This window comes from Globicephala melas, chromosome 1 (genome assembly GCF_963455315.2).
Source record: "Globicephala melas chromosome 1, mGloMel1.2, whole genome shotgun sequence".
In the NCBI taxonomy this organism is placed as follows: domain Eukaryota; kingdom Metazoa; phylum Chordata; class Mammalia; order Artiodactyla; family Delphinidae; genus Globicephala; species Globicephala melas.
This window is the reverse complement of record NC_083314.1, coordinates 173,332,785-173,563,944: the sequence shown is the minus strand read 5'-3', so window position 1 is coordinate 173,563,944 and position 231,160 is coordinate 173,332,785. Positions and strand designations below refer to the sequence as shown.

The following is a 231,160-nucleotide window of genomic DNA, read 5'->3' as shown; positions in this document are numbered from 1 at the left end:
GAGATGGGATCCTAACCTCTGGCTCTAAAGCCAATGCCTTCTCTCCCACTTCTGACACTCCCACCATTCCTGGCTGGGAGGGGTGTTCAGGACAAAGCAGCTTCTGATTCTAAACTTGTTTTATAAGTAATATTGCAACAGCAGGAGAGGCAACAGAAAGCAATTCTCTCTCCAGGCCTCCGTTTTCCCACCTTTAAATCAGAGGCAATAATACCAACATCACAGGGCTGGTGTGAGGGTTAAAAGAGAAATCCAACATATTGCCAGACAGAGGAAGTAGAGACAATCATGTGTATAAAGCATCTTGAAAACATGCCTGGTGCACACTGAGTGCTCGGTTAAATAGAGGCTGTAGGGCTTCCCTGGTGGCGCAGTGGTTGAGAGTCCGCCTGCCGATGCAGGGGACACGGGTTCGTGCCCCGGTCCGGGAAGATCCCACGTGCCGCGGAGCGGCTGGGCCCGTGAGCCATGGCTGCTGAGCCTGCGCGTCGGGAGCCTGTGCTCTGCAACGGGAGAGGGCCACAACAGTGAGAGGCCTACTACAGCAAAAAAAAAAAAAAAAAAAAATAGAGGCTGTAGTGGGCTCTGAAGTCAGGCTGCCTGAGTTTGCGCCCCTTCTCTGCCACTTACTGTGTGACATGGGACAACTTACTTAAGTTCTCTGTGCCTTACTTTCTTCATCTATAAAGTGGGGTGACAATAAAAGTCCCAACCTCATGCTTTTGTTGGCACAATTAAATAAGGGAAAGCACATAAGGGATTCACATGGTAGGTGGTTCATAAGCGGCCATTATTGTTATTAATATTATTTTGCACTGCAAAGACTTCTGAAGTCATCAGAGCCTGATCCTTGCTGTTAAGGGTTTTAAAGGACCTCTTGAAATGAAAACATCCCCGGCAGGAGCAGGAACACCACTGGTTTCCATCTGCCGACCTTTTGCAAAGAGGAAGGTGATGATGTCACAGGTAACAGTGAGAGATGGAGAATCAGGGGTCAGAGGGGCTTTGGAGGGAAGGGGAAGAACCTCTCCCAGGAGAGCCTAAACTGGGAGGAAAGGTCACCTCGGGCATAACTCTAACATTTAACTCTTCTCCCAGCCCAATCCGAGCAGCTGAAGATCAGGCAGAAAATGGCGATTAATTATAGCTCACCTTGCCAAGCAGTTGTTAAAGATCAGGCACTTACTTCCCTCAGCTTTATTCACACAGGCAATCATTTAATCCTCATGTGATGCTATGAGCACATGCTCACATCCCCATTTTACAGATGAGGAAATCAAGGCCCAGGAAGCTCAAATGACTTGCAAATGTCACACAGCTAATTTGTGGTCCAGACAGTATTGCAACTCGGGCCATAAAAAGCCAAAACCCATATTCTTTCTCTAACCCCACAGTCTGTCCCTTTGACTTGTACACCCCCGATACGGTGGATGGACAGACCCCTCCCTTTATCCCCTGGTTTCCCAAAGTCAGACGGTCCCCACCTCCCGTGCCGCTGAGGCAAGCCTCTGCCATTGGGCTGGAATCCATCCTCGGGACCTTCTGGTCTCCTTTGGAGACAACGACTGGGGTCGTCTGGGGGGAAGAGCTAGTCTGGCCAGTTGTCAGGAGCCTCCAGATCCCCGCCCTCCTCTGGTGGTCCCATTCAAGGTTAGCCACCACGCCTACCTGTCGGGGAGGTTCAAACCACCTGGCCCACAGGCAGGATTGACGTCTGTTCTGGAGGAGGCTTTGGGGAGGCACAGCTCATCCCCTGTGACCCAGACATTGGTCACCTGACCTGGAGTCCAGACCCGCCTCCCTGTGCCCAGCCATGCCATGGGTCAGATAAGAGGGTGGCGAGCAGCTAGAGAGACGCCTCTGGGGGAGCCAGTAGGACACAGGGTCAAGGCCCAGGTCTTGTGACACCTGTTTCTGTCCTGCCACTCACTCAAGTGTGAATCGCCCCTCTCTGGGCCTCAGCCTTCCCAGCTGAAGAGTGAGGGGTTGGAATAGCAATCTCCCAGGACCTTTCAATTCCCCCAAAATTCAGTGGTTCTATGATAGAATTCCCTGCCTTCTTGGTGTCCACAAAGGAACAGGAAGGCACAATCCCTACTCTCAAGGAATTCAAGTCAGGTGGTGGGGATAGTGGGAAGACAGTGAGCTTTGTAACCCCCCAGTTCAAATCCCAGATCCAAGTGTTACCAAGTCCAAGCTGGTACTGCTTACCGCATGACAGGACAATAAATCAAGAGACAAGTTGTTGGGGCCAGGAATAGCAACTTTATTTGGAAAGCCAGCAGACCAAGAAGGTGGTGGACTCGTGTCCCAAAGAACCATCTTGCCTGAGTTAGAATTCAGGCTTCTTTTATACTAAAAGGGGAGGGAGTAAAGTCAAACATTGCCTGGCTCCAGTCAGCCTCTGGAGTCATTCACAAGTAGGCCTGGTCAGGATGTTTCCTGTGAGCTAAACAAAGGTATTTGAGCTTAATGTCATTACCTGGGAGGCAGGGTTCTCAGAGAGGGGCCATTATGTATAATTTAAGCTTATAGGCAACATCCCTTTAGTGATTAACTTGTAATAGAATACAAAGATTCTTCCCTATAGCACAAGTATGTGACCTCAAGTTATTTAACTTCTCCAAGCCTTAGTTTCCCACACTATAAAATGGGGCTATAAGAGCTACCCTTAAAATGATAGTGTTACCACATGATATAACACTTCATCCCCACGAGGATGGCTATCATCGAAAAAAAGAGGGAGAGAGGGTGGAAATAACAAGTGTTGACCAGGATGTAGAGAAATTGGAACCCTCATGCACCGCTGGTGGAGTGTAAAATGGTGCAGACACGATGGAAAACAGTTTAGTTGTTTCTCAAGAAGTTAAACATAGAATTACCAGCAGTTCCGTTCCTAGGAATATATACCCAGGAATTGAAAGCAGGGACTAAAACACATACTGTACATCAATGCTCAGAGCAGCGTTATTCACCATAGCCAAAAGGTGGAAACAGCCCAAGTGTCCATCTACAGATGAATGAATAAACAAAATGTAGTAAAGACATTCAATGGGATATTACTCAGTCATAAAAAGAAGGGAAATTCTGACACATGTTATCACATGGGTGAACCTAGAAAACATTAGGCCAAGTGAAATAAGCCAGACAAAAAAGGATAAACATTGCATGATTCCACTTAGGTGAGGTATCTAGAATAGGCAAATTCATAGAGACAGAAAGCGGAAGAGTGGTCAGGAGGGGCTAGAGGGAGGGGTAGGAGGAGTTATTATTTAATGGGTACAGGGTTTTTGTTTGGGATGATGAAAAAGTTCTGGAAATGGATAGTGGTCATGGTTGCACAATATTGTAAATGTACTTAAATACCGCTGAACTGTACACTTAAAATGGCTCAAATGGTAAATTTTATGTTATGTATAGTTTACTAAAATAAAAAAATTTAATATACCATCTGAAAAAAACTCGGGGGAGCTGAAATGAGAGAGGTGTGTAACCCCCAGTATATTCTATGGCAAAAGCAACGTAATCCCCATACATTTCCTTGCCAAGAAGGGACAAGAGACCCACCAAAGTCCACCACATACAGGCATGCCCTCTGCTGAACCCCAGAGCAGGCATGGGGTGAGAGAGGGTCTTCAAGACCCCACTGTCTACTCTCTCTCGGACCCCTGCCCTCAAGGAGCCTCCACTGCCCAGGGAGGGGACCAGGCAGGCCCACCAGTGACACCCACAGAGGGTCAAAAGTGATGAATGACAAGGTCCAGAGTGCTCCGGGAGGTCAAAGCCATTCAGGGGAGAAAATGCAAACACCAGGCTGGGAGGGGCAGCAGGTGTGGGATGGGATGTTGTCCCATAAACCACAGTCCTGGGGAATTTGAAAGTAAAGACAAGGACAATGGGGCTGCTGGGAACCTGGGGAGGCTTCCTGGAGGAGGTGGCCTTGAATTTGGTCTTGAAGGAGGCAGAGATGGGATGGATCCATGGGGATCCCCGGTTTCCAGCAACCCCTCTGCTTAGGCTGGTTGCGGTGAAGAATCATTTATGGAGTTTCTACCCAGCACTTAGCTCACTCAGTCCTAACAGTGACTGTGTGAGGTGGCTGTCTTTGTGCCCAAGTTATAGATAGGGAGCCTGAGGCCTGGAAGACTGCATAACTTGTCCAGGGTGGTGGCCTGAAGGTTGAAACCCAGGCTTATCTGACCCCCAAACCCGTGCCATTCCCACAACACAAAACTGTTCCCCAAGAATTAGACCTGGTCCCACTCCCCACATGACCCCATCCCACTTCAACGTCCAGGCTCAATCAGCTTCCCTATTTGCTGTGTTACCTTGGGAAATGCACTCAAATTCTCTCATCCTTTGTTTCCTTATCTGAAAAAACGGAGAGTTGAAGAGTTTACTTGGAAAGATTTCTGTAAAGATTAAACAAGATACTGCATCTGATGTGCTCAGTAGTCCCTGGAATATTATAAATACCCAACAATTGTTAGCTACTTTATTATTATTAGATAATGAGGATGGTGAGGATGACGACAACTACTGTTTCTATTATTGTTAAGACAGAGAGCATCTGTTAAGCAGGGATCATCACTCCAAATACCTACAGAGGCTGAGCAGGCAACACAAATCTGTGAATTGGGCAGTGCAAGACAATAAGGGTTGGTGGGGTCTGTGGCAAAGTAGAGCGCCTACCTGCTCCTGCTTGAAGACTGTCTGTGGTATAATAAAAAATAAATATTTTTTCTTTATCCACAGTTCCTGGTTCCTAAACCAGGAGCTTCTAAAACCCTGTAATTTACTGCCTTTTGTATAGTAATGAGATGACTCATGGAGGGGGAGCCCTAGATAGTTTCAGGATGGGTGCTGGTGGCCAGAAAGATTAGAGGGTTGGGATCTTCAGCTCCTCCTCCCCAAAGAAAGAGGGGCTGGAAATTGAGTTCAATCACCAATGGCCAATGACTTAATAAATCACACCGAGATAATGAAACCTCCATAAAAAACCCTAAACAGCATGTTCAGAGAGCTTCTGAGTTGGTGAACACATTGAGTTGCTGGAAGGTGGCACCCCTGAGGGGGCAAGGAAGCTCCATGCTCATCACCCTATGCCCATAACCTTGACCTGTGTATCTCTTCCACTTGGCTGTCCCTGAATTGTGTCCTTCATAACAACCAGTAAAGGTAAGTAAAGTGTTTCCTGAGTTCTGTGAGCTGTTCTAGTGAATATCAAACCTAGGGAGGGGGCTATGACTACCCCTGGATTTATAGCCAGTTGGTGAGAAGTACAGATGGCCCCCAGGACTTGTGATTGGTGTCTGAAGTGGGGTGCAGTCTTGTGAGATTGAGCCCTTAACTTGTGGGGTCTGTGCTAATTCTAAGTAGTTAGTGTCGAAACTGAACTGAATTGTTGGACACTTAGTTGATGTTGAAAAATCGGTGTGAAAAAGAGCCCACATAATTTGGTGTCAGAAAAAAAGATATCACATGGTCAAACTAAAAAAATGTTTAAATGATGTCAAGTGATTGGAGGAGACACGAGGGGGTCCCGGGGGGCCTACCATGCCATGCTATCTTTCTTGACCTGGCTGGTGGTTACACAGCTGTTTGCTATGTGACAGTTCACTGAGCTATATAATTACATACTGTGTATGTTTCTGTCTGTTTTTATTACTTCATAATATGTAATATTATGCTGTTTTTTAAATTTTAACTTCACCAGTGAGAGAAAACACATCTAAGCGCCAGATTTGGCCCCCAGGTAGCAAGTTTGCAACCCCTGAGTTAAATATTTTCTCCCAGGTGGAGAGCACCTGGCCCATGAAATGACCAGAGCACCAGGATTTGAGTCTCACATCAGGAAAGAACTAGCAGCACAGGAACACGACGACAAGGGCTCATCTGGTCCAGCCCCCTTTCTCCTGCATGTAAAGTATTATTATCTGCATTTCTCAGATGAGGCCACTGAGGTCCAGGAACCCCCAGTGAGAGGCCCCACATCAAAAGTCATCATCTCATCTGGGCCCTCACAAATCCCAACAGCCTGAGTATCTCATCTTCATGAGATTTCTGCAGCCCCATTGTGGGCCTCTGCCTGGAGGGGCAGGTGGGATCCCGAGTCTTTCTCTGTTGCCTTTTCCACTGGGCCTAATTTGCTTTCGTGACCTTGACTCACCCTTGCTGCAATTTTAATTATTATTTTAGTGATGCTTTTCAATGCTCGGAGACCTTTGGGCACTAACCTCTCATCAGCCTGAATTCATCGCCATTATTGTGATTAGTATTTTATTAACAATAATAACTCCCTGCACTGGCCATCAACTTGTCATTAGGTGATTATTTCAAAACACTTATAGAGGTTGACTCACGCCCCACAGGCAGATCAGAGACAGCGTTTTTCCTCCCCTGATAGTAAAAGACCCCAGTTAGAACTCAGGACACCATGCCTCCTTGAGCGGTCTAGAGCACCACAGCCGGGCACTGTACTGGCAATTCTGGGATTACATCAATGTCACCTGCCACAAGAGGATGTTAGGCCGTACATTAACAGCAGCATTAAACACCGACTTATATAATGAGATACCCTCTTGTTCATTCCTTTTCCATATTTTTTTCCTGGATTTGACCAGGAGAAAGTCTGCCTTGTTCTATTTGTCCCTAATACCTCTCTCTGTCTCTTTAATACACACAGGACAGGCCCCAGGCTTGGACCCTTGGGCCGGATCATGTGAAAACTTAATTACATTAGTTTGCTTTTTGATGTTATTTTCATGGTCACTTTCTATTCATGTTAAGTGGTGTTGGTGTGATGTAAAGTTTCCTTTTCAAATGAATTTATTTAAGTAGAACAAAGTGAATCTAAAGAAAGGACTAAAGAAATAATAGTCTGGGTCAGGGGTCCGCAAATGTGACCGGCATGCCAAATCTGTCCCACTGCCTGTTTTTGTATGGTTCATGAGCTAAAAATTGTCTTTACATATTTATTTATTTATTTATTTATTTTTGGCTGCATGGGGTCTTCATTGCTGCACGTGGGCTTTCTCTAGTTTCGGCGAGCGGGGGCTACTCTTCAGTGCAGTGCACAGGCTTCTCATTGCAGTGGCTTCTCTTGTTCCAGAACACGGGCTCTAGGTGCACAGGCTTCAGTAGTTGTGGCACGCAGGCTCAGTAGTTGTGGTGTGCAGGTTTAGTTGCTCCGCAGCATGTGGGATCTTCCTGGACCAAGGCTCGAACCCATGTCCCCTGCATTGGCAGGTGGATTCCCAACCACTGCACCACCAGGGAAGCCTTGTTTTTACATTTTTAAATAGCTGGGGAACGGAATGGAGAATAAACAAAAGAATAATATTTTGTGACACGTGACAAATATATGTAGTTCAAATTTCAGGGTCCAGAAACAAAGTTTAATTGGCACACACCCATGTTTATTGATTTATGTTTTATCTATGGCTGTTATCAGGCTACACTGGCAGAGTTAAGTAGTTGCAACAGAGACCAAATAGCCCACAATGTTTAAAATATTTATTATTTGATACTTTAGAGAAAAAGTTTTCTGACCCCTGGTGAAGGTGGTTGGCTGACATGGCCAAGATCTTGGTGATGGTACCAGAGTGAATTAATCCGTCATCATTTGTTTCCATCCAGTTTACAAGTGAGAAGGTGACTGAGGCTCAGAGAGGTTTAGTGACTTGCCCAAGGTCACACAGCCAGTCAGCAGCAAGTCGGAATTTGAACCCAGGTCAGACTCCAAATGGGCATTTGGTGGGCAGGGCTGAACATCACATATGCTTTGCTGATCTTTCTTCCACCCCTTCATCTTCTTCATGTCCCCCAGATAAACATGGTACTTTCTTTCCAGCCTCTGCACCTTTGTTCCGACACCTCTTCTTCCGGTTATTAAACCCAGCAAAATGGTCTCTCCTCTAGGAAGTCTCCCCCACAGCCCATCCCTCCTGGACCCAGGGCAGACCTCCCTCCTCTGTTCTCCCCACACTGGTACCTGCATGGTGGTGGATTATTCATCATTTCCTGATGATGTGGCTCATCTCCACAAGCTCAGGAAAGGCCCTGGAGGGCAGGGACTGTGTCTTATACAAAGTGCTAATGATTTAGCAGAAAAAGACAGGTCTTCCATGCCTTGCTTCTGGTCTATGACCTCACCTCACCTCTCCCCTGCTTCTGCTTTATGCTCCAGCAGTACTGAACCACTTGTAATTCACCACACCCATCATGCTAGCTCAAGCCTCCCTGCCTATACACAGGCTAATCCTTCCTACAGAACACCCTTCCTGTCCATTCTTCACCTAACTCCTACCCACCCTTCAAAGCCACAACCAGGCATCAGTACGGAGACCGCTGCGTACCCCACTCCCACCCCAACAGAGGAGACCTTTCCCTCCCTTGGGCTCCCGCATGCCCCCTGCTCCTGGTGAGGCAGTAGAAGGGGAAGCGTAGCCTGCAGACTCTGGAGCCAGACAGCTTGGGGTCAAAGCTGGCTCTTCTCAGCTCTAGTTCTGTGTCATTGCACAACTGAATGAGCCTTGCTCTGCCTCAGCTGCTTCGCCTGTAAAACGGGGGCAATGACAGCAGGTTGCGCTTGGTATCGGTGTGAGGATTGGATGAGATAAAGCCTGGGAAGCCCCTGCCTACAGGGAGGCTTCTCATCGTCTGCTGTTATTACTGCACTGAGGTTGTGACTGTCAGTTTCTTTGTTTCCTTGCCCTCCAAGTGATGGGGGTTCTGCAAGAGCGGGTACCGGCTTCTGTCTCCGTGACTGTCCTGTGCCCGATAGGGCAGATTGGGGTTAGGTGCTCAGTAAAAGTGAGTTCCCTCCACCTTCCTCCTCCTCAGTTCCTCCCCCATCCGTGCTCCCAGCTGATCAAAGCAAACTGGCCCCAGGGTGGCACCCAGCCTTTCCAGGTACAAGTCTGCTTTCTCACAGCAGTCCCTGACCCAAAATCCAGGGCTACAGGTCCCAGACTCCCCAGGGCCACCCTGAGAGCTATCCCCACAACAGCCCTTCCAACCCCTTGCAAATCCGAAGAGTGTACCCCATAAACTGGGTTTATGGGCCAGGAAACAGATTGACACTTGCCTTGTTCATGAGTCGCTGGGACCTCAAAGAAGGCCACACCAGTGTCCTTGCTCCCCGTCCAGTACCCGGGCTCTCTCTTGAGAGTGGGCTCCCCCCCACCACAAATCTGTAAAAAAAAAAAAAACCCAGCCAACCAAAGACACATCTGAATGGTGTTCTTACAGCTGGGCTCAGGGCCCATGCGGCAGCAGGCAGAGCAAACCAAAACCTCCCCTAAACCAGACTCCCCATAAGTCTAAATGGAAAGGAGGTGGGTCAGCTGCTTAGCAGGGCTCCAAGAAAGGCAAGGTAGTACCATGGCCAAGAGCTCAGGCCCTGGGTTCAAATTCAAATATCACAACTTAAACACTGTGTGACCTTGTGCAAGTCACTTCACCTCTCTGAGCCTCAGTTTTCAACTCAGTCAAACGAAACGAGGAGCTGCTGTGAGGATTAAATAGTACATGTGCAGTGTTTGCACGTAGTGCCAGGCACCAAATAATCTTCAATCCACCTAGTTATCATCACCTGGAGAATCCTTGGGTCTCTCTCTTTCCTTCCCTGGGCCTCAGCTCCTTCCAGGGCAAGTCCTCCCTCCTCAAGGTGGAGTAGAGAGCCCAGGGCTGTACAGCACACTGGCAGCAGATGGAGACGGGCCAGTCTGGTCAGGAGACTGGATCGGCCTCAGTGGGACCATAATCACAGTGCTTGGAAGCACGGCCTTGGACAGGGCACCCCTAAAAGCTGACCCAATACAAGGATTCATGTACCTAAACACGTAGTTTACTGGGGAGGTGATCCCAGGAAATGCCAGTAGGAGAGTGGGGAAATGAGCAGGAAATGGGGAGGTCGTAGCAGGCAGCTAGAGCTCAATCCCAATGGGGAATTCTGGAGCCGGTGTAGAATCCAAGCTGAGAAATCTGGGGTCTCTAAGCACCAGCTCCTGTCTATCATCTAGTGTATCTTGGGGGCAGGGAGCTGTGAATTCCCCAGCACTTCACGCCTACTACAGATGCGGCATGAGAAAGCCCCCAGGTGAAGACCTGGAGGGGCAGTGGCCGGAAGTGGGGTCAGAGCGCTGTGGAGTAGTGAGGATGTGGGTCTGTGGGGGCACCCACTGCATCTGCTACAAGCACCTGCTATGCTCCAGGCACACGGGTACCATATGCACAGTTTCTCACTCAATCCCCACAACAACCTTGCAGAACAGACATCACTGTTTCCCTCCTCTTTTTAAATAGCTTTACTGAGATGTAATTTACATACCACAAGATTCACCCATTTGAAGGGTGCAATTCAATGTATTTTATTATATTTTCAGAGTTGGGCTACCATCACCACAATCTAATGTTAGAACATTGGCCATTTACAGTCACTCCCCACTTCCCCCAAAACAGCACCTCCCACCAGCCCTAGGCATTCAGGAATCTATTTTATGTCTTTATAGATTTGTCTGTTCTGGACATTTCACTCTACATGGAATCATACAACGTATCGTTTGAGGCCAGCATCTTTCATTTAGCACGTTTTTGAGGTTCATCCGTATTGTAGATGTTTCAATATTTCAATCTTTTTTTGTTCTCAAATCGTATTCTGCGGAACGGAAATACCGCATTTTGCTTCCACATCCACCAGATGAAGGACATTTGAATTGCTTCCATTTTGGGCCATTATGAATAATGCTCTACGAATATTCACACAAAAGTTTTGGGGTGGATGTATGTTTTCATTTTTCTTAAGCAGATAACTAAGGGTGGAATCGTTGGGTCATATGCTAATTCTATGTTTACTATTTTGAGAAATTGCTTTTCCAAAGCAACTGCTCCATTTCACATTCCCACCAGCAACACACCCAGGTTTCAACTCTGCACACCCTTGTCGACACTTGTTATTGCCCAATGGGTGTGAGTTGTATCTCACTGTGTTTGTGGTTTGCATTTTCCTAAAGACTAAGGAAAACTTAGTTTTTCATGTGCTTATTGGCCATTTGTCCATCTTCTTTGGACGTATGTCTATTCAAATCCTTTGCCTATTTTAAAATTGCGTTATGTGTCTTCTTCGTCATCCCCCTTTTACAGATGAGAGAACTGAGGCTCAGAGAGGCAGAGCAGCTAGCCCACAGCACCACAGCTTGTTGGGGGAACAGGCAGCCTGACCCTTAAGCTCCACCCTTGGCCTCACTGCAGGCCACCTGCAGATCCGCATTTGACCCTATTCCCTACAGGCTCCTTTGGAGCTTGTTGGGAGTGGAATGTTTGGTTCTTTGAAAATGAAGGGGCTGGGGAACTCCTCACATCTCTCCTACCTTTAGAAGTCTATGATCCCCAGAGAGAAAAGGACTTCTCAGCAGCCTGCGCCCCTCCCCAGCATGAGGACCAGGTGACAGCAGCATCACTCTGCCAGGTGTTCAGTGTTCAAAGACGTGCGTCCTGGACCATGCGGCTCGGCCCCCGCACCCCCCCTTCCCCCTCACTCCCGCAGCCTCTCCATCCGTCTCCCTCTCAGCCCTCCACTTGAGAGTGTGGCCTACTTTCTCCTGACCTCAGGCCTTGGCTCGATTTCCTGGCCACTGTTCCGATTTCTTCTCCACAGTCCAGTGATTCCACTAATGGCACTCTGGGTACCACCCCTGCTGGCCTGACCCAGCTCTCCTCTAGAAGCCCTCGGTCAATCCTCTTAGCAGACACTGTCTTAACTCCTGCTTGGTGCGGGACACCAGGGACTCAGAAAGGACAGGACATTGTCTGTGCCCTTGATGGAGCAGATGAGGCAGAACCATAAATGACTGAGAGCCAGTGAAGTTTTATAGGAGCTGTAACAGATGAGAAAAGTCTGTACACCGGATTGTGGGGTGAGGGGCAGGAAGTAGAGGGAAGCAAACGTTGTGGACAGACTCCCCATAGGAGGGCATAGGCAGGAAGGGCATTCCAAGCAGTGGAAAAAGCAAGAGCCGTGGCAGAGAAGTGCAAAAGCTGTTTGGGAGAAATGCAAGCTGCTCTGGGCTGTTGGGTGTAAAGGGCATAACTGGGATCTGGTAAACCTGCCGTCATGGAGGACCTTGCCCTACAAAGGAGTTTAGAGCAGGGGGAGTGAATAAGGGTTTTAAGCTGGGGATGGACATAGTCAAATTTGTGCTTTAGAAAAATACAACCTTGGTGATCAGTCTCATCAAATTCAGCCCACTACTCTCCGTGGGGTATTTTGTGGCTGCCAGCCCATCCCATTCCACTTCCCAACCGAATCAACTCTCATACTCTCCTAGATGAGCATTTCACACCTTCCCTCTCTCAAAGCTCAGGCATCTCTTCCCCATCCTCCTTCTCAGCTTAATGACATTCCTTCCTATGTACTAAGGAAGCAGAAGCAACCAGAAGAGATGGCCCACATCCATCCATCACTTCATTCCAACCTATGTGATTCTGCTCTGCATTCCCACTGTGACCATCAAGTGAACTCTCCAGCTCGTACCCGAGCCCCTTTACTCCCTCTGTGCACTGGACCTGTCTATTCTCCCCTATACAAGGACATTGCCCCATCAGCCGGCCCCTGTCTGCTGGGTCGTTCTCATCACCATACAAATCTCTTTCTTACCTTGAAGTAATTTCTCAACCTTTTTTTTGACCCTACATCTCCTGCAGCAACTGGCCCGTTTCTCTGATCATTTTCACAGCACAATTTCTCAAAAGGATTACATATTTTTCTCTAGCCACATTCAATTTAAAGAATTGAATCAATTCAAAAAAGAGTCAAACTGAACATGGAGCAAGAGATTATAAAAATGACCATGGAGTTTTGAAAAAGAACCCAATAGAATTTCTAGGAATGAAAAATACATGAAATGAAATTTAAAAATCAATGGCTGGGACTTCTCTGGTGGCACAGTGGTTAAGAATCTACCTGCCAATGCAGGGGACACAGGTTTGATCCCCGGTCTGGGAAGATCCCATATGCCGTGGAGCAACTAAGACCATGTGCCACAACTACCGAGCCTGCACTCTAGAGCCCACAAGCCACAATTACTGGGCCCCTGTGCCACAACTACTGAAGCCCATGCACCTAGAGCCCGTGCTCCACAGCAAGAGAAACCACTTCAATGAGAAGCCCACACACCACAATGAAGAGTAGCCCCCACTCGCTGCAACTACGGAAAGCCCACATGCAGCAACAAAGACCCAACACAGCCAAAAATAAATTAATTAGTTAAAAAAATAAAAATCAATAGCTGGATTAAATAGCAGATTATTTAGGGCTGAAAAGGTAACTTGGGAAACTGAAGATATATTTGAAGAAACTATCTAGAATGTAGCACAGAGAGATAAAATTATAAACTACAGGATAAAAACTCTAAAGACATGGAGGACAGAGAGGGAGGGTGTAACATACATCTCAATGGAGTTCAGTGAAGTAGGCTGAAAAATGACCCCCCAAAAGATATCCATGTCCTAACACCTGGAACTTGTGAATGTTACCATATATGGAAAAAAAAAAAAGGTCTTTGCAGATGTGATTAAGTTAAGAGCCAAGGATGGGGAGATTAAGGTAGATTATCCAAGGCCCCTAAATGCAATTACCTGTATCCTTATAAGCGGGAGGTAGAGGGAGATTTGACAACACACAGAGAAGTCTACATGAAGACAAAACAGAGATAGATATGAAGATGCTGCCCTTGAAGACAGGAGTGATGATGCCGCAAGCCAAGGAGGGTTAGCAGCCACCAGAGCCTGGAGGAGACAAGGAAGGTATCCCCTCTTACAGCCTCCAGAGGAAGCATGGCCCTGCTGACACCCTGATATCAGCTCAATCATATTGATTTAGGACTTTTGGCCTCCAGAACTGTGAAAGAATAAATTTCTGTTGTTTTAAGCCACCAAGTTTGTGGTAAGTTGTTACAGCAGCCAGAGAACACTAATACAATGGGAAAGAAGCAATGATTGAAAAGATAACAGTAAGAATTTTTCAGAATTGATGAAATACATGAATCATATTCAAGAAGCACAGTAAATCTCAAGTAAGATCAAAGCTTAACTTCACATGTATGTATAACATAACGCACCTGGAGAAGAGAATGGTCAAAGAGAAAATATAGTCAGAGAGGGCAACAATAGATGATTAACCAAGAAACAAGGATTCAAGGGCAGCTAACTTTTCAATGTTAACAACTATGGCTGGAAGACAGTGGAATAATATTTTCAAAGGACCAAATAATTGTCCCATAGTGAAAATAATTGTCACTAAGATTGTGTACCCAGCAAAACTATCTTTCAAGAGCAAGGACAAAATTTTCAAACAAACCAATACTGGGTGTCTTGACCACCAATAAACTTTCACCAAGAGTAAGTCAAACAGAGAAAGACAAATATCATATGATATCACTTATATGTGGAATCTAATTTAAAAAATGGTACAAATGAACTCTTTACAAAACAGAAACAGACTCACAGATCTCAAAATCAAACTTATGGTTACCAAAGGGGAAACATGGGGGGAAGTGATAAACGTGGGGGGAAGTGATAAATTAGGAGATTGGGATTGACATATACACACTACTATATATAAAATAGATAACTAATAAAGACCTACTGTATAGCACAGGGAAATCTACTCAATATTCAGTAATAACCTATATGGGAAAAGAATCTGCAAAGGAATGGAGAGATATATATGTATAACTGATTCACTTTGCTGTACACCTGAAACTAACACAACATTGTAAATCAACCATACTCCAATGAAAAATTTTAAAAAACTTTCACCAAGGGAACTTTAAAAAATGTACCTCAGGTCAAAGGAAAACGATTCCAGGTGTAAGGTCAAAACTGCAAGATAGAACAATGAAAGAAAGGACAACCATGCAGGTAAATATAAACCAATGTTAACTATATAAAATATAATATCTGCAGAAATCAATTTACCATTCAGTGCAGTTCCAAATAAAATCCCAACCAGGTGTTCATGCCATATGACAATCTCTTTCTGTAATTTATAAGGAAGAACAAAGGGCCAAAAGGAGCCAAGACATTCCTGAAGAATTACAAGGAGTAGGGCTTGGCCTACCAGGTATCAATACATACAATATAAAGTGATCATTAAGACATTTTAAAGCATTAGTAATTGGAGTAGTGTGGTTTTGGCTCAGAGATAGACACACAGGCCACTGGATCAGACTAGAAAGTCCAGAAACAGACTCAAGGATAATGGAAATGTGATCTAGAGAAGAGGTGTTTTAAAAATAACACAGAAGATGAACTATTCAATAAGTAGAGCTAGAACAGTTGCTTATCCATATGGAAAAAAACCTGAAATTACATTCTTATTTATATAAAATCAATTCCAGTTGGCTAAAGACCTAAACGTGCAAGGCAAAACTTTTAGAAGAAGATACAGGAAACTATGTCCTCAGGGGAAGGAAGGATTTCCTTAAAAAGACACAAAAAGCACAGACCACACAGGAAAGCATCAATAAATTCCACTATGTTAAGAATAAGAATTTCTGTTCACCAAAACACACCATTTAGAAAGTGAAAAGATAAGCCACAGATTGGGAAACGCTACTTGAAAGGCATATAATTTACAAAAGATTAGGATTGGAATATATAAAAAGCTCCTAAAGAATCAATAAGAAAAAGATGACACAGCAGAAAAAGACTAGAAACTTAACCAAACGTTGCACAGACAAGGAAACAAGTATTGCCAATAAACATTTAGTCTCATTAGGAATCTGGGAAATGCAAACCTAAAACCTCCATAATATGCCAATTTACACCTACCAGGTTGGCACCTGTGTTAAAGTCGGACAACACCAAGTGTTGTCAGGGTTATGGAACAATGAAAGCTCTGTACACCATTTGTGGGAGTGTTATTAGTTCATACGGCTGCTTTGGAAAGCAGCTTGGCATTGTCTGGTCAAGTTCACATGCACATATCTTCCAACCCAGCATTTCTATTCCGTGTGCCTCACCTGGAAACTCTTATACATGTGCATCAGGGGATGCAATAAATATTGATTGCAGCAGCCCTATGTCCATCAAGAGGAGAATGGATCGGTGATCTTTGGTTTATTCACACAGTAGAGTGCATTACGGCAGCAAAAATGCATGAACAACAGCACTACTCAACAATATGGGTGAATATCAGAAACAAAATGTAGATCGAAAACAAACGTGCTGTCGGAAAACTCAGACAGCCCATTTCCATTTCTCCAAAGTTCAAAGACATGCGAAACTAGACAGTATATTGTTCAGGACTGCATCCATCTGTGAGAAAACTGTAAAGAAAAGGACAAAGAAATGATAAATACAAAATTCAGGTTATTGTCTCCAGATGGGAGGGACAAGCAGAGCTCAAGGAGAGACATGGAGAAGCTTCAGGAATTAATAATGTCAGCTCTCCTAAGTAGGATGGTGGGTATATGAATGTATTATTATTATTATTTCCCTTATATGTTTTACATGGATGAAATGTTCTTAATTTAAAAAAGGAAATGCAGGGAATTCCCTGGCGGTCCAGTGGTTAGGGGTCCACGCTTCCGCTGCTGAGGGCCAGGGTTCAGTCCCTGGTCAGGGTACTGAGATCCCGCATGCCGAATGGCGCAGCCAAAAAAAAAAAACAGCAAAAATTTTTTTTTTTTATTGTGGTACAGTTGTTTTACAATGTTGTGTTAGTTTCTGATGTACAGAGACGTGAAGTAGAGTTCCCTGTGCTATACAGCAGGTTCTTGTTAGTTATCTATTTTATACATATTAGTGTATATACGTCAATCCCAATCTCCCAGTTCACCCCCACACACACTTTCCCCCCTTGGTGTCCATACGTTTGTCCTCTACATCTGTGTCTCTATCTCTGTCTCGCAAACTGGTTCAGCTGTACCATTTTTCTAGATTCCACATATATGCGTTATTATATGATATTTGTTTTTCTTTTTCTGACTTACTTCACTCTGTATGACGGTCTCTAGGTCCATCCATGTCTCTACAAATGACCCAGTTTCATTCCTTTTTGTGGCTGAGTAATATTCCATTGTATATATATATACCACATCTTCTTTATCCATTCATCTGTCAATGGGCATTTAGGTTGCTTCCATGTCCTGGCTATTGTAAATAGTGCTTCAATGAACATTGGGGTGCATGTGTCTTTTTGAATTATGGTTTTCTCTGGGTATATGCCCAGGAGTGGGATTGCTGGGTCGTATGGTAATTCTGTTTTTAGATTTTTAAGGAACCTCCATACTGTTCTCCATAGTGGCTGTATCAATTTACATTCCCACCAACAGTGCAAGAGGGTTCCCTTTTCTCCACACCCTCTCCAGCATTTGTTGTTTAGAGATTTTCTGCTGATGGCCATTCTGACTGGTGTGAGGTGATACCTCATTGTAGCTTTGATTTGCATTTCTCTAATAATTAGTGATGTTGAGCAGCTTTTCACGTGCCTCTTGGCCATCGGTATGTCTTCTTTGGAGAAATGTCTATTTAGGTCTTCTGCCCATTTTTTGATTGTGTTGTTTGTTTTTTTGATATTGAGCTGCATGAGCTGTTTTAGAGATTAATCCTTTGTCCATTGATTCGTTTGCAAATATTTTCTCCCATTCTGAGGGTTGTCTTTTCGTCTTGTTTATAGTTTCCTTTGCTGTGCAAAAGCTTTGAAGTCTCCTTATGTCCCATTTGTTTATTTTTGAAACTACCACTCATGGGCACCCATACTCCCTAGCAACCATGAGGATGGTGTGAACTCCAAAGAGAGAAACTGGAGAGGGGAGACCGGCCATGAGGCTTTGCCCCTGTGGAGTCTTGTGAGTATTAAGTGAAATCACGAATGTTAAAATGCTTAAGACAATGCCTAGCCCATGATAAGGTCTATATAAGCATTCACTCTTATTGCAGTGATGAGGGTTTGGCACAGGACGATGGCCATGGGAATAGGGGAAAAGGAATATATTTGAAAGATCTTTGCTGCTTAGAGTGATCGAATGGGAGGGTGAGAGGGTCAATAACGACACTATGATTTCATTGTATTTCTTTCTGGTGGCGCGGCACGGCTTACAGGATCCTGGTTCCCTGTCCAGGGACTGAACCCGGGCCACAGAAGTGAAAGCGCCGATTCCTAACCACTGGACCACCAGGAAATTCCCACATTGTATTTCCTAATACACTTAGTATTTACAGAAAACCAAGCAGGGACCAGTAGAGGAGAAGCAGTTGTGGTTGCAGGGGTGGTGGTTGCTCCTCATGCCACGTTTGGGTCATTTGGTGGTGGCTATTTCCATCGATGTGCTGTGTGCACTGGCCTGAAGAAAGGTGGATGGAGAGGTTTTGTAAAGGGTGGAGAGTCAAGGATTTGCTGGAGGAGGCTTCCTCAAGCCTGCCCTGAGAGCCAGGCACAGACACCATAACTCATGGGTCAAGGCTGCTCTAGCCCTTGGGAAAACTCAGAGTTTACTGGTCACCTTTGGGGCTCACCATAGAACCCTTCTATCACATGACTTCCCCCTTGCCTCTTAAAAATGTCAAGCATCTTATTTGGGGAGGTATACACAACTTTTGGGGTGGTTACCTTTGGAAAGTGCAGCAAATCCATACTGGAGCCCGGTCTTTGTGGGCCCCAAGGGAACATGACTCCTGACAGGCTCTCAGATGGCAGAGTCTCTGAAGGTCCTCCCAGGGGCTTTAGCCCTCACAGCCAGATGTCAAAGTTAACCTTGCTGCAGCCTGCATGGTTTGTCTTCTTGTTATTGGAACCTCAGATCAGTTGTGGAAGGGACTTCAGAAGGTTATCTGGACAGCTCTACCTCTGAAGACCAACCCGGACCAGACATAACGCTTCTTTCTCTGAAGGTCTCCTATGAGAGAAACGCCACTGATTCTCTCTGGATAAGAAACTGCTCTTGAAAAGCCTTGAGGCAAAGAGGACCTGTCTGGAACATACTGCCTTTGCAGTCTGCAGTGGGTTCCCATTTATGGAAGGCGACTGGGCATTGCGTATCAAAGGCTTTAAAATAGCTTCATCCCACATAGTTTCCAAATAGAATGATCCTAAGTAAACAACTGGACAGCTGTATAAAGATGCACTTACAAGGTTGTAGATAATAAAGAAAACATATAAATGAGCTATGTGTCAACCACAGGGGATTCGAGTGCATGATGGTAAACGTAAGCAGCATAGAACATTAAATGCACCCATTAAAAAAAAACCTGGCTTAACAGACGGAGAAACAAACATCATATGATATCACTTATATGTGGAATCTAAAAAAAAATGGTACAAATGAACTTTTAAACAAAACAAAAACAGACCCACAGACATAGAAAACAAACTCATGGTTACCAAAGGGGAAAGGGAGGTGAGGAATAAATTAGGAGATTGGGACCAACATATACACACTACTATAAATAAAATAGATAACCAAAAAGGACCTACTGTAATAACCTAATAATCTGTAATAACCTATACAGGAAAAGAATCTGAAATATATATATATATACACACACATATGTATAACTGCATCACTTTTCTCTACACCTGAAACTAACACAATAATGTAAATCAGCTATACTTCAGTATAAGTAAATAAGTAAAATATGTAAAAAGTAAAAAAAAAAACTTGAGAGAATATTTATTGACATAGAGAGACACAGTATAGTATTTAAAAAGCAGGTCATAAAACAGTATATTTAATATACTGTTTTTTTAATTTTTGAATCATAGGAAAATACAGAAAAGATTCAGAAGCCTGTGTAGTAAGATCTTAATAATGGTTACCTTTGGGATGTGTTTAATATACGTATTTTCCCCTTCATTTGCATAGCTGTTATTTTCAGAGGCTTTGCAATGACTATATATTAGTTTTAGCTTTAACTTTTTAATTACACCAGTAACGCATGAAAATAGATTCGGGGTGAAATAGTCAAACAAAACACATAAGGGCAAGCATCATCTTTAACCACCACCCGCCCTAGTGTCCATCCTCTCCCACCAGTGACCACCGTTATGAGTTCAATGTCATTCCTTTGAGTCTTTTTCCCATGCATTTTGCATAGATGTGTGCATACATTTAGAAATGGACAGCATTCTTTAGGGTCTTTTCTTTTTTTACGTATCTGATATTATAATGTATGTACTGTACTGATATGAAACTTGTTGTTTTTTTCCACTTACCCGCAGACCTAGAAGATCTTTTCATGTTGGTAATAAGGAGATCTACCTCCATTATTTTAACTGCTGCATGGGATCTACATGGATGGACCACAGTCTGTCTGCCTATCCGTAATTGATGGATACTTAGAACGTTTACAGTTTCTGCTATACAAACACTGATACAGTGAAAATCCTCATCCAAGCCTGTATGCATGCATGTACATACTCATTTCTCTAGAGGAGGTTCTAAGGAAGTCTGTGGTCACGCACATTTTAAATTTAAATAGATAACCCCAAAGTATGTTCCAAAAAATAAGATTTACCTGTTGATTTTCCCACTAATGATAAGTAAGGTACCTGCTCCTTGCCCACCTACGACATCATCATCAATCTTTAAAATTTTTTGTGTGTTACTTTAATAATCAGGAAGAAAAATAGGGTTATCAAAGGTCCTTCTGTTCAACCTCCACCATCTGATACTTGACTAGGTCTTTAACACCCTCCAAGGAGTCCACCAGCCTTTCTCCCCACCTCAAATACCCAGAAACACAGTTTTGTGCCCGGTGCCCTGGGTGGCTGGGGTCACATATCTGAAGGCTGGATAAGGAGTGCCAGTGGGGCTGTAGATGAGAGAGGAGGTCCCAGAAATGTAGGAATCATCTTCCATCTCCAAACACTATGCACGGAGTATTGGTCTGCCTCCAAAATAAATGTCAAATCTGTCTGTCTCTTCTGGTGTCATCACCACCATTCCAGACCCAGCCATCCTCATCCATCACATGGACCCTGAAATTGTCTGCAATTGTCCCCACTTCCACTCTTGTCCTTTCAATCCTGTTCATTCTCCACCCAACAGCCAGATTAATCTTTCTTCAAATGTAATTCAGATCCCATCACTCCCACGCTCAAAAGGCTCCTATAGCTTCCTACTGGACCGGGAATTACATCCTAGCGTTTTTCCATGGCTGCAGAGTCCCACACCATCAGACCCCGCCCCTAACTTCATCTCCTCTGCTCTCCCCCTTGCTCACTACCGTCCAGACACCCTGGGTCCTCTTCTACTCCACACAGATCCCCCAGCTCCTCCATACCTCAGGGTCCCTGCCCATGTTGCTCCCTCTATCAGGGACATTCTTCTTCCATTGCTGGCCCCCGCTCATCTTTCAGGTCTTAGCTTAAATGCCATGCAGTCTAAAATGGCTCTGCCCCATCTTGTTCTTATTTTCCACCTTTGCCTTCATGGCACCTGTCACAACTAAAATGTACAAGTTAATCTGTGTGTTTGTTTCCAATATCTCAGGTCCATCTTCCCACCAGACTGGGAGCCCATGAGGGTAGAGACTTGTCCACCATTTCTCCCTTGTATCTTAGCACCAAACACAGTACCTGATAATACTAGATGCTTGGTGAGGAATGAATGGACGGATGGATGGATGGATGGGCATACAAGAAAGAGCTAAGAGAGGCAGCCTAGGAACCAGGGAGGAAAACAGGAGAAGTAAGGAGGTACTTGAGGGAAACCTCACTCAGGAAGGAGCCCTGGGAGGCAATGGGGGCCCAGAGATGGCTAAGAGGATGAACATCTAATGGTACCTTCCAACTGTTTGCTGTTCTGTGATGCAATTCTCTCTGTGACCCCAAATCTCAGTAAAAGCCTGTACTGCTCAGGTGAGTGGCACCTTGAGAAGTTAAAGGAAGACGGGCTACTTCTGAGTCCACATGGGGTTGGAGAGACAAGGACAGCTGCAGGAAATGACTCAGAGAAACACACACCCCTGCGAACCCTTGGTGATTCGGGCCAGGTGGGGATACCACGGGTCCCCATGGTGGGGACTCATTGAAGGGAAGAGTGACCCCACATGGCTAGAGGAATTTGGTGATTCTGTTATTCTACCAGGTTCCCCATTTTCTTCAGAGGAAAAGAATAATAGAAAAATATCAGGAAGGTCTCCAAGAATGAGGTGGCTTATTCCTCCTAGGAGGAGAGGTGACGGTACAGGGGCACGAGCCCAAGCCCCGGCCTCAGCTAAGTTCTGGGTTCCAGGGCCAGGCCCGCCTCTGCATCTCTACTTCCTCATCTGTAAAGTGGGCAGGACAGTCACTGTCTACATCTGGATGTCGACAGATGACATGAGTTAACAAATCTCGAAACTTGGCACTAGTTGACACACTTTTCACCTCGTTCACAGAGGGTGAGAAGGGAAGGCATGAGTCTAATGCCAACAGCAGGGACCTTGTGTGTTTGCGTGGCGAGAGGGTTGGCTGCCCGGCCTCATGACCTGTGCAGTCACACAGGCCCGGGGCGCGCAAGGGACCTACACTTGGTTAATGATCTGCTTCAATTAGGCCACCTTTTTTTTTTTTTTTTTTTGCGGTACGCGGGCCTCTCACTGCTGTCGCCTCTCCCGCTGCAGAGCACAGGCTCCGGATGCGCAGGCTCAGCGGCCATGGCTCACGGGCCCAGCCGCTCCGCGGCATGTGGGATCTTCCCGGACGGGGGCACGAACCCGTGTCCCCTGCATCGGCAGGCGGACTCTCAACCACTGCGCCACCAGGGAAGCCCAATGATGCCATCTTGAAATTTATAATTTTTGAACAAGAGACCCTGCATTTTCGTTGTGCACTGGGCTCTGCAAATTAAATTGTGTAGCCGTTCGTGTGCGTGTGCATGTGCGTGTGTGTGTGTGTGTGTGTGTGTGAGAGAGAGAGAGAGAGAGAGAGAGAAGGATGCTGCTGTGGGTGCTCAGTGAAGAGATGAAGCGATGTCCTCATCAACGAAGTGATGTTAATTGATGGTAATACCCAACCTATGGTCCCAAGCCAACACCACTCACCAACAAGCTGAGACATCACCTAACAATAGCCCTCTCAGTTCCAAACACCAACAACCAAAACAACCCTTCCTAGACTTTGGGCTGGTACCCAAACACCTCCACACCCACAGGCTGAGGCCCAACACCCAGTGGTACCAGGTGTGGACTCCCAACAAATTTTCCCAAGGACTCAAAGAGCCCGGAGGCTGTTTGCTGGTGTTTCCATACATGCGGCACATGATGTGTCCACTCCCACAAGCGCTGCCCACACCACCCTGTGGGCACCCTAAATGATGTGTTTACCGCTCTGTCCTCCCTGGGCGAGACGGTGAGCTCCTTGAGGGCAGGAGCTGGGCCAGCATCATCTCGGTGTCCCTAAGGCTGGTTGCAGTGCTTAGAACACAGTGGGTGCTCAGTAATTTATGCAGTCATTCTACAGACATTTATCATCCGGTGGTGGAGATGACCACAGACAAGATGAATATAAGATAAAGGGACACTAAGAAGTTTACAGTCTGAGCAAGCATTTGGACTCTTACTACCAGAGGCTCTGCCTTCTGCCGGCTGGGACTCTCACTGCTGAGAAGTGGGGAGTAAGAAAAGGCTTCCGTCTCCAGCTCCACTTCCAAAATTGCTGCTTCTGGGACTGGTGTTCAGTGACCTGCTCAAAACAGGGCATTTGTCGAAGTGGAGCAGAACAGCCCCGACAGAGTCAGGAGACCTTGGTCCTGCCCCCACTCAGCCCAGTGCCCTTGGCCAGACTACTCTTCTCCCTGGACCTTCCTTCCCTCTCCATCAAGTGAACTTACTGGATTAGGGCTGCGCTATCCAGTACGGTAGCCGCTCACTTGAAATGCGGCTAGTGAGACTGAGGAACTGAATTTGAGATTTTATTTATTTTTAATTAATATGAAATTTAAAACTGATACACAGTCACTGGAGAAGTGTTAGGTACATTTGGAACAAAGGGATTTTTGTTTTTGTTTTTGACGTAGCGATCTTCGAATGTATTTTTCTTCACCTGAAAAATAAAACTTTATAAAAACATACAAGACTTTTTGAGTACAGGTGTATCTTTTTTTTTTTTTTTTTGCGGTACGCGGGCCTCTCACTGTTGTGGCCTCTCCCGTTGCGGAGCACAGGCTCCGGACGCGCAGGCTCAGCGGCCATGGCCCACGGGCCCAGCCGCTCCATGGCACGTGGAATCCTCCCGGACTGGGGCACGAACCCGTGTCCCCCGCATCGGCAGGCGGACTCTCAACCACTGCGCCACCAGGGAAGCCCTCAGGTGTATCTTAAATGGCTGAATTATAAATAATGTCTCTGGTGAGGCTCACAGCTAGAGTTGGCTAATGTTCCAATTCCATTGTAAATTTGATAAAATTTAAACACAGATGAAGTATTTCTGGAGAAATTTTAACATTTGGGCTAAGATGTGCTGTAAGTATAAAATACAGATTTTGAAGACTTACTATAAAAAAAGAATACAAAGTATCTCATTAACACTTTTTATATTGATTATATACTGAAATGATAATATTTTAGATCTAATGGGTTAAACAAAATATACTATGACAATTAATTTCACCTGTTTCTCTTTTTCGTTTTTAATGTGGGCGCTAGAAAACTTAAAGTTGCATCTGTGGCTTACATTCTACTTCTTTTGGACAGCACTGGATTATGGAATCTCTAAAAGTACTTCCTTTTTTAAAATATTCTAACATTCTGCAAAACAACAGACTTCTATGCTGGGTAACCATTGAATTCTAGGTTTGCTTGTCCAGCATCATACTCCTCACCCCATTCTTCTGTTGGCACCTTGACTTTCCGAAGGAAAATTGCCTTGGGTAGACTCATCTTCACCCCCAGCTATAGGGATGGGCCTATGACCAGGTCTGGCCAATCAGAGAAGAGCGCCCTCTCTTTGACCACAGTGATTGGCTCAGGAATGACACATGACCACCAGTCAGTGCCAATGAGACTCCATTTGATTGAAAGATTGGCAATGAGCCCAGCGTTGTCCCTGGGATTGCAGAGGGAGTAGGATGGAAGCCTAGGCTTGCAGGCCACCATCCTGCCCGCCCACGCCCCCCGCCGCCCCCCCCCCCCCCCCCCCCCCGCGAGAGAACAGCCTGCCTGACAAGGAGGCCAACACAGAGAAAAGGAGAACCAGGAGAGAGGCCAAGTCATGTATCTGAAGTCAGGATCTATCCCTGGAAAAAAATAATTCCTTTTTGCTTAAACCAGTTTGAATCAGAATTCTGACCCTGGAATCTTGAATAACACCTGGACGATCGGTTAGGGCTAGGGTTAGGGTTAGGGTTAGGGTTAACCCCAGCTCAAGTGATCGTGTTCTAAAACCGCTGGGCTGCCCTCCACCCCCTCCTAAGCTCGGCTTTCCCATACTCCCAACCTCTTCTCTTGGGGCCAGTTTCACCCTCCTATCAGCTGGAATAACTTGTAGTGACATGAGCCAGCCCACTTGTCTTCCTGCATTTTCATATCCCTGCATTTCCCACTGCTTGGAAAAATCTTCTCTCTCTCACTCCTCACCCCCACTCTGCCCCCTGCCTCATAGGACCTGGCAAACTTCTCATCTTTCAAGTCTCAGATACTCTCATCAAGGTCACCGATGACCTCTGTGTTGCCAAATCCAGTGGTCACTTCTCCATCTATCTTTTATGCAACTTTTTGACATTCCACACAATTGACCATTCCCACATTCTCGAAACCTTTCTCTCGGCTTCCATGATACCTTATTCTACTCCTCCTGCCTCACTGACCACTCCTTCTCAATATCTTCATTCATTCCTTTATTCTTTCATGCGTTCCTTCAGCAAATCTTTACTAAGAGCCTACTACTCGCTCAGCCCCATGCTAGGTCCTAGGCAGTCAACAGAACAAAACCCTGCCCCATGGAGTGTATGTTCTAGGGGAAGTCTACTTATTGATTCTCCACCTCTGTTCAACCTCCAAATGTTGGCTATGCTGAGGTTCATCGGGGATCCCTTGTTTCCATCTTATCCACTCTCGTGATTTTAAATTCCATCCATTGCTGACTCCCAAATGTTTATCTCTAACCCTGGCTATTTCCCCTGAACTGCAGACTCATAGATCCAACTACCTACTTGATTTCACTGCTTGGATATCTACAGGCTGTCTCAAGATTAACGTGTTGAAGACAGACTCATAGATCCAACTACCTATTTGATTTAACCACTTGGATATCTACAGGCTGTCTCACGATTAACGTGTTGAAAGCAGAAATGTTTACTCCCCCACTCTCAGCCTAAACCTGTTTCTTCACCTGCCATTCTCCATCACAGTTAGTGGCCCCACCATCCACCCAGTTGCTCAGCCAACAACCTAATAGTCATCCTGATTCCTATCCTTTCTTCTCTCCCCACATCCAATCTATCACCAAGTTCTGTCAGCTCTACCTCCAAAATGTACTCTGCAACTGTCCACTTTTCTCCATTTCCTATTCTACCACCCTGGTCCAGGCCACCATTATCCATCCCTGGACCACTATTATAATGACCTCTTAACTGGTTTCCCAGCATCCACTCATGGCTATCACCCTGACCTATTCTTCACACCATAGGCAACGAAATTTAAAAAATGTAAATCAGATCACTTCACTCCTCTTCTTAAAACCCTCCGGGGGCTTCCCTGGTGGTGCAGTGGTTGAGAGTCCGCCTGCCGATACAGGGGACATGGGTTCATGCCCCGGTCCGGGAAGATCCCACATGCCGCAGAACGGCTGGGCCCGTGAGCCATGGCCACTGGACCTGAGCGTCCGGAGCCTGTGCTCTGCAACAGGAGAGGCCACAACAGTGAGAGGCCCGCGTACCGCAAAAAAAAAAAAAACCTCCAGGAAGCAGCGTGGGAGAAGACATTTGCAACATTTATGAAAGATGATAGATTAGTAAATCAGGGAGGGGATTTGGGGATATATGTATACGTATAGCTGATACACGTTGTTATACAGCAGAAACTAACACAACATTGTAAAGCAATTATACTCCAATAAGGATGTTTAAAAAAAAAAAAAGGGAAAGACAGCCATGTTGAAAAATGGGCAAGGGATATGAACAGACAATTCACAAGAAACTCCAAGAGCCAATAAATACAAAGTTACATGTAAACCTCACTAGTAATCATGGAAATGCAAATTAAAATGAGTTACACCACATGTTTTTACACCAATGTTTTTTTACACCAAAAACATTGTCAAATTTTTGAAAGGCTGACAGTATCAACTGCTGGCAAGGATATAAGGAAATGGGAACTTTCAGACTCTGATAGTGGGAATATAAATTCGGATGCCAACTTTAGGGAACCATCTGGCAACTTGTTATAATGTTGAAAATGCACAAACCCGTTCATCCCTCATTTCAGAATCAGTTGTAATAGTAAAAAACAGAATGCAACCTAATGTCTATCAATATGAGAATGGATAAATAAAATATGATATACATGTGCCCATATAATTCTATATAGCATTGAAAACAAATTAGCTAAGTTAATTTAACATCTATCAAGATTCGTTGGATGAGAAAAAGCAGCCATAAAAAGACATGTGCATATTGCTTCCATTTATGCAGATTTTAAATTTTAAACTTAAAGGGAAAAATGGTTTCCCACTAACGTCACAATGAAACCCTTAGAGTCTTTCCACGAACTGTTCCCTCTCGCGGCACTTTCCCTAAAGCAGGCCCCCCCATCACCTCCAGACATTCTGTGTTTATCTTTGTCTCTCCCCACTAGACGGTGATCTCCAGAAGAGCAGGAACCTTGCTTCTCTTATTCAGTGGTATATCATGAATGGATGGCATTTTGTCAGTGCTCAATAAATGCTTGTTGAATGAATAATTGTGATTCCTTCAGGAAGTCTTTCCTGTATTCCTAGACTAAGAAATGTCCCTTAGCTTTGCACTGCAACAGCATCCTGCTTGGCTCTCTCAGCTAGTTTCCCATTATGATTCAGAAACTCTTGATCTGGGTTCTCGAATGGGTGTCAGGCGAACCCATAAACATCCTAAAACTGTAGGTAAAATTTCATATGCATGTGCTTATTACATTTTCTGGAGGGAAGTTTCTTCACTTCCATCATATTCTTAAAAGGGTCTATGCCACAAATACACAAAAAAGTTTTCATAACACTGCTGTTTCTGTTGTTTTTTACCAGCTCCTCTAGACCGTAGGCTGCTTGAGGGCAAGTCCACAACCGTTTCCCTAAACGCCAGTGCAGGGCCTGGCATGTAATAGACGAATTTCAGTGAAATCTTGAATGAATGAATAAGGGAATGACTGCATGCTTTTGGAGCCTGGGTACCAGGCCCACATTCACTCTCAGAGCCTTTGGGAGGCCTAGACCTTGGAACTGGAACAGAGAAGGAACAGAAAGCTGGCCTCAGAGTCAGGAAGGCGAAGCGCTCAGAAGCACAGGGTCCTGGACGGGTCTCTCCTCTTGCTCATCCCGAGCGCAGCAAAGCTGATTCATTACAGGCTTTTCCATCCTTGGCCCAGAGCCTGCAGCACCCTCCTTCTCTCTCCTCCTCACACTTCAAGGTGAACCAGCTTTGGTACCAGGAGTGTTGCAGCCAAGGTCAATACAGTTGCCAAGCTCCGGCAGCCCCATGGAAACCCCGTAACAAGGCACCAAACAGAGACCAAACCCTTCCCAGGAAACTCCAGGAGCAAGGAGGGTTGCCTCCTTCACCAATGACTTAGGAATCTGGAAATTCCAGTGGAGCCAACTGGGCAAGGGGTGCAGGACACTAGGCCTCCTTCCATATAAAGATATCCCAAGCTCCAACATACAGCCCTATCTGGTCTGTGGCCAGAGTCTTTCCCCAAGGCCATCTTGCACACCTCCCAGGGCCATGTGTTTCCCTGGCAAGTTCATGAATGAAGTCCAGGCATGCTGGGTCCTCAGATATCACGAGGAATATTTAGTAACACCATTGGCTCCATTAACTGAGGTCAACCACGTGCCAGGCCTTTGTGCTACACGACCCACATTTTAAAAAATTTAATCCTCACAAGGTCCCTATTAGTCCCATTTGACAGAAGAGGACATTGAGGCAGAAAAGGTTTGCCCGAGGCCCCTTGGCCAACGAGTGTCTAAACTGAGATTCAAACAGGTCACCTGATTCCTATGACCTTCACCTCAACCCTAGAGCTGCCATCTACAGAGCTGCTCACTCAGGGCTACACCTGATTACACTCAGGCCTCACAGCAACCCTAGCAGGCAAATCACCATTACTTTCCTTATTTTATTCTATTTTTTTAAATTTAATTTGTATTTTATTTGGGGGTATAGTTGATTTACAATGTTGTGTTAGTTTCAGGTGTACAGCAAAGTGATTCAGTTTTACATATACATATATCCATTCTTTTTCAGATTCTTTGCCCATACAGGTTATTACAGAATATTGAGTAGAGTTCCCAGTAGGTCCTTGTTGTTTATCTATTTTATATGTAGCAGTGTGTATCTGTTAATCCCAAACTCCTAATTTATCCCCCCCCTTCCCCTTTGGTAACCATATGTTTGTTTTCAAAGTCTGTGAGTCCGTTTCTGTTTTGTAAATAAGTTCATTTTTATTTTAGAGTCCACATATAACTGGTATCATACCATTTGTCTTTCTCCATCTGAGTTACTTCACTTAGTATGATAACCTCTAGGTTCATTCATGTCGCTACAAATGGCATTACTATTTTATTTTACTTTTGCACTCTAATCCTAGGTTTATTCAACACAGTCCTTTTACTCTACACAACAAAGGACGACCACAACATTATCTAAAATGCCACAAAGTTACAAAACTCAAAACAGAAAATTTATAGTACTGGCTGTACAAGGAAAGCCAAAAAAGCAATGTACACGTTGCCAAGGTAACCTGCAAGACGGCCAAGAACACCAGCGTAACAGGGAGTTCTGTGATGACCCGGAAGAACGGGCCTTCAACCTGTTCATCAATTTCAGAGACAGAAAGGGAGACACGGTGTGTGTGTGTGTGCGCACGCGTGCACCCACAAGAAAACATGTAAAAAGAGAACCATTTTCAGCAACGAACAGCGGCTATTTGACCCTAGAGGTCAAAAGAGGGCTCAAGCAAGAATGGCAGCTGCACAAAAGCGTGCCCTTTCCTGCGGGACCCTGCAGGCCAACAAGCGAGGGCATGACCAGGCCACCAGGGTGGCCCCAGGTCACTGGTGGAATGGAAAAACCGGCTCGCAGGCTCGGCCACACGGCCACCTGGAGCCCTGCTCATCCCTGCTGGCTTTGCCACTGACCTGGCTCTCAGGAACTGGAAACATGAGAGCTTTGTAGCTGGAAAACTAGAGGGCATCTTTATAGATACACCCTTGATAAAAGACATTTTCACATACTGAAGTATGGAAAGTCATTCTGGCTTATACATGAGTTAACTTGAGTTTCATGCTAGCCATCACAGCCTGTTTGTGGCCTATCAAACAAGCATTGTGTATCTGCTTTAATTATTAAAGAAAAGGGCACATTGACCAGAAGCAAAGAATGTCCATTTTAGAGAACAGACTTGTGGTTGCCAAGGGGGAGTTATATATATATATATATATATATATATATATAACTGAATCACTTTGCTGTATAGCAGAAATTAACACAACATGGTAAATCAACTATACCTCAATTTAAAAAAAAAGAAAGAATGTCCATGTTAAAAATAAAGATTAAATGTCTCCCTTCCTGGGATGCCAATGCTGGTACTTCTTCAATGGTAAGACCTCCTTCCCAGGTGCCAGGACGGTACTGGCTCACTGTGTACGTGCTGATTCGGGTTTTTCTGAAAGCTTGAAGGAATGTATCCCTGACTTGTTTGATGTTCTTTATTCTGACACAAAACTGTGCTGAAAACCATGCATCTCCAGAGCAGGTCCTCGGAGTTACCCGAGAGGCTGTCTCCCAGGCCATAGTCCTCAGTTTGGCTCAAATAAAACTCTTTTCCTATTTATACGTTGTTTATTGATTATTTTCGTCAACACCCCCAGACCAGCAACACCCCTACAGCCAGAACTCTGTCATCAGGGGAAACGTCTCAATCCTTCGCCTTCAAATCCCTGAGTGAGGGATTTCTTTCTGACCGATCCTCCTTGGTTAGAAAAATGACAAAACTGAGTTGGATGGGATGTAATTGACGGGGCGGAGCTTCGGTGGCCCTGCTTATTGGGAGGAGTTGGAGCTGCAGTGGCTGCCGCGGCAGTGGCCGCGGGGGGGCAGGGGGGGAACTGCGCAGAGGAGAACGTGGCTTCCTCCTCTTCCACGTGACCGGCGCCACGTGCGGTGTGGTGACAGCATTCTCCTGGGAGCGCTGAATCGCCGGGGGATGGCCTAGGCCAGGGGGCCAGCTCAGCAGTGGCAGTGATCTCCTGGACATCAACCTTTCCTGTGTCCACGTGCGTGTGTGACCCCCTCCAGGAGAGGCAGGACCCGCCAAACGTTCTCCCTGGAGGCCGGAGACTCCTGTGTGGCGTGTGTGGTGCCGGAAGCGGGCTCACACGGGCTCCTGGAGAACCAGCCCTCTTGTTTGCACAACAGTAACCAACCCTCAGTCCCCAGAGCACTTGGCACACACACGCTCACGTGGTGAGAACCACGGCCACCATGAGGGCGGCACCACGCTTCCATGTTACAGGTTAAAGAGGCTGCAGCGGGACTTCCCTGGTGGTCTAGTGGTTAAGACTCCGCGCTCGCAATGCAGGGGGCCTGGGTTCGATCCCTGGTCAGGGAACTAGACCCCGCATGCTGCAAGGAAGATCCCACATGCCGCAACTAAGACCCGGCACAGCCAAATAAATAAATAAATATTTAAAAACATAAAATAAAGAGCAGATTCTTTCTGCTCTCACTGGGAGAGGATGTGCTCTGCTGTCCTTGACAGCTCCTGGGAGAAAACTTAAAAAAAAAAAAAAAGAGGCTGCAGCACAGAGAGGGGACATGAGGTGTCACCCAGGAACAGGTGGCAGAGTGGGGGTCACTTCAAATCCCTCGTCCCTTCTCCTCCGGTCTGTCCCTGTGTATTAGAAACTGACCTTAAGGCAGCCACAGGTCAGGGATGAGAGTATAGGACTGCCAAGGGTTTGCCTCTAATCCACAGGCCAACAAGTTGGGGAGCAGCAACCAGATCTCCGTTTAAAGGGAAATGAAGTGGAAACAGACATTCCATGGGATGTACTCAGAGGTCTCAGTCAGATAATCAGGCCCGGAGGACTTCTGCGAGCTGCACGGAGGCCCCCAGATGGGGTCAGGCTGGAAACCAGGCAGAGAAACAGGGGTCTCACCCAGGGTTGGCCAGACAGGCACAAGCCCAGGCTCAGGTAGCCCCAGGAATCAGCAGTGGGCCCCCACCTGCCCTCCTTCTCACCCCTCCTGCTGGGACACAGGCTCACCGTTGGGGAAGCCGAATGCCGGATAATGGGCTGGGAGGGCAGACCTCTCTCTGGTATGGGCATGGTGTGGGGTTGCCCGGCCCTGCCAGGCCCTCACCAGACAGCCAACCACAAAGCCTCTCTCAGGCAGACAGACAATTCAAGCCCTTTCAATCCAAGCGCTGCCGGGCTGGCATTCCCTGCACCTCTGTTTCTCTCTGGCTCCTCTAAGTGAATCACCCGGAGTTTTTGACTCTAGGAACAATGAACGAGGAGCAGGTTTAAGTCCTCGAACAGACAGACAGCTGGGTCCTAGCACACCAAGGCCGTGGCTGCCGATGAAGGTCAATGCCGTGGACGCGCCAGGGCTGCAGAGCTGCACGACAGAGTGTCATGGAAGGACGCTCCAGGGCTGCAGAGCTGCACGACAGAGTGTCATGGAAGGACGCTCCAGGGCTGCAGAGCTGCACGACAGAGGGTCATAGAATCGACACCACAGAAGGGTAGAGTCACAGCAACGTGGATTGTTCGAGAGCTACCAATTGTTCTCATCACAGAGCCACAGAAAGCCAGTGTCCCAGAATCATCAATTATTAAAAGCCTAGAATCACCACCTCGGGGAACCAGAGACTTCCGGGACGATCAGCCCATTAGCTGCCCAAACCCAGCTCTTCAGAGCAGGAAAAGTTCCTCCTGTCTGAGGCTTCATCATGCAGGTGGGGGAACTGAGCTGATCACGGTCACAGAAGCAGGGCTGGGACACAGACATCTCCGCTTCCCATCCTCACTCTACTCCCAGGGAATGTGGGTAAGAACAGCAGCCCCCTAAGGTCCTGGACACTCGGCCCAGGGACCTGCCCCTTGGGGATTGGCCTAGCCTCACTCTGGGGAATCAGCACTCTGTCAGAGCACCCGTGGTCAAGCCCCTCTGTTGTGTCAAGATCTGAGGCTTTGTGAGCTCTAAGGTCAGGATGATGTGTTTGGCAAGTCTGGGCAGGCTTGGATTCTTTTCACCAATCCCTCAATCCCCTGCCTAATAAGGGAGAATTGTGCACCCTGATGATACCTGGGAGTACACCTAGTGGTGATCACACAGGGGAGGGAGCCGGCCTTCCTGGGTTTCAGACTGGGATGCCCATTGCCTCATTGGGGTCACTTCAGTTCACTGTCAAGCTACACAAGGTAATCCTGCCTCGCTTCCCAAGGGCCCATCACATGCTAGGGTCAGAGAAGTTACTAAGACACAAAGACTCTGTGCCCACCTTTGAGGCCCTCATAATCCACTGAGACAGTCACATATGTAGGTAATTATAAGTCAAGGCAGAGTGTGATGGCAATAAACACAGAAGAGACACAAATTAAGAAAGCCTTCATGAGAGAGGGGTAACATTTAAACTGAGCCATTAGAGGGCTTCCCTGGTGGCGCAGAGGTTGAGAGTCCGCCTGCCAATGCAGGGGACACGGGTTCGTGCCCCCGTCCGGGAAGATCCCACATGCCGCGGAGCGGCTGGGCCTGTGAGCCATGGCCGCTGAGCCTGCGCATCCGGAGCCTGTGCTCCTCAACGGGAGAGGCCACAACAGTGAGAGGCCCACGTACCGCAAAAAAGAAATAAAAACAAAAACAAAAAAATAAACTGAGCCATTAGAGAGATTTTCTTTATATCGGTTCCTGACTTCTGCTTCTGCTTGCGATGCAATAACAAGGATTAGACTTACCTTCCAACCCTACCCTAAACAACTAGAAAACTGGACAAAATACATGAAACAACTGTATTTCAAAATACGACGAAAAACAAGCATGACAGGATGTGATCACTAAGAGAAGAGAAACATATGAAGGGGTCGGGGGTGGGGTGGGAGGGCTGACTGTCCTGGTTTTCTTCCTGGAGTCACATTCCAGACCATGGCCCAAGGAGAGGGATCCCAAGCAGAGTATAGGAATCTTGCTGAACTGAGCATCTGGAGACTGGCGTCCAGGGACACAGCTAGAGTTGTATGGCAAAGTTCCAGAAAGGAGGAAATTGTGCAGAAAATGAGCTCCATAAGTCTGCATGGGACCTTCTGGAGTTGTTTCTGAGTACGAGGGTAAAATTCCCTGAGACAGAGCAAAACTAAAAAATGAAAGCTTCAAGCAGAACAATTCCCAGAACTCACACAAGTCAGGAGACGTTTGAGTTGCAACCAGCCAGAGTAGTGAAAACTCCGTAAGAACCTCAAACATTCAGTGGAAACTTTGTAGAAGTCATGTCTTAGCCGTAGGCTGAGCTATCCCTAGAGTGAAGGCTAGTCCAGACCAGACATAGCAAAGTCTGAAAACAGGCTTCAAAGGGATAAAGATGGTGTGCAAGAAACCAAGCTGCATGTTACAGCAAAGCCCAACATTCTTTAAGACGACAAAATTGAGACACTCAACTATATAACATCCATAATGTCCAGCATCCAGTCAGAAACCGTTAGATATGCCCCAAAGCAGGAGACTGTGACCCCTAACCAGAAGAGAAGTCAATCAATAAAAATGGACCCAGGAATGACAGAGATGATGGAACTAGGTACAAAGATGTTAAAGTGTTATTATAACTACAAGTATTTAAAGAAAAATATAATCATAATGAGTAGAGAAATGGAAGATATAAAAAAGAATCAAGTAGAACATCTAGAGATGAAAAATATACTATCTAAAATGAAAAGTGTATGAATGAGATTTGCTGCAGATTAGACACTGCAGAAGAAAAGATAATTGACCCAAAAGGTCGATATAGCAATATAATGTACCTAAACTGAAGCACAGGGACAAAAAAAGATGGGAAAAAATGAACAGAGCTTAGACATCTGTGATAGGACATCAAATGGTCTAACAGATGTGTAGTTGAAGTCCAAGAAGGAGGGGAGAGAGAGAGAGGAAGAAAGAAAGTAAGAAAGAAAGAAAGTAAGAAAGAAAGAAGGAAAGGAAGGAAGGAAGGAAGAAACATAAAATGTATTTGAAGAAATAATGGCTGGAAATTTTCTAAATTTGAGAAAAACTATAAACCCACAGGTTCAAGAATCTCCACAAAACCCAATCAGGATAAACATAAAAACCCCACGCCAAGATGCATCATAATCAAATTGCTGCAAACCAGTGATAAGACAACCTTAAAAGTAAGCAGAGAAAAAAGACATGTCACATACAGAGAAAAACTGATAAGAATTCTCATCAGAAACTATGCAAGCAGGAGACAATGGAACCTCTCAAAAGCACTGAAAGGAAAAACAAAGAACAAAAAACTGTCAACCTAAAATTCTATGGCCAGCAACAATACCCTTTAAACAATGAAAGAGAAATAAAAACTTCTTCAGAAAAGAAGAACAGAAGCTGAGAGAATTTATCACCAGCAGACCTGCACTACAAGAAATAGTAAAGGAAGTTCTTGGGGGGACAGGAAATTATACTGGATGGAAATTTGAACTAAACAAAGGAATAAAGAGCACCAGAGATGATAAACATGTGAGAAAATAGGAAGGTCCTCTCTTCCCTCATTTGTTGATTTCTTTAAAAGATAAGCAAGAGTAATATTACTGTTTTTTATTACTGTTTACAATATATGTAAAAGCGAAACGTGTGTTAACACTAACACACAAAGGACAGAATGGGCAATGGAAATATACTGTTATAAAGTTTCTTACACTCTCTGTTAAAGTGGATTTATATTGTGCCCACTCAGCTAAGCTGGAACTATATTTCCCAGAATATCTTTCCCTGTATAGTTCCAAGTTAGCATAGGTCACTAGAGACATTTTATACAACATCTGCAAAAGGTACAGTAAAGCGGTAGCCACTTGCTTTCTGTTTTGTTTTGTTTTGTTACTCAAAAAGTTGGCATAGGGACACCAGGTGCAGCTCGTATACACTGTCACTTAACGGCTAGGTCACCTTGTCATCATGAGGCAGCAGCTGAGCCCACAGCCCCTCCGGCCCCTGCTGGATCATCCAGCAGTTTCTCTGATCCCTGGCCCAGGTGTTTCAGCTTCATGATGAGTTTCTCGTCTAGGTCAGTCACATCACTGAAGATGGCATCTTGGAAGGAGTGAGAGATGACATGTGGGTGCTGGTTTGTTCCTGTTCTCCCCCATGCTTCCCCCACTTTGAATCCATCTCCCCTTCCCAAACTTCTCTCCCTTCACTGCCAGTAATATACCAGAACCAGACACAAAGAAAATAGCATTTTAGAGACTGTTTAGCCAGCTCCATATAATTGCATAAGGTCAAATTCCTATAATAAATCCCTTATTATATATCATTCCCAGTGGTTCTGTTTCTCTGGTTGAACCCTGACTAATAAATATGTAAAGTATGCAAATATTATGTGATACGTTAAAGATGCATATAATTAACCCTAAAGCAAGCATTAAAATAGAAAATAGGGTTTTCCCTGGTGGCCTAGTGATTAGGATTCTGGGCTTTCACTGCCATGGCCCAGGTTCAATCCCTGGTCAGGGAACTGAGATCCCACAAGCTGAGCAGCCAAAAAAAAAAGAAAAGAAAAGAAAAGAAAGAGTGAAAATAAAATGAGATTATAAAAATATATATAATCCAAAAGAAGCCAAGCAAGGGGAAACAAAGGAACAAAGAAGAGATGGGACAAATAGAAAGCACATAGCAGGACAGTAGATTTAAACTCAACTATATCGATAATTACATTAAATGTAAATTGTCTAAACTCAGACAAAGTAGGCCTCCAGTACAAGGGATTTTACCAGAGATTAAGAGAGATATTAATGAATGAGAAATTGATCAATGAATCAAGAGGATATATTACTCCTAAATATATATGTACCTAATAACAGAGGTTCGAAAATACATTTAACAAAAACTGAAAGGAGAAAGAAAAATCCACAACGAGAGCTGGAAATTTCAACACCCTCATCACTGATAGAACAAGCAGACAGAAAGTCAGCAAGGATATAGAAGACTTGAGCAACGCTGTCAACCAGCTTGACCTAATGGACATTTGTACAACACTCCACCCAACAGCGGAGTACACATTATCTTCAAGGGCACACCAAGATACTCCAAATACTGGGCCATACAGTAAGTCTCAATACATTTAAAAGAGATGCAATCACTGCACTGATGCTGGAGGGGAAAAAGGAAGATAAAGGGGTACACAAGTTTTGTTTGGTTTTTTTGTTTTGTTTTTTTTGCTAAAAGATAGAGACAAGAAACTTTCCACATAATGCAAATGAGTTATCTTTGGCCGCTTACAAGTGATAGCTGTGGATTACTGCAGTGCGTCTTAAAACCTAACTCCTTTCAAACCAGGTCATGAGTCAGAAGGGACTTCTAGGCCGGTAGAGCATGTTGTTGAAGGTCTGGATGACTTTTCAAAGGGAGGGTGCTGGTAAGAGTGACTCGAGTCAAGAAACTGGCCATTAAATAGCTAGTTCCCTGAGCTCCTGTGATAAATTCCACTCTTACACTTCCTCCTGGGTGTCCCATAGACACATCTATGTCCAAAATCAAGCCAACAGTGTAATACCAGCCCCCTAGAGCTCCCATCTTTATCCCTTCTCTCAAAACTTCTATTTCTCCTGAATTATCCATCTTAGTCAATGGCACCACTCAGAAACTTGCAGGTAGTCAAAACTCCTGCCTTTCTTTCAGTCCCCACAGTTTAGTAGTCACAGAGTCCTACTGAGTCTTTTTCTCTCATTAATCACTTGAACCCTCTTTTCTTCCCTTCCTCATCACCACTGCCAAGTCCAAGCCCCTTCTCACTTCTCACCTTATTCTGTCTCTAACTTGCCCCAGGCCTTCTGCCTTATTCTACCTCCCTCTGTGCTATGCCCTGCTTGCTAAAGCAGTCTTAACTTTCATGTGTTTCACGTTTTAAAATTCACATAATAATTCACAGAAAATATAATAATATTTTCTATTATAAATATAATAATTCACAGAAAATATCTAATACAGGTAAGCAAAAACCAAAATACATTACTTAATAAAAAGAAGTAAAGGCTAATTGTAATTTCCCATCAACCCACCACTACCACCCACTGTTAATACTTTGGATGAACAGCCTTCCAACTCTTTTCTGAACGTTCATTTATATTCTTTACAAGATAGGATTGTTCTAGACATGCTCCTAGGGTAATCCGGTTTGCTCGGGACAGTCCCAGTTTTAGCACTAAAGAGCCTGCACCCTGCAATTGTCACCCCGCAATATATTAGCTTAATATAGTAGCACGTTTCAATGTTAGTAATATACAACTTTATCTTCATTTTAATGACTTCAGGGATTCCAGCATGTATCAATGTCAAAATGGCCTTTTAAATGTAAACATCCACTCTCTTCCATGGGCCATCTTTTGATGCATCCCGTAGGGTAGAGTAGTGAGCTTCAAAGTGGGGTAAGGGAGATGCATTTCAGGAGATACACAAGAGCAGCCGTTGGTGCAAGGGAGAGAAAGTACCAGGATTTCTATTTATATGTATTCTTTGTATTTCTGTTGAGGAAGCTGGACAGCCACATGCAAAAGAAAGAAACAGGGCCACTGTCTTACACAAAAATTAACTCAAAGTATATTAAAGTATATTAAAGGGTGAATGATTTGAAGTTCTGGTTTTAACTTTATGAGTTTTATTACATGATTTTCATGGTTGCCTTAGATTTTTTTTTTTTAATTAGGTACCTTAAAAAGTGATCTTTGCAGGCAATTCTTTCCAAAATATTATAATCATTCAATTATACTAAACAATTACTCACAAGACAAAAAGAAAGAATTGAACGTAAGACCTAAAGCCATAAAACCCCTAGAAGAAAACATAGGCAGTAAGCTTTTCTGACGTTGGTCTTGGTGATGATTTGGCACCAAAAGCAAAGGCCACAAAAGCAAAAATAGACACGTGGGGCTACGTCAAACTAAAAAGCTTTTGCTTAGCAGATGAAACCATCCACAAAATGAAAAGGCCATCTACCAAATGGGAGAAAATATCTGCAAATCATATATCTGATAAGAGGCTGATATCCAAAATATATAAAGAACTCATACAATTCAATAGCAAAAAAACAAACAATCCAATTAAATGCTTGTATTTCTGTGTGTCTTATAATGTACATGATATATGTGTGTGGCAGGACATGTATACAATTTATTCATAAGTAAATCTCCACATAATGGAGATTTTTGTGTGTGTTTATTTGGAGCACGATCCTAAAATTTGGGGACACTGGCCTAGCTGATAAAATATTAACTTTTTAGCAGTCCTGGAATGTTCAGCGTAGTTAAGGCTTTGCGGCTCTTCTGGCTTCTTCGACCACCTACCCACACCCCAGCAAGCCACAGCAAACCACATCTGTTCCCTAAACATCCATATTCTCCCCTCCAAGCCTTTGCACAAGCCGTTTCCTCTGCCAGGGGTTCCCATCACCCTACCCTCTTCACCTCCTGGCTAATATGTACCTGTATCTGAAGACCCAGATCAGGTGACATTTCTGCCAGGAAGCCTTCCTGGGCACACACTGGCTCTTGAGCCCGTCCCACCCAGGCTGGGTGCCTCTCCTCTTTGTTCCCATAGTGCCCTGTGCTAACCTACACAACACGGCAACACTAACCACATGACTTCATAATTGCCGGTTTATCTCTTTGTGACCTCCTCAAGGTTGGGGATTGTCCTCCAGATCTGAATCCCTGGTGGTTGCCCAGCCCAATGCCTGCCTCAGAATTATCTCTTAGCAAATGGTGAAAGAATAAACAGTAATAGCAAACATGTATGTTGCACTTTGTCAATGCTAGGTGCTAGTTTAAGAAATTTAACATGAAAACCACCCCACGAGGTGGGTACTTCTGTTGTGTCCATTTTACAGATGAGGAGACAGAGGCACGGAGAAGTCCAGTAACGTGCTGAGGTCACATAATAATTAACAGAGCTGGGATTTGAACCCAGGTAAATCAGCTTCAGAATCCAGGGTATCAATCACTATGTGGAGGGAGACGCAAGAGGGAAGAGATATGGGGACATATGTATATGTATAACTGATTCACTTTGTTATAAAGCAGAAACTAACACACCACTGTAAAGCAATTATACTCCAATAAAGGTGTTAAAAAAAATCACTATGTGAATCACTCAGTGAAAGAATGAGTGAACAAAGGGAGGAAGGAAGGAAGAAATAAATGAACAGTTAAACAGAGGAGGGAGTAAACAAATATCCAGTGGCCTGGCGTTATGAGACCTTGCCCAGCCTGCTTTGCAGACATCAACCAACTGCTCTATCTATAAGATGTTTTAGTCACTTTCCACTGCCCTATTTTCCAAATTTTAGTTGGTGCTTAAGAAGGTGCCAAAATCTTGGTTCCTAATGATAGGGATGGAGTAGGATAATTAATTAGTTTAGAAGTCTCACTAGGGAATTAAAGACAGATGGAATTTTGAGGGAGTCTGGGAGACTGCTGTAAGCTAATGACCACTCAAGGAAAAATTACGGAAACCTAGCAACAATCTACTCTATCTTGAAGGAAGACCAGGTGCATCCAAGCACCAAGCATACTCAAGCCACAAACCCTGATGGTTAAAACACGAGACAATAGATATGGGGTGTGAATCTTGTTCCATGAAGTCAGGAAGTTAATGGTCCTTGAAGAGTAGCATTTCTGCATGTAGCCTAGACAGAAATAATAGGTGAAAGGGGAAAAGTCTAGGGGAAAGGGGACATTATACCAAAACCTGAGATGAATTACCATATTTTAGTATATGTCACCACCCTTCTACTAGTATACATGTGATTTACATGGCGCCACGGCAGTCCCAGTTAGAACATATCTTCTCCCCTCTCCACTTTTTTTTTTTCCTAAATAAACTTATTTATTTATTTTTGGCTGTGTTGGGTCTTCCTTGCGGTGTGCGGGCTTCTCATTGTGGTGTTTTCTCTTGTTGTGGAGCACGGGCTCTAGGCACGTGGGCTTCAGTAGTTGTGGCACATGGGCTCAGTAGTTGTGGCGCACGGGCTTAGTTGCTCCGTGGCATGTGGGATCTTCCCGGACCAGGGCTCGAACCCGTGTCCCCTGCATTGGCAGGCGGATTCTTAACCACTGCGCCACTAGGGAAACCCTCCTCTTTTTCTTTGATTGTAAAAATGTATCCCTCTTTGTCCTGGGGGCTGAGCTCCCTTGCCTGCCCGCTTGAATCTCTCACAAGCATCCTGTGCTAATCAACTTACTCTTTACCTATCGCTTTACCTCACACTGAATTATTTCTGTGCTGAGACAAAAGAACCTGAGCTTCAGTAAGTCTTGGCACCAAGTGAGTGGTTTCAATTAAAAGACAGTGGGTTTGAGTCCCCTCCTATGTCAGGGATTATGGGTTCAAGTCCCAATCTGAAATGCAGCTGGGTTTAGGTCCCACCCGGGAAGGAGTACCATTTCACTTCCTCCTCAGCCTTTTACAGGCACCAACCTAACTGCCCCATCCTCAATACCTCCTCCATTACAGTGTGCAGGGTAATGAGCATCTATGCCACAGAATCCTAGAGCGTTAGAGCTGGTGGCTGCATTCAGAGACCAAGCAGTCCAACCCTCCATTTTGTAGATAGGAAAACTGAGGCCCAGAGAGGCAAAGTGATTTGTGAAAGGTCACACAGCAAGTTAATCGCAGATTCAAAGTGGGCCTGGCATGCTGGTTTCCAGTCTGTCTCCCTTTACTTCTTTACTAAGCCGCCTGCGTTCATTGCTTTAGCCTTGTCCATCAAAAGGCATTTTGAGCAGAACCACTACATACAGGTTTAATGATTTCTTAAATGCAGACCCTACCCCCGATCTGCTTCTGTGTCAATTTGAAAAGGTCATGGGAATCAGGGAGGTGAGAAATTCAAGGTCGAAGCCCTGTGATTTCCTCCAGGCAGAGAAGTCACTGAAGCCATCATCGACAACTCGCCATGTGCTACATGCGTCCTTGCATTATCCCGTTTAATCCCAACGCAGATAATTATCCTCGTGTTACAAGCAAATGGAGCAAACTGAGGCTCAGAGAGGTAAAAAGGCTGACCAACTCCAATTTTCCTGGAACCCTCCCTGTTTTACAACTGAAAGTCCCATGTCTCAGGAGCCCCTCAGTCCCAGGCAAACTGGGACATTTGGTCACCTTAGGCATAAGCAACCCACCCAAAGAACTGGATCTCCGAGATTCCAGCCCAGATCCGATGCCAATTCCCAAGCCCTTTTCTACCACACTGTGCTGTGCTTCTGGGGAAATCGATAAACTTGAGAGGCAGAAGGAAACACATAGACAAGCCAGTTGGGATGGGGGTGAGAAGTGGGCTGGAGGAGGGTAGGCACGGAGGGGCAGCTCTGAAGTCAGGTCAGCCCTGGGTCACTGCAGCTGAGTCCAGCCATCTGGGAGGTCGGATGCTACTGGGTGACAAGCCAGGGGAGGACAAACAGAGGCTGTTCTATTCTCCCCTCTTTATCCCAGGAGGGGTCTGTTTACCACGATAACAGCCCTGTTATCTCAGCCAGGTCTCTGGTTTCTTGCCAGGCAGTGATGAGGGGTTTAAGGTCTGAGGCTCTGACAAAACCATTCTCCCTGGGACACTGGCACTCTCCCCGTCCTCGCCTGAGAGCCTGGTTGTTGGGATGGGGGAGCCGCGTGGAGCACAAAAGGGCAGGGGCTCCCCACCCAAGGAGGCCCCTGGGAGATAAGGACCCCTATGCTCAGACGGTGTATTTCTGTGTTAACAGGTAAAGGATGTCACAGTGGTTGACCAGCTGCTGGAAGCCAGACATGGCCCAATACTGCCTCTTCTTACCTTCTCCCTCCCCAAAGTGCTAGAGATAGGAAGCATCACCTCCACCGGACAAGAGGAAGCTGAGGCCCAGAGAGGGGACGTCCCTTGATGAGGTCACACAGCATGACAGTGACAGAGTGTCAATGACGGAGCTGTGACCCCAGCTCTCCCTGCCCCCCAAGTCTGGGCACTCTGCTCCCCCGGACACTACCCTCCCCCTCCTCCACCTGGCTGAGTCCTCCCCATCTTGGACACCCAGCTTGAGGGCCCTCTCCTGCAGTCAGCCTGCCTGACCCCTAGCCTGGATGAAGGTTCTGTCCCGGAACCCCTGGGGGCCCGTGCTTGGGCAACCAGAGTTCTCACGGTTTGGGTTATAACAGGTACTTGTCAGTCTCCTCCCTGCACTAGGGCACCCAGGGGCCAAGAACTGATTCCCCACCTCCCAGCAATAATATATTTAGTCAATTACCAGATCATCTTGAGTTGTTCTCAAAACAGTGGCGTCCTGGAGGCAACAGCCCACTAAAAAGTCTCCCAGCAGGTGCCCGCGCTTCACCCGCTCCCTCTCCCCAGTCCCATGGTCCCATTGACTTTCATCTGTCACCTCACTGCTCACAGTGTGGTCCCTGGGTCAGCAGCATCAGTACCACCCAGAGCTTGTTGGAAGTGCAGAACCTCAGGCCCCAATCCAGACCCCTGGCACTTTGCTAAGAGCTTGGTTAACGTCAGCTATCATTATGATACTGGACCCTTGCTCCAAACCCCACTGTGTAGCCCTCATCATCCCCATGCCTGCAGACGGAGTGGGGTTCAGGGAGGGGAAATTGCTTTCTCCAGGCTGAACAGCCAGGAAGTGATGGAGGTGGGGTTCAAACCTAGGGTTCATCTAGCGCTGGTGTTCCATGTGGTGGAAAGAGATGGGAAATCTACATTTATCGAGTATCCACTCCACGCAGAGCCCTTTACCCGGCTTATCTCCTGTGATCTTCCCAACCCCCTTATGAAGTAGGGGGTTGACAGTCTCATTTTCCAGATGAGAATACGAGACTCAGGCAGAGGAAGGGACTTGCCCGAGGCCCACAGCCAGGAAGTGGCAGCAGTGGGATGGAACCCAGCTCTGTTTACCTGATGCCAGTGACACAGCATGTTCCTGGTCCAGCGGAGCAGGGCGGCGGACACTGGCTGAGTGGGGGGCTGGCTGGTTCACTGCTCCAGCTCCCACCTGTCCTCTCCCCCACCTTTGAGAGCTTGTGGCCTTTGGTCAAAATCCACACTTCCTTCCCCGTTCTAACCCTCAGCCTTCGGCTTAATCATTATCCACTTCTGACAGAACACAAACACCTGCCTATCATGGCAATCAATACGCTGCCGATGTGTGATGTCACCCCCCAACTATTTCCGTCAGTTGCTGGCAGGTGCCGGAAATTCCTGGGATCTCCCTCCTGTATGCCTAAGGCTCTCCTTGCAGGTTGCTCTCTGTCTGATCCTGGATGTGTGTCTCTGCAGCAGGCAGGTCAGAGGACGGCATCATGCCCAGTTGATGAACACAGGAGAGTGGGATGTGAGAGGCCCACTCCCATGCCGTCCCCATCCCTCTCGGTGGTGAGATTTGGGCAGATGTCTCACCGTTCTGAGCCTCAGCTTCTCCATCTCTAAAATGGGTGGGTGATAATTCCCAGGTGATCATGAGAAGTATCAGGCGTGCACGGAAGTGGTGGGGGATGGTCACAGTCCTCACTGCCGAGAATCAACACACAGCTCAGGAATGTCTGTTGGGTTGGCCAGTGAGAGCAGGCGGGGCAGGGGCATTGATCTGTATGGATGGCTTGTGGTCAGAAATGTCATTTCGAAGAGGAGGGAGCATGGGATCAGGCAGCGGCACCATGTACGTCCCCTGTGAGGAGGTTCCCAGGCAGGGGGCAGGAGTGCTGTCTGCAAGGACCAAGGTGTGAGCGGAGTGGCAAGAGCAGCCTTTGCTCACCTTCTGCAGAAACACAGGACCATGGACCCAGTGGGGAGCAGGGGAGCTTTGGAAAACAGCTCTTGGCATGAATCTCCATATTCCTACAGATGGCACTGGCCACTGAGGTCAGGCCCCCTTAGTGACTTCAAGGACAAAGACATGGAGGGGTGAGGGGGACAAACAAAAGAAAGGACAAATGAACAGGGGCTGGCGATGAATGTAGCGAGGTTTCGTGAGCACTGGAGACCCAGGAGGTACCTACCCTCGGACTCCCAGACCCAACCAGTAAGGTTTTCCGGGGGCCAGATGCCCGAGGAGCAGTTGGCAGCCAGACCCACCGAAACTTAGGTGGGTGCTATTAACACAAGCCTGTTTATACACAAGGCTGGAGAGACAGGTTCCAGACGGAGGAGAAAACACACTCTAGCAGGGGAGGGAAGGGCCCCTGGAAGCACGGCTGGCAGAGCTGGGGCTTCAAGCTGGGAGTCCGACAACCTGCCCCCTCCCAGACCTGGACTCAGGGCAAAAGGCACACCCAGGGCGGGGGGCTGGGGGGAGCAGTGAAATCCTTATATAGTGAAACCTTTTTCGTGAGTCAGCTGGGGCCCGGCCGGCCCAGCTCATTCATTGGAAAGGTATTTTCTTTTCAGCTCTTTTCTGCCCTTTCACTGCCACTGAGTTGAGGTCATCTCTAGTAAACACTCTGCCTTGCGGTAAATCTCCTCTGAACGCTTTGCTTGTGTTTAACTCTCCAAACCTCGAGGGAAGTTGGCAGCCGAGAGTAGTAGAAAGGGCACTGGGCTGAGTCAGAGGCCTGACTTCAAGTCCCAGCTCGGCCCCTTTCTGGCTGCAGGAACTTGCCCAATGCAAGTCACATCTCTGGGCCTCGGTTTCTCTGATGACAAAATGAAGTCACTATTACTGGAAGGATTCTAAAGAAAAACACAGCACCACACACTCATCCACTCAACACATATTTACTGAGTGCTTGACATGTGCAAACACTATAGTGAGGACCGTGGAAATTACAGTAAGGTAACACACATGTGTGCACAAATACATGTATTCTCTCTTACACACACACACACACACACACACACACACACACACGGTTCCCACTCTCTGCTCTTGGAAGATTCACATTCTGGTGGAGAAGACAGACAAGAATCAAATAATGCCATAAATGCATATTAAAATACAGCCATGATGAGAACTGAGCTATACGGTGACCCAGTCTGGGGTGTGCAGGGGTGGGACAGGGGAGACCTCCAGAAAGAGTGATGATGGAGTGGGAGATGGAAAATATGATCAGGCAACCCCCAGGCAGAGAGAAGCTGGGAGCAGAGGTCCCGCAGAGATGCAGAACTGAGGTTTGTCCCAGGCCTGGGAGAAGGTCAACATGCCTGGAGCACAGGGGTGAGGGTGGGGAGAGTATGGACCTAACGGGGCCAAAGACGCAGGAAGCGTGGGAACCAGCACCGAGCCTGCAGCCCCCGAGGGCAGCTTCTGGCTGGGATGCTCCAGGCCAGCACTTCCCAAAAGGGTTCAAGTGACTTTGCAGAGACGTTATGAAATATCAGTGGATGAAGCTTAATTCGGGGCAAACTCAGACACCATCACCTACTCAATGATGGTGTGGACCAAAGGCAGTAGGTATGGAAACACTTAGACCAAAAATATTCATTTTATTTTTCTATGATTTGAAAAAGCACTATCACGGTTCAATTTTAGTGACAGAAAACATCAGCCCAATGCACAGAACAGCAGTTTTCCATGGGAGGCCAGTGTGAGCCTAGCTAAAGTCAGCACCGGCCTTCCACAGGACACAGCCTGCACGGGGCCAGCAGGTGCTCGCTGGAGAGGGGCAGGGGGATCCTTGGGGGGCTGCCAAAGAATAAATCACACATTGGCCACGGTTCCTGCCATTTCATTCTGAGAGCAGAAGAAAATTCAGGTCCTGGATCTCTGTAATATTTGTCTTATAGAAAACACGTTGCCAGGACTTCCCTGGTGGCCCAGTGGTTAAGAATCCGCCTGCCAATGCAGGGGACACGGGTTCAATCCCTGGTCCGGGAAGATCCCACATGTCGTGGAGCAGCTAAGCCCGTGAGCCATAACGACCGAAACCTGCACGCCTAGAGCCTGTGCTCTGCAACAAGAGAAGCCTGGGCGACAAGAAGGCTGCACACTGCACCGAAGAGCAGCCCCCGCTCGCCACAACTAGAGAACGCCTGCGTGCAGCAACGAAGACCCAAAGCAGCCAAAAATAAATAAATATAAAATAATAATAATAATTAGTATAAAATTTTTTTTAAAAAGAGAGAATACATTGCCTACAAGTAAACATGGCGGGTAAGCTCCTTGATGTCAGTCATGGGAATGATTTTTTGGATTTGACACCAAAAACAAAGGCCACAAAAGCAAAAATAAACAAGTGAGACTACATCAAAATAAAAAGCTTCTTCACAGCAAAGGAAACCATCAACAAAATGAAAAGGCAACCTATGGAACAGAAGGAAATATTTGCAAATCATGTATCTGATAAGGGATTACATTTAAAATATATAAAGAACTGATGCAACTCAATAGCAAAAAAAAAAAAAAAATACAATCCGATGAAAAACTGGGCAGAATTTTCAGCAACCTGGATGGACCTACAGATTATCATACTAAGTGAAGTAAGTCAGACAGAGAGAGACAAATACAGTATGTTATCACTTATATGTGGAATCTAAAATATGACACAAATGAACTTATCCACAAAACAGAAGTAGACCCATAGACATAGAGAACAGACTTGTGGTTGCCAAGGGGGAGAGGGGGATGGGGGAGGGTTGGATTGGGAGTTTAGCAGATACAAACTATTATATATAGAATGGATAAACAACAAGGTCCTACTGTGTAGCACAGAGAACTATATTCAATATCCTGTGATAAACCATAATGGAAAAGAATATGAAAAAGAATGTATATATATATGTGTGTGTGTATAACTAAATCACTTTGCTATACAACAGAAATTAATACAACATTGTAAATCAAACTTACTTCAATAAAATAATTTTTTTAAATGGGCAGAGGCCCTGAGTAGACATCTTTCCAAAGAAGGCATAGAAATGGCCAAAATGTACACCAAAATGTGTTCAGCGTGACATCATCAGGGAAATGCAAACCAAAACCCACAATGAGGTATCACTTCACACCTGTCAGAATGGCTATTATCGAAAGACAAGAGGGACTCCAATGGTTAAGACTCTGAGGTCCCAATGCAGGGGGCCCGGGTTTGATCCCTGGTCAGGGAACTAGATCCCGCATGGTGCAACTAAGACCCAGTGCAGCCAAATAAATAAATAAATATTTTTTAAAAACAACAACAAAAGATAAGAGATAACAAGTATTGGCCAGGATATGGAGGAAAGGGAACCCTTTTGTACTGTTGGTGGGAATGTAAACAGGTGCAGCCACTATGGAAAACAGTATGGAGGTTTCTCAAAACATTAAAAATAGAGCTACCATAAGATCCAGCAATTCCACTTCTGGGTATAAATTCAAAGGAACTGTAAACAAGATTTCAAAGAGATATCTGCAGCCCCTTGTTCATTGCAGCATTATTCGTAACAGCCAAGATATGGAAACAACACAAGTGTCTATCATCAGATGAATAGGTAAAGATGTGGTATATATATTACCATGGAATATTATTCAGCCACGTGGAAGAAGGAAATCCCGTCATTTGTGACAACATGGATGGACCTTGAGGGCTTTATGCTAAGTGAAACTAAGCCAGAGAGAGAAAGACAGATACTGCATGGTATCACTTATATGTGGAATCCTAAAAAAAAAACGAAACAAAACTCCAACTCATAGAAACAGAGAACAGAAAAGTGGTTGCCAGGGGCCGGGAGGTGAGGGAAGTAAAGAAAGGTTGCTAGGGGCTTCCCTGGTGATGCAGTGGTTGAGAGTCCGCCTGCCGATGCAGGGGACATGGGTTCGTGCCCCGGTCCGGGAAGATCCCACATGCCGTGGGGCAGCTGGGCCCGTGAGCCATGGCCGCTGGGCCTGCGCATCCGGAGCCTGTGCTCCACAACGGGAGAGGCCACAACAGTGAGAGGCCCGCGTACCGCAAAAAAAAAAAAAAAGAAAGAAAGGTTGCTAAAATGGCACAAACTTTCAGCTCTAAGGTGAATAAGGCCTGAGGATCTAAGGTGTAGCATTGTGACTATAGTTGATAAGACTGTATTATATAATTGAAATTTGCTGAGAGTAGAACTTAAATGTTCTCACAAAAAAAATTTTATATATATATAGTGATGGATGTGTTAATTAACTAGATGGGGGGGATCCTTTCACAATGGGCATGTATATTAAATCATCATGATGTACACTTCAACTATCTTACAATTTTAGTTGTCAAGTATAACTATATAAAGCTGGAAAAAGAGAAAATGCTGAACAGAGACCTCCGATTGGGCCATCCTTGACCATAAGCGTCTGCATCCTGACCCACGGGGATGGCCAAGAGAGCCGGGCCATCTACTTCACCACTGTGTCTCCAGCCAGTATCTAGCACAGGGAGGCCACACAGTAAATACCCAAGGAAGGGAACAAGAAGGGCAGGGGGGGGGATGGGGCCTGCTACATGGATCTCCTGGTGTCTCCTGTGGGAGCTGAAATTGTTCAGTCAACGTTTATGAATATTAGACATTGAACTACCTAGAATCGTTATTGCTTTCTTTAAGATCGTAGTGGGTTTAGGGGAAGGATGATTTAGATAAGTTGAGTCTCTCTCTAAAAAAAAGTTGAGAGAACTACACTCAATATTTTGTAGTAACCTATAAGAGAAAAGAACCTGAAAAATATATATATATATGCATATATATGTATAACTGAATCACTTTGCTGTACACCTGAAACTAACATGACATTGTAGATAAATTATACTTCAAATTAATTTTTTTTTTTTTTTGGCCACATTGCATGGCATGTGGGACCTTAGTTCCCCGACCAGGGATCAAACCTGCGCCCCCTGCAGTGGAATTATGGAGTCTTAACCACTGGACCATCGGGGGGAAGTCCCAAATTCATTAATTAATTAATTAAAACAAAAAGTTGAACTACAAAAGTGGAAATGAAGACATTTCCCCCTCCTGGATATATTTTCTTGACCAAAATCATTCCTTCTGGGAATAGAGGGATGGAGGAAGGAAGGAAAAGGAAGGACATCCCCAAGCACCTCTGGGTACCCATGTCGTGCCCACCCTGTGCTGAGGTAGGGTTACCCAGAGAATAGCAAGTCAGGCATCCAGATTAGGAGATGATAATAATAAAACAAGACAGATGCACGGACAAGGGCTCTAAACGTGATGTAAGCAATGGGCAGTGGGAAAAGGCTCTGGGCAAGGTACGTGGTCCACAGACAACTCTCCAGGACTGACATGGGACAGCCAGTCCAGCCTCAGGACACAGGCAACCTGACTTCCAACTCCAGCTCTCCTGCTTTCTCCTTCGGGCAAGTTCTCACGCTGCTCCGAGCCTCAGTTTTCTCAGCTGTGAAATGGGCTACCAATAGGTGTGAGGATTGAGACGAGGTATGCAAAGAGCTCAGACCCCGGCGCAGCTCTCAACAGTGGAAAGAGCAAATGTGGGCTGGGGGTAACTGGAGGTTTCTCCCATGGGGTTGACATGAGTCCTTAGAAGAAAGGGCAGGACTGAACAGGTGGCGCCAAGTGCCCACAAGGATGCTCTATTCACAGGTAAGGCTGGTGGTCCTTGGGGATGGTGGTGAAGGTGCTACTTCCTTTGAAGAGCAATTTACTTTAAATGAAGGCTGACCATAGATTTAGCCATTTCATGCTCTATTATCACCTGCCTCAGTTTATTCCAGTTTCAGCCAAGCCTTGGGTTAAATAAAGGTCACCAGGAAATGGTTTCCCTCCCATCCTTTCACACTTCACTGAAAGCCCATAAAACAATTCATGCACCATTAGGGACTGGGTAAAGGAAGCTGAAATAAGGCCCTCATGTCACTGCAAACACTGGCCCAAGACTGCCCTCTAACCAAGGAAGAAGGTGGTAGAAGATGCTGGGAGAATCCAGGCCAACACACTCATTTAGTCTCAGCAAAAAGCAGCGAAAGGCAAAGGGTGACGGTGAACATGTACTGTTCACCATATATGTCTGTTGCTGGGACCCCCGTAATCTTTGCCTGGTGCTTTAGAATCATGGAACGCTTACGAAAGGAGCACAGATGTTGCCATCTAGAAGCTTTAACCAGCAACCTTTCAATTCCAAGATGGAAAGAAATTTGACGATAGCTAGTGGGAGATTTTTAAAAATTCATGCCCTTTGCCCCAACTATTTCCTCACTTTAGGCCTCTTTCTGAAAGTCATCTGTGATTCTGACAAACAGCTTAGATACAAAGATCTTCATAGGAGAGTTATTTATATTAGCAACATTTGGAAGAAAATAAACGTCCAACAATAGAATGGTTAAACAGAAGTTCAGCATAAGCTTAAGTTAATATTTCTGGTTTGGAAGGTTTTCTAATAATGACATGGTGAAATGGTCAGGATAAATATACTCAGTGGGGGAAAATACACACAATGACATATTGACAACATGACTCTGAAGTTATGCTTTTAACATCTACACAAGGTGCTTATTTCATTCTGCCTTGTGTTGTAATTAATTGGTTGTCTATCTGCCCCCAGACTGTGAGCTCTCAGAGGAAGAATGGGTGGGTGAGTGGATTATTTGAGAATCTGAGTAGTTCATTTAAAAATAGCAGGAATAAATAGATAATCAACAAGGACCTACTGTATAGCACAGAGTACTATACTCAATATTTTGTAATAACCTATAAGAGAAAAGAGTCTGAAAAAGAATATATGTATGTATATATATGTATAACTGAGTCACTTTGCTGTACACGTGAAACTAACACAACATTGTAAATTAACTTACTTCAATTTAAAAAATACACATAACAACAACAAAAAAATCGCAGGAATAGCTTACATTTATTGAGCACTTACTATATCCCAAATCCTGAACTGAGTTCTTCATACACTTGTCACTTGATCCTTACGATACTATTATGTGAAGATGATGCGGGTTAGTTGGGGCAACGTTTGCAAAGTGTGGGCCCTTGGAATCAGCAACATCAGCATCACCTGGCAATTTGCTAGAAATGCAACTTCTAGGGTTCCCACCTGGACCTACTGAATCAGGTGGGAGCCGGCAATCTGTGCTTTACCAAGTTCTCCGGGTGATTCTGATACAAGCTCAAGTTTGGGAAGCCCTGGACTGGGGTGACATGCAACCCAGGTTTCTCGTGGGCATTCTTGGAGTTGAGGCCTAAAAGTTGTGTCCCAAACCAATCAAGCTAAGACCCAGAACAGGCCTTTAATCTGACAAAGTCAGATTTATCAACCCACTGCAGTGAGGGAGGACACACAGCAAAGGAACCAAACAGAGGAAAAGATAAGGTTACTGTAGAACTTTGGAGTGGGATGGCGTTCGGGTGGAATTTAAATGAAGCAGTGTTTCGATAGCCTCACAGGAAAGCAGGGCTGTGTTTAAAGGGATTGACATCAGGTCTGCGCTGCAACGTTGACCCAGAGTCCTGTTTCCTTGGAAACTACAAAATTAAGATAGATGTGGAATGTTGTATTCAGAAATCCCTTATCGGCAGCCCTGTTACAACTGCAGTGTCTACTGCTGTAGGAGAATGGTTTCCTGGTTCCCCTGCAGCTGGCTTTACCCAGGTCTGTTATTCCAGACTGATAAGTGGCTGGCCAGATTTGCACTTTCTCAGTCCAAGCTGATTTCCACTTTCCCTGCTAGGAAGTATGAAATGAATTAACATTCATAAAGTGCTTAGAACAGTGCCTGGTAAATAATTAATATAAACTATAATTTTATATTACATAAGATATAGATTAATAGAAATACATATAACACATAAAAGGTTATATAATTTATATAGATATTAGTTAGTTAATGAAAGTAATAAGAATTGTGGTTTAGGAGCAGAAAGGGTTTTTCCCTTCCTTTCAAGTGAGACTATGGGATTAGAAAGTATTTCAGGTCTCTGCTGCAGTAATAGAAAGATTAGATTAAGAAAGATGCTGGGTTTGGGCTTCACTGGTGGCACAGTGGTTAAGAACCTGCCTGCCCACGTAGGGGACACGGGTTTGCGCCCTGGTCCGGGAAGATCCCACATGCCGCAGAGCAACTAAGACCATGCGCCACAACTACTGAGCCTGCGCTCTAGAACCCGCGAGCCACAACTACTGAAGCCTGTGCACCTAGAGCCCATGCTCTGCAACAAGAGAAGCCACCGCAATGAGAAGCCCGCACACTGCAACTAGAGAAAGCCTGCGTGCAGCAACGAAGACTCAACGCAGCCAAAAATAAAATAAATAAATTTATTCAAAAACAACAACAACACTGCAACAAAATATTTTTTTTAAAAAAAAAAGATCCTGGGTTCTAATTTCAGGCATGCTAAGAAGACAGAGAGGGAGAAGTATTTACTTAATGTCTAATTTATACTGGTCTCTGAGCTAACTCATTTGCCATATAAGCTGAGTATTGTTACTTCCCCCACTTTGTTGTTGTTGTTTTTTTTTGCGGTACGCGGGCCTCTCACTGTTGTGGCCTCTTCCGCTGCGGAGCACAGGCTCCGGACGCGCAGGCTCAGCGGCCATGGCTCACGGGCCCCGCCGCTCCGCGGCATGTGGGATCTTCCCGGACCGGGGCACGAACCCATGTCCCCTGCATCGGCAGGCGGACTCTCAACCACTGCGCCACCAGGGAAGCCCCCCATTGTGTTTTTTGTTGTTGTTGTTCCTCCCATTTTATCCGTGAGGGGAGGTTAAAGTAGTTGCCTAACCTCGTCTAGCTCATCAGTGGTGGAGCCAGAATTCAAACCCAGCCACAGCACTGATGCTTTGGAAGCCTTTGGTTTTTCATCTGTAAAATGGAGGGGTTCCAAGAAAATCATTTCTCATGCCAATGTTCTCTCTATAGTTAAAACTCGGTGATGACCGCCCCCCAGGAAAAGGCCGCCTGTGAAAAGATAATGGTACAAAGATAGTTATCATATACTCTTTATAATACCAAAAATGGGAAATAGTCTAAATACCAAACAATAAAATGTGATTAAATAAATTAGAATATATCCACATGGTAAAACACTATGCAGCCCTTAAAATGATGTTTTTGAAGTATATTGTGAACATAAAAGATATCCCTGGTGTTTTGTTCATATATTCATAGCACTTCATGGAAAAAAGATAGTTTAAAAAACGTTTATATCGTCTACAGATTCAATGCAATTCCTATCAAAATCCAAACAACACTTTTTTGCAGAAACAGAAAAATATATCCTAAAGTTCACATGAAATCTTAAGGGATTCTGAATAGCCAAATCAACCTTGAAAAAGAAGCACAAAGTTGGAGGTCTCACAGTTCCTGATTTCAAAAGTTACTATAAAGCTACAGTAATCAAAATAGTATGATACTGGCATAAAGACAGGCATATAGACCAACAGAGAGCCCAGAAATAAATTCTTGCATATATGGGCAAATAATTTTCAACAAGGGTGCCAAGACCATCCAATAAATTAAGTACGGTCTGTTCAGCAAATGGTATTGGGAAAACTGGATATCCACATGCAAAATAATTGATTGACTGATTGATTGATTACATTGGACCCTTACCTTACACTATATGCAAAAATTAACTGAAAATAGATCAAAGACCTAAATGTCAGAACTCAAACTATAAGACTCTTAGAAGAAAATATAGGGGAAAGCCATCATGACATTGGATTTGGCAATGATTTCTTGGATATGAAACCAAAAGCACAGGCAACAAAAGGAAAAATAGATAAGTTGGACTTCATCAAAATTAAAAGCTTTCATGCATCAGAGGACTCTATTAACAGAGTGAAAAGACAATACATAGAATGGAAGAAAATATTTGCCAATTATATATCTAATAAGGGATTAATATACGGAATATACAAAGAACTCCTCAGAAAGCTCAGTGACGTAGGTCTTGATGATGACTTTTTTAATCTGACACCAAAAACAAAAGCAACAAAAGCCAAAATAAAAGCCTCTCAAAGGAAATTATCAACAAATGAAAAAGTAACCTACTGAATGGGAGAAAATATTTATAAAGCATATATCTGATAAGAGGTTAATATCTAAAATATATAAACAACTCATGCAACTCAACAGCAAAAAAGCAAACAATCCAGTTTAAAAATGGGAGGAGGAACTGAATATTTTCCCAAAGACTCATACAGATGACCAATAGGTACATCAACATCACTAATCATCAGGGAAATTCAAATCAAAACCACAATGAAATTACCTCACACCTGTTAGAATGGCAATTATCAAAAAGACAGGAAATAACAAGTGTCAGTGAGGATGTGGAGAAAAGGGAACCCTCGAGCACTGTTGGTGGGAATGTAAATTGGTGGAGCCACTATGGAGAACAGTATGGAGGGTCCTCAAAATATTAAAAATAGAACGATCAAACGATCCAGCAATTCCACTACTGTGTATTTATCTCAAGAAAATTAAAACAGTAACTGGAAAAGACATATACACCTCTATGTTTATTGTAGCATTATTCACAATAGCCAAGATATGGAAACAACCTAAGTGTCCATCAATGGATAAATAATGTAAAAAAGTGTTTTATACACACACACACACACACACATGTATATATACAGTGGAATATTATTTGGCCATAAAAAAGAATGAAATCTTGTCATTGGCAACAACATGGTTGGAACTCGAGGGCATTATGCTACATAAAATAAGTCAGAGAAAGAGAAATACCATATGATGTCACTTATATGTGGAATCCAAAACAAAAAAAGAAACTCGTTGATAGAACAGATTGGTGGTTGCCAAAGGCGGGGGTAGAGTGGGATAAATGAGTGAGATGTGTTAAAAGTTACAAACTTCCAGTTATAAAATTAAAACGTCATGGGGATGTGATGTACAGCATGGTGACTATAGTTAACAACACTGAATTGCATATTTGAAAATTGCTAAGAGGGTAAAAAGCTCTCATCATGAGAAAAAAAAAATGTTGTTACTATATAAGGTGACAGATGTTAACTAGACTTGTGGTGATCTTCATGATGTATACAAATATTGAATCATTATGTTGTACAACTAAAACTTATTAATGTTACCTCAATTTTAAATAAACTCCTACAACTCAACAGCACCCACAAAAAAATCAACCCGATTTTAAAATGGACAAAGGACTTGAATAGACATTTCTCCAAAGAAGATATACAAGTGGCCAATAAGCACATGAAGAATGCTCAACATCACTCATCATAAGGGAAATGCCAGTCAAAACTATAATGAGATACCACTGCACACTCATTAGGATAGCTATTATGAAAAACAAAAACAAAAGGTAACAAGTGTTGGTGAGGATGTAGAGAAATTGGAACCCTTGCACATTGCTGATGCAGCTGCTGTGGAAAACATTACAGCAACTCCTCAAAAAAATTAAACGGAATGATCATGTGATCCAGCAATTCCTCTCTGGGTATATACCCAAAAGAAATGGCACAGATAGATGTGATAGCAGCATTATTCGCAATAGCCAAAAGGTGGAGGCAACCCCAAGATGAATGGATAAACAAAACGTGATATATACATAGAATGGAATATTATTATTCAGCCTAAACAGGATGGATATTCTGACACATGCTACCATATGGATGAACACTGAGGACATCACGCTAAGTGAGAGAAGCCAGTGACAAAAGGACAGATACTGGGCTCCCCTGGTGGCGCAGTGGATAAGAATCTGCCTTCCAATACGAGGCGACACGGGTTCGACCCCTGGTCCAGGAAGATCCCACATGCCGCGGAGCAACTAAGGCTGTGCGCCACAACTACTGAGCCCGTGTGCCACAACTACTGAAGCCCATGCTCCTAGAGCCCATGCTCTGCAATAAGAGAAGCCACTGCAGTGAGATGCCCATGCACCACAATGAAGAATAGCCTGCATGTAGCAACGAAGACCCAACACAGCCAAAAATTTAAAAAAAAATTTTTAAAAAGGATAAATACTGTATGATCCTACATATATGAGGCACTTAAGAGTAGTCAAATTCAGAGTCAGAAAGTACTGTAGAACGGTGTTTGCCTGAGGCTGAGGGAGGAAGAAATGGAGAGTTGTTGTTTAATGGGTTCACAGTCGTTTTGTTTTGTTTTGTTGTTGTTTTTTGGCTGTGCCAGCAGCTTGCAGGATCTTAGTTCCCTGACCAGGGATCAAACCCAGGCCACAGCAGCGAAAGTGCCAAGTCCTAACCACTGGGCCCCCAGGGAACTCCCTGGGTACACAGTTTCAGTTGGGGAAGATGAAAAATTTCTAGAGGTGGGTGGTGGTGATGGCTGCCCCAAAATGTGAATGTACTTAATGCCCCAGAGCTGTATGCTTCAAAACGGTTAAAATGGCAAACTTTGTGTTATGTGTATTTTACCACAATAAAAAGTAGATATCGAATTAGCTCATTTTAAAATGCATATCTATTTTTTTTAAAGAGAAAGGCTCTTTCTTTTTTAAAAATTAATTAATTTATTTATTTATTATTTTTGGCTGCATTGGGTCTTTGTTGCTGCACGTGGACTTTCTCTAGTTGCGGTGAGCAGGGGCTGCTCTTCGTTGTGGTGCACAGGCTTCTCATTGTGGTGGCTTCTCTTGTTGTGGAGCATGGGCTCTAGGCATGCAGGCTTCAGTAGTTGTGGCACGTGGGCTCAGTAGTTGTGGCTTGCGGGCTCTAGAGCTCAGGCTCAGTAGCTGTAGCGCACGGTCTTAGTTGCTCCGTGGCATGTGGGATCTTCCCGGACCAGGGCTCGAACCCGTGTCCCCTGCATTGGCAGGTGGATTCTTAACCCCTGCGCCACCAGGGAAGCCCAAAATGTATATGTTTGAAAAGATATAAAAGGATGTATCTATAATGTTATCAATTATTATCTCTGGCAATAGATTATGAGTGATTTGAGAAAGCTATCTTAATTTCTAAATGTTTATGGTAAACTTATGTAGATGGATAATAAAATACAATCCTGAAAAATTACAAAGGGAAAGATTTCCCGTACTGTCCTCATGAGAACATAGCAATTTTCTTCCACAAAAAAAAAGTATAAAACTAGACAAAATTATTCTAACAGAGCACTGGAAAATGGCCAAAGGCAGGTAACAACTTGAAAAATCTTTATTCATGAAAAACTGCTGCAGAGGGCAGAGACTGAATTCTTGGCCTTTATGCCTGGGGGTGTCAGATCTCTCCAGCAAGGGCAGGAAAAACCCACAGCTTCACTGGCCAAAGATGGTGGACATGGTTCAAAGGTGGCATATTTAACAGGGAGATATTGAACATGAGAGAGCCCTATGTGATGATTAATTTATATTTCAACTTGACTGGGCTGAGGGATGCCAAAAAAGCTAGTAAAACATTATTTCTGGGTGTGTCTATGAGGGTGTTTCCGGAAGAGATTAGCAGCATTTGAATCTGTAGACTAAGTAAAGAAGATAACCCTCAACAATGCAGGTGGGCATCATCTAATCCACTGAGGGCCTGAATAGAACAAAAAGGCAGAGGAAGGGTGAATTTGCTCTCTGTGCTTGAGCTGGGACATCCATCTTCTCCTGCCCTTAGACATCAGCATCCCTTGTTCTTAGGCCTTTGGACTCAGACGACTTAAACCATTGGCCCTCTGATTCTCAGGCCTTTGAACTTGGGCTGAAATTACACTGGCTTCCCTGGCTCTCCAGCTAGCAGCTATGGGACTTCTCAGCCTCATACTTGGGTGAGCCAATTCCTATAATAAATCTCCTCTTGATATGGGCATATATGTATAGCTGATTCACTTTGTTATAAAGCAGAAACTAACACACCATTATAAAGCAATTATACTCTAATACAGGTGTTTAAAAAAATAATAATCTCCTCTTTATATTTATATCTATATATCCCACTGTTCTGTTTCTCTGGCAAACCTTGACTAATATACCACAGAAGGGTGAAGACAACAAATTCTTCACACGTCTTCAGCTGAATGCTAAACTAAGCATAAATGTAGGAGAACCCGGAGAACTCAGAGATCCCAGAGAAAATGGAAACCCTGGGACACTTAAAAACTTTCTCCCTCTTCTTCTTAGCATGTCTGAAACTGGAACCTTTGAATGAGCTGCTCAACCCACCCAGAGTTCAGGTTGCAAAGGGTTAAATCCTTATTGGCTTGAGGTGTCTGAGCATAACCTACGCCCACTCATTGGTTGACCCTGAACTATTCAGAAACAGGGGAGAGCCCTAGGGAGCCAAGCTAAAATAGAAAAAAAAAAAAATTAAAATGAGCAGAAAGATCAGTAGCTTCATGCTGTGGGAGAGACAGAGTTTGCAGCTCAGGTCCAGGCAAGTTAATTACCTAATAAAACAGAAAAATCAACAACCTCAGAAAAACAAAATAATCTAGAGTTGTTGCCACAATGTATTATCTACAATGTCAGGTTTTCAACCAAAAATTACTGTACAGGCACAGAAACAGGAAAGGTGACCCATATCGAGGGAAAAAAAGAAAAGCAGTCACTAGGAATTGACTCTAAGTGGGCCCATATGTTGAATATAGATTTTTTAAAAGCTAAAAAAATATATTATAAATATGTTCAAAGAATTGCAGGACTGTGTATTCAAAGAATAAAGGAAAATACACTAAGTGAGAGTGAATAAATAGAAACTCTCAACAGAGAACTAAAAACTAGTTTAAAATCAAATAGAAATTCTAGAGCTAAAAAGTACAATAACTGGAAAAAAAAACCACGTTTAAATCCACCAGATGGGCTCAATATCAAATGTGAGATAACAGAAGAAAGAAACAATGAACTTGAAGATAAATCAGTAGTCTCCAAACTGAAAAACACAGTTTGAGGGAAAAGACTGAGGAAACATCGACAGAATCTCAGAAATCTTCAGGACAATATCAAGCACTGCAACATATGTTTCATTATAGCCCCAAGAGAGAAAAGAGATAAGTGGGGAGAAAAATATTTGAAGTATAATGGCCAAAATCTTCCCAAATTTGGTGAAAACATTGGCTAAAAGATCCAAGAAACTCAACAAGAAGGATAAACTCACAGAATCACACCTAGATACATCATAGTCACACTGCTCAAAGACAACGATAAAATCTTGAAAGCAGCAAGAGAAAAAAGACACATCACATATTGAGGAACAATGATATGATAAGCAGCTGAGTTCTCACCAGAAATAATGGAGGCCAGAAAACATTGGAATGACATATTCAAAGTGCTGAGGAAAAATCTTGTCAACAAAGAATTCTCTATGTAGTAAAATTATCCTTCAAAATAAGGGTGAAATAAAGACATCTACAGATAAATAAACACTGAGCAAATTTGTTGCTAGAAGATCTGCATTACAATAAAAACTAAAGGAAAACTGAATAAAAACTTTTAACTAAAGGGAAATGATACCTGCAGTAATCCAAATACATATGCTGGAATTAAGAGCACTGAAATTGGTAACTGTGTGATATATTTTTTCTTTTGTTTTATTAATTTCTTTAAAATATATATGACTGTTTAAAGCAAAAATTATTACACTGTGTATCTAGGTTTGTAACACATATAGGTGTAATATATGTGATAACAATAGCACAAAGAAAGGTGGGTAATTGAACTACAATACTGCAAATTTGGTGAAAGTTAGTCATTATTCATTTGTATTAGATTGTGATAAGGTAAAAGTGTATATTGCAATGCCTAGAGAAATCATTAAAAACCTACAAAAATATCAAAAAAATAGAATTAAAATCATGCATTTTAAAAGATTTGTTAGTGGGTACAGAGGGAACATATCTCAACATAGTAAAAGATATTTATGACAAACCTAAAACCAATTTAAAACTCAATGGTGAAAACCTGAAAGCTTTCTTGCTCAAATCCAGAACAAGACAAGGATGCCCACTCTCACCACTTCTATTCAACATAGTATTAGAAGTCTTAGCCACAGCAATTAGACAAGAAAATGAAATAAAATGTATCCAAATTGAAAAGGAAGAGGTAAAATTGTCATTGTATGCAGATGACATGATGCTATATATAGAAAAACCTTGGGACTTCTCTGGTGGTGCAGTGGTTAAGAATCCACCTGCCAATGCAAGGGACATTGGTTCGATCCCTGTTCTGGGAAGATCCCACATGCTATGGAGCAACTAAGCCCATGCACAACAGCTACTGAGCCTGCGCTCTGGAGCCCACGAACCACAACAACTGAGCCTGCGAGCCACAACTACTGAAGCTCATGCACCTAGAGCCCATGCTCCGCAACAAGAGAAGCCACTGCAATGAGAAGCAACAAAGAGTAGCCCCCGCTCGCTGCAACTAGAGAAAACCTGCGTGCAGCAACAAAGACCCAATGCAACCAAAATAAAAATAAAGAAAAAGTAAATTAAAAAGAAAAACCCTAAAGACTCCACACAAAAACTACTAGAATTGATAAACAAATTCATCAAGGTAGCAGGATACAAGATTAACATATAGAAATATTGGTTGCATTTCTTAACACTAACAATGAAATATCGGAAAAGGAATGTAAAAAAAAAAAAATACCTTTTAAAATTGCGCACACAAAACAATAAAATACTTAGGAATAAACCTGACCAAGGAGGTGAAAGACTGATATGCTGAGAACTATAAAACATTAATAAAGGAAATTGAAGATGATTCAAAGAAACGGAATGATATCCCATGCTCTTGGATTGGAAGAAGTAATACTGTTAAAATGGAAAAAAAAATGGTACTGATGAACCTAGTTACAGGGTAGGAATAAAGAGCAAGACATAGAGAATGGACTTGAGGACACGGGGTGGGAGGGTGAAGCTGGGGTGAAGTGAGAGTAGCATCTACATACGTACACTACTGAATGGAAAATAGTTAGCTAGTGGGAAGCAGCAGCATAGCACAGGGAGATCAGCTCGGTGCTTTGCATTGACCTAGAGGGTTGGGATAGGGAGGGTGGGAGGGAGGCTCAAGAGGGAGGGGATATGGGGACATGTGTAGGCATATGGCTGATTCGCTTTGGTGTACAGCAGAAACTAACAAAGTACTGTGAAGCAATTATACTCCAGTAAAGATCTATTTAAGCATGCCCCCTCAATGTCCTTGCCATGTTTTGTGCTGCAGTCTCTGGACCCCAGCCTCTGCTTCCTCTCGCCATGGATCCCAACTGCTCCTGTGCCACAGGTGGATCCTGCACGTGTGCCGGCTCCTGCAAATGCAAAGAGTGCAAATGCACCTCCTGCAAAAAGAGCTGCTGCTCCTGCTGCCCTGTGAGCTATGCCAAGTGTGCCCAGGGCTGTGTCTGCAAAGGGGCCTCAGACGAGGGCAGCTGCTGTGCCTGAAGGAGGGGAGAGCCTGCTCCCAGGTGTAAATAGAGCAACGTGCACAAACCTCCATTTTTTTTATACAACCTGACACGTTTGCTACATTCCTCTTTTTTTTTTTTTTGTCCTATAAAATACAAGAATGATAATAAAAGTGGTTGGCTTAAAAAAATCTATTTTAAAAAATATTTATATATTGTTAAAATGGCCATACTACCCAAAGCAATTTACAGATTTAATGCAATACCTACCAAATTACCCATGACATTTTTCACAGAACTAGAACAAATAATCCTAAAATTTATATGGAACCATAAAAGACTCAGAATTGCCAAAGCAATCCTGAGGAAAAAGAACAAAGCAGGAGGCATAACCCTCCCAGACTTCAGACAATTCTACAAAGCTCCAGAAATCAAAACAGCATGGTATTGGCACAAAAACAGACATATGGATCAATGGAACAGAATAGAGAGCCCAGAAATAAACCAACACACCTATGGTCAATTAATCTTCAACAAAGGAGGCAAGAATATACAATGGGAAAAAGACAGTCTCTTCAGCAAGTGGTGTTGGGAAAGTTGGACAGCCACATGTAAATCAGTGAAGTTAGAACAAACCCTCACACCATACACAAAAATAAACTCAAAATGGCCTAAAGACTTAAACATAAGACATGACACCATGAAACTCCTAGAAGAGATCATAGGCAAAACATTCTCTGACATAAATCATACCAATGTTTCCGTAGGTCAGTCTACACTAGAAATAAAAACAAAAATAAACAAATGGGGCCTAATCAAACTTTCCAGCTTTTGCACAGCAAAGGTAACCATAAACAAAACAAAAAAACAACCTATGGAATGGGAGAAAATATTTGCAAACAATGGCACTGACAAGGGCTTAATTTCCAAAATATGCAAACAGCACATACAACTCAACAACAAAAAAACAAACAACCCAATCGAAAAATGGGCAGAAGGCCTAATAGACATTTCTCCAAAGAAGACATACATATGGCCAATGGACACATGAAAAGATGCTCAACATTGTTAATTATTAGAGAAATGCAAATCAAAACTATAATGAGGTACCACCTCACACCAGTCAGAATGGCCAACATTAAAAAGTCTACAAATAACAAATTCTGGAGAGGGTGTGGAGAAAGGGAACCCTCCTACACTGTTGGTGGGAATGTAAGTTGGTGCAGCCACTATGGAAAATAGTATGGAGGGTCCTCAAAAAACTAAAAATAGAGCTACCATATGATGCAGCAATCCCACTCCTGGGCATATAACCAGACAAAACTATAATTCAAAAAGATACATGCACACCTATGTTCATAGCAGCACTATTCACAATAGCCAAGACATAGAAACAACCTAATTGTCCATCAACAGATGAATGGATAAAGAAGATGTGGTACATATATACAATGTGGAATTGGAATACTACTCAGCAATAAAAAAGAGTGAAGTAATGCCATTTGCAGCAACATAGATGGACCTAGAGATTATCATACTAAGTGAAGTAAGTCAGAAAGAGAAGGACAAATACCATATGATATCACTTATATGTGGAATCTAAAATATGACACAAATGAACTTACCTACAAAACAGAAACAGACTCACAGACATAGAGAACAGACTTGTGGTTGCCAAGGGGGAGGGGGTGTGGGAGGGAGGGATGGAGTGGGAGGCTGGGGTTAGCAGATGTAAACTGTTATATACAGAATGGATAAACAAAGTCCTACTGTATAGCACAGGGAACTATATTCAATATCCTGTGATAAACCGTAACGGAAAAGAATATAAAAAATGAATGTATATATATGTATAACTGAATCACTTTGCTATACAACAGAAATTGACACAACATTTCAAATCAATTATACTTCAATTAAAAAAAAGATTTGTTTAACACAAAGAAGGCAATAAATATATAAGGAACAGGCACAACAAGAGGTGAAACAAGTAGAAAACAAAGAGCAAAATTGCAGACCAACTCTAACCACCTCGGTAATACATTAAATGTGAATGAACTAAACCTCCCTTCAAAAGGCAGAGGTGTCCTAGACTGGATTAAAAAGCAAGATCCAACTATATGCTGTGTACAAGAAAGTAAAAGGATAGGAAAGGATATACCATGCAAACAAAACCATGAGAGGGCTGGACTGGTCATATTAATAACAAACAAAATAGGCTTTAAGATAAAGATTATTACTGTAGGCAAAGAAGAACACTTCATAATGACTACAAGGTCAATATGGCATAAGGATATAACAATTATAAATGTATATGTCTATGATAAAAATGGCCTAAAATACATGAAGATTTTAATACTCCTCTCAGTAACTGGTAGAAAAAGTAGTCAGAAAATCAGGAAGGATACAGAACATTTGAATAACACTATCAAGAGAATTTACCTAATTGACCTTTATAAGACTCCACCTAACAAAAGCAGAATATACATTCTTTTAAAGTATACATGGAGCCTTCACCAGAATATACCAAGTATTGGGCCAAAAATAAGTCTCAGCATGTTTAAAAGGATTGAAATCGTACAGCGTATACTCCTTAAACACAAAAGAATTAAAGTAGAAAGAAATGTGGGAACCCTCCCCCATCAAATACCTAGAAGTTAAACAACATGCTTCTAAATAACTCAAAAGCAGACATCACAAAGGAAATTAGAAAAATGTCTGGACCTGAAGGAAAAATTTCAAAACGTATCAAAAGGTGCAGGGTTTAATTAAAGCAATGCTTAGAGGGAAACATATCTTTAAATGCTTATATTAGGGGAAAAAAAGGTATAAAAATTAATTATCTAAGTTTCCACCCTAAGAAGCTAGAAAAGGAGAAGAAATTAAACCCAAATTAAGTACAAGGAAGGAAGTAATAAAGGGAAGAGCAGAAATTAATAAAATAGGAACAATTAAGAAAATCAATGAAACTAAAATTTCCGGTATAAACTGGAAGATCTAAAAAAGATGCACAGCAGGATGACTATAGGGATACTGTACTGCATGTTTCAAATTTGTTAATAGGTTAAATTTTAAATGCTCTCATCACAAGAAAAAAAATTATAACTATGTACCGTGATGGATATTAACTAGACTTGTGATGATCAATTTGCAGTATATATAATATTGAATCATTACATTGTATACCTGAAACTGATATAATGTTATATCTCAATTATACCTCAAAATTCAAAAAGACTCAAGTCAAATTTTACGAGATGAAAACTATAATGTAATATACAAAGGGACACAGGAAAATTTGGGGGTGGTGGATTTGTTCTCATCTTGATGTGGTAAAGGTTTCATTAGTGTATATATATGTCAAAATGTATAAAATTATATCCCCTAAAATATGTAGTTTATTGTATGTTAATTATGGCTCAGTAAATCTGTTACGGAATAAATATAAACAAGAGAAGAAAAAGGACAGCAAGAGAATATTATGAACTTTATGCCAAGAAATTTGAAAACGTAAAGGAAATGGACAAATTTCTCAAAAGATAAAAATTACCAAAACTGACTCAGGAAGAAAGAGAAGATCTTAATATACCTTTATGAAGTTAAAAATTTCAATTGGTAATTAAAAACCTTCCCACAAAGAAAAGGCCAGGCCCAGATGACTTTCACTGGTGAATCCTAATCAAATACGTAAGGGAGAAATACTACCAATTCTGCAGAAACTAAGAAAATACAAGAAGAATTTCCCAATTCATTTCATGAGGCTAGTATTATCCTGACAGCAAAGCCAGACAAAGAAATCACAAGAAAAAAAAATCCTATAGATACATACTTCTCATGAACATGGATACAAAAATATTTTTAAAGTATTAACAAATCAAACCCAGCAATATATACAGAGGATAATACATCATGGTTGTTTGAGGTTCATCTCAGAATGCAAGTTTAGCATAACATCCAAGCATCAGTAAATATATTACACCATATTATCAAAGGAGAAAAATCATATAATCACCTCAGTAGATGCAGGAAAAGCATTTGTCAGCATTTATTCACAATAAAAACTCTCAGCAAACTAGAATAGAAGGGAACTTCCTCGATGTAATAAAGAGCATCTGTGAAAAGCCCACAGCTAGCATCACGTTTGATGGTGAAAGACAATGCTCGCTACCTCAAACCAGGAACAAAACGAGGACGTCTGCTCTCACCACTTCTATTCAACATTGTACCACTATGCACCCATTAGAATGGGCAAGATTAAAAACAAACCAAAACACCTGACTATACCAGGTTATATTGTACACTTGCAACTAATAATATAGTGTTAGGTGTCAATTTTAAAAGACCCAAATCAAATTTTGAGATGAAAACTATAATGGAACGTACAGAGGAACACAGGAAACTTTGGGGATGATGGTGAGGATATAGGGAAACTGGTACCTTGTGCATTGCTGGGGGGAATGCATAATGGTACAGCCACTTAGACCAACTGCTTGACGGGCTTCCTAGAAAGCATTTTATCTCATGATCTAGTAATTCTAGCCCTAAATATCTACCTAAGCAAATTGAAAACAGACGTCCACACAAATATTTGTATGCCAGTGATCACAGCAGTATTATTCATTAAATCCAAAGAAATGGATCCAACCTAAACGTCCTCCAACAGGAGAATGTATACATCCATATTATGGAATACCATTCAATAATTAAAAGGAAAAAAAAACACTGATACGTGCTACAATGTGGATGAACCTCAAAAACGTTATAGTAAGCAAAGAAAGCCAGACAGCAGACCACATACTATCTGATTTCCTTGATATGAAATGCTATGAAAAGCAAAATTACAGTGACCGAAATCACATCAGTGGTTACCTGGGGCTGGAGATGTACTGCAAAGAGATACGAGGGAATGCTGGCAGTGCCAGAAGTATGTTAAACCTTGCTTGTGGGCGTGGATGCACAAGTGTATATATTTACCGAAATTCATTGAACTGTATGCTTAAAATGGGTGACATGTATGGAATGCAAATTATACCTCAGTAAAGCTGTGAAAAAAAAACCAGGAGACCAGAAATTTGTTGTGGAGTTAGTTAAGCACTGTGGGAACCAGGAGCGATGCTCTGACCCCTAATTCACATTTGGGTTAACATCTGCGTGCTGCAGACTGCCAGCCTCCTGGGCAAGATTGACTGGGAAGATGAGCTGCCATGGAGACGGCACCCAGTCCAGTGGGGCAGAAAGGCATGTGACCCAGTCATTGCAAAGCAATGTGACGAGGCTTCACGAGAGTTCCAAGTTCTTCAGGCACACGGAGAAGGGAACCATCAACCTTTTCCAGGAGAGGCCAGCCCTCCCGGGAAGCAAGGTGCCTCCTCAGAGCTGAGACAGTGGGGACATCAGACTGGCACTCTTCCTCCTCTTCCTGCCCATCCAAGTGCCAGGTGGCTGTCATTTCTTTTTTAATTAAAGTGTATTAAAATTTAATCTTGCCTAGAGAGTTCCTTGATCTCGGTGGGGGAGGGGGCAGAGGTAGATAGCAAGGAGAGCGTTGCAGGTGGAGAAAACCACCTATGCAAAGGCCCTGTGGCAGGACCTGGTGTGTTCAAGGAACTGAACAGGAGCCCTGTGTGAGCAATGCCGCAAAAGAGCCACAGAGGTCCGAGGTACAAACCGCCGCGTGTGCTAGGGCAGGGCAACATCTAGAGATGTTATTCAGCTCCATTATTGTGTCTAATTGTTTCCGTATGCTTTGTCCTGGCTCCACAGGTAACAACCCCCTGAGGGCAGAGCCTAGGCTTCACCTAGTTTCCTTATAAGCCTGCAAAGGAGGGAAGGAATGTTGATTGCAAACCTACTCTGTAATTTGTGGGTGTTACAGCATTTGGTTCTTATATGGTGAGTAATTTTTAAGGATAAGGCAACTGAGGTCCAGAGAGGGGGAGTGACTTGCCCAGGGTCACACAGAGAGGCAGAGCTGGGGTTCCAACCGTGGTCTGCCTGGCCTGAGCCTAGTACCACATCTAGCTAAGAGGTGTTCAGAAATCCCGGTGCGGTGAGGCTGGGCCCGACCTGCTCGTTTGGCTTATTCCCTAAATCCCAGAACCAGGAAAGGGAGCAGCAGGTGGGCAGTGTGCGGTGAGAGCCCCCAGCTAGCTTGGCCCCCTGCCTCAGTTCCCCTGGTGCTAAGGACGGGCACAATCATCTCGAGTGTGACTAAGGCTAGAAAGATGTGCTGAAAGTTAGATCAGAAGCTAAGAGGAAGGAAGGGGTGTCCCTGGGCGCCTCCCACCCCTGCCCCACAGTCATTTCCCAATCCTTCTACTGGTTTGACGGAGTTGATGGGAGAGTGGGAAGGAGGGAGGTGTGGACCTTCTGGACACGGTTGCAGGAAGCCGGCCGGGTGGGGAGTGGGTCGTGATTGCGACAGCCTCCTGGCCTCCCTGCCTCCGGCCCCGCCCCATACCACCTGGCCCACGTGAGGCTGCCCACATCTGTCCTCACTCCACAGACCGCTGGGGGGCTCCCCATCACTCCAGGACAAAGCCCAACTCCTCGCCTGGCATCCGCTGCCTGCTCCCCAAGGGCGTCCCCCCACCACCCCCATCACAGCTTTCTGCTGCCCCCAAAAGCCTTTCCAAGCCCCATTTCATCTGCCCTTTGGCCAGGCAGGTCTCCTGCCACCTCAAGATTCCACTTCTGTTTTCCACATGTTGACTTTTGACTCTTGAAATCCTCAAACAAGACCCTTCTTGGTCCCCAAACCACCCCTGGTCACCTTGATCCGGGGGACTCTGGCCAAGGTGGCCTGGTGTTTTGAATCACCTTTCTGAGGGCCTGTCCTGGGTCCTGGGTGATCGTAGGAGACCCCAAGTGAAGTCCTCCTTGGAGCACCTTGGCCATCCCGGGCAAAGCCAGTGCTCCCAGCCCCCAGCCCGTGATCCCTTGCCCGGGAAGGCCCGCAGGTACACTGTGGCATCAGGCCAAAGTGTCGTGGTGACTCGATCCTGGGTCTGTCTTCCCCCTGGATTGTGAGCCTCTGGGACATAGAAGGTGCTCAAGAAAAGTTGGGAGATGAAAGGGAGCAGGCGAGGGAAGGAAGGAGGGAGAGAAGGAGTGAAGCAGGAGGGAGGGATGAGTCTAGGGTGGTGCCCAGCCCATAGGTGTGTTATCGAATAGAAAGAAATTATTCTAGATGCATTTTTTTGTTAAGTGGAAATTTATTACCTCCCAAAAAGGAAAACTTTCTGCTTTTACTTTTATAGCAGCAATAAAGGCTCATGTTAATTTTTTTTTTTTTCTAGACCAAAGGCTGGTGAATTTTTTCTGTAAAGGGCCCTAAATAGTTTAGGTTTTGTGGCTCACATATGCTCTCTACAGCATAGTCTTCTGATTTTTGTTTGTTTGTTCCTAATTCTCTGTAAAAATGTAGATGTCATTCTCAGCTCATGGGCTGCGCAAAAAACCCAATTCTAGATAACTCACAAACATACAGATAAGAACATGGAAATCACCTTAAACTCTCTTTTCAGAAATAACCACTGCCAACATTTTAGTGTGCTTGTGTCTAGACTCCTTCTGGGCATGTGTATTAGGTATATTTTGCCAAAATAGGATTATGTTCTTACATTACTGTTTAATAACCGGCTTTTTCATTTAACAAAATAATGTGGATCTGGCCCCACGCTGCTGAATACAGGCGGAGGATGTCACTTCCGTGGCCGCGTTGCGTTGCACTGTGCGGGCCTAGTGATCTCTTTGGTATATTTACTGAAGGCAGATGAGTCGCTGCCTCCAAACCCTCATGCAGTTTATTAAAAGAGATGAAAAGGCTAATGAAGGGATAAATCTTAGTGCATGGCTACCAGGCACCCCTCCTAGAGCAGACACGGAGAAACATTTCTTGCTGATGATTTTATCACGTATTTATCCCACTTCTCTGCAGTGAGGGCTGGGGGAGCAGAGAAATGGAAGCACAGACTGGCACTTGCTTTGACCCCAAGGCTGATTTTGAGAGCAGACGCAGTCGGACTGAACAGGGAGCCCATTTGCTGGGAGCCGGGTGCAGGCGATACAGCAGCCTGTAGCCGCTGAGCGTTCGGATGTGTCTTCAGGCAGGCGACACCGGCCCGGCCAGTCACCAGACGTTTGTCCTGCGTGAGGGCAGCCGTTATTTAGAAACTCCTGGAGGGACAGTTCCTCACTTTCCAGGTGGGTGTTTGAAGCCCTGGCAGACATGCCCCTGGAGGGCAGGAGAGGGGCGTCCTCCGCACATCCTAAGATGCTCCAATGTTTGTAGGCCAGCAAAGGCGGGGTGGCCGGGGGCTTCGATCACCATGATAACACATGGTTTCGTGTATCGACCACGCACAGGCTTCGTGACCTCATTTCAGTCTCACATACGCCCAATGAGAATATCCCCACTTTACAGGTAAGGGACCTAAAGCACAGAGCAGTCAAGTTACTTGTCCAGGGTCACACAGTCCGGGAGTAGGAAACCCCAGACCTGCACCTGTGCCATCTGACTCAGAAGACTGTATCCCACTGTGCAGACAGTAGGTACCCAAGGGAGGGGGGTGCTTCAGCGAAGGGGGAGAGCCCAGGGCTAGGAGTACAGAGACCTGTTGTAGGGTCCACCACCTCTTAGGAGCAGGGGTTCTGGGGAACCTCTCAGCCTCTGCTTGCCAGAGCCTGCGTCCATCTCGGGGGTGCCCCACACTCCCCTCAATGCACAGGAGGGCAGGTGGGAGACGCAGACAAGAGGGTGGACCTGAACGTGCTTTGCGTCACGTGATGTAAGGGGAGCCGCGCCGACTGGCCAACCTACAGGAAGATGTCATGAAGAAGGGGCACCGAGGCCAGAAATGAGGAAAGGGCACCACCACCTGCAAAAGGCAACGCTGCTTCCAGGGACCAAGGGCCCTGAGTTCCCAGGAACCCGACCCTCCTCTCTGTCCCCTGCCCCATCCTGGTGCAGAACTCTCTACCTACCCTGGACTATCATGCCAGCTGCCAACTGGGCTTCCCGCCACCTGTCTCCACCCTCTGTCCAGCCTTCCCACCTTGCTACCGGCATCACTGCCTAAAACCTGACCCTGGTCATGTTACTCCCATGCTTCGGACCCTTCTGTGGTCCCCGATGTCCTGGTTTGAGCTCGTTGGTATGACAGAGAGCCCACCACTGTCCAGGTCCTGCCACCTCCCCCTTCATCTCTTCCATCACACAAACTGCTTTGGCTCCCCCAGACGTGTCTCTGGACCTTTGCACATGCCGTTCCCTCTGATTGATGCTGTTCCCTCTGATGTGTCCCCTCCCATTTTCTGGCAGCCTCCGATACAGCCTTCAAGACTCATTTCCAGAATCACCATCCCCGACCTCCAGGGCAGTCGGGTGTTGCCCCCTCAGGGTACCGACAGAGTCTGGCACGAATAGTTCAATGAGTGGAAATCTCTATCTGCACATTCCTCCCGGCCCCGCAGGCACAGGGTCTTCTCATCTTCAGATCCCAGTGCCCACGCTGGGGCCGGGCCCAGAGGCAGCCTTCAGCTGACAGCAGTTGGGTTAAGGGCCAGATGAAAGCCAGCGGGGCCTGACGGGCCTGGGGCCCAGCTCCGCTTACCGACCACCAGCCCAGGGTCCAGGCCCACAGCCCGCGCACCATCCGGGGTGGAACCAGGGTGCAGCCGGGGAGCCAGTGGGAACAGAGCATCCCAGGCAAGAAGGTGCTTGTCTGAGAACCCAGCCAAGGGGTGACTTCACTGATGACTCAGTCCCGCAAACACGAAGGTGGGGGCCAGCCTTCCAGGGAGGGGCGGTGCCTGGGATGATTTGAACAGGCAAGGTGCACGCTTGGGGGCCAGAAAGTGGGGTGGATGAGTCAACGACGGGGAGATGCCTTGCCCTAAAAAGGGAAGAGCTTCCCTCTCACAGGGCTCTGCTGATCCCATCACACTCATTAAGAGAAAGAAAAGAGATAGGAGGGAAAAGCCTCAAACCTTATAGCTGGCATTTTTCTCAGAGGTAATTAATGATCATTCAGAAAGAATGGATGACACCATCTCTGGTTTGAGCCAAAAGCAAGAGCCCCAAGTGTACGTCAGGTACACTGAACTTCATTGAAGTACTACATTGAACTTCATCCTGAAGTTCTTAATACTTTGGGACAGGGGCCCACGTTTTCACTTTGTACTGGGCCCCGAAAATCACATAGGTGAACCCAGTCCACTCCAAGGACACTGCCTGCCCTTCAGGTTCATCCTCCCGCCCCTGCAACCTGTCACCCCCCAAACGTGTCAGCCCCTTCCCGAAGTGGGGCATTTGCAAGCCCTCTGGTCCTCCGAGGAAGATTTTGGCTTTCCCCCCAATATATCAGAGAACGGGGTTCCAAGCTGCTGTCTCTTACGTGTTCCCCAGCGCTCCAGGCTCTGTTGGGAGCTTCCGACACACACAATCTCCAGAGCTCACGACAGAACCACGAGGTGGGTCCTGGTGACCCGATTTTAAGGTGAAGAAACTGAGATTGGGAAACAGGAGGGGGAACTCGAGGTTAATGGTTAGTGAGTGGTAGCACAGGACACTGTCCTTTTGGACAAAGGGACACATCAGTTGTCACTCTCAGGCAATGGCTGCTTTGCAGATTCCCCTTACAGGATGCAGTGAGGACACTAATGCAGGGCAGGGACCACAGCAGCAGAGCTGGCAGCCGTCAGGTGATGACTGGGTTACACTGGGTTACACAGACAGAGCTGGGAGGTAGACAGGGTCTGTGCTCCCAAGAGAGTCACACGGGGAACCCCCAGCCCTTAAAGACAGGGCAGAGGCCTGCCGGCCACCAGGTCCTGGGGGCCACTTTGTCTCCTGCCAGGAGGTTCCATGGGGACAGGAAGTTCGTCCAGGGCAGCTTCACCTGCCCCAGGAGGGAGCCGGGCACAGACAAGTCAGTTAATATCCGCCAGCCGAGCTGAAATAGAGGCGACCTTCCGGCACGGCCAGCGTTATGGTTTGAATTGTGTCTTCCCAAAAAAGAGATGCCAAAGTACTAACCCCCAGTGTCTCAGAATATGACCTTTGGAAACAGGGTGTTTACAGAGGTAAGCAAGTTAAGATGGGGTCATTAGGGTGGGCCCCAATCCAACACAACTGGTGGCCTTCTTTTTTTTTTTAATTTATTTATTTTATTTATTTATTTTTGGCTACATTGGGTCTTCGTTGCTGCGTGCAGGCTTTCTCACCGCGCAGGCGGTGAGCGGGGGCTGCTCTTTGTTGCAGTGCGCGGGCTTCTCACTGCAGTGGCTTCCCTTGTTGCAGAGCACGGGTTCTAGGAGCGCTTGCTTCAGTAGTTGCAGTGCGCGGGCTTCAGTAGTTGCAGCATGTGGGCTCAGTAGTTGTGGCTCACAGGCTCTAGAGCGCAGGCTCAGTAGTTGTGGCGCACGGGCTTAGTTGCTCCGTGGCATGTGGGATCTTCCCGGACCAGGGCTTGAACCCATGTCCCCTGCATTGTCAGGCAGGTTCCAACCACTGTGCCACTAGGGAAGTCCCTGGTGGCCTTCTAAAAAGAGGAAATTTGGACCCAGAAACTGGCACACTCAGACGAAAGACATACGGAGGCACACAGGAGAGGACAACATGTGAAGATGGAGATCAGGGTGAGGCTGTACAGCCAAGGGAAGACACAGACTGCCGGTGAGGCCCCAGAAGCTGGGGACGAGGCCTGGGACAGATTCTCCCCGAGATCCCCAGAAGGAAACAACCCTGCCAACACTTCTAGCCTCCAGACCTGGGAGACAACACGTGTCTTATTGAAAGCCACCTGGTTCGTGGGACTTTGTTCCAGCAGCCCTAAGAAAAGAATACAGTGGGTTTTGGGGGCGTGGGAACTGTGCACAGGGCCATGTGCTCAGAAGGGCCCGTGCTTGGTATCATGTCCTGTGTTAGTCATCCTGAAGTTCTTAATTACCTTGGGACAGGGGCCCACGTTTTCACTTTGCACTGGGCCCCGAAAATCACACAGGCGATCATGTTTTCAGACCTCTCTGGCAAAACCCCGCCACAAGCCCAGATATCTCCAGGGCAGCTCAGTCCTAGGCCAAGAACTTTTTGGGCCCCAGGCCTGGCATGAGGGGCGTCCCAGGGTAGGGGCCTACTGGGCATCCTGCTACCTCGTTTCCCCAAAGACCTGCTCAAGATGGGGTATCCTCATTATAGCCCGGATCAGGACTCCTGGGGTCTCTGACAAACCCCAAGTCCTTCCAACTGTGAGCCCAAACCAGGCTAAACATTAGATTTTGCCAACAGGTAGTCACCAGGGGCCAAGAGGCTTAGCCATAATCCCAGCCCCTTCCCTACTGCACTGCGACTTCTTTCTACTTTGTCCTAACCCAGGTCACATCTGCTAGGGTTTCTAGACCCCTCCCCAGAGCTCAACATCACGATTCTGCACAGAACACCCGGCCAGTGCCTTCTGGGAACGGGAGCTCGCCATAGGGTGTAAGAATCAGTTTCTATTTGTTTCTTCTTTGAAAGACAAACAAATCCTTCTGGGAAGCAGGTCACCTGACAGTGGAGGATTTCCATCAGCAGCTTCTGCAGACAGCTAACGTGTTTTGTCCCACTGGACCAGCTCCCTTAACCTAGGGGCAGGAGGAGAGGGGGATGGAGAAGGGCAAAGGGGTCTGTTTCTCTGCAGTGCTGAAGTCCTGCCCAAAGCAACACCGTGGATAATCACATCAACTCCCCCCACCCCGAAAAAGCCGGGACAAGAGAGATTACAATAAGGCCAGGATGGTTGGGACTCACAGAAAATCCCACACATCTGACTTTAGCGCCAAGTTTTAGGACACAGCAAACTTTCACCCATGTGGGCTGCTGAGAATTCCCCTTCTCACTTTGCCCCCACCTGCTGACATGGTACAGTGCTTCCGGGAGGAGGTGAGGGGAAGAGGGAAGAACGACCCCAGTGGTTGTGGTAGCCCAAGAACCAGCCCACCAGCCCTGATGTCCCCTGGCCCACACTGGCTTTCCTCCCTCCCTTCCCCGGCCAATCCTCCTGGGCACCCTGGAAGACCCTGGCGGGCCATTCCTCCCTGCTCATTCTTTTCCTTAACACATTTTACCCGGATTATCCATTTGCCCATCTCTCTTCCTGACCAGATGATGCAAGCCAGAGCCTTCTTGATTTAATATTTGGCCTCTGGGCCTTGAATGGGACCTGGCACAGAGGAGGAGGTGTGCCCTGAATCTTTCTGGGAGAGAACAGTCTAAGGAGGCAAGAAAGGAAAACCAGTGAACAAGGCCAGACAAGAGACGGTCACGGTGACACTAGACCATCCACCGTAGATCTGATGAGCGTGGTCTGATGTTGAATATATGGGTGAATGAAAGAATGAATGGATTAATGAAGTAGAGAAAGATCTCGGGGCCCAAGTGGAGACACAAGCCCAAAGCCATTTTGGTGGTGAGAGAATTTGCAAGATGAGAGTGGGTGGGAAACTTTTGCCCTCTTTTCCTTTCACCAGGATCTGAGCAAACTGGAATCGTTGAAGCCCTCCTTGGGAGTAGCAGTCAGATAGTAACATTTATTAGGTAACCCCTGTGGCATAGATCCTGTGCCAGCAACCAGGGAAAGCAATGGACCCCCTACCCCCACCCCCGGAAGGGTTCAGACCAACCAGGGAATAGGGCAGCCATGGGCAGTTCACTGGCAGTGCCTGGAGCAAATTCCAGTGAATCTCAAGAAATTAAACTAAGCCCGAGGGGGATGGGCAGGGCCATGTGGGGACAACCAGGGGAGATTTTGCACAGGACTATGAAATTATGCAGGTTTGCTTCATTATCAAGGTCGTGCCTGGGAATTTTGGAAACTACAGAGAAGTGATCATGTTACCTCCACCCCCAGCCCTTCCCAAGACAATTGCTATTTTATTTGGATGCATTTCCCTTTTATCTCTTTCTAGGTGCAGTTTTCTGTACAGAGGAGAGGAGAGGAGAGGCGTGGGGCCCCCCATGAAGGAAGAAGCCACCCCATCACCCCTCCCATTCTTGGGTTCCACGTGATTCCCACTGAGAAGTGCATGGCATCCCTGTTGGCAGAGGTGGGACCCTTTCCTAGGGGCCTCAGGACTCCACCAGGTCTCTGGCATATTTTTACAAAGCTGGTGGAGCAATCCACCCTGCACAGGTGTGTGCAATCCTCTCTGGAAACTCAGGGACTAAGGAGGGGGCAGGAGGGCTTCTAGGCTGTCCAGGCAAAGGAGCAGGGTCACTACCATGATGAGGGTCCGAATGCAACCCCCCGGCTGCCCTAATTCATTCATTCATTCATTCATTGAGTTGGGCCATCCATCAGTCAGCAAACTTTCTGGGGATCCAGAGAAACTAATGCAGAGTCCCTGCCCATTAGGAGCTCTTGTTTTAGGGAAGGAGATGATTACAACTGGGCATGCTAAAGGCACCGCGGAGCTGCCGACTCTCACAGTAGCCCCAGTGGGTTCCCAGGGCACAGCGACTAGGCACCCTTGTCCCCTGCCCAGACACCAGAGGGTGGGGACTCTCGGGGGCATCAGAACAAGGACCCCCTAAGGACACTCAGTAGTCGTGTCTTCCATCAGCCTGGGAATACTGGAGAGAGGAATTCTACAGAAAGTTCCCCAAGGGTGGAAGGATTGTCCCCTCATTAGACCAATCACTTACTGAGGATGCTAGATAGAAGAATACTTTATAAACTGGAAAACACTGGATGAAGTTGAGAGCAAAGAAGGCTATTTCTAAGAGCCTCCTGGCGGCAAGGGCTGTGCCTCCCCCATCAGACTGGAACTCCCTGAGTCAGGGGGCTAGGCCTCTCCCATCAAACTGGAGCTTCCTGTTTTAATTCTGTAGTCCCAGAAGTTTCTGCATCCAGGGTGTGCTCAGCGAACCCACTTGCCCACTTAACATGGATGCCAATGGACCATTAGCCCTCAGCATTAAGACTTAGCTGACGCATCTGAATACTTTTTGCTTCTTATAAAGAAAATCCAGCTGAACTCTGATATCACATTTTTAAACCATTTACTATATATACCACACAGTGTACAAGATAACTTGTACCCTGCGGGGACAACATACTACACTAAATCTAGTATTTATTATTATACTAAATTTATTATACTAAAGTGTAAATGACCTTATAACACATACTTATCATCTTGGACTTAGAAGGAAACTTGGTGTCCCAGTTCTCAAACGTAGCTGCACATGGGGTCACCTGGAAAATGATGATCTTTTAAAAATATGAATGCCCAAACTGCACTTCAGAATCCATGGAGGTAAAATCCAGGCATTCGTGTGTTTTAAATTCCCTAGGATTCTGATATGTGGCCAAGTTTCAGCAGTGTTCTAGAACAACCTCCTTCCCAATACAGGAATCACAATTATTTATTCAACAGACATGTATAAAGCACCTACTCAGTGCCCCAAACCAGGATTGTCCCAATCTTTTCTACAATGACTCTCTCGGTTCTCCAGCCTTTTTTGGGGGGAGGGGGAATACTTCCAGTGACGGGGAGCTCACTGCCTAATGAGGCAGATCTTTTCCCAGGAGTTGGCTTTTAGGTAGTATGTAGGGAGGGAAGATGGGTTGGAAAGAGGAAACGAAGATGCATTGGGTCCTACTGTGTGCCAGCAGTGGTGTGACTTATTTTATAGGCACTATTTCATGGAAATCTCACCAGCGAGGTCGGGAGTACAACCACAGTATTGCAGATGAGGAAACTGGGGCTCAGAGAAGTGAGGAGACTTACCCGAGACCACTCAGCTTGTGGGTGGTGAAGCCAGACCCACACCCAGAGTGTCTCTTCTCGTTGGGAGATTGGGGCTGGTGGGGCAGGGTGGGGTCGGGTGAGGCACAGGCCAGGGATTATGTCCAGGTGTCCAGAAAGACCTTCCAGGTGTCCCACCAACTTCTAAATGCACACATTCCAGACACATTCCTTGACCCAGTTTTCCTTCCCTCTTGTCCCTTAGGGCTGGGAGAGTCTGACAAACTCATTTTTCTAAAGTACTGGGGACTCGAGTCACACCTGTAGCAGGTGCACTTACACAGAAAAGGAACCAAGTTGGGCAGGGCGATTTAGTCCTACCTGAAGTCATTCTGAAGGAATGCCTATCTAGTGATGAGATAGGTGAGATTCTGTCAGTGGAGAAACACACCCATCCTTGGCATTCCCAAACCATAGCCCAGAGCCGATGGCCCCACCTTCCCTAACCTCCCCGAATGAGTACATCAGTGCAGCAATAACAACAGAACCCTGTTTCTTGTGCCCCTACTCTATGCCAGCTGCCTTCCCTCCTTTATTCTCAGCCCTCACAGCAGCCCTGCAAATTCAGGGTCACCATGTTCCCTTTACAAATAGAAACAAGGCACAGACAAAACCATCTCCAGAGCCTGAGTTCTTGTTCACTTCAATCAGCAGGTTGTTACCCACTTGTGGAGTGTGAAATCGATTTAGTGGTTCCTGAACAGCATTTTTTAATAGAATAAGGTGGAAAAGAGTTTTTTAAAAATAGTGCATATAGTAAGGGAAGGCTGGCTTCATAAAACTTTTGTTTCAGGTGTGTGTGTGTGTGTTGTATGCAAAGTGGTGATGAAAAATATATTCCTTACGGTGAGTTGTGATCAAAATGTTCGAAAGCCAGCGCCCCACACAGTTGTCTCCATCATGCTACTAGAAAGTGGCTTTTTTCTTCCTGGGAAGGGATGAGGTGACAGTGCGCTTTGGGCTCCCGAATGTGAGGGCTCTGGAGACCACAGTGTGAGCTCACCGCTGTTTTATCTCTAGGACGCTTAGAGAGAGAGAGAGAGAGAGAGGGAGCGAGCAGCCAGCATCACTGAGACGAGCAGTGGCTCCCTCTTCCAAGAGCTCATCCCATCCAGATGTTCCAGCCTGGTCTTCCATAACCTCCACCCCCAGCCAGTCCTTGAGAAAACCCCCAGGAGATAGCCCCAGGGGAAGGAGGCGGCATGAGGGGTGTGGTTTAGACACCAGGAAGACTTCAATGAGAGAATGCTGGAGTCCACAGTGAGCAAAGTGAGAAGTATGATGATAGAGCCTCCATGCCAGGAGGTCTTTGAAAGCAGAGGTGGGTTTTCTGTCTAGAATATTTCAGCCAATGTTTCCTGCAGGCAGACAGGGTGGATCACGGGGTTCTCAGAAATCCCTGGATTGGGCAATTCTTCGACATTGTGGTCTGGGCAGAGGGCTGTGGCAGGTTGTGAGTATGGAGGGGGTGCAGGTGGGAAAGGGCACAGTTGGTGGGGGAAAGAACAGAGCCACGGTGGCAAGGAGAAAAGACCTTTGTGACCAAAGTCTTCTTGCGCAGCCCAGCTCACCTCTCACCTCCTGAAGCAACTGGCATTCCTAGGATGAGCCCTGGAGGGGAGCTGTGGAGGCTCAGCTCTGCCAACAAAAACCTTAAAGCAAATCACACCTCTGGGCCTCATTTTCCTCATCTGTAAAATGGAATAATAGCCTAGATCAGCATGGTCCAATAGACATTTATAATAGACATCATAAATGTTCTAGCAGCCACATAAAAAAGTAAAAATGAACAGGTGAAATTAGTTTCAATAATATGTTATTTACCCTAATATAGCCAAAATATCTCCAACATGTAGTCAATATAAAAAGTATTAGGAGGGACATCCTTGGTGGCCCAGTGGTTAAGACTCCACACTTCCACCGCAGGAGGCACGGGTTTGATCCCTGGTCAGGGAACTAAGATCCCACATGCCGCAAGGCACGGTGAAAAAAAAAAAAAATAAGGACATTTTACATTCTTTGTGCTAAGCCTTCAAAATCCAGGGTGTATTTTACACCCAGAGCACTTAGACCAACTACATACCCAGGGCTCAACGGCCCCATGGTTAGTGGCTACCATATTGGAAGCTCAGATATAGATAATCGCTAGGGTTTCCTCTAAAATTATGTGACTGGAGTAAAGGCCAGGCTAGACTCCGTACACATTCTTTATACATTTGCCCCCTGTTGAAGCACAAGGCCCTGGCTGGTCCCAGTTGCAGAAAACCATTCAAGTAATACATTTAGGGAGTTACTTCAAGTGGCAATAAAATGGGTCGTTGATTCTGGAATGACACAGACCTGGCTTACTCAGCTGTGTGCTCTGGGCAAGTTACTCCTCCTCTCTGAGCCTCAGTTTTGCCATCTGTAAAACGGGAATAATAACAATAATAGCTAACATTATATAGCACATACCATGGGCCAGGCATTTTTGTTCTAAGCCCTTTATGTGTATTGACTTCTCATTCAAGAGTCTAACATGCAGCATCCCAATTTTATAGGAGAGCTGAGGCACAGAGAGGTTAAGTAACTTGCCCAAGGTCACACAGCTAGTATGTAGTGTTGCTAGGATTCAAACCCGGGCCACCTGGCTCCAGAGTCCCTATGCTGAACCCCAGGTCCACACTGCTGCCCTCCTCAGGAGGTGGTGAGGATTTAGCAAAGGACTGCCCTGAAAGTTCCTGGCAGAGCACCTGGAACACAGTAGGCATGTAATAGATTGTTGCTGTTGCTCTCAGGTGGAGAAGAGCCCCTGGGTCACATCCAAACACCTGGGGCACAGCTGGATCATGACCAGCTAGGAGGCAGCCCCTTCTGAGCTTTCCTTGTGCGGCTCCCAGTCAGAGGCTGAGAGGGGAATTCGGCTGAGAAGGCGTCTTCCTCATAGCTCTGGTGCAGAGGCCTCTGAAGGTGGATGATTCAGGGTCTGAAGTGCCTGGGGCTTGTGGATGGCGGGGGCGCGGAGGGGGGGGGGGGCTCGGTGAGAAAGGTAGCCCCAGCGGTTCCAAGGGCCGAGCCAGGAGCTCGTGGATGCCTGTCCGGGTTCCACTACCAGCATCTTCAGAGAGTGGGGTATGACAGCAACCTGGAGGAGGGGCTCAGAGGTCAAAGGACCATGACCTTGCACGCACCCGGTGGTCATGGCAATATCCCAGGCCTGGGAACAGACACGTGCACAGGAAGATGCTTTCAGTTGCAGTGTTGTGTAGCTGAACTTGAAGATCTGATTCAAACTGGCCCAAACAATGAAGAGGCCCAAGAGTCTGGCGGCAGGTGACGCTGGATACAACTGGTCTAAAAATCACCAAGGGCCAACTTTTCGTGCATCTTCCCCTTTCCTGCGGCAGAGCTGGCTCCTCTCGTGACTGGCTCAGTCCTGGCGGAAGGGGACTCCCCCTCATCACCCTGAGTAGGAAGGAGAAAGCATCTCAATCCCAGCATTCCCAGCCCCAAATCCTGAGATTCACTCTGATTGGTCCTGCTTTGGTCACATGTTCACTCCTGAGCCAATCCCTGTGGCCAGAGAAATGGAACGCACTGATTGGCTTAGTGTGAATCACAGGCTCTAGTCTTGCATCCCCTGCCCAGAACGGGAAATGGTAAAGGGGAGATGGTTGCCTGGGGAGGTAGAGAGCAAATCTCTACTCCATCAGGTTCTGGTTCCATTTCTGCTACTGCCTGGTCATGTGACCTGGGCAATCCATTCCCCTCTCTAGGCTCAGTGGACTAGAGTAAAAGTTTTAAAATCTTGACTTAGTCTTGTTTTGTTTTTTTAAACGTTTTTTCAAAGTCTTATGTGGAACTCCAATATATGAACCAGATCCAACTGGACATGCTGTGGTTGAAGTGGAGGAGGGGCCAGGACCCTCAGCCTCCAGTCCCTACCTTTCCCCATGGGGGCTCCAGGAGCCCCATTGTCCCCTCCATCCCTGGCAGCCCAAGCCACCTGAGTCAACATGAGCCCAGCACCACTCCCAGCACATGATCCAGGTTGGTTGAACTGTCCGGTTAACGTCCAGGGAACCCTGGACACAGTGAGGTGGCAACCCCAGGGTCCTGGTATACAAAGGCGAGACTAGGGGTTTGTGAACCCCATTCCCACGATAGCCCCAGCCCCTCAGCACCCTCAGCCCTTTCAGAAAGCACCTGCTGCTGACCATGACCTCACCCTCACGAGGAAATGGTAGGCATGGGAATGGCACAGTCAGAGCCTTCACCCACCGTGGGCGACTCAGCCAGGAGCCAGGCTGGGGGAGAGAGGTTGATAGCCATGAACAGAACCGCCTTTGACTACAGAGGACAGTGCCTGCCCCATGTTCTCTGAAGGATGGCCCTCACCCCCTCACGCCTGCCTGGTCCCCAGGAGCAGGTTAGGTCAATGCTGAGTTGTTTCAAAATAATAATAAAAGAGTGACAGCCATGCCCCCCTCCCTCCCTGGCAATTCACGGGGTGTAAAGCTTTTTCCTTCCCTTTGGCTCAATTGCTTTTGACAGCAGCCACAAGAGGCAGTAAGGGTTAGGTCCCACGGTATGAGCTGACGTTGACTGAGCCCCTGCCCTGCCCTAAATGCCTTATGAACTCACGTCACCCTCTATACAGCGACAGGAGGCAGACACTATTGCTAGCCATGCCCTTGAAGAGAACCTTGAGACTTGGGGAAGTGAGCCCTCGCCCCTCAGCTGGATGTGGTGCAGACTCCACTCAAACCCAGGTCTGCAACTCAAACCATGAGAGGAGCAGCCGACACAACTACAGCTGCTAATTCTACAGAAGAATAGATGGTCACCATCACCAAATCCTTGAAGGAGAGAATGGGAGAGAAGGATTGCTTGGGAATTCTGAGGACAGAACAATGTCAACACAGGGATGCTTCAGGGGCTCCGATGTCGATTTGACCCGAGAAAGAACACTGTGACACTCGGAGCTGAGGGACAAAAGACAGGGCAGCCTGGTGAGGCCTGAGTGTGCGGGCGGAGGCTGAACGGCCATTTGGCACGGTGTGGCCGGAGTTCCCACACTGATTGGGGTTGGGCAAACACGGTCTCGGTGTTGGAGTTTCAAATTTTGTTTATTTCACTAACAGGTCCCCCCGTGTCTCCAGCCTCAGCCCTCCCCACCCACTCTCCACGCTGCAGACCCAGTGAACTTTCCAGAGCATCCCTCCACCAAGTTGCCTCCATTGGCAGTTCACCATCTTCACCAAACTACCCAAAACTTAGTGGCATAAAACCACCACTTTATTATGCTGAGTCTGTAGGTCAAGAACAGACAGGGCCTCTCGGGGATGCCTTGAGTCCATGATGTTTGGGGCCTCGGCTGGGAAAACTCGAAGGCTGGCTGGGGCTGGAGTCATCTGGAGAAGTCTTTGCTCACATGCCTGGCGGGTGATGCTGGCTGTCAGCGGGACCTCAGCAGGGCTGTTGCCTGGACCACTTACACGTGGTCTCTCCAAGAGAGGGCTTTCTCAGAGCATGGCAGCCAGGTTCAAAGAGGAAATATCCCGAGAGAGCACGATGGAAAAGCATTTTTGTGACCTAACTTTGGAGGTCACAGAGTGTCATACACAAAGCCCCACCGTATACCCAGAAAGTTCCACCCAGGGTCAAAGGAAGGGGACATAGACCCCAGCACTGGATGGGAGGAATGTCAAGGTCATGTTGAAAGAAGAGCAAGCGAGATGGGAGAGAGTGTTACGGCCGCCTTTGGAAAAAATAATCATCTGCAACACGTGACTTCAGACGGGGGTCCGACCCCTCAGCCTGGCTGACGAGGCCCCGTTTACGCCTCCAGCCTCACTGGTCTTCGCACATGCTCTTCCTTCTGGCCAGAAAACTCGTCCACACATCCCACCCCCACCCCCTTCACCTGGCCCACCTCTACTCACCCTCACGGCTCAGCGGAGACGTCATCTCCTCCCAGGAAGCCTGCTCTGACCCCTGCCCCCACTGCAGCTGGGCTGGGGCACCTTTGGACCACAAAAATTTGCCCCTCTGGGTGCAGCGGTTTCTCTACTTTTTCGTCTCTAACAGACTGTGAGACCACGAGGGCATGGATGGTGTCCACCCCACGTGTCTATCATTATATCCCCAGCCCTGGGCCAAATTCCAGCCCCTTTCTGGGTCCTGCTGGTGGACAGCCCGCAGCCACTCCCTCCAGGAAGCCTTCCTGGATTGTCCAGGTGTTAGGTGTCTCTCCTGCTCTCCCACAGTCTCCCTGTGCAGGTGTCTGGAAAGGCTGGGATGAAAGCACAGAGCTCTGCCCCCTGTTCCCAAGCCACAGCTTGCTATTGCAATAAAAGAAGCAGCAAATTACCACACGGGCTTGGAGCTGTAATGATTAAAACAGGGTATTGTTCTTGGGGCTGCTAATTGCATACCTGAGAAATGAGGCCTGCTCAGCCCATGGTGTATTAACACAGACCTCAGCCACAGTGCCAGGCCTAGACTGGCAGAGAGCCAGACACAGAGGTGACAGGGGCAGAAGAGTTGTCCCAGGGCAGTGTGTCCTCAAAGGGGGTGACTGCATCAGCCTCATTGGGGGACCTATTAAAATACAGATTCCAAGGCCCTGCCTCAGACCCACTAAAGCTGTATCTGGGGGGCTGCGGGCCTAGGAACATGTATTCTTGATAAGCTCCCAAGGTGATTCTGAAGGTCCAATCCTGGGATTTCTAACTGCCCCACCCCAAATCCAGACAGACCACCACACCACCCGGCCCAGCTCACCTTGAGAATGTGGCAAGATTGAGAAAGTGAGGACAAGAAGAGGGCAGTTTTCCCAGGAACTCAGGTCAAATCTTCCTCGTGAGCTGAGGGACCCAGGACGAGTCACCCCACCTCTCTGAGCACAGGCCGATTCACCCGGAAGCCAAGGGAGCTTAAGCTTCCAAGATGCCCCCAAGGCTCCGGGAGGGGCCTCAGCAACGGGTTCACTTGCTCGTGTGTGTTCAGCAATTTGCAAAAGTAAGATATTTTTGTCTTCTTTTTCTCAGAGTTCCTGCCCCCCAAACTGTATGAGCTTCAGGCTTCCTAAGAAACGAAGAGAGTCGTTTGGATGTCACAGGGAGCTGTGGGGATGAAACGAGCAGACATAGGTAGAGCTGCCAGCCCAGAGCCGGACAACCAGCTGTCCAGGGAGAAAGCACCGCCAGGGAGGGGCTCAGCCTCTCCGCGCCTCCGTGTCCTCGTCTGTGAGAGGGACGTGTGACCGCAGCTGTTGTGCACATCGCGCTGTGCGAGCATTTGACCAGCGAATGTGGATAAAGCATCCATCCAGCTCAGTGCCTGCCGCAGAGCAAGTGCTCCGCAAGTCCGGCCAGAGATGCACAGCTGATGAACAACCGTGCGACCAAGCGAGCAAGGCGGCCCAGCCTGAGAGGGCTGCGTGATGTGTGTGCTTTTGAAATCGTGTTCCTTGGAAACATAGAAAGAAGATAAGGCCTGCTTTCGCCAAGCCAGTTTAAGAACGGCCCTGCCAAGAGGCAGGCGAATGGACTCAGTGAACCAGATTCGCTGTAATTCTGGGACCGGAGCGACAGAGTGGCCTTGACCTTGGTCCAGTGGTTTCTGGGAAGACACCTGCTCTGAGGAGAGGAGCAGACACCCAGATCAGAGGATGCTGGAAGGTTAGGGCAGGAGGAGAGCTTGAGGATGGAGTTTCACCCAGTGCAACCCCCTCCCGTACTCCCTATGCTACCAGCAATTGTGAATGATATTTTCATGGAGGACTTCCTGGAGGAAGCAGCGTTTGAGCAGGGAGGGAAATGACAGAGATGGGCAGAAAGAAAAGACAAGGCCAGGAGATGCAGGACACTCAACAGTCATCAGCAGAATTACGGACATTGGATGAGCACATATTATGTCAGGATTTGCCTATGTGCTGCATTCAGATGGTCTCATGTTAGGAATTCTTTTCTTGTTTCTGTTTATTTTGCTCATCTGCTTTTATACTAATAGTTTTTAAGCTCTGAAACAATTTCAAACTGGTAGAAAATTTGCACGTATAATAGTAAGAACTTTTTTTCTGGCTCCTTTGGAAAGTAAGCTGCTGACCTGATGCCCCATTACCCCAGATTCTTTGGTGTTTACCTTCTACAAGGACACTTCCCTACACAACCGCAGCAAAACCGTCCAGTCAGGAAGTCAGCATCGAAACACTGCTACCTTCTGCTCCCCAGGCCCCGTGCCGGTTGCCCAACCGTCCCAGCAATGCCTTTTATAGCCAAAGCACCCAGTTCACAGACCTACGTTGTCAGGTCTCCTCGTTCTGGACCAGCGTTACCCACCCTTCCTTTCACGGCCTTGACACCTTTCAAGATGTCGGGTAAGTTATTTTGTAGCATTTGGGTTTGGCTACTGTTTCCTCGTGGCTGGGTTCGTTTGTGGCAGGACTCTCCCACGTGGCACCTACTTAGCTTTGAATTTGTTCCATCATGTCAACTGGGGTCACTTGATTAAGGTGGTGTGTGCCAGGTTTCTCCACTGTCAAGTGACTCTTTCTCCCTTTGTAATTAAGAAGGAGATACTCTGAGACTAGGTAACTATCCCATTCCTCACCAAACTGTCCATTTATTCACTTATTTATTTATAGCAGGATGGACTCGTGGTTTCCTATCGTATTCAGCAGTTTATAATCCATGACTATCATTGTTTACCATTAATTCTCAAATTGCCCCCGAGTTGGCCAGTGGTTGCCCCTTCAAGTGGTTCCTGGGGCATCTTGGCACGTGTCTACCATTCTTTGAGTATTTCCTTAATTTCTGGCACAACAAGCCATTCCAGCTTCATCTTGTACTTTCCCCGCCTCAGCCCTAGAATCAGCCATGCCTCTAAGGAACCCCAGTTCCTTTAGTGGAGGGTGGTGTACAGAAGCCAACATCTGGGTGCTAAATGGGCTCGTTCTTATTGGGGAGAGCGGCTACTCCCAGGCCCTCTCTGTAGACAGAGCCGGGGGCAGAGACAGGAAGCACGTTTATTCACACACACATACACTATACGGTATTTACACATTTACATCTATATTTCTGTATCTCTCTCATATTGAAAACCATGAGTACACACTGATACCTCAATTTCCAATCCAATGCCGCAGGATTCATTTTCGGTCTCTCCCTTTCCATATCTGTAACTCCCTTCTTGGATGTGAAAATCTGTGTTTCCTTGGTCCTTACAATATTTACCAAGTTGATGAATCCCCGCACAGGTTAACAGTCTCCCACCACTGCCATCCCCCCCACACAGGGATGCCCTCCTCACCCCTCTTGGGCTCTGGCCACCCTCCATACCCTGCTGGGGCTCTGACACCCGCTGTGGACGGCTCCCCCCTCGTGGATGACCTTCTCACCCCTTTGGGTTCTGATACCCATACCAGATCACCCTCCCATGGGGTATCCTTGTCTCCTTGCTCAGGCTCTGATTGTCCTCTGGGCCACTGTTACCCCTGTGAACACTCTCCTTCCCAGAGCTAGTAAGTTGCAAAGCCCAGATTCAAACCCAAGTCTGTCTGATGCAGACCCTAAGATCACTGCGTTCTCCAAACAGTCCCGAGAAGGAGCCCGCTTTATCTCCCAAGTGAATTTTCCCAACTCAAGGGAATTGAGGAGGTTCTTAGCCTCAGCCAGGGCTGCTTCTCCTGGGGGAGGGAGGACAGGGACCCCACCTGTAGCCCTTCTGCTGGGCTGTGCGCCAGCTCCTCTGCTCCTGCCAGCTCATGGCTTCAGAAGGGACCTTGGGTCTCCCCAGGGGTGAATTCAGGAACTGGGAGTGATCCGGCTGCCTATGGCAGATAATAAAAACAGCTCACCATTTTTTCAGCACTTTACAGTTTACAAAGCCCTTAGCAAATCTGCTGAGTCTTCATCAGAGCCCTACGAGATAAAGATCAGTAAACCCATTTTACAGTCAGTGAACTGAGGCTCAGACTGGGGAAGGGGCGTGAACAAAGTCCGCATCAGACAACCAGTGAGTGTCAGAGCCAGAACTGCACTCAGGCCAGGCTGACCCAGGCCTGATCCTTTGCTCCTCCCCCTCTGGCACTCCCCACCTCTCCACTCTCCTCTTCGAGCGACGGCTTGGCTCAGAAGGGCCCACATCTCCCCCGCGGGCCTCTCCTGAGAACCCCAGGTACGTAGCTACAGTTGCATGCAACAGGGCTGGGCAGTCCTGTCCCTGCCTCTCGGAGCTATAATCTGGGGCAGACATCATGGGCGGCTGCGGCACCAACCACAGTGCAGGTTGTATCCACACCCTCTCTTCCTAGAAGCCCAGCCACCCACTCCCTTTGTTGGGACCAACAAACTAAGGGGTGATCTGTGTTGTTCGGGGTTAGCCCTCGTTTGCCTTGTCCCCAGTGACTCCTATGGGTGCCCAGGATGGATGGTCCCCTCAACGGGCCGGCCCAGCACTGGCGCAGGACAAAACCCTGGTGTCAGCAGGCCCAGGGCCAAGACCCACCCGCGAGTGAGGGCGGCTCCCCGCCGGGCACTTGTGGCTCTGCTCAGCCTTGTCGCAGACGGGCTGGCCGGGCAGGCGGGAGGCACACTCATTAGCCGGCACATGTCCAGGGACCTGAGCCACCGGGCAGCCTCGTGGGAGCCCCAGGCAGGCCAGGCGACTCCTCCGGGTCCCTGGGAGAGGTCCCTGCGTGAGTCAGCCCCAAGCTGAGCTCAGCACAGAACTTCTTCCCTGGCCAGCCAAGGATGCCACTTCCCACGGTGGGAACAGCCTTTGTGCCCCAAATTCCACAGAAGGGGGCCTGAGTCTCCACATGGCCACGGCCGGGGCTACGTGACACCTGGTAAGGTGAGGAGATGAGTGCCCGCCAGGTGGGGCCTCCACGCACCCCAGCAAACTGAAGGAACCCCCTTACCCTCCCGATGCATACTGGGGGGCCACCCCTCTTCCCCAGGGGGTGGAGAAGGTCACAGCCAGAAAAGGGGCCATCGGAGACAGGACCTTGGCCCTGTGAGCCCTCGGTGGCCCTGGTGAAGGATGGGCCAGGCACAGATGCCTTCTAGTGCTGGTCGGGGGGCGCACATTACCAAGGCACGGCGAGCCCACCGGAAGTGGAAAGGTCATTGGGTGACGTTGGCCGGCTGGCCCCCAGCTCACGATGCTGCCTCAGCTTCCCCGTCTGTAAAGTGAGACCGTTGTTTCTGACCAGTGGTCTCTATTCTGTTCTCCGTGGAGCCGCAGCCCCCTTGGGGGAGGGGTGGACATACCAAGCAGGTGGGCCACCAGCTCCCACTGAGACAATGTCCCCAGAGCTGGACCTTGGACTTCTCTTCACCTGTGGCGGGGGTGGGGGATGGTTGGGGGCGGGGTGGCGTGGTCCATTTAGAGTTTGGCTGGAAAATAATAAGGTGTGAAAACCACTGACCCAGGGGAGCCTAGGAGCCCTTAGCACGGCCATCCCTGGCTTCCTTCCCTCCCTCTCCTATTAAGCTCATTCAGCACCCGGACTGCGTAGCCCCACAGGGCTCAGGGCACTGGGCGTACTCAGGCACAACGAACACCTGGTCCCTGCGACCTGTGAACAGGTAGGAGTAAGCCCAGGTCCAGCAGATGGGGCTGGGGACAGGAATGAGTTGAGGGCTGCCTCAGTTTCCCTAAGGTGCTCATCCTTGAAAGGGCAAACTAACTGCAGGCCTGCTGGTGGCAACGTCCTCCAGTTTCCCTAGTTCAATGTCCTCCGGTTTCCCTAGTTCAATGCCAGGGGCACAGGCAGAACACGATTGCACTCCTGCCCCTGGGGATCTTGCGGTGCCAGGGAGCTGATGCTCACAGAGATGATTCCACCCAAGCCAGAGAGGGCTGTGATCAGGAAATGAGCAGTCAGGGGGCCAGCTGTGAACACACAACCAGGTGGATAAATACAGCAACTTCAGAGCGTGACAGGTGCTACAAAGACAATAAAATGGGCAGCAGGATAGAGAGAGATGGGGACAATATTGGACAGATGCTGGGAAAGACCCCTTTGAGGAGGTGACATGTGACTCAAGTACCCCGAAAGAGGCTATGAGAATCTGAGGAAAGAGCGTTCTTCATGAGCAAAGGCCCTAGGGTTGGAAAGGGCTTGGCTTGTTGGAGGGACAGAGGCCAGTGTGGGTGCAGCTGTTTCCTCACAGGCTACACAGCCCCATTGCCTTTTGGGGGCACCTGCCCCAGCCCCCAGTCCCACCCTGGCACGTAGGAACATGCACACAGAGAATTCTCTGCTTCCTCCATCGGTGGATGCAGTCACAGACGAGGAGAATTCCTGCCTCATGGAGACCAGGCCCCAGGCCATCAGAAGAGGATCGCAGCCTGCCCCAGGGCAGGCTGGGAAAATCCCAAGAGACAAGAATTGAGGATCTTGGCTGTGTGGCTGCCTCCCTGTCCCCCCAGCCTGCCTGGGCTCAGGTGCCCAGACACGTGCCAGCCTCTACCTGGTGGGGGCCCCACCCTGGCAGACGGAGCTTGCCCAAGAAGAGATGATATCACCGCCTTCTGGCCAGGGGACCGGCTCTACAGAGAGTGATGGGGCAGCCGTCCTGGCGGTAGGGCGGGGAGGGCAGGGCTCCCCTGACTCCAAAGGAAGGCAGGGTGGGAGGTATCGATGCTCGTTGTCACAGCTCCCAGCCCTCCCATCCTTCTGAGACCTGTCTGTGAACCCGAGGGGCCATTTCCAGGCCCAAGTTTACATTTGCCGAAACACCGGGAGCCTGGAAACGCTCAGGTTCTGCCAGCGAGTCTTTCCTGAGGACCAGCCAGAGCAGGGGCTGAGCTGGGGGAGGGGAAGGAGGGCCACTTTGACATGTTTTATGAAGGCAGGGTTGGCAGGCACTCTAGATAGAGATGTCACAGTGGAGACAGGATGGAAGGGTGGAGGGAGCCAGCTAGGCTGTTACCACCCTGGGCGGTGGCCTCACACCCACCTCGGGAAGGGGTGGCCAGGCATGTCCAGAGGCACCCATGTCACAGGGCGCCTGGCCACCGGCTTTGGGCCACACGGCCCTCCTGCGGGCCGAGCCCGAGTCCCTCTCACACCTGTGATCCCCCAGAGGCCTGCTGCTTCTGGCCCTCACACCTTCCTCTCTGCTGTCCTGCCTGCAATGTCCTTCCCCTGCCCCACCCCCCTCCGCCCCCAGTCTACGTTTCACTGGTTGTTGGGACTCAGCCCAGGGGGCCCATCCAGGAAGCCTCCCTGACCCCGGCCCCCCACCCCATGGTTCAGCCACTCTGCCCACCAGCTCAAGTCCCCTCTGTCACGGCCTCCATCCTCCTGTCCACTCCTCGGCTCGGGACCAACAGCCTTCTTTCATGGCAGGCTGAAGAGGGACGTGACCAGAACTTGTCCCCGTCCCCCAGGCCTGGCACAGAGGAGGTGCTCAGAGGGCACCAGGCAAAGGAGGGAACGGAGGCTCCGAGTGGCCGGCAGTCAGTCAAACGGCATCACAAATAGTCAGGCACTCGGAAGGGAGGGGCTGGCAAAGTCCCCAGCCCAGGCTTCTCTTGATGGGAGGTTGTAATGAGACCCTCATCAAGCCCTTGACCTGACTTCTGGTTATGGGACAGCAGCAGGTAGAAGAACCAGTTAAATGACATTTCAGCGAAACAGACAAATCCTGCTGTGGAACATTCTAAAAGACCTCCTACCTGGGCTCTTCAAAACGCCACTGTTGTGGGGAAGAGGTGGGGGTGGAGATCTTCTGGAATACAAAGACAACTAAAGAAAAAGGCATCCGTCAGCCTCTGGAAACCACTCACCGAGTCCTGCCCTGCGAGGTCCCTCTATCACCCCCAACCCGGGCCTCAGTATTCCCATCTGTGAAATGGGAAATGAGCAGCCAAGTGGGTGGAGAAATGGAAGGCTAAGCCTCTGGGGGGCTTCCAGGAGCACCAGGAGAAGACCTGGTCTCGTCCAACCCCCTCAAGCTAGAGACAGGCCAGCAGGGCCTGGGACATGCCCTGGGTCACGCGGACCCATGTCCTGTCCACTGCGGCCAGGCCACCTTCCTCCCAGTCCTGCACCTCCCCCGCCGCCCAGCACCCCAGCTGCGCCCTACACCTGCAGCCCCTCCCGGGTCCACCGCCCACTCACCTGGCTCCAGGCCTTTCCCAGGGCAGCGCCTACACTGGCTGTGAGACATGCCCAGACCCTCAGGGGCTGGCCTCCCTCCACATACCCTCCCCCACAGCTGTCCCAGCCCCTCTGGAGATTCTGCTCCCTCCACTTAGGAACCCCTGTCTCAAACGCCACTTCCTCCAAGAAGTCCTCCCCCGACGCCAGCACACCACCCCCACCCAGAGGTGGTTTCTCCCTCCCTGAGGGTCCCGGCTGTCCTGTACCTCAGTCCACCGGGCCTCAACCCTCTCCCTTCATCCCTGAGGTGTCCCTCTGGCCTCCCCTGGAGGCCCGGCCCTGGGCTTGGGCACAGAGAGGCCTCCGTGGATGTGTCTGCGAACGCTGCCCTGTGCCAGGCTCCCAGCGGCTCCTGATAACCGCCGTGTGGTCGTGACAGCACTGTGCCGGGGGACTAGTGGTCGAAATCTTGCTCAACTCTGCTGTTGGGATGAGTAGCTCCGAGCGATTAAGCAATCTGCCCAAGGGGGTTGGTGACTGGCAGGGCTGGGACGAGACCCCAGCTCAACGGACACCAAAGCTTCCCTGTAACGCAAACTCCCCCATTTCCCAGGCCCACCACCTGGGGGAAAAGAGCTGTCCTCGTTTTTGGCCTCTGATTCATCTGAACCCACCTGTAAGTCGTGGGCGCCCCGCCTCAATCCCCACGAAGGCTGTGCAAGCCCTTGCTTTCCCAGCCTCCCTGCAGCCTGCCCAGACTTTGAAACCAGAGCCAGGGATCAAGAAACAGGATCAATGTGAGAACTTGTTGGGGGCCGGCGGGGGTGGGAGCGGCCGTGGGGCACAGGCAGGCCTGTGCCTGCCTGTCTGGAGGAAGGTGGACTGTGTGGACCAGATGAAGTGAGGGAGGGGTGCTGGACACTGTCGCTGCCCACTGCACAGCACTCCCGCCCCTGCCTCTGGCTCGGGGGGACCCGGGAGCATTCATGTCCCTGCCCTGTCCAGCCCCAGGGAGGGACACTTTTGTCTGAGCCAAGCTGGGCTGTCTTGTCTCCTGACAGGGACTGGCACAGAGATGGGTCAGGGACCCATCTTCGGCCCATGAGACGTGAGGGGGAACCCCTGGGGACTTCCGGGAGAGGTTTCCCGAGGCTCTGACGCAGGGATAGGCAGGCCCCATCTTTCTCTGGTGTGGTCAGGCCAGGCGGGAAGCGATACAGGGAGCCCTGGGGGCAGTAGCCCTGTGGGACCTGGAGGGTCGCCGCCTGGGAGCAGAGCCGACAGACAAGGCCCAAGATGTGCTCGCTCGGAGACCCCAGATCAGCTACTCCTGGGTCCCCCTCTGGATCTGCTGTTGGGTGAGACGGTAGGTCCCCTTAACCACTCAGGCCGGTTCGCATCGGACCTCTGTCACTCACAGCCACGAGCCTCTCAGCCCCTCCACGTCCCACGGCGACACCAGCACCCTAGTCACTGGTCACAGCGTTTGTTTCACCTCCAGCACTGTCTTCAGCAGGTGGTACCGAGGGCAAGCAGGGGGTCAGCCTGTGGGGTTTTGCTGTAAATCTACACGTGGCAGCGTGACTACAGGCACAGGATGGCATGGGGAACTTTAGGGACTTCGAACGGCTGACGGGGGGGCGACGGGGGCCCCCAGCCTGCGTCTCTCTTCACTGTAACCCACTGTGAATCCCTCTTCCAAAGCAGGACTCAGTGAACGTTTTCTGCAAAGAGCCGGAGAGTCACATTTCGGGCTCTGTGAGCCACATACGGTCTCTGTTGCATATTCTGTGTTTTTCTTCCAACCCTTTAAAAATGTACAAACTCTCCTGGCTCTCAGGTGGCACGAAAGCAGCCAGATGTGTCTCACCCCGGACACGCTCCCTGAACCAATTTGCCGCTTTGTGCCAAGTCAGCCTCTGGGGCACTAGGGAGCTTTTCCTGTTTGCCCCCCACAGGCCCGGCCACTCAAGTCCAGATGTTTCCAAGAGAGCGTCCAGCTGGGATAAGCACAGAGACGAGGTGGCAAAGAGATGACGGCTGTGGACTATGGCCTCAGGTGGACTTGGACTCAGATCCCTGTTCGGCCACTTCTGACAGGGCGGCTTCGGTTTCATCACCTGGAAAATGGGGGAGGATTCTAGTGCCAACCTCATAGGGCGGCTGTGAGGCTCAAAACACCCCGTGAGCACTTTCCGCGGAGCGAGGCCCATGTCGGCTGGTTAGGGCCATGTGGGGAAACATCTGGGGCCTCCTCTGAATGGCACGTCCACCAGCTTCTCAGTGAAGCTGCATGCCCCACGGTGCTGATACCCAGGAGCCTGTGCAAGTCCCTGTCCCTCCCCGGCCTTGGTTTCCCCCCAGAGTGGCTCACTGGACAGATCTCCGTCCACCCTCCACCCTTCCAGGAGTTAATGAGATGGAAACCCCCATGCACGTGGGTGCATCCTGTCCTCTCCCAAGCCAGGCCGGGGGCAGCACAGCGCAGCACGGAGGGGAGCAAGGCGGGGGCCAGGCCCGACCTGCCCATCAGGTTCACGCTGCCTCAGCATCTCCCCTTTCTCTGGGAGAAGGCCCCTCCAGAGCTGTGGGTGGGGACCCCGAGGTGGGTGCTTCTCCTCTGGTCTGCTGCCTCCCCCAGGTTCCCTTCAGACTCTGAGAAGCCCATGAGCCACTCTCGCTGCAGCCCTGCCCCACCGGCTGGGGGACAACCAGAGTCAAGGGCGGGGGGCAGGGTGGGGGCTCTCAGCAGGACTCCATGAAAGGCCCCTCGGAAGCCTCGTTCCCACATCAGTGGGACGCTTCTCAGGACCCACAAGTGTTTGGCACCTACGCTGAACTGGGCGCTTTGCAAACATGGTCACGTTTATCCTGTGAGGCAGCACTGCTCACGGCCTTTACAGGGGACCTACTGAGGCCTGCAGGGTCTGCCAGGCGTAAAGAAGGCAGAAGCAGAACCCAGGACTGTCTGACTCCAAAGCCCCTGGACTTCCCACCCGCTGCCCCGGCCTTAGAGTTGGAAGTGACTTTTGATATCATCATCCCCTGCCCCCCACCACCTCCATGTGGCACGTCTGTGGTTAAGACCCAGCCTCTGCCTGGGTAACTCCAGTGATAGAAGACTCACTACCTTCAAACAGCTCTTGTCACTGTAGGAGCCCTGCCGTGGATGGAACCCCACCCAGGCCTGTGAAAGCCCTTCTTGGGCTGCCTCGTTCATAACCCCAACAATTTATGTTTCCAGAGCCTCCTCTGAGCCGCGGGCTGCATAAGCGCTCCCTTGGCTAACCCCCGATGAGGTGTGCACATCTCACACGTGGAGAAACTGAGGCTCGGAGAGGTAACTGAGGCTGCACAGCCAGCTCTGAACCCAAATCTGACCCCAAGCCCTTTCCCTGGAGCCCTGGCTCCTAGGCCCCACCCCACCCCTGAGCTGAGCAGCCTGGTGGGCAGAGGAGGGCAGGTGTGCGGGGAAGGCCATCATCAGGTGTGGCCAGTCTGGAACCATCTGAACCCCCCCAGTGGGGCTGCCTGTTGAGAAAGACAAGGACCCAAGAAGCAATTAGCCCAGAAAATGGTTCGGGACAGGAAGGGACTAACTGTTTTTCTGCCCGATGTCCGTTGGTGCTGTCAGGGGTCGCAGGCTGGGGGAGGCCGAGTTCTTGCCCTGGACCAGCTTCCACTCCTGCCCAAGCTCTGCCGAGGGCACCACTCTGGGACCTGACACAGACCTGTGCGGCCACCGTGTCGGCAACCTGCCTGCAACTGCAGCAGGCACGGGGAAGCACCAGGGGTACATACCAGGAAAAGCTGTGACCGTGAAAACAAGAGACTTGATGCGACTGGGCTGAGGCCAAAATTCTGAGGACTTTGCAAGAAACCAAAATATGAAGGGCAGAGAAAAAGAAGTGAACACCTTGTCATGAGCCTTGGAGACCTCAGCCTTGCAGGCCCAAGGAACCAAGCCGTGGTTAAGCTTCCGAAGGCCCTCGGTCAAAGCGTGAGGCCCCAAGGCGTTGCCACGAGCGCGGCTCAGCCTCCATCAGTGCCCGCCACCCGGCAGGCAGGGATAGTCCCACCTGTTTACCCCGCACCCTCCCCTACTCCCCCCGCTGCCTTTGCTGTCCCAGACGAAGCCGTTCCAATCTATTCCCTGCTAGGATGTTACGTCACAGCAACTCCACATGGTAACGTGGACCTGGGATGTCTCCTGGGAGACGACCAGCAAACGGGAGATGACGGACCTACGAGAGGGAATGAACTTGCTGTGCTCAGTGTGAGAAGCAAGTGTGCCTGAGACCAAGGTCCGTCATCCACCTTCAAAGCTGGACATATCTGGACCTCACCTGAGACGTGGAGCTTCGTTAAAGAAAAAGCCAGGATTCTGCAGACTGCAAATGAATTCATCAGTAGTAAGAGCGGCCATTTCCTTACTACATGGCAACCAAGTAAACTCGCGTAAACGTGGCAACCACCTGACCCCGTAGATACCGACATTCCCATTTTACAGATGAGGAGACTGTGAAGACACCCAGGGTGGTGGAGCTGGGGTCTGAACAAAGGAGTGAGCGCCTGATGCCCTTAGAGGCCGCTGCCCCCTCCCTCGAGCCCGTCCGTCGCTCAGAAAGCCCCGTCGCCCACCCACACCACCGTGCACTCCTATGCACTTGGCACATGCATGTTCTCGTCTGCCAGGGCCTGCCTGCCTCTAGCTGGGGTTTTGGGGGGTTTTTTTTTAAGATTTTTTTGATGTGGGCTTCCCTGGTGGCGCAGGGGTTGAGAGTCCACCTGCCGATGCAGGGGACATGGTTTCGTGCCCCAGTCCGGGAGGATCCCACATGCCGCGGAGCGGCTGGGCCTGTGAGCCATGGCCGCTGAGCCTGTGCGTCCGGAGCCTGTGCTCCGCAACGGGAGAGGCCACAACAGCGAGAGGCCCGCGTACCGCAAAAAAAAATGTGGACCATTTTTAAAGTCTTTATTGAATTTGTTACAATATTGCTTCTGTTTTATCTTTTGTTTTTTGGCTGCGAGGCATGTGAGATCTTAGCTCCCCGACCAAGGATCGAACCTGCACCCCCTGCACTGGAAGGCGAAGCCTTAACCACTGGACTGCCAGGGAAGTCCCTCCAGCTGGGCTCTTGCAACAAATTGCCCTTGTTTCTCTGGCTAAAGCCCAAGCACGACACTCACTCCTGCTTGTGTCTGCCCGGTCAGGGGCTCCGGGGAAGACACACTAAGTCCTGGCTCTGGGAGTCTTCTGAAGGGACCTAGAGGCCCCTTCTGTCCCAAATGGTCTGGCCTGAGGAGTGAGCCACATAAACTGGACGTCAAGATAGGGGACACTGTCACTCGGGAAAGCAGGTGGCAGAGTGGCTCACAGGGAAGTGAAGGAGACAGCCACTATCGAGCTCTTCTTCCCCGCGAGGCCATGTCTGGATGAGCCTTGCCCTACAATCTGGGGAGAGGCTCGTGGGAGTCCTGCTGCCTCGCTAAGAGGGCTGCTGCCCATGAACGTGGGGAAGCAGGTCTCAAGGCCCCCAGAGGCAGCTGCCACAGTGGTTCAGGACACGACTTCGGAGGCGCAAACCTCAGCTCTGGCAGCTACAGGCTGGGTGGCCTTGAGCAATCGATGCTGGTTCAGAGAAGGCGCTCAGTAAGGGGCAGCTACTCAAAGTCTGCCCCAGGCCCTCTCCCAACATGGCAACACTGAAGAGAAGTCACCAAAGGATTTCCCATTTGAAGTTAACAGGGGACCGTCAAATGCCTCTGCTGTAGAAAGACTGCGCTGAGCCGGCCTTTGGCAGAGGACTAGAAAGTCACATGTCTTTGGGCTCCAGCTCTTAAGGCCAAAACTTAAGAGAAGCCAAGGCGTTTGTTTCAGGAAAGATCATAGCCGTCAAATGCGGTGCCCCAACTTGCTGGCCGAGAACAGACAGGCTCCATTTGGCGCCAAGAGACGGCGAATGTGATACACGCAGGCCTCCCTGCTGACGCCAGACAGGGCTGTGCAGTCAAGGAGAAGTGTTTGGCCAGTGTCACTAAGGAGGGGTTCAAGCACAGGCAACACCTTCCTTTCCAATGTGTATTAAGTCATTTGTTTATTTCTCAAGATGTGCACACTCAAGTATTCAGTTGGCCAGGACAACTCGTGGCTCCTAGATATGTACAGGTCCTTCGACGGCTCGGGTTACAGACAACTTCATAGCTAGTGCACCACACACACGAGATAAAACAGGAAGCCTAAAATCCCCAAGCCACTCCAAGAAAAGTGAGGGAGGGAGGAGGGAGGAGCAATGATGGAGCAACGATGCAGCAACCCGTGGCGGAAATCACACACAGGAGGGGAGAACACAGAGGCAGGCTAGCTTCCATCTCTGTCGACCGCCGTTTCGTGTGGTGCTCAGGGGACTGAGTCCAACAGGTCCTTCAGGAAGCTCTCCGGATCAGTGATTTCTGATAAGAGACCTGGAGAACAGGCAGAGACTGCTTAGCAGCGGCCCTTGCAGCCCCCAGCCCCTTAGTCACGGAGGCTGCGTCCACGCGGGAAACACACTGTGCTCCCACAAGCTCGGACACAGCTGCTCATGGGAGACCGGCGATGACCACAGAGACAGTCACCGAGCAAACACTCTCTCCTGGGAGGGGAGCTGGGCTCCGACACCTGGCGCTGCGGCAGGATTAAAGGCGTTTAAAGTGGCAGCGGCCAGCTCACGATCTCCCCAGGGCGGAGGTGCTAAACCCGGGTCCATGGACCCTGCAGGGGCCTGTAAGTCCACTGAAACTCAGTGCGCAATGGAGGGGGGGCGGGGGGGTCCTCTGGAGAGAGTGTCTACAGCCTTCAGCAGATTCTCAGAGGGACCTGGGGCCAAACAAAGGCTAACTCCACTGCCCTCGAGGGCTGGGAGGAACAGGGTAGGGTGAAAGAACCCAACCCCTAGTCCAGGGCCTGGGGCAAGCTGCCAGAGCTCAGGAGCTCCGTTTCCTCCACTGCCAAATGGGGACAGTGACAAGTCCTCGTCACATCACCCTGGGGATTAGATGAGGCCAGTTATGTGAAAGTGCCCAGGGCACAGAAGGTGCTCGCTCAATCAGCATCAGGTCCCCTGCGGCCCATCCCTCCCTCACAAGCAGGGCTCTCACTTGACCAATGCGGGGTCGTTAACCCCGAGGCGGGGCAACACTCAAACTGAAGTCTGGGCTAATGCAGGAAGACTGGCGCCCATCAGCTCTTGCTGGTTTGGAAGGTGTTTTTGTCCCTGCATTTGAGTAGGGTGTGTCGGATGTTCTGAAATTTCCTACCAGTTTGAACAAAGCAATAAAGCCATGCCGTAAACGCCTAGGCTCGAGTGGAAGGCGGCAGAGGCCTCCCACCTGACCTGCCCCCACTCTTCCCTGCTCCAGGGCTGATGCAAAGCCCTGAACAGAGGTGAATACCTTCCTTCCCCTGCCTGCCTCTTCCTCCTCTTCCTCGAACTTTGACATTCATATTGACAGTCTTTGTAGACATTCACCAGACCCCTGGGTGACAGGTAAGGCACTGGGCCCTGAGGACACAGACACACAGGCTACCTGCTCTCAGTTGGGGCCACCTCTTGAAGAAAGCAAGGAGTGTAGCCAAGATAAAATGTCTAGGCTGAAAAGACACCCATGGGAGCATCTAGTGAAGTTAACAAAGGAACTGTGGTGAGCGGTGGCAACCTCTGACCGACAGGTAACGGGGGAGGCACCAGACCAGCAAAGGCCCGTCCAGTATGGCTTCCACTGAGGCCACCGCAACAAACGGCCAAACTGGAAGAAAGGCCTGGAGCTTTGGGGAAGCTCCATCCGGGAAGAAAGAGGAATTCACACTGAGCATCACTCCGAACGTTTGAGGGTTCAGTGCCCAGAGGACAGACTAGAAAATGCTAGTGGCGACCTTCTCTTGATAGGGGGATCTGGGGAGATTTTTTCTTGCTCTTCACACTTGACAAAATTGCCGTCAGGGAAAAGGAAACAAGCTCACAGAAGAGTCAGGCAGGTGCGGCTCCCCCCTGCTTTGGCTCTGGGAGCCTACCTTGGAAAGGACGGTGGTGATGGGGGGCTGGACTGCAGTGCCCACACCCTCAGAGGGCATGGGACTTTTAATTCTGGGTTGATTTCCCAGCACTGGCCCAAGTCACCTCCCCCTGCTGTCACCTGATGCTTGGTTATGAAATCCAAACAAATTTTAATGTGTTTGCAATTAGGATGACAAATTTGTTGTATAACACAATGACTTCATTTTTACCAGCTGGGGGATGAGGAACTGTCTGAGGATGTCTCATGTGACAGCACTTCAAAGCACCTACTAGCAGAGACGTTCTTTGCTCTCTTTTGATATTTACTATTTATCTTAAGAATCAGAGTTGAAATCTTCCACACCTCCCCGGGGGAAGCTGTGACATAAGATGTCTCAGTCCCCGAAAGGCAGGAGAAGACAGGTAAGCTCCATGTTAGTTCTCTGAACTGTCATAAGAAGCCAGGAAACCAAAAAGGGCTCCAGTGATTTTCCAGCTATGCCCCACTGGGAATTTGTTTAACCTTCAAAGCCTCAGTTACCCCATCTGTAAATGGGGATAACCACAGCTCCGCCTCACACAGGGCTGCCCTGCAGACTGGGAAAGTGCGTGCATGAGAACACAGCACCTGGGGTGAAGTGAGCCACGTGTCACGGCCGCATCTTGTTACCAGGGACCTGGTATGTACACATCTCTCCCAGACCCCTCGGTGGTGGCCCACAGGCTGGTTCTCGCCTGTTTTTTCCTGTGTGTGAAGATGAAAGCGATGGCCAGCCCCACTAAGATCTGTGAAAGATGAAAAACCTTGACACTGACCAGCGGCGTCGAGGAACTCTGAGAAGGTCTCCACTGGCATGAACTCCTCCTGGAAGGCCTTCAGGGCCTTGTCGGCAGCTTCGTGGATGGGCATGTCGTTGTGGCGGATGTACTCTGCCAGAGAGCAGGACCAGCCACCCTCCGTGTTGCTGGTCGGCACCTTCTACGAGAAGCAACAGGACACACAGGCCGGGCGGGTCGCTCAGGTCAGGCAGGGAAGAAGAGGGCCCTCCCATACACATCCAACTTTTCCCTGGAGGATGTGTTCTGCTTCCAGGAACAACAAAATTTCACTTCATTCCTCTCACAGCCCCTCTCCTAAGCACACGTCACATGAACCTACAAGCTTCGAGAGGCGATGCGTTCTTTCCTCCCACCCCCTCCACCATCAAGCGTTTCCCCAAGAAGAGGGACTCGTCAACATGCTTTAATTCAGCTGTTTCATTTAGATGATGAAAGCAACCACCCCAAACCCTCTGATCCTCTCAAGGCTGAGAGGAGCGTCCCTATTATAAAGTGGGCTGGAATAAGTTACACTCACACAGGGCAACGGAGTTGATCCAAACAGAGGGGACGAGAGCAAACAGAGAGTGACTCGGGGTGGAGCGGGGGGAGAGCGGCCTGTAGAAGAGGGTCTGCAGCAGCCTGAGACCGGGTCACAGGAGCAGTCATGGCTACAAATGCAGTCTACACACGCAGGGGTCGGAGCTAGAGGGTAAACCCCTCCCCACGGCGGGTCGGCCTGTTTCTCGGGGGAGGCTGATGGAGGAGCCGGCTGCCGAGGCAGGGTCAGAGCCACAAGCACAGACGTCTACGCCCCTGCCAAACCCGGCCACGCTCCCAGCGGCCTCCTTACCTTAAACATGTTATAAATGAGATCAACGAGGGCCCAAAAGAGAAGGGAAGAGCGATAAGCAGAGTAGTCCTTCACCGCCTTGTCTGTCAGCCTGGAAAATAAAACCAAATCCCATGTCCGTGAAGACCCCGGGAGGATACTCCCAAGGACAGAGCCAAGCATTCTGGGAGCAGGGGAAGAGTCACGGGCACTGAGCATCACTCAGCTCCAGCCACTTGCCATCTTCTCAGAGGAACACGGCCACGGGTCAGAGCTTCTGAAGCCCTGGGACCCAGAGGTTTATTCACCACAAGACGCTGCGTGACACAGTCATCTTTAGTAGCGACTCTGCTAAGCCAGGGAAAATGGGAAAGAGGGAGACGTAAGTTGCAACACGGCAGCCAAAAGACTACTGCCTTAAAGAGTCGCCACAGAGTCCCGTGTTTCCCTGTGTTTAGCGCTCTCGGACTTGACGGGACCTAATAAATGCAGGAGGAAACAAGGTTCTACTTCAGTCTTCACATTCCCTCTTGGAGAGTTTTTACCAGCAGCCAGCACACCTAAAGCAGTCTCACACAGTAATCTGCCAACCGCGTGCCATGTTAAAACCAGCAAGCTGGTGGACACCTGGCGTCGGACAACAGTGACGTCTCGGATGCGAGCCACAGCCGGCCCAACACCTCCGAAATCCCGGGCTAATCCCAGAGCTCACCGCACCCCTTCGTTTCTAACCAGCATCGCTGCTACTTAATCCAGTGACGCAGTCTGGGATTAGAGAGCAGCCAAGCCCTCGGAACACAGAGGGCCGTCACTGCCAACAGCGTCCACCGCCTTCTCAGCAGACGCTCCTGGTCTGAGGAATGATTACTGCAGGTAGAGCCACCATGAAGTACAGAACGACCAGCACCCACTCTGCACGGTGAGTGAAGTGCCGGTGCTAGGACTTGGTTTCTACAGCCCAAGATCTAGGAGAGGTTTTGTCTGCAAACTGCATTCATACCTGTAATAAGTAAAGGCTAGATAAACCCTTGTCATGGAGACTCTCCACCCTGGAACAGAGCCCACACCAAAGGCACCAGAACTTAGTATGAAAATGTGTGTACATGCACGCACCATGTGTTTATATACGCTAGAATCATAAACATCAGACAAGCGTAGATGTTATTCATCTAGAAGCTAAAACTACACTGCATGGGCCTCAGGTGAATGGACTACCTAGCATGAGACAGGCCAACCACACCTACACTCAGTCAATGTTTAAGTTATTAACCAAAGTAAAGTAAAATAATAAAATGAGACAATTCTGTTCGCTAAGGTATGCTACCTGTACCCTCCCTCCCCCCAACATCTCCAAAGCGCCCACCTCCTCCCCGACCGCCACGCATGAGGATGCTGCAGCCGAAAGGGAAAACTACTGCGAGGTGGGCCTGTGGACGACGATGAGAATTCTTTCTCTGCAACTCTGTGCGCTGGCAGACAAGGAAACAGAAAAGGCTCTGACGGAAGCCTAGTAAAGTCCCAGGCTTAAACACTTGCAAGTTCCTGGCAGAAGAATCTTTCTTCCTGAACGTAAAACCCGCAGAAGAGAGCAACTCTCTTGTGTGGACTCCTAGAGTTTTGTGTACCTGCTGCCGCCCCCCACCCCATAATGGGCTGAGGACAAAGCCTGCTGCCAGTGGCACTGCCCCAACCACCAGGAGGTCACCCTCTAAATGTCCCTCCTTGCAGGGTGTCCCACACCGTGCTGATGGCCAGCACTCTGCCACCCTGCTTCCAGGGCACCCTGCTCACACCCTGACACCCCGCCAGGGCCGCTCCTTCTTGCAGCTCTTTCGCATTGGTGGCACGAATCTGGAGTGGCCCTGCCCAACTTAATTATTTCAGGTTAATTAGTAAAGGTGACTAAACTGCTACAGAGGAAATGGCAACTCATGAGTGCAGCTCACACTGGATTTCCTAATTAAGCCGTGACCAAATCAGCTTTTCCTTAACTGCCTGGGACAGTAATGAATTCCAGTCTCCTAATTGAAAGCAACACAGCTCCTGTGGGTTCAGATTTCACACCTGTCACCGAGAGCCTGTGCCCAGTGAATAGCTACTTTGCGTGCTATGGATACAGGCCAAGCCTGGCTTATCAACAGCTGAGTATCTTCCAGATCTAACCTTTGACTCCCAGCAGCTAGTTAACTATTAATGCTTTAGACTCTTGGTTAACACTGGAAAGTGCTATGTTTGGAATAGGGGCAGGGGCTAGGTAGGAATCTAACAAGACCGGCCCCCTCCTGCTCTACACAGAGGCTGGCACTGGCTGGACCCAACAGCAGAGCTCCAACCCGGTCTCCCCGGGCCACGAGGTGCCTACCACTAGCGACTTGATAAATCAGAGCTGATGGAGGTGGAGACACCAGGTGTGCAAATTCAGGCCAAGGCTGCTTCCACTTGGTCTGTCATCCTCAGGGGCCTAAAAGCTCCTCCCTGCACCCCTGTTGGAAATGTCCCCTCGGATGCTGGCGAAAGCAGACACAGGAGGACAGACCTTCCCAGAATGAAGCAGGTTTCCCTCAAGGGCAGAAGCAAGCTGACAACTCTTAGCCTACTCTGTAGCCCAGGGAGGGCAGGCCGCTCGGGGCCACGACGGGCCACGAGTAGCGCCAAGGAGCCCCTCGGGGTGGCGCAACCTGTGCACTCGTCGCAAAGGGCTCCTCGCTGCCGCCGTCTGCAGCTGTTTGCCTCAAGACACCTCCCAGCTGCCCAAATCACAGCACGGGGTCATGAAGACAAAGACCACCTCCTTCCTGAAATGCCTTCCTTCTTAGGGAGGTGTCCACACCAACAGCAGAGAAAGAAAGAAGGCTCGTGGAACGTGGGAGCAGACGGGATAGGAATGTGACCAAGGAGGGAGATGAGGAGCTTTTAATACCAGAAAGGAACATCCCCGAGCACAGCCCCCAGGAAGCTTTGCTAGTTTATGCGCAGACCAGCAAGATTCGGAACACCTGGCTACCTGTCTCAACTGCCTGCCGACCCTAACCCTTCTCCTGAGAAGTCTCACCCTGTGCCTGGCTGGCTTCCTCTCTGAGGACACTTCCCAGGGCTAAGCCTGGCCCCACACTTCTAGTGCCTGAAGAGCTGACCCAGAGGGGCAGGCACCCAGCGGCGTCAGGCCTCGACTCTTGGTGTGACCGGCCGGGAAGGCTCAGGCTCCACTGCCGAGTCAAGCGAGGCGCCTCCACTCAGCACCTGCGCGCCGCGGGCAGCTCTCACCCACAGCGGCTACAGAGTCTGGGCGACGGGCGGCCCAGGAGACGGCCCCCTGAAGCAGGCACCTCCCGAGGCGAGCACTGACCTGCTGGCTCCCCCCGGAGCCACTGCCCGGGCCTGAGAGGTCACCAGCAGCCGCCGCAGGATTTCCACGCGTATGGCTCGCCACTTCTCGGGGGGCAGGACGTGGAGGGCCAGGACAGTGAAGTAGTGGGGCCCGTCCACTTCAAAGGCACTCTCCACCCACTTCTCCTTGGGCTGCTCCAGAAAGCCCTGGAGGTTCTTCTCCTCTCGGGAAGTTGCTCGGGTTCTGGAACAAAAGGAGCACCATGAAACCAGGGCAGAAGCAGGGCACGAGCAGCAAGAGGGGAGGAGGCTTGCTCAATCTCCCGTCTTCTTTTACGTTTCCTGAGCGCTCGGCTCACGGAACCCCCCACCCGTCCTCCACCGCCCCTCCCGCCTCCTCTCCAAGCGGGGCACTCCCAGCCCCGCCCCAGTCCTTCTCGGGGGCATCTTCCTCGTCCCCCACCCCCCAGCCCAGCTCCGCACAATTCCAATTGCGCGTGTCCGGCACATTCACAAACACTCCGCCATCCACGTGTCCTGACAACTCTGGAAGGTGACAGCCGGCACCTCTTTACCAGGGTATCTGAAGGCCCGGGGAGTGAAGTGACACAACCAAAGTCACCAAACCAGTCAGCAAACCCAGAGTCTCTGAGCCCACAGCCCACACTCCCCGACTCCACGAGTCTCGGTACAGCTAACTGTTCACACGGCATTTGCAGCCGGTGCCCTTCCTAGGCTATCGTGGTGTGTTCTTTTATGTGTCTGTGTCCTCTCTCCTCCATTAGAACAGATTCCTCCCGGCGAGCACTGCTTCTCGTTCTCGCTTTTGCCTGAACTGCAGCAACAATGGTAATCATCAACTTTAACGCCAAGCCCCTTCTAAGAGCTTTCCATGGATTATCTCATTTAATCCTCACGATAACCCGATGAGACGGGTACTCTCCCAACATTACAGAAGGGGAAACTACAGCACAGAGAGAGTAAATATTCTGCCCAAAGCCACACAGTGGCGAGTGAAGGAACTGGGCTCTGACCCAGGCAATCTGGCTCCAGAGCTCTCCCAGCGTGGACTCTCCACCTGCAATGAAGCTTCGACAGGTCACTAGACGGGCACTGAGAGACCACTTCCTTATCACGTATTTCTGGCTACACTCTCTCCTCACGACCTGGATGGTGCTCTCAGGCCAAGAGTGCTTGACGCCCCATCCTAGTTCCCTGGAAATAAAAACACAACACTAGTAGCAGCTGAATCAAAGTTACCAGGTCTGCACATGGCACTGCCAGGCACTGGACTGTGGGAAAGCAGGGGGGATGGTACGGGGACACCAGGCACGCTTCTGCCCCATGGATGAACACAGATGGAACAGGCGGCTACACTAGACTGGAGTGTCCAGAATTGGAAATCAGAAGCTTTGTGCCATCGCACGACCCGCTCCACTCTGCGCTGGCTCGCGCTGTGTGTGACACACTCGCCTTCATATACAAACGTCCCACCAAAGGCAGCAATCCCTGCTCAACCAGCCCCCCGCTCCCCCACGCCCACCGTGACCAAGCTCACACCAGCGTGAACCAGCGAGGGAAGCAGGCTGTGGCGGGAAACAGTGCCTCTTCGTGCAGCTTCCGGCTTGGCCTCTAACTGACCGAGACCATCAGGACACAGCCCGCTCCCTCCCCAACTAAGGAAACTAAGCATGAGTTACGAGCGTCTGGCATTTCAAAGACACAGTGACATCGGAAGCCACCAGCTCTGTTCTGCTAGACAAATCATGCGGCCTCTCTGGGTCTGCTTTGCTCCCCGGAGACTGGGGCGGCCCCCTCCACCCCACTGCTGCCAAAAAGAGGCAACGGCTCTGTCAAAGGCCCCACGGACACCAGCGATCAGCACTGCTCAGGCCTGAAGCACAGGCCTGTTTTTTTTCTGGGCTACCTTCCTTCTCAGCTGACTTTCCCAAATAATCTTCAACAACACCTCCCCACTCACAGCTGCCAGAAGCCTCACTCACTGAAGGGACAGGGATAGCAAGTCCAGGCCCTTGGTCCTGCCACATCCTCCAGCTGTGAAACGCTCACCTGGAACAGCCTGTGTGCCTTTGACAGTGACCCATGGCCCCCCCCATCCAAGGGAATAGTCTTGCAAGTAGCAGCTACACTGAAGTAGAAGCTTCGATGATCTGGCCTCTCCCACTTCCTGCTCCCCTCTCGGCTGAAGGTCAGTCCAAGGAGGCAGCCCTTGGCTGCCCGTGCTGGTAGATGAGACAGTTTTGGAAAAGGAAGCCACCGTACTCTTTATTCTGTGTGATTCCAAAGAGGCGCAGATGAACATTCCTACTTCGGTAAAGGCTGCCTGGGGCCATTCATTCGTTCTAGAGCTAACTAGAGCGGCTACAGACAAGCCGGGAGAGCTTGTCGGGCAAAGGAACCCGAGGCGCGCGGTACTGACGTGTTCAGGACGTAAAGCACGGTGTGGATAATGTACGGGATCAGGTGGATGTTGCTCTCCCGGCCGCCCCCTCCAGTGTCCGCGCTGAAGGACTGCTCCATGGCGAAGCGCAGGAACAGCAGCTTGGTGTCGTGGATGTTGAGCTGGTACGTGGGCTCCCGCTGGCCCGTGCACTCCTGGAGGTAAGTATTGTGCCTGGGAGAAGAGAACAGGTGGTGAAGCGGAAGCAAGCTCCCTGGTGAAGACCCAGCTGGGAAGGCAGAGCCCCCCTCGGCCTGATGGCTGTGAAGGTTACACAGACGGATCGAGAATGAAAGGGGGAGTCAAGGACAAGGGCTGGGCTCGGGGGAAGACAAGAGCAGAGCACACTTTTGTTTCTGCTGTGACTGAACACGATGCTCTCCAAGCTTTGAGGAGAACGTGCCGGTTTGGGGGCGGGGGGGGGGGAGCAGGGGGTGCATTTCTTGATGGACTAATGTCATAGGACATAATGTGACCACATCTGGAAGTGCATTTTGAGAGAAGAAATGTAGAACTTATTCATTCTGACTGAAAGATGATCCATCCATAAGAATCATCTCCTCAACCTCCAAATAAAAGGTCTTCCTATGTCAATGTACATCACCAACCACCTGGACTCTGCCCCTGAGTAAGTCTGTGCCTCAGTCTCTTCATCTGTAGAACGTGTATAATAACAACACTCGGTAAGCAGTTCCGCATGCTGCCCAACATGACTTTCATCATTATTACTGCCAAGTGCCTGGTTTATGGTAAGTATCTTTTCATCCCCGAGCTTTACAATAGGACTTGGAGTGGGGCACCACTGCACAAGGCATCTGCAAGAGATGAGGACCTCACAGAAGGTTTCGCTACTCTACTCTGGATCTTAGGACAAGGGAGGCTTTGAAAGGAGCCCGACGTTCCCCACGCCATCAAGCTATTTTCATTATTTAAACCTCAGAGAAATAGAAGTGAACTCTGAGAAATTTTGGCCTCAAGGACCAAGTCAGGGGTCCTGTGTTTTGTGTCCTAAGATCAGCAAAGGAGGAGAGGTAGCAGATAACCAGAGATTCCACCTGGGGCCCCAGACGCTGAGGGTGCTGGCTTCTCCCAGCAGAGTCCCCTCTCTTCCGGATGGGCTCCTCTGTCAGGAAGCAAAGACAGACACAGATTCCTGATGAAGGTGACAGGAGATGGCTTCCCCGGGGCCGGGGCTGACAGCTGATCTTCCCCCATCTCCTGGGAATCCTCTCTTTTCTACCATGCAAGATGCTCCACACTCACCTTGCCAGACAGGTGGCAAAAGCTGACTCAGGGACATGGGGCCCCCAGACGGGAAGGAGACCGTTGCACTTAGTGTTGGCGTTCTGAAGGGCGGCACTTTCCCACTCTTCCCGGCCTCGAGCCAGCCTGGATTGGGAGGAGAGCAGGGACAAGTGACTGCTGGAATTAATCTGGCAACCAGGCACCTGGGCGCATAGGGGTGGAGGAGGGTTTGCTGACACTAAGGAAGTGCTGGCCCGTGTGCCTGACTCTACAGAGAGGAGCAGCCATTTGTAACCACGATGGTAAATGCCAGCTTCACCGCCTCTAGTAAGCAAGGCTGCTCTCACCAGCCTTGGCCCAAAAGCCAAGTATCTTTTCCAGATTATATGGCAGGAATGGCACTTGGGCCTGTATGGCTGAAGGTAGGACACCATACTTTGCAGAGCCTAAGGAAGAGAATTAAAGCCTCAGGGATGGCAGTCCCACCCCCTCCCAGTCCAGGGCCTCTGGCGAGCTGCCCGCTCCCCTGAAGTCACACAGGGCTAGTACTGAAGCACATGCAAGGGGAGGCCTAGTGAAGGAGCCACTCCGCAAGAACCAGGCCCACCTGACGGCAGCCAGGTGGCAATCGTAGTGCACGATGTTGAAGTGGGACACGGTGCTGTAGCCCTGCTGTTTCCGGGGCTTGTTCTCCATCTCCTCTAAGGCTACCCGCTTGGTGAAGGTATAAATGCCCAGGACCTTGGTGGGCTGCAAAGATAGATAACATAAAAAGGAGGAGAGGTGAAACTCCAAGGCAGGCTGTGAAAGGAGGTGAAGCAGAGCAGAGGGGCCCTGAGGGTCTACGATCCTAGGAAGGGATGCATTCAGGAAAGGGGGTGATGGTGAGCCCCTCAGTCTCCTGGTTAAGCACTTGGCTGGGCAGAGCCCCAGTGAAATGAGGGTTGTGGGGAGCAACTGAAATAAAGTGGATGCTGCGAGACAGAAGGGCAGAAATGCGAGCCTGAACGGTCCCTTCCTTTTTGCTTCTTTTATCTGAAAATGAAGAATAAAGTGCCTTCTTGTTAAGTCACTTGTTTTTCAAAACTGACCAGAAAGCTCCAAGGAGCCTGTGTCACAGCAGGACTTACAGGGCTCGTGGCCCAGGGTAGTGCCCCTTCGACAGGCTTGGGCGCTAAGTAATAAATTCAAGCTGGAGAGGAAGAGGGATGACTTTTAGGCCTTTAGGGGAGCAAACTGGTCACTTGCTGTTGTGCTCCTTTGGGTGTTAAATCGAGTTAGGTGGAGCCCAGAAAGCCAAGGTCCTGACCTTCTCCCCAGGTTATCTGAATATGGAAGCAGCATGATGTGTTTTTAAAAGCCCCAGGTCTGAAGTCAGAAAAGCCTGGGCTAGAACTCTGGCTCTGCTACGTGAACTTTGTTTTCTCATCCATAAATTAGGGCTTTTTACAGGTTTAAAGATAAAATTACCCAGTTTACATAAAGGCTCTGGGCACAGGGCCTGGCACACAGAAGGGACCCAGTGAGTGGTAGCTGTTGATGACGATGAAGACTACCGTTCAGATCAGTCTGCCTTCCCACCTTTAGAGAGGACAGCTGGCCCTAAGATACGAGCCTTGACTCTGGCCTAAGAACAAAAAGGCCTCAGGCGAGGGAGGCCACCGGGGCTTGGGACTGACCGCACCTGGAACTTGTACCCCTCCCTGCAGATGCAGCATGTGAGGCCCGGCTCCTCGATCAGCTCCTCCATCTGCTTCAGGAGCGCCGTCTTGGTCACGACCTGGCCCTTCTCATTGGTCTGTAAGGGGAACCCCAGGTGGCACGTCAGACAGGAATTTCCACGCACCCTCCCACTGCAGCTTGGGGACACGCAGGCACAGGGTTGACCTTCCACATACATGAAAAGGACTGCTGCACTGAAAGGAAATCTCTTTAGTTGGCTTCTAATGAGGGTAAAGACCCAGATTCTCCTGCTATTCTCTTCCTACAGGAACCACTGAAGCAGAGGAAACCATCCAGCTAGAGCCCTGGCAAGTTGCCACTTGCCAACAAAGAAGCCCCCTTTCTTTGCGCCAGCAAGACCGACTCTCGGCTGACAAGGGCCGCTGCAGCATGAGTCATTTACTGTTCCCATGGGAGTTTTAAAACTGCCGACACTCAAGTTCGCTGGTCTGGAGAAGGCCCTCACAGGACCTCTGCCTCCTCCAAGGTAGGACAGAAGAGCAGAGCCCTTCTTGTCGAACAGACCCAGGTTCAAACGCCTGTCAGCCACTTGTTAGTTATGTGCCTTGCTGATTTACTTCACCTCTTAGCTTCAATTAGTTCATCTGAAAAATGGGTGTAAAATCAACCTCTCAGAAAAGCACATGAGGGCTTAAATACAATCTTACAAGGAGGCTGCCTAAGCACAGTGCCTGGCATATAGTAAATCCTTGATAAACAATGATTATCACCATTTTTAATGCTTCTGCGAACTTGTTAAGTCATTTAACCTCTGAGCCTCATCCGTATAGAACGATGATAGTCACACATCTAAGGGTTGTCGGGAAGATGAAAGAAGGTGAAGCACCTAGCGCCGTGCCCAGTACACCGACCCCCTGCCCACAGCCTTCACCTTCACCATCCCCAACCCCAGCTCTGAAACCCCAGAGCACAAATGACTGCGCCACAGGGTAGGCAAGAATGCGGGGACCCGGGCGTGGCTGTACCGTCATGCCCAGCGTGCCCAGAGCCTTCTGCCTCATGGCCATGGCCATGCGCTTCTTCTCGGCCCGGGTCTCCCTGCGGGCTGCGTCTATCTTCTTGTTTACGTCAGGGTGTTCCCGCAGCGCCTCCAGCAGGTTCTCTGCCAGGGTCCCAATGCCCTCATCGCTGGACACCTGCTCCAGTTTATGCAGGTTTGTAATGGAGTCAGTTCCGATCAGAACCTGTCAAGAAGGGACCAAAGAGATGAAGGCCTCCAATTATGTAAACAAGTGTTCTTCTCAGGAGCTTAAAGGTTTAAAAACTGTGCACAATCTCATGTCATCTGCTTGGTTTCAATCAGATTCTCTGATTTTACACTTCAAGAGATTCGGACAAATGGAGGAGGTTAGGCTCTGCCACCAACCTCTGACTAGTCACCACGCTCTTCAGTCTCCATAACCCTGTCTATAAAATGGGGGCAGGCCAGGGCCGCCATGAGGATTAAATCAGATGCCATACGTAAAGTGCTCAGCACGGTGAAAGTGAGAGGGGCTCAGATAAGAGTCCCTGGAGAAGCAGCCCCTGATGAGGCCTCAGTGGTGAACTCAGCAACCACACCAAGCAAAGAAGGCCCTTGATGTTCACGGGGGCTGTGCTGAGCTCTTCATCCGCGTCCACCAAACCCAGGAGCACAGCAGTTTTCTCGACCTAGGGATTCCAGATGTACAACTACACGTGGGAGTGGGGATAAGAAAAAACTTAGAAAGAAATAGATGTAAACAAAAACCTCCTGTGCTTAAAAATGCCGGCAGCTGCTACACGACAGCACCACACTATCCACAGGGGTGGGAGAACGTCACAACACTGAAGGCAGGGGAAATCCGCAAAAGCTCTCCAGGGGAGCTCACTGCGAAATCCGCACCACCCCATCACTGGTGAGCTGATGCCAATTACCACACAGTTGACAATAAATCGACAACAACAAAGCCAACTTGCAATGTGAAAGCTCAGCACTCAACTCAGGTCACTCACTAGCTCATAGATCTATTTTCCCAGCAGGTACGCGTCCACTTCAACCTCAGCGAAATGACAGGCTGTCTCTTGTCTCATGCTCCTCAACGCTGAACTCGTAGTTCAACTGCCTACTGAATACTCCACGGGTCCCCTAGACTTAACATTCGGGCTGTGTACTGTGTGCACGTGTGTGCACACACGTGAAGCTCCTACCCACCTGAGGCTTACACTCTAGTTAGGAGGACAGAGCACACACTAATAATCTAACATCACAGACTCTCCTCCCCCTCACTCACTCCCAAACCTCCTAGTTCCCCATCTCTTTCAATGGCATCACCACTCCTGTCACTCAGTCCAGATACGGAACGGAGTTCTTGATTCACCCAGCTTCTTCACTGCCGACGTGCAATCAATCTCCAAGTCCCATTTATTCCACCTCCCAGATCTCTGTCGAATCCATTCACTGTCCACCTCACTAACTGGAGTTCAGCCGCCATGGCCTCTCACCTAGATCACAATAAAAGCCTGCCAACTGTTCTTCCCACCTCCCTTGTCACCTCCATCCAATTCGTCCTCTAGGGTACGGCCAGGCGCACTACCCTCAGGAGACAATCCACACTCTTCTCCGTGGGGCATGTGATGTGGATCCACGCTTACATCTCCAGTGCCGGCTCTTGCCACGTCTCACCTCCAATGCAACTGCTTTCAATTCCTGGAATGCTTTAAGCTCTCTCACCTCTGAACCTCTGCGGGCGCCCTATTCTCCTCTTAGAAATCCCCTTCCCTTTGACTCCTTCCACACTGCATTTACCCCCAGCTCTGTTATCACTATGTCCTCGGCTCTATCTTCCACCAGACAGTAAGCTCCCAGAGGGAGCTGTGACTGTCTCATCTGCCAACGTTGCCTCAACCTAGCGCAGCACAGGTACACGACAGGCACTACATAAATACGTGCTAAAAGAGAAGTGAATGGTCAGAAGTATGAATGCCAAGTATCTAACTAGACGAAGCCTTGTTTTTAAAAAAGAATTCAATTTAGTAACTAAGAATAAGCTTGGAATCCACTGACCTGAGTTCTCAGGTCAATGTGTTGCCACTGGCCAAATGACAATTCCGTCCCTTGACTTACCCACATTCAAAATAAAGATGTTACAAGGATAGGGGAAAAAAAAATAAGTGAAAAACTCTTACGTAGGAAGAATTATCCGTAAAGTGTAATAATTATCACTATTTCCACTGAACTGAACAAAAGTTGAGTACTATAGTTATTTGAGTGAGGCATATGGAAGAACCTTTACTGTAGCCAATTAACCACATTTTTGGAGTGAGTTATCAGAACAGATCACTAAATGAGAATGTGGAACTATACTCAAGATAGACAGCTCTAAACAACCACCAAAAAATGCAGCCCTGAGGACTCTCAAAACTCAACACTGAAAACACAAACACTACTACTAGAAAATGGGCCAAAAATATGGACATACATTTCACTGAAGCAGACAGACAGATGAAAGACATGAAAAGATGTGCAGTGAGTGTCATTATCCATCAGAGAAAACAAATTAAAACCACTCTGAAACCATCACTCTACGTCTATCAGCACGGCTGACGCACCACCAAATGCTGGCGAGGATGCGGATAAAGCGGACCGCCCGCACCCTGCCAATGGGAATGTGAAGCGGTGCAGCCTCTAGAAAACAGTTTGGCAGCTTCTTGTAAAACAAAATAATGCAACTACTACACAAGCCAGTAACTGCAGTCTTGGGCATTTACCCCAAAGAAATGGAAACTTATTCACACAAATACCTGCACGTGAACATTCACAGCCACTTTATTCATAGCAGCCTCAAAATGGCAACAACCCAGACACCCTTTAATGGGTGATGGTTAAACGCGTCACGGTGCACCCCCGCCATGGACACTACTCAGCAGTAAGAAGGAACAAACGACTAATATATACAACAACCAGGACAAACCGCCAAAAAATTATGCCGAGTGAACAAAGCCAATCCCCAAAGGTTACATGCTTTATGATTCCATTTAGTATACAACATTCTTGACAGGACAAAATTACAGAGATGGAGAAGATCAGTGGTTGCCAGGGCAGGTGGATGCGGCTATAAAAGGATAGGGACTTCCCTGGTGGCACAGTGGTTAAGGATCCGCCTGCCAACGCAGGGGACACGGGTTCAAGCCCTGGTCTGGGAAGATCCCACATGCCGCGGAGCAACTAAGCCTGTGCACCACAACTACTGAGCCTGCGCTCTAGAGGCCGCGAGCCACAACTACTGAGCTCACGCACCGCAACTACTGAAGCCTGTACGCCTAGAGCCTATGGTCCGCAACAAGAGAAGCCACTGCAATGAGAAGCCCACGCACCGCAACAAAGAGTAGCCCCGCTCACTGCAACTAGAGAAAGCCCTTGCACAGCAACAAAGACCCAACACAGCCTAAATAAATAAACAAACAAACAAACAAATAGGACAAAAAGAGGGATCCCTGCGGCAAGGAAACAGTTCCGAATCTTGACTGCATGGATGTCAATATCCTGGCTGTGATAAATTTCCTATAGTTTTGCAAGGCGTTCCCACTGAAAGAAACTAAGTAATGGGTACGCACGACGTCTCTGTATTATTTCTTAACAACTGCGTGTAAATCTACAATAATCTCAAAATAAAAAGTTTAATTAAAAAAAAACAAATCCAGACTGGCCACCTGTCTGGGCCAATTAGGGTTTGTGAGAGTAACAGATAGCTCAGCCCAGTGACTATCAGGAAGGAGCAACCCAGCGGACAGGGTTGGGCCTCCCTGAGAACCAAGTTTTTGGCTGCCTGGGGCAGAGCAGAAAATGGTAGTGATGGCATTACAAATGTCCCAGGGACTACAGCCAGAAATCGAAACTCTTTTTACCCTCTGGCCAGCCACACCCTCACAACTGCTGCTCAGCTAAGCTGTGAGATAAAGAAGCCCCACATAAGAATGAGTTGAATGAGGAAATCACAAATGAACTTAGTCCTGTCTGCACACAGAGAGATGAACCAGATGACTTCTGAGAGTCCTTCTAATCTGGGAGTCCTATATATTAGGGCAACTCCCATCTCAAGGCTAATCAAGGTGGTTACCTTCACTCAGTCGTGGCAGATGAGGAGAGAGGGTGTGGTTCCCTCCCATGACGTGTCCTGCTCCAGAATAAGGCCCGTGCTGCATGCTAGTTACTCACCTGGGTGGCAGGGTGCTGGATGGCCAGCCCCCGAAGAAGTCTCAAGATAAACGGCAGGGCTGGGCGAGACAAAAACTTTTTCCAGATGTCCGCATCCAAACTGCAAAGCAGAGAGAGGCTTATGAGCAGGCCAGAGAAGCAAAGGCCACCTAGAAACCGGCTGTTGATTCTGGCTTGTTTAGATGTGACCCTACAAGCGTACCATAAAGAATCACAAAGGACCACCCAACTCAGCTGAGAAACCAGATTGAAGTGAAACCAGATAGAAGTTTCTGTTCCCTCGAAACAGAAGCCAACAAATTGCCATCCTCTCCCACAGCCCCAAGGGCTGCAGAGTCACCTTGACAGCTTCCAGAAGGGAGGGAGACCCCAAGGAAGGCAGAGGGATGCCAAGACGATGAAGGAGAAAAGGAACCAGGAAGAGGGGAAGGAAAGCAGCCCCTCTGACAGCGGTGCCGCTTACTTCTTGGCACTGGGAATGTGCTTTTTCATATAGTCAAGTGCATTCTGGGTGATTCCCTTCTGGAGAATCAGATCCTTTAGCTGATGCCCATTGCTGTTGTTCTTGATGCCAGCTGCGATTTTACAGAAGCAGTCCAGGAAGACTTTATCATCGCCACTGTGATCTTCGTCATACCTAGGAGGAAAGAGCAAAGACCCCGAGTGTGTGAAAGGAGGAACAAAAGCCGATCACGTCCTTTTCTTGGTTGACAAGCTTCAATGGCATATAGGATCAAGTGTAAACTCCTGAGCATACCCTTCTCATCCGGCTCCTGCCACGCCCCCCATCCCCCAACCCCGTCTTACATTTTCATGCTTTTGCACACATGACTCCCTCCAGCTTGTCGTATCTCCTTACCGTGTCACCAACCACTTCTTCTCTGCCTCGCCAGGTGCTACTTTAACACAATGTATTTTACTTTTTGCCTCCCCAGTTAGACCAAGCCCCTTAAAGGCCAGACTAGCACACAAAAATCTAATAGAAACTCATGTGATTCTTCCTTAGTCTCACAGAACTAGTTCAGGGTTTTCACAGGGACTCTCGTTTAGCTGTCTGAAATCTAAGCAACATACTTATCAAAGCTGCAGTATGGTTTGAACCGCTCCACCAAGATCTGCATTTTCTCCACCTCCCCGAAGGACAGGTATGGGATGATGCGAAGCAGGCCCTGGAGCACGCTGGGGTTGGAGCGAACAAAGGTGCTGTTGATCTGGTCCAAGAGCATCACAAGTTGATCTTTGTCACCCGTCAGTAGGAGGTTGCCCTGCAGTAAGAGAGAGGATGGGAGGCCCGCTAATAAGGTTGGGACTTTGGGGCCCTTAATGGTCATCCATTTCCATCAGAGCCATCAGAAGTAGCCCTAGAAGAACAGTGTCTCAGCACTTCCTGGGGAATAATCAGCAGTGGGAGTTCTACCTCATAAATTACTTTCTAACTTTCTGCGGTGGCTCTGTTAATAGTCTCAGGTGGTCAAAATATACCAACACAATCTTCCCCTCCCCCGAGAGCATGCAGGCTGCTTGGTATTCATTTGGTCGTATCTCTAGCCAAACCATCAGCACCAACAAGAACAGAGGAATGTGTGGGTGTGCTAAGTGGAGAGAAACTGAACTGGGAGCTGCAGACCTGAGTTCTAGGCCTTCAACTGTACAGTAACCGACTATGAGATACTGAACGGCTCACTTCATCTCTCTGGGCTTGGAGCTTCCTCAACTGTGAATTGAGGGGTTGGACTAAGGCCCTTGTCTATCAACTGGAATAGTCAGCTTTGTTTCCTCTGAATCCAGATTTCAGGCTTTAACGTAATGATGTCACCGTGAGCTGGGCAGGTTCAGTCATTCTTGGTTGACACAGCTAGACACAAACCAGCCAATGGCTGGCAATGAGACGATGTCTGCGGGTGAACAAACCGGGCTCCACTCACCTTGTCCTCACTCAGGGGCTCAGCATTGGACTCATCCAGAATGATCTCCATAATGCTAAGCACCTGCTCGGCCACAGCTGCACCACCACTGTCCTTGCTTTCTTGCTCAGCTACCAGGGCCTGCAGGAGAAGGAGGCCCAGTCACTCTAGGGACAGACCATAACCACTCACTGCTCATGGGATCTGCTCCTCAAGGATGTTCTTTGTGGCATTACATTCCGGAAATCCTGTGCGTGTGTGTGCGCGTGTACATGAATGGAGAGACATGCGGTGTGTGGGTTTCTGAGGACAGTGAAAACGACGTTTCGGTTTCCTTCTGGTTGCCCTGAGGTGAGTGGCACTACTTTCCCACTGGGGTGCAGTCTGCACTGGTGTAGGGACTAACTTCCTCTTGCTTCTCATCTGAATTCAGGAAAGAAACAAGGACACTCTTGGGTGTCATGGCAGCAGCACAGGGTGAGCCAGCAGGAGGATAAGGAACGGCCTGAATAATGCAAGCCTCTGTGCCCATCAGTTAGACAGAAAGGGCTTGAAAAGGCCACAAATCCACTTCACTTGAGCCCAGAAGTGAGATGTCCTTCCCCCACCCAGGACTTCCCCCACCGAGGCTCATGCTTTGCCTTTTGCAGCCCACGCTCTTTACCAGGTTGAGAGTCCCCAGCATGACATTCAAAGTGTTCATTTCCAGCTTGACCAGCTGTTGCCGGTTGACTTTCACCTTCACGCAGTAACTGAATAATTTCAGCAGCACCTGACAAGAAAAGCCAGTCAAAACCCATGAGACCATCTGAGAGTGAAGACATGGGGACAAGCAGGAAAGAAATGTCCAAGAGGGGTCGTGTACAATCAGCAGATACTCCCCCTGAAATACAGAGGACAGCGAAGTTTCCTTAAGGAGACACGATACGGTGGCTGGGCTCTCCTGTCAGGCTTGCATCTCAACAGCAGTGTTCTCCAGCAGTAGCTCCCGTGGGCTGGGTATATATATCTCTGCCGTCTCTAAAACTATGGCAAGGACACTAATTCCTCGTGGAATAGGTGATGCTCTGTTGTCTTGGGGGAAATGCCAGTACTAACTCAGACTCTGAACTAATACCAGTAAACAGAAAGATCCCAAAGCTCATGGCCCGTGGGGCTCAGAACCATGTGGCTCACTGAAAACAGGGGTACAATAATGTATGTTCTCATGTTCCCTGGAGGTGAAAACAATAGTGTAATATGTATGATGCCTTTAGAATCCTCTACTCTTCCCTAATGAGATAGCTGGATGAATAACCAAACAAAATCCTATAAAAAATTAAAGAGTTACTTACAGAATCCATTTTAAAAAGCAGTAATAATAATAATTGACACAAGTGCAGCTTTTTGGGGTAAGACAATTAGACACTGGTTCCACAGGTGACTAAAGAAATATAGCGGAAGGCTTGCTATCACGCTGGTTTTTCGGGAGGAGTCGGCAGGGAAGAGGGGAGTTGGGGAGGGAGCCTAAAGTGCAGAGAGGGCCAAGGAAGCTGTCAGGTCCTTCACTGGCTTGCACTGGTCCACGGCACCATGCTGCCCCCTAGGGTTAAGTGGCAGGGGTCACAAGCTTCTGTCCATGGGGGCCTCTCCCACTTCGCTGCCTCCAACTCACTGTTAGAAGGTGGCGTCCCTGCTTGAAGTCTTTGATCCCTGCCAGTCTGTTAAGCATGCATTCCAGGCCCTCACACTGGGCCATCACACCAGCCATCTTATACACTTCTTCTTCATCTTCTTCTTCGTCTGGAAGAAAAGGGAAGCCAAGTAAAAATGGAGGTGAAGCCAGGAATAAAGCACAGCCCTCTTCCAGGCCGGTGGCTACTTCCCTTTTCCGTATCTCCACTAAAGAACGTAGCCAATAAAAGGGGTCAGTATTGGATATCAAACTTCACTGTCTCACTCTTAGTAACTTTTTTTAAAGTTTAAGTCACTTAAAATTGTTTACTCAAATATGTGAAAATACACGCATTACAACCACTAACGAAAAAAACAAAAACAAAAACCCTAAATAAGGGGCCCTGAACACTCGTTTGTTGCTCGCTGCACTTCCCCCAGTGCCCCACCACGGCCCCAGCGGTATCTGAACGGGGCCACTGATAACCGTGTTTTTCCTCAGCCAGAGGAGTAATCCCCCCTCAATTCTGAACAGAATTGCAAGAGAGCATCTGCCCAGACTGCCCCCAAGTCCCAGGTCGTGAACTGCTGCTCAGAGCTCCCAGTCCTCAAACCGAACGTGCGGCGGCGTCTGTGGGAAGGGCCGTACCCGTGGTGGAGTCCAGGGACTCGATAAACTCCTCGGTGGCGTCGCCCAGCAGCCCCCGCATCCGGTAGACAATCCTCATGGGCTCTCCCTGAGCAGACAGAGTTGGAGAAATGTGCTTGTGAACAGGCCCAGAAAATGCAAAGGACTCGCCACCTGGTCTTGCTTAATGCTTCGGCGGTGTGGACAACTTCTATTTCTCTGCAGGGTCTTAACCACAAAATCTAGAATCCAGATGCACTACAATTCACTTAGTGGAAAGCAAGCTCATTTTATTTAAGGTCTACTACAGGCCAGGAGTTGTGTGAAGCATTTTACAGACACTACGTCACTTAATTTCATTGAAACTATGTAATAACTATAACAACTAGTATTTATTGTTTTTACTCTGCGCTAAGCCCTTTGCTAATTAGGCACTTTATATTACCCTTCTATCCAAGGTCACGCAGCTTGTTCAAAGTTATCCAGCTATAAGCCCAGTTCTGTTTCCAAGCCTGTGCCTCCTTCAGGAGTATAAATTCTTTCTAATCAATAGGGACCACTACTCAGAGGATCAGGACGAGGGAAGTCAATTAGATCAAAGGGCTGCGATTCAAGTCTCAGGAATCAAAGGCAAGAAAACAGAATACACCAATCTCTGCCTAGGGAGATCCTGAGGTCTTCATATAACCCCACAGCAAGGAGAGGATTCATCCAAATTTCCTCAAGCTAAACCTACAACCTGAGAGAATGACTAGAAATAAGTCTTGTAAATTAGAAGATTCCAGCAACTTTCCTAAACTGGAGGATGAGACTTCACTCTCCACCAGGTACCAGCTGAGGCACTCTAGCACAGGTAGTATTATCCTCATTTTGGAGGTGAGGAACGGAGGCTTGAAGTTACATTCTAGCAAATTAAGTGGGAGAGCAGGTACCATACTAATTCAAGCTGCCTGCCTCTAAGCCATGCTCAGCTTCAGGAGACGAAACCCTGGAGGGAGAGAACCTGTCAGGCCAGGTCCCAGAGCATTTCCAGCTGTGAAGGCCCAGTGGGAACTAAGAGAGGGGACAGCCATAGACCATGGACAGAAAGAGAGAGACACAGAAAACAGACCCTTGTCTGTAGCTGAAGAGAGGGGCTGCTTATCAGGGAAATGGGGGATAAAGTAAAAAGGGAAGCTGATGAACGCCCGGATAAAAAGGTGCCACAAACTCCGGACTTCGCCAGAACCCCTTGGTGGATTAAGCACATTAATGGGAGGGACAAATGATCCCCAACTTCTTGCCTCCTGGTTCAAAAGGGGAGGCTGACGATGTGTATTCTTTGGGTTCCATACCACCATTTACAAGGGCGCCCAGAGAAGTTTGTTCTGAATTTTTTAGGTGCATCAGGGATTAAATCTGTATGGTTGTTTTGATGCTAAAATGTCAGTGGGGGAAGTGGAACATCTGACTTTTATAAGCGGACAAATGGTACTGAGGTGACCAAAAGGACCACAGCGCCATGCTTTCTTCATTTCCCTTTTCCACTCTTTCAGAACAACTGCCTTTTGAGTCTCAATTTCCCAACTAGTAAAATAAAAACTATGCTCCTCGACACAGTACTGGAAAATGTTCTGAAAAGTGAGCAAGCCCATAATAGTTGAGATTAATCTCAGTCAAGAGGTGTCCACTCTTGACAGCAAGCCCTCCCCATCACCGGGCTTCCTCAGACTTTGCCCGGGCCGGCTGCACGGCCAGGAAACGCTCACCCCTCCTGAAACTCCTCTCCCCTCACCAGTAAGCTGCCTCACAAGGAGGACAAGGTGACCGGTTTTCTCCACACCAACACCGACAGGGGAAGTAAAGGTCCTTACATGCTGCTACCACCTGGGCAAGTGACGATGAACAACGGCTCTTCCTAGTACAAGCCTGCAAGTCAAACCACACCTCCAAGCAAGAAAACAAGCACATACCTCATTCGTGGTACACCAGACCTTCTTGTAAACCTCGGCCACAGGAAGGTCCAAACTAATGATTTTATTGTTCACTAGAAGCTGGACAGAAAAGAAAATGATGCTGTTATTTGGAAATAATTGTAAGGCAAGTAAATTTCAAGATCAAAGGGCGCTTTATGGCATAACGTCTGTGCGTCAGGGACCTATCGACTCTCTCTCTCTAAGAAATGCACATGTGTGCGCAACACGCAGAATTTTGTGCACAAGTTCAGGGGTTACAAACAGCTTTAACCCAAACCATGGACTCCAGGTTAAAAAACTGCTGAGGACCTTCTCCTATCCTGAATCCATTTCAGCTCAGCACCAAAGAAGACAATTTTCTCTATTTCACCAACAAGCTTTTCACCATGTATACGATAACGCCAGACCCCAGTGTTGTCTGCCAGAAGGTACCAGATACAGGGCCAGAAATCTGCACAGGGGCTAAAGTGCCAGTATTTAGGGAGCTTAATTAACTTGGAATCCCTGGAAAGCCTCTGCCACAGCAACAAGAACAATAAAAGCCTGCGCCATGACAAGCAACAGTCACCAACCATTTGCTTCCCACGTGCCAGGCAGTGGGCAGAGCCCTTTACAGGTAATTACCCTGAACACCAGGTGGGGTAGGTAGGTGGAGATCCTTGGCCCGCATTTACAGAGGCCCAGTGTTAATCGGCTCCTGAGGGAAAGGAACCCTAACCATGACAGTGGTGTCCTATGCTTGTTACCTCCATTCCACTATCATCCTCCAGGAGAGCCACCAAGTCACAGTCCTGGCAAATCTTGTTCTTTATATCCCTCATGAGTGGCCCAATGCCTGGCTCATTGCTGCTGTACGGGTTCCCAGGCATCCTGCCCTGTAAGAAGTCTTCTTGTTGGGGATCCTTCTCCAGGGTCACAAAGAACTCAGTGACTTCATTCTCCTCCTAAAGGAGAGAAGGAAGCAGAAGGGATGGCATAAGTATACGTACAGAGGGATGGCAGAGACCTTTTTGATTTAGACCATGCTACCTTGCTCACGGACACCCTGAGGAAAACACACGAAACTCATCCAGCCCCTTACATATTTAAAGACATAAAGGATAAGAAGCTCAGAGGTGATTCAAAAATCCAAATATAATTCAAATAGCCTTAAATATCAAGCACGTCCTCTGAAACTTAAGGGGAGATTAGAAGGGAAAGCCTAACAACATAAGCAGACGAGGAGTGACCCATGAAAGCTGGATCACTGACACGAGGGCAGAGAGGGCTCTCCTCCTGCTCGTCTCATGCGATGCCAACCAATCTGGGGCCAGACGACTTTGTCCCTGGTGACCCTCCAGTCAAGGAAAGGGTCTTCTCTATATTATACAATATTCAGGCACGCCCAACCCCACTGATCTCTCATCATTAACTGACGATGCCGGTGTTCTTCATTCTTCCTCAATAACAGGAGGGGATCTTTGGATCATACCACGCTTCTATATAGTTCGGGCTACGGAAACAAATACACCGGCATCCAAGCGTGCACAAAACATGGGCAGGGAAAGAAGGAAGAGGGTGAAAATTTCCTTACGCCCTAGCTCAGCGTTGCTTCTTTCATAGCATGTTGGATTAATACCAGGATTTGGGCAATGGGAGGTTAGACCTAGCTCAAAAAGAAAGACTGATTTTGACTTTGAATCTAGGAAATGAGACCACGGAAGGTCTTTAGATTTCCCACCATGTGGAACGGGAATATTATGAGGTTGCTTCCGTTTCACATGCGGTGCTTCCTAAAACACTGCCTGAACAGGCCACCGTTGGTAAGATTACCCATGACTATAATGAATCAGCAAGAGGCTTCATGGAGAAATGGCTCATGCTGACACCCCGAGAGCCACGGGAAGCACCACTGCTCATGCTTACAGGATAGATGATGCTGCAGAGCCTCTCAAAGATGAAGACGGGAGTCCGGTAGTCATCCAGATTGTAGCGCTTGGCTGTCTCAATGCACACGGCCATGAAAGCCTTGGTTTCCGATTCTGTACCTACCAGAAATCAGTGTGGCCAAGTCAGTTAGGAAAGAGCTTCACACACGGAAACTAAGATGAGACTTTAAATGAAGTTCCGTCACTGACAGATTCTTTCTGCCTAGCAAGTCTTTCAATGTCCTATGTGGCAATATCAGTATTTCAACTGGAAACCTGAAGCTGACTGATTCTCATACTCAGACCACATTCCATTTGAAAGCCTTAATACCCAAGTCAACACAGAGCAGCACAGTTAGTTGTGTACACGTCTTGCTCCCTCTGGGAATTATAACCTTGCATCCTCTTGCCCAAAATAGGTACCCAAAAATGTCAAATAATGATCCTAACTGCATTCCAGTCAAATCAAAAGGAAGTTATAGTTTTCAGTTTCATTTTAAAAGGTTAAGTAGATCGCCCTCTATAAATGAAAGAGATAAACTTCAAGTCATATATGCAAGTGCTGTAATAACGCTCTTGAAAAGGGTCCAGTTGCCAAGGTCACAAACCAGCTCAGCAAGACAGCTGAAAATGGCACCAGAAGGACCTCCGTGTCTGGCAATACAGCAGACTATGTCCCCCGACCTACCTTCCACTCCTCCACTTAAAAACAATTTAAAATATTGAATAAAAAGGTATCAGTGAACTGCCCCACTAGCAAAGAAAGCCACAGCCCCAAAATTAAGAAAAACTGGGAACCCAGGGAGGTTAGCAAAGCACTGAGGCGATTTTTTGCCATGAGCTTTCATTTCAATAACCTGCCAGGATCTGAGAGCTGGATACACAGCCACAAATCTGCCAAGGTGGAGAATCTGGCAGGAACCACCCCGTATACACATACATGTAAACCTGGTTCCCCAAAAGAGCTACATCCTTGGTGTAAGGGTCAACTAAAAAGAACTCTCCCTTTCGCCCAAGCAAATCAATGAAAGGACATTGTCTTCCCTCAAAATGTGGCACTGAGTAGAGGGGGGGAAAAAAATCTCCAAGAACTCACAACAAGCTGTTCCTCACAGGCGTTTGTGGCTCACACTATCTAGGAGGTCTGAAAAATCTAAGGTCAGAACTTTGTTGAAGGCGGCCCTGGGATGGCTGTACCCTGAGATGCCTCACAGAAGCGGTTACAAATCTTCTCTGGAAAAACCCTCCTTTGACTCGGGTCCTGAAGAATTTCCACAGATAAACCCTCAAAACACGAGCTCACAGTCAAAAAAACCACAAAATGCAAAAAGATTTAAGGCACCATAAGCAAGAGCCAAAAAAACAAACAACAGAATTAGATCAATAAATACTTCAAATTTTAGAATCATCAGACACAGAAATAAGTTTGCTTTGCTGAAAGATTATAAAAGGAGGAGGAAATGTCAGTAAAAAACTAGAGACTATAAAGTCTACACAGAACTGCAAGAATTCAATGGGTAGATTAAAAAGATAACAGAGTGAAGAAAAAATTAATGAACTGAATGACACGGTACAGGATGGAAGACATTATCCAAAATCAACATAAAGATACAATGAGATGGACACTACGAAAGAGAGAGGAAGACACAGGGATGACAGAGAGTGGAGCTCCACAAGGACAAGGAGAAAGAAGAGAGCAGAGGCAACTGAAGAGATGATGGCTGAGAATCTTCCAGCACCAGTGAAAGACACCAACACGAGAACTTCTGACCTCTTCCCACACTATGAGCTCAATATAAAAAGTCAAAACTGGGAACTCCCTGGCAGTCCAGTGGTTAGGACTCTGTGCTTCCACTGCAGGGGGGCACGGGTTCGATCCCTGGTCGGGGAACTAAGATCCCACGAGCTACATGGCGCAGCCAGTATAAAATAAGTCCCAAATGACTGAGGCCAGCAATGGAATTTTATAACCCCAAGAACCAATAGTCTCAAGAGAAATTTCTTCTCCTTCTTTCCTTGAATGTGAGATGTTTGCTGCCCCTGCTCTGGCTCTGAGGAAGTTGGGGAAATCAGACCAGTGTACCTAAGTGGAGCCAGAAGGGACATGGGAATCTCGGGTTGCAGGCTGCTGGGTGGTGCTACCTGTGGTCATGTCCTCCAGCATCTCCAGCAGCATGTCCTGGGTCTCGTCAATCAGCTTGGTCCTCTGCACCACCAGCTTCCGCAAGCACAGGTATCCATTCAGCACAGTACCCACCAAGCGACTTTTAAAGTGCCTTTTGATGGATTCCACCTCCACGAAGGAGGAAAGAAGGCCTGTGGGGACAGGAAAAAGTTGCTACAAGAGTTCTGAATGAGAATTAAGCAAAGAAGGCTTAATTCATCCTCAAAAGATGACGGGCAACTCAAAAGCAGGGAAACACTATCTTCGTGCTTGGCATGGGGCATGCTCAATGATGTGAACTGGTCAATAGCCAACAGATGCTCAAAGACATAAAGCCATCCCTGAGGAGAGGGCTTCCCTGGTGGCGCAGTGGTTGAGAGTCTGCCTGCCGACGCAGGGGACACGGGTTCGTGCCCCGGTCCGGGAAGATCCCACGTGCCGCGGAGCGGCTGGGCCCGTGAGCCATGGCCGCTGAGCCTGCGCGTCCGGAGCCTGTGCTCCGCAACGGGAGAGGCCACAACAGTGAGAGGCCCACGTACCGCAAAAAAAAAAAAAAAAAAGACGTAAAGCCATCCCTGAGGAGAAAAACGCAGACCTCAAAAGTGCACTGTGAAAAAAAAAGAAAAAAAAAAGTGCAGTGTGGTCAACATGAGAGAGAAGAGAGTCAACCACAGCAACCAAGGAACTAAGGGTCAGTCCCCAAACTATACCCAGGGTGCCCTAAAGGAAGGGCTGGGAGGCTCTCTCTACCTGTGAGACTCTTGAGGGCATAGCCCTGCTGCAGATCAGTGCTCAGGGTGGCCTCCTCCAGGGCCAACAAGCGGGCTATTTCCTAAACAGGACAATAAGCACAGTCAGTGTGACAGCACTGCCAACGACATTGGTCCACCCCACCACTGGTCCAGGAACTGGCAGCACCATCTTTTTATTCTAATGCTCTCTCAAGCTGAGAGAGCATTTGCAGAACTTTGCAGAACTCCTTTCCAAGAAGCCAAGGACAGTTGCAATGACGTTAAGGGACTGCTTAAAAATGGAGAACAGTCCAAGTGATCCCAACAGACTGCATAACCTCATGATGAACACAATGAAGTCACAGAAGTAACCACACGCAGATCTCAGAAATACTGCAGGGTCAGTTCCAGACCACTGCAATAAAGCGATTACTGCAATAAAGCGAGTCACACAAATTTGTTTTTTCCCATGAATATAAAACTCATGTCTACCCTCGACTGTAATCTAGTAAGTGTGCAATAGCTTATGTCTAAGAAAACAATGTCTATACCTTAATTAAAAAACAATGTTGTTGGAAAAATGGCGCTGATAGTCTTACTTGATGCAGCGTTGCCACAAACCTTCAATTTATCAAAAACCTGCAGTCGCCTGCAAAGTGCAATAAGGCAAGGTATGCCTGCATTTTCAACAAATGTTTCTTCTTGGTATAAAAGAACACTACAAAGTTCACACAGAGAAAGAGGACAACGAAAGCAGAGCTAGGGAAAGGGGCTCTGCTGGGCTGGGTGAGACAGAGGTACCTTGGTGATGAGGTTGCCCACGTAGGGCAGGACTCCTCGAGCTGCCAGGTAGACTTTCCAGTGAGCTGAAGTGATGAGCTTCTGGTAGAGCGCCAGGTACTCGGCGGCACACTCCCCGGCTACGCTCAACTCGTCCAGGTAACTGCCATGGAGAGACAGGCACTGAGAGAGAACTCAAACAGCTGCAACAGTCCTGACAGCTCCTCTTTGCTTCTTCCATCTTTCATGCCTCTGCTGTCCTTCACTCCCTCTTCCATGGAAGGAAGGGGGTGGGGCGAGAAAACCCCAAACTCCCCACTCGGGAACTCCCCACACTTGGGGAGAGCTCAAAAGCACACAACAGGGAATGCAGTGCAACAAGCTATACACGTTTGGAACAATAAAGCACCAAAATATGAACGGCGGCTATTGGGGCAGCACGAGTATGGCTGTGACTGAGTCACTCACAAGGTCAGTTTACCAGAGTTTAGTGGCCAATAATGTGGGCTTTGGAATTAGACTGCCTGGATTCAAATCTTGCCTTTCAGTAGACAAGTTAATTAACCACTTTAAGCCCAGATAAGGATTAAATGAGACAGTGCATGCCAAGCACTTATAAGCTCATAAGATCTCAAAAAATACTAGCTGCTGAAATTCTGCTGCTCTATGACCACCACCACCACTGCTACTACCACTACAATTGCACTATCACTACAATTCAGCTTTTTAGAACTTTTTTGTTTCTGTGATCTTCTACAAGGAATGAGACAGTTACAGAGCACAGGTGCGCCTCCAGTCACCCTGATCTATGGATTCCCCTGGGAAAGCGGGAAGGGCTCGAGATGAAGTCCAACCACCCTGCCCATCCCACTCTCAAACGGTACCTGGTGAGGAGGTCGAGGACCTGCTGCTTGCGGCTGGGAATGGTGGCCAGAGCTTCCACTATGGTACAGGCTGCCTGCCGTGCAGCCTGCGTCGCAGGAGTAAAAAGCACCTGTGGGGTATGGACAGAAGCCCCGGCTCAACTAACAGCCTCTCATCAGGCCCCGCAGGGCACAGTCAACTGCCACCCATCCAGAGGAAGTCCTCTGAGTACCTCTCTAGGAAAGGTTAAAGGTAAAAATCACCAGCTAACACAAGATCAGACTGCTGCAGGCTGGTGAAGAGGCTGCCTAAGAGCCACCTTCTTCATGGAGATTTTCTCTATCAACTACTTTGGAGAATGTACCCAAGATGACTGAAGTAGGAAAAAAGACAAGCAGGAATTCTCCTTAGCAAAGACAGCTATAATTCTATTTTGGGGACAGCTACACGGTGAACACTTAACATTTAATGTAAACCAGTTATTCATGTTATGAACCAATGGACAAATGAATTCTCTAAAATATAATTACTTTAATCTTTAAGAACATTAGCTGGAAAGAGGAAGAGGACAGCAGAAGATATGAAAGGTGGAAGGAGAAAGGGGAGTACAGGCACTGAGGCTCAGGTCCGTTCAGTGGTCAGGGAGGAGACCAGAGATCACGAGCTTGATGAGAAGGCGGAAAGAGTTCTGTTTCAGCCAGTCCACCACGCTGGCGGCGGCAACCGAGAACCTCTACCTATGTGAAAGGAAGCAATAATAACAAAGAGAAAGAAGAGAAAGCAGAGCAGACAAGTGGGGAGTAGTAGAAATACCCTGCTCGGGATCTGAGGCCAGCGCAGCAGGGCGAGGGGCGCAGGGGACGCTCACTCACTTGCCGCAGCCAGTTGTTGTGGCCCAGCTTGAGATCCAAGGGGGAGGTCCTCTTCCCCCGACGACTCAGAAACTGCTTCCACCGCCACACGTACTTCTCAGTCAAATAGAGATGGTGGAGCTCTGATTTGCTGGGGGACTTCCCGTTGCCATCGATCCCTGGCAGGCAAAGGGGTGCAGGGAGAGGTAAGGAGAAGAAAGGGACAGAAAGGGGGGGATTGTGGGGCTGCTGGGATGGGGTAGGAATGACCGATTTCTCAAGTCTTGAAGAGACAGACACACCTCTGATAGGAAGACACTTCTTCCAGGCTTCATAGGATGCCTTGGGGTCTCTCTTGAGCCAGAGCTGAGCCTGGGCATGGATCTCATTGCAGTATGGCTTAACTGTGGTAAGGGCCTCGACAGGAACATCCTGCAGGAGGAAAGCGGACAAGGTGAGAGAGCTTGAGGGCACATCTGAGCCACAGCTGCAATACAATAGCACTGGCACCCCAAGGGGACATATGCAAAGGCAAGAATGTTGAAGGATCAACAGTCATGTCTTTTATGCCCCCATATGTTCCTTTAAAGCATTTTGATCTAATTTAGCAGTAGCAACTCCATGCTGAGCTTAGGGTCACTGATTTTGACTGTGCAGGATAAGGTGTAACTGGCTTCCTGCAGACAGCCTTATAGCCACATATACTAACTCCTATCCCAAGGCTGATTTGTAGTTTCCCAAACATAAATCTTCAAGGGGTCACTAAGCAGCCTCCAGAATTTAAAGAGCCATAACTAATCCCAAGGAGCCTACACAGCAGAGCCCCAGGACTCTGGGTTCTCAAACTTTTTGACCTCAGGATCCCATTACTCTTAAAAATTACTGACTCCAGGGCTTCCCTGGTAGCGCAGTGGTTGAGAGTCCGCCTGCCGTTGCAGGGGACACGGGTTCGTGCCCCGGTCCGGGAGGGTCCCACATGCCGCGGAGCGGTTGGGCTTGTGAGCCATGGCCGCTGAGCCTGTGCATCTGGAGCCTGTGCTCCGCAGCGGGAGAGGCCACAGCAGTGGGAGGCCCGCGTACCTCAAAAAAAAAAAAAATTACTGACTCCAAAGAGTTCTTGTGTGTGTAGCTCTCTCCATCAATATGTACCTATTAAAAATTAAGGTTCAGCAATTCTTAAAATATTTATTAATTCATTTAAAAGTAAGAATAAATCCGTTACCTGGCAACCTAAATAACATTTTTTATATTTTCCAAAACAAAAATAATCTAAAGAAAGGAGTTGCATTGCTTTATATTTTTGAAACTGTTTAAAGACTGCCTTAATAAGACAGCTGGATTCTTACACCTGCTTCTGAGTTCAAACTGTTGTGATATGTTGCTTGAGGTGAAGTACTACTCACACAGATATTTAGTTGGAAAAAAGAATATTTTAATAGGTTTTTCAATTAATTGTGGATTTTTTCTTTGATACTAAACCAAAATTTAACAAATTATAGGTTCTTGAAGACTGGCTAGAATGAGGAATCTGAAACCAATCAATAAATGTTTCGTATTCCATTCCACTAAAATTCATCATTTACTCTCACATGATTCGGTAACATGTACTGGTCGTTTGGAAAATACTGGTTCACCAAGTTACGTCAATTCCTCTTTAAGTGATAAGCTCACTTTATTCACTTTATAAGAAAATGTCTACCAAACACCCGATTCTGAACAACCACCATTTGCCCATCAGCCCTCCTTTCAAGCACAAATCGGGTTCCATGAAAAGAGCAACTGGTTCAGCTTGCAGCGCAGTCACACAAGTGCTTTTCCCCAGGACAACCGCTGCGCTGCAGTGCGCCAGGGCACTGTCTCTGGGCCTCACACATTGTCTTGCTGAATATTAAAAAGATTAGCTGGGCTTCCCCGGTGGTGCAGTGGTTAAGAATCCGCCTGACAATGCAGGGGACACGGGTTCAAGCCCTGGTCCGGGAAGATCCCACATGCCGCAGAGCAACGAAGCCCGGGCGCCACAACTACTGAGCCTGCACTCTAGAGCCCGCGAGCCACAACTACCGAAGCCCACGTGACTAGAGCCCGTGCTCCGCAACAAGAGAAGCCACCGCAACGAGAAGCCCGTGCACCGGAACGAAGAGTAGCTCCCGCTCGCCACAACTAGAGGAAGCCTGCATGCAGCAACGAAGACCCAACACAGCCATAAATAAATAAATTAAATAAATAAAAAATTTTAAATCATTAAAAAAAAAAGATTAGCACTCAGGATTCAAGATTTACTAAAATTAACCTGCGATGCTTCATCAAGGACACTCCAGAGGGAATGTGCACGGCAGGGAAGAGCACGGCTCTGAGTGGAGCTGGGCCCACAGCCTCTTCGTGCTAAGCCTCCAGTGGCCTCACCATCACTGACTTGGCACCATCAGCATAAATGCCACGAAACAGTGAAGAGGGCAAATCACGTCTTAGGGTAATTACAAAAGCAATGTTGACCTCACAGATTCCCTGGGAATCTTGGGAACACCCAGGGATCTATGGGCCAAACTTTGAGAACTGCTGCTCTCTTTATGCTAAAACTAAGCAAAATGTGAGGCTTCAGTGCTCAGAGAGTAAGAACCCTGTGGAAATCTTTTACCTCACACCGTGGGAAAAATGACAGTTATGTGGGGATGAGGTTCTTCTTTTCAATTAAGAACCAATTTTTATTTGCTGAGACTTAGCTCTGAGGCGAAGTAAACCTTCATCAAAGGGAAGGAAGGGGGGTCTTTTCTGAGGACTGTCCGGGCAGACCAGGGAAGGGAAATAGAGTAAACTGTTCATTGCCCAGCTTCCTCCTTACTGCTTACTACTCAGAATCCTACAATGAAGACTTCGTTTCCCACCAAGGGATTCCATCAGGATGGAGCAGGAAGGAGAACGACCCAAGGACTACAAAGATGGATAACAGGCACTGACGGCCTCAGGCACGGCCGAGGGAAAGAATTACGGCCCGACTGGTGTAAGCAAGTTCATCTGTGGCTAGGCCATTTTAGGATTAAAAACTTGGCTTTATTCATTCACTTAACAATGATTTGCTGAGTGGCTATTATAATGCTAGATACCATGCTATGCACTGGACATAAAAACATCTTAGTAAGACAATCCCTGGATTCGAGAAGCTCATAGCCAGCCTAGCAGAGAACTGGTTAATTGAAGGAGCAGCTAACAAAATGGAGGCGAGCATTCCAGGCAGAGGAGACACCATACAGCCACAAGTAACAGTTATTAAGGATTAACATGGGCCAGACACTGCTCTGAGCGCTTGATCTGCATTAAGTCATTTGTTCTTCCCAACACTTCAGGTGGAAGCTGTATTCCCATTTTATAGATAGGGTAACCAAGCAACCTAAGTTAAATAACGTGCCCAAGTCACAGTGCTAGTGAATGCAAGAGCTGGGATTTGAAATCAAGAGGTCTGCCTCAGAGCCCAGGACTTCCACCACTGCGCAGAACTGCACGTACAAAGGCACAGGGGTAGGAAAGAACACTGTGTCCTCTGGGAGCTGCGAGTCATCTGACGGGACCGGAGAAAGAGGCAGTCCTCCACGGCTACCCACTTTGTTCTATGCGTTTGTATTTCTGTGTTTGTTTTTCTCGAGTTCCCTCTGAGAAACCTTCCTTCTCAAAAACCCCAAACCATCTCTGCTGAACTGCCGCAAAGGAAGCATCGGTACCGCCCAGGGAGAGCGAGTTCAGGTGAGCAGAGGCCTTTAGAGGCAGGTCAGGTGCTGGCCGGGGCCTGCACCCCGCCCTCCCTCTTGGCCCCGTACCTTGTTCTTCTTGCTGGTGGGAGCAGGTGGTTTAATCAGCTTCTGCAAGATCCGCAGGCACATGAGGGTAATGTTCTCAACAACCACGGGAGTCTTAATGTTCACGGCCATGAGGAAAAGGCTGAGTGCTGGGCAGAGGAAGGAAAGGCAGCGTTACACGTGATCACAGAACACATCACGCCTGCCGTGGCAAGGCTGCCCAAGCACAGCTTCCCCTGCCCTCTCCCGCCCTGCGCCTAGGACTGCGCCCTGAAGCCTCCTCTCCTTTCTCTGGCAAGCTGCTAACCAGACGTCCCCCCAAACTCACCACAGCGTAAGCGGAGCTCCCAGCAGCTGTCCTCCTTCGAGATAGAGTCTGTCAGCAACAGCATTTCATACTGAAGGCTACTTGCCTAGAAGGCCAACAGGAAGAGACATGAGTAGAGGAGGGTCTGCAGGGTCAATCCCAGGACTAGGGCTCACGTCCATGCTCAGACCCAGGGACTCAGCATTAGAACGTCTGGTCACAGGTGGACCATCAGAGAGACAGTGGAGAGATGGAGACCCTCCACAGGGCCAACCGCTCATCTCTCTTCTCTCTGGGGTTGACTCTGGCCTGGGAAAGTCTTTGTGGGACATGAGCTCTGCAAATGTGCCGCTCCCTCCCTCCCTCTCGTCTCTGCAAACGAGACCGGCGGGCCGGAGGCCGAGGGAGTGAGGCAGAGGTGAGGACACGGCCAGCCTGCTCACCAGATCAGGATTGGCCCAGTGGCCCTTCAGGGCTGTGGAGACTTTGCCAATAATCAGGTCGTTCATTTGCTGGGTGGCCTCTGGATTGTCCCTAGGGAAGCAGAGAAAGGAGTCCTGTTATTCACCATTGGCTGTGTCCCTCCTTTGCACTTGAAGGAGCCCAGAGAAAAGGAAATCAATGTCTAGGGCTACCGAGCCTTCCCAGGGGCAAGAAGACACACTAGCCCCACAAAACCCTGCTGTGTAAAAAAAAAGGGCACGCCCTAGCCGCCTTTCCTGGGAGGAGACGCCGACTGAGAACAGAGCAGCACTGACACACGGGGGATTTTCTCCCCAGCCCACATCCCAGGCTGCACAGCCCCCAGACACTGCCTGGTGTGTCAGTCTCCAGAATCCAGATGTCCACTCTCAGCCTTGGCCACAACTCTTTCCTCATCTTCGCCAACTGCCCTCACTTCATTTCCCACAAGGCATCCACATTTCCCATCTGTGTCCCTTTGTAATAATGTATATTTTAATAATAAAAAAACCCCACGAATTGTGTCACATCCCTTTCTTGCTTCCCAACGTGTCTTGAATAAAATCCAAGTCCTTATAATGGCCTACGAGACCCTACAGGATCAGGGCCCTGGCGATCTCTCACTAAATCCCCTCCCCTTTGTTCCCCAACTGGTATCCTTCACTCCATGCACAAGGGCTCCCCCGCCCCTCACACCCCGGCCACACCCCTGCCTCTCCTCCTGACACTTGCTATTTCCTCTGTGTGCTGCCCGCGCCTTCAGTATCTGCATGACTTGCCCCCTCACCTCACGCAGGGCTCTGCTCAAGTATCACCCCTCAGAGGTCGTCCTTGACCACTTTATCCTCCGCAGCAACCCCACCCACAATCAGAGTTGCCATCCCAGCTGTACCGCTCTTCACATCTAATCTCCTGACACTGTACCGTGTAATTACCTGTTTACTGCCCTTCTCCCCTCTAGAACGTAAGCTACATGAGTGCGGGGACTTTGTTTCATCTACCACTGTATCCTCAGAGTTTAGAACGGTGCCTAGCATTCAGCAGATGCTCAATAAATAGTTGTTAGATGAGTGAATAAGTAATACAGCAAGTAATACTTACCAACCAGCTAACATGTTCCAGAACTTATGCAACATACTCAGTAAATAATCCAAATCCAGCTGTGGGTACTGTATGGGCACAGACTAAGTACTCCACAAATATGAGTTATTACTTGCATGAATTATGTCAGTCTATCCTCACCACAAGCCTTTAAGATATTTGCCACCGTCAGTATTTCTCAGATAAGGAAACCTTAGGCTCAGAGAAGTTAAGAAATGTGTCCAAGGCACATAGTACAAAATATCCGATACTGGGTCTTTCTGATCCAGATCCAAGCTCTTAATCCCTAGGCTCCACTGCTCCAACTGCCTTCCTCTGTGTGAGTCTTGAGTCCAAGTGCCCCGCTGCACCCTTCTCCTCCCTCACCAAAACTCAGAAACTGCTTCCTCAGGAAACCCCACTGGTACCAACCAAGTACAAGCCAAACATACTACCTACACGGAAACCCGGGCTTCAAATGCTCCCCAAGTTTGTTCAGCTATACCCAGGACCTCTTCCCATTTTTTTTCTCTATTATAAGCTAGCGAAGCTGTTTGGCAGGGAGAAGCACGGTTCCGTGCACTCTCTGGTGCTCCCAGCACCGCTGCCGCCCCCACCAAAGCACGAGCAGGCATGACCGGCCCCCGTCACCACGGCGCAAGCTCTGACCGGGTCAGGAGGCACATGAGCTGGCGGACCTCCTCCCGCATGGCCGCAGAGCCTCTGCGAAGATTATAATCAAAGAGCTCCCTGATGAGGCCCTGGGAGACGAGGATGTGCCTCAGGGCGGGGTTGGTGGCCAGGGCCCGGAGCAGGGTGATACAGTGCTCTGTGACGGCCGAGGCGCAGCCGTAGCACTTGGTGGAGGATGTGTGGCCACAGCCCAGGACGGACAAGGCGCGGTACTGGCTGGCAGTGAAGGTGGGCTGCACGGAGGTCCGAGATGATTTGGTGGCTGCTTCCCTCTGCTGAAGGTCGTATTCCAGCAACTCTTTGCGTGAAGCAAAAACTTTCTAAGGAAAAAAAAAAGACAAAGGAGAAAGAAATCAGCAATTAAAATAAAGAAAAAGAGGAAGTTAACTAGAAATCAGCTTTGGTTTGAAAAAACACTTTACATGCATTATCTAATTTAGCCCTCTTCATAACCTTACCAGTTAGATACTTTATCCCCATTTTATAGAGGAGGAAACAAGCTTAGAGGGGTTGGCTTGACCAAAGTAAGTGGCAGAGTTAGAACTCAGCCTCTGATCACAGGCCCACGCCTTTAACTCCCACGTAACACTGTCTCATAAAGAACAAAGTCAGGAACGTAGGCACGTGTAGCAAAGATGGCACACCAGCAACTTAAGGGACAAGGACCCTGGCTCCTCTTGTCTGCGGCTAGCCTTCCCTCCCATGGGGGTGGGGTCTGTAACATGCCATCCACCGTATGGCCCACCCTGGTTGACTGGAGTTGGTGTGCCCTACCCTTCAAGCCTGCAAACACGTCTATCAGAAAAAACAGGAACAAAACCTTGGCACCTTATTTTTTTAAAACCAGTTAACCCCTCTACTAAAAGATGGGCTGTGAATGGTCAAGAAAAACACATCTATAATAATCTCCGTTATTCTGTTTTCCGGAATGAACTCAGCTCTCTACCGAGCACCCAAAACCGCTGTGGGAGAGAAGCTATGCGGCTGGGCAAGGGCACCCCCGGAGCTGAGCTGCTGGGGGAGAGCAAAGAACTGCTTTGGAAACGACATCGATAACACACGACAAAGCACACTGTCCAGCTGCTCCCGTTTCTCTACCTGGATGATTTTGGAGAGTTCATCGAAAGAGTTCTTGCAGTCTCCACAGTACTCCTGTGCCAACTGCAGGATGTACCGGTTCACACTGGCTGAGGTGGAACTGATGCCCCCAGCCGTCCCCGAGTCATCCTGCAACCAAGGGGGAAGCTGTCAGCCTTCCACCATGAGATGGCCTCACCCAGGGGCTAGTCTTCTGCTTCTGACCCAGAACCCTCTCCAAATGTCCCTCCAGCTTTGGACTACCTGTGGCTTTTCAGGAGCTGCCTCGTTCACTTTGCAGAGCAGGTTCTCCAGCTGTGGCCGATGTCCCATCAGCTGGTGATACACTCGATCTGCTTTGTCCAGAAGTGTGTTGATGTTGGAAACAGCCTAGACAGGAAGAGACAGGGGCGTGCGTGAAGGCTCGTCTGCATGAAGGTTTTCCCTGAGTGATCGGTCAGGGACCTCTAGGTCAGGTACTGTGTTTCATACGTTATTTCTATTCTTCACAATAATCCTGTGGGGAGGGTATGTTATTTTTAATAATACACAACGTATACGATATACGTATAAATAAACAATGCTGAGAGCAGTGACTTATGCCAGGTCACACAGTACTAAAAAGCACAGGTGGAACTGGAACTTTCAACCTTCTGACTCCACAGCCAGGTGTTCTTTTGCTTTGCCAGGCTGCTGCTGCTAGTGACTATCCTGACAGTTCCCCCCTCTTCCCTGTCCTCCCATATCCAGTCCCACCACATCAGGCTGGCAGAGAACTAGCCCCTGGACAAGCCAACAATGAGGGAAGGCCAGCAGCTGCAATTTGAAGCAGCCTGTGGAACAAATGCAGGGCAAGTCACCCAACTTCTATCTGCCTTTCCAAATCTTGTCATTTGTCACTTGAGATATTCTAGTTTCATTAACATGTCTCCAAAATCCTACACAAACCATGCGTTCCAATATATCTGTCTTATTTGTTGCCACTCAAAAGCTGAGCCCTGAAAACAGTGCTGAGTTGAGAAAACTTCAGCTAGAAGAAAAAGCACACTCCCCACATCAGCTCAGTCCACAGCTCAGATCAAAGCCCTGCCTGAGTCTCGGACGGAGGCGGCCTTACCTTCTTCCGGTCTTCTTCATTCTCAATGGGATCCACTGCACAGCAAGGCTTGGCATAGAGCATGAAGTCGAAGCGAGCGTATTTACAGAAGCCACAGGCATTGCACAGGAAGGGGTCCTTTTCATCATAGTTGATGGATCTGAAAAACCATAGTGATTGGGTCAGGGGGCAGCAGAGGATTTGTAGGGAGAGGAGATGGACCGTGCCACGTCTATACACTGCAAACTATTGCAGGGACTCTCGGAGGGGCAGCAGCAAATAGGCGAGGATGACTTAAGCAACCAGGTAACAAGAAAGGAAGACCCAGAACCAAACCTAGGGACCCCAGCACCACCCACCACTGGATGGTCTCGTGAATTCACATGCATGCGCACGCCCACACACACCCCACTCTTCCCCTTCCCTCCCGTTTTCCACTCTTGAACTCTGCACTCTACATACCCATAATCCTGTAGTTATTATGAGGGCACCACACAATGAAATTGAGCACAAGGAGACTCTTACAGAAAAATACAAGGAATGTGCCTGGCCTGGGTGACAACCACTCACTTACCTGCATTTGTGACACTGGTAGACATTCTCTCCACAGTTGCCGCAGACCCCTGGGTTGGCAGGAACTGAGGCACTACAGCGTGGGCACTGCAGGGTCTCCGTGGAGGCCTGATAGTTTTCATAGAAGTCTGCAAACTCAATCATCAGGTTGGAAGCCACTATTGGCAAAGGCAGATCGATCTTCACCTCTGTCTGCCCGGGGGTCAGCTGAACCTTCTTGGCTTTGTGCCAGCGAGCCGGCCTAGGAGAGACAGTGTCAGACAGAGGGGCAGATGGCCTAAGAGCCTCTCACAAGACCCTCAGCAGTGACAGTCCGATGAGACGAAGAGAAGACTGTCCCTACCTATTCTTCTAAGGCAATTAAGTCTAAGGAAAGGAAATCTGGCAAATAAAAGCAACTTAATTTAAAAAATGTTTCCTCTATTCTTTCTCTCTTAAAAAAAAAAGGGGGGGGAGAACATACAGGTGCTTTAAGACATTATATATGATAACTTTTGATACTCCAGAAAAACAAGGGAATGCACATCAAGGGAAGATATTACTCCAAGAGCATGCCACGCTGAAGCCTGGAATCCCAAGAGGTACCGTGATGACGACTGCCATGAGTTCCTATCAAGACAACTACCTTAATAGGATAACACTCAGGTTGCTTTAGAGAGGCAGAGGGACATACCAGGATCCGGACTAACTGCCAAGTAGAGTCAGAAAGAGTAAAGGCATGGGATAATTTAGAGGTAATTATATGAATACGATTAGAGCTAATATTTACTGAGCACTTACTATGCGTCAGGCTCTGTTCTCAGCACTTCACATATACTAACACATTTAATCCTTAAAATGACACCTTGAAAGTGTGTAATTTTTACAGTTAAGGAAACTTTCATACATTTTACAGTTAAGGAAACTGAGGCTACGTAAATTCTACAAGGGATGTGAACCCACAGTCTCATTCCAGAGTCTGAGGTCTTTACCAGCAGCTACGCTGACTCTACACAACAGAAAATCAAATCCACCTTCTCCAGAGGGAACTGCGTCATCCCAATGAGCAGCTTCTACTTGCAGATCATCAACGTTAACTATGCTTTTCAAACGACAAAGAGAAAACTTCCTTTAAGCAGAGCTCCTGTGGCCATTTGTTCACGTGGTACACGCTAGCTTTATGCTACCTTTAGAGTAATACCAACACTTCCATTCTATGCACAGAGCAGCACTCCCTGTAGGTCTAAACATTCAAATAGCAACTACTTATATTCTCTGCCCAACATAAATGCCTGAGTCTTCAACAACAAGTGGTCTGTCTCTGTAAAAGCTGACACTGTATAACCCATGCTAGTGTCTTCTTTGGCCCATATACAACATGCCTTGAGATTCAGATGTTGGGACAGATAAGCTAGAAAGATCCAACATCAGTATACGTAGAGGGAATGCACCATGCAGAAATGGAAGGACTTCAAACTAGAGAACCTCCTTGAGAAATACTGCCTGCTCTGTGAACAAGAGAACAGTGTCTTAATCCAAGAAACAACTACTTCCCCTATAGAATCGTCTATCTAAAAATAGAACCGCTCTAGTTAACATGGGTATGAGAAGCCGAGAGTCCCCCTCACTCAGCTTCCCTTCAGGCTGTTGAAGATCTTAGACCCTGAGGGCTCCATGGGACATAATTTCAAAATAGTTTTCGTCAGCATCCTTAAGAACTGGTGTTTCACCTGTGTCCTTCAGCCATGACCTAAGGAGGCAAGAGGACATACTAGGCCTCCAGGAAGGTGCTGCTTTACCTGATTCCAGCAATCAAAGGCAACAACTGGTATTGAGCCTCACGAGCCTGCTGCCCCTCCCCAAGTCTGAAAAGCCCGTACTTGTTCTTCAGCTCCACGATGGCCTGCACAGTTCGGTTGTTGTAATAGAGGTTGATAGTCCGCACCATCTTGGTCCGTTTCAGGTCCCCAATTTTCACCGTCACTTTGCTGATGGTGTGGCTGCCAATGAGCTTCACAACCTGCTGGGTGGTGGTGTACCTTGTGTCCACTTTAATGGAAGACAGCTTGATATACTAAATGCAAAAGTAAACACAAAACAGTGTGTTAGTTCAAGGCTAACGGCTCATCCTGTCCTCTTCAAAACTCATCAGTGTAACCCACTCTTCATCCATGGATGAAGTTTCTATTTAAGGTAGCAGGGCACGTAAGGATTAATACAACTGCAACCAACCACTGGGAGAGGGATGCCTATGCAGTAATAATCAACCTCTAAAAACAAGAAACCCACTGGCCCTGTAAGCCTCGGGACTGTCCATGTTAAAGATGTCACTTACACAAAACGGCACTTCTGGATTATTACACACCAGGCAGGGATCACTCTCCAGGTAATAGCCATCAAACTCCACTAGGCCAGACAAGGTGCTAAGGAAGAAAGCAGTCTTAGCATAAGGAGATTTTCATTTTAGGAAGCATGGAGCTTCACAAAGAAGCCATGAGAAAACCATGGCTCCATATTCCCCAAGGCAAGCTCCACTCTAGTGAGAACACAAGGAAATGTGAGACATCCCAACAGAGTTAAGTCACAGGAAGGGAATTTCAACGGAGTGACCTTAGACGTTCCCTATTTCTGAGCTGTTCTGAGGTCACAGGAATCCTAAATGTTACATTAAAATCTGACTCAAAGAAGAGTCACAATTAAATTTACTAAAAATCACTGAATTGTACACTTGTAATGTGTAAATTTTGTTGTATGTAAATTATACCCCAATAAAGTTTGGAGAAAAAAAAAGAACAGTCACTAATAAACCAGGGAAATAATAAACTGACCGTTTAGCCAACAGTGTCTTCCAAAGTTTTTTTTTTTTTTTTTTAATGCAGCCATTTCTGTAAACTTGCCTTATGTGATTTACACTTAGACCCTTGAAAACTAGAGACCTTCTTAAATCATTGCTTACCAAACTCTAATTCAGCAGTTACATTTTGAGCACCTTCTATGCACAAGGCCCCAACTACAAGGGAGGGATTCAAAGACCAACTAGACAGGAGCGTATTGATTCATAAATAAGAGCCAATCAATGTGGAAATAGCAACTGGACTGTTGACCGAGCTTCAAATAGGAAGAAAGCAGAACAAAACTCACTTGTAAATGTTGGAGTTGGGATGGTTGGTAAGAATGTGGTTCTGAGTACGAAGAATCTCCACAGCCTTCTGTGAATATTCTTTCAACTGAAAACAGAAGTCAATATAGGACCAGAATCAAAGCCCAAGGGAAAGTCTTACTGGCAAAGACTTTTCCTCTGCTTTCTAGCTGATACCGCCCTAGAAGTAGCAGCCCTCATTCAGAATCAAACAAAGCTGAGCCTAACTCCTAGTCATTTAAAGGATTCTATCTTCTTTGGTAGTTTCCACGATCTTAGTGACAGCCCCTCTTTCTATACCTTGTGGAGGGAGAGAAATTTTATTATTATGGAGAAGCCATGAAATGGTTATCTAATTGCAAAAACACATTGGATATGTGATCAGGACTGCCAGGAAACCCAGAGGAGCACTTTCTTTCCCAAGCAACTTTAATGAGTTGCATTTTCTTCCCCACTTTATCTACTTCTATTGGCTAAGCCAAATTCAGACTATACTTATTTGCTAGTGTATATTATCTAGGTGGCATACATACTGGGAGTGCTTAATATATATTTAAAAGAGATTTCATATATGTACTCCCATGTGGGTTGATCATAACGTTCTTAACTCAAGATAAAAAAGGTTAAAATGTGGCCAAGTTAGCCTCTCCAACCGTCAATCATCTGTTACCTTCTTCTCTGTTTGTGGGGTTTTCAAGGAGAAATATCCTAGTAGGTCCACAAATTGGGCAGCCTTACGACCATAGGCTGGGAGTTCTGGCCATATAGACCACATCAGATCTAGCAGGAGCTCCTGTTGAGATTTGCTAGAGTTTCTGTAGATAAATGACAGCTCATATTATAAGCAGCAGAAAACCCTGAGGTTCCTTTATTTATCAACAAGGCCCAGGTACCGTTTTGGAGATGTATCCATTTCCCCACAACTATGGGGTTAAGTTTGAATGGCTCTACTGTTCTTTTGACAATCAACCTTAACAGATGCAGCATGATCCTTTCCTGTCTTCAGGAGGTGATTTATTCCCATCATCTGACATCTCTCAATGGCAGAAACTGAGCTTTGTTACCCTAAAGAGTCAAGCCTGGTCATTTTACAAACTTGTAAACATAGCCTTCTTAGTGGAAAACAGATCATCTCTTGCTTCTGACATCAGTTTAATAGCCAAAAAGCAGATAACTCAATGAAGAAATCTGTAATAGTCAAGAGGATTCAGACTGGTGTAAATACTTATAGTACGGACGACCTTGAGTATGGAACATAGAGCCAAGACAGAACTGTTGATACATCACCCACTCTGGTCCCAGACCCACACAGTCTGCTAAAACTAAGCCCCGGACCCTACCTGTAGATATGCAGTGTCAGGCAGTGGGCCTGCCAGCGCACCGAGGAAGAATTGGACTCTAAGAGGAAGCAACGCAGAAACTGGACCAAGGTCTCCTTATCTGCAAATTTGTTCAGCTGGTTCACCAGAGCTGTGCACAGCTGATCCTCCTGGCTTCCTGAGCTCTCACCTGCAAGATCAAAGCAGGACTGAAGGGCTGAAAAGTAGGAAGAAGTGGTCTAGGGTCCTACAGCCAGTGCTCAGGTGGAAAGAGAGGGAATTCTGTCCATGTTTTAAAGTTTCACCAAAGTGGTTATGATTTGAAAACAACTTTCAGGGGCTTCCCTCGTGGCACAGTGGTTGGGAGTCCGCCTGCCGATGCAGGGGACGCAGGTTCGTGCCCCGGTCCAGGAGGATCCCGTGTGCTGCGGGGCGGCTGGGCCCGTGAACCATGGCTGCTGGGCCTGCGCGTCTGGAGCCTGTGCTCCGCAACGGGAGAGGCCACAACAGTGAGAGGCCCGCGTCCCGCAGGGGAAAAAAAAAAAAAAAACTTTCAGTTGGTTACTGAGAGACAAAAAGTCAGCCCCAGATATAATAATCCTACCAAAAAAAGTACCTCTACAAGCCTGGCACCGACAAAGATAGTCACATTGGAGAAGGAATTTCCTTTCAGAAGTTTGCTACCTACAACAGTCAACATTACCACAGACTGGCACAGAGAGATCTGAATAATTCACTGGGGAATGTGAACCTCAACTGCTCTCCACCAATCACCTGTCTCAGGCCTCCAAGGACCATGCAAATCAGGAACGCAGAAAAACGCTTTTGCCTTTCTGATGGCAAGGAATCAGCTAAAGCTCACTACAGTGGCCATTTGTAGAGCATTTACCAGTTTACAAGGCACATTTATAAGCATAGTTTCATTTAACACCGACAATCTCTCCACGAAGCAAGTGTTATTATTTCATATTAAAAGAAACTTGGGCCTAGTAAAAATGTTTGGTGCACTTTGACGTTTCCCGTTACAGACACTAGGTACGGAAGTCACACTCTTTAAGGTGTCACCTCCAACATAACTGAAAATGACACTAGAGGGCATTTGGGTTTTAGGTCCCTGTAAATCAGGACGAAAAACCTTTCAGAAGAAGAGAATGACAAACTTATGGTTACCAAGGGGGGAAGTGGGGAATGCAATGAACTGGGAGACTGGGACTGACATGCATACACTACTATGTGTAAAACAGATAACTAATGAGAACCTACTGTATAGCACAGGGAACTCTACTCAATGCTCAGTGGTGAACTAAGTGGGAAGGAAATCTAAAAAAAGAGGGTATATATGTATACGTATGACTGATTCACTTTGCAGTACAGCAAGAAACTAACACAACGTTGTAAAGCAACTATATGCCAATAAAAATTAAAAAAAAAAAAAGAAGAGAATGAACGATGTGCTCTCAGAGAGATTAGAACACATCACCCTGGTCACTGAGACAAGAAGGTGACCCTTACCCTCTTTCTCCTTTTCCTTTTCTTCTTTCTTACTCTTCTTTGTGGACGACTTTGACTGTGTTGTGGCTTGTCCAGAACCAGTGGCCACAGGGGCTGAGGAGGAGGAAGCACTGGAGGGCCCTGCCGAGGCCGCCAGTGCAGCGAGGACTTTGCTGCCGCACAGAGCACAGGAGAGCAGCTGCAGCAGCACCGGAGACACGCCCTCATCCACCAAGAAGCTGACTTGGAGGAGGAAGTACAGGACAGCTGCAGGCAGAGGAGACAGGGGCTCAGCTCTGACACAACTGCGAGACTCACACACAAGAACGGGAGCACCTGCTCCAGACGCCAGGGCTGCCCTACTCCCACCACCTCCTTTGTCCAGGTTCTCTGCTGGAAGTTCCCAGAAGAATTTACACCCTCTTTGGAAATATCTGACAAGTAGTGCAACAACTACACAGAGGCTGGCTCCCAGCCCCCACTCCTGTGAAGAAGATGATTCTCCTCCTTAGCTGACCACAACAATACGCTTGTTGTCGTCCCACCGCACCCCACATTTTGTCTATGGACGCTTAGCAATCTTGTAAGTTTTTACTTGTCTTCTTTGCTGGGCAGAGTTCTGTCTATCTTGCTCATGGCTGTATCTCTAGAACCCCGTTTAACGCTTGGCATATAGTGGGCTTCGATGAACAGTTCTTGAAGGAATGAATGAGTAACAGCAACCAAAAGGAGAAGCACTGCTTACAGTCATCTTTGATGCAGAATTTCTGCCAGTTGATGGTTCGCTGGGCAGCAATCTCTGCACAGGCTTTCAGGTGCTCCATCTGAAATGGAAACCAATCACCAGAAACGACCCACACCCGCTGTCTTGAGGGGTCATCACCTCAGCTTTGGACTACAAACCCTCGCCCTCTGTGCAAGGTTGATCGGTGCCCCAGTGAACCTGGGGCCAAGGCCCAAACACTGAGCCTCCTACATTCAACGTCCCACCACACAAAGCCCTTTTGTTTTCAGGGATTCTTCAGACCACTCAATAATGCAGCAGGAAAGGTAGGTCATGACGTAAGACACTACAATCCAGTTTATTTTTTTCTTGCTAAAAGCATAATAGTAAGAACACTGGATTAGGAGTCTTTAACACTGAAGATGTTCTTCCTAGATGTTCCTATGCAATATATTCAATTTACTCCCCAAAGTCAAACAACTGATCTTAGGCGATAATACATCATTTCTTTAGTATTCAGGGACAAAAATGAGAGGTGCACAAATCCCGGGTTGATCCTGTCCACGACATGAACAAATGACACTGGTAAAAAGCCCAAGCCACCCCTCCTCACAACAGAGGAACCACTGCCAGGTGGGGGCGGGACCAGGGAGGGGCAATCGCAGACCCTGAAGCCAAGTGCATGTGGTATAGCACCCAGGTGGGTATCATGGATCTACCCTGCTCGCAACCCTGGCCATGATGTTCTCAAAATACCGAAAAGCCCTGTGTGTGCTGCTCCATCCTATTACCCACTTGGCTGAGCCTCGTCCACAGCCTCCCCTGCCCTGCCACACCACCCAACACCGGCCGTACCAGGCTGATGAGCGTGTCATACTGCAGGGCGGAGCCAGAGCTGGCTGTAACCACACTTGCCCGGAGGAAGATCCCCTGCTCCTCCAGCAGCTTCTTGATCCCGCGCACATGGGAGTCGAGGGTGTGCAAATCCCGGAGCTGGCGGTATTTCTCCTTTGACCCACAGATGAAGAGCAGAAGTTTGCGGACTTGCCGGCGCACAAATGGAGTTTGCTGGATCATCAGGTACTTGAGGGGAGAAACGACACAAAGAGTCAATGACTCTGGAACTGTATCTGTACCAGCCACAGCGCCTCGGGTTTTCATGAGCTGTTACTAAAAACTGGTAACACAGACCAAGCTACTTCCTTGCTGTCAAGCTAGGCCCTGGTGAGCTTTAGTATTCCTTACAAGGACCAGCAGAAAGACAGGCACAGAAAGGAAAACGTCAGAAAGGGAAAAGGAGCAACATGCCTGCTACCGCTCGTGGAGTACTTAGGAATCTATAGGAGGCTGGTCTGCACTCCAGCCCAACCAGAATGAACGCGTGAAGAAAAATAACATTCAGAATCTCTCTTTCAGGTAAAAGAGGTGGGGAAGAAGCTGCGCCGTTACATCTACATGACTTGAAATGGCTGTTTGGGGTTTGCTAACATTATTCTTCCCAGAGTTAATCTCATGCTTGCTGTGCAGGTTATTCAGCCATTTCCTCTCGGCTCCAAAGCCACCCCACCACACCCTGCTCTGTGACGTCTAGTCCAGAACTAAAGCTAACTGCGCTGTTTCTTGCCGGCTGGTCCCCTCTTAGGTTCTGCCAGTGGGGAGCACTGGAGGGACACCAAAAGGCAGGAGGGAGAGAAGGGACTTGCTCCTTCCCACCTGCCTGCCATCCTAGGAGCAGCCCTTCACCCTAGCGGCCTCCAGCATCTCTTCAACAGTCAAGGACAAACCAGGTCCGGGCGGTCCTGTTCACCGGCTTCTTTTAGAGCTTCCAGACTCCACCACATCACACCCCTTCCGGGCTCCTGAGGTGCGAGCAGCGGCAGCCCCTCCTCAGCTCCGCCGGGCTCTCCTCTGCACTCAGGGGGCTGCTGCTGCTGCTGCTTGCGGCTACTACCCCTGTGTTACCACAACGTTCCCTTTTTATCTTTGCTGTTCTTCAGTGGCTGCTTAACCAATTCTCTATATTAAAATCTCTCAGTTCATTTAACTAGTATACTTTCTGTTTTCCAGGCAGAGTCCAAACTATTAAACTTGTCCATTACCACCACATGTGGCCGAAGGTAAGTGTAGAGAACCAAACACTGAAGTGGATGCTTGCTCTGACACACATCTTCCACAGTTTCACCACACAGTACACTCTGGAGGGGCAAGACCTAAATGGTGGGAGGGACTCTGCTGGGGGAATACCACCTGATGGTTAGGATGCAAGGGAGCCACAAAGGCAGACACAGCCGGTGTGTCCTCTCCTCGACTGGGGCCTTCACCTACCTCTGAGAGAAAGTAAAACCACGAATGATCAAAGACAGGAGGTGGGATTCGAGAGTTGGTGTCAGCGATCTTTTTGATCTGGTATGGCAGCCTCAGTACCATCTCTGTGAGAAGCTGAGTGTAGGCCTCAAACACATCGGCAGCATGGCCCTGGGAGAAGAACATTTGTATAAGAACCTGTGATTGACAATTTCCCGACCGCAGTTAGGAAAAAGGCTGGTCTATTGCTCACTAGGAGAACCTCACGCTGGAGATGGTAAATGGCACCTTTCAAAGCTGGAGCCTTCACCGACGGATAGTTCAGTTTACAAACCCAGGAAGACCCCAGGCTCCCGGGGGCAATTTCATTACATGCAAAGCTTATTGTGGAGGCAGATCTCACTGCTCTTTAAAGTTCTAACATTTCACTCTGGTTTTTGACACTGGATTGATTTTACTCTGCTTACACAAAAATTAGAATAGGAAAAAATTGAAAAAACAGTAATGGAGAAGGATTTCTGACTTTCTATGAGATGTATTCCATTCCCTAGAACCAAAGTTTTCCATGACATCAAGAAACATTCGTGTAACCAAGGGGGTGTCAAAGATCACTGAACTCAAGTCGAGATCCTGGGCCCACACACAGAGGCAGGGGTACCGAGAGATTGAGGACAACGGAAACAACAGCTATCCTACAACCTCTGTGGTCCCCAGAAAGAGACTGTGAGAGTTTGGGGGCATGTGTCCCACATATTCAATCACCAGCTGTTTATCAGATCTATGTCAAGCACTGGGCGTGTGAAGAGAAATAAAATATGGTCTTTGCTGATAGTCTGGAGGGGAAGACTCCACATGTGTGCACAGGGTGCTCTGGGACCCAGGGAAAGGCCATCTCGCTCAGACAGCAGAAAAGTGTGTTCTGGGGAAAGATCCAATACTTGAGCTGGGTCTTGAAGAAGGGCTAGGAGTTAACTAGACAGGGGAAGGAAGGGATGCAGGAGAGGAAAAAATTTCTGAAGGGACAGCATGTACGCTGGGAGAGACACACAGATTAGCAGGGCTGCATGCAGGGGTGTTACAGTTGATAAAGTAGAGAGTTAAGTAGATAGCTGGATCGGCAAAGAACTTTTTGGCTGAAAAGTTATGGAAAACCACTAGAAGGTTATACAAAGAGAAGGACATGACCAGATTCACAATTTGTGCCCTGTTATACTCCCATACTATTCGAAGCAGTCCTGAGTATGCAATAAGCAGCACAGCTACCCCAGGCCATCTTGCTCCACTACACGGACTCCTCCAATGGAACAGAAATGGTAATAATAATTAACATTTATTGAGCACTGCTATGTGCTAGGCACTGCGCTTTACAAACATCACCTCATCCAATGCTCACAACAACTCTATAAAGCAGATACCATGTGTATGCTCATTTTCCAGGTGTGCCAACTGAGGCTTACTACGGTTAGATAGAACTTCTCCAAGCTTCATGGCTGGTAAGTGGGAACACTTGTTCCCGAGGGACATGTTCCCAGACTCACCTGACCAGAAAGCCCATCTTCTAAACTAGGGCATCCTGTAACAGCAGGGGGAGTATGTGACATCCTCGGCTCCTTCAGCGCTACTCACTGAGACTGAAGAGGACAGTGCCCTAGATGAGGGACAGGAGTGGTTCACTGCCCGGGGAAGGACCTCACCTTCACATACTGGCGGAGGAAGAATGGGCTCATGTCGGGTGGGGATGACGTAGTATGTGGTTTCAGCAGCTGGCTGGTAGCCACGGGTTCCTCATCGTTCTGCTGGCTCTTCCAGTACTCCAGCAGGGACTTGAGCACGTGCAGGCAGTAGTCCACAGCGCCAGAGCTCAGCAGGGCTGCTGCTGTGGCACTGGAGATGAGGGAAGATGACTGGGGAAAAACCAGGGAGAAGCTAAGAATGGCCTGTAGAACAGTGTGGCATTCAGCTGAGTGTTGGGGGTAGGAAACGCACTCACAACAGCCTTAGGAGAAGCTGTCATGGAACTGAGGGAGTCAGTCTCTTGAGTTAAAAGTTTCCCGACTACGGGCTTCCCTGGTGGCACATTGGTTGAGAGTCCGCCTGCCGATGCAGGGGACATGGGTTTGTGCCCCGGTCCAGGAGGATCCCACATGCCACGGAGCGGCTGGGCCAGTGAGCCATGGCCGCTGAGCCTGCGCGTCCGGAGCCCGTGCTCCGCAACAGGAGAGGCCACAACAGTGAGAGGCCCGCATACCGCAAAAAAGTAAAAAATAAAAAAAAAACAAAAAAACGTTTCCCGACTAACTCAAACATTTCCCCCACTCTTCTGAACAGCAGCATGGTAAGAGAAAACAAAGGAACACCAGTTCCCAAATCTAATCTCCCTACACATATGTGCCAGAGGCCAAGGAGGCCAGGATTAGATAACCCTTCCACCTGCAGGGAAGAGTTTTCTCTTTCTCCTTGGGCAGCTAGAAAAGAAGCCCATCTATGTTAAAAAGAGAGAAAACTTTCCACTATAGGCATTCTTTGCAGCCCCACCCTCCTAGTAGAGGCTCTTCCCATAGAACCAGATTCCAAAGGAGATGGGGTGAGTGATCACATGAACAGAAAAGCGGGAGAAAAGCTACTGTAAATAAAACCATTAGGAGAGCCTGGCAAGCCCCAGCCACCCACACAGCTCAGAAGCTCATTAAGATTGGATGCAGTTCAGCCCCATTTCTACCTTCTCTGCTTTGTGTTAATCTCCTTTCCACCACACACCACTGCTTTCTCTCTGCTCTATTACCATACCTTATAGCAACATACAGGAGGGGAATCCTCTTAGCCACTCTGCGCCTTGCAGAACAGTCTCCTGCTTTTCAATAATGGAACTTCCAAACGCTTTAACCGCCCCCAGTGGAGGGATTGTTGGAAAAGATCAGAGCTTGGAAGGGACCCCGAGAAAGGTAGATGCTCTGCCCCTGAGCGGTGGCAGCTTAGAATGCTACTGCTCTCAAGCGACAATGGCCTGGCTCTAACAGAGGCCTCTGCCCACTGTCCGAGTGCCAACCAGACAATCCTCTTTCCTTTCCCCACACCCATTAGCCCAAAGCAAGATACCTCGCATATGGAAGACTTGGATCCGGATTTGGTCCTGGACATGAAGACACTCAGGAGTCTCATCACCACCAGATGGACCTCATTCAGAGCACTGCGTTCGTTCTTCTTGGAGACGTCCTGGGGACAGAGGCGGAGCCCAGAAGACCACACTTACTTTAACCTTGAGGCGTCCTCTCAACAAGATTGCCTCACTTGGACTCAGAGACAAAACAAGCTCCAATATACCTGTGGTCTATATGTGGATGATCTAGAGTCTGATACACCTAGGAAGCCATGTTAAGATACAAACAACCACTTCATTGTTTTCACCCTGTGGAGCTACAAAAGGTCTATGAGGACAGGGACTTGGTCTTGTTCCTCATTTATAGCCAGAGCCAAAAGTATGCCAGGGCCAAAGCAGGCACTAAAAACGTTTCTGATGAATCAACACAACTGGAGCCCTCAGTGGAGGGTCACCCCTTGAAATTAGGTGAAGTTCCTCTAAGAGAGGAATGAAAAACTGAAAACTGATCTCAGCCAATCCCTGCCTCTCACACAGTATGACTCTCAAATTTCACCTTCTTATCCATGCCCAGTTCAGCAATAAGCTGGGAGAGCAGGTTGTCCAGGGCCCCCTTGTCTTTCTCATCTTCTCCATCCAGATCTGTAGTAAGCATCAGAATGACCTGGACGTCAACAGAGAGATAAAACATGAAAGCCGATTCCCTAAAGAACAATTCTAAACAGAAGGTGTTTCAGAAGAAATCCCAGTCTTCCTGACTGCCCTGTCAATCATAACAATAATCCATGAAAAGGTTCTCTAAGTCCTAAGGTAACCAAAGTTGAAGTGTCCAGAGTCAGAAGAGTCAAATTATGGCATATGCTACCCTTGGCATCACAGAAAATGTTCTGCAAAACTAATTGACTAGCCTACACTATACTATATCCAGCCAAAGTGGCTTAAGAAATGGCACTGTGGTATTCTAATTAAAGAACAATTTTGCCTAAGACGAAGGCAGCTAGTGGGGGAACAGCTATCAGACGACACTCTACTACTAATATTAATAAAGAGTTACTAGGGCTTCCCTGGTGGTGCAGTGGTTGAGAGTCCGCCTGCCAATGCAGGGGACATAGGTTCGTGCCCCGGTCCGGGAAGATCCCACGTGCCACGGAGCGGCTGGGCCCGTGAGCCATGACCACTGAGCCTGCATGCCCGGAGCCTGTGCTCCGCAACAGGAGAGGCCGCAACAGTGAGAGGCCCGCGTACCGCAAAAAAAAAAAAAAAAAAAAAAAGAGTTACTAGACACTAAGAATCTCTGGAGCAGACTTTTGTTCCTGGCTCTGTCAATAACTAGCTGGATGGCTGTAGAAAATTTTTAATTTCATTCTCTGATCCTCGGCCTTCTCATCTATAAAATGAAGGGCTATAACTTGCAATTCAAAATTACATCCATTATTCTATGAGCTAATACCAAACCAAGTCTTACAGAGCCTCAGAAGGAGAGCTGTGAGCATGCTTAAGGATGGTCCAACTCTGATGTGACAGACCCAAGTGAACTGAGGGATACCTGCATGTATGGAATGGCCCGGACACCTCCAACACTTCGTAACTGGGGCAAAGTTTGCAGTAGTCTCTCCAACAGCATCAGACGGACCATGTGCAGCCTACAAGACCAGGGAAAATACATGAAACATGAGCTAATACACAAACACTAACCAGCTGAATATAGTTCTTTCCTCCTGCCACTGACGTAAATAAGGAAGCTACTTCTTAGGAACAATCCTAGCATTAAAAAAAAACTGTTAAGACATGCCTTTGGTGTACCAGCAACATAGAAGGAAAAATCTCACTCTGTTAAAGTGGAGCAAAACTATTCCAAGATACAACTGATGGTACTGAAAACTTACTACAGGAAAGTTAAGATATTTCTCAAGCAACCAGGTCCTAGCTGTTCTCACTATTCAAACCAAACCTTCAACAGTAAGCTCTATGGCTTTTCCCAACACGTGGCCCTATTCTGCCTCCAGGCATTATTTTCTGGAATTCTCCCGTCTACAAATTTTACATCATCCAATTGTATAGTGACCTAGCCCTTTTTTCTTGCTTCCCAAGTCCTTAGGAAGGCCAGTCACTGCTTTGCCCTCTCACAGCTTAGTCATCATTTTTCCTAGTATAAAATTCAATCTCAGCATCAATACTAGAACCGTGAGTTCTCCCACATATGCAGTTGGCCACTACCTAGCCTTCTTCACCTGCAGATATACAGCTGGGCTTCTGTAGTGTAACAAACGTGTGCTTCTGGATCGCTAGTGGATGTGCTGATGCAAGAGGACCAATATGAAAATTAATTAGGGTCTTGTCAACAAGTGGGCTGGCAGTCTCACCTAACACAATCTTACACAGATTAACAGTGCATTTGCTAAATCAATTCACGGATTCACTCTCAAAATTAATAAACCATTTTGCTTCATTTTACTTTACGTGTGTAAGAAACCACATGCCTTCATATTTTTTAAGTGTGATTTTCATGCATTCCATATCCTAGCAGGTATCCAGAATATTTTCAGTATAATAAAAGTCTGAATGAAAATAGAGTCTTGAATAATAAATGACAACTGTTCCAAAAAGAACTTGAAGGAATGAGCTAAACAACCTTCAGAATATAGTAATACACAAAAGCCCAGGCATGCATCTTCAAATAATTAGACCAGTTGTGTGAGGACTACAAATGAATAAAATTGCTCAGGAACAGATAAGGTACAAGTGATGAAAGGTGAGATGACAGCAGCAGCTTAATACTTTTAGGATAAAACATAACAAGTTCTGAGATGGATTAAAATCCTCAAATTTGGAGAACGTGCATGTGAATACATACAGAAAGGAAAGAGCCAACATAATGAGTAGAGTCTGGATCTGGACCAAGATCATGCCAGATTACTGACTTTTCAAACTCTTAAGACACTAGTACTCCTGCCACTTAACAAAAAAATTAAACAGTGTACCAAAGTTACAATTCCCTCCTCGTGACAAAGTAAAACCAATTCAGTTATTCTATTATTTAAAACAATAAGTTACTTAACAATTCTTTAACTAACTTATTCCTGAAAAATACAGTTAACTTAAAACAACTTTAGAGAATTTCATTAGCAATATGGCTAGGTTACCTAAATTGACCCTCCAGCTAAAAACAAATGAAAATCCTAAGAAGATGTAACAACATTTTCGAAATAATGAGTCTCAAGAAATTTCAAAGGATCGAAATCACATAGTATGTTCCCCAACCACAGTAAATTAAACTGTCAATCAATAACAGAAAAATAATTAGAAAATCCCCAAATGTTTGGAAATTTGGCAACATATTTCTAAATAGCCCATGGGCCAAAGACTAAATTACAAAAGAATTTAGAAAACATTTTGAACTGAACAGCAATGAAAATACAACGTATAAAAATATGTGAGCTCCAGCCAAAGCAATGTTAAAGGGAATTTTAGAGAGAAATATATAGCTTCAAATATGTATTGAAAAAGAAAGGTTTAAAATCAATGATTTAACCTTCCATCTTACAACGCTAAAAAAAAACCCCAGAAAATTATCCCCCCCCACCAAAAATTAAGATACTAAAACAAAAAAGTTAGTAAGAAGAGAAAGGAAATAATCAAGAGTGGAAATGAAACAGAAAGTAGGCATACAACAGAGAAAAATCAAAGCCAAATGTTGGTTCTTTGTAAATAAAGTTGATAACTTCTAGCAAGACTGACTTTTTTGGGGAAAAATATTCGTTACCCATACTAGAAATGAAAAAAGGTATATCACTACAAATCCTAAAGACATTAAAAGGATGATAAGGTATATTATGAACAACTTTATGCCAGTAAAATGAATGAATTCCTTGAAAAGCACAACATACCAAAATTGACACGTGAAGAAACAGTAATAATTCTGTGTCATTTAAAGAATGAATCTATAGTTGAAAGTCTTCCCTTAGAGACCCAGGTGACTTCACAGCTCAATTTTTCCAAGAATTCAGACGAAATAAAACCAATCTTACACAAACTCTTGTAGAGAACAGAGAAATGGGAAACATGTCCTCACTTACTTTATGAGGCCAGAATAACATGAACACCGATACCTGACAAAAACACTTCAAAGAAGAAAAATTACAGGCCTAAATAAAATATCAGCAAATCAAACCCAGTGATGCAAAGGGTAAGACATCACGATCAGGTGTCCCCAGAAGGTTGGTTTGATAATGGAAAATATCAATTACTGTAATTTACAACCTTAAACAGAATAAAGGAGAAAAACATAATCAACTAAGCGCCACAAAAGCAACCGGAAAGCTTCAAAAACCAACCCAAGATAAAATATCTCCCAGCAAACTACTAACAGAACTTAATTTGATAAAGAATATCCTAGAAGGGCTTCCCTGGTGGTGCAGTGGTTGAGAGTCCGCCTGCCGATGCAGGGGACATGGGTTCGTGCCCCGGTCTGGGAAGATCCCACATGCCGTGGAGTGGCTGGGCCCGTGAGCCATGGCCGCTGAGCCTGCGCGTCCGGAGCCTGTGCTCCGCAACGGGAGAGGTCACAGCAGTGAGAGGCCCGCGTACCACACACACACACACAAAAAAAAATTAAATAAATAAATAAAAAGAATATCCTAGGAAACCTTCTAGTTAACATCACACTTCATGGTAAAATAGGAAACCTTTCCTCCTGTGTCTGGGAATGAGGTAAGGATTTCCACCATCACTACTTCTCTCCTACCCAATACAATAAGGCAAGAGAAAACAGTTAAAAAGTGTAAAGATTGAAGGGAAGAAAGTTGAATGTCATTATTTACAGGAGACAAGATTGTTCATGCAGAATCTGTGGTAAGAATTAATCTAATTACCAAACCCATAATTAGGATTAATCTAATTATCAAAACCGATAATTAGAATTTAAGTGAATTTAGAAAGATCACAGAATACAAGGTCAAAATAAAAGCAATAATGAGCTCACCAGCAATCAAGAAATTATTAGGCCAGGAAATGAGTGAAGACAGAAATCCAGAGGGGTAAGCAGAGCCCTGAGACTGATTTCAGGGCATCCGAAAACTTGAGGCTATGATGCACTAAAGGCAACTTGTACATCAGGGTGCTAGGACCTTACAAGGCGTCTGGACTAGGAAAAGACGCCTAGAATCTGCCCCAAGTGAGGAGGGTCTTCTAAGAGAATCTCATAAAAAAACACAGAAGGCTACACCCTGAGTTTAAAAGTAAACAAATATACCACTTCCCCCCGTACCACTTTTTCCCCATACAGGAGTCTGCAAAAAAAATTAGCTGACTCAAATCCTGACGCTGAGACAAAAGGAGGAAAGAAAGAATCAGCTGCTGAAATATAGTCTAATCTATGTATCTTTTTCCTTTTGGTTAACACTTTTTGTGTCCTATTTAAGAAATCTTTGCCCACCCTAAGTCATGAAGATATTTTGTCTTCTAAAACCAGTAGGGTGTTACCTTTTGTGTTTAAATCCATAGCAACTGATTTTTGTGTATGATCAGGTCAAGACTCATTTTATTCCATATTAATTTCCAACCAACCTATTGCCATTGATTGAAAAGACCATCTTTCTTCCACTGTACAGAAGTCTCATCGTGTCATAAATCAGGTCACTATGTATGTGTGAATCTGTTTCTGAACCCTAGTCTGTTTCGTTAATCTATTTTGTCTATCCTTGCACCGATATCCCACTGTCTTACTGAGCACAGCTTTATAAGCTACAGTTGTGTGGTCCTCTAATTTTGTGGGTTTCCTTCTATATTGCCTTAGCTAATCTTAGTCCCTTGCTCTTCCAAATAAATGTCAGGATCAGCTTGTCAGTTTTGACACATATATAAAGCCAGCTAAGATTTGTGACTGGGATTATACTGAACCTGTATCACTGTTAAGACAATTGTTATCTTTATAATAATGAGTCTTTCAATCCATAACATGGTATATCCCTTCATCTATTTAGATCTTCTTTCATTCCTCTCAATTAGCTTTTATAGTTTTCAGTGTAGAAGTGTTATATATCTTCCAAACCTATAACTATGTATTTGATGTTTTCTGATGTCACTCAAATAAATCTTAGGAAACTATAAATAACTAAGCAGAGGAATTTAAAAAAGACAGAAAAGAGATATTAAGATACATGAAGAGAATATGATGGTCTAACATCTACTGAAGTCCCAGAAAGAGAAATAACAGAAAATGAGGCAGAAGCAATGCCCAATGAGATTAATGAACGAGATATTTGAATGAGATTAATGAATGAGAAGTTTCTAGAATTAATAAAAGACACTAACCCAAACATTCAAGCAGGACAAATGTAAAGAAATCCATCCTAAGCCTATCCTAGTAAAACTACAAATAACAGTGACAAGATAAAGACCTTAAAAGCAGCAGTAAAGACATTGTTTTCAAAGAAGCAATAATTGTAACAGCAGGTGACATCTCATTGGCAATAACAATGGATACCATTTTCAATTCTGGGAGGATAAAACCATCAACACAAAATTGTATACCCATCAAAAATACATCCACAAAATGTAAGTTAAATAAAGACATTTCCAGACTAACAAAACCTGAGATTTTGAAACCAGGGGACCTCCCCTAAAGGAAAATCTAAATGACATACTTCAGGAAGGAAATGATCCTAGATGGAAGGTCTGAGATGCACAAAGAAAACATGGGCATAGAAAGTGGTAAACATGTGAGCAAATCTAAACAGACACTGACTACGTAAATTATATAAAAGAGCAATAATATCTTGAAAGCTTTAAAAAGACTTTTCTGAAAACACAAATATAATTGCTTAAATTGATAAGAATGAGCAAAGTATTCTAAGATACTCATTCAAAAAGAAGATATAGCTCTTAGTTAACTTTAGTTTTGGTTAAGTATGCATGTTGAAGTGATTAGTATAACTACTAAAAGACTGGAAACAGAGTGAACGACCTCCAAACTTGCAAAGTTGGGGCAGGGGGGAATGAGAAAAGAGCAAATCAACCCACAAGAGGGCTACAAAGAAAAAGAAACACAGAAACAAGCAGAACAAATAAGAAGCACAAAATAAATTCAACTATATTAGTAATTAACATTAGTTATAAACGAACTTAACTGTTCCAATTAAAAAGCAAAGATAGACTGGATTAAAAATATTTTGAAAAATAAACTTCAAAGAACCAAAAATCACAAAGATCACATTATCTGAACACATGAACCTAGAAATCACATGAAGAGGAAAAAAAAAGATTAAGTAGAAAATGCCTTTTAGGTTAAGCAGTTAAGAAACAAATCCCATCAAAATATCATCAGTTAACTGAGCCAGAGGTCATCTTCCCCAAAGGGATGCTGCAAGAGTTTAAGTGGAAAGACACAGGGAATAGAGGAAACACTCACTGATGCTCTCCCAAAATGTCTCCGATCCCTGACTGTTCAGTTACCTCTTTTTCTGATAGAAATCATTCAGTTCAAAATACTGATTTCTGCACTAATGCAATAACTATGGGCCTCACCAAATTTAACAAACGTTGTATCACGAGTATATTCTTAGGTTTCTTTCCTTCCTCCTCTTCTATTTCTCTAGTCACCTCCTGGTTTAACATTAACATTCCTCCACCAATCCAGTACCAAACACCACCAGAATTTCTTCAGGGGCCTGGATTAGGACTTTATGGGTTACTTTCAATATGCCAAACGCCCCACCACTGGTATTTCTAGTCATAAACTTGTACTTGCTGTTTGATCTCTCTATTACCTAATAAACATGCTGAAAAGCAGTTATTTCTAGTATTTACTTAATCACTATCACTTTTGAGCCCAGAACAGTGTCACTTATAAAAAGAATGCTACAAAATGAGTGTATGGTTAATGATGAAACAAGAAAGATTTGACTGAGGAGGATACGTGTTTTTACGACAATCCCTTTACTAAGGGATATAGGGGGGCCCTACGCGAAGAACCACTTTCTATTCTCTCTGCAATTGATTTGATGAAATTCTAATTAGGACCAGAAGACAGACCTAGAACACTTCTTAAGGTTTTTACACTGTTTCACGAGTCTATTACCTTTACATTTCAAAAGAAATAAACTGTTATCACCACTCCACCTCCTGCAACTGATCCATCATCCTATTCCTGAAACATTCTCCCCTAGGAAAGCCTCTTGAGTGCAAGTGGCCAGCTCCTGACCTGTTGCTAGCGTGGACATCTCCTTCCCCTTCCCCTTCTCCTTCTCCCTCGGAGCCATCTCCTTCCTGATGTCCGGTGGTGGTGCTGATGGCGCCAGTGCTTGAACTGACACTTCCTGGTCCAGCCGGATGCCCCTCTGCTGTGGCATCACCATAAGCACTGCTCCGGCCAGATACTAGAGGGAAATGGTTTAAAAAGTGCAAATCAACTCCCAAAGCACAGTGGAATCCAGTGCATTCTGAAGTCAGCAATTACCTGACTGGTAGCTTTAGAAAATTTTTTTCTTCTGTGTGAAGGTCAATAAGGATTGAATTCACGATTTTGGTCCCACAGGACTAAATGACTAAATGACTCTTCTGGGTACCCAAAGAACAGAAGATCCACCCACAAGAACAATTAATCTCAACTGTGGATAAATTTCCATCTCATACTCCAGAAGAAACATATACTGATTTGGGAATCTCAAAATTATCAGCTACTCTATATCTCTTCCACAAAAAATTTTCATATCCAATTTTTAAGCAGAGACTGATTTTTGAGATCAAACCAAAATGGCTTGTCATGCTTCCTCATTCTAGAATCCCAACCCCCACCAGTTAGTACAGATGGCCTGCTATATTAATATACCAGATCATTAACAATGGGACTGCCCAAAATCTCTTCCCCAACAGAAGCAGCAAAAACCACCGTAGGACTGATTTCAAAGTCATACCATAATTGTTTTCAATTAATCATGATTTGGGATTATGTATGTCATTTCTTTCTTCCACTAACAGATAATTAAACTTCCCCTTGCGGAAACCAATCCTAGGGCCCAGGCAGGGATTTCTATTTTGTCCCCACCCTCTCTGCCCAAGGATATCAGGACCTCCAGCCACATTACCACTGTGCTCGCCAGCCACCGAGTCCACTGCACTTCCCCCGCTCTCCGAGCCCACACTACCACCGTGGTCAGCAGGGGAGGTCCGAAGGGTGGAACCATCAGTTGCTGCTGTGCTGCCCTCGTCGTCTGAGGCTGGAGCTGAGAGAGTAACGAGAGCTGTTACAGGTAAAAACCCCTCTTCGGGGCAAAAGCATCAAACTACATAGTGCAGAAGACACAATGCAGTTTATACATCCTGTTGTCAAAGAAAAAAGGGAAGGATTTGCTTTGCTGGTTAATCACTAACAGGAACAAACACTATACATGGTGCATTGCAAACAGTACTTAGACAGAAGTGAAAACCCAGTTCACTGGGCATTTCCTTCGCTGTTACATCACAGTGCAAGTAAAACAGTGCAGAGATTCAAGAAGAATCTGTGACGTGGACACTCAGTTTTCTAGCTAAAATGCTTCACGGTCACCATAGTCTAGGTGTTACTGACACCTGCTGAGATTGGAAAATAGCCATTACCATTCAAAAGCATAGATTCTGAATTTTCATGAGATTTGTTTTGCAATCAATTTATGCTTATGCTAGGAAATCACTTATCATGAGCTCTCAAATCAACCCTGTCTGTTTTTTTAATCAGATGGTCCAGAGGGGAGCTCATTCGGAAATTTCAAACTTCCTAATCATCCTCATCAGATGCTAATAACGAAGCAAGGAAATTCCCCAGAGACAGCCACAGCATCCAGGATCAGGGCTGAGCTGAGACAGGAGGAAAATGCTGGATGAGATACATGGGGGAGAAAAGCCAAGACAGCCACAGAGCACAGTAGGAACATAACTGGCACAGCACAACAGTGACCCCCAAGCCTGAAATGACAGCAACTAAAGAGACCTAAGGAAAGCAACAAGCCACGACAGCAGGCGAGAGGGGACAGCCAGTTTCTCCCTTTCTTATCTATCCAAGATAAAACGCCCAAAACAAAAAAACAAAGAAAAAAAAAAAAGAAACAAATAGAGGGACACATCAGTCTGAAAACTCTCAATCAACCCTTAAATTACTCAGGGGCTGATTTTCCAGTAGATTGTTCAGATGTTCCATCCTCCTCTATTTGGTCCAACTCTCCGCTCAGGACATATTTTTTTTTTATCAGATTAGGAAAAGTGATTGAAAGTACACACAAAATGAGGTCTGAAGATTTCCTATGCATTTGAATTGTCCATAAAAACCCTACCCACCAAGCTCAGATCCCACGCTGACCTGAAGTGTAACTCAGCTTCTTGTAGGTTCACTTTTATTTGCAGATGAAGAGAAAAAAGTTAAAAGGTTTGAGCTCCATTTCTTGTCTCCCTTTTGAAACTGTCTAAAATGTTAGAACTCTGGTGAAGAACCCTGAAAGCTGTGATTTAAGCTCTAAAGCCGATCAACCTGCAAGCTGTTCTCTTGGCCTTTCCTTGGGGAATTAGCTGAAGCCAGGCAGCATGCAAAGTGTAGGGAAGCAGAGCCATGAATGCCTTTGCCAAGCTGCATCACTATGCCTTCCACACCCGCATTTCTAAAGCAAAGGCACAAGCAGGAAGTCCAGGATGGCCTGTCAAAGCAGCTGCCCATTACACTCTCACAGCGTTGGAAACGAGGCCTGAGGGTCCTGGGGCCCTGAGCCGCGCTCCTTGCTGTGGACAGTTACCTGATGCTGTGGTGTCAGAGAGGGTTCCTGCGTCCAGAGAGGAAGAGCTGGGTGCCTGGCCGGACAGCCCCAGGCTCTGCAGGCCCAGGGCACTGCTGCTGCTGCCTGGGAAACAAGTGGAGAGTGAGCACAGCATCCCCTCCAGACCCCATCCACAGCGCCGCTTGGCCACCTGCTGCCCTCAGGAGTCTAAACTCACCAGCGTGTGACCCCCTTTGGCCTAGAGGAAGTTACTCAACAGCCATTGCTGTCCACCCACCAAATTTAGTTACAGAGATGGTGGAAGCCTTCCTTCAGCTCAGGCAGGACACAGGCTGGAGGAATCTAACAGATTTGGGAGGAAACAATCCAAAAGACCAAACTAACAGAAACTATGAGATTGGCTCCCAGACTAAAAATCCCACCGTGATCCCTCTCACTCTCCACCTGTATCTCTGAACAGCTCTCACCCAGATCAACCTCTCCCCAAATCTGGGGACGAGCTAAGTCAGCTGGATATCAGTAACTGCCAAACCCTCTTTCCTGTGCAAGGCCAACGGGCCACTGTGTTCCTGGCATTGCCTTCTACCTTGCTGGTCCTGCTGCAGGCTCAGGGCAATGGCTAGTTCAACCATGGTCTCGTCATCTGCATCAGGCGGGATGTCCAGCATGGGGGGGAAGCCCTCTGCGCCTGCCAGCAGGGCCTCCAGGGGAGAGGGGTTGCCATTGTTGACATTTTCAGCTGTCTCCAGGACCATCGACTCAGACTGCAGAGAGAAAGCTCTGTCAGTGTCCCGTGGTAAACGGCAGCTTGTGGAAGTCCACTGAATAAGAGCTAGAGGAGAGTTCTGAGGCTCCTCCTCCCCTCTCCTGCTGCCAGAGACTCACCACCATCTCAAAATCTCCATGGTCCACCTCACTCTGTTCCTGGCTTTCCTGACGGATGTGACCACCATTCGGGATCCCTGACGACTGCATTTTCTCATCTGCGTCATCATCGTCATCATCATCCTTGTCTCCTGAGTCAAAGAAACCCCAGTCACCTGAAGGTGCTTGCTCTTTCCTCCCTCGGCGTGTGGTAAGATAAGCTATTGCATAGCAAACAAAAACCAAGACAAGCAAGCTACCAGCTAGTGCCCTGTGCTTTAGAGATAAATTCCAGGGAGCCGTGCCTGGCCTTGTTCTCCTGCTTCCTGGACCTAGCAGGATCTGGGAAGGTGGGGCTGGCAGTGACAGCCTGCTCCACTTAGGAGAAGTCTTTTCCAGCTGATGAAGGAAAACAAAAACAAAAATGCTTGGATTCCATAAAGCAGAAAAATCTAAGACCAGCAGGTCCCATGAACTTGTGCCAACCCTCAAGAGACCTGGACAAGACAGGGAAAATAATACAATTGAGATGTTTCTCTATTATCTGTCATGGCAGCTTGGAGTGTTATCTTACTTTTTTTCCCCCAAAACAACTGGGTCAGTGAGATTTTCACACTACATAATCATTAAGAGAAGAACCAATTGTGATGTGAAACCATCGAATAAAAGCTGGTTCTTTCAGCACAGCACTACAGGTCCTACCCGGACCAGCTTCTGTATGAAGGGGAAAAGCCTTCTAAAAAGGGAGAAGCCCAGGTTAGACTCCTAATTATCAGAAAAGGATGGAGACCTTGCCTTCCACTCAATGGGCTGAAAAAGTATGTGGACATGACCTTAACTGGAAACATAAGCTATCCGGACTCTAGCTTCTCCACAGAGAAAAGATGCACAAACTGTTGCCTGACTCATCAAAAGCTTAAGATGAATGATACTCAAGGAAGGTTGTCTGAAGGTCGTGAAGCTGCATGCGCTCCTCTAAACCTGCACCGGACCACAGAGTAGCCACAGCCACTAGTTACAATGTGGCTAGTCCACATGGAGATGTGATGTTAGCGTATATAGTATGCACTAGATTTTTTTTACTATTGGAGTATAATTGCTTTACAATGTTGTTAGTTTCTGCTATACAATGAAGTGAATCAGCTGTATGTATACCTACATCCCCTCCTTCTTGGACCTCCCTCCCACCCACCGCCCCGCACTAGATTTTTAAGACAGTACAAAAAAAATTTTTAAGAATGGAAAATATTTTACTAATAATTTTTTATATTAATTATGTGTTGAAATAATATTTTTGATATATTGGAATTATCAGTAAGTTAATTTCAAATATTTCTTTTTACTCTTTATCACGTGACTAAAATAAAATTTTAAACTATATATGTGACTTTCATTGGAAGTTTAACTTCTGAGCTAAACCAAGTAACCAGAGTTACACAATATACTACTGCTAAGATTTAGACAATTGGTAGAACTGCTTTTCCTAAAATGTTAAATGCTATGTCCTTGACTTGTATCCAAGTGTATCAAGAGGGAAATCTCTTGTGAAATTTACTGTCAATCTTATTGTAGGTAAGTCCCCTGAAGATACTACCCATTAGGCAACAAAATGGACCCTTAATGTAAGAGCTTTCATGCGGGGAAATTTTTCATTTCCTGAAAAATGGTGGGTTTTTTCTTTAGTCACTGTGATTTTTGAACTGTTCTCATTTTATTTTCACTCTGGCTTTTGGGAAGCTTTCAGCCAAAAATAAGATCTTCACTTAACAACCATGTAGGACTTTGTGATGTAGGTTTTATGTTCTTGGCTTGATTTTACTACTGTACCTTTATTTTCCTCTGGCCTTGATGTTCCTTCTTTTTATTCTACTTACTATGCGTTTTTTATACACCACCTTCAATTCTTCATGGAACAAGGCGGCGTAAAACAATGGATACATAACCAGAAGTCTCCAGGGCCTTGGTCAACATGAGCAGCACGTCCTAGTGCTTTATTTCCCTTCTCCCCCCGCCACACTTGCACAAGCCTAAACCCAGACCTCACATTACCCATTGGAGTGTTGCTTCGAGGGGAGGAGGGCAACGTCACATGTCTCCGCTTGTTCCTCGGCCTTAGGACTCGAATTAGAGCTTGTTTACAAGAGAAGCTCACAGCAGGATCCTGAGGTTGAAAGGAAACCATCATTCTTACGTTTTAATATTATTCATGAAACTGCCTATAAACACTTTCCTTTCTTGGACAATCACATGCATGTGGAAGATCTGCCTGCTCTCACCTGCAACCTGCTGAATCAGGTCAGCAGTTAAGCCCATTTCCCTGACCTAGCATAGAGAAGCCCCATATGCTACATTCTTGTATCTTAGTTCCTGGTAATAGACTGGCAGGTCATTTGGCCCTGAAGTCCCTTTGGCTGTCTACAAATTGATTTTGGCTTTTCATCAGATGATCAGGCTCACTTAGCTCTGTTATAAAATCAGTACTTCCAACACTAGCTTCTATGCCAGAGTCACTGGAAATAGATCTTGATGATGTTCCTTCAGGTACTCATTTAATTAATACTTACTTAGCATTAACTATGAAGCAACCATCAGCATATTCCCTGGGGACTCAGCACTGAATAAAACAAACCAAGTCCATTCCCTTTTCAAACCTTTCTTTCCATGGAATGAGTAAGATGTTAAAGGTTTTACTGATATGTAAAATTCTTAATTCCCATTACACTCTCCTTTAAGTCTGTTTTATTTCATTAATTAGCAAACTTATAAAAAAAATTTTTCCAGACATTCCCAGGTAAGGATTATCTGGGGTTGTAATGATACGTACAGGACACAGTAGCATCTGCATGTATATCTTGGATGCTGTATTAATACAGTCCAGCTCACAGGTACAGTAGCCATGGATAATGTCTACCAGAGCATTAACGGTAGCTTCAATATGAGTTAGGCCTAAAGGGGAGAAATAGATGGTGAAAAAACTTCTAACTGCTTGACAGTCAAAGACAAAAGTACAAATTCTTATGCCCACGTAAAGGTCAAGCTAACAAGAAAATGACAAGCACACACAGCAAAACAACACACACACGTAGAATGTAGACTGTAGGCATTGTTTCCGATTTGTTTCATTAATAGTCTCCTAAATCTCCCAAACTGTCTCCAAAAGCCTTTCCAAATATCCTGCACCACAGAAATAAATAGGTGTCTACTCTCTATGGATATCAAGAGACAGGACAGAGAAATGTGAAGAGCTGAGCAGAGTCTGAATGTTCCCTACTATCTCCAAACCTTAGGTGATAAAGATGACCCTAACAGGCCTTTTGGGTTTACTGCCCAAGCAATGTCCAAACACAAATGAGTAATAGGGGTCCTTCTACTTTTCTAGATTGCTATTCAGAACCTTATTACTCTTCCACCTAAAAACCTTACTGTGAAAAGTTAGATACCAAAGGCAGCAGTAGCTTAGAAATAAAATAATTCTCTAGTATGATGTTTTTTGGGTTTTGTTTTAAATAAATAAATTCACTTATTTGTTTGTTTATGGCTGCACTGGGTCCTTGTTGCTGCGTGCGGGCTTTCTCTAGTTGCGGCGAGTGGGCTTCTCGTTGCGGTGGCTTCTCTTGTTGCGAAGCATGCTCTCTAGGTGCGCGGGCTTCAGTAGTTGAGGCACACGGGCTCAGTAGTTGTGGCTCATGGGCTCTAGAGCACAGGCTCAGTAGTTGTGGCGCACGGGCTTAGTTGCTCCGTGGCATGTGGGATCTTCCCGGATCAGGGATCAAACCCATGCCCCCTGCACTAGCAGGCGGATTCTTAACTACTGCGCCACCAGGGTAGTCCCCTCAAAGACTTTTTTAAAAACAATTATAAACACCACTAAGGACACACGCACGCACACACTTCTTTATGTGAAGTATTCAATCCGACATGAGAGATACAAGAAAGTCCTACTTCTCTGCTACACTGCTAAATTCCTCTATCAGGAACATTGATCTCACAGGCTTCTGTTTCCTAAATATTCACTAAATACCCACTCCGGAAGAGACAGATGATGAAGGCTAAAGGTGAAGAGTTCAATCTGTTCCAAGAAAAAACTTACATCAGGCTTCACTATCAAGTATCCCTTTTAACATGATACCTGGCAGGCAGGCAGGTGCCAAGAAGGCATTCTTGGGTTTGGATGCATGGAGTTTCCAGAAGTGGTTCACCAGCTGGGTGATGAAACTACAGCAGTCTCCCTCCAACTGTTTCTGAGGTTCTCTCCCCTCATCCGCTCCTTCTAAGCAGGAGAAAAAAAAATTATTAACGATGGTAAATCTAAGATGGAATTTAATTTGTTTTAAGGTTAACTCAGGTCAAGGAAGCTTGCCTGGGGAGGGAGTTTCAAGTGGGGCCCCAGTCAATATGCCAACTATCCCTAGACTCCAGCAGGCACATCTAGGAAAAAAACAGTCTGGGAAAGGAATATCACAGAAAACATTGTATGTTAGAATTAAGTAGAAGGGGAGCATTCAGGAGCTTACAGCAGATTCAGAGATCTCAGGTGCAACTGTTCAACTTCTAAAAGCTAGGGGAACATCTGCAATTTTCTAGAATGATTCGTGAATTATAGTATTAGAGGAGGAACAGGATGATGACAGCATATGGAAATATGTAAATAACAGAACTGTAAAGGCATCAATAAGCTCTATTTGATGAAAGCAAAGCAGGTTTGGTACCCAGCCAATGTGAGGAGAGAGGAGGAAATAGAATCAAGCACTGAGAAAGGCTACAGATATTAATAAAATACTGGCACGAAATACAGCACGAAAGCAAAAGACATGATCCTATTACTTTCAAGCAACCAGGGCACAAGCTTAACTTTACCCTGAAGATCTTAAAGAAGTAGTAAATTCGGAGACAGATTGTATCTGATGTCCAGAGCACTAAATAAACTCAAGAGCAATCCAAGGAGTAAGTACTGGAAACAGTATTTACTTAGAACGATACAATTTTAACGTCAAAAGCCCTTCAAGACATAAAGACAAGAGAGTAAAATCCCTGTCTCAGAGCATGATGTCAGTCAGAAGCCAGTGAGAACAAGAAGAAGATGAGAGAGTAAAGAAGGTGGTGTAGCAAGCAGATTTCAGGACCACGGCCATACAGGCCAAGTTCACCTGTTTCCATCTGGGGCAGCTTTGACTCCGTAAAGTGGACAAGGTTATTAGGGCGCATGATGGCAATGGAGCGAGCTGTGATCACCAGCCTCTGGAAGACCTCAGGGTCCAAATCCTTGCCTTCTTTGCTGGATGTGTTGAGACACTGCACAGCTTTGCTCAGCAAGGCCTGATCCTACAACAAAAGAATCACAGAGGATGAACCAAAAGCAAGGAAGGCCTGGGCGCTAAAGCACAGAGGAGAGGGGAACCGACAGACCATCAGGCTGGCTACCTCCTCTCAAGAGAACAGGTTAGTTACCACTGACTACCTGGAACAAACCTTCAAAGCAGCCCAACACAGTTCAACTTCTTCATATAATAAAACACTAAAGACGCTTAAAAAAAAAAAAAAATCAAAAGCCATGAAATCAGTACCGAAGTATGATAGGAAAACTAGAAATACCAGCCAATTCTCCAGAGCTACATACAACATCCCGGCTCTCCTCCCTATGGAAGTCATTTCTTCGCAGGTTCATACCAAAGCTATGTTTCCAAAACCGCCTTTCCTTGACAGGTTCAGCAGGTTAGCTCGCACTTCTCAGCTCTCTGGGTCGGAGGCACCAAGGCATCTGGGCTGGCGGCTTCCTCCTCACGGATCTGAACTGTCAACAGTCTCTCCCATTTTTAGAAACTGGCCTAACTTACTGCCTTCAGTCGCTACTTACTTTTATAGGTGAGACCCTCTCTCCCCAGATTTCCCCCTCAGTCTCTCCAACAACCACTTACCAAATTCATCACAAGCAAGTACACCTCACTGAGGGCTGTGGCACAGCTGCAGGAGTGGAAACACCAGGAGCCCTGACCTCCTGAGTGACTTCCCGCCCCACTCTTCCAGTGAGCAGCCACCCCTCCTCAAGCATCCCTCCCCTCCCTTCCTTAAATCTTCCTGATCCAATTAGATAACAGAACAAAATGAATGCAAACCAGTGGCCCATTACTGGCTTGTCCTCATTTTGAGTGATAGTTATTAACTTCTCAGGAGAAACTTTAGGATGTGTGGGTCTAATCTCAACGCTCTCCTCTCCCCACCTTACTTTGCTACGCCTTTGCTTTACATCCAAAAAGCCAACTTGCTTGATTCCCTGTCAGTACCACAACTTACGCTTCAACAGAAGGCACCCCTGATTACCTTGTGGCTGTGATAGGCTGAGCGGCTGGTGTGCAGGCTGGCCAGAAGGCTCTTGGACTGCTGCTGGACACTGGCAGGCGCTGGCAGGGACAGCAGCAGAGTGGCCAGCTCCTGAGCTGCATTCTTGTTTCTCTCCTGATGCAGAAGACAGCAGGGTTGTCACTAACCCCACCAAATCCATGCAGGATAAACTGCCCACATGCTGCCCCCCACGCCTTCCTCCCTTCTCGGCCACCAGGACTAGGTTAGGCTCCACGGACCGCAAGGAGCAAAACAAAGAATTTCAGAAATTACAATCCTCCCACAATACAGGTAAAGAGAGTCCAAGGTCATGACTCCCAGAACAATGTTCTTTAATCAGAACGTTGACTATTCATCCTATTGTACAAAACACTCTCACTATGGGTCCCCCAAAAGCAGGACATAAGGCCTTAAGCTGAAGACTCCTCTGGAGCATCTTTGCAAATCAAGATTATGCTATGAATGTTCTTTAGCTGCAAGGCTTCGAGGCCTCTGATGACTCCACTGACTTCCTGCCTCTTCAGAAAGCTCCCATGTGCTTTAAAAAAGTAACTTGGGGCTTCCCTGGTGGCGCAGTGGTTGAGAGTCCGCCTGCCGATGCAAGGGACACGGGTTCGTGCCCCAGTCCGGGAAGATCCCACATGCCGCGGAGCGGCTGGGCCCGTGAGCCATGGCCGCTGAGCCTGCGCGTCCGGAGCCCGTGCTCCGCAACGGGAGAGGCCACAGCAATGAGAGGCCCGCGTACTGCAAAAAAAAAAAAAAAAAGTAACTTACCTTCTCGATGATTGGGCCAACAGCAAAGCAGCTTTCCAGGGCTTCTAAAGAACTCACAACCAGCCTAGGGAGACAGAAAAGTGGTGTGAGTGCAACAACCCTTCTCTCTGCCTGGTGCTTTAGCCTGCAGACTACAGTCGTGAGGACCTTGGGGACAGCTAATGAATGCCAAACACAAAATCAAAGCACAATAAGGCCTGCCACAGGCACCATGCATATCGTTTCCTTGTATTACAGGCCAGAAGAAACCTGGCTCCTGCTCGGAGATCAACCTGAGGCCATGTTCATAATCCGTAACTCAAAGACAGGGCTTTTCTTCCCCAAAGCGGATAAATGTGCTTCCTCCTGCTGCCTGTGGCAGGGATCCCTGAGAAGGGCTTAACAGTCTTGATGCAATGGGACCCGAAGCTCAGGTGCCCCATAGATCAGTAGGCAGAGGGGACACACAAAGGGAAAGGTTAAAACCATCTTCTTATACTGGGAGAGCTGGGGTTATATTTTACTTATACCTCCAAGTAAGTGCACAAAGGCACTTCGTATGAGTTCCCCAAGTACGGAGAAGAGAACAAACTGTATTTTCAGGTGCACGCCAATTGCCAACGTTCAAAGGGTACTATAAAGCACCTTTAGGAAACTGGGCAATTTTCTCTAAGGGAAGGACAGGAAACCCAACCACTGAAGGGTACCAAGTGACACGCTCCCAAGGGCTCACTCCTGTGGGTTTAATGCAGCACAGTGAAAAGACCAACATCCTGAGGGCTGAAGCTCTGGACAGAGAGGGGAAAGTGTGGAGAAGGCAGCTGGAGAGAAAAGGTCAAGGGGCAGAGGAAGGCAGTAAAGAGCCAGGAAAGAGAGACCTGGGACATAAAACCACGGTGGACAGAACAAGCTCTCTGGTGGCTTTTCAGACAGTAGAACTTTTGCACTGTCCCGGCGCCCCCTCCCCGCTTCTCATCCACTGTAGAGAGGGAGCAGAGAGGGATGGGGTAAGGAAGGGGACGCCAAGAGTCTGAAGCGGCCGACACCAAGCACGCACGCACAACCCTCCGCATTCTCCACTTTGACACGGGACAGCTCTGCAGCCATGCAATGACCAGAACAGAAAGAAGCAGGAGGACTTTTCCACAGAAGCGGAATCAACGCAAAGCCACGCCATCGGTTACACCGCTCTCTGACACACACTCGCTCGTGCAGAGAAAAGAAAGAGGGCATACTAACCGGTCCAGCTTGGTTAGGGACTCAGTTTCAGAACTTGGGGGAGAAGCAAAAGAAAAAAAAGGAAAAAAATGTGAAGCTCAGAGAAACCTGGAAATACATCCTAAGCAAACAATATAAGAATAGGGTGGGGGGCGGAAGAAAGAGAGAGAAAAGGGGTTGGGTGGGGAGGCTGCTGGCAGGAGGCCGTGATTCCAAGCCAGGCTATTCCTACGACTTACAATGTAAGAACTAAACGTCTTACATCCCGCATCTGCCACGGCAAACCAGCAGCTCCCTAGCGCAAAGAAGCCAAGCGCAATGCTTAAGAAGGCCACTGGGGGGAGCCTCAGGAGGCTCTGAACTCTGCCACAAGATGCCTGGGACAGCCTCTTGCCAGCAGTGTTATTACCACATGAAATAGCTGCTGCAGAGGAAGATGAGAAGACGATGAAATCGGAATGAAAGGGAAGATTTTTCCCTATAACTTCAGCAAGACTAGATCCTAATCTATAATACTGGCTTAAGCCTCTTCTGGTCAGCAGCCTCTGGCTACTCCAAAGGGTACCTGAGCTTATTAAGAGAAGGGAAGGGACAGAAGGGTCCAGGCAGAGCCCTGGGAGTCAGATGGCTCTGAGCCGCCTCCAGGCCTTGTCGGCACACTAAGGAGACACTGAGTGAAATCCTGAAAAAATCACAGGCCAGACTTGGGACACTTAGAGGCTCACTCTCTCGAGACACAGGTTCTGCTGGGAGAGTGAGAACTGGTGAGAACTGAATTCAGCCCCTGTCAGTGCTGGTACCTCTCCAGGACAGTTCCACTCGTGGTGGTAGGGGCAGCTGAATCACTGTCTCCAGTGCCATTGCTCTGGCTCAGGTTTGAAGGACAGATGTTGCTGACGGAGGCAGAAGGGAATTCTTCCGGGGGCTCATCAGGCCAGCCAAACTGCTCCTTAGTCTTGCCATAGACTTTTACAGCATCGATCATGGTGACACCTGCTGGATCCACCGAGGCCCCAACTGCAGTAAGCAAGAGCAAGCTTTTAGGAAGCACATTCTCTGAAGGGTTACCACCACCACCACCTACAAAGCAAAGACCAGACTAGTTTGGACAAAGTTCCAAGCCTCATCGATTTCACAGGCACAGAGGAACTTTATCTCCTGAGACTTCAGTAGCACTTTCATCTTGTATAGGTGCTGAATACGTGTAGAAACAGTTCCATGGACCAAAAGCCCATGAAGTCTCCTACTCAGAAGAAGAGTCCCCAAACACCAGTGTAGGGATCCTCTGGTGCTATTAGGTTACCGTGTCTCCCAACTCCACCCCCAGGGATCTCTAAACACTCCTTTTGTTCAAAGCACAGATCATCATCATGAATGAATACCAAGAGCAACTGTTTCTGGAAGGAAAAGTATCAGACAGGTGGCCAGTAAATGGTAGGGAACGTTGCCCGCCCTATGAAAGGCTCAGGGATGTGTACTCTGAGGATTTAAAGGCATTGCTAACCGTCTCTCAGTGACATGTGCCCTGAGGCCTGCATCTGCGCCTTAAGAAAGCCTTGCAATTTCACATGCTAATCTTGCTGCCTACACACGCAGGCAGCCCCATCTGCAAGGCTACCCAACCCTACAGAAGTGAGCCCTGAAGCAGAGTTTTACCCTGTCTTTACCCTTCCCATTCTCGAGTATATCCCTTTCCTGTAATCTTGTTTCCTTTATATCTCAAACGAAGCTCAAAGTTTCATGATGGCAGAGACCACAGAGCTATCAGTAGAGCAGAGGGTTCCTAGAATACTGGAAAGCCACAGAGAAGTGGCCACCCAGTCAGAATTCATAACGAGAAGGATACAGTCTATGCCAGGGGCTGGGGACTCACTGAAGAGGTTCAGCTTCTTATCGGCCTGCAGGGCTTCTTCTCTGGTGAAGGGGAAGTCAAACCAGCGTGAGCGACTCAGGTTAAGTTGCATGGTTCTGCCAAAGATCTCAATATATGATGGGGCCCGTTCAATTGCCTGGGTCCCAATCTGGATCCGCATGCCTGTCATCACCATAGTGCTGTTGTTGTTACTGATCTCAATGGTGAAGCCACCAGGCTGGAGGGAGAAGAGGCACATATCATACAATTACTGCAAGTTCTTAAGGACAAACTTTCGATCCTTCCTGTGACAGTGACACAATGTGTGATCCTACAAAAGACCTTTATCCTCTTTAACTCCTCAGCACTGACTTCTTTTCTTCCAAGGATGGGAAAACAGAAGCAGGGAGTAGACTCTTCAGTTTCAGGCTTCTTTCTCCCCAGCATTAACCACCTCCTGCTGCCCTGTGCCCAGTAACCCTACTGACAACATGGGAATAGGAGCCCTTTGGCATGGAAGTGAGAATATTCATTAATTCTAGGGACCATGAAACTAGAATCAAGGGTTAATGACTGTGAGTCTTGCATTCTAAGAGAAGATGTGTCCTCAAACCTTCTAAATGTGTCCTCGAGTCCTTCTACCCAGCGAATGAACCCAGCACGGTGCAGTCAGTCCTCACCTTGGTGTTGGCCACATACATGCCAGTGGAATTCAGCCGGTGCTTTATCTGTTGTGCGTTGTAGACCTGCAGGAGGTCATTACCACCGAACTCCACATCTGTCAGCTGCTGGTTGTGTTCAAAGAAGTCAATGGGGAAGGTCACTTGGCTAGATGTGCGAGTTGCTGTGGAGAACAGCATCAGATTGCCACAGAGCAACATTAGTGCGATCCCCACCACCTCTGTGCTCCTAAGCTCACAAGTACTCCCTAATCTTTCTAGGCCAACTCGGGATTATAAGGTTTGCATCAGTATGATGCCTACACGCGGTCAGCTGTCCAACAGTCATCACCCCCAACCACAACACAACCTAGCGGGGCGAAGAAATCTGATGTCAGTATTGGCTACACTTAATAACAACAAGCTCTCTCAGAGCTGGTTTATTTAAAATAAACAAAGGAAACTATTCCTTTATAGGAAGATGAGCTGCATGATTATCTCAAACACAGACTCTAGAACAAATTCCAGATAGTGGGGTGAACCCTGTAAAGATCTTTGCTCAACCCGAGTCACTCACTCCTAAACTCAAGCTTCCACTCCCTGAAGAGTCCTCCTCCATCACTCAGGAGCAAAGACTTCCAGCTCAGACACCTATGACGGCTTCTACACCAGTCGGCGAGAATGAACCAGCCAAAGGATCTACTCCTCAATCAGTTTCACCCTGCACACCACCTCAGGGAAGCCATTTTTCTTAAACCCAGAGAAAACCATCTCAAACCAGGTCCAAGAGAGAATTCTTTCGTGGACACCTAGGAACTGCTGCCTGAAGTGGACAGCCAACAGGTGCTTGCCGTGCACAGAATGCTGAGTGGCCTCCGGAACCTTGACTCTGCTTCTGAGAAACTAGCTAGCACAGTCTCTACCTTTATGAGCCGCACAAGCAGGACAGTCCCTGTTTCTTCACGGCTATCTACAACGGTCTACTCTAAGTCCCCGACCCCTACCCGTCTTCTGAGGAGGGGCCTTACTGATGGTAGCTGTTTTGCGCTTTCGAACAGGTTTCATTATGCTGATGACACTGCTGGGCTGCAGGGAGGGCTGAAGCCAGTAGGAGGTGTTCTCCACGTTGGCCATGTAGATGCGCAGGCTGCCATCCTCACACAGCAAGATCATCGTTGTCCGCTGCTGCTCATTGCAGGCTGTGTGCCTGATGGCGACCATGTCCTGGATCTAGGAGGAGGGGACAGAGGAGTGGTAGTTCCCGCACCTACAGATCAGAACCTACAGAAAGAGGCAGAGAAGCAACTGGATTCGTGGTCAACTGAGGGGGTGCTGAGGCTGCCAAAGAAAAGGCGTCTAGGAGAAAATTCTTCTATAGGCCTCCACTGAAAGAGCTGGCAAAGTGACATGACATACAAATATAAAAAGAGAGCAGGTTCACAGTCTATTCAAGTGATGGGAGAACGGGGCACTGACCTTTGCTTTGGCAGGAAGAGTCTTAATCTCCTGGATGAGGAAAGTGTCTGGTTTCACCATAACTACCAGGGGCACTCCTGTAGTTTGCTGGACACAACACACCAAGCCAGGGTGGTTCATCACCTCAGACCACTGGCAAAGGGCAGGAGACGTCTTACTGCCACCATTGGAACTACAGACAACAAAAGTGGCCACAGTTAGGGTGTCAATCACCATCTAACAGTTCTTTTCTTGACCTAAAGGCCATCCTCACGAACCACTGGACTCTCAGAGCAATATACCCACCCAAGGACTCAAATTACCCAAGTCTCAGTCTTATTCTAAGCCACATAAATACTCTCATACACCCCAATGTGCGCCCCCAGCAGGAGTCCTGGTTTAGGATCTCAGTCAGCTGCTGGGTTCTACGGTCTGAGGGAATAGGTGGCCCTATGTGCATAAGGCTGTCAACTGCATAGGGCCACGGAGCTGCCAGAGACTGATGACCCATTGTCCTTTTAAGAATTTCCAAGCACATCAAGCTACGTATGAATGGTATCCATTTTATTTCATCTCAAACCGGGTAATTCACAAAATACAGGCCAGAGAGAAAGTGCTTTTCAGTGGCAGATAAGAAAGAAGAGAAGAGACCCTAAAACTTTGCTGCCTCCTCCTTAAATACAACACTCACTACCTCACACACCCCTGTCACCTAGAAGTCTGATGGCAGCCTCCACCCCCCCAAGCTCCAAGCTCGCCCCATCTGCTGACACCATGTTCTATTTACTGATCAACCCCCCAGGAGGGAAACTTAAAGGGCATCTTAGCAGCACGAGTGTCTAGGAGAAACTTACATTCTCTTCTCAAAACTCAGTAATCAAATTAAAGTCACATTTGCTATCCTGACCCTAGCTTTTCCTTTTGAGTGACAGTGGCTCCCCAAACTACCTGTTACAGCTTGGGGTCTCCACGGTGGGAGACGAACCATGCAGGCCGCCCAACCTACCAACACTGGACACCGCTTGATTTAAAGACACCAAGCAGGGAAGGGCGAGCCCTTGCGAGGGGCGGAGCTCTCCTGCTGAACATGGGCGCTGTGGCAGTTCACCTTTAAGTGCTCATCCCCACCTCTTGATGCTGATGGAGAAGAGCTGCAACACCTCCAGCGTCGTCCTACTGATGGTGGCTGCGAACGACCTGCCCTGACAGTAACTGAAGAACAGCATCTGCAACACGTGCGAGTAGTAGACAGACACACCGCCACCTGCCACCTGGCTGTTACTGTCCTGTCACAACAGAGACACAACATCCGCATTAACTTCTCATGCTACCTGGGCACCAGCTTCTGCTCTGGCTGCTCATTCATTTTACACCATGATTATGGGGTCTCATTCTTAAAGTATGAGATCCCCGCAGGAAACCTTAAAAATACCAAGAGAATACAGGAACTTCAAGTTTAGTCCTAAAGGACTAAAGTTTTTGCTATTAGATAAAAAGTTAGAAGAAAAAAGAGAAACGAACAACAGAAGCCTTGCTAGGCTGATTAAACCTGGCATAGAAGGGAACAGTGCCATGTGCTCTAACCTTCAGGTCCTCGTGGTTTATTTCCAGCACATTAGTGACATAGAAGGGTCCCTGCTGGGCACTGCTGGCCTCTTCCATGAGCTGGGTATAGATGTACCCAGCCGAAGACATTATAACAATGATGTTCTTTCCCTCTTCGTTGAAGAGGAAGGTAACATCTCTTATCTTTGAGCTGGGCAGGAGAAAGTAGAAGGTTGGACTCAAGGCATCAACGGACAGGTCATAAATCTGCAGAACGGAAGGAAGAATGATCAAGTAAGGGAGATCCATTTCAGTCCCATGCCCAAACTATCCTGGTGAACCCACAGAGCTGCAATCAGTGAGGAATGAGCACTCAATCTCCACTCAGCAAGCACCTATAAGTGCTAGACAATGAGCACAAGATGATCAAGTATCTTTTCACTGCCTCTTAGGAATGAGCAGAGGAGAGATACACATCAACAAATTCTATACCAAGTACAGTAATTAACAGCTGTGAATTGGACACAGTGGGTGTTGAACCAGAATCAATTTTCTGCTACCTGCACACAGATAGGTCCTGCTCAACAACATAACAAAAAGCAACAAAATGTTAGGATTTTTCGTTTTTAATTTCTAAGAGACGCTAGCACATATAACGGAGATCAGGCATTCTGGATTTAAAAGCAAAACCATTCTAGGATGAGATCATCAAAGGGCTGTAACTATACCTTGACAAAATCTGCAGTGACGATCGCTAGCTCAGTCTGTGAACCAGGTAACCACACGGCTTTGATGATGAAGTTCCCTGTTGCCAACTGGGGGTGCAAAACCAAATGATCCGACACAGAGCCTGAGCTACTGAAGGTCAGCACGTGGCAGTCCTGGACATGGTTGAAGGAACAGAATGGTTAAAAACTGATTTGGAAAGTAGCCTAATTAATTTCAGAGTTCTAATGCTGCCTTTTCTTCCCTAATATTCCCTGCCTCCAGACAGTACTCAGACTGTCTAGTAACATGTTCAAGTGTCAAGAACACACAAAGATTATTTCCAATACAAAAGAAATCTGGAAGATCTGGAAGAAATTCAGAGATTTCTTTTGTGTTCCCAATGGCTTTTAAGTTCTGATCTCAACAATGAATAAGAGAAAGTGGTGCTGAAAACAGGGGAGAGAAGGTGCCTGGGGTCCATAGCTTAACAGAACCAAACCTGGATCAGGATTGTTACCTTCAGCCCACAAACAGCAAGGTAGTCCTCCTTGCACGGATTCCCCGTGAGGCTCAGCACAGTAAAGGGGACTGGGGCAGAAGCCAGGCGGGTCAGAGTCAGCTTCCTTTTGCTGGAATCTGCTTGCTTCAGGAGAGCTGAGAGCTGCAGGACAGTGATCTGCAAAGGAATAATTACCAATTTATTCTTAACCCACATCCTCTCAGAGAACACAGAGCAATAAAAAAACGTTCCTTCACTAGAGCTACTGATTTGGAGGCTTTTTTGGTGGGCAAGTCTCTTAGGAAACTCCAAGACCAATACCAGTCATACATCCCCTGGTTAAAAGAATGGAATGCCTTTCATCTCCTCCTTCTAGAGATGATAAAAGAAACCAACTTCTCTTCGTATAATCAGTTCATAAAATATTTAAACAATTCCCATATACTACTGTCCCTTCTCATTTTCACTGAGAATGTTTTTGAAAGGATTTTAGAGCTATTTTAATCTCTAGTTTGTTTTTCACTTAAGGTGTGATTACAACAACTTTACTGATAATGAAGAAGTCAGAATATAGAAAAGTGTGAGTTAGGATACTCTCCTCCAACCTCTCCTGGTTCTATAAAACACGATAAACTTCCTTGTGCCCTTAGAGGGCTGGGAGGGCAGGAAAGAACTAAATAAGGATCACTGAGCCTTCCTATGAAGACTCTTCTCTCCCCACTTGTGTCCTCAGAGTGGCCAAAATGGGAAAGACTGGGAGCCACGGTGTCCTAGGAAACCACCAGTCGTTACCTTCGCCTAGAGGTTCCCACAAAAGAGTGGGAATTAATTATTTAGACTCTCTGTTCTAGTCACACTGGTCCTAAGTCTAATAAAGTAACTCAGGGTTCAAGTAGAAGTTTGCTGAGCTCTGTCCCTGAAGCTCTGCTGGAACCCAATAGACATTTTCCCTGAGGGCCAATCTGAGGATAGTCATCTATTTGTTTTGCTCAGCACCTAAGACAAACATGACCTCAAATGAAAGGGAAGGAATTGCAAGACCCACCTTGCCTTTCTCATGGCTGACAGCCAAATGCTGGCGGCGCCCATGAGGGGAGGAGAGCACACACATAGCCACCCTCCTGAGCACATGGGCGCTGATTAGCTGTCGAATAGTCTGGCCCTGGTCTCCGCTGTAATTCATCCGAACATTCTCAAAGGCACCTTCCTGGGAACCTAATGTGGGAACCTGGCAAAGAGGGAAGCAGAGAGAGAAGGCAGTAATAAGGCAAAAAAGATCAAGTAGATTCATACACATGCTATTCACGTGACTGAGACACTGCACAATTTAGTTATTCAAAAGCAACGGGACTGGGCTTCCCTGGTGGCGCAGTGGTTAAGAATCCGCCTGCCATGCAGGGGACACAGGTTTGATCCCTGGTCCAGGAAGATCCCACATGCCTCGGAGCAACTAAGCCCACGCGCTACAACTACTGAGCCTGCGCTCTAGAGCCCACGAGCCACAGCTACTGAAGCCCGCACGCCACAACCACTGAAGCCCGTGCGCCTAGAGCCCGAGCTCCGCAACAAGAGAAGCCACGAGAATGAGAAGCCCGCGCACCACAACAAAGAGTAGTCCCCGCTTGCTGCAACCAGAGAAAGCCCGAGCACAGCAACGACAACACAACGCAGCCAAAAATTAATTAATTAAAGCAATGGATTCCAATCTCTAATCCATAGACAGCTAGGTAAATTCATCAAAATTATTGTCAGTCCAATAAGAACAATGCAGTGAATGTTGCATGAAGCTAAATTAATACAAAGTATTCACTTTTTAAAAATGTTAAACGCCTTTTTTTTTTTTTGGCTGCGCCACATGGCTTGCAGGATCTTAGTTCCCTGCCCAGGGATTGAACCCAGGCCACAGCAGTGAAAGCGCCAAGTCCTAACCACTGGGCCACCAGGGAATTCCCAACTGTGACTGACGTTTAATAAAATACCAGAATATATGTGTGTGTATTACCAAGTGATTGTGTTTCCCTTAAAAGCAGTCACCTTGTGAGATCTATTTGTGTACCTCACTCATTTTCACATTTCCCTTCCGGAAATGCCGACACTTTACTTCCTACTACTTTACACAGCTGCTGAAGACTCCAGGCAGACCACGCCAGGGGTCCTACAGTCAGTGCTAAGCAGCAGGTGTAAAGTGGATAATGACTTACAACTTACAACCCAAGTCATAGGAAGAATTAAAGGAAGATGACCTAAAGGTAATCTATGGCTCTAAGCCGAAGAGGACAAGCATTATTTTTGTAAACAAGGTGAACCTTAGGGGAGAAGATACAATAAGGAGGTATTCTATTTTACATACAGAAGAAATTTCTAACCATTATAATTTCCCCCAAACGTCGTTCCTCACATCCAGGGGTTCACATGCTTATGTGAACTGAAAAGGAAACTTACTCACTGGGTTTGTCCGAATGACCTCTGGATTCCCTTCTCTGGAAGACACACCTCACATGCTGATTTTCACACTGGATGTCACGGTATCTTAAATTCTAAGTTCTGAATATATTCCTCCGAATGTCTAGCACACTTTGGCATCTCAGTCAACGTGCTGGTTCCCACATGCACCTAACTCCCAGACCCTGACACACTCACCATCAGCTGGTCTGTCATCTCAACCACCTTGTCCACTGTGTGCAGCTCCCGGAGGGCCTGCTGAGCCCGGCTGCTGCTCCCCACAGCTGAAGCCTGCTGAAAGTTGGTCTGAATGGCATCCATGAGGAAATTGAGCATGTCTAACACGAGAGGAGCGAAGGAGAAATTGGCCTGAGAAAAATCCAAATACACAAGTGAAAAAAAAAAAAGAGACAGAAAAATAATGGGTCATACTCATCACCACAATCTTGCTAGTAACTACCTACAGAATCCAGAACCCACTTTCCTCACTTCAGTTTGATATTCTAGCCCTCATCTCACTCTCTCCAATAACACTGGATTTGATTCCAGTCAATACGCTATTGTGCTACTAACCTAGAGCAATCTTCCTAAACCAGGGATCCCACGTCGATATCCTACTTGGATAGGTGCTTGAACGCACCCACCATGTATAATTATATGGTGGGTATAATTATACCCACCATGTATAATTAGTTAACTTCTCCCCAATGCATCTAGAATGCCTCTAGTGAAAACTGAGAAAATAATCGCTCAAATCATTTTCTGTATTCTGTGCTTCAGATGAGAAAGCCTGACCAAGAAAGTGTGTTCTAGAGTGTTACATAACTAAAATTTACCCTCCCACAAAATTCCCAAACACTCCTCAGTCATAAATTCTTCCTTATGAAGTAGTGACTGACAACACACACTATTCATATTCCACTGGAAATCAGTAAATTTAGAGAGAGGAGAAAACAACCCCACGCCCACTAGTGGAGTCGTAAGGAGAGCCTGGTGCACTGATCGCTCATGGACCAGCTGGCCAGGCTCTGTGCTCTGGCCCCCGTGCTGGACGCCACCGGAGCCCACCTGGTTCTGCAGCTCCTCCCGGCAGCCCTCCACTGTGCGGCACAGGCTGCTCTTCTTGGGCTTCTCTTCATCAGCAACCTTTCCGTCACTGATGGTGACTTTGGCCTTGTCAGCGGGGGAGGTGCTGGTGTGGCGCACGAGACTCTCTGAAACTCTGGGTTCACTCTGAAATGCTGACTCCTTCATGGTGGAGCTCATGCCGCTGCTGGGAGTTCGCTTCACTAGAGCCTAGGGACAGAAAACGTCAGAGGCCCCAAGTCTTGCCACAAGCATAGATGAAATACTGCCTAAGATGTTGAAGGAAAATCTGACCCAAAGGAGACACTGGCTAACCATTTAAAGATTATCCAAAAGCCTGAATTCTCATCTTCATTGTATTCACCTAATGTCTGGTACTTTACCCACTCAGAGCAATAGGTCTTGAAATTGTGGAGGGGGTCTTTGAAAAAACTGCAAGATCTCTAAGGACATTGCAAGTTCTAATATTCTAAGTGAAGTGCATAGGCCATGACTATATAGCTAATCAATGACAACCAGAACTTAGTCCTAGACCCAGGCCACCATGAAGGTGATATGGGAATTTCCCAGTTTGGCTTAAGCATTTGTGTCACAAGTCACCCTTTATAGCCGAGAGAATGTTCCAATCTCTCACCAGACAGCTGCCATCTTCCTTGGCTCCACAGTCACAGAAGAAGGATCCATACTTGGCATAGGAAATCTCATGATCCTTGTGGCACACCTTGGCACATACTGTACACACACCCACCCCATCAACCATTTTGCAGGTGTGACAGTGGTACCTACGAAGAATGAGAACCAGTCAATGAGCCCAGAAGTCCCAACAATCAAGGCCCAGCAAACCCTCACCTGAAACGAAAAACTTCTCTTACCAATGCTGGTTCATGAATTCTTTCTGAGTGATGGTAAAAGTGCACAATTTATTGCAAAGAGAATCTTCATCCTTCAAAGATAATGAATAGTTTTAATCAGAAATATATCCTTCTACACAGGGACCCATAAAAACACACCCTACGGAGAGTAAACCACTGACTCATAAATGACCAGTAGAAACCTACTCCAACTCGAGATAGCTTGCAGGCTATAAATATGCTGCAATTTCAGGTGAGACCTTAAGGTTTTGTGGCTAAGAAAAAAATAAATCTTATGCTTTTTCTACAAGGAAGCTCACACCATCCCCATGAAGACTCATCTTTGAAACTCCATTTTGGATGCAAAAACCAAGGAACTGTATGACAAGTGCCTCTAGATGGAGGAAGGCATCTGTTTATTAAACAGTCCTTCCCCTAGGAGATTAGAGCCCTACAGCTTGCTCTGCAGGCCTGGAAAGTCAGTCTGGCATTAGTCATGTAAGCTGTGAGAAAGCAACAAGGGCTGGGAAGAGTTCTGAAGCTCCCAGGGGCTAGAGGGAGGGCCAAAGGACTGTTAGTGTGAGCTCTGCAAGTGCCGATCAGCCATGACCATGGTGGTTACTTTACTTACTGAATCCTCAGCCTGGGAGTCTTCCTCTTCCACTGCCAGCTCCTCCACCCAGTCTGAGTCCACTTCAATGGCCCGCTCTTCCCCATCCACTGAGAGGTGACTTGGGCCTTGACCGTTACTCTGGCTCAAGGCATTGGTGACATCAGCCAAGTAAGACATAACATGGCAGGTACACTCCAGGACTACCACATGCTGTAAGAGAAGACCACCACACCACGGAAACCTCAGTTCTCCATATTCGGTTATTATGTAAACTGTGTTTTCTCAAGCTTTTTCCAATAAAGCTCAATATCAAAGGAATAGTATAAAAGCAGAGAAGAAAAACAACATGTTTTAATTATCTATTTCCTCAGCTCGTAGCACTATGACTACATGTAGTTGGTCAATAAACTGTACTGAATCAGTGTGATTCATTCTTTCTTAAGCACAAAGACAACTCTTTAAAAAATTTTATAAAATGAAGTACGATGGAAATCAAGAAAAAAAAGTTAAAATGGAGACAAAAATCATTCAAGAAAAAAATAGACTGATACAAAGAACAGACTGGTGGTGCCAGAGGCAGTGGGTAGGAGGGTGGGCGAAATGGGTGATGGGGGTCAAAAGGTACAAACTTCCAGTTATAAAATAAGTAAGTCATGGGGATGTAATGTCCAACATAGTGACTAGAGTTAATAAATACTATTGTATGCATATCTGAAAGTTATGAAGAGAGTAGGTCTTAAAAGTCCCCATTGCAAGAAAAAACAAATTTTGTTAACTACGTATGGTGATGTATTAACTAGACTTACTGTGATCATTCTGCAATAAAAACAAATATCAAATCATTATGTTGTACATCTGAAACTAATATAATATTCTATGTTAATTACACCTCAAGAAAAAAGAAAAAAAGCTATATTAAAAGTATGAATAAGCTCTCATTGGCTTTTTTCCTGCTGTTACCATTTTTTTTAACCATTAGTGGAAGATATTTAAATTACTGGGTTTTTAATTAATGCAGTAGGGGAGGAATAGCTTCAGAGATCAAGGGAAAATTTTTCCAGCATATCACTGCAGATAGTTCGTGCTTGCCTAAAAAAACCCAAAAGTCTGGCATCAAAGCCTCAGATTTCTAAGTTCCTTCACTCTGCACTCTTAACAGTTCAGTGTGGAAAGGGTAAAGATCAGCAAGAAAGCAGGGAGAGATGAATGGTGCTGTGGTGGGTCAGAGGCCAGTTATCTGCTCTTAGCCACTATGTCAAGTTCATGGGTTGGGTGGGGGAAGAAAATGCCTGAATGCAAGATTTCTGCCAGTTTCCACCCTTTTTCTCAGCACAGTGACCTGAACTTTCAGGTAAAGTAAACAATTCTAGCATCTGGACTGGAGCTGAGGAGGGAGACCGTAACTCCGTATAACACTCAGAGCACACAGTTCCAATGCAGGAGCAGGGGACAATTTTCCAGAGCATGCCAATACCTAAAAATAGCAGGAATTCACTGTTTTAAGAAGGACTCTGTTGGATGTCTGCTTACCAGAATATTTCCTTCCTATCACTTCTTGCCACCGAGAAGAGGCCTAAGGGCATGCAGTTAGCAATTACACACTTCCAGGCCTTTGAGATTATAGGCCTTATCCTCTGTAGGCTAGCCAGGGACAGAAACCAACAGGAAGGAGACTTCTACCTGGCCACAAAGATAAGAATCACCACTCCCTGACTGCCGTCACTCCTCACTTGTCTTACCTTTCCATGCATTACACTGGCATTCAGTTTTTCGACCACATTCTTCTGTGACAGGTATTTCTTGCTGTCCCAAAGGAAAAAAAAGGAGGGGGGGGGGACACACAAAATCATCTAAGGAATCAAAGAAGGGAAGCATCTTCACATATCTCACATCAATTTGTGGACACTGTGAACCAAAGGCATTCTTAGAAAATTACGTGGGTAATCAGAAGTTGGGGGCTCTGTTCCTATCAGTGGCAGGTGGTACACTTTCCCCAAGACTTCTCCCAGGAATAATGAACAGAAAATCCTACTAATAAAATAATGAAGATTAAATCTAAACTGAACAGTTACTGGCTACTCCCTCAATCCCCAATAAAAAAGCAGAGATTCAAATTTCTTTTATACTCACTCTGAGCTACAGAAAATAGCCTGTAATTAATTATCCCCCTTTTCTCTAAGAGCAATGTTGTAACATACAGATGCATTCCTCCAATTTCACCCTCTTACCATCTACTCAGCCAGTCCACAGCAGCATTATGAAGCTGAAGATGGCCAGCACCTTGACCTGCACTGGCCAGGGTAGCCATCACAACCATGAGTTCAGGGAAACCAGTCCCATCACCATTGGCCAGCATCTCTGTTGCCATGGGGATCAGGGTGCCCAACAGCACAGCACACACACCTTCCCCGACTTGGCTGATAGAAAAGAAATAGGAAGTTGGTAAGTAATCAACAGGAATCTGACTGTACACTTCTAAATTTATAAGAGTTAATTAAGGAGTTTAAATTTAAACATTAAATGCATGACCATACACAGTAAGCCCAGTTGTGGACTTGGGCTACTAAAGCACAAAACATTCATCCCCGTTACAACTGACATGCCAAGTCACTGCAAAAGTTTTTCCATGGGAAAAATCAAGAAGAGCCACTAGATTCCTTGAGTCTACTGAGAGGGAGCTATGAAATCACTGAAAATGTTCACAACTGATTCCTGAAAGAAAGACAGCGGCATGATCTCACCTTACTTCTGGGGCCGTTAGAACATGTGAAATAAATGCAGGTGCCCTACCTGTTTTCCCGAACAATGTACGTGGTCAACAACTGTAGAAGCTGCCTGTTCTCCTGGATCACATCCAGCTGATCGGAATCTTTGGGGGGCGATGCAGTCATGCGGGTGAGCCAGGCCTGGAGACGCACAGGCTCCACGCAAGCCAGCTGTGCCAGGGAACCACAGAGATGCAGAAGGCTCGGGTTAGGGCTCTTCTCAGCTGGAGACAGACCGAGAGGCGAAGGTCAGTGAAGGAGGGCAGGGGGAAAGGAAGGAAGGCGCAGACTGTGAGCCTGGAAAGGGGGAAAGGCTCCAAGGAAGTTTTCGACTTCCTTCCAAACTATCTCTGAGGGATTCTCTCCACATGTTAGCATTTTCATGCCATAGTTATACTTGGGCAGAAGATAGGCACAGTCATTAGCTGGACATCAAAGTTCCCTTAAGAAGATTACTAAAAGCTGTCACTCACTCAGCTGGAAGAGTTTGGTGAAGAATTTCAAAACTCGGTTACAGAATTTAGCAGAGAGGTTCTCATTGGCTGTTGCCATCATGACCTGCACAAGTTCTCCACTGAAAGGCAAGAGGGTAAAAATGGAAGAATCACATTAAGCTTCACATAAAATTAGGCATCCGTTTCTATTTCTTCACAATCTCATCCCCTCTAGGGGAACTGGTCATTTGTGAGTCAACAATGCCAGGTGTTCATGAAATCAACCCCCTCCACCAATAACCTCAAGGAGTCAGCAGTTAACTGAAGTCCTCCCAGAGGTACAAACACCTAAGCAGGCTTTTGACTTCCCTGAGAAAGAACACCCAAGTCAACAAAGACAGGTCCCTACTTCCAGGAGATATTCAAAAATGTTCACTGAGGAGAACAAAATATAGCTCACCTGTCAGAGAAAAATTCCTCCATAGCTTTACGAGCCTGACTGCTTTCCAGTTGCTTTTCCAAATATTGGAGACATTCTTCTAAGATGGATTCATCCAGTCCACTGAAAATCCAAAAGAAAAATTAACTACCAGAAACAAGGGCTGTTTCAATGTCCTGCTAATCCTGACCTTTAAAAATCCAAAGTCTGTTTACGGCTACACCTTTTGAGGGCAATATTCAATTCTGTTTTGTCAAAGCTTAGCATAAACCCTGGCATACAGTAGGTGCTCAATAAATTTTTGAGGAATTAAACTGAAATAAAATTTTAAAATTCCTAAAATCTGAGATAACTGATGTAGTCGATGGCTAAGAGTTCCAAGAATCACTGCTGTTATTTCAAACTGTTAGAAAGAGGAAGGAAGGGAGGGAAACACTGAAGGGGGGAGGGGGGACGAAAGAGAAGTGGGGAGGGAGAGAAAAAGAAAAGGCAGCCCCTGATGAAAACCTGGATTCCCCAACAACAAAAAGGCAGGAAATCCCAATACCTGGAACCCTTTATCTGTACAGTTCTCAGTGGGATAAAAGTGTAACTTATTCACCTGTTCTGTAAGACTCTCCTACATCAACATGGCCTATACTATCAAGGTCAAACAATGCTATGAGACCGCCTAATTCCACAGAACACCTATCTCAGAAGCATGGTTACAAAAATATTAGAAATTTTATCATGCTCCTTTGTACACTTCATCACATCTAGTACAGCACGTTTATTCCTAAGAATTAATTACAAAAGAAGATTCCAAGTAACCTTTCACGCGTGTCCACAAGAACACAAAACGCACACAAGTATAGAACTTTCTGTTAAAAAGCACAATCATAATCTATTAATTAACAACATAAAGAAGCTAGTGTTGGTACATTTCATTGATGGTGGCAGGAGGTCACAGGAACCGGAGGCTTCTCCCCAATCAGGCTCACCTATTGGGATCTGCATGATTAGCCAGAATGTTGTAACAGCCAGTGATTAGTTTCTCATAAACGCGAGCCAAGAACTCATCAGACTCTGCAGGGCCCAAGATGCGCTCCAGAGAGTTGCTACTGATCTCAGCGACACTCTCAGTGCTCGACTCCAGAAGAAGGGGAAGCAGGGTCCGAATTACCTGTGGCGGGTTCATCTCATCGGACCAACTTCAGCAAAGAAAACAGAACCAAATTAGTGAATATACTCCTCTCAAAAGCTGCGAGGGGAGGAGAGGGCAATCTACTCATTTACTGAGAAGGGCTTTTTTCCTTTGATAGTTGTTTTTTACATAGGTATAATCATGCAACTTCATGGTCTCCTTTCTCATTATCATATCAGAAGTTAAAATCATTTCCATATGAAAAGTTCACTTATTAAGATGTTAAATTAATACTATAAGAGGTATTTTATAATATTTAGAAAAGAAAATTAACTGAAACCTAAACTAGTAACCCTCCCAGACAACCTTTCTAGAAGAATTCTCAGGACTCTGGATCACTTTTAAGGCAATGAGATATAGGACTTTACCCGTGACCTATGTACAGGAAAACAAAATAGTCCCTCCACTGGCCTGCCCTTAGTCTCCACGATGGCAGCATCTAACTTCCGCAACGAATCTGGAGAAGCACGACTTCAAATACATCATTGTCACCTTGAAACTTAAACCCAGAGTACCTCCAAATCACAATATGGTTTAAAACCAGCATGCCTTTTCTGAAACATACTACACAGAAGGAGGGGGGAGGTACTCGGCTGCCCTTCACATCTAAGCCAAAAATCATTCTAGGTAAACGTTCATACTCTAAGGCAACAGGCTCTCTCTGCTATAGCAGGCAAAAAAAGTATTATTATGCAGTTATTAAAATTCTCATTGTCTTCCCTTAGCTGTGACAGAATACAGGAGTAGAGAGCACTTAGGGCTACGTAAAAGGTACTCACACTATAAGATCTCCAGTCAACCTGACCAGTGAGAGGAGGGTGTGCTTCAGCGAAGCAGCCAGGGGCAGACTCTGGCCACAAAGAGTCCCCAGGTGAGCGGCCTGCACAGCACTGATGTAACTCTCAGAAGGGATGGTGTCATTGGCAAAGGCATTGCGCTGAAAGGAGGCAAAGCAGACATCAACAGATAGGCCATCTATCTCCCAGGACCAAATTCTTACGTGAGAAAAAATAAACCATGATGACATAACCGAAGACCCCATTGAGATTTACAGACAATGACTCTATTCAGTATACACTCTTATTCATCCTGGGAAGGAAAGTGGGGTGGAGTAAAGGAAACAGTTAACAAATTTTAATTAGCACAAAGTCGAGTTAAAATTTAAAAGTTAAAGTTAAGCTAAGGGCTTCCGTAGTGGCGCAGTGGTTGAGAGTCCGCCTGCAGATGCAGGGGAGACGGGTTCGTGCCCCGGTCCGGGAAGATCCCACATGCCGTGGAGCAGCTGGGCCCGTGAGCCATGGCCGCTGAGCCTGCACGTCCGGAGCCTGTGCTCCGGGAGAGGCCACAACAGTGGGAGGCCCGCGAACCGCAAAAAAAAAAAAAAAAAAGTTAAGCTAAAATTTAGTTAGTACATAGTTAAGATACCCAATACCACTTTTCAAATAATTAGAATGTATTATATTTAACATTAAAACTATGTTTGTTTGCCTCTAGTAACTGAGAAAGATCTGGATTTTACAATGCATCTGGGTCCACATTACAAATATCTTAATTATCCTTGCACTATAGCTCTGGGTGATGTAAACAGAGGTCACGATTACAAAGCAGGGATAACTAGATTATAACACTTGGCTTTTCCAAAGAACTGTAATAACGCAATAATCTGTTAATAGAGGTAATCTGAGTGGAGCACACAGAAAGATCAAGGAAACTAACAGAGGACTCAACAGCCTTCCAAAAGCCTAGAGAACTTAAAAGCTACCCCATAAAATTATGTATGACAAAAGGAGCAGGCTCTTGACATATAACCTAAAAAGGAAAGGAAACGGTTAACATTTACTGAGAACTCATGTCACAGATAATGTGCTAAGCACTTTACATTTAATATCCTTAATCTTTACATCCCAGTATTTAGATGAAGAAACTGAGGCTCCTAGTAGTTGACCCTTAAGTACCACAGGGGTTAGGGGTGCTGACTGTGCAGTCAAAAATCCATTTACAACTTCATAGTCAGCCCCCCATATGTGCAGTTCCACAGCCACAGATTCAACCAACCACAGATCATTTAGTACTGCAGTCCAGATTTAGTGAAAAAAATCATGTGTAAGTGGACCCATGCTGTTCAACCCTGTATTGTTCAAGGGTCCACTGTAATAAAGCAGTTATTCTATAACCCAGTAACAGACTTCTTATTCTTAGCAAATGATCATATGAGCACCATTTGAGTAATTCAAGGCCTTGATTATTGATTCAGCCATAGCAAGTACTACTGCAGCATATTAAGATCTCTTGGTAGCTAGTTTAAGCCTAAAGAGTAAGAAGAGAACACAGAAACAGAACAGTGCTCCTAATTTCTACTCCTGGGAACAGACAGACGCTCACCCAGGATCCAATGTTTGGAAACTCATTGGTGTTGATGTTGTTCCAGGATTCACACACAGCCTGCACCGAAGATGGTAAATTCTGAACCAGTGTTGGACCTGGAGGAGACAGAAAGGACAAGGAGTCATCGTAAGAGAGAAAGAATGACACGCAGCATTTTAAAAGCCAAGCCCAAATGCAGAGAGAAACACACCACAGCCCGGGCTGTCAAAATAATTACTAAGATAGCTTAGACGGATATTTATTTCAGTAGCAGCACTATGTCCAAGAACTTGCTAATTGCTTAACAGCTAACAATCTCAATTGTAAGGTATTCATTTCCCATTGTATTCACTTTCTAACCTTGCAAGTAAAGAAGACAACTGAATAAAAGATGCAAAGTGAGAGCAAGTCACTACAAGTCACTATTAAACATCTAGACCTTCTATGAATAGGTATCACTTTGATCTCTTTTCTACTTAACACAAATCTTGAGGGCAGGGATCATTAATGCACATTAAGAACAGTATTCAAAGAAGTAATGGAATTAAATTTCTAAAAGTGAGAATATCTGAACATTAAAACGGTCCCTGAAGCTTGAAATTCAGGAATACACAAATGCCTGTAAATTTTAAAGGGTAACTATTGCACTTAACTCCAATCCTGCTCAAGTCCTTTTGATTCCCCAACCTAAATTTCGATTAGATCATTCCGAACACAAGGAAGAAGTTCTCCCAAGCACTAAGCGGTAGCTTGCTAGTTTTCCTAATCTCTATAAATGAAAAGAACAAAGGTCTTTGCCAACAGCGAAATAGCCTAATGCCTTGGAATCAAGTTATCTTGGTTTGGATCCCAGCTCTGCCACTTGCAAGATGTAGGATTTGGGCAAATAACTTCTCTAAGCCTCAATTTCCTAATGAGTAATGGGGGATAATAACAAAACTTACCTAATAAGGTTACTGTGAAGATCAAAACAGATAAACCTATGTCAATGCTTGACACTCAGAAAGATTCCAATAAATGATAAATGCAGTAGACAGGTAGAAAGGGAGAAAAATAGCACTACTAGTCATACTAGTGTTAACAGTCTTATTCAAAAGCACATTCACTTACCCAGAGTGTTCGCCTTGCACCTACTAGAGCCAATAGCCAAAACAGCAGCAAAGCCATGCAATTTCTCCTGGGAAGGTTTTTCAGTGGATCCCTCCTCATTAAAGTTCTGCAGCAAATAGGCTCTGGAGAAAAAAATAGGGGGTTATGTCAAAGCTGAAGGAATCTAGTGCCATTCTGGTTAGGAAAAACTAACCCTAGACAAATCGAAAAACCTTTATCTCAGTTGGGTCTCCTAAGAATTACAATGGGTAATTGTTTCCCAAAGAATATGCCATCCTCTGAAATGCTTACAAAACTCAATTTCCAGGACATATCTACCACACTCTTCCTGGCCTCAGAAGACTGGCAATGTATATATTAAAGGCTCTGAGAAGTATTATTTTTTCTTTTTTAAAAAAAGCACTTCCTAAACTTATTTGCCAGGAACATGTATTAACAGCTCAGTTTAGAAAGTCTTAGCCTGATGGGCCAGATTAGAGCCTAGACACTCTCAGAGGGCAGTGACTCGGTCAGCTTTGCTACCACTGTACCCCCAACACCTAGAAAAGTACTTGACATGTAGCAAACACTCTCACTTGTCATTCAAGTTTATTGCTCATATTCGTTCAAAAATTTTGCCTCAAGCAATAGTCCTCTGTCTACTGCAAAGCATTCACACTAAGACATTAGTTAAGTTTTACAACGATCTAAGTCCCTTTCACCATCAACGCCCCATTAAACAGGAACTGAACAGTGAAATCCTACAGGGACCAGATAAAGTAAATGAGCTTAAAGGGGCCCAGTGAGAATGGCTAACGAGAAGCAGCCAGTCCTTAGCTGCAGTTTGTCACTGTCAGGTGGGAAGACACGCCCAGTTTTGCCAGTTCTTCCAAAGGAAGAAAAACCAGAAATCTTGACTGGTGAATAAATTCCCGATTTTTATAAATGAATTCTAAAATATTTAAACATCATGCAGAATAAACAAAGCAAGTCTACAGGGTGTGTAATTTGCAATCTTTATTACAGAAAGGGCTGGGTTTCAAAATACTCTCTAGGGGATTTCCCTGGTAGTGCAGTAGTTAAGACTCTGTGCTCCCAATGCAGGGGGCCCGGGTTCGATCCTGGTCAGGGAACTAGACCCCACATGCATGCTGCAACTAAGAGTTCGCACGCCACAACTAAGGAGCCCGCCTGCCGCAACTAAGACCCGGCGCAACCAAATAAATAAATGAATATTTTTTAAAAATACTCTCTAACTCATTAAGAAAATTTTTTCTCTACCTACATACCATGAAATTTAAAGAGCTTCATCTTAGTAAATAACAGAAATGATAGTGTTTGGAAAAATTACATTATCTTTCTTTGCACCCTACAAAAAAATGCTAGAAAATATTTAAAGATGAAAGTAAACCACCCAAGCATCTGCATTCCCCCATCCCCGACATCTCTGGACAGGCAGCCCATCACACCTAGTGAATGATGCGTAGGTGTCAATGAGCTGCAGTGTGGCTGGAAGCAGGTTCTTGGTGATCTCAGATGACTTATGAGGATCAGTCTCGGCAGCCATCTTAGAAAAATGTTCATCCAGAGAGACCTGGACCTTCGAGATAGCAGCATCGAGGGTGTAGATGGACTGCAGACTGGGAACTTCATGGAGCTGCAAGATGGTGGTACAGTCGATGCTACAGAAGGACGAGATCTTTAAAGATACACAAGATATTAATTAGTTGTAGCAAAAAAAAACTGTGGCATAAGTCAAGTTCTATCATTATGGACCCCCAACTTCCATACCTGTCGAGCAAAGTATTCCTCTACAATTTCAACGTCGTATTTCACTGAGCTGCACTTGCTTGATGCCAGTTCTAGGAGAGAACCAGCATGTTCAGCCTTCATTCCCTGTTTGATAAGGTGGTCCTATTTACAGCAAGAAAAAAGTGTTCAGGAGATCAATACAGACAGTGTCTAAGGCTTTCATTAGCCTTAAATTTAAAAGTTCCTAGAATTAGAGTATGTTGGCTTTGAATACTCCATAGCAGCAAGCCTTGTGGTACCTTTATCCAGTTGACATAGGAGCTGATCCGGAGGCGGGAAGACCACCGCAGAGTGTGTAGGATGTCACATTCACTCATCTCTGGTGAGTTCACGGCCAGCTGGTTCATGTAAGTCTTTGATGGTGGCAAAATCCCTAGAATCCTCCAGAGTATCAGGAAGTAATATTGAAGGGCACAGGCCTCCTGAAAGAAGCAAAAAGAGCAATCACAGAGGTAGAAGCTTTTGGTATTGCCTCAACAGCTCCCTAACTGTAAGAATTGTTCCAAATTCAATTTTCAAAGCAGAACTGGGTGGAGTCCCAACCTTCAACTGAGATTTGGCTCTCAAGTCTGCTCACCAGGTCTTTCTAGAGAATACACCCAAAGCAGAAAACGGTAAAACGCACATTTTATATCTATATAAAACTTGTTCCATATTCTGCACATTTCATAGGCCAAGAGAGCAGTTCTGAGACAACTTTGGCTCCCCAGTAATTCACCAAGTAACTGAAAGAGAGCAAGACATTCTCCTCAGCACGCCCGCAATCAGCTGGCCCTTTCTGTGGCCTTAACTGCTGTTATGAGCTCTACAGGCACGAGACACATTCACAGGACCACAGGAAAAGCTCAAGTGTGAGGCTTTCAATATCATACAACAACCAGCATTCACAGGAGATACAGAACTTAGGAGACGCTTACTCTCAAAGTCACATTCTTCTAAGTGTTAGCAAAAAAATGCAAAAATGATAAAAAATTATCTCTAAGGTGAACATAACCACCCAAACTAGACAGAAATAATGAAGTATCTAGTCAGTTTTGCAAACATATATCCAATAAACTGCTACATGCCAGAAGGAAATTTCTGGTAGACTGCTACCCAATCATCAAACATATCCCAAACTCTTCTTAATTAGCCCAGGTTTCCACGGTCTTACCAGGGCTGTTACATTCTTGTTTTCCTTTCTCCTGACTGTATCAAGCTGGGATCCAGCCGCCAGCAGGGATGTCAGTGCAATGTAGAGCTCATCATACTTGACAAGCTTGGAGTAAAGAACATCACATGCCTAATATCAAGAAAAAAAGACAATCGTTTTTTCTTATTTTTGAAATTTTTTTTTCCTACTACCCATACACTACCACTTAAACTCAGGATTGACAAAATAGCTCACTCCAAATATAGTTATTAATTTCTCATTGCAGCATGATTCCCACTTAGGGACCAACTCAGTTTATGGATTATTGTGAGCACACAAGTGCAGGCTTTAGAATGAGGCAACTATTTTGTCCATTAAAATAGCTGCATGTGAAAATGCTAACAGAGATAGTCTTCAGGAATAATGTATCAGAGGTGTCAACCGCCAGGAAGGACATCCCCTACCGCCAAACTGGAGCCCAGTGAATAAATCTCAAAACCACACTTTCCTTTTAGAATAAACTCAAATCCTAATACAGACCAAATTCCCACATTACAAAAAGTTAAGTCATTCCCTTTCCCCTGATAGACTCATTTTGGTGGAGAACACCTAACCAACATGTAAAATGGGATTTTTAAATTCCTGGTACCACAGAATCAAGTCGGTTCAAATCATCCTCTGAGGCTTCTGGCGACAGGACACAGTAGAATCTGGGTTGCGGGACAGCATCTGAAAAGCAATGTGCTTACTGAAAGAATGGTTTCATTCTCAAGTCTAACAATATGAAACATAAAACTAAGAAAACACTTTGGACCAGGGTTTCCCAGCCTTGGCACTACACATTGGCGTTCTGGGCCAGATCATTCTCTGCTGTGGGAAACTGTCCTATGTTTAGCACCATCCTGCCTTCTATCCATTGATTGCCAGTAGCACCCTCCCAGTCGTGACAACCAAATGTCTCCAGACATGGCCCCAGGGCCCCTTTGGGGATGGGGAGCACAATCATCCCCAGTTGAAAACTTCTGCTCTGGGAGTGAACTTCTGCTCTATAATCATCAAGTTAATCAACAAACTTGATGATTGTATCAAACTTGTATCATTAGACTGACTGCCTTAAACTTAAATGCTGTTTCCCCAATATCAAAGGGACTAACTACTAAGAGATTCCAATGATAATAAATTCATACTAGAGCTCGATGAACGTTTCCACCAAATACACTTTACATCTAACAATCCTCAGATGAAAGCGAACACATGCTAAAATGAACACAAGAGGCACCTTCTGAAAAGTATGGACCACTGCTACGTGAGAAACACTGGAGAGAATGTCACAGCTCCCACTGTCTGAAGACCCTGACCCAAAGAAATTAGCCTGTGGGTTAGAACCATGTCCCTAAGGGAAAATTAATTCAATCACCCAGTGTGGCAGGAATACATATACTGCACTCTATGGCCAGAGGATTCCTAATTCTCATGTCTCAATGTTTTTTGCTTTTAAATAGATGCAGGATATGCGAGAGTCTGTTTCCGCAAGAGTTTTGAATCTCTAGGTATCTGCCACCCACAGGAAGGAGACTAAACCGATGACCAAAGATCCACAAGGATGCCCCAAGCTCCAAATTCAACCCCTCCAATGAAAATCAGCAAGTCAGTTTTTTATTGACAATCTTCTTTCTGACCTGATGAAAAATGCTTAGACCAGTTTTCTTCTACTTCTTTGAACCCATGATAGAGAGGAGTGGTCGCCCGGCGGCTGTTGCTGTCCTGGGATCCATTCACCCACCCAAAAGGCGGACTAAGCAGGTTATGTTGCACCTTTTAAAACACAAATGCTCAAATTAAGAAAGATACACAGTCATCATTCTGCTTCTCACTCCAGGCTTGACATTAGATCGGTACAGCAAAGTTTGGGAAACTTATAAACCAAAACAAAATTTTAGATTTTACTGTGACTTCTTTTGGGAAACATCTTTTTGCTGGAGTATAAAGGGAATAGTGCTCAATGAAACATCTGAAGAAATGCTGAATTCTTAAGTGGCCCTTCCATCCTCATTTTGGATCCCTGCAACAAAGGAGTTTACTAACCCATAAAATTTACTGCTCGACCATCATTCAACCGCTAGTAAATACTAACTGAGGCCCGACACACATGGCACTGTGCTCGACACAGGTAAAGTGGAGTAGTTCAAAGAAGGACACCTGTGAACAGAGCCTATGAGCAATTTTAACAAATGCATCAAATCAAATAATCTACATTTATCGTTTCTGGCTAAACATATACTGTGGGTGCAAAGACACAAGTCCCAGGGGTCACCTAAGGCTAATCAAACATACCGCAATGAACACCTAAACCCTAAAGTAAGGTCATTTTGGTTTGGAGCATGGTAACCTGAGAATAACTACGCTCTCACTAACAGCTGTAAAGCAAAGAAGAACGTGTTCATCTGTACCTGCTCAAACAGATACACAGGGGCTTTAGAGTACTGATGGAGCAGATAATCAAAGATCAAAAGCAGGCGAGCCAGGATGAGAGGCACAGAGCGCGTCTGGGCATCCATGTTGGCACTCAACTCCTGGATGATCTGCACAAAAAGGGTCAATATGTCCCGCCGGCCTTTCTCAGAGAAGTTGTGGAAAATGAGGAGAAGCAGCTGCAGGTGTTCTACATTCAAATCTTCCGTCTCACCGGGCACCACCCCTTGCAAGGCATTCTGCTTCATTGTTGACAAAAACCTACCACAGAGGAAAGGAGAACATGTCTGGTAAGGTAAAGTCAGAACATCCCCCAAGAGTGACAATGTCCAATGCCGGAAGAGTCCAACTTCTTCAATTAAGATAACGAATTAAGGAAGACAAGAAGCTACATGTAATGAGAAGATAAAAACTAAATCTTGGCTACAAAAAAGCCAGATTTGGCCACAAACACATTTTCAAGACCCTTCGGCAACATTAACCGCGGTCACAGTGGTGGTAACCCCCACGCTGCCTTTCCTGACAATTCTGAAAAGAATTACAAGTTCTCCAAAAAGCAGCTTTTTTTTTTAAATTAAGAAATCCAGGCAGATAGAAGCAATTCAGTTACTTTTTCCCTATGATTTGATTCTATAGTTTAATTCTCGTTTTGAGAATTTATACTACAGGTTAAAAATCACTGCATGATAACAGTCAAAATTAACTCCATGCACTTAAAAAGCAATGAAAAAACTGTACTATTCAGAGAATTTGTGAGAAAAGCTTTTATGCAAAGAAGGAATGAATGTAGCCAACTATTTCCACTGCCTTTGGCTATTAGGAAAGAGATTTGTATTTTAATAAGGGTTTCGCTCCCCATCTCCCCCTGGCCCCCACCTTCCGGCCTTTTTGCAAGATTCCACCAGGAAAAATATAGTGCATATCTGGCATTCAAGGGGGTTTACAATTTCTCAAATCCAGCATTAGAGCTATTTGATCCTAGAATGGTGAAGAGGAAAACAAAGCCGTTTAGGAAAACAAACTGCTTTGAAGACTCCCAACCATGTAAACAAAAATGGCAAATATAGGTCCATCTAAAGAGGATTTAGATGATTAATGTGAGCTTCCCCCAAGTAAAAAAATTCTTTAAAAGTTGTCCAAAAAAGACTGCAAGTCACTCTAAGTGGTTTCACGTTGAAAGCAAAATAACCAAAGACAGAGTTGGCTTCCCTGTTCCCTCTCTTTCCAAAAAAACCAGGTCAGGATAAAATTGGTTACGTTCAGGATTCAGGTTCTATCTCATAATTGCAACCAAATCCCCCATGTGCTAAAGGAAGATTCTATTTCCAGACTGTAGTTTATATACTTCTGTTTCTTAAACAGCACAACTCCTCTCAAATCCCATCGGAAACACACTCCTCCACCCTTGCCACTTTAAATTTATCATCAGAGTACCATCCCAGAGCCACAGATGAACTACAAATAAGTCAAACAAATTTTAAAAAGCAGCCTTCTCCGTGGGGCTTCTATTTAAGCTACCTTACCTGTCCCAAACTTTAAGGCATTCAGGGACGTCAGGGTCACCTTGAGCACCGGCTTTATGTTGCCAGATGAGCAGGAGGCGTGAAAGCACAGACAGGCTTTGAGGATGAATGTACAAGGGCCAAGGGCCCTCAGAAAAAGGAGCCACTCCCAGCTGCTGCAACAGTGTATTCTAACATGAAAGACATACAAGAGACCATTAGGGAAAAAGGCAGGGGATGAAGTCAACAGGTTACTAATGCTCTCTAATGTTACTTTTTAACACTGAAAGGAATACTTTAAAGAAAGGAAGACACAGAAATTCAAATTCAGAAGCAGTTTGCAAAAGGTCATTCACACATGAGGAAAATATAAAGGAAAAATTACTAATCTAACCCCATTAACAACTATAGTTAATTAGTGTCAGAAATGGGGTTCCCAAAAAGGAGACGTGCATGGAGACAGCAGAATCATGATAAGTTTCCAATGGATACTGTGCCTTTAAAGACAACTTCAACAACTGCAATAGCTAACAGTTTTCTTTTATAATCAGTTACATGCCACAAACAACAATCCAAAGGGGGATTTCCAACAACTTATAAGTCCAACAACTTCTATTAATAGTATTAGCAGAGAAATTTTGCCTCTAAGATATCAAGGCATCTAGAATTAATCAGGGTTGTCTTTGCCTCCAGTTGTGGCATGTCTTTCAAATGAGCTTTACTTTCAGCTTAGTTACCTAAGCTGCAACTTATCTCCTCAAATACACACACAAGCTGAGCAGGATGCCAATGGAAAACCAGACAAAAGCCTGCTTTCTCACTTGGCTTCAGAAAACACAAATCACGGTTACCTCAGGATACAGGATAAATTTTGAAGTCTGCCAAATTAAATTATATTCTTATAAAACATCCCAGCGAGGGACTTCCCTGGTGGTGCAGTGGTTAAGAATCTGCCTGCCAAGGCAGGGGACATGGGTTTGAGCCCTGGTCCAGGAAGCTCTCACATACCGCGGAGCAACTAAGCCCATGCGCCACAACTACTGAGCCTGCGCTCTAGAGCCCACGAGCCCCAACTACTGAAGCCCACGTGACTAGAGCCTGTGCTCCGCAACAAGAGAAGGCACCGCAATGAGAAGCCCGCTCACCGCAACAAAGAGTAGCCCCCGCTCACCGCAATCAGAGAAAGCCCGCACGCAGCAAGGAAGAGCCAATGCAGACAAAAATTAAAAAATAAATAAATGTATTTTTTAAAAAAAAATCCTAGAAGACCCTATTCCTCGAAGGCATTCAAAAAGTCACAGATAGCGTGAGTAGTTCCCAGGTAATGGGGGGTTACCATAGGCTAACTGTTGTACAGAGACCGTCACACTAAATGCTCAGAGCTACAACGTCAGGGGTGTGCTCCACTTCACTGATACGGAAAACAGAGCTCAGAGTGGCTTAAGAACATGACCAAAGCCACAAGATTACCAAGTGACCAAGCAAGGTTTATCTCTAAAACCTACATTCTTCATCACTATGCTCAACACAGCCATAATGACTAACTTCTCAATTCCTGACTCAAGAAAACAATTCAAAAAAAAAAAATAAACATGCCTGAGCTATATCAGAAGTGTTAACTGGAGCATTACTATAATAATAAAAAAATCAAATCAAGGGACATGCAGCCATAATGGTGGCAACTGTAAAGACCAAGGTAAACAAAATAACATACTCTATATATATTACATTACATATATAATAGTAAAATTTGAAAAAGCAGAAACCAAGGGACATATCAATGTTCTGATAATAACTGTAAAACTATGCCACTATACAGACAGGGACTAGAAGGAAACATGGAAAAATTAAAATCATGAATTTCGTGGAAGGATTATGATTAATGTATATTCCTTATAAAGTTATTTACACACTTTTTTAAGTGAGTTTTTGTTTCATGTCAGTTATTTGTGTCTTTAGGTCAGTTTATTTAGGCCTCAGAACCTTAAGAAACGAGCTAACATTCCTCTGGAACCTATTTTTCCCTACCACTCAAACTCTTATTAGCGCTAAGGAAGAACTGACTTCTGAAGTAGTGAAACTGAGCCACAGCACAGCAAAACCCTGGCCTGACCCATTCCTTGCCACCCTCTGGCTACCTTTCCTCCCCTCCTCAATGCTGGCATTCCTGAGGTTTCAGCCTCAGCCTTCGTCGCTCTTGCTATCCCCAATCCATCTCATTGTATCTCATCACTTCAACAATGGCCTCTTAATGGATAATCCCCAAAGCTGCATTATCAATGTTAATTTCTTAACTCCTAAATTTCAGACTCACATTTCCAACTATTTTCTAGACATCTTCATCCCACTGGCACCTCAAAATGTCATCGTATTTAATGATATTTTCTTCAATAGTAGTAATGGTGACTATTTAAACTAAAAACACTGATAATATATAAACTGTTTTTCTCATTTGATTGAAAGGGCTATAAAATTCAACATACTGACAAAGGAAACAATATAATCACATAGATGATGCCTCTGCTAATTGCCTTCAGCTTACTCCTTCTTTAAAGGAGCGCCTCACACTCAGGTATACAGTTTTCTTGACCGCACGATGACTCTATGGCTAGCCTACTAAATGGGACTAAAAGTCATGTTGAAGAGCTGACACTGACCTGTTTGTTTTTATAAACAGAGAGAAAATGGCAAATTGTGCCTCATGTACCTGAAGAACCCAAAGGATCATTCTGAGAAAATGTGAACTAAACAAGTGACCCTTGAGAATTTAAGTTGGTGCAGCCACTGTAGAAAACAGTATGGAGGTTCCCCGGAAAACTAAAAATAGAATTACCATATGATCCTACTCCTGGGCATATATCCAGACAAAACTATAATTCAAAAAGATACATGCACCCCTACGTTCACAGCAGCACTATTCACAGTAGCCAAGAGATGGAAACAACTTAAATGTCCACCGACAGATGAATGGATAAAGAAGCTGTGCTACACATATACAATGGAATACTACTCAGCCATAAAAATGAATGAAATAATGCCATTTGCAGCAACATGGATGCAACTAGAGATTATCATACTATGTGAAGTAAGTCAAAAAGAGAACACCACATACCATATGATATCACTTATATGTGGAATCTAAAATATGACACAAATGAACCTATCTATGAAACAGAAACAGAATCACGGACATAGAGAACAGAGTGGTGGCTGCCAAGGGGGAGGAGGTTGGGGGAGGGATGAAGTGGGAGGCTGGGGTTAGCAGATGTAACCTTTTATATATAGAATGGGTAAACAACAAGGTCCTACTCTATAGTACAGAGAACTATATTCAATCTTACGATAAACCATAATGGAAAAGAATATAAAAAAAAGAATGTATATATGTGTATAACTGAATCACTCTGCTGTACAGCAGTAATTAACACAACACTGTAAATCAACTATACTTCAATTTAAAAAAAAATTTTTTTAAAGAAACCTGAAAAAATAAATAAATGTGACCCATGAGTAAATACAATCTCTGAGTTGACTTAAACCTAGAAGAATGAACCACTGAGTATTCAGTATCACTCCATCTACCCCCAAACCAACTCTCCTTCTTGACCTCCCTATTTCTATTAAAGACAACAGCATCCTTCTAGTCTCATTTGGGTTTCAAGGGTTTTAAATTTAGGCAATATCTTGAATTCCTTCCTTTCCTTGTCCTTCACCTCATTCAAATAATTTCCCATGATCTCTACAATAGGTCCTTTATCCACACCCTATCTCCCCTTTCTCATGATCCCATGCTAACTCAAGTCATCTTTATTTCTTCAGTCCCTATAACAGTACCCGGCATATAGTTAAGTGTCAATGAATACTTATTTATGAACCTGGATCACCACAGTAATAGTATTATTAAGTTATTATAATGTTATATACAATGTTAAATATAATATTAAGTAATAATAGTAACAAAATACATTTTACTGTCAAATATATTTTATTGCACTGTCTGTGTCTTGCAACCTAAGTCAGGCACCTTGGCTAAGGCAGCTTTGCACATTACTCCAAAGAAACAATATCCAAGGTAGGGGAACTCAACAGCAGATAGATTGCACTGACTATCCTTCATAGCTATGAAATGTGGGGGAACAATTTAAAGTTCCATGTTTGGAAATGGACTGAAAAAGGATATCTGAGGATTTCCTCTGCAGAGTCAGTAGCTATAGGCAGCCAGGTTGCATGTCCACACAAGGTCTGTAATTATTTTTAAATGCTAAAGAGGGTAATATCATTACAGGAGTCTTAAGAATCCTGTTCTCTAGAGAAAAATATTTCTTCCCCATTATTTGGACAAGTTTAGACAAGAAAAGGCCAAATCTATGAACTTTGAAACCTCCCTCCTTGCTCAAATCTGGGCAAGCAGCTGATAATTTTGGCAGGACGCCCTGACCCTATAGTCTGAGAAGGTGCTGCAGGCAATATACTAACTGAAACATTTCCTTCTCTTCACCTTAGACAGGTCAACAACTTTTCTACTCTATATATTCCCTTTCCTGCCAAAAAAAATTTTTTCATGTAACAGTAGGTAAGTATAAATAGATTTTATAATTATCTTTTTTTTTTTTTCTTTAGCAGTACGCGGGCCTCTCACTGTTGTGGCCTCTCCCGTTGCGGAGCACAGGCTCCGGATGCGCAGGCTCAGCGGCCATGGCTCACGGGCCCAGCCGCTCCGCGGCATGTGGGATCTTCCCGGACAGGGGCACGAACCCGTGTCCCCTGCATTGGCAGGCGGACTCTCAACCACTGCGCCACCAGGGAAGCCCTATAATTATCTTTTTAAACAACAAAAGAAATGTTTAAGAATTTCTCAAATAGCTTGGGATTGTGAGAATCAATTTTAACCTCTTGAAACAGGTTCCTGGATTTTGTCCCTTTGGCGGCAAGTGCAAGCCCCTGAATTGTGTTTTGATTCTGAGAATCCACTGAAATAATCTTAAGAGTAACAAAAAAATTTTCAAAACAATCTTAGGGCAAATTATTGGAGATTTACCAAATTAAATTCTACTGGGGTTGATGGGGGGGGCGGGAGGGTGAGTGGTCACAGTATCTAGCAATCTGCAGTTTTAAAAAATTCCCCAGGAATCCTTATATACACTAAAGATTGAGAACCACGAACTTTGACCACGTTATCATCAGACTATGACATCGCCAAATGTTGGGAGAGAATATGAATCCACGTATCCCTGACGCACTACTGGTGAGAGTAAGACATGGTGCAGCTTCTACAGAGAGCAGTTTGGCATTATCTGCTTAAGGTCACATACTCCACAACCTGTCAATTCTACTCCAACTTATATTCCCAAGAGACTCACTTGTAACAGGGTACGTACAGGGGACACGTACAAGAAAGATCATAGCAATAAAACCTGACTGACACAACCCAAATGTCCATCAGCAGGAGCGGAAGGGAGATGAATAAATTGGTATAGTCACAAACACGATGGAATATCATATAGCAGTCAAAACAAAAACTACGAAATATGCAACAGTAAAGATGAATTCTGGCAATAAAGTACTAAACAATATTAAGTGAAAAAAATTACACAGAACATGATGTCATTGCTAAAAACAGTCAATTTTAAAGTATTCCTTAAATGCAAAAACAAATACATATATGAAACTAATGAAATGAGGAATTTAAGATTTAGGATTCCAGATATCCACTACTTCAGTGAGGAAAGAAAGCCACAATGTTTAGACAACCACAATCAAGATCCTAGACTTTATTTTGGTGGTGGGTTTGCAAGTAAGAGCGTATATGAGAGCATCCATCTCCTGTAATTTGGTTGATCCTTTAAGACACGTGTTTTAATTTACCTTTCTTAGATTACTAACGATGCTGAACATTTCCTATGTTTGTTGGCCATTCTTTTTTTTTTTTAATAAAATGCTCTGTTGTCTATTTACTTTTGTACTAGCATAGTCATCAGGAGTTGTTTTTGTTGTTTTTCCTTTTCTTTAAGCTTACTAAGTGACTCAGGGATAAAGGACACATTTTTTTTTTTCTCAAAATGATCCTAATTAAGGCAGAGGGATATACTAGGATAGTCTCTCAACACTCTTTGCAGGGAGGGGATCCCATGATAAACTTTTCCTTAGCAATAGAAACAAGTGCAGCCTACTGAGTACAGATGTAGAGAGCTCTTGGCCTAAACAGTTGTAGCGCACACAAACCTGCAGGTTAGGTGACTGAAGGTCAGAAGTTACCAGAGAGTGGTTGAAGTGATAGAGAGCGGCAGCAAACTCTTCATCTGATGCGCCTTGAAGACAAATGGAAAAACCAATTATTCAAGCATCTAACTACTGCATCGCACCATGCTGCCAACAGTCAAACACCACTAGGAAAAAATCCACCAGGCACATATCCTGTCTACTGACCCTTGAGTCCATCTTTGTCCACCTCCTTAATGATACTGGCCAGGGTGGCCATATGGTTTTCTGAAAGAGATACACTCAGATAGTTTCGGATAAAATTATTCCGAGAGTTCAGCATGGAAGAGGTGATGAAGTTCAAAATGTTGGAAGCCAGACCTAAGAACTAAAAAGAACACAGAAAAGCTCATTGCAGGTTCATAAGCCCAGAGCTCCTACAAATCCTGAATACAAACAGAAAATAAAATATGCCCATAGGTTTCATGCAATAAACACAATGAATTAAAAAATCAGATTTTAAATCACCTACAGTGGGACCAAGTTATAATAGTCTCTCCCATGTGATTCTACTAGTTACAGAAAAGGGTATGCCAATTTAATACAATAGATTTCAGGTAATATTGCATGACAGGATTTCCAAAGAGATTAACTCTTTTATTTCATTCTTCTAAGGTCCTGTATTTGTCCAGCTCTAAGATATTATTGATATATTCAATTCTGAAGCCTATATTGTCATTATACATGCTTGGAATTCCCAGTTCTTTATTTCTCTATTAAAATGAAATTTCCATCCACGTCCTTGACTAGACTAAGTTGTATGAAAGCAAAGACTGCATATGCCTTGTTTACTGACAGAGCTTCAGAAGAGGGGCTGCTGACACACAGTACATCATTAATAAATACCAGTTGAACAAATAGTTAGCAGTCACGATGTACCAGACCTAGGCTAAGGGCTCTTTAATTCTTCACAACACTCTTAGAAGAGGTACAATCACTCCCATACAACAGGAGACAAAACTGAGGCTTGGAGAAATTCAGTTTCTTGCCCAAAGTCATAAAGCCAGTAAGGGGTAGATTCTATCTAACTCCAAAGGCTATGTTACTAACCCTCAATAAGAGAAACAACACCAAGAGCATAAGAGTTATTTAATCAAATATAATCAATACATTTATGTCCTAAGTAAAAATATCTTTAAACATTAGTTATCCAACCTACAAAATGTTTTTGTTCAAATGATCTGCTTTTCACACCCCTTCTCCCCATTTCTCCCTCCCCCTTAACCTCAGAAATCCACTCTTACCAACTCAGGATCTTTGCGACTAGCCAAAATGTTGCCCTTCTCACCAGAGGCCTGCTTACTGGGGCTTTTAACTCGAGGTGAGCTCTCCAGCGGAGGGGGTGGGGGAGGAGGCGGAGGTGCCACTTTCTCTTTACTGGGGGAGATGGTCTCTTCAAACCACTGCCCCAGAATAGGCTCACTGTCATCATCTAACAGGGAAAGAGAAATGTAACAAAAACAACACGTTTTTAAAAAATTTTTAGTACATCTGCTTTGTAAGAGTGCCTGAGTCAAAAGGAACACAAGGTTTGTAGATCATGGTGGTAGTTACACTGCTGCATAAACTTGTCAAAACTCATCTAAATGTATGTGCGAAATGGGAGTATTTTATTGTATGTAAATTATACCTCAATAAAACCAGTATTTTTTTTAAAGGAACCCAATGGAGGAAGAGAAACCACCTCATTTTATTTCACCGGCAAGCCAAACATTCTCAGTAGCAGAGTTTTACTTGTCTACCAACTGTAAGCTCCCAGATAAGAATCGTACCTTTGGCAATTCTGTACACTGCTCCCACAAACCTGGTTAGAAAGAATCTGAGATATTTATCTTATTCAGTCCCTCTCCAAACCAAGGCAGGAGGGAATGTTGGTGTTGCCCTGTTGTTCACCACAGCAGTCTGGCATTTCTTTCTCTCTGTTTCCCCAAGCCACACATCTATGACGTCAGCCAAACCCAACACCTCACATACAGCCTTCCTTTTGAGTTTCACTGGGAAAGCTCAGAGCAGAGTTCCCAAAATGAGTCAGCACAAAAAGAAATATGAACAACTGAGATGTATTCTGATTGCAGAAGGAAAGCAACGAAAAGCAATCTGGGCTTTGCTGACGGCAGTTTTAATCACTCATCTTCAACAGCTCCGCTTACTCTTGAATAACATGTCGCCTTTAAGTGCACATGCAGTCAAGATCCATGCCGGGCAGGTGAAAGCAAACAGTGACTAGGAAGCTACAGGAAGCTCCTAGGGACACTTCCTGCTGCACCCTATAGCTTATCCCCTGGGAGACAGCAAAGAGGGGCGTCTACCTTGGCTGCTGTCCTCCTCCGTGCTGCTGAAATCATCCTCGTAGTAGGTGTTTGAGTCAGTAGAGGCGCTGGCATCGCTGCTCATAGAGCCCTTCCTCTGACGCTGCAGGACACATGCCTAGGAAAATAGCGAGGTTTCTGTAATTGATGATCACAAAAATGAAGCCATCCTACCTCGTCCCATTTGCCACATGAAAAGTCTTCTCCGTGTCTTCTTTTCTCTAAATCCAAGAAGTATTTCTCCTAATAGCTACCTCCAGGACTCTCATAGCCTTATCCTATAGAAGCACTCCAAAACCAGAGATCTGGACCAGAACTGAAAAAGGAACGTTTCCATAGTGTCCTCCATGTTTCTGCTTCAGCATGCCCACTGTCACAAATCACCAAGTAGCCATATGGACCACAGTGCTGATAACCAATAACTAATTCAAATGTCTGAAACCATTTAAGAGTTTTTCTCATCTTCAAAACCATTACCACAAATTATGACTTTATAAAGATCATGGCATACAGTCAGTCTCATTCATTTTGAGGAGGTTATATGAGAAGATCTTCCAAATTATCAATGGCATGACCCCACCCACCTTTCTGTAGGAAGTTGAGAGTAATGTCAACAGCAGGTTTGTCAGTGGGACAGAGTCTATCAGCCGTTGAATCCTCTGTATGGAGGTACTCTGGGCCATAATGCTCAGGACAGCAGGGGGACCATCTGCCTCCCAACCCTGAAGGTAACGACATAAAAAGAGAATTAAGGTCAGGACTTGGCAGGAAATGACCACCTGATCTGATGGCTCAAGCGAGCTTAGCCAGAAGGGGAGCCAACAGTCAATATGCTGGTTCTGAAGACAAGCCCTCACCTTGTGCAGAGCCTCCACTTGCAGGTCTTGAAAGAGAGACGTCAACAGCTTGACGGCGTGGTTTGCCAATATTACTGAGAGCACCCCAAATCCCTGATGCCTACACAAAGCAAAAAGGAAACACAAACGTTAACAACTCACAACAAATTACAATTTCAGAAACCACAGATCTTGCCATTTTGAGGTCCTACACCCACTTCAGAATCTATGGACCTTTCTCCAGGGGGAAAAAAAATTGCAAAAACACATAAAATTTGCATATAATTTCAGAAGCTCACAACCTCCCTGAAGCCCATCTACACACTGCCTAAGGATCCACAGGCTTCAGTTGAAGAACTTCAGAACTAGAAGAAATTCTTCCAAATCCATGAAATTTTGGAATTTAAACTATCAATTCAAAGCTATTGGGTCATGTGAAGACACTAATATTTAAATGTTGGTTGAACCTTTAAAAAGTCATTCTTTTGAGAAGAAAAGGTTAAAAATCAGCAACTTTTACAAAATATCTGGACACAAACCAAAGAGAATAAAAACAAAGGTTTACATTAAATCTGAGTAAAACTTTCTCTTTCTCTCCAAACGACCACACGACAAAGGGTTAGCATATCTAATATACAATGAGCTCATGTAAATCAATAAGAAAGGACAAATACCAAAGAGAAAACTGGGGCAAAGGATATAGACAGTGTGAAAATGATCACAATCACACTAGTAACCAACGAAATACAAATAAGAGCTATACAGTAATATCTTTCTCCTCAGATTAGCAAACATGAAGATTAATGACTCCCACTGTCAAACAGGACCTGGGGAAGAGGCATTTGCACGCACAACAGCTAGGAATGTATATCAGAGCAGTTTAGCAAAACATTTCAAATTTTTAAGTAAGTATATCCTTTGTCCTAAGAATTACACTTCTAGAAATCTACCCCAAGGGGATAACTGAACAAGTTCACAAAGATTTATGTTTTAGAAGGTTTATCAAAGCACAGTTTATCAAAACAAGAAATTTGGAGCACACTAAATAAGTGTTCAATAAGTTAATTAGTTAACTATGGTGTATTTATACGGTAGAATCCCATCAGTCATTATAAACATAGAATCTATAAGCGTATCTATAATCGTATCATAGACTGCAAACACGTCTACAATATTTTGCAACAGTGATCCTATTTTCATAAACATGTACGTTTAACATGTGAGCACAGAAAAATGTCTGGAAGAACGTTTACCAATTTGGGTGGCAGAATTTCGGGCAATTTTTTTCCTTTCTTATGGTTTGCAACCTACACAATGTATTTGCATTCTTTTAAGTCTCAAGACACTACAGCCATTTTTCAAATGTTTCTGCTACTTCTAAGGATATACCTTTTGGCATTCTCCCATTTCCCTTTACAATACCAAGCATGCAGATGCTCATATATCACAAACTACTGTTCTCCCTGGAACATAATTACCTCCCTATTTTGCTTAGTGTCTACTTCCTACCATCCTAATGTCCATTTCAGATTTCAGCTCAGTAACACTTCCTCAGGGAAGCCTGCCTTGATTTCTCTAACCAGGTCAAAAGCCCCTATTATAATACTCTCTAGATATAATGTGACATGTATTTGCATGAATAACTTCTTGTCTCTTCGGAATGTGTCTATTTTTTTTTTATTCATCACAGCATTCCAGAACTAACACGGAGCCTGGAATAGAGAAAGTAGTGAATAATTTGCTGAATGAGGTCCAGAATGCGACTTCCTCCTTGAACTCCAGACTCACATACACAAGTGCTTACTCAACATCTCACAGAAAGATCTGCCAGTCCTCTCAAAAGCAGCATGGCCCAGATTAAGTTCAGTTCTTCGACTTCCTGCCATCCAATCTACTCATAAACTGGTGTGCCCTATCTCAGTAAATTACACAACCCAGGTACTCATGCCACAAAATTCTGAGGTCGTATTTTTCACACTCAACCTCCAAGCCACCAGCAAATCCTGTCAGCTGTACCTTCAAAACATCCCAATATGACCTTTTCTCCCTGCCTTTACTACCACCCACTCCGAGTCCCCTCATCGCTTGTGCGGAGTAAGGCTTGAGCCTCCTAACTGTTCTCTCTCCTCGTCTTACGATCCCACAGTGTATTCTCCATAGGACAGCTGGGTTCTCCGGTCACTAATAATTCATATCACGTCACTCCCCCCATCACAAACCCTCTAACACCTACAGATTACACTTGGCCCTAGGTGATCTGGCCCTGGCTACCTCTCTGAGAGAATTTTCTACCACTCTCCCTCGATTTCTCTATTCTAGACCTACTGACCTTGCTGAGCCTTAAAAATGCCAGTCATACTTCCACCTCAAAACCTGAACAATTCTACTCCAAATAGTTGCATGGCTCATCTGTCACTTCACTTCTACACCTTGTTCTCAGAGCCCTTTCCTGACCGTGCTAACTAAAATACTAGCCCCTGACACTCCCTAACTCCTTGTTCTGGCTTATTTTTCTTCACAACACTCATATATGATAATCTATTATGAACTTACTAGTATGTTTGTTCACTGTTGCTCCAGTTAGAAAATAAACTCTATAAAGGCAAGGAGATTGCTTTGATTAGTGCTCTATCCTCAATGGCTGGATAGAGCCTAGTGGTATATGGTAGGGATTGAAAAAAATAAATAAAATCCAGAAATGCCTAGGCTTAGGGCTTCCCTGGTGGCGCAGTGGTTGAGAGTCTGCCTGCCGATGCAGGGGACACAGGTTCGTGCCCCGGTCCAGGAAAATCCCACATGCCGCGGAGCGGCTAGGCCCGTGAGCCATGGCCGCTGAGCCTGCGCGTCCGGAGCCTGTGCTCCGCAATGGGAGAGGCCACAACAGTGAGAGCCCCGCGTACCGCAAAAAAAAAAAAAAGAAGAAGAAATGCCTAGGCTTAGAAAATAAAACCTTGAACAACACAGAAGTCACATCTCTAACTTCTTTCCTGGCAAGCAAGGGCTTCTGTCCAGATTTCATCAAAACAGTAGTAAATGTTTCAGGAAGCAAGCCAGGAGGACCTGACAGAATCCTCACTTTACAGGTTAAACACACAAGTGAGTAACCAACCCCAAGTCAAACAAGCCCATTTTATAAAATAGAAGCATTTTTTTTCTGATTTGAACCTCACAGAAGTCCTAAAATATGTATTACACAGATGTTTTCTCCCTCTTATAGAGAAGGAAACAAGATTGGAGAGAATGAGTGATTTACCCAAAATCATACAGCTATGATGTAGAGACAGTAAACTATGATCATCCTCTTAGTAGTTACATTCAATTGGATGCAGGCAAATTTTTCTATTGCTGTGGAGATGAGAGGAGTTAACACTAGCTCCCCATCAATATAAAATGGCAGGAAAACAAAACCTGAGCGGCAGTCAAGGGGACACATACCCTTTTCCAGGCCCCAGCTTTGGAGAGCCCACTCCCTCCTTTGTGCGAGAAAGGATGTCTCTGACCCGAAGAGCAGCCAGCGGATCTTTCTCTTTCCCCTTATCAGCCAAGGCAGTAGGACTGAGGTTCAATATGAGGAAAAGGCTGTTTAACAAACACCAGGCACCCAGCAATTGGAAGTTCTGATAGTGCTATTGAAAAAGGCACAAAAAATATATATAAACAGAGATCTTACAGGCTACGTACCTTACAGACTAGATATAAGACAGGAATGTAGCAGAGACTTCTTACCTCACCACCAGCCCGGCGGGAACTGCTGATCGCTTGTCCAATCATGTCATAGATTTCAAGCTGTCCAATATCAAACATACACAAAAATCTGAGCAAGGTGACACAGTTCATTACAAAGGCTAAATCCTACCCAAAGCGATTTAGCTTGAAGACACCAATATCCTCAAGCCACTTCCAATGACAGAATTCCATCACACCTTCCTTGACCTTCATAAGATGTTGACTCCATCTTTTCATTCAGCTCACATGTCACCTTCTCAGAGGTGTCCCCTCCACCCAATCTAAAGCAACACACCCAGCACCACATCAGATCACTTTCTATCACATTTGTTCATCCAATCCACATATCACTATCTGAAATTGTCTTGTGTCTATAATATGCCTCCACTGCAAGTACACTGACACAGCACAGTAAGCCCTTATATATATTTGCTGATTGAATGACTCATCTTTCACAAAGTCCACTGCCACCACAAAGTTGCAGTGTTTCCTGCAGAGCCAACCAATCTGCCAAAAAAACAAGCTAAAGGCCTACCTCTTAGACCTACTACCCAAGGGGAAGGGGTATGGAGAGCACTCCACGTCCTTCCCTCTAAAAAGAAAGAAAGTGGAACTGGCCATATTCCCTTATTTGAATAATCAAGGTTCCGTGTCCCCAGAGGCGTAGCTTACACATTTTTGGACAATTGTAGCTGCATCACTCTCATAGTCGTCTTCTTTGGAGCTCGTGGACCCTGTCCGCACTTGCTGGGCACTACCCACGTGAAGGATGGCCATGCAAGTCGCCACACTCACACCTGAAAAAGAGATACACACATTCCAAGAAAGTGAAACACAAAAACACAGCCCACCTACAAGCAATTCCATGATTTGATTACTGAAAGTAAATTCCATAAGGGCAAGACCAAACACAGTGTTACCATACAATCCAACAATCGCACTCCTAGGTATTTACCCAAATGAGCTGAAAACTTCCATCCACACAAAAACCTGTACACAAATATTTACTGTAGCTTTAGTCATAACTGCCAACAAATGGAAGCAATCAAGATGACCTTTGATAGGTGAATCAGTGAACAAGCTGTGGTATATCGATACAAGGAATATTACTCATCAGTAAAGAGATGAGCTTCCAAGCCACAAAAAGACATAGAGGAGCCTTAAATGCATGCAGCTGGCCCTCCACATCCCCAGTTCCGCATCTGGAGATGCAGCTAGTGGAATCGGTGGATGCCGAATCTGCAGATGCTGAGGCTGACTGTACTACACCATTTTATACAAGGGACTTCGAGCATCTGTGGATTTTCGTATCCGGGGGGGGTCCTGAAACCCCCCGCCCCCTGCAAGCAAAAGAAGCCTGTCTGAAAAGGCTACATACTACATAGTTGATTCTAACTATGACATTCTGGAAAAGATAACTGTGGAGACAGTAAAAGATCAGTGGATTCTAGGGACTGGCGTTAAGGGTAGGGGAGAAGGACCACTAGGTGGAACACAGGGAATTTGGAGGGCAGTGAAAATATTCTTATGACACAACAATGATGGTTACATGACATTACGCATTTGTCAAAACCCAGAGAACTGTACAACACAAAAAAGGAACCCTAACATAGTAAACTATGGACTTCAGTTAACAATAATGGATCAATATTAGTTCATCAATTACAACAAATGTATCCTATTAATGCAACTGTTAACAATAAGGGAAACTGTATATAACGGAGAGAGAGTATATGGGAACTCTGTACAAACTGCTCAATTTTTCTGCAAACTTAAAACTGCTTTAAAAATGAAATTATTAATTTTAAAATATTTCTAAAATTTTTAAGATGATGGAAAAAAAACAATCCCACACTTAGTATTTCTCAAAGACATCAAGGCCAAATTCCTTTCTTTAAATCAAATTCCAAGTGACCAAATTTCAATAACAATCCAAATCTGGGCTCTTTAAACAACTAAGAATTTTTAGGCGGGATCCCCGACCAGGGATTGAACAGGTGCCCTCAGCAGTGAGAGTGCAGAGTCCTAACCGCTGGACCGCCAGGGAAGTCCCTTAACAACTAGGAATTTTTTTTTTTTTTTTTTTTTGCGTTACACGGGCCTCTCACTGTTGTGGCCTCTCCCGTTGCGGAGCACAGGCTCCGGACACGCAGGCTCAGCCGCTCCACGGCATGTGGGATCTTCCCGGACCGGGGCACGAACCCGCGTCCCCTGCATCGGCAGGCAGACTCTCAACCACTGCGCCACCAGGGAAGCCCACAACTAAGAATTTTTAAGGACTCTTTAATCCTGATCAACTAAGTACACTGAGATCCATGCGATATTCAAGAAATTCCCTGAAAATTGAAATTAATAAACCTCAAATTTAAAAATGCAAAAATCAAAGATAGAAAACTAGGAATAAACACTGGAAGTGGGCTTGGAGAGAACGCCTGCTCACACGTTGCCTTAGCTTTCCATTCCCACTGCTGCTGCTCTCGCTCAGGCCCTTCACCTGTCTTGCCCAAATGACCACAAACTCCTCCTAGCAGATCTTCCAGCCTGGTACTACTGCTTCAATGTGCTCCTAAAGCATAGCTCAGATCATAGCACACTTCAAATCTTTAATGGTCTCTACTGTCTACAGGATATGGTCCAAATGACTTAGACTGCATTTCTAAGCCCTCTGTGACTGAGACACACACACACACACACACACACACACACAGCCCTCTGTGACTGAGACACACACACACACACACACACACACACAGCCCTCTGTGACTGAGACACACACACACACACACACACACGCACGCACGCACACCAGGATACTCTTGGTCCTGCTTTTGCCTCTGCCTAGGGATAGCCAAACTGAAATCCAACCTGCCCTGCAAGATACATCAACAGAACTCCTTTGTGAATACTGCCTTCCCCAATTGAAAGTGCGTTTATCTTTAGATTCCTGTTTACACACAGATGTTTATAATAAAGTCATTCAAAGAATGTAGGGAGATGATTAACCTCAGCAATTTCTTGGTGCTCCCAAGGTCAGGTTTCCAAGGCTGTTCATATCCTCACTCACAGAACCCAGTAAACGTCGAAAATTGTTATGTCTCCCAAGACATACCAGGACTATGGTATTTAAAACCAAGGATCAGTAATTTGGGTTAAAAAGCCACTGTAACAATAACTTAAAAGAGAGTAAACACCAGTTGTCAGGCCCCACTTCCAAGGCAGCATAATCAACAGGAAGGGAGGGGATTTTGCGGCAGCATGAAGAATAACAGTCGTTGCATTTATCAATATAAACAGATACCACCTGTTCTATGAATCCTTCCTCAAATCTGCTCCCATAGCAAGACTCAATTCTCCCTTCTCTGTGTGCCCATAATATTCTATACTTCTCTTATCACCTTTATCATCTCCTGTTTTATATTACACTCTGTGGTCCTATCTATCTTCCATTCCTCGAGTATAGGCTCCTTGAGGGCAGGGATTACATACTGCTCATCTCAATATCCCAAAAGCACTTGGAATTTTGCTTTCAAACAGCAGACACTTAACGTGTGCGCACACTATGAAATCAAATATCCACATAACACAATGGCAGCAGTTGAATAAGCGAATTTACAAGACTCCTATTGAGACCTCATTTCATCTAGATGAGATATTTAGATGATCCTTGGGGGAAGGGTCTAAGTAAAGGGGGAGAGAGTACTCAGAAGGATCTCATGGTTTCCAGAAAGTGTAACTGTCCTTGGCTGAGAAAATGAGATCAGATATAACAACTTCTCACCTGCATACAAACAACTTAGGCTGAGGACTGTCACATCTTGCAGACGAGAAGGATTGAGAGGTTCCAACACAGGTAGAGAAAGGGTATCCAATGCCATGGTTACATCAATCACCAGTGAATGAAAACTGGAATACAAGAGAAGATTAACAAAAGTGTCTCTTTGAGTCACTTGCTTCTATAATCTGATAGTTAAAGAAAGTCGGCATGCCATAAAAACTAACCAGTTTCTCTCTTGAGAGCAGCATTAAAACGCAAAGCATATGCACCCTGGGGCACCTTACCCATTACGAACAGCAGTGGCATCTGCTACTGTTGCAGGCATGATGAAGAAGGAATTGGCCAACACTGCATCTTGAAACCGATTGATGTAGCGTAGGAAATAGGGCAGGTTTAAACACACACGCAGCAGCTTCTCTGAGCCACCTGAATTAATGAAAAAGCTCAACCTTACAAACACGCCTCTGCTGCTTGATTTTCTTCCACTTAAGGAATTTCTGAAAGCAGAGAAACCACCTTTCTGATGACAATTAAGAGTCTCACCAAGCTCCTGAAGACTAGCCACATTCTGAGCTATGAACACATTCTTGGTTTTGATAGCAGAGGCTTGATCTGTGGATGACTGCTCATCATTTTCTCCTTCCGCCTGAAGAGAAACAAAGGATGTGAAAGGCCCATCAAGATACTATCATCTGTTGACTGCTGTCCTCAAGTTCAGAATAGAACCAACCATCCAAACTAAACAGCTGCTCCACAGATACTCTTCAGACCCCCCAGTTAATGAGGTGGAAAGTCCTCTCTAACGCTGGGGAAAATACAAGTCATTTTTCCAAGAGGAGGGGGAAAATATATAGCTTTAAAATATATATATTCTGTAACTAGTATAGAGTGATGCCTTTTACAGAAAGGAGTACATGCTCTTTGTCTACTTGCATTGAGAAATGTTGGAAAAATGGTCCTCAAAGTAGTAATAACTGTGAACAGAAGGAATTGGGGTGTTACTTATTTTTGGTTTGTATTCTTCAGCTTTGTACCAAAGGTATATCATTTTATATCACAAATGTAAAATACATTTGTTAGCTATTTTTCCTAGTATTATCTTAACAAACCCCACAGGATGAGGCCATTTGGCTGAAGTAACTCACCGGAGTCTGTGGACCTACGGGTGATGATGCTACAGTTCTAGGGTTAAAAACTGACGTCAGCTGGTTCAAAAAATTCATCTGGACCTCCTTCTGCTTCAGCTCTGGGCTTACTGGTGCAGCCAGCTCTTTCTGATCTTCCACTACAAAATATGAAAGCAAGAGAGCGATGAGGGGAGTGCCGCTAGAAGGCAGAAGAGGAAATAGCTGGCCAGAGGACTGGCCAGGAAACCAAGTCTGGCGAAGGAACACTCACCATCTGACAGTGTCTTCACTGTTTGTGGCAGCTTGGCCGATTTCATCATTGCTGTAAATGTGATAATTTCAGTTCTGTCTAATCGGCTACAGCCAGTGCACAGGCCCTTGATGAGGAGAATCAAGTGTTTCTGGAAAAAAAAAAAAATTCAAATATGCCTTTTAGAAGAGTCTATTCTTTAGGGACTTCTAGCTGGCAAAGGGCCAAATTTAGGTTCATACCAAGAACTGCCAATTAGGAAAAACAGTAAAGCAGAGATCACAACCTGATGGTCCTCAGACCATATCTGCTTGCAGGTTTGTCTTACTGTTCTCAGTGTTGTTGTTGTTGTTGTTTTAATTTGAAGTTATGGCCAACTTTTTAAAACATGGAAGATTTAACATACAAATCCAGATTTCCTGTCTCTCTCAATAATTTACAAGACAGAGCAACTCTGCTGCCATTCCTGTAGGGCAACAGTCAGCTGGAGCCAAACAGTAATTGGCCCCTTTATAGCTGGGTCATGCACCCTTCTCAACCAGCATACTTGACTCACTTTATGTCACTTGCCTGGCCCCCACAGGCATATCTTTGCAATCCTTGAAAAAGCCTCTGCAGTCCTCTATACCAGGGGGTGCTAAACCACAGCCCCAGCTCAGCCCACTGCCTATTTTTGTAAATAAAGTTGACTGGACCACAGCTATGCTCATCCATTTACTTATTGTCTGTGGCTGCTTTCACACTACAAAGGCAGAGTTTAAAAGGCAGAGATCAGCTGCAACGGGGACTGGATGGTCGGCAAATTATCTACTATGTGGTCTATTACAGAGAAAGTTTACCAAACCCTGCTCTATGCCATCCCTTCTCCATCATTCCACTTGTCAGTCACAAGCCTACCACAAAATAAGGGCCAGAAATGGGCCCATCACTCTTACCTGGGACACAGCGCAAGCCTCATCTGGATTCTCCAGACGCAAGAGAGAAAACTCAATCAGGACTTTACAGGCTGCTGCCACAGACTGAAGTTGGTTCCGCGGAACTGAGAAAGGAATAAATTTTACTTAACTTCAGACTGCTATAACTCACTTCAGCCTCACAGTCAATAAACCAAATAAGTATTGAGCTCCGTGTGTCCAACATTCCCAATATCGTTCTACGAGAATAATTATTCAGAACCAACAACCCTACAGGCATTTTGGCATTGATAAGCATCAACTGCTTCTAGATCAATTTATCTTACATTTACTAGAAATTAAGATAATTATAATAGGAAATACATCACAGTAAGTACCAAGCACTTCAAATATATTAACCCACTTAATCCCTAAACCAATTCTATGGGGTAGATAATATTGTTACCCCCCTTCTTTTTTTTTTTTTTTTTTTAACAGATAAGGAAATTAAACCATAGACAGGTTAAATGACTTGACCAAAGTCACGCAGCTGGAGTTAAATCCAGGAAGTCTGGCTCTAAAGTTCATGCTCTTACCCAGTAGACTACACTACCTCTCCTTTCCCTTTTTGCAACGGGCTTCCTACTCAAAGTTTCTCCAATCTACAAGTGATTCTTACAGTGGTAGCCAATGCCTATAATAAACAGCACTAGACACCGAAAGATTACTCAGCAACCCTGTAACTTCCTTTCACTTTGCTTGCTTAGCAAACTATTTAAGTAAAATAATTCAAATTCTTCAGAACTATATGAGTTAGGATTGGAAAAAAAAAGTGAAAATGCAAAATTTCAGAAATAGTGGAAAGTAAGGGCTTGGTCACGTTTGCGGGTAGAAAAGTTTAAAAGATGGGGAACTGAAGTTGAAATCCAGTCACACACCAGAGAACACAAAAGGAGAATTTAACTTCTCACCAAAATCAAATAAGGAATAGAGCCTTGGTTAGTGGCTGCTAACCCCAGGTCAGTATCCACCTAACCCCCCAATCCCACCCACCCTGCCCCCCAAAATTAGCACATTAATAACTACATGTGTAAAATCAATAAAATGCTTTTGATTAAAAAGGCAAGGAAGGTTAACTTAATGGTTATGAAATAGATGTCCAAACCAAATAGTTTTTAAATCCCTTGTGGTTGGCCTCAGTAAAGGAACTTCCAGAGCCTTATCATACTGACAGTTGTCTCCGCTCTTGAGTGAACAGGTTACAACTAAAATACAGACTTCATTAACAACTTGTTCAGACACCGTAACAAGAGGACACACAATTTCCCTATTCATGAGCCCTTAAAAGGGAATGACAAGAATAGAATACTTACTGAGGCTACAAACTGTTGTGATATAGTGTGTGGAAAGTGCAACAAAAGATGAGTAGAATGGCTCATACTGCTTCTCGTGGTGCAGGATTTCTGATTCACTGCAAAGAAAATAATTCAGCCAACATTTACTTAGTGCTTACTATATGCCAGATACCCTACCCCTTTCCAGGCATTACCTGACTTAATCCTTGTAGCAATCCTACTTGGTAGGCACTGTTATCATCCCTATATCCAAGTTGAGAAAGTGAAGCTTAGAGAGTTAAAACTAAGTACCTTGTTCAAGGTATCAGGCTTAGTAAGTGGCAAAGGCTAATGAACAGGAAACACTTTCAAACTCACTTAGAATTAAAGGAATACAAGTAAAAACACAACAGGATACCATCTTGACCTGTATTACTGACTGGCAAAGACAAAGCTAATAATGCCATGAGCTGGCCAAAGGAGGGGTACAGCAGGGCACTCAAAATACTGTTAGTGGGAATACAGACTATAGTAACACATTCTGAAGACCAAACAAGGCCAGTCCATAATGCAGTAACTTAAAAAGAATCAACAACTCAAGGGAAGAAATCATCTGATGGGTGATAAAATCCAAAATTCTTTAGGTACCAGAGTCCTCCATCCCCCTCCCCACACCCATAGGATACAGCTAGATCACAACAAAGTGATTACTAACCACATCCCTTATCTTTACCTGAGAAAATGGCCTCTTCAGTGAAAATCTGGAGCCCAACTACGTCTAACAGCTGGATACATTTATGTCATTCTCTTTATCAAATCAGATGCTAATTGCAACCCACGGAACAAGAAGGCAAAGAAAACACTAAAATGTCTTATTAAATGGAAAGAGGAGAGCAATGTGGCTAAATAGTTTCCTCAGTAAGTTAATTCTCCAGCAAGAACTATCAGCCTAGGAAGGGAAACGTAAACAGAGTCAGGACTCTATCCACTTGCCAAATCAACACAGGAGCCAAAAAGACAAGCTCAACATTTGGAAGGTGCCATCGTGAGTGATGAATCACCTCAAACAACACTTAAGAGTCTGGCACTGCAAACACTTTGCTATTTGGAGATTTATCAAGGAAAAACGGGTGTTTATCAAAGATCAGATCCTTATCTTGGAATATCTCCTTCACCAAGAAAAAATATTTATGGAGCACCTATGATGTGCAAGAACCTCCCTGCCCATCAAGGATCATTTTCTCCCTAGTTGTCAGATGGACAAAAAGAAGGAAACAAAAACCTTAAAACATCAAGCAACACTCAAAGCTTCAGAGGCCATCACACAGGTGAGGGTCATATCACATTCAGCAGAGAACTCCCCAACCCCCTGCTTCCACCTCCTACGAACAGCCGTTCCTTCACTCCCATCCTTACACTTATGCATTCATTGTTCTAAGGTTTCCCCACCCTGTAATTTGATCCATTTTACTAAGTATTTACCTTCTCTGCTTCATTTCAAAGTTTCAGAGCTGCTTACCCCCACGTTTTGCAACTGAACAGGTTTACCAAAACTAAGAGGAAGACTGCCTATCCAAAGAACGAACTTATTCTGCTGCTTTCATTCCCATTCAGATAATAAAATATATCCAAAATATAGGAGTAAACATATTTAATTACCTGGTTCAAAGCTGCCCTATTATGATTTAACAAACCCTACTTCCTGCCCTAGAAATACACAACTGCCTTATTCCAATCAAGAACAAAGAACGCACTTTGGGGAAAGATGGACATTGGCAATAGAAAAAAATGGAGCAGTCCTGAGGCTCAACTTACGATTTGCTTAGGACAAGTAAGGATAAACCTAGGGAAATTAGTTTTAAAAAGACTTAAAGGTGGGGCACTTCCCTGGTGGTCCAGTGGTTAAGACTCCACCCTTCCAATGCAGGGGGCGAGGGTGAGATCCCTGGTTGGGGAACTGGGACCCTGCATGCCGCACGTTGCGGCCAAAATAAGAAAAAGAAAAGAAAAAGAAAATATACCGGAGTGCCTTCTTTAAAAAAAAAAAAAGAGAGACTTGAAGGGGAGAGTAGGCAGGTGGACATGTGGCCCAAAGGACAATGTTGTTATCTCTTGATTCTAAAGAAACAACTGTGTTTGAGTACCCTGATGAAGATGTGCCACCACAATTCCTCACCCCACCCTCATTTCCCAAGAACCTGACGGACACCAAGTCACCAAAGGAGGCAAAGAAATGGAAAAATGGAAGAAAGGGCAAGACGTTAGGTAGGAAGGGGAAGAATGCAGAAATTGAAGGCAAATATGACAGGAAGAAAAATAAGGAGATTTCAAGGTAAAAATATCTCTCCTCTAGGCAGTCAAGCTATTTTCCTCAAACGTCTACTTCGCCTAACAAACTGCAACAAAAGTATCACAGAGCCTCAAACACTGCTGAAAAGACAAGGAATCTGAAGTGGTTTTATTCCATACAAAATAAATGCAATGCAGAGCATAAAGGGAAACAGCAGCTAAGCAGAAGTCCAATTTGGTCAGAGAAGTCCAATTTGACATGTAAGTAAAAAAGAACTGGCCAGGGTCTGGAAATATCTGGGTTTTTCTAGGAAGAGGTGAAAAATCAGATGTAGCAAAATAAAAGACTAAGGATTCACCTTCCTTCTCCCTCTTAGATTACTATTTATATCTTTGTTGTGAACTGTGGAAACTCCACAAAGCCCTTTCCCCTCAACAGAATCATAAATTCCCAAGTATAGAATCTATTATGCTTGTTTCAAGATACTTAGAATCATGAAACAAGCATAACAAATACATTAATGAGTTATATTCATTTAAAAAATATGTGTTTATTGACCATCTGCTGTGTGTCACAGAGTACTTAATACATGTTAACCAAAGAACTGAAAGTTTTCACATACATCCCTCACACTCTCCACAAACCTGCAGGGAATGTAATACTGAGACATGGAAACTACCTAATCTCACAACTAACTATATACCCTTATCATTTGGTGGCTGGCTTGCTTTCTGTAGGTCAATCACGAACTCGGCTGATGATGGCACTAGTGCACCCCTTTCTCCCTTAAGAGATTTTTAGAAAATGACTGCATTATCTAATGGGGATGCTGTAACAGCTTCTGCCTTCCCAAGTAGGCCTCCTCAGCCTAAATTTTATCAAATAGCTGGGAGGCAGGGACTCAAGGAGGCTTATCACTAAGAAAGGCTGGACAGCCTAGGAAGGACTGGCTCAGGGGAAAAGGGCTTTTTTTCTTTTTTATTAATCTACAAAGACTCAGTCAAATTATTCAATGAGAACCATTCTCACCAACTTATCCTGCACAGAGTTAAGAAAGGAAGTCTGGGGACTTCCCTGGTGGTCCAGTGGTAAGACTCTGAGCTTCCAATGCAGGGGGCCCGGGTTAGATCCCTGGTCGAGGAACTAGATCCTGCATGTGGCAACTAAAAAGATCCGGTGCACCGTGCCACAACTAAGACCCGGCACAACCAAATAAATAAAGAAATATTTTAAAAAAAAAAAAGGAATTCTGTATTGGGTAGTATATAAGGCTACATTCAGCAATTACACTTTAAGCAATTAAGCCCACATATGGCATGTGCTCCGTTAAGCTAGTTCTCGCTTCATTTCTGGTCTAGAAAAGTAATGGTGTTTAAAAGATTTTCAGTCTTTACTGCTAAAAGACATGCTATCAATAAGCAGTAGAAATGAAGATGAAGTCCCCTTTAAGTAAACTCAGATATCTTTCTCCTTTAAGAATCTAATGACAGGGGCTTCCCTGGTGGCACAGTGGTTGAGAGTCCGCCTGCGGATGCAGGGGACATGGGTTCGTGCCCCGGTCCGGGAAGATCCCACATGCCGCGGAGCGGCTGGGCCCATGAACCACGGCCGCTGAGCCTGCGCATCCGGAGCCTGTGCTCCACAACGGGAGAGGTCACAACAGTGAGAGGCCCGCGTACAGAAAAAAAAAAAAAAAAAAATCTAATGACACTTTTGAGAGTATGCTTCCCAATTTATCCATGCTACTCCCTCCTTTGTTTCAGTTTGGTTACAAAGTCAAACTTAACAAACAGGGTCCAGGGAATTCCCAGCAGTCCAGTGGTTAGTACTCTGCCAAGAGCCCGGGTTCAATCCCTGGTTGGGGAACTAAGATCCTGCAAGCCTTGTGGTGCTGCCAAAAAAAAAAAAAACAGGGTCTGGATCTAGGAATTATTTCTTCTACCTTTTCTTCAAGCCCAAAGGTCAATTCCAACTATAAAAGTATGAAAGAATAGAGACAGAAAGTAGAATGGCGGAGGAGTCTCTCAGGGCATGTGTCATCGTCCTCAAAGGTCAAAAAAAGGGAGGAATTCAATGGATGAGCAGGCCACCAGATAGGAAGTAAGAGCTGACATGATGGAGCCAGGACATCAAAAAGAAAAAAAAAAAAAGTTAAAAAAAAAAAAAAGGGAAGCAGAGAGTAGCAGACTGCAACAGAAAAATAGAAGGTCCCTGGAGGGAAAGAAGAAAAACATGGAAGGCATAACCACAGAAAGAAACACGGGACTGTCTGGGAGAGGCAACCACAGAGGTAAAGTAGCAGCCTAGGCACCTAAACCTTTGATTACCTGCAAAGCGAAGCGCGCCACAGCATCTGTACAGTGCTGGCTCTGACCTGGTTCTATACTCAGTGGCCATAACTTGATGTTCAAGAAATAATTCTGACACCTTTTTTTTTTTGGAAAAGCAAATAAAACTTTTGAGAAACAGAATATTGATAGCAGGGTATTAATTTTTGTGCTCTAAACCAGGGGTTGGCCTGCAGGTCAAATCCAGCCAGTCACCTATCTCTGTACAGCCCATATTTAAGAATGGTTTTTACATGTGTTTTTATGGCTGGAAAGAAAAAAAATCAAAAGAACATTTTGTGACATGTAAGTATCATACGAAATTCACATTTGTGCCCATAAATAAGATTCTGGAACACAGCCACACCCATTTATTTATGTAATGTGTACGGCTGCTTTCGCCATACGATGGCAGAGATGACGAGTGTACACACCGTATGGCCTGCAGGTTAAATTTACTCTGACCCTTTACAGAAAAAATGTGCTGACCTCTGCTCTACACCAAACTGAACACTTGATATGTTTAGTTGTTCTAACTGTAAAGAACTTGTAAGCCAGATATTTCTTCTGGAAATTACAGAACCATGTAACAGCAAACCAACAAACAGTCCCATTTGCAAGAGTCTGAAAATATTTTATTGAGAGAGGGAGGGAGGGAGAGAGAGAAAAAACTGTTTCTGTGGGAAAATGACCTCTCAGACAATAAGCACAACCTTCAGATCATATTGCTCTCAGAGAGCCTGAAGAGGACACATAACAGGCTTTCCAAGTTGACTGAGCCACAAAAACCAGAACAGAGACTTCAAGGATCTTGCCTTCCAATAAAAATATGTGTTACTAAACAGCCATCAGTTTGGATTTCTTTTCCAAACCATGAAAAGAGGTCTTATTAGTGTCTATAAACGCAGGCAACCCTTGATTATCTGAGCTATACAGAGTGCAAGAGGGGCCACTATCACTTATTTGGCAAAATTCAAACGTACCCTGACATATTTGGTTTTGGCTCCTTCTACAGGTTGGAGGGAGTTGCTTAACTATTACAGTTTAAAAGGCGTGGGCCCATAATACTGGATGTATGGGCCAGGGTGTCAACAAATGACTTTATTACCTACTCAGCTCATGTCCATAAAAACATAAAAGTAAATGTTCTAAAAAGTGGAACACGACAAGTGTAATTCGGGAAAAATACCACTAATCCAAATGTTTAAAACAGTTATAAAGAGACTACATAATTTGAGAGCAGTATCTTTGATATTTGTTTACATCTTCCGAAACTTCTTGGCTTAATAATAAGATAGGAAAATCCATCTGTAAAGTTAACTGTGAACCTACCAAACCAAACCATTATCTTACTGTTTTTTTAAACCTCATCCAAAGTATCACAAACCTAACAATAAACACTATAACAGACAATGTGTCAAACCATGGGCCTCCCTTGAGTAATAAATAGCAATTTCTAATCTTCTGGATAACATGTAGGTATACTCTTGTTGGCATGAAGCTAAAATGACCCAGTTAGCAATTGCAGAAAGTTGCTGAAGTCAGGTTTGGCTAGAAAAATGAAAATGAGACTAGCTTTAAAGGTAGGTCTACCATTAAACTAATGAAAGACTGCTCTGAGGAAGGTAAGACAGGAAAAGGCAGGCACTGTGATATCACTGGCCTTGTATGTACACAACTCTCACAATCTAAGAATCTCAGAAAGAAAAATTCATGTAACAGCAAACCAATAAACAGTCCCGTTGGTAAGAGTCTAAAGATATTTTACTGAGAGACAGGGCGAGTATACGGTTTCAGTGGGAAAATGACCTCTCAGAATAACACTGCAATGTTTTTAATCAAAGACCGTTACGGTAGCAATATACCGTAAGTGTAACCTGAAAAGAAAGTCATCAATGATAACTAGTGGCTTCAGTCACAGAAACAGCACGTGCCCCCAAGTAATTACAGCACCAGGGAGACCGTTATTAAATTATGTGGTAGCTCTTCAATTTAAACCCCGGGCTCCGCTACGGCCCAGGCTAGGGGGAAGAGCGCTGACGAGAAATGCAAACTCATCAGCGCTTTGACCTTAACATAGGGGGCAGCCCTGGGAACATTCCCCTGCGAGGTCGATGCATCTCAAAATTACTCCGAAACCAGCCCGGCCACGCCCTCCCGAGAGGGCGTCCTCAAAAGTTTTGATCGCGAAGGAAATTGAGGCACAGGATTTACCCGGGTTGGCGGAAGAACACCAGACAAGCTTTCCTCTGCCAGGGCCGGGGAGCCCCGAAGCCGGGGCCAGGGCCGCGGTCTCAGAGCCTCAGGAGGTAGCCGGGCAGAGGGTCCAGATCCTCTGGCACGACCTCCCCTCCCCCTCCCGGTTCCCGCCCCACCGGGGACGCCGCCCGGTACCTCTCGATGACTGAGGCCACCAGCTGCGGCAACTCCTTCATCTCGAAGGCGGAATAGGACGCGGATAGCAGGGGCCGCACCGCCACCTCCCAGCCCGGGGTCGTGTCTGCCTCCGTTGCCGGGGCCCCGGGCGTCGGCGCCGCAGCCGCCGCCTCTTCGCCGCCGCTCGTCGCCATCTTCCGTCGTACTAGTGCAGCTCCCTCCGGGGGCTTGCCACCGGCCCAGCGCCTCCTCCCGGGAGGGGGCGGAAGTGACGCAATAGGCCCGTCAGACTGCGCGACGCAGTCGCCAGCCAAAATACGCGACGCGCGAGGACAGCCTCCCTCTGCTCTCGCAGGGGGAGCGTGGCGCGGCGTGGGGACGGGGGACGAGGAGTTGCGCCTGCGCAGGACGTAGTCCTTCAGGTGAGGGCGGGAGCGTTAAGCTCCGCGCCAGCGGGCTGGAAGTCGTTCCCGGAAATGGGAGGTCTGTGGCTTTCGGGCGCTCCGGAGAGGTGAGTTTGGGACTTGGTTTCAGTTGACTAGACCAAGGCAGGGAAGTACACCTGCATCGGCGAATATAATGGCCCCGGCTCAAGAAAGCTAAGGACGAGAAGAGGCCGTCGAAGCCTAATCACGGTCACCTGCTTCACTTCCCTGATGACCCTCCGCCCACTCCCAACAGTTACAGTATAGCGCTTCATTTTGCAAAACTCTTTCTCCTTCTCACACCGCCTCTCGCTGTTAGTGTAATCGCCAGTCCTTTCTTCGCGCTGAAATCCCTTTTATGTTTTTTGTTTGTTTGTTTCTGTACGCGGGCCTCTCACTGTTGTGGCCTCTCCCGTTGCGGAGCACAGGCTCCGGACGCGCAGGCTCAGTGGCCATGGCTCACGGGCCCAGCCGCTCCGTGGCAAGTGGGATCTTCCCGGACCGGGGCACGAACCTGTGTCCCCTGCATCGGCAGGCGGACTCTCAACCACTACGCCACCAAGGAAGCCCTCCTTTTATGTTTTGATTACCATCATTAGTAATGTTACCAGCTCGTGTTTGCATCGCTCTTTGCTATTTGCCAGGTAACGTTCCATTCCCCCCTTTTTCTACTAGCAAAGAAAGAATGTAAACTTTTCATCCGGTAATTTTCTTGTTTCTGGTTGTGGGCTTTTCTTTTCCGCCTAGAGAAGTTCCTTTAGCATTTTTTGTAAAGCTGGTCTGATGTGATGGTGCTGAATTCTTTTAGCTTTTGCTTGTCCGTAAAGCTTTTGATTCTCCATCAAATCCGAATCAGTTCAGAATGATAAATATAGTTAACACTGCTGTATGTTATATATGAAAGTTCTTAAGAGAATAAATCCTAAAAGTTCTCATCACAAGGAAAAACATTTTTTCTTTCATTTTGTATCTATGTGAGATAATGGATGTCCACCAAACTTATTGTGATAATCCCTTTATGATGATTTAAGTCAAATCGTTATGCTGTACGCCTTACATTTACCCAGTGCTGTGGGTCTATATCTCAGTAAGACCTGGAGAAAATAAAATAAAATCCTGAAAAAAAACATCTGAATGAGAACCTTGCTGGGTAGAGTATGCTTAGTAGTCATAGGTTTTTCTCCTTCATTACTTTTAAGTAGTGTGCCACTCCCTTCTGGCCTGCAGAGTTTCTGCTGAAAAATCAGCTGATAGCCTTATGGGAGTTCCCTTGTATGTTATTTGTTTCTTTTAATATTCTCTCTTTATCTTGAATTTTTGCCATTTTGGTTACAGTGTGTCTTGGTGTGTTCCTCTGTGGGTTAATCCTGTATGGGACTCTCTGCACTTCTGGACTTGGGTGACTGTTTCCTTTCCCAGGTTAGGGACCTTTTCAGCTATTATCTCTTCAAATATTTTCTCAGGCCCTTTCTCTCTCTCTTCTCCTCCTGGGACCCCTATAATGCAAACATTAGCACACTTGGTGTTGTCCCAGAGGTCTCTTAAACTGTCATCATTTCTTTTCAATCTTTTTCCATTTTTCTCTTCAGCAGCAGTGATTTCCACTACTCTGTCTTCCAGCTCACTGATCTGTTCTTCTGCCTCATTTAGTCTACTATTGACTCCTTCCAGTGTATTTTTCATTTCAGTTATTGTATTCTTCAATTCTGTTTGGTTCTTTATATTTTCTAATTCTTTGTTAAAAACTTCTTTATAGGAACTTCCTTGGAGGCGCAGTGGTTAAGAATCCACCTGCCAATGCATGGGACATGGGTTCGAGCCCTGGTCCAGGAAGATCCCACATGCCGCGGAGCAGCTAAGCCCGTGCGCCACAACTACTGAGCCTGCGCTCTAGAGCCTGTGAGCCACAACTACTGAGCCTGCGAGCCACAGCTACTGAAGCCCACGCACCTAGAGCCCATGCTCCACAACAAGAGAAGCCACCACAATAAGAAGCCCGCGCACCGCAACGAAGAGTAGGTCCCGCTCAACGCAACTAGAGAAAGCCAGCATGCAGCAACGAAGACCCAACACAACCAAAAATAAATAAATAAATAAAATTGAAAATAATAATAATAAAACTTCTTTATACAATGGAATACTACTCAGCCATAAAAAAGAATGAAATAATGCCATTTGCAGCAACATGGATGGACTGAGAAATTATCATACTAAGTGAAGGAAGTCAGAAAGAAAGCCAAATACCATATGATATCACTTATATGTGGAATCTAAAATATTACGTAAATGAACTTATCCACAAAGTAGAAACAGACTCACAGACATAGAGAACAGATTTGTGGTTGCCAAGGGAGAGTGTGTATGGGGGAGGGATGGAATTAGCAGATGCAAACTATTATATATAGAATGGATGAACAACAAGGTCTGTATAGCACAGGGAACTATATTCAATATCCTGTAATAAAACATAATGGAAAAGAATTTTTTAAAAAAACTCCTTAAAGGCACACATTCCTATAAGACTGTCCTAAGAATTATCAATTTCCTGGACTTCTCTAACTTCAATTTAGGAAATATCAACTCTCCGAAACCCCACATCCTAGCCTTCCCTTATTGTCTTGTTTTGCTGAGTGCTACTTATTTAATATTCTTTACAACAATGCTCTTACTATGCGGTATAATGATGTACTACATCAACTTGAATGAAATGAAAAAAAAACCTCTGATTGCTTGCTCTATGCATCCGTTCTCCTCCCGAGTTCTTTGATCAAGTTTACAATCGTTACTCTGAACGGAAAGAATGTGAACTTTTATCCACAGGATAATGTCTATATTTTTGCCGATAAAAAATGATCTGGATTCCAGATCTAAGAGGGAAAAGCAGTTTGACTTAAAGAAAGGTATGCATGCCTTCAGGACCCTCTTGTGTGTGAGTTCTCGGAGGATGACTTTGAGCTCCAGGCCCTGTGGCTCACAGTGCACCCAAATCAGAAAATGTTCACAAGGGGCTTCCCTGGTGGCGCAGTGGTTGAGGGTCTGCCTGCCGATGCAGGGGACATGGGTTCGTGCCCCGGTCCGGGAAGATCCCACATGCCGCGGAGCAGCTGGGCCCGTGAGCCATGGCCGCTGAGCCTGGGCGTCCGGAGCCTGTGCTCCGCAGCGGGAGAGGCCGCGGCAGTGAGGGGCCCGCGTACCGCAAAAAAAAAAAAAAAGTGTTCACAAGAATTGTGAAGACGTTTTGAAAATCCTGAAAGCCCTGAAATTCTCCCCCATGGTTTGGAGGAGCGCCTTTTATTCCCGGTGTGATGCTGATAAATAAATTGGTACCTGGTGTTCAATCTAGACTCTTCGTAAGAAAAGAGCTGTTTTACATTAGAAATAAAATTCAGTCAAGTCAAGGCCAGTCTTGGAGGAAAACATGGCTTCAGTGGTAACAGTAGGGATTTTCCTTTAGTGTCTTATATCAGGGGTTAATAAAACAGCAGTTTCCTTAAACATAAAAAGGATGAAAGATGAAAAGGAAAAAAAACCTTTCCGTAACACAGTAACTATCGTCATATTACAAGATACAGAAACAGAACCCTAAGGAGAAGGCTGGAGACCAGGCATTTTATAGTGGCTCTTAGGACATTAATTTTATTTTACTCAAAGGACAAAATTAATCTGCAAAGGTTCTCTTGGAGAGGCTTCAGAAAATAATAAAAGATCAAATGACCCTGCTCTCCTCCATCCCCCTCCATCTGCTGCAGCTGTACGAAAGAGTAAAAAAGGCAAATGCAGACTATCACAGGGAGATTTGCACCTGTACCTAAACATTTTTTTTTGGTATATTTTAAATATTTCTGGCTTATAGATTTGAAGAATGCATTCTAGGGTAATGACCTTCCATTATAAATACCATATTAATTTCAGTATTGGAGGTTTGTCCTTGTATTGCTACAAAGATTTAGAATGGGGACTTCCCTGGCGGGGCAGTGGTTAAGACTCCGTGATCCTGTTTCAGGGGCCTGGGTTCGATCCCTGGTCAGGGAACTAGATTCTGCATGCATGCCGCAACTAAGAAGCCCGCGGTCGCAACTAAGACCCGGCACAACCAAATAGATAAATAAATTTAAAAAATAATAATAATAATAAATAAATATTTTTAAAAGATTTGGAATGGCATCCACATTCTAAATTTAGATAACGAAAGAAACAGGATAAGTAGGGGAGTAAAAAAGACTTCTAGATGAAACATAAGCTTCTAATACTTTGGCCCAGAAAATAAGATAGAAACTAAAAAATGGTAACTTTTATAAATTATTACCTGAGGGACTTAAAATACCAGTTCTCTTCTAAGCCCAAGTGGCTGGGCAAGGAACTAAAATTTTAAAAGAAAGCAAGAAATGATATAGTCACATTACAGGAAATATAATGAAAGAAAATTAAGCAGCCGTAGCTGAACTGTATGGTTTAAAGATCAATGTGGTGGATAAAATAGATAAACAAAGATTTACTATATAGCACAGGGAACTATATTCAGTATCTCGTAAAACTATAATGGAAAAGAATCTGAAAAAGTATATATATATGTATATATATACAGGCATAAAAATAACTTAGTCACTTTGCTGGACATCTGAAACATTGTAAATTAACTATACTTCAATTTTAAAAAAACAATGCATGCTGGTTTATGTACTCTATTGCAAAGCTACATTGAGAGATGGGAGGATAAAGCAAATAGGTGGAAAATGTTAACATTTGGGGAATCCGAGTGAAGGGTATCAGAATTCTAAGTACTCTTCTTGTACTCTTTCTCTAAGTCTGAAACTGTATCAAAATAAAAAGTTAAAAATATTGTAAATACTTTGTGATTAGGAAAACATGGTTAGTATATCATGAGTATAATGACATATGGCAGGCACTTAACAGAAAGAAAATAGTGTACATAAAGTCTAGGAAGAGTGGAATCCAATGGTTATACTGTATGTATTAGCACTATTGGGGCATGAGGAAGGGCTGTATGTATTAGCACTATTGGGGCATGAGGAAGGGCTGTCCCGATAAGCGGAAGTGAATATTCTGGTCTCTCTTGCAGATATATATCTATGATAAAAACCATGCATAGGATATCACACCCCCTATTCTAAGTCCATAATAACCAAGCAAACTTATAATAGCACTTTGACTTATTTTCCAGGCTTTTTCATAGGAGAGACTACATATTTCAACTAGCAGACATAAGTAGTCTATTCCTCTTTGCATTTACAGTCTTCACTGTCATCAATAAGCTGGCGTTCTGGTCATCAGTCTTCTAGTCTAGGTTATCTTATCACAGCACATGGGATGTACAATATCACCAAAACTATAAAGAAGTATGATGGACTTATATGAGTGTGCCTTGGATGTGTATTTTTGCTTTCTTAACTTTCATTCTTTCGGATTGCATGTTATAGTCAACAGTATGCTTCAGGGAATTCCCTGGTGGTCCAGTGGTTAGGACTCCACGCTTCCATTGCAGGGGGCACAGGTTCAATCCCTGGTTGGGGAACTGAGATCCCACAAGCCGCGCAGCATGGCCAAAAAAAACAAAAACGAAAAAACGTATGCTTCAATATGAGTCTGTGGTTACTTTATTTAATTAATTAATTTATTTTTTTGCTGTACGCAGGCTTCTCACTGTTGCGACCTCTCCCGTTGCGGAGCACAGCCTCCAGACGCGCAGGCTCAGTGGCCATGGCTCACGGGCCCA

General features: G+C 46.1%; 1 protein-coding gene, 1 non-coding gene and 1 pseudogene across 8 annotated transcripts; 2 read left to right on the top strand and 1 right to left on the bottom strand.

Annotated features, from left to right (window-relative positions):
- The first annotated feature begins 31,715 nt into the window (after positions 1–31,715).
- TRNAA-CGC (transfer RNA alanine (anticodon CGC)) lies at positions 31,716–31,788 on the top strand. The gene has a single exon. It is a non-coding gene; the product is annotated as a tRNA-Ala (tRNA).
- A 30,653-nt stretch (positions 31,789–62,441) lies between these two features.
- Positions 62,442–62,627, top strand: LOC115858078 (metallothionein-1E pseudogene; annotated as a pseudogene).
- Positions 62,628–96,584: 33,957 nt separating this feature from the next.
- On the bottom strand, positions 96,585–225,226 carry UBR4 (ubiquitin protein ligase E3 component n-recognin 4). Of its 7 annotated transcripts, none has more exons than XM_060310362.1 (108): positions 225,020–225,226; positions 218,048–218,145; positions 216,717–216,820; positions 215,803–215,932; positions 215,550–215,689; positions 214,948–215,050; positions 214,689–214,830; positions 214,408–214,532; positions 211,302–211,426; positions 210,630–210,689; positions 210,339–210,529; positions 206,925–207,024; positions 206,652–206,789; positions 206,068–206,185; positions 205,003–205,190; positions 203,927–204,086; positions 203,723–203,808; positions 197,522–197,691; positions 195,977–196,259; positions 195,206–195,341; positions 194,176–194,255; positions 193,548–193,676; positions 192,634–192,816; positions 192,374–192,496; positions 192,052–192,281; positions 190,604–190,725; positions 189,512–189,609; positions 187,909–188,066; positions 186,927–187,136; positions 185,968–186,069; positions 185,547–185,647; positions 185,099–185,297; positions 184,537–184,725; positions 184,048–184,111; positions 182,327–182,518; positions 181,717–181,787; positions 181,479–181,626; positions 180,827–181,054; positions 179,957–180,127; positions 178,362–178,544; positions 177,335–177,493; positions 176,838–176,990; positions 176,149–176,376; positions 175,693–175,850; positions 174,586–174,757; positions 174,138–174,339; positions 173,131–173,294; positions 172,472–172,688; positions 171,399–171,615; positions 170,620–170,652; positions 169,402–169,465; positions 168,607–168,741; positions 167,436–167,610; positions 166,649–166,732; positions 166,418–166,558; positions 165,113–165,234; positions 164,338–164,449; positions 162,310–162,440; positions 162,011–162,188; positions 161,443–161,547; positions 159,769–159,906; positions 158,886–159,060; positions 152,232–152,328; positions 151,242–151,349; positions 150,685–150,801; positions 149,283–149,492; positions 147,610–147,759; positions 146,140–146,367; positions 145,306–145,384; positions 144,582–144,827; positions 143,091–143,259; positions 142,421–142,565; positions 141,753–141,838; positions 140,947–141,034; positions 140,492–140,685; positions 138,634–138,873; positions 138,081–138,219; positions 137,228–137,353; positions 136,985–137,113; positions 135,863–136,206; positions 134,095–134,185; positions 133,673–133,757; positions 133,366–133,493; positions 129,859–129,988; positions 129,578–129,735; positions 128,726–128,835; positions 127,863–128,004; positions 127,081–127,162; positions 126,309–126,482; positions 124,165–124,286; positions 123,006–123,203; positions 122,257–122,337; positions 120,326–120,413; positions 119,678–119,805; positions 118,688–118,795; positions 118,045–118,164; positions 117,194–117,384; positions 116,583–116,756; positions 116,120–116,219; positions 111,909–112,127; positions 110,885–110,998; positions 109,808–109,950; positions 109,219–109,344; positions 107,935–108,129; positions 105,514–105,738; positions 102,189–102,279; positions 101,333–101,495; positions 96,585–98,945 (listed from the first exon to the last, which is right to left on the bottom strand). In XM_060310362.1, the coding sequence occupies exons 1-108, from the start codon at positions 225,193–225,195 to the stop codon at positions 98,881–98,883; spliced, it is 15,663 nt and encodes a 5,220-aa protein (XP_060166345.1). In that variant the 5' UTR covers positions 225,196–225,226; the 3' UTR covers positions 96,585–98,880. The 7 variants fall into 7 exon arrangements, with proteins under 7 accessions (XP_060166345.1, XP_060166352.1, XP_060166367.1 ...); XM_060310369.1 differs by having other exon boundaries at positions 159,769–159,900; XM_060310384.1 differs by lacking the exon at positions 161,443–161,547.
- Between the last annotated feature and the right edge of the window lie 5,934 nt (positions 225,227–231,160).

Excerpts from the sequence above, each read along its gene's own strand:
- UBR4 (XM_060310362.1), bottom strand. The coding sequence starts at position 225,195 with ATGGCGACGAGCGGCGGCGAAGAGGCGGCGGCTGCGGCGCCGACGCCC. Across the intron at positions 185,298-185,546 it reads CACCAAACTCTTCCAGCTGA|CTGAGAAGAGCCCTAACCCG; the intron begins GTGAGTGACAGC and ends GTCTGTCTCCAG. Across the intron at positions 176,377-176,837 it reads TCACTGCAGATTTTGTCAAG|ATTTATGACCTGTCCGTTGA; the intron begins GTATAGTTACAG and ends TCCGTTCTGCAG.